Raw genomic sequence first — 288,358 nt, 5'->3', positions numbered from 1 at the left:
CCCCCAGACCCAGGTCCCACCCCCCCGGGTACTTGAGAGTTGGTGGTGGGTGTGTGTGACTATGTGAGGAAGGGGTTTCCATAAATGATAAGGTAAAGGTTTCCCCTGATGATTAGTCCAGTCCCATCCGACTCTGGGGGTTGGTGCTCATCTCCATTTCTAAGCCGAAGAGCTGGCGTTCTCCATAGACACCTCCAAGGTCATGTGGCCATTGGCATGACTGCATGGAGTGCTGTTACCTTCCTGCAGAAGCAGTACCTATTGATCTACTCACATTGGCATGTTTTTGAACTGCTAGGTTGGCAGAAGCTGGGGCTAACAGCTGGAGCTCATTCTGCTCCCCGGATTCGATCCTGCGACCTTTTGGTCTGCAAGTTCAGCAGCTCAGTGCTTTTAACATACTGCGCCACCAGGGCTTGCCTAGCTGTTAGGAATTGTGGGAGTTGTATTTATTTATTTATTTATTTATTTATTTACATCATTTATATTCCGCCCTTCTTTCTCACCCCGAAGGGGACTCAGGGCGGATCACATTGCACACATAAAGGCAAACATTCAATGCCTTAATATAGGCATATAGGCAAACCTGTCCCCGCTGGTTTGTTTTTAATTCTCTGATTTTATTGCTTGGATTTTAATGTATTTATTATTTATTTTGTGAATCGTTGGAATGTTTTTGGTCAAATGTCCTGTGTTGTTGTTTTCGGGCTTGTCCCTGTTGTGAGCTGCCCCGAGTCCCTTCGGGGAGATGGGGCGGGATATAAAAATAAAGTTTATTATTTTATTATTATTATTATTATTATTATTATTATTATTATTATTATTATTTTAACATAGAACAAAGACAAGACAAACATAGGCTCCGAGTGGGCCTCGAACTTATGACCTCCTGGTCAGAGTGATTCATTGCAGTGATTCATTGCAGCTGCTCTCCAGCCTGCGCCACAGCCCGAGCCCAAAACACCTGTAGTCCAAAACACCTGGAAGGAGGGCCCATTTGCTCAGGCCTGCCATAGTGGCTCGGTCTCAGCCCAAAAGCAAGGAAACAAACAAAGCCTGACTCTAGAAACAGCCTCCTGGAAAATAGCCCAAGGCTAATCAGTAAATAGCTATCCAGTGTCCAGTTCTGGACATCAGAGCTCAAGAAGGACGTGTCCCGAGAAGGGTGAGCCAAAGGATCAAATGTATGGAAACTATGAATCCTTATGAGACATGGCAGAGAGAGCTGGGGATTGTTGTATGTTTGCCGGGCTGTATGGCCATGTTCTAGAAGTATTCTCTCCTGACGTTTTGCCCACATCTATGGCAGGCATCCTCAGAGGTTGTGAGGTATGGAAAAACTAAGCAAGGAAACAAGCAATATACTTCGCGCCCGAGGCCTTGCTTAGTTTCTCCATGCCTCACAACCTCTGAGGATGCCTGCCATAGATGTGGGTGAAACGTCAGGAGAGAATACTTCTAGAACATGGCCAGACAGCCCGGAAAACATACAACAACCCTGTGATCCCGGCCATGAAAGCCTTCGACAACACAGAGCTGGGGATGTTTAGCTTGGAGAAAAGAAGATTGAGAGAAGGGGCATGAATCATAGAATCATAGAATCATAGAATAGTAGAGTTGGAAGAGACCACATGGGCCATCTAGTCCAACCCCCTGCTAAGAAGCAGGAAATCGCATTCAAAGCACCCCCGACAGATGGCCATCCAGCCTCTGCTTAAAAGCCTCCAAGGAAGGAGCCTCCACCACGGCCCCGGGGAGAGAGTTCCACTGTCGAACAGCCTTTCTCACAGGGAGGAAGTTCTTCCTGATGTTCAGGTGGAATCTCCTTCCTTTCCTGTAGTTTGAAGCCATTGTTCCCTTGCGTCCTAGTCTGCAGGGCAGCAGAAAACAAGCTCCCTCCCTCCTCCCTAGGACTTCCCTTCACGTATTTGTACATGGCTATCATGTCTCCTCTCAGCCTTCTCTTCTGCAGGCTAAACATGCCCAGCTCTTTAAGCCGCTCCTCATAGGGCTTGTTCTCCAGACCCTTAATCATTTTAGTCGCCCTCCTCTGGACACATTCCAGCTTGTCAACATCTCTCTTCAACTGTGGTGCCCAGAATTGGACACAGTGTGATTCCAGGTAAAGTGGTCTGACCAAGGCAGAATAGAATAAGGGGGAGCAGGACTTCCCTGGATCTAGACGCTATTCCCCTATTGATGCAGGACAGAATCCCGTTGGCTTTTTTAGCTGCTGCATCACATTGTTGGCTCATGTTCACCTTCCTCCCCACGAGGACTCCAAGGTCTTTTTCGCACACACTGCTGTCAAGCCAGGCATCGTCCCCCATTCTGTATCTTTGATTTCCATTTTTTCTGCCGAAGTGAAGTATCTTGCATTTGTCCCTGTTGAACTTCATTTTGTGAGTTTCAGCCCATCTCTCTAGTCTGTCAAGATCGTTTTGAATTCTGCTCCTGTCTTCTGGAGTGTTGGCTCTCCCTCCCAGTTTTGTGTCATCTGCAAACTTGATGATCGTGCCTTCTAACCCTTCGTCTAAGTCGTTAATAAAGATGTTGAACAGAACCGGGCCCAGGACGGAGCCCTGCTTGTGGCACTCCACTTGTCACTTCTTTCCATGATGAAGACGACGCATTGGTGAGAATCACCCTTTGGGTTCGTTCGCTTAGCCAATTACAGCTATCTGTATGAGAGGCATGTTTCAATGAGGAGGAGGGGGCATCATGGAGAACATAGTGGAGCAATGTTTTCAAATGGCAAGAAAAGAGATTCCGCCGAAATATTAGGAAAACTTTCCTGATTGTAAAGGCAATTTGAAAGCCTGCCTCCCACCAGCCCCCAAAGTAACAGAGGCACTCTCTGCAGTGGAGGGGCTTCAGAGGGAGGGAAGGGGCTCCTGCTTTCCTATGTGTGTGGGTCTAAGGTGGAGGCACCGGCCTTGTCCCAATGCCATCGCAATGGGGCCAGGGTCTGGGGGGGCAGCTCCCACATTCCTGCCCCCCTTCCCTTCCCCACCCCACCCCTTTGTTTTCGGCAACTTCAGGGGTTGCAGAGTCCATCAGGAGGGCCCGAGTGGTGTTTCTCCACCTCCGGCGCGTGACTCGTGAGGAAGAGAGAGCACAGGGTTGGGAAATGCCGGAGCAATGCGGGCGCCACGGAGGGAGGGATTGCTCAGCAGGAAGGGCTGAGGCAACCGGGCCCGTGTGGCAACCTGACCGCCGGCTCAGGGCTCGCTTGCTGGCCGGCCCCTGCTTTGTGTTGAGCCCCCGGGGCCGATGGCCAAGCAGGTGGCCTGCTGTCCACATTCCGCACAAGGTGGTGGGGCGGGAGGCAGGCGGGGCCGTGCTCCTGGCCGCAGAGCCCTGGCCGCAGCACGGTTTGCGTGAGCCTCTGTGTGTGAACAGCTCTGAGGAAATCTCCAACCACCAACGAATTCGGTGTCCGTTGCAACGCGTCCCTCAGAGAAAAAAAAACCTCATGTGTTTTAAGACGTGGCCACGGTGTTGATGTGTGGCACATGAGCTGGCCCTCTTTGGCAAAGCAGAAGGGAAAGGCCAGGAGAGACTCTGGTGCAGACAACCCTTCGTTCACAGGGTTACTGTTAATAGAACAAGCTTCATTTGTTGTGAATGATGGAGCAGGTGATACACAACAAAGGAGGGCACATTGGTCCGCTTTCCCAGCCCATCACAGTCCATCACAGACTACAATATTTATTTATTTACAGTATTTATATTCCGCCCTTCTCACTCAGGGCAGATCACATTACACAAATAGGGCAAACATTCAGTGCCTTAACATAGAACAAAGACAGAGACAAACGCAGGCTCCGAGCTGGCCTCGAACTCATGACCTCTTGGTCAGAGTGATTTGTTGCAGCTGGCTGCAGCCGGCTGCTCACCAGCCTGCGCCACAGCCTGGGCCTCACCTAAGCAGTTGAAGAAGCAAATCAACAAAGCAGGATTAATCATAGAATTATAGAGTTGGAAGGGAACCCCAAAGGCCATCCAGTCCACCCTCCTTTTGCCAGGCAGGAAGAGATAAACCTGCAAATTAAAACCTTTCTGTGGAGCCAGGCCTTCCCAGATGAATGAAAATAGGCACTGCCAGTTTGATAATATTTGTTGATAATAATTGTCAAATAACTTCAGTGGCCGGAGGTTATGGATATCTTTAATAAGGTGCATGATAGCTCAATTGGGTTTTATTTGGGATATGATGTTTTAATTGATTATGTATTGCTGCTCAATGTATTTGTATGAATTTTATATGCTGTATGCCGCTTTGAATCCCACCCACGGGAGAAAAGTCGGATAGAAATGAAATAATAATAATAATAATAATAATAATAATAATAATAATAATAATGAGACAGAAGGTCTTATCCTTGCAGCCCAGGAGCAAGCCATCAGAAAAAATGCAATTAAAAAATCAGCTGATGACCCAAAATGCAGACTGTGTAAGGAAACCGACGAAACCATTGATCACATCCGCAGCTGCTGTAAGAAAATTGCACAGACAGACTACAAACAGAGGCACAACTATATGGCCCAAATGATTCATTGGGACTTATGCCTCAAGTACCACCTTCCAGCAGCAAAGAACTGGTGGGATCACAAACCTGCAAAAGTATTGGAAAATGAGCACACAAAGATACTGTGGGACTTCGGAATCCAGACTGACAAAGTTCTGGAACACAACACACCAGACATCACAGTTGTGGAAAAGAAAAAGGTTTGGATCATTGATGTTGCCATCCCAGGTGACAGTCGCATTGACGAAAAACAACAGGAAAAACTCAGCCGCTATCAGGACCTCAAGATTGAACTGCAAAGACTGGCAGAAACCAGTGCAGGTGGTCCCGGTGGTGATCGGCACACTGGGTGCCGTGCCAAAAGATCTCAGCCGGCATTTGGAAACAACAGACATTGACAAAATCATGATCTGCCAACTGCAAAAGGCCACCTTACTGGGATCTGCACGCATCATCCGAAAATACATCACACAGTCCTAAACGCTTGGGAAGGGTTCGACTTGTGGTTTTGTGAAACGAAATCCAGCATATCTATCTTGTTTGCTGTGTCATAAAATAATAATAATAATAATAATCATCATCATCATCATCATCATTTAAATTACTTATTAATCGCCCTCCATCCACAATGCTCTAGGCGATTTACAAGATAAAATTGTAAAGGATAAAAATACATACATACAAATATTGATAAAAATTAAAATAGATTAAAAGCTCTAGTAAAGAGCCATGTCTAATAATAATAAGACAGCCGGCATTTGGAAACAATAGACAGTGACAAAATTACGATCTGCCAACTGCAAAAGGCCACCCTGCTGGGATCTGCACGCATCATCCGAAAATACATCACACAGTCCTAGACACTTGGGAAGTGTTCGACTTGTGATTTTGTGAAACGAAATCCAGCATGTCTATCTTCTTTGCTGTGTCGTACAACGTCATGATGATGATGATGATGATGATGATGATGTGTTGTCGAAGGCTTTCATGGCCGGGTTCACAGGGTTGTTGTATGTTTTCCAGGCTGTTGTATGTTTTCTAAAACATGGCCATACAGCCCAAAAACATACAACAACCCAATAATAATAATAATAATAATAATAATAATAATAATAATAATAGACACTTGGGAAGTGTTCGACTTGTGATTTTGTGATACGAAATCCAGCATATCTATCTTGTTTGCTGTGTCATAATAAAATAATAATAATAATAATAATAATAATAATAATAATAATAATAATAATAATAATAGACACTTGGGAAGTGTTCGACTTGTGATTTTGTGATACGAAATCCAGCATATCTATCTTGTTTGCTGTGTCATAATATAATAATAATAATAATAATAATAATAATAATAATAATAATAATAGACACTTGGGAAGTGTTCGACTTGTGATTTTGTGATACGAAATCCAGCATATCTATCTTGTTTGCTGTGTCATAATAAAATAATAATAATAATAATAATAATAATAATAATAATAATAATAATAATAATAATAATAGACACTTGGGAAGTGTTCGACTTGTGATTTTGTGATACGAAATCCAGCATATCTATCTTGTTTGCTGTGTCATAATAAAATAATAATAATAATAATAATAATAATAATAATAATAATAATAGACACTTGGGAAGTGTTCGACTTGTGATTTTGTGATACGAAATCCAGCATATCTATCTTGTTTGCTGTGTCATAATAAAATAATAATAATAATAATAATAATAATAATAATAATAATAGACACTTGGGAAGTGTTCGACTTGTGATTTTGTGATACGAAATCCAGCATATCTATCTTGTTTGCTGTGTCATAATATAATAATAATAATAATAATAATAATAATAATAATAATAATAATAATAATAATAGTAATAATAATAATAGACACTTGGGAAGTGTTCGACTTGTGATTTTGTGATACGAAATCCAGCATATCTATCTTGTTTGCTGTGTCATAATAAAATAATAATAATAATAATAATAATAATAATAATAATAATAGACACTTGGGAAGTGTTCGACTTGTGATTTTGTGATACGAAATCCAGCATATCTATCTTGTTCGCTGCATCGTACTATGTCGTTGTGTCAATAATAAAAATAATAATAATCAAAGCAGCCCTGACAGATGGCCATCTAGTTTCTGCTTAAAAACCTGCAGAGAAAGAGACACCACCAAACTCCCAGGAAGAAGTAGATCCCACTTTCAAACCGCTCTTACTATCAGGATGGTCTTCCTAATGTTTACTTAGTATCTCTTTTCTTGCCATTTGAATCCATTGCTTCATTGTATCTTACTTTCTTTGTTTCCTTGCTTTTGGGCTGGGACTGAGCCACTATGGCAGGCCTGGGCCAACTTGGGCCCTCCAGGTGTTTTGGACTTCAACTCCCACAATTCCTAACAGCCTACCGGCTGTTAGGAATTGTGGGAGTTGAAGTCCAAAACACCTGGAGGGCCCAAGTTGGCCCAGGCCCAGGCCTGCCATACAGCTCTCTTCCTTCTGTGACTTCAACTTATTCGGCTTCCTGCCATAAACCCGCAGTCCTGAGTGGTATGAAGGCCTCGGGCACAAAGTATATTTCTTCAGTCCATGTGTGGAATGTAATAGGACCCTGAGAGATGCAAATCGCGTCCCTTGCCCTACATGCTCAGAGGCCATAACCGGTTTGGATGATCTTTACAGTGGTCAACAAGTGCTGATGTGTGAAGGCAATAAACCTTCTCCCCAAAGGCCAGCTTCTCTGGATTCAAAGCCCAATGCTCCTGTATTTATATAAATCAGGCATGGGCAAACTTTGGCCCTCCAGGTGTTTTGGACTTCAACTCCCACAATTCCTAACAGCCTACCGGCTGTTAGGAATTGTGGGAGTTGAAGTCCCAAACACCTGGAGGGCTGAAGTTTGCCCATTCCTGATATACCCTGTTTCCCCTAAAATAAGACATCCGCAGAAAATAAGACCTAGTAGAGGTTTTGCTGAATTGCTAAATATAAGGCCTCCCCCGAAAGTAAGACCTAGCAAAGTTTTTGTTTGGAAGTGTGCCCGCTGAACAGAACACCAGAGAATGCAGGATCGGTAAATGTACGTACCATAGATTGTTGTACATGGAAATATTGGTAGTAACAAGAAATTCTTGATAGGATTCACAGTTTGTCTGGTTATGCTGGTTTTTGATGACAACTACTGTATAGTATATATAAAATGTTCATTTTTTGTTCACTAATAAATGTGAATTTTTCTTCATGGAAAAATAAGACATCCCTTGAAAATAAGACCTAGTGCATCTTTGGGAGCAAAAATTAATATAAGACACTGCCTTATTTTCGGGGAAACACGGTAGATTGTGTGCCAGGGAGCAGCTGTCTTCATTCATATCTCTGCTAAGAGGTTGCAATGTATCACATTTCTCCAATTGTAGGACACTGTTGATTGCAAGGTGCACACTAATTGCATTACTAACAACAGAATATATATATTATATATATATATATATATATATATATATATATATATATATATAGGAGCCCCCCGGTGGCGCAGCGTGTTAAAGCGCTGAGCTGCTGAACGTGCGGACAGAAAGGTCGCAGGTTCGAATCCAGGCAGCGGAGTGAGCACCCACTGTCAGCCCCAGCTTCTGCCAACCTAGCAATTCAAAAATATGCAAATGTGAGTAGATCAATAGGTACCGTTCCAGTGGGAAGATAACAGCGCTCCATGCAGTCATGCCGGCCACATGACCTGGGAGGTGTCTATGGGCAACACTGGCTCTTTGGCTTAGAAATGTAGATGAGCACTAACCCCCAGAGTGTGAGTAGATCAATAGGTACTGCTCCGGCGAGAAGGTAACGGCGATCCATGTGGTCATGCTGGCCACATGACCTTGGAGGTGTCTACAGACAACGCCGGCTCTTTGGCTTAGAAATGAGCACCAACCCCCAGAGTCAGACACCACTAGACTTAATGTCAGGGTAAAACTTTTACCTATATATACAGTAGAGTCTCACTTATCCAACATAAACGGGCCGGCAGAACGTTGGATAAGCGAACATGTTGGATAATAAGGAGAGATTAAGCAAAAGCCTATTAAACATCAAAATAGGTTATGATTTTACAAATTAAGCACCAAAACATCATGTTATACAACAAATTTGACAGAAAAAGTAGTTCAATAAGCAGTAATGCTATGTAGTAATTACTGTATTTACGAATTTAGCACCAAAATATCATGATGTATTGAAAACATTGACCACAAAAATGCGTTGGATAATCCAGAATGTTGGATAAGCGAGTGTTGGATAAGTGAGACTCTACTGTACCACCAATTTCTCAATACTTTATTTCCCATACCACCAGACTTTGCCACAGCAACACGTGGCCGGGCACAGCTAGTTTATTATATTATTATTTATTAATAGTTTTATTCCTTGCCTGCCTCTCCTCACGACTCAAGGCGGGTTACAGCATCACTAAAACATAAAGGAACACATAATGGTAATAGTCCCACTCTCGTCTGCTCTGGTCAGATCTCATCTGGAATAACTCGGTCCAGTTCTGTGCAAAACAATTCAACAAGGTCATTGACAAGCTGGAAGGTGTTCAGAGAAAGGTGATCAAAACAGCCAAAGGTTTAGAAGTCAAGGCCTATGAGAAGCAGCTGAGGAATGTTTCGCTTGCATAAGAGCAGGCGGAGAGAAGGGGCCAGGAGAGCCGTGTTTCAATATTAGGAAATATGTCGTAGTATTGGAAGAGAACACAAAGGCCATCTAGTCCAACCCTTTCTGCCAGGTTGGAATGCACAATCAAAGCCCTCTTGACAGATGGCCACCCAGCCCTGTGAAATCTTGGCTCTGCCTTTCCTCTCCTTTGCTTTAGTTCCCACTGTTTAGGTTTTCCCAATAGTGTAGATACCTCCATTTGTATCAGTTTTTGGGTGGAGCTTTAAAAAAAAACCCCTAGAAGCCAGCCTTAGTTGGTTTAGTCCATTTGCCTGCTAGACTTCTTTCTTTCTGCAAGAGAGCTACAGTGTTTAAAGCAGGGGTCCCCAAACTAAGGCCCGGGGGCCGGATGCGGCCCTCCAGGTCATTTACCTGGCCCCTGCCCTCAGTTTTATAACATAATATTTTTATATCATTTTTATAATATAATATATTGCATATACATATAATATTGATAATATTATAATGTTATACAATAGAATACTAATAATACCATATAATAATATTAATTATACATTATATATTACATATAATATTACAGTATAGTGGTATAGTTCAATATAGTAATATATAATGCTAATATTGTGCTATGCTAATAATATAATATATTGTATGTATGTATGTATGTATTGTATGTATGTATGAGTCCCCTTCGGGGTGAGAAGGGCAGGATATAAATGTAATAAATAAATGTAGTAAACGAATAAATAAATAAATTTAAACTTAGGCTCGCCCAAAATCTGAAATGACTTGAAGGCACAACAACAACAATCCTAATTAACTTGATTATCTCATTGGCCAGAAGCAGGCCCACACTTCCCATTGAAATCCTGATAGGTTTATGTTGGTTACAATTGTTTTCATTTTTAAATATTGTATTGTTATTTCATTGTTGTTGTTTTGCACTACATATAAGACATGTGCAGTGTGCACAGGAATTTGTTCGTTTTCAAATGATAATTCGGCCCCTCAACAGTCTGAAGGATTGTGGACCGGCCCTCTGCTTAAAAAGTTTGAGGACCCCTGGTTTAAAGGCTTGAGTATTGTCTGGAAATCTTAGGTCTAGCAATCCAAAAATAGGCATCCTTAGCATTAAACTCTGCATTTAGAAGTATTCATATACAGTAGAGTCTCACGTATCCAAGCTAAACAGGCCGGCAGAAGCTTGGATAAGCCAATATCTTGGGTAATAAGGAGGGATTAAGGAAAAGCCTATTAAACATCAAATTAGGTTATGATTTTACAAATGAAACACCAAAACATCATGTTTTACAACAAATTTGACAGAAAAAGCAGTTCAATACACAGTAATGTTATGTTGTATTTACTGTATTTATGAATTTAGCACCAAAATATCACGAAATATTGAAAACATTGACTACAAAAATGGCTTGGATAATCCAGAAACTCGGATAAGCGAGGCTTGGATAAGTGAGACTCTACTGTACTATGAGTCCCAGAGACAACAGAAGCTTTTGGTCAACCTAACTTTCACAAAGTAAAAGATCAAGGCAGTTTATAATCCATCGCTTTACATCAGAGGCAAAAGACTTTCAAGGATTGCATAGAGATGACTGCCACCAGCAAAATCTCCTTTTGTAATATATTGTTTTAAGCTATCTTACAATAGTCTCGGGTGTAGTTAACCCTTTGTTCTTCCTATTTTTAGTAAACTCATTTGGTGATCTTTTCACCTTGCCTCTGTATGTTAAGGGTCTTGATATTAATAGAAGGTGCTGTATACAGATAGCCCCCGAGTAAAGCCAGACACTATAGTTCTCCCAAAGGCTGGGGTGTGTCATCACAAATGCCAGAGAAGGAGACTCCACCAGACTTTGAGGAAGCTACGAGGGTTGAATGAAAAGTAATGCCTCCACCTTCGTAACTCCTCAACAGATGGCAGTCCTGGTATGCGGCAGGTCCTGGCTTGTTCAGGAGATTCACCTCTACAGTTCCATTTGGCAGGAAGCCTTAGCATTGAAAGGTTGTGTTGTTAAAGTGCGAAGTATGGAACCCTGCTCAGATGGTTGGTCAATGCAACTTAAGCAACGTGCAGTCATGGAATTCTTGACAGCAGAAGGTGTCACCCCAAAGGAGATTTCTCAGAGAATGGTGATTGTGTTGATGTGAGTCGTGTGCATCGTTGGGCGAGTAAGTTTAAAGATGTTGAAGTGGGAACATCTGACTTGCGTAACAAACAAAGGGTTGGACGTCCTGTGACAGCAACCACCGAGTTTCACAAGCAAAAGGCTGACAGATTGATTCAGGACGATTGTGGTATCACCCAGAGACAAATTTCAAGCATCATCGGCATTTCATAAGAACGTGTGGGTCATATTATTGCTTTGCTTGGCTACTGGAAGATCTGCACACAATGGGTACCGTGAGACGCTGGTTGCGGAAACAGAGTGTCGACTTCTTCTGTGACGGCTTCAGAAAACTTGCTCATTGTTGGCAGAAATGTATCCAATTGTCTGGTGATGATGTGAAAAAGTGAATAGTGGTAGTTAAAGAGCACGTTCTAAGGGTTATTTCTGCATTTGATTTATTAAAATATTCCCATCCAAACCCAAGTAACGAAGGTGGAGGCATTACTTTTCATTCAACCCTCGTACATGCTCCACTGCTGAACAGCTCTTATCTTCAGGAAGTTCTTCCTCATGAGTAGGTGGAATCCCTTTTCCTGCAATCTGAGTCCATGATTCCATTGTGACGTAATCTCTGGTCGAGCAGCTCTTGCCATCAGGAAGTTCTTCCTCGTATCTGGGTGGAATCCCTTTTCCTGCAATTTGAATCCGTGGCTCCACCACGTCCTGGTCTCCGGAGCTGTAGAAAACATATTGATTGCTCCCTAATCAATATGACATTATTTCGAGTCTTTCGACATGGAAGTCGTGTCCCCTTATCTCAACCTTCTCTCTTCCAAGCTAAACAATTCCTAAGCCACTCCTCGGAGGACTTGGCATCCAAACATTGGACCATTTCGGTCACCCTTCTCTGAAGACATTGGATTGTTTTGCTCTGAATTGGACGCAGGGTTATTCCAGGTGAGAGTTGAGATTCTCTCCTTGTTTCAGTCATTTAATGCCTTATAGCAGGGGTCCTCAAACTTGTTAAGTGGAGGGCCGATTCACAGTCCCTGAGACTGTTGGGGGGGGGGGGGCGGACTAGGATGAAATAGTCCAGAATTAGGATTGTTGTGGTTGTGTGCCTTCAAGTCATTTCAGACTTAGGTCAACCCTAAGTCTAAAGTTTAGGACAGAGGCCAGGGTAAATGAGCTTGGAGGGCCTTAGTTTGGGGACCCCTGATCTAGACAATCTCATAAAGACCATAGGTAAGCAAAGAGACCTCCAAAGACCATCTAGATGATCTCATCAGGCCATCAGAAGACCATAGATAAGGAAAGGGACCCTCAAAGACCATCTAGATGATCTCATCAGGCCATCAGAAGACCATAGATAAGGAAAGGGACCCTCAAAGACCATCTAGATGGTTTCATAAGACCATAGGTAAGGAAAGGGGCCCCCAAAGGTAATCTAGACAATCTCATAAAACCATAGGTAGGGAAAGGGACCCTCAAAGGCCATCTAGACTGTCTCATAGGACCATAGGTAAGTGACCTCCAAAAGTCATCTAGATGGTCTCATAAGGCTGTAGCTAAGCAAAGAGATCTCCAAAGACCAGGTAGACTTAGGTCAACCCTAAGTCTAAAGTTTAGGACAGAGGCCAGGTAAATGACCTTGGAGGGCTGCATCCGGTCCATGGGACTTAGTTTGGGGACCCCTGATATAGACGATCTCATAAGATCATAGGTAAACAAAGAGACCTCCAAAGACCATCTAGATGGTTTCATATGACCAAAGGTAAGGAAAGAGACCATCAAAGACCATCTAGACGATCTCATAAGGGCATAAGTAAGCAAAGAGACCTCCCAAGACCAGGTAGACTTAGGTCAACCCTAAGTCTAAAGTTTAGGACAGGGGCCAGGTCAATGACCTTGGAGGGCTGCATCCGGCCCATGGGCCTTAGTTTGGGGACCCCTGATCTAGACGATCTCATAAGACCATAGGTAAGACCATCTAGATAGTCTCATAAGACCATAGGTAAGGAATGGGACCCTCAAAGGCCATCTAGATGCTCTCATAAGGCCATAGGTAAGGAAAGGGGCCCCCAAAGGCCATCTAGACTGTCTCATAGGACCATAGGTAAGGAAAGTGACCTCCAAAAGTCATCTAGATGGTCTCATAAGGCTGTAGCTATGCAAAGAGATCTCCAAAGACCAGGTAGACTTAGGTCAACCCTAAGTCTAAAGTTTAGGACAGAGACCAGGTAAATGACCTTGGAGGGCTGCATCTGGTCCATGGGCCTTAGTTTGGGGACCCCTGATATAGACGATCTCATAAGACCATAGGTAAGGAAAGAGACCTCCAAAGACCATCTAGATGGTTTCATATGACCAAAGGTAAGGAAAGGGGCCCCCAAAGGCCATCTAGATGGTTTCATATGACCAAAGGTAAGGAAAGTGACCTCCAAAAGCCATCTAGACAGTCTCATAAGGCCGTAGCTAAGCAAAGAGACCATCAAAGACCATCTAGACGATCTCATAAGGCCATAAGTAAGCAAAGAGACCTCCCAAGACCAGGTAGACTTAGGTCAACCCTAAGTCTAAAGTTTAGGACAGGGGCCAGGTAAATGACCATGCATCTGGCCCATGGGCCTTAGTTTGGAGACCCCTGCCTTATAGAATGATAGAGTTGGGACCCACAAAGGCCATCCAATCTAGCCCCCTTCTGCCAGGCAAAAAGACACAACCCAAACCCTCCCAACCGATGGCCATCCAACCTCCAGAGGAGGAAGGAGATTCCACCACATTGGAGATTGACGAGGGCAACGTCTCCTGGCAGCTGTCATGGGCCACTGGAAATCCTTTGGGGGCCTATGGGACATACATTGCGCAGGTCTAAACTAGACACTCCTATAGAATCGCATTGGCTTTCTGAGCTGCTGCATCACACTCCTGACTCACGTTCAGCTTGTGTTCTACTAAGACTCCTAGATCCCTTTCTTTCCAAGCCAGGAGTCACCCATTGCATATTGTTGTGGCCGATAGGAGAAATAATACTAAAAGAAATCCTTTTGGGAGACTTAAGAAAAAGAACGGTTTATTTTAAGGAAAACCAGCTGGAGCTGACTCTAGCGTGAATTGCTCCAGAAGGCACAAAAGTGAAGACGAAGAGGTATCCTCCTCTATTTATACATTTTCAGGATACAGACAAACAAAGAACATACTTCTACATACATGTCACTTTACATGTCATAGAAAGCTCATTTTACCTTTTCTACATACATGGGGTATATATATATATATATATATATATATATATATATATATATATGCATGTCTCACGATTTTCCTATCTAAGGCACTCTGAAAGCAGCTTGCAGCAAGTTAGAGATAGCAAGGGTTCAGCTATAGAGATCAATCAAGGGGCCTGCTTTTGACCTGTCAGGGGAGAGAAGTCCACTCTCCCTCCATTAGCCGTACCAGGAACCATCTTGCACTGGAATGTATAGATAACAGCCCCCCCTCCTTCTCTTCCCTGTCTGTCCTGTTTTGTATTGCAAGAACAGCCTTAAGACACTGTGGTAAGTAAATGAAAACTGCTTTACTTCAGCAAAACATAAAGCACACTCAGTGTAATCATGCAAAAGAAAGCAAGGAAGTCTTCGGGCAAATGCAGTTCTTAGTCTCTGATACAGTCCCAAATCAAATAGCAGTCTTACTTCAGACAAAGAAATAGCAATATATCCAGATGCAGACTCAGAGCAGGCACATGGGAAGCGGAGGCTTTAGAGTCAGTTTGTTACCAGCAAGAGCTGGCTGCACCTGGTTCTGCTTTATAGCCCTGAGTCCCCTCACAGCTGCTAGGGTGGTTCCTAATTACTCAGCTGCATTTCTGGCAGCTATTCTAGCTGAACGTCATCTCTGCTCTGTTTCCTTTCACCTCTCCTGAAATGTGGGTACTTGCAAAATCTCCTTAAATTCCAACTCACCCTCAGATTCATGAACACTTTCCTGCTCCCCTTCCTCTTCTGAAGAAGAGGAATCCCTAACACTGTCCTGCCAGCTTGTGCATCCCTAAGAATCTCACACAGAGAGAGTCTGATTTTTCTACATTTCAGTGCTTCTGATGTGCATACAATATATGTGTGAATATCTATTCTTTCCAGTTCCCTATGAATATCTGAGCATTTCATTTAATATTGCCAAAGTGTCATACCATACATTTCTCCCTGTTGAAGTTCACTGGAACACACCCCAACAAAGGTTTTCCCCAGGCAGGAAGCAGCCAGGCTTTGAAGCTGCAAGGCCATTCAGTGCTAATCAAGGTGGCCAATGGCAGCATTTACACTTACCTCAATCAGACAAGAGTTCTTTCTCCCACCCTGGACAACATTCCACAGATGTATATATAAACCCCACTTGCCTAATTTCCAATATACCTCACAACTTCTGAGGATGCCTGCCATAGATGTGGGCAAATCATCAGGAGAGAATGCTTCTGGAACATAGCCAGACATCCCAGAAAACTCACAGCAACCCAGTGATTCCGGCTGTGAAAGCCTTCAACAACAAATTGAAGTTCATTCTGTTAGTAGAAGTCATTTTGTATCCGGATCCTGTTCTCTGGAATATTTGATCTCCCTCCTAATTTGGTGTCATCTCCCAATTCGAGAAGCAGGCCTTCTCTTGTCACACCCTGGACTCTCCACAGATATATATTTACCTTCCTTGCCTAGTTTATCCATACCTCAAAACCTCTGAGGATGCCTGCCATAGATGTGGGTGAAACGTCAGGAGAGAATACTTCTGGAACATGGCCACACAGCCCAAAAGACATACAACAACCCTGTGATCCCGGCCATGAAAGCCTTCGACAACACATGCCTTCTATTCGGTCATCCAAGTCATTGATAAAGATGCTGAAGAGCCCTGAAAGGCCCAGGACAAGACTCTCTTTACAGCCCCCACCGGTCCCTTTTCTCCTCTCCAGAAGAGAAGCCCTTGGAAAGAAGCACCCTTTGGGTTCGGCCATTCAACCCGTTCCCAATCCACCCCACATTAGCATTGTTTGCCCCACATTATATGAGCTCCTTTGTCATGAGGGACATGGTCAAAGGCCTTGCTGAAATGGAGATAGGAAACATCCACAGCATCCCCTGCATCTATCAAGCCAAAAAGAGATTGGCTTGGTAGATGCAGTCTGGCATGACTTGTTCTTGAGGAGCCCGTGTTGACTTTTTGTGAACGTGGAATTCTTTTGTAAGTGTTTACAGATTGTCTCTTTAATGATCTGCTCCAGGATCTGTCCTGGTGTCTGTAATGAAGTGTAAATTTTTTGGTTTACAGATGCTATGCTTAATTATGTTTTAAAAGGGTCAATGTTTCAGTTATGGCATCTCTGCACTCAAGAGTTGGTTGCCATGGAGAAGTGGGTGGAGCCAACTGCCATTTTGGTGGAGAAGTGCAGGTTTGAAAAAGAAGCAGTTAGTCTGTGCCCTGATGAGGTACAGTGAAGACTGACCCTAAGTTGAAGGGATCAGGGAGACTCAATTGCTTATTTTTGAGTCAGTTTAAAATAGGTTTGGTGACTTATTTTAAGGTAGTCTGTCTCCTGATAAGGAACAGATAATCTGTGGTTGTAATTCACAGGGTGACTGCAGTTTAAAAGCAGTAGAGAAAGAAGTGACATTTTAAGGAATTTGAAACACCTCATTCTAGCTTTGCAACTGTTAATCAAAGTGCCTCTAAAGAGAAAGTTATTGTAACTATTAAGCTTTGTGCCTGAATAAGCGTGTTATTGTTCTTTCTAACATCTCAGCTTCTGTCACATATATTACCATCAAAAGCAAACAAGAAGAAAGAAGAAAAACAAAATTTAAAAGATCTCCTCTCTGAGTAGCTAGTGTCTACATCTTCCCATAGTGGTGGCAAGCGTTGATAATCCCCTTTACGTCTGGTGGGTGCTTTATAAACATCCTTACATCTGGTGGCAGCATTTAAATAAAAACATCTTTATAATTTGATGGCAGCGGTTAATATATATATATATATACACACACACACACACACACACACACACACACACACACAACACCTCCACAGTGTCAGTATCAGACTTCCTGGGCAGTCATTGTTTGGATCCTCTTTTTGAAGATGGAGATGACCTTCACCTCCTACGGTCTGCTGGGACTTCTTGTTCTTTAGAAGGAGGGGACAAGGCTTGTTTTCTGCTGCTCCAAAGACTAGGATACCATGGAACAATCGATTCAAACTGCAGAAAAGGTGATTCCACCTAAACTTTAGGAAGAACATCCTGACATTAAGTGTTGTTTGACAGTGGAATGAGCTGCCTCATAGGAGTCTTCTTGTCTGGAGTTTTTGAAAGAGAGGATCTGTAAGGGAGGCTTGACTTGTCCCTTCATACTTGGTGGACTGAGTGGCCTTTGGGGTTGCTTCCCACCATTATTCTGGTTTTCAGATGGGAAAGCCCTTGAAAGCAGTTCAGAATGCATGTCTCAGTGGCCTGATTGTGGCTTGGAAGCAGAAATACTATTCCTTCTTTGAAGGCTTTTAAGCAGAGGCTGGATGGCCATCTGTCAAGGGTGATTTGAAAGTGATTTCCTGCTTCTTGGAAGAATGGGGGTGGACTGGATGGCCCATGAGGTCTCTTCCAACTCTAGGATTCTATGATTCAAAGTTCTAGATGACCTTCACAGTCCTCAATGGCCTGGCATGCATATATCTAGACCCCCTCCTCTATGGTTTAAGGCACCAGAGGCATTTCTTTAATAATAATAATAATAATAATAATAATAATAATAATAATAATAATAATAATAATAATAAATTGCAGACTGTGCAAGGAAACCGACAAAATCATTGATCATATTCTCAACTGCTGTAAGAAAATCGCACAGAAAGACTTCAAACAGAGGCACAACTATGTGGCCCAAATGATTCATTGGAACTGCTGGGATCTGCGCGCATCATCCAAAAATACATCACACAGTCCTAGACACTTGGGAAATGTCCGACTTGTGATTTTGTGATACAAAATCCAGCATATCTATTTTGTTTGCTGTGTCATACAATATAATAATAATAATAATAATAATAATAATAATAATAATAATAATAATAATACTGTGGGACTTCCGAATCCAGACTGACAAAAGTTCTGGAACACAACACACCAGACATCACAGTTGTGGAAAAGAAAAAGGTTTGGATCATTGATGTTGCCATCCCAGGTGACAGTCGCATTGAAGAAAAACAACAGGAAAAACTCAGCCGCTATCAGGACCTCAAGATTGAACTGCAAAGACTCTGGCAGAAACCAGTGCAGGTGGTCCCGGTGGTGATGGGCACACTGGGTGCCGTGCCAAAAGATCTCAGCCGGCATTTGGAAACAATAGACATTGACAAAATCACGATCTGCCAACTGCAAAAGGCCACCCTGCTGGGATCTGTGCGCATCATCGGAAAATACATCACACAGTCCTAGACACTTGGGAAGTGTTTGACTTGTGATTTTGTGACACGAAATCCAGCATGTCTATCTTGTTTGCTGTGTCATACAATATAATAATAATAATAATAATAATAATAATAATAATAATAATAATAATAATAGCAACAACAACTTTATGTATATCCCACCCCATGATGGCCATTTCATTAGATGAGGCTGGCTTGGGGCATGGATAGATGCCCCGGTCTTATCCATGGGAGCAGAGAACAAATCTGGGGAGCTCTGATGTAAACTCATTGAGTGATTTCCCCCTGTCTCCCAGTTCATTGTGAGAGGATTGTGGGAATTAAAGGAAGGGGTTTCAGGTGCAAGTGACCATACAACATTGCAGAGACAAAGGTTTAGGTGAGGCACGGGCATGCACTCGTTGGGTCTGGCACAGCCATGGCTTCTATTTCCCACTTTTATATATTTCATCATTAGGTATCAAGGACAAAGGTGCAGCGTATAAGAAATAGGTTTAGTTATCTATTGTACTTCAACTCAGTAGCTGAAAAGCTACTGAAAGGACCTCAGCTGGGAATGGAGGTGAGCAGGCAATGCCTCGGAGCCAGGAACGGCCAGGCCACTCGTGGAATGCAGTCCATCCTGAGCCACTGGGCAGCCCAGACCTGAACTTCAGCCGGAGCAGCATGCTCTTCTAACCGTCTCCCCCTCTCCGCATGGCCCTGCCTCCGGAGCAAGAGGGGCATTGGTAGAGGACTGGAAAGCCCCAAAGGCCACTGGTCCTCACTCCAGGCAGGCAGGGAAGGCAATCACCCCCAACACCGCGAAACAACACACCAATTCCTCCACACCCCAACCACCACCACGCAGCCCCAATGCCACATCAATGAGAAGTTATGGAGTTCTACAGCTCTAGGATAAAAGCTGTCTCTTGGTCTGTTTCTCCTTGGCTTTGTCAGTCTATACTGTCTGCCAGATGGCAACAATTTTTAAAAAGAATATTCTGGGTGAGCTGGATCCCCAAGAATGCACTGAGCTTTCTTAAGGTGGCAGGACCTATAAAGTTCTTCAAAAGAGGGGAGAAAAAGAGCAACCAATGATTGTGCAGAAGTGGTGACCCTTTGGAGCATCTTCCTTTCTATCTGCCACCGTGCAGCCACCAAACCATGAGCAGGTGTAGTCTGTGCGCATTCAGAAGAAGACCTACAAGCCACTCTAAACACCTTCGCAGAAGCATACGAGAAGCTCGGCCTCTCACTGAACATCGAGAAAACCAAAGTGCTCTTCCAACAGGCACCAGCTAATCCCTCTGCAAAGCCAGGAATACAGCTTAACGGTGTAACATTAGAAAATGTTGACCATTTCCGCTCCCTTGGCAGCCACCTCTCCACAAAAGTCAACATCGACACTGAAATACAACACCGCCTGAGCTCTGCGAGTGCAGCATTTTTCCGTATGAAGCAGAGAGTGTTCGATGACCGGGACATCCATAGAGAGACCAAGGTGCTTGTTTACAAAGCCATTCCCCTCCCAACCCTGCTCTACGCCTGCGAAACGTGGACTGTGTACAGACGTCACACTCAACTCCTGGAGCATTTCCATCAGCGTTGCCTCAGAAAAATCCTGCAAATCTCTTGGGAAGACAGGCGGACAAATGTCAGCGTGCTGGAAGAAGCAAAGACCACCAGCACTGAAGCGATGCTCCTACGCCATCAACTCCGCTGGACTGGCTACGTTGTCCGAATGCCCAAAGATCACCGTCTCCCAAAGCAGCTACTCTACTCCGAACGCAAGAACGGGAAACGTAATGTTGGTGAGCAGGAAAAGAGATTTAAAGATGGGCTTAAAGCCAACCTTAAAAACTGTGGCAGAGACACAGAGAACTGGGAAGCCCTGGCCCTTGAGCACTCCAATTGGAGGTCAGCTGTGACCAGCAGTGCTGCAGAGTTCGAAGAGGCACAAACGGAGGGCTTAAGGGAGAAACGTGCCAAGAGGAAGGAGCGTCAAGCTAACCCCGACCGGGACCGCCTTCCACCTGGAAACCGATGTCCTCACTGCGGGAGAACATGCAGATCAAGAACAGGTCTCTTCAGCCACCTAAGAACCCACCCCCAAGACACCAAGGATGGAAGACAATCCTCCTCTAACTATGAGGGATCGCCTAAGGCCTAAGTAGTTGGTGACTACACTCTCTATAGCACAGCGGGAGGAAGTCACCAGCAGTTTCCTATTCAATTGGTGGTTCCTTAGGAGTCTCAGACAGTACAGTCTCTGCTGGGCCTTCTTCACCAATGCTACCATTGCCGTATGAATATTGCCCAAGTCAGATCCTCCTTCACAGTGACACCTAGAAACTTAAAACTGGCCACCTGCTCCATTTATGACCAAGGGTTGGATTTTGAACCTGTTATTTATTTAGTTCACTATGAGCATCTTGGTCTTGTTGATGTTCAGAACCAGATTATTGTCCCTGGACTATGAGAGCAGCCGATCCACCTCATCCCAATGGGCAGGCTCATCCCCTTCAGAGATAAGAAGCCCCACCATGGTTGTATTATCTGCAGATTTGGTAATAATATTGCTATGAGGAGCGGCTTAAAGAGCTGGGCATGTTTAGCCTGCAGAAGAGAAGGCTGAGAGGAGACATGATAGCCATGTACAAATACGTGAAGGGAAGTCATAGGGAGGAGGGAGCAAGCTTGTTTGCTGCTGCCCTGCAGACTAGGACGCAAGGGAACAAGGGCTTCAAACTACAGGAAAGGAAGGAGATTCCACCTGAACCTCAGGAAGAACTTCCTCACTGTGAGAAGGGCTGTTCACAAGTGGAACTCTCTCCCCGGGGCCGTGGTGGAGGCTCCTTCTTTGGAGGCTTTGAATCAGAGGCTGGATGGCCATCTGTCGGGGGTGCTTTGAATGCGATTTCCTGCTTCTTAGCAGGGGGTTGGACTGGATGGCCCATGAGGTCTCTTCCAACTCTACTATTCTATGATTCTATGATTCTATGAAACAGCATATAAAAGAACAACACATCACAACAATACAATAAATAATAATATCCATTACAATACAAATCAAGGAAACAATGAAAACAAGGGCGGACCACATGAACATTAAGTTAAAACTCGGGGTGAGAAAGACATAAGAATAAAGACCATAGCGAACGGGGTCATAAGGGAGTGGTGTAGTCTAAGGGATAGATATTAGAGGGAGAAACGGAAAAGAAATATAAAATAGTTACTCTCCAAAGGCACAACGGAAGAGCCATGTTTTCAAGTCTTTCTTGAAGGCTGCTAATGTGGGGGCTTGCCTGATCTCACCAGGCAGTGAGTTCCACAATCGGGGGGCCACAGCAGAAAAGGCCCTCTCCCTTCTTCCCACAAGGCGGGTCTGGGATATCGGGAGTGGGGACAGGAAAGCTTCCCCTGATGAACGAAGGGATCGGGTAGGCTTATGATAGGAGATACAGTCACAAAGGTAGGTGGGTCCCAAACCATTTAGGGCTTTATAAGGTGATGGTCTGCACCTTGAATTGGGACCGGAAAATAAACGGCAGCCAGTGGAGCTCCTTGAACAAGGGAGTGGATCTCTCCCTGTAACTCGCCCCCGTTATTAATCTGGCAGCCGAGCGTTGGATCAGTTGTAATTTCCGGGCCGTCTTCAAGGGAAGCCCCACGTAGAGCGCATGACAGTAGTCCAGTCTAGAGGTAACTAAGGCATGGACCACCGTGGTCAAGTCAGACTTCACGAGGTACGGTCGCAGTTGGTGCACAAGTTTGAGTTGTGCGAAGGCCCTCCCGGCCACCGCCGACACCTGAGCCTCAAGCGTCAGCGCTGAGTCCAGGAGGACCCCCAAACGGCAATGGACCTGTGATTTCAGGGGGAGTGCAACCCCGTCCAGCACAGGTTGCCACCCAATACCCCGATCCGACGAGCGACTGACCAGGAGAGCCTCTGTCTTGTCAGGATTGATCTCAGCTTGTTCCTCCTCATCCAGTCCGCCACAGCGGCCAGGCACTGGTTCAGCATCCGAGGGGCTTCCTGTGATGTCTCATGGACCATGTAGTCCCGTTCCTAGTACTATTGTGGCAGACGAAGAGGAAAACTTGGGTTTCCCACCGATTCAGCCAGAATCGGAGGCCCTGCACCTGCAGGATGTTTGCCCTCAAGAAGTCAGCCAAACAAGCCTTGGACAGAATTCTCCCCCGTTCTCTTGTAAGGATAATTATAATAGAGATAGAGGCGCTAGGGAGGCGAATCGCCGAAGCGCCAGAATCGCTGCCAGACAATTAGCTGATTAAGCCTGTTTCCCTTGGGAAATCCTAAGGAGTCATGCATCTGGACACAGTTTGGGTTTCACTTCTTGTTCCCCAGGGAAAGTGTTCCTTGGCGGGAAAACAAGATCCTATATAGGTGTTTTACCGCAAGGAGATCCTTGCGGAGTCAATTCGTCAGCTTCAGGAGTGAGATCGTGTGTGGACTATGCTACTCCAGTTCCTTGTTTCCAGGACCAAGTCCCAAGCCTGCCTTGTTCCCCGGACCTCGCCACGGACCTTGTTCTAGTTCCAAGCCTGCCTTGTTCCCCGGACCTCGCCACGGACCTAGTTTGTTTTCCAGCCTTGTTGTCAAGCTCCATTGGACTAAAGGACCTTGTCATTTCCCCACACTTGCTCGGCAAGTGTGTGTTTCGGTTATTGGATTATAACTTTGGACTCTAATATCACACATTGGACATTGTTTTCCTGGACTATATTTGACCTTTCCTGAAAGGTCTACTTCTGAACTATATTCTTCACTTGTTTTTATTGACTTTATATATTCCTTTAATAAAGATATTAGATAGATTCTGGTCTCTGCGCATGGTTATTGGTGCTCTGCAGCCTGGGTCCTGACACTTCCTTGGAGTCAGATGGGAACGAGTAGTGGATTTGCGTGTCATCTGCGTGTCATCTGCATGTCAAGCTCTAAAGACTAAATAAGACACAGACAGGTCAAAGGCAAATGGAACAGATGTGTTTATTCACCTTGGCCAACGCAGATCCCGGCAGAGTCTACACTCCAAAGATGGACGTAAAAACAATTGGGAACATACAGCTTTATTTATAGAGCTTTGACAGCAATTTAAAACAAAAGGACTTTGCTGCCCTGGATGTTGATTGGTCCAGGCCAGGCATGGGCAAACTTCAGCCCTCCCTCCAGGTGTTTTGGACTTCAACTTCCTACTGGCTGTTAGGAATTGTGGGAGTTGGAAGTCCAAAACACCTGGAAGGGAGTCCTTGAAATTGGCCCATGCCTGGTCTAAACTAATCAAAATCCAAGACTAGGATCTGCTCATTGATTGGTGAGGATGCACTGTTGGCCGTAGCTGTTGAGAGGTTGGTAGGTTTTTGGGGCGGGAGTGATTTTTATAAACTGACATTGATCAATTTGAAGTCTTATGGCTGTTTCCTTGGTCCACCCATGGAGGGGTGCAGGAGAAAAGAATGTGGGCAGTGTCTGTGTTAATGGGGCTGGTAGCTCTGTCCCCGTCCACCTGGAACAAAGCAGTTGGTTTCAACTGGCCACACAATGGGTGCCAGGGGTGTTGGCACAGCCTCAATGGGCTCCCAGGGAGGGGATCTGATTGGGAGATGGGGATCCGGAAATGTTGATGAAGGGGACAAGGGACAAGGACCAGATTTAATAAGAAATGAAGAATAGAAGGTTTGATTAATAAATAGAAATAGTACGAAGAATAGGTTTGATTAATAAATATTCTTAGTCTTTTCATGTAGAAGAAATCAATCTTAAGCAAATCCTGTGGTTTTGTGGATTATGTCTCTTCCTGGACCAAATAATGAGATGTTCCCTGAGGTGTATGTGTATATTCTTGTGCAACTTTGCTAAGTTCATTCAGAAGTCACCTGGAACTGGAAGATAGTTCATTTTCAGACTCGGTTTCTCGGCGCCCTTGGACTCACAGGTTTTGGGGTTCTGGTGTTTTGATAGCACAATGAAGGAGGGAAGAGATGGCCTTTGCCAGATTTCCACTTATTCTTTGGACCCAGAACCATAAATGGTGCTCCTAGCAGAAGGGGCTTCGAGTGGGTGGCTCTTTTCGTGCAGTGGCATAATGGGTTAAACCCTTGTGCTCCCGAACTGCTGACCTGAAGGCTGACAGTTTGAATTGATGTGATTTTCCAGCTTCTTGGCAGGGGGTTGGACTGGATGGCCCATGAGGTCTCTTCCAACTCTATGATTCTATGATTCTATGATAGAGTGAGCTCTTGCTGTTAGCCCTAGCTTTTGCCAATCTAGCAGTTCAAAAACAGGCAAGATAAATAGTAAACAAATAGTAGATAAATAGATACCTCTTCGGCAGGAAAAGGCAAAAAGATACTCCAAGCAATCATGCTGGCCACATGACCAGAAGGTGACAACACAGGCTTCCCGGCTTAGAAAAGGAGAAAAGCGCCACCCAGAGCCAGAGATGAGCATCACCTCCAGAGCTGGAAATGAAAGGAGAAGCCTTTGCCTTTGTCTGTGTATTTGTGTCTTGTATTTCATTGTAAGAAGAAACTGAATGTTTGTGTCTGTTTATATGTTGTAATCGGTTCTGAGTCCCCTTGGTCAGAAGGGCGGAATATAAATAAAGCATTATTATTATTACTACTACTACTACTACTACTATACTTGCGGTCCTCTCCTGCACCTTTCACTCAGGGGCGGCTCAAGTAGTAAGCAAACTACACATTTGCAGAAGATGCAATCCTCTAGGGGGCGCAGTTGAGGCGCATCCAGGCACCCAGATTCCAGGTGCAAAAAAGAGGGAGGAAGCAGAAAAGGGCTCTCTGCTGCGAGGAGGAGGGAAAGAGCAATGGTGGGGATCGAACCCTCAGCCGGCTCTTGCTGCACTGCTTCCAGGGCTTCCCGGAACTTCAAGCAGGACCTGCGCAGGGGCTTGGTGACAGAGGAGGCCGGGGGCTTGGCAAGGGAAACTCCCGGCCAAACTCCAGGCCTCCTCCGTTACTGCAAGGGAGGAGGCCAGGCGCTCAACAAGGAGGAAAGCGTCTCTTCCCTCGGCAAAGTCCTGGCCTCCTCCATTGCTGCAAGGGAGGAGGCCGGGAGCTCGCTGAGGAGAGAAGCATCCCTTACTTGCCCAAGCCCCAGCATCCTCCATTGCTGCAAGGGAGGAGGCCGGGAGCTCGCCGAGGAGAGAAGCATTCCTTCCCTCGCCGAAGCCCCGGCCTCCTCCATTGCTGCAAAGGAGGAGGCCGGGAGCTCGACGAGGAGAGAAGCGTTCCTTCCCTCACCAAAGCCCCGGCCTCCTCTGTTGCTGCAAGGGAGGAGGCCAGGGGCTCGATGAGAAAGGAAGCGTTCCTTCCCTCGCCAAACCCCGGCCTCCTCCTTTGCTGCAAAGGAGGAGGCCGGGGGCTCAATGAGGAGGGAAGCGCCATTTCCCTTGCCAAACCCTGGCCTCCTTCCTTGCTGCAAGGGAGGAAGCCGGGGCCTCAACAAGGACAGAAGCAGCGAGTTATTGGTTTGGGAGGGGGGCAAAAATATTGATTGCTTACACTTGAAAATTACCTAGGGACAGTTCTGCTCTCCCTCCTGTGCTGCCTTCACCCCAGACCTGCCTGTTCTTGCTTGCCCTGCACCTTCCCTCCAGACAGCCATTCCTTCTCTTACAGAGAAGACTGAGCCTGTCCTGAGAAGGCAATTCCAGGCATATAAGACTAAATGCGGGTCTTATAAAATGCCATGACTGGTGGCTGCTGGGGCTGCTCCTTTCAGCCCGGTCCTTGTGTTGCCGACACATTCTTCCCTGCTGCCTCCCCCCGAAAGACAAGGCAAGCAGTGTTTGGGACAGTTGTACATTTACAGTCCTTCCCATTTCTTGCACTGGCCAAAGGAATTTTTATTGCATGTTTTATGGTCCCTCTTCCACTTCCTAACAAAGGGATGCAGATAGGATGCGTGCTGTGGTGTTCCTGCATTTTTCTGTGTTTCTTTAAGTTCTAACAAAAGAACAGAGTTTCCTCTTAAACTAAAAAATGGGAGCTTCTGTGTTTTTCAGGTTTATCTTATCCTGATCTTTTAAAAAATTCACCTCAAGGTACCTGCCTGTGACTTGATGTGCATGTTTTGATATCTTTTTCACCTCTTGTGAGTTGTTTGACTTCTTATTTATTATTTATTTATTTACAGTATTTATATTCCGCCCTTCTTTCTCACCCCAAAGAGGACTCAGGGCGGATCACAATGCACATATACATGGCAAACATCCCATGCCGTTATTAGACATATGACACACAGAGACAGACACAGAGTCTATTTGACATTTTCCAGTTTCTGGCTTCACGAGGGTATGCTCGATTCTGGCTACAGGGGGAGCCGCTCCTTCATCATTCACTGTGACAGAGTCCTTGATGGAGTACTTCCTCATCTTCTGCACACTGCTGGAGATTTGATGGCGTTGTAAATTAGTTAAATTAGCCTCTCCGCATAAGTGGTACCTAAATTCCTACTTGACAGATGTGTTGTGGTTCAGTCTGACGATAAAGTGGGATTTGGGTCTATGCAGGCTGACCATGGAAATGTTGAAGTTAGGCAGGCTCCCTCCCTCCTATCCTTCCATAGGAAGGTTAAAACTTGGTTATGGGGCCAGGCTTTTGAATAATAATTGGCAGCGTTAATTATTATCATGTACGCTGAACTCAATCGACAGACCCAGTTTTTTGAACTGAACACACCTACCTGTATTTTATAATGTGTTTTATGAATACTGATGTAAGTTAATAATAATTTTTTAACTGATTTATATTGCACTGTATAATTTTTATATATGTGTTTTATTGTAAGCCACCCTGAGTCCCCTGTTGGGTGAGAAGGGCGGGATATAAATATTGTAATAAATAAATAAAGAAAGAAAGGTTGAAGGCTCTGAATTGTTAAAGAAACCGCAGACTAGCAGTGAAACTGGAGCCTGGGATAAGCAGACTAGCAGTGAAGCAGAAGCCAGTGATAAGGGTGACCTTTCACAGGATTCGGAACATCAACAGAGTTCAGAACATCAACAAGTTCCAGGTGTCTCTGGCAGTGAGTCAGAGGAGTCTTCCTTAGATATGGATACAAGGTTAAGGTTAAAAGTTCATTGGACCAGACATTCTCTTAGAATAGCTGGTAAATGTGCGGGAACCCAAGGACAGAGAAATGCTTTCTTAGTCTGTGAGCATGGTTAAGTAAGGGAGAAACAGGGAAAGATTTCAGACAAAGCAACGTTGATTTTGGAAACAGAGTTCCTGTCTTGTCTATGCTCTTGGAAAAGTATTCTTGCTTTTGTTCATGCCTGGATCTTGTATTTTGGATGGTGTTTTAAAGCTTATGCTGCCTTAATTCTGGGTTGATCTGTTTATTAAAGACTTTTAACTATATTCTTCAGACTGCATCTGCATTGGATTATTGCCTTCTACTGACTGCCTTTACATGTGGATTATTGCTTTCTTTACTGCTTTTTATCCAGACTTTGCTATCTTTTATCAATAAACTATTAAACCAAGCTTGCAGTGGTGGTATGTATGTAAGAAAGCACGGTCACCACCAACCCAGGGAGAAGCGCAACAGAGTTTTTGCGACCCTGGAGAGGATTAGGTGTGGTAGTCTTCAGGACAGACCCCCCAACCTTAAGGTCTTGCTTTTGAACGCCAGATCTGTCAATGGTAAAACAGCTGTCATCCAGGATTTGATCCTGGATGAGAGGGCAGATCTGGCATGCATCACCGAGACATGGCTGGATGAGCTGGGAGGTGTGAATCTTACCCAGCTGTGTCCTCCTGGTTTCGGGGTGCATCAACAGGCCAGAGTTGGGGGGCGGGGAGGAGGAGTTGCGGTGATCTTTCGGCAGTCCATCGCCCTGATCAGATGCGCCGTTCCACAATCCCCGAGGTTCGAGTGTGTCTTCCTGAAGGTGGGAGCCCGAGACAGCTTGGGGATTCTGTTGGTGTACCGTCCACCCCGCGACCCAGCAGTCTCTCTGTCCGAGCTAGCAGAAGTGGTCTCCAATGCGGCCCTTGTCTCCCAACAACTGATAGTTTGGGGAGACTTTAACATTCATGCCGAGACCACATTGACAGGTGCAGCTCAGGATTTCATGGTTGCCATGACAACCATGGGGCTGTCTCAAGTTATATCTGGGCCCACACATCAGGCAGGACACACCTTGGACCTTGTTTTTATTGTGGACGGTGGGACAGTCAGAGTGGAAGAGCAAAACATTCTTCCATTGTCATGGTCTGACCATCATCTGATCTGTTTAAGTATCGCCGTGCCTTCTAACCTCCGCAGGGGTGGTGGACCCATTAAGATGGTCCGCCCCAGGAGACTGATGGATCCGGATGGACTTCTGAGGTCTCTTGGGGATCTTCCTGTCCTGGAGACTGGCGATCCTGTCGATGTCCTGGTTGATCGCTATAATAGTGAGCTATCAAGGGCATTGGACACGATCGCTCCCGAACGTCCCCTCTCACTGCGTAGAGTCGCATCGACTCCTTGGTTTACCGAGGAGTTGGCTGTGATGAAGCGTAGGAGGAGGGGACTAGAGTGCATCTGGAGGAAATCTCGGGACGTGTCCGACCAAGCACGGGCTAAAGCCGCTATTAAGGCGTACTCCGTGGCTCTGCGAGCAGCCAGGAAAGTTTTCACGACTGCCCGCATAGCGTCTGCAGCCAACAGGCCATCGGAGTTGTTCCGAGTTGTGGGGGAGCTCCTGCGGCCTCCTGAGGTCCAGGGGCTTCCCGATGACTTGGCAACTGGGTGCAGCGATTTCGCGCACCACTTTGCAGGCAAAGTTGCTCAGATACGCCTTGAGCTAGACTCCAGCTCAATTGTGGTCTCAGCGGAGGTAACCGAGGTACCTGTCTGTTCGATCTTATGGGATTCTTTCCGGCTTGTTCTTCCTGATGACGTGAAGGGGATTCTTGGGTCTGTGAGGGCGACCACCTGCGCTCTGGATCCTTGTCCCTCTTGGCTGGTCAAGCTGGCCAAAGATGGGTTGTTGGATTGGTTTGTGACCATAATAAATGCTTCTTTGGTTCAGGGGTCGGTGCCATCCTACTTTAAGCAGGCGGTAGTAAAACCACTACTAAAAAAGCCTTCGCTTGACCCATCTATTTGTAACAACTACAGACCAATCTCCAACCTCCCGTTTTTGGGCAAGGTTCTGGAGCGGGTGGTTGCCAAGCAGCTCCAGGAATTTCTCGATGACACTGATTTTCTGGACCGCTCGCAGTCTGGCTTCAGGCCTGGGCACAGTACCGAGACGGCTTTGGTCGCCCTGGTGGATGACCTCCGCAGGGAGCTGGACAGGGGGAGTGTGACCCTGCTGGTTCTCTTGGACATCTCAGCGGCTTTCGATACCATCGACCATGGTATCCTTCTGGGGAGGCTCGCCGGGATGGGGCTCGGTGGCACGGTTCTGCAGTGGCTCCGGTCCTTCCTGGAGGGTCGTTCCCAGATGGTGAAGCTGGGGGACACCTGCTCAGACCCCTGGCCATTGACCTGTGGGGTCCCGCAAGGGTCTATTTTATCCCCTATGCTATTTAACATCTACATGAAACCGTTGGGAGAGGTCATCCGGAGTTTTGGAGGGTGTTGCCATCTCTACGCAGATGACACGCAAATCCACTACTCATTTCCATCTAACTCCAAGGAAGCCCCTCGGATTCTGAACCAGTGCCTGGCCGCTGTGGCGGACTGGATGAGGAGGAACAAGCTGAGGATCAATCCTGACAAGACAGAGGCCCTCCTGGTCAGTCGCCCATCTGATCGGGGTATTGGGTGGCAACCTGTGCTGGACGGGGTTGCACTCCCCCTGAAATCACAGGTCCGCAGTTTGGGGGTCCTCCTGGATTCAGCGTTGACGCTTGAGGCTCAGGTGTCGGCGGTGGCCGGGAGGGCTTTCGCACAACTCAAACTTGTGCGCCAACTGCGACCATACCTCGTGAAGTCTGACTTGACCATGGTGGTGCATGCCTTAGTTACCTCTAGACTGGACTACTGTAATGCGCTCTACGTGGGGCTTCCCTTGAAGACGGCCCGGAAACTACAATTGGTCCAGCGCTCGGCAGCCAGATTAATAACAGGGGCGAGCTACAGGGAACGATCTACTCCCCTGTTTAAAGAGCTCCACTGGCTGCCGTTCACTTTCCGGTCCCAATTCAAGGTGCAGACCATCATCTATAAAGCCCTAAACGGTTTGGGACCCACCTACCTTAGGGACCGTATCTCCTACCATAAACCTGCTCGTTCCCTCCGCTCATCCGGGGAGGCCCTTCTTTCGCCACTGCCTTTATCCCAGGCCCGTCTTGTGGGAACGAGAGAGAGGGCTTTTTCTGCTGTGGCCCCCTGACTGTGGAATTCATTGCCCACTGAGATTAGGCAAGCCCCCACCTTGTTAGCCTTTAAGAAAGATCTAAAAACATGGCTTTTCCGATGTGCCTTTGGGGAGTAAATGTAATATATTGCTCTGGCCATTCCCCTTGGTTTTTATCCTTTAGACTGCGCCACCATTTTATTTCCCTGTTTCCCCCTATTCCTATGTCTCTCTCTCCCGAGTTTTTAATTAAGTGTTCATGTGACCTGCCCTGGTTTTCATTGTTTTCTCCGATTTGGGTTGTAATATATATTCGATGATTTTGCACTGTTATATTGTGTTTGATTTGCTGTTTATTTTGTTATATTGTATGGTGTCTGGGCATGGCCCCATGTAAGCCGCCCCGAGTCCCCATAGGGGAGATGGTGGCGGGGTATAAATAAAGTTTTATTTTATTATTATTATTATTATTATTAAGAACAAGGTGAACCAGCCAAGAGGTACAACAAGATGCAACTGTCTTTCAGCTGCATAGGTCAACAGCAAGTTGGACTACTAATGGTCAGGAGCTTACCCTGACCCGGGCTGGCTTCGAACTCATGACCTCTCGGTCAGTCGTGATTTATTGCATCTGGCTACTAACTAGCTGTGCCACAGCCCAGTCCTTCTTTTTAAGTGAATGTGATTGAAGGCAGAGAAAAGAATAAAAAAAGGACCCGAATCAGTATTTCTCTCTCTTTCTATCAGCAAATAACTCCTAATGCAGTCCCTCCTCCTTTTGCTTCTTGCGCTGTGAAATTGCTTTACCAACAGGAGCCCTTGGTGGCTCAATAGGTTAAACCCTTGTGCCGGCAGGACTGCTGACCGAAAGGTTGGCAGTTCAAATCTGAAGAACGGGGTGAGCTCCTGTCTGTCAGCTCCAACTTCCCATGCAGGAACATGAGAGAAGTCTCCCTCAGTATGGTAAAACATCTGGACGTCCCCTGGGCAACATCCTTGCAAGCAGCCAATTCTCTCACACCAGAAGTGACTTGCAATTTCTCAAGTTGCTCCTCACACACACAGATACACACATCCAATAGGATTAACATCTTCATGTTTTTTGGGGGGTGGATTTAACGTTCTCAGGTTTGGTATAACAGCCTAATTTTGCAGTGTTATGTTTTTGCCAATTTTATTGTCATATATTGATTTTTATTGTTACCATTGCTGCTATTTGTTGCTGCTGTTTTTATGTTAGAGAGCAGTGGGTCACGTTTTTTGTGGCTTTGTTTCCTTTTCAAGAGCGTTGTTTCCCTTTCTTCTACCACATTTCCTTTTGAACCCACAGTAGTCAGAGAACTTCCTTCCTTTTGGCTCTCTCTTACTGCAAATTCAGTCAAATGTCCTCATTAGAGAGAACTTTGGACAGATTAGGCTAAAAGCGGATCATTTGCGTCATTGGCACCAGAGGATTTTTTAACCTAATTTGATGCACTAAATGTTTAGGGGTGTATCATATGTGACAGAGTAGATGGAGATAGTGGAGATGCTTGAATGACAATTGGCGCAATTGCTCGAGATATTATAACGAATCCATTGCAAGGTCAACAGCTAGCATTTATCAAAGGTCGAACTACAGCTAAAGCGATGTTGAGAAAGCCTCAAGAGCTACGTCTCAGTCACGATATATTGCGGGTTGGTTCATTTGGGTCCAATGTTGATTCCAAGCAACATTATGAAGCAATTCTGAGGTTCTTACCCTTGAGACTTATGCTTCATGTTCAGGGCCAACCTGGACGGTGTTGAAGAGTCTCAAGCACCTTCAAATCAGTTCTTTGGCCTCAGAGGAAGACTGTGTCTTCAAACATAGGCCATTTGGACTGAGGTTGAGGATTGCTCTGGCATTCACAGCCATTGAGAAAGAGGGACCTAGAAAAGCTTTTCAGCTGCAAAGCTCCTTGAACTTAAGACAACCAAAGACTGTAATATATATTTTCCTTTTCCCCTTTGAAACCTCCAGCTTATTGGGATAACCTTTTGTGAACAATAAAACCAGTTTTGAGTTATCTACAGTGTTTTGGTCCTTGGGAGTTCCAGTTTCCCTAAAGAAGGGCAAGATGCAATCCCCTGGGGAAAGATGTCATGTCCATGCCTCTTTCACTAAGAGTTATAGCCCAGTTGATTACAGTTTTTGAGAAGTTGACTTGATTGGTTAGCAAACTTCTTGATTCCCAGAAAGTTGCATTGCTTAAAGGAACTTTGAGCGAGAAATGTGATGCTTTCAGATCCATAATGGGTAGGATACGGTGAGGTTACTTTTAAGGCAGCCTGAGCCAGACTGTGTGAGGAATGTGCAGAGGAGAGGTCTGTTGCCACCACCCTTCCCTAGTTTTGCCCCATTAGTGCTGGTTCAGTCAAAGTTTCTGAGATCGGCCTTGCAGGTCCCTAAATGCATCTCTAAATCCACGGTGCGACTGGAGATGGGCTTTATGAGGGTGGAGGCCAGGGTGTGAGTGGCCATACTTAAACTCTGGCTTAGAATATCCCGTGTTCCCTTTGGTCTGCCCCACTAACCATGGAGGATGACTTCCAATCCACATGGAAGCAGGTAGTAGCATCCAGAATCTCCTCATTGGGATTTTCTCCAGGTCTGCTGCTCACTATGGATTATAATCAAGACAAAGCTCTAATTAAACAGCGTATCACAAATATAGAGAGCCAACTAGATCTGGCCTCTGTTCCAACCTTCCTTATCAACGAAGACTGCAGATATTGTGCTTCCCCTATGGCTTATTTAACAAATTTAGAGGTGCCCATTCATCAAAGGGCTTTCACTCTCCTATCAGCCGTACTCAAGGACTGCTATCAAAAGATCCTTTTCCTAGCTCTGCCCCTGTGACTCGGGTCATATAGAAACAATAGAACATGTTGTTGGGAATGGACGAGCCATTAAGTTCTAATCACCCTCTTTATGAGGTAAATTCCCATTAAAATAGCAGAGTAAAAATTGCAGTAGTGAGACTTACGCGGTGTGAGTTTTGGAAGGCCTCTGTGTCTTCAGGAAGGCAAAGGAATGCAAAGTTAGCTTTAACGTTTAAAAGCATTTATTAAGGTAAAAAGAAATCCATTGATAGATAGAAATGGTTTGGAGCTAACTATCTAATCTGTCCTGTTCTAATACACATAGATGGATTAAAATAACAAAGCTCTAGATAGCTACATCTTGGCTATTAGAGGACAGAGGTACGTCCTCTCTGGAACAAAGCAGGAAGCTGGAATGGCAACCAAGCCTCGTGGGTCGCTTCTTCTCTAGGGCCATAAATATTCCAAAAGCTTTTAGGATTCATTCACCACTTTAAGTATTACACCTGCTGTATAATTATCCCTCCCTGATAACTTGATATTGCTTTGCACCTTGGCCTGGATCTTTTGACCCAAATCGGGATTTTAATATTATTGTGTATATTGACTTTTATGACTGTTTTTAATCATGTTGAAGTTTTACTGCTCAGTTTAATGTTTTATCTGACTTGTGCTGTTGTGTCTGGGCATGGCCCCATGTAAGCCTCCCCGAGTCCCTCCGGGGAGATGGGGCGGGATATAAGAATAAAATTATTATTATTATTATTATTATTATTATTATTATTATTATTATTATTATTATCAACACAACGACGTTGTATGGCACAGCAAACAAGATAGATATGCTGGATTTCGTTTTGCAAAACCACAAGTCGAACACTTCCCAAGTGTCTAGGACTGTGTGATGTATTTTCTGATGATGCGTGCAGATCCCAGTAGGGTGGCCTTTTGCAGTTGGCAGATGGTGATTTTGTCAATGTCTATTGTTTCCAAATGCCGGCTGAGATCTTTTGGCACAGCACCCAGTGTGCCCATCACCACCGGGACCACCTGTACTGGTTTCTGCCAGAGTCTTTGAAGTTCAATCTTGAGGTCCTGATAGCGGCTGAGTTTTTCCTGTTGTTTTTCATCTATGCGACTGTCACCTGGGATGGCAACATCAATGATCCAAACCTTGTTCTTTTCCACAACTGTGATGTCTGGTGTGTTGTGTTCCAGAACTTTGTCAGTCTGGATTCGGAAGTCCCACAGTATCTTTGCGTGCTCATTTTCCAATACTTTTGCAGGTTTGTGATCCCACCAGTTCTTTGCTGCTGGGAGGTGGTACTTGAGGCATAAGTTCCAATGAATTATTTGGGCCACATAGTTGTGCCTCTGTTTGTAGTCTGTCTGTGCGATTTTCTTACAGCAGCTGAGGATATGATCAATGGTTTCGTCGGTTTCCTTGCACAGTCTGCATTTTGGGTCATCAGCTGATTTTTCAATCTTGGCCTTAATTGCATTTGTTCTGATGGCTTGCTCCTGGGCTGCAAGGATCAGGCCTTCTGTCTCCTTCTTCAGGGTCCCATTCGTGAGCCACAGCCAGGTCTTCTCCTTATCAGCTTTTCCTTCAATTTTGTCAAGGAACAAAATATTATTATTATTATTATTGACACAGCAAACAAGATAGATATGCTGGGTTTCGTTTCACAAAATCACAAGTCGAACACTTCCCAAGTGTCTAGGACAGTGTGATGTATTTTCGGATGATGCGTGCAGATCCCAGCAGGGTGGCTTTTTGCAGTTGGCAGATCGTAATTTTGTCAATGTCTATTGTTTCCAAATGCCGGCTGAGATCTTTTGGCACGGCACCCAGTGTGCCCATCACCACCGGGACCACCTGCACTGGTTTCTGCCAGAGTCTTTGAAGTTCAATCTTGAGGTCCTGATAGCGGCTGAGTTTTTCCTGTTGTTTTTCGTCAATGCGACTGTCACCTGGGATGGCAACATCAATGATCCAAACCTTGTTCTTTTCCACAACTGTGATGTCTGGTGTGTTGTGTTCCAGAACTTTGTCAGTCTGGATTCGGAAGTCCCACAGTATCTTTGCGTGCTCATTTTCCAATACTTTTGCAGGTTTGTGATCCCACCAGTTCTTTGCTGCTGGGAGGTGGTACTTGAGGCATAAGTTCCAATGAATCATTTGGGCCACATAGTTGTGCCTCTGTTTGTAGTCTGTCTGTGCAATTTTTTTACAGCAGCTGAGGATATGATCAATGGTTTCATCTGTTTCCTTGCACAGTCTGCATTTTGGGTCATCAGCTGATTTTTCGATCTTGGCCTTAATTGCATTTGTCCTGATGGCTTGCTCCTGGGCTGCAAGGATCAGGCCTTCTGTCTCCTTCTTCAGGGTCCCATTCGTGAGCCAGAGCCAGGTCTTCTCCTTGTCAGCTTTTCCTTCAATTTTGTCAGGGAACTTTCCATGCAATGTTTTGTTGTGCCAGTTGTCAGCTCTAGTTTGTAGTGTGGTTTTCTTGTACTGGTTTTTTGTCTGCTGTGCTTTGAGGAGTTTCTGATTTTTGACTTCAATCAAAGCAGGTTCTTCACTTTGCTTTACATATTCTGCCAGGGCATGTTCTTCTTCTTTGACTGCTTGTTTTACTTGTAGGAGTCCTCTGCCCCCTGATCTTCTAGGCAGATATAGCCGGTCAACATCACTGCGAGGGTGCAGTGAATGATGAATGGTCATGAGTTTTCTTGTTTTTCTGTCCAAATTGTCCAGTTCCATCTGTGTCCAGTTTATGATGCCAGCAGTATATCTTATGACAGGTATGGCCCAGGTGTTTATGGCCTTGATGGTGTTGCCTCCATTGAGCTTGCTTTTGAGAATTTTTCTGACCCTTTGTGTGTATTCTTTGCTGACCACAGTTTTCACATGTTCATGCTTGATGTTGTCCAGCTGTAGTATGCCCAGATATTTATAGGCCTCTGGCTGGTGACACTTTATTGTTTGGCCATTGGGCATATTTATGCCCTCACTTTCAATGATTTTTCCCTTCTTCAATGCCAAACTGGGGAAGTTATGTCAAAGCCCTAGGAGAGATCACATTTCTAGAAACATCAAAGGGTGGGTTGACCTAAATAGGACGGGAAGCAGGAAACAATGGTGAATCCTATCTAGGCATGCTTTGGAAATGGGGAAAGGATTCCCTCAATCTAACTCTATCATCTATCTGACTACATTTAGACTTGAGTAGTCCAGGGTGATTCCCAACACATGTGCTCCTCCAGTGCCCGTTCTACATGGATATCTGTACCAGGCTTATCTTACTTTTGATACCCAAGCACCCAGGCCGTTCAGGACAATTGTATACCTCCCTGCTATTTGTAGATACTAATTCAGCCACAACCTACAATGTTGCAAAGTTTTGTGCCACAGCATGCAGAATCCGTCAGGGGATGACTGGTCCCAAAAGTTAACTATGTATTCAGTAATCATCTCCCTTGATTCTATAATTTGCTGATAGACCTGTGCATTGTATGTTTGTATGTTTTTACCCCGTTTCCCCTTCTGCTCCCCCACCCCCCCGTATTGTGCTTCAGTATCTCTTTTAAAACTTTTAATATACTAAACATACCAAGTTGTATGAAACTGTGACCTTTATTTCCTGTGCTGGCCTGTGATCGAAATAAATGATTTGATATGATTTGATCTGTTGCCACCAAGCCGGTCCTGCCTCCCTTGTTTCAACTGTGACCGAAAGACCTGCAGGCTTCCCAAAGGAGGATCAATTGATGATAGGGTTGTTGTATGTTTTCCAGGCTGTATGGCCATGTTCCAGAAGCAGCATTATCTCCTGATGTTTCACCCACATCTATGGCAGGCATCCTCAGAGGTTCTGAGGTCTGTTGGAAGCTAGGTAAGTGGGGTTTATATATCTGTGGAACGAAGTCCAGGGTGGGAAAAAGAGCTCTTGTCTGTTTGAGGCAAGTGTGAATGTTGCAATTGGCCAGCTTGATTAGCATTTAATGGCCTTGCAGATTCAAAGCCTGGCTGCTTCCTCCCTGGGGGCATCCTTGGGTTGGGAGGTGTTATCTGGCCCTGATTGTTTCCTGCCTGGATTTCCCCTGTTTTCAGAGTGTTGTTCTTTATTTAGGCTTTTTCTTAATCCCTCCTTATTATCCAACATTTTCACTTATCCAACACTTTTATTTTTCAGTGATTGGTTTTGGGGGGGGGGGGGGAGGCGCCAAAATTCAGTTCACCTACACTTTAAAATTACCTTGGGCCAGCCCTGGCCGTACAGGCCGGAAAACATACAACAACCCTGTGATCCCAGCCATGGAAGCCTTTGACAACACATAGAAATAGATACATTCCAACTGTCATCCCTCAGCCTATTCTAAGAAAACTACTCATTGAGGGCTGGAGACTTGGGCAGTGTGTGGTTGAATTCCAACAATTTGGAGGAAGATGTGAAAACTGGAGGAGAGAATGTCAGCAATGTAAGATATGCAGATGACGCCGTACTCATAGTGGAAAAATAGGCAAAGACTTGGAAGGATTGCTGAAAAAAGTGAAGGGAACAAGTGCAAAGGCATGCTTAGGGATGAACATGAAGAACATGAAAATAATGAGCTACATAACTTTTAAGCAGGCGGTGGCTTGGAAAAGCACCCACAAAGGTCCTCACATCCTCACAACCTCTGAGGATGCCTGCCATAGATGTGAGTGAAACGTCAGGAGAGAATATTTCTGGAACATGGCCATACAACCCGGAAAACATACAACAACCCTGTGATCCCGGTGATGAAAGCCTTCAACAACAAATTGATAATAGCCCTCCCCCTGCTGTCGCAAAGTCAGAAAGGCAGGGCCAGGCTGGTCAAAGTGTAGTTTCTCCAAGACATTTGAAAGACTCCATGTAAAGTATATGCTTCTTTTTAAAAATCTTTTCCGCTCTATTGAAATTTTGCTCTTCCAAAGATGCTGGAAACTCCGGGAGGACCCAGCAGAAACTGTACCTCAAAGTATACCAAAACGGAACCCTTTAATACATGTACTGAATTTTTTGTGTAACTTGGATTAATATGTGTTATATCAATTCCCAAGTATCTAAAGATAAAATCAAATGAACTGTAAAGGCATCCATTTCCCCCAGTGCCCTCCATTAGCATAAACCCCTGAGAATAGATATCACTGAGCCATCAAGAAACTTCCTTCCAGACTTGATAACATAATCTCTTTTGTATATATGTGAAGGGCAGATAATCCCTTTATCCTCAGGGTTGTTTAGACTGGGTTATGAGTTTTTTTGGGCAGCCCAGTGATTCCAACCACTATAGCCAGGGTGTGGTGCAGCTGGTTAATAGCCAGTTGCAATAAGTCACTACTGACCGGGACATCATGAGTTCGAAGCCAACCCGGGTCGGAGTGAGCTTCTGACCATTAATAGTCTAACTTGCTGTTGACCTATGCAGCCCAAAAGAGAGTTACATCTGTCAAGTAGGAAATTTAGGTACCGCTTCATGCGGGGAGGCTAATTTAACTAATTTATGACACCATAAAAAAACTCTCCAGCAGCATGCAGAATGAGGAAGTACTCCATAAAGGACTTAGTGTCACAAGTGGACATTGAAGCGGCAACTCCCCCTGTGGCCAGAATTGAGCATACCCTCATGAAGCCGGAAGCTGGAATGTTAAATTGCCTCTGTACCTGTCTATATATATGTCGTATGTCCAATGGCACTGAATGTTTGCCATGTATATGTGCATTGTGATCCACCCTGAGTCCTCTTCGGGGTGAGAAAAAAGGGCATGGATCCTAGCTGGTTTGATTCTCATCCAAGCAAGGGAAGACATAGAAAGTCTGAATAACTGTCAACATGTCTTGTATTTTACTGTAAAGGTGTGCTTGTACAGTTTTGAATCGTGACTTGGTACTTGCATTCTTTTTAATAAACCTTTGTAGTTTAGGCATGTGCGATCCTTGAAAAAAATGGTTCAATACCCGCTTCAAAAGTAGGGGGCGCTGGCGCTTCATTTCTAAAGTCATTTCCGAATTTTGAAGCAAAAAAATTGAAACTTTCTGAAACTTCCGAATCTTTGTATGTACAGTAGAGTCTAACATATCCAAGCCTCACTTATCCAAGTTTCTGGATTATCCAAGCCATTTTTGTAGTCAATGTTTTAAATATATCGTGATATTTTGGTGCTAAATTCATAAATACAGTAATTATAACATAACATTACTTCGTATTGAACTACTTTTTCTGTCAAATTTATTGTATAACATGATGTTTTGGTGCTTAGTTTGTAAAAGCATAACCCAATTTGATGTTTAATAGGCTTTTCCTTAATCCCTCCTTATTACCCAAGATATTCACTTATCCAAGCTTCTGCCGGCCCGTTTAGCTTGGATAAGTGAGACTCTACTGTACTTTATTAATGGCGGATGCAGATGCGCATGAAGGGAAACATTATCATCAATGGGGAAAATTGAGGGGCCTTTCTCTCCCTCATTATTTGAGCTATCCTAATGAAATTTGCTACAGTGGTAGAACACATTTACCACTGTTAGCTCACAAAATCTAAGAATGTTTGGCTTATCCTCAGACTTTTGGTGAATTTTCAAAGTTTTTATAAAGAAACATTTTTTAAATAATAACAAAAATCTGTTCCTGGTTTGAAAGTGTTATTTCCTATTTCATTGGGTTTTCTGGGCCTGAGAGTGTGTGACTTGCCCAAGATCACACAGTGGGTTTCCATGGCTGAGTGGGAAAACAAGCCACAATCATAGTCCAACTCTCAAACCACTACACTGGAGCCCCCAGATGGCGTAGTGGACTAAGTGACTTGAAGGTTGGGTTGCTGACCTGAAAGCTGCCAGGTTTGAATCCCACCTGGGGAGAGTGTGGATGAGCTCCCTCTATCAGCTCCAGCTCCATGCAGGGACATGAGAGAAGCCTCCCACAAGGATGGTAAAAACATCAAAACATCCGGGCAATGTCCCCTGGGCAACGTCCTTGCAGACGGCCAATTCTCTCACTCCAGAAGCAACTCCGGTTGCTCCTGACACGAAAAAAACAAAAACCACTACACTACACCATGCTTAAGAGCCCCATAGAAATCAACCAGGAAGGGATTTGGGATTTCTCTCCTGGATAGAAGTGGGTTAATAAATTCGCCCATGCCTAGTTTATAATAAACCTCTGTAGTCTGCCTTCAAACCGGGAGCATGTTGCTCTATGTTCTGGCTGATCTGGTTTAGCGGAAGCTCACTGCGCACAGGCTCTCTAACCACAGTCCTAGCTGAAATCACAACACTTGGCTCCCTCCTGCCCACCCCAGCGCTGCAGCACCCCTTTGCAGGAGGGCCCACACAAGGATGACCAGGCAAGAGGCCAAGGAAGGGCATTTTTATCACAAAACGGAGCGAGGGGGGCATTTTGTTCAAGAGAGACAAGAAAACAAGACTCCACACAACTTGCGGCAAGAACACTTGTATTAAAGCAAGGCCATACAGATAATTGACATACACCTCTCCCTGAGCCACCCAATCTCTTGCATTGGGGTTTGTTCCATCTCTTTTGGGGGTGCCTCTATTTGGGGAGGGGTCTCTTCAGGATCCAGGATCAGTCGACGACCGTGATGACCTGGAAGGCCTTGATATCCTTGAATTTGTCGCAGGAGAAGTTGGCTAGCAGCTGCTTGGCGCCCTTCTTCTTGGGAGTGACTTCGAAGCAGACACGGACAGTCTCTTTGCCTTTCACTGGTGGGACCCTGAGGGGGGCAAAGGAGGGGGGTTAGCGGAGGAAGGCCCCTGGGGAGAGCCACTGCTGACCCCTCTATGGCAAAGGCCTGGGGAAAGTGCCTCCCCAAAGTCCACAGAGCAACAGACAGCAATGGGGTCAGCCTGTTCAATGGGGAGAGGGAAAGCTTGTTTCCTGCTGCTCCAGAGACTAGGATATAATGGGGCAATGGAGTCACACTGCAGGAAAGAAAGATTCGATCTAAACATTAGGAAAACCTTCCTGATGGTAAGAACTGTTCGACAGTGGAATATGTTACTGCCTGGGAGTCTGGTGCAGCCTCCTTCTCTAGAGGTCTTGAGCAGAGCCTGGATGGGAGTGTGTCTCATAGAATCATAGAATTTCCAAGTGCATTACACCTGGGCAAATGGGCTGTGCTCCCCCACCACGTAATGCCCCCCTCCCCTCCCTGGCCACTTACTCCTTCCTGATCTCATCCTGCAGCAGGTCACTCCCCTCGGCCAGGAGCAAACAAGAGGAGATCTCTTCTGCTAGTGGGTTGGTGAAGACCATCTCTACCTTCAGCACTTCGCCCACCTTTGCTTGGTTTGGCATCTGAGCACAAAGCAACAGCAGCAGCCAAAAAGCCTTAGGTTAAGCAGGGCCACCTCCATCCATCCCACAGCCACCCCAAAACTATGGTCCCTGAGGAAGCTCAGTGGGGCAGGGGCCCTTGTGGACCACCCTGGGTGGGGCAAGCGACCATATGACCCAGCAGAAACATTCTCCTGATGGCTTGCCTTCAAGGTGACGGTGGGGTTCTCCAGGGAGATGTTCTTCAACACCACGGTGTCAGCCCCCTCCTTGACCTGACACACAGCTGTCGCCCGGATTACATTGTCTGTCGTCAGGTGCTTTTGGTAGTCCGCATAAGAGATCTTGATGGGAAAGGCTTTCTCTGCAAGGGACAGGGTGAAGGACAGAGCCTGCGGTCAGGCACAATCACACTGGCTGACCAAAGCTAGACAGGCCGATGGAGGGAGGGATTCTTTTTTTCCAGTGTTACCTTTTGTGTATGTATGTGTATATATATATGTGTGTGTGTGTCTGTGTGTGTGTACAATTCTACAAAGTATCAATGTGTTATAAATAATAATAATAATAATAATAATAATAATAATAATAATAATAATAATAACTTTATTTGTAAGCTGCTTTATCTCCCTGGGGGAACTCAGGGAGAAAGTGGCAAAAATTCAATGCCATAGCATAACAGCCTTAAAAGTTGTACATATGTTGTTTGATTTATCCCATTTCATTCAACAGGCTGTTGACATAAGTCTTCTTATACACATCCTTAAAAAATTAACTACTTTTAAAAGACTAAAGCCACCCGTATTGCCCACCCCTCCTCCCTCCCTCCGACCATGTATTTATTCAATATTATTATTTTTAACCATATGCATAGTTTTCTTAATTTCTGTAAGGTGGTTGTGTCATCTTCCCACTTTTTGAACCCATTCTATATAAGTCAAAGTAATACAACTATATTTGTATCCCGCCCTCTGTCCCCGGGGGGACTCATCCATCTGTTCTTTATTTCATTTATTTTTATCTTCTCAAGTATCATCTCTCATTACACTTGCAATAATTTGAAATTGATTGCTTTCAGAGTTTAAGATCGTCTAGGAAGGCCCTGCTCCCGGTCCCGCCTCCTTCGCAGGTTTGATTGGCAGGGACGAGAGACAGGGCCTTCTCGGTGGTGGCCCCCTCCCCAGGGATATTAGATCAGCCCCTCCCTCCTGACCTGAAAAAAAGAGTGAAAATGTGGCTTTAGGATCAAGACTTCAGAAAACAATTGCAGTGCAATAGATGGATATGGAATTATGTGCAATGACTACTGGAATGGCCCAGATCACGATCGCATATAGCGTGGTTTTAATAGTGAATGTAATGCTTTTAAATGCTTTGATGTGTTTTAAATTCAATTCTTAAATGTTTATTTTAATCATATGTTGTTTTTAAGGCAGCTAATAGATGTCTATGTGTAAAACCTCCTTGGTAAGGGCGGGGTATAAATATGGTAAATAAATTAAAATAAATAAATAGCTATTCCAATTTTCCATCACCCATATCTTTTCGTCTTCCCATGCCCATGCAATTAATGCTTGTCCGGCCCGTATCATGATCCATCATCAAAACCCAGTCTGGGGACTGAGGGTTACCTTCTTGGGGGCCCAGCGTCAGGGCAAGGGAGTCCTTCCAGACCTCACGGATGGGTTTCCCGGTGTAGACGATGGTCCAGGCATTCATGTTGGCCGTCAGGGTACTGGCTGCAGAGGCCAGGTTGGTCAGCTGTAGGACCAGCTCCACGTCCTGGCCGACCTCAGGACGGCTCTTTACCTCAAACTTCCCTGTCACTCTGGGCTTGGGAGGGTCCGGAAGCAGGGCAGGAATGTCCATGACAGGCATGGCTATGGTGGATATGGTCATTCCGGGCATGGCCATGGCAGGCCCGGCCATGGAGGGCATGGCCATTAAGTTCATGTTCAGCTTATCCCGGGCCTTTTGGAAGGTCTCCCGCTCCTCGCTGCTGCCTGAAAGAGGAAAGCCAGGGGTCAAAGCCCACCAATGGCGCAGGGAGGGCAATGTGCCATCTGTTTCTACACATGGCTTGAAGCCTCAGAGAGGAACTGGAAGGGGCCCCCAGACTATACATCCCTGGACATTCCTCCATGCAGATGACATAGCACTCGGCCACAGCTGCAGACATGGAGTGATAGACTCAGCAGAAATGGACTTCAACCGAACATACCCAAAACAGAGTATCTGGAATGTGTCCTTCAAACTGGAAAAACACTTCAAATCAATAGACAAGCACTAAAGAAGGCCACCCAATTTAAATACCTAGGGTCACTGATCTCCATAGATGGTGACACAATGCCAGATGCAGGGTCACAAATAAATGGAGCCTGGTTGAAATGGTGGCATTCTGTGTGACTCAAAGATGCCTGAACAACTCAAGGCTAGATCTACAGTACAGTTCTCCACTCAGTAGCCCTCCTTCTACGGGGCAGAGTGCTGGCCAGCAAGAAAGAAACACCAACAAGCCCTGGACACAATGGAAATGAAAATGCCGAGATGGAGACTTGGCTTGACACTTCTTGACCATGTGCCGCATAATGACATCCATCAAAGACTAGGAATAAAAGCAACCAGAAAGCAAGTCTACGGTGGTATGGCCAGGTCATGATAAGAGAACCAACATCAGGAGCACAAACAGCTGTCTTTGGAGGTTGCAGGACACGAAACAAAGGCCAAAGAAAAGATGGATGGACACCATCAACTAAGACATGTGTGCTGCCAACCTGAGACCAGAGGAGGCCCAAAACATAGAACCATAGCGTTGGAAGAGACCTCATAGACCATCCAGTCCAACCCCATTCTGTCAAGAATCAGGAAAATCGCATTCAAAGCACCCTGACAGATGGCCATCCAGCCTCTGCCTAAAAGCCTCCAAAGAAGGAGCCTCCACCACACTCAGGGGCAGAAAGAGAGTTCCACTGATAAACAGAAATCTCTTTCTCACACAGTGAGGAAGTTCTTCCTCATGTTCAGGTGGAATCTCCTTCCTTTCCTGCAGTTTGAAGCCATTGTTCCATTGTGTCCTAGTCTCCTTCTCCCTCTCCCTCTCCCACCCTCTGCCCTCCTCTCTATATTGTCTCCCACAAACCCCTTGACCTGGAAGGTCCCAATCTGAAGAGATCCGGGATGCATCCAGGTGGTCCAGTGGCCTCATTCCTGGAATCTGGAACGCATCTTCTGGCCGTGGCCCAAGCCCAATGTTTCCACCTGCTGAGAGGAGGTTCCTTCTTCCTCCTTTAATACCCTTCCTTCATACCTTTCTTCTTGTTGGCTCTTCTCACCTTCTGAGTACTTGTAAGCGTCGGTGACATCAAGTCGAGCGAAGCTGCCCACGGCCTTGGTGCTTAAGTACTTGCCCACGGACCTGATGTCTGTGGCAGCCTTCTTCACCGACTGGGTGTCTTTGTCCAGAATCCAAGTGACCTCGTCAGCATTGACCTCGGCAAAGACGAAAGGGCAGTCGTATCCCAGGTCCACATCTCCCTCCTTGATGGCCACCAAGGAAGCCGGGCCGCACTGGAAGATGTCTGCGAGGAGAGGGGGGCAGAGTTCAAGTTCCAGCGTTCTATGATGAAGTAAAACCCAAGCCCTCCCCCCCCCCCCCAATGTCCCGTGTGAGCTGTTATACTGGAGCTTAGTTCTTGCGGAGTCGCATCCAAAATTTGCCAGCCATTGTACTTGGCGCCCAGGTCAGACCGAGTGAACCAGGCCTCATTCCACACATGGAAGTTCCTGCGAGGAAAAGGAAATGGAAGTTCAGGAAGGAGTCCGTCTGCAGCAGGCACTCCCACCCCACCAGAGAGGCCAGGCGTGAGGCCAAGAGGGAAGGTTCTGTTCAACATCTTTATTAACGACTTAGACGAAGGGTTAGAAGGCACAATCATCAAGTTTGCAGACGACACCAAACTGGGAGGGATAGCTAACGCTCCAGAAGACAGGAGCAGAATTCAAAACGATCTTGACAGACTAGAGAGATGGGGCCGGGCTGTGGCGCAGCTGGCTAGTAACCAGCTGCTATAAATCACTACTGACCGAGTGGTCATGAGTTCGAAGCCCAGGTCGGGTTAAGCCTCCGACCATAAAAAAAATAAAAATAAAAAATAGCCCCGGCTTGCTGTTGACCTAGCAGCCCCGAAAGACAGTTGCATCTGTCAAGTAGGGAAAATTTAGGGACGCTTTATGCGGGAGGCTAATTTAACTAATCTACAACACCATAAAACTGCTCACGAGGAAAAGAATGAGGAAGAACAGCCACCAATGGATGGTGAAGCAACAGCTCCCCCTGTGGCCGGAATCGTGAAGCTGGAAAGATGTTAAAAAAAAATGCCTCTGTGTCTGTCTAAAACTGAATGTTGTTTGTCTGTTGGCATTGAATGTTTGCTATATATGTGTTCATTGTAATCTGCCCTGAGTCCCCTTCGGGGTGAGAAGGGCGGAATATAAATACTGTAAATAAATAAATAAATAAATAAATGGGCCGAAACTAACAAAATGAAGTTCAACAGGGATGAATGCAAGATACTTCACTTCGGCAGAAAAAATGAAATGCAAAGATACAGGATGGGGGACGATGCCTGGCTCGACAGCAGTATGTGTGAAAAAGATCTTGGAGTCCTTGTGGACAACAAGTTAAACATGAGCCAACAATGTGATGTAGCAGCTAAAAAAGCCAATGGGATTCTGGCCTGCATAAATAAGGGAATAGCGTCTAGATCCAGGGAAGTCATGCTCCCCCTCTTTCTATTCTGCCTTGGTCAGACCACACCTGGAGTCACATTGTGTCCAATCCTGGGCAGCGCAGTTGAAGGGAGATGTTGACAAGCTGGAAAGCGTCCAGAGGAGGGCAACTAAAATGATCAAGGGTCTGGAGAACAAGCCCTATGAGGAGCGGCTTAAAGAGCTGGGCATGTTTAACCTGCAGAAGAGAAGGCTGAGAGGAGACATGATAGCCATGTACAAATATGTGAAGGGAAGTCATAGGGAGGAGGGAGGGAGCTTGTTTTCTGCTGCCCTGCAGACTAGGACGCAAGGGAACAAGGGCTTCAAACTACAGGAAAGGAGATTCCACCTGAACATCAGGAAGAACTTCCTCACTGTGAGAAGGGCTGTTCACAAGTGGAACTCTCTGCCCCAGACTGTGGTGGAGGCTCCTTCTTTGGAGGCTTTTAAGCAGAGGCTGGATGGCCATCTATCGGGGGTGCTTTGAATGCAATTTCCTGCTTCTTGGCAGAATGGGGTTGAACTGGATGGCCCCTGAGGTCTCTTCCAACTCTATGATTCTATGATTCTATTATTCTAAGGGCAGGGAGCAGTGGAGGTGGCAATGGTGCAAGAGGGTGGCCGGAGGGGGAAGGCCACATAGACACACTTGTAATAAAATATGATGTATGGTTTAAATAGAATTGCATGAAAGGAGAATGGTTGGGAACTATAGAGGCTGGAGATGCCATCCTAAGAAATGATGAACTGTCATTAAAAGTTGCTGAACTGTTGACACTGACGACCAGAGACAAATAATTAACTCTTGGTGGAAAACAACATGTTTACATGATCAGAGACCATGACTTTTAAGTTAAGGAAGTGCTTATAATGATTCCTTACATTAAGAAGAAGGAAATACAAGTACTATCAATTGGGAAGAAAAGTCAACATCTGCCCGGAACTGATGGGAGTCAGGACGTCTTAGCTGGAAAACACCTGTCATTCATTCACAATAACTAGAACAATATCAGCAAGAATAGTATATGCAAAGAAATGGAAGTCAACAGAAACACCAACCAAGGAAGAATTGATATTAAAGATCACGGACATAAAGAATATGGACAATTTAACTTATCATTTGAAGACCCATCACGGCAAACCAAAAAAAGAAACAGATTGGACTTTACTGACAACTTTTATAGAACAGGAGAAGCTTTTCACAAAAATATACAGATGGAGTGGACATAAACATTATGATAAAACAACACAGTTTATTACCCAGAAGAAAAGTCTGGAAGTACAGTAGAGTCTCACTTATCGAACACTCGCTTATCCAACGTTCTGGATTATCCAACACATTTTTGTAGTCAATGTTTTCAATATATCGTGATATTTTGGTGCTAAATTAGTAAATACAGTAATTACTACATAGCATTACTGCGTATTGAACTACTTTTTCTGCCAAATTTGTTGTCTAACATGATGTTTTGGTGCTTCATTTGTAAAATCATAACCTAATTTGATGTTTAATAGGCTTTTCCTTAATGCCTCCTTATTATCCAACATATTCGCTTATCCAACATTCTGCCGGCCCGTTTATGTTGGATAAGTGAGACTCTACTGTACAACTTTTTAAACCACTTTTTTTCTTTCTTATTTTTATTTTTATTACTTTTTTTCCTCCTCTCACACCTTTTCTTCATCCCTTTTCACTTTCTTTTCTATACCCAATATTGTTCTCACTCTTTTTTGTGTTTAAAATCACTTAATAAAAATATGTTTTTAAAAAAAGAAATGGTTATATATATAAGAGACCTTATTACAATCCAAAATTGTGTCAGACAGCGTAATCTGGTCCACCCGCCATCTTCTCCAAGGGACGGAGGAAGATGGTACATTTGCAAAATAGCAGACTTGCTGGGAATCCAATCTGGCCTACTTTGAGATCTCTTTTCCAGAATGAAGATGGGATGGTAATGTAAATGCATGATGATGAGTGAATGTTGATATGTCTGTGAATGTTGAGGAATATCCCCTTTATTTGTGTAGCTATGTGTCTACCTTCTTTCTCTGTCTCATTGTGAAGGAAATAAAAGAACATTATAAATGCTTTTTTTAAAGTTCGGAAAGTATTTCTGACACACTCCCAGGGAGGAAAGGGGAGGAGGAAGGGCTCTTCTTACCAGACACTGTCATTAGTACGATATTCGAGATAGCTCCCATCTGGGCTGTAGTACTTGTCCACCCTCAAGTTCGTGTTGGTGTCATGGGCTGAGTTGAAGTTGGTGATCATGCGAGCAGGGAAACCGAGGCACCGGAGCACTGGAAGGAAGGAAGAGGCTAAAGTGATTGGAAAGGATTGGAACCACTGACCCCTGCCATGATGACCCTGGCTGACCCTTCTGCCCCTTCAACCCCATCAGCTGCCCTTGGAACCGTACCTGTGGTCAGCACTCCTGCAAAGACCCAGCACTGCCCATACCGGACCGGCCGAAATCCAGAGGACTTCCATTGTTGGAGGATCTTCACACTTCCTGACCAGCTGCCGGGATTCTCCCCACCGGAGTAATTGCCACTCCAGTTTCCCATCAACACGCCTTTGTCATCATTGCTGTTAACCTGGGAATCAAGTAAGGGATGAATGGATGGAGGGATAGAGGGACGGAGGGAGGGATGGATGGATGGATACAGAGATGATTGGATGGATAGAGGGAGGGAGGGATGAATGGATGGATGGAGGGGTGGATGGATAGAGGGAGGGAGGGAAGGAGGGAGGGATAGAGATGATTGGATGGATAGAGGGAGGGAGGGAGGGAGGGAGGGAGGGACGAATGGATGGAGGGAGGGAGGGATGGATGGATGGATAGAGAGATGGAGGGATGATGGATGGAAGGAGGGAGGGAGGGAGGGAGGGATGATGGATGGATGGAGGGAGGGAGGGATGGAGGGATGGAGGGATGGATGGATGGATGGATGGATAAAGGGATGAATGGATGGAGGGATGGAGGGCCGGAGGGAGGGATGGATGGATGGATGGATGGATAGAGAGATGATTGGATGGATAGAGGGATGGAGGGAGGGAGGGATGGAGGGAGGGAGGGAGGGATAGAGATGATTGGATGGATAGAGGGAGGGAGGGAGGGAGGGAGGGACGAATGGATGGAGGGAGGGAGGGAGGGAGGGATGGATGGAGAGATGGAGGGATGATGGATGGATGGATGGAGGGAGGGAGGGATGGAGGGATGATGGATGGATGGAGGGAGGGATGGAGGGAAGGCAGGGGGGATGGAGGGATGGATGGATGGATGGATAAAGGGATGAATGGATGGAGGGACGGAGGGAGGGATGGATGGATGGATGGATAGAGAGATGATTGGATGGATAGAGGGGAGGGAGGGAGGGAGGGAGGGATGAATGGATGGATGGAAGGATGGATGGATGGAGGGATGGATGGATGGATAGAGGGAGGGAGGGAGGGAGGGATAGAGAGATGATTGGATGGATAGAGGGAGGGAGGGATGATGGAGGGAGGGAGGGAGGGATAGAGGGAGGCAGGGGGGGATGGAGGGATGAATGGATGGAGGGATGGAGGGAGGGATGGATGGATGGATAGAGAGATGATTGGATGGATGGATAGAGGGAGGGAGAGAGGGACGAATGGATGGATGGAGGGATGGATGGATGGATAGAGGGAGGGAGGGATGATGGAGGGAGGGAGGGAGGGAGGGAGGGAGGGATAGATGATTGGACGAATAGAGGGAGGGAGGGTGGGAGGGAGGGATGATGGAGGGAAGGAGGGATAGAGGGATGGAGGGATGATGGATGGATGGATGGATGGAGGGATGGAGGGAGGGTGGGAGGGATGGAGGGAGGCAGGGGGGGATGGAGGGATGGATGGATGGATGGATGGATGGATAAAGGGATGAATGGATGGAGGGATGGAGGGACGGAGGGAGGGATGGATGGATGGATAGAGAGATGATTGGATGGATAGAGGGAGGGAGGGAGGGACGAATGGATGGATGGAGGGATGGATGGATGGATGGATGGATGGATAGAGGGAGGGAGGGATAGAGAGATGATTGGATGGATAGAGGGAGGGAGGGATGGAGGGATGGATGGATAAAGGGAGGGAGGGATGGATGGAGGGAGGGAGGGATGGAAAGGGTGGCCGAGGTGGGAGTGAGCCTTACCATGGCGCTGAGCACCCGCCCAACGTATTTGGGGTCATTGCGGAGACGCAGGTCAGTGACCGGGTCATTGCGGTGTTCTAAGCTCCGGTCCAGGATGGACAGGCATGCGTCCAGAATGCCCTCCTGGAACTGTAGGAGAAAAGGCATCAGGGAGGTTGAAGGTCTCCCTGTTTGGCATCAGCACAGAGAAAACAGTCTGCAAGTAAGTCCTGTTCTGGCGGTCAGCGGTCCAGTGTATCCACGGCTCCATTGTCCCCGGAGAAGCAGAAGACAAGCTTTCCCTCTTCTGGGTTGCTGTGAATTTTCTGGGCTGTGTGGCCATGTTCCAGAAGCATTTTCTCCTGACATTTCACCCACATCTATGGCAGACATCCTCAGAGATTGTGAGGTTTGCTGGAAACTAAGCAAGTGAGGTTTATATATATACAGTAGAATCTCACTTATCCAACATAAACGGGCCGGCAGAACGTTGGATAAGCAAATATGTTGGATAATAAGGAGAGATTAAGAAAAAGCCTATTAAACATCAAAATAGGTTATGATTTTACAAATTAAGCACCAAAACATCATGTTAGACAACAAATTTGACAGAAAAAGTAGTTCATTACACATTAACGCTATGTAGTAATTACTGTATTTATGAATTTAGCACCAAAATATCACAATGCATTGAAAACATTGACTACAAAAATGTGTTGGATAATCCAGAACGTTGGATAAGTGAGTGTTGGATAAGAGAGACTCTACTGTATGTGGAAGGTCCAGGGTGGGGACAAGAAAGAAAGAATTGTCTGTTGGAAGTGTCAATGTTCGAATTAATCACCTTGATTAGGATTGAATGGCCTTGCAGCTTCAAAGCCTGGCTGATTCCTGCCTGAGGGAACCCTTTGTTGGGAGATGTCCAGGGTGGTCCTGATTGTTTCATGTGTTGTCCTTTCTTTACTGTGCTGATTTTAGTTTTTTTAAAAAAAAAAATACTGGTAGCCAGATTTTGTTCATTTTCATGGTCTCCTCCTTTCTGTTGAAATTGCCCACCTGCACCCTATGAGGAGCGGCTTAAAGAGCTTGGCATGTTTAGCCTGCAGAAGAGAAGGCTGAGAGGAGACATGAGAGCCATGTACAAATACGTGAAGAGAAGTCATAGGGAGGAGGGAGCGAGCTTGTTTTCTGCTGCCCTGCAGACTAGGACGCAATGGAACAATGGCTTCAAACTACAGGAAAGGAAGGAGATTCCACCTGAACATCAGGAAGAACTTCCTCACTGTGAGAAGGGCTGTTCGGCAGTGGAACTCTCTGCCCTGGACTGTGGTGGAGGCTCCTTCCTTGGAGGCTTTTAAGCAGAGGCTGGATGGCCATCTGTCGGGGGTGCTTTGAATGCGATTTCCTGCTTCTTGGCAGAATGGGGTTGGACTGGATGGCCCATGAGGTCTCTTCCAACTCTACTATTCTATGATTCTATGATTCTATGCTTGTGGATTGCAATGACTTGTATGTATGGTCTGACATGGTGGTTGTGAGAGTGGTCCAGCGTTTCTGTGTTCTCAAAAAACCATATTCGGTGTCCAGGTGGGTTCCTCAAGTGCTCTGCTCTGGCTGACTTCTCTGGTTGAGTCAGTCTGCAGTGCCTTTCGTGTTTATTGATTCGTTTTTGGGGAATTGAGTGTGGTGGTCCCTATGGAGACTTGTCCACAGCTGCGTAGTATATGGTGGACTCCAACAAAGCATTCTCTAAGGCAGGAATTAGCCAGGCTTTAAAGCTACAAAGCTTTTCAATGCTAATCAAGGTGATTAATTGCAACATTCACACTTCCAACGGTCAAGAGTTCTTTCTTTCTCCCACCCTGGACATCATTCCACAGATATATACACCCCACTTGCCTAGTTTCCAGCAGACCTCACAACCTCTAAGGAGGCCTGCCATAACGTCAGGAGAAATTGCTTCTGGAATATAGCCATACAGCTTGGAAAACTCACAGCAACCCAGTGATTCTGGCTATGAAAGCCTGCGGCATCAGCTTTTCCCTCTTCTCCTCAGACCTACCTGGCCAAAGTTCCATCCCATCTGGCTAATGCTGTAGTAACTGCCCAAGAAGACAGCCCCGGACTCGGAAAGGACATACTCCTCGAGGTCCCTGTTGTTTGGCATGAAGACCTCGTCCGCTGGAAAAAAAATGGGGAGTCGAGGCAAAGGTCAGGCAAGAGCTACTGCTGATGCTGGAAGGGAAGAGGCACCCTCCCCCTCTGCAGCCCCCTCCCCTTCAAAGACACTGCTTTGGACTTGAAAATGCAAAGTGGGCTGCAAGGAGCCCTCCTCCCCAGCTACTGCACATCCAGTGCCTCAGGGCTGCAGGAGAGCGTGTGTGGGCCCATCCCTCAGCCTGGGGGGCCCATAGGGCAGAGAGAAGGAGTGGGACACTGCCTTCTTGAAATTGGAGGCCTGGGAGACCTTTGAGTGTCCCTTCATCCAGGTGCCGTCATTCCCATTGCACTGATGCCCCCCACCCCAGAGGTGAGCTTCATTTCCACCCCCCAGGACCCCACCCTTCAGGGTTCCTCTGGTTATCCCCAATGGCAGGTTCCCCTTTGGTGGTAGAGCGCCCAGGATGATGATGATGATAATAATAATAATTTTGTCACTGCAAAAGGCCACCCTAATGGCATCTGCGCGCATCATCCGAAAATACATCACACAGTCCTAGACACTTGGGAAGTATTCAACTTGTGATTTTGTGAAACGAAATCCAGCATATCTATCTTGTTTGCTGTGTCATACAATAATAATAATAATAATAATAATCGAAAAATCAGCTGATGACCCAAAATGCAGACTCTGCAAGGAAACCGACAAAACCATTGATCATCTCCTCATCTGCTGTAAGAAAATCTGCTGCACAGACAGACTACAAACAGAGGCACAACTATGTGGCCCAAATGATTCATTGGAACTTATGCCTCAAGTACCACATCCCAGCAGCAAAGAACTGGTGGGATCACAAACCTGCAAAAATATTGGAAAATGAGCTCAGAAAGATACTGTGGGACTTCCGAATCCAGACTGACAAAGTTCTGGAACACAACACACCAAACATCACAGTTGTGGAAAAGAAAAAGGTTAGGATCATTGATGTTGCCATCCCAGGTGACAGTCGCATTGACGAAAAACAACAGGAAAAACTCAGTCGCTCTCAGGACCTCAAGATTGAACTTCAAAGACTCTGGCAGAAACCAGTGCAGGTGGTCCCAGTGGTGATGGGCACATTGGGTGCCATGCCAAAAGATCTCAGCCGGCATTTGGAAACAATAGACATTGACAAAATCACGATCTGCCAACTGCAAAAGGCCACCTGACTGGGATCTGCGCGCATCATCCAAAAATACATCACACAGTCCTAGACACTTGGGAAGTGTTTGACTTGTGATTTTGTGATATGAAATCCAGCATATCTATCTTGTTTGCTGTGTCATAATAATTTTATTCTTTACCTATCTCTCCTTGTGGGTTAGGGAAGACTGAGAATAATTAACACACACAAACAGGAGAGGCCACTAGAATGGGAGGCCGGCCGTACCTTGGAGCCAGGGGTTGAAGAGGAGCACGAAGGTTCCCAGGTGCACAGAAGAGGAACCACTGCCTCCAGAGCCGGTCCGGACGTCCAGACTGTAGCGCCCAATGGCCGCGTTCACCGGGCTGGAGATAAAGAAGGTCATGGTGCCAGGGGCAGGGAAGGTCTGGACCGCAGCCCAGGAGTTGCTGGCCATAGATCCCGAGACGCCGAAGGCCACCCGTGACCTGCTCTGAAGATCAGCTGTCGACCCTGTGGGCAGAGAGAAAGGGGTTTCCAGCATGGATACTGGGGAACCGGGGGCATCTGACCCTTTTAATAACTGGCTGAGTAAAAGGAGGCATGCCTAAGTTTCCAAGACACCTCTTTCCTTATCAGTCCGAAGGCCTCTCATTGTGTGGCTCCCTGGACAAAGAGGGACCACCTTGAAGTTCAGCAGAGAAGAAGTGAGGAAAGGACCCGGGGGGATGTGAGGAGGGGGCTTACCGGTTTTCACTGTGAAGGTCAGTGTGCCTGCCTCTTGGGGGGCTCCATCGAAGGACAAGGAGATGGCGAAGGGCTGGCCCCGGCGCACCACCAGCTCGTTCCCGCTGTAGTGGTCGGTGTGGTGGGCAATGCCATTCTCCTTCAGCTTCCAATCAATCTTGGCTGAGAGAGTGAGAGGGAAAGATCTCAAGGGCCACCCTGTCCAACCCCTTTCTGTTGGGAGGAAGGGACAACCCAAGCCTTCCCGACAGGTGGCCATCCAGCCTCTGATTGAAGGCCTTCAAAGGTGACTGTTATGATTAAGAAATATGTGCATAAGCAAAAAACCATTCTTCTAAGCATGCAGTGTGGAAACCAATAATGAAGGAAGGGCTTAGGATAGAGCGGAGGGTAATCTTCCGGTCAGTGATTTCATGTCATCCCCGTGTGGGCTGTCTTGGAGATAAGAAAGAGGATATTACGAACTCACTGCCATTGCTCATTCCTTCTTTGCATCAGACCTCGTGGACGTGTAAGTGTAATCCTATATATAGTGCAGCGAATAATGTAAATATAACAAAAGGCGGTCTCCTGAGCTGAAAGAAATCTGTGGCTGATTTATTTGATGGGGCCACCAGAGCAGGATAGGATGTGCTCAGAAAACAGATGTTGTACTGGGTCGAGAAGGGGAACCATGGAGATTTATGGAAGCTTCAGTCCCCATAACATGCCAGAGATGCCACCAAACATTTCTAGGCAAAAGCATATTCCTAGGTTGAAAAGTCCTGAAATGAGTGATTCCAGGCCCGGTGTGTCTAGCTTCCCAAAAGGCCGAGTGACACTCCCGCAATCCAGCCCATGATCTGTGGGTGATTTGCAGTGTCCAGGGCTGCTTCCTGGATTGGGAGGCTGGTTCTGGAGGAGTGAGTGAGTGAGTGAGTGCAGAGTGTCCCACTTCCTCCTTCAGAGTGGGACACTCACTGGATGCAGAGAAGGAAGGGAGGAGATGCCCTTAGGAGTGGACATGGACCATGAGAAACCGTACTGGGCTTTCAGATCTGCATAATTATGGCTGCCCCATCCCCATTGGACCTCCTTCCTCCAGAGGAGCCACTGACCCACTGGACTCCCATTGGAGGAAGGTCTCCATGATCCAGCTTGGGAGTGTAGTGGGGTCACTGCATCAAGGAGGGCGATCCTGCAGGGCCGGTCAGTGGGCCAGTTGGGTCAGCACCATCCTAGACAGCCATGGAACATCAACAAGGGGGAGCTTGGAGGAAAGGGCCGGGTTTATCTGCTGCAGGCTGCCTTTGACCTCAGCTCCTGGTGCCTGGCTCCTTGCAGACTCTGGCCCTGACGGCCTGGCTGAAGCAAGTCCCAGCAGAAACACCGGCTGCCTCCTGAGGCTGGGGCATAAAAGGAGGGTGCTGGTGGGGGCCCAGTCACACAGCACCATCCTAGATAGTCAAAGAAGACCTTAAGGCCATGATGGGGGAGTGTATCTAGATGTTGTTTTTATGTTTTAATATCTTAATGTTAATGGTTTTAAATTGAATTTAAATGTTGATTGTTTCTATTGATTTATTGTTATGTTTTATTTGCTTTGTATAATGAGGCATTGAATTTTTGCCTAAATGTATGTTGTATGCCGCTCTGGGTCCCTTGTGGGGTGAGGAGAGTAGGATAGAAATGAAATTAATAATAATAATAATAATAATAATAATAATAATAAGGCGGCATCTGTCTTCGTTGGGCTGATGTGCCCCCTGCCCCTCCATTGCTGGCCTGTTTATGTGCAGTTGCTGGTGGTCTGGGGACCTGGTGGCTGCTGTTTCCTCCACTGGAACTGGACCCTGCTGGGCATCTCCCCCTCACCTGCCTGACCACAGCCATGGGGACAGGGGGAGAGAGATAGCTATGACCTGCCTGCTGCATAAGGTGGGATCTTAAAAGCTATTAGAAGCCCGACCTGTAGCAAAATGGAGCAATGAACAATATATATATTTATTTCTAGACCGTCCTCTCTACCATCTGGCACCAGGAGCCAACACTGGGATCCCTGCCCCCTTACCAGTCCTTCCTTGACCCAGTCTTGGGGGCAGGGGCTGGCCTTATAAGCCCTGGACGGCTCTGGGATCTGGTCTGGCCATTGCAGTGCTGGGCAAGGGGCCACTTCCCACTGACCCAAACGTTCCCACTTTATGGAAAGGGGGCTCCTTTTTTCCAACTAGTCTACAGGAAACGTACTGCGAAACCCGGCTTTCACCTAGTTCCATCCATTTGTTTTAGTCTAGGATGGTTTCATGCCCTTTGAACTCCCATCAACCCATTGCTTTGTTTCAGGGTGTTGCACTCCCAAGGCTGGGTGGGCTTTGGCCACAAAGAGCGTCATGGTCAAAATAAGCAAAACGGACCACAAACTGGACGCAGGCAGGTAGGTACTCACCAGTCATGATGCTGCTCCTCCGAAAGTTCTCCAAACTACGCAGAGAGTCTGCTGGTGCTGCGATGGGCGAAGGTGGTCCTAAGGGCTGCGGAGGGCTCATTTATGGGGCCCCAAAGGGGCGGGGAATCTGGCCCCTCCCTCCATCCCCCCAACCCAAAGCCATCCCCCAAGGCTCCCAGCAGCCCCAGTGGGGATGATGGTGCCTCTGGTGTGCCCTGCCCTCCCTCCTGAGAGGCTCTGCCTGGCTGGCCAAAGGGTGGAGGCCATTGCACAAGATGTATCGATGGTATCTGGCCCCAGAGGGATTTCCTAAGACGTGTCAAGGCATTCTGGCAAATGCTGGAAATGGCAGAAAAATGTCATGACTTTTTCTTCTCTGTCTGGTGTCTCATTTTTTCTCTATGTCCTAGCAAATACAATTCTACCTGCAGTAGTAAAATACATGAAGAGCATATCTAACGGCTGTTAGAAATTGTGGGAGTTGAAGTCCAAAACACCTGGAGGGCCCAAGATTGCCTACCCACCTACTAAGCGGAAGGGCCATCTTCCACTTGTTAGGGATGCAGGATGATAACTCCAATGCCATCCCCAATCACATTGTAAACGTACAAATTGCAAAACAAGCACCCATCCTTCCAAATTCTGGTCACTATTGCACAATCCCTAAAGCCACATCGGTGTGAAATCATAATCACAGTTTGGGATGAAAGCTCTCTCTCAGTCTTTTTGTCCTTGTTTTTATCATCCTACTACCGTAGCTGTGCCTGGCCACGTGTTGCTGTGGCTTATGGGAATCCTTTGTTGGCCAGGTGGAATAGCAGTGAATAGCCTTGTAGCCTCAAAGCCTGGCTGTTTTCTTCTTATGCAAGTCCTTGTTTGGTGAGCTGGAATACAATGGAATAGGCTTGCTGCTTGGAAGGCTGGGTCCTTGCGTTTTAGTCATAGCTTTGGGATGAAAGCTCTCTCTCAGTATTTTTGTCCTTGTTTTTATCATCCTATGCTGTCTACCAGATGGTAATAATTCAAATAAAGAGAATAATATACAGTGAGAAATGCATCCTTAATTTGAGTCTTCTTAAGGCAGTGGGCATTGAAGTTTCTGGAGTATTTCAAAGTATGGGCCACACAATTAAACAGGAAATAACACTTTCAAACCAGGAACAGAAAATGTTTAAAATATTCCTACCGGCTGTTGGGAATTGTGGGAGTTGAAGTCCAAAACACCCGGAGGGCCGAAGTTTGCCCGTTCCTTCTCTGCAGGGGTATTTTAAGGGAGCAGCAAATTCAGAAGGTAAAATATAGGCAGGGGGTGTGAGAAGAGCAGATTACTTTTTGTTGTTGTACGTGCAGGATGTGCTCATGATGAGTGTGGGGCTGCAGTTATTAGGATGATGGTTTTCCACTGAGTATTCATAGTAAGAAACATAGAATAATTGGAAGAGACCACATGAGCCATCTAGTCCAACCCCCTGCCATGCAGGAAAAGCACAATCAAAGCACCCCTGACAGATGGGTGAATGGGTGGAAGGGAGGAAAAGGAAAGCTCTACTATTGTTGTAGATGAAGGGAGATAACACCAAGAGAGATCCTTCTGAGAGACCAAAAAGTCCGGTTTACTATTTCAGCTGAGTCTCTGGAAGTGGAATCCGTTCCAAAAAGCAAACCAGAGAGACGATCAAGGCGTTGACCAGCCTTATATACATTTTCAGACAAAGAACATGCTTATACATACATCTTGTCATTAGTACGTCACTTCACATGCTTACATACATGGGCATAAATATGCACAATCAGCATTTTCCTATCTTAAGTACTCTTAAAAGCCTGTAGCAAGTCAGACACCAAAAAGAGAGATCCATCAAGAGGCCACTCTTGTCCTGTCAAAAGTCTGCTCTCCCTCTAAATGGAATGTATAGATAACTGGCCCCCCTTCTCCCAGCTTGTACATTTACACAGAGCCTTTGCACTTCCTGTGCCTGGTACAGAGAGAGCATGATTTTTTTCTACATTTCAGTGCTTCTAATGTGCATACAATATAGGTCTAAAAATCCATATTTTCCATTTCCACATCACTATCTGACCAAGAAGAACTTGGATTATTATTTTTTCGATTACAACTACCACAACTACAATGGCTGGATTCTGGGAGTTATCATCACAAGAGGAATATTTCATTTTGAGTTATACTCAAGGCTACAATAAAGGCCACTAGAATCATAGAATCCTAGAGTTGGGAGAGACCTCATGGGCCATCCAGTCCAACCCTCTGCCAAGAAGCAGGAAAATTGCATTCAAAGCACTCCCGACAAATGGCCATCCAGCTTCTGCTTAAAAGCCTCCAAAGAAAGAGCCTCAACTACACTCCGGGGCAGAGAGTTCCACTGCCAAACAGCTTTCCTTACAGTAAGGAAGTTCTTCCTGATGATCAAGTGGAATCTCCTTCCATGTCATTTGAAGCCATTGTTCGATTGCGTCCTAGTCTCCAGGGCAGCAGAAAACAAGCTTGCTCCCGCCTCTCCATGACTTCCCCTCACATATTTATACATGGCTCTCATGTCTCCTCTCAGCCTTCTCTTCTACAGGCTAAAGATGCCCAGCTCTTTAAGCCGCTCCTCATAGGGATTCTTGTTCTCCAGACCCTTGATCCTTTGAGTCTCATTTCAGCTTAGAGTCAACATCTCCCTTCAGTGGTGGTGCCCAGAATTGGACACAGTGGGATTCCAGGTAAAGTGGTCTGACCAAGGCACTATCTTTAAAGGAACTAACGAGAATGCTGAGCCAAGGATGCTTGGCTCCGTGGCTCTAGTTCCTGTAAAGCTCATACTACTGGGACTGCCACTCCCAGAATCCCCCAGCCAGCATAGTCCAAAAAGGCCCCTTTCCCCCCTTGCTCTGGAAGTTCCAGCCTGAAGCATTTGGGGAAAAGGGACCAAGGCCAGATCATGTGTGTGTTTCTGTGCCTCCAAGACCCAGGGGATTTTGTGGGGTCTTCTTAGGAAAGAAACACTCAAGAGATGGTTTGCCAGTTCAGTCCTCTGAAACACAGCCTATGGCACCTGGGACTCCTTGGTGGTCCTTCTGAGAGTCTTTCTTTTGTTGTAATTTGGTTTTATATATTAAGAAAATCAATTTTTTATTATTTACTGTTTTGTGTATTTTTTTCTGAATATGTCTCTGCTTGTTTTCTTGAATAAAAGCTATATTTTTTAAAAAAAGGCAAAGGCAGGGCTGCAGAGTCCAGTGGGATGGGCCGAAATGGGCAGAGGGTTGGGAAAGGGAGGCTGAGGCAAGAGTGCCGTTTGGCAACCTGACCGCTAGCTAGCTCGCCTGTTTGCTTGCTGTCCTGCCCTGCTGTTGAGTTGATGAGGGCTGGACAATCATGCTGTCCAAGGCACAAGGTGGTTGCATGGGAGGCTGGCTCTGACCACAGATTGCTTAGAGGACACACGTGTGGACCTTTTTGCATTAACCGCTCTGAGGAAATCTACAACCACAAGCAATTTCAGTTTTAGATGCAACACAGCTCCCAGAAGGACCCCATGAGTTTCAAGAAGTGACATGCAGTACGTGAGCTGTTTAGGTAGAATCCTTTCCCCTTCAGTTTGAACCCATTGGATTCTGGTCTTTGGAACAGCAGAAAACAAGCTTTCCCCCATATCAATGTGACCTCTTCCGATACAGACCATGAAGGCTTCTCTTGGCCTTCTCTTCTGGAGTCAAACTCTACTCAGCTCCCTAAACTGCTTCTCATAGGAATTCATCACTTCAGGACCTTTGAGCATTTTGGTCACACTTCTCTGGACACTTTCCAGCTGGCCAATATCTTTCTTGGATTGCTTTGCTGGACACAGGGTCATGCCAGGGGAGATCTGACCAAATCAGTACAGAGTGGGACTAAGGCTTCCTTCGATTTGGACACTATAGTCCTCTTGATGCAGACTAGAATTGCATTGGCTTTTTCAGTTGCCGCATCACACTCTTGGCTCATGTTCAGCTTGTGGTCCACTAAGACTCCCAGACCCTTGTCATATGGACTGCTTTCAAGCCAGCTGTCACCCATCCTGTTTCTGTTCATTTCGTTCTTTTACCAAAGTGTATTACCATACATTTCTGCCTGTTGCAGTTCATCCTGTTAGTTCTGGCCCAGTTCTTTAAGCTGTTGAGGTCATTGAATCATAAAATAATAGAGTTGGAAGAGACCTCATGGGCCATCCAGTCCAACCCCATGCCAAGAAGCAGGAAATCACATTCAAAGCACCCCCGACAGATGGCCATCCAACCTCTACTTAAAAGCTTCTAAAGAAGGAGACTCAACTACACTCCTGGGCAGAGAGTTCCACGGCCAAACAGCTCTCACAGTTAGAAAGTTCTTAATGTTCAGGTAAAATCTCCTTTTCTCTAGTTTGAAGTCATTTTTCCATGTCCTAGTCTCCAGGGCAGCAGAAAACAAGCTTGCTTGCTCCTCCCTATGACTTTCCCTCACATATTTATACATGGCTATAACGTCTCTTCTCAGCCTTCTCTTCTGCAGGCTAAACATACCCGGCTCTTTAAGCCACTCCTCATAGAGCTTGTTCTCCACACACTTGATCATTTGAGTTGCCCTCCTCTGGACACATTCCAGCTTGTCAGAATTGGACACAGCGTAATTTCAGGTGTGGTCTGAATAGGCAGAATAGAGGGGTAGCATGACTTTCCTGGATTTAGACACTATACTCCTATTTATGCAGGCTAAAATCCCATTGACTTTTTTTGTCGCCGCATCACATTCTTGGCCCACGTTCCCCTTCTCCCCCATGAGGACTCCAAGATCTTTTTCACACGTCCTGCTGTAGAGCCAGGCAACCCTCATTCTGTATCTTTGCATTTTTTTCTGCCTAAGTGGATTATCTTGCGTTTGTACCTGTTGAACTTTATTTTGTTAGTTTCGGCCCATCTTTCTAGTCTGTTAAGATTATTTTGAATTCTGCTCCTGTCTTCTGGAGTATTGGCTACTCATTCCAACTTGCTGTCATCTGCAAACTTGATGATAATGCCTTCTAACCTTTATCTAATAAAGATGTTGAACAGAACTGGGCCCAGAACAGAACCCTGCGGCATTCCACTAGTCACTTCTTTCCAGGATGAAGAAGACACATTGGTGAGCACCCTTTGTGGTCGTTCACTTAACCAATTACAGATCCATCTAACTGTAGTTTTGCCTAGCCCACATTTGATTAGTTTCCTTGCCAGAAGGTCATAGCGGACCTTGTCAAAGGCCTTCCTGAAATCTGGATACGCTACATCCACGGCGTTCCCTGTATCAACCCAGCTTGTAACTCTATCGAAAAAAGAAATCAGATAAAAGGTGAAAGATTTATACGATCTGAAGAGAAACCAGAGTCTTACTTAAAATTATCCTTGTTAGGCAGAATAGCCGCAGTAAAATCCAACATCCTCCCCAAAATACCTTCCAAAACCTCCCGATAATCAGAAACAAAAGGATATTCCAACAGTGGAACAAAGGTATCTCAAAATTTATTTGGAATAACAAAAAACCAAGGATAGACTATACAATTTTAACAGACGACAAACGAAGAGGATGTCAGGACCCAGGCTGCAGAGCACCAATAACCTTACACGGAGGCCAGAATCTATCTAATATCTTTATTATAGAAATATATATAGTCAATAAAAACAAGTGAAGAATATAGTTCAGAAGCAGACCTTTCAGATGAGGTCAAATTTAGTCCAGAAATGTATTGTCCAATATAAGATATTAGAGTTCAAAGTTTTAATCCACTTGACCGAAACACACACTTTGCCAAGCAAAGTGTGGGGAAATGACAGAGTCTTTAAAGTCCAAGGTAGCTTGACAACAAGGCTGGGAAATAAACTTGATTCTTGGCTAGATCAAAGACTTGAACGAGGCAAACACGAAGCATGAATAAAGTCCAAGGAAGTCCGTGAAACAAGGCAAGGCTGGAAACTTGATCCGGGAAACAAGGAACTGGGGTTACGAAGTCCACACACGATCTCTCTCCTCAAGCTGAACAATTGACTCCGCAAGGTTCCCCTTGCGGCAAAACCCCTATATAGGGTCTTGTTTTCCCGCCAACATAACACTTTCCCTGGAGAACAAGGAGCGAAACTCAACTCTGTCCAGATGCATGACTCCTTAGAATTTCTCAAGGGAAGCAGACCTAATCAGCTAGTTGTTTGGCAGCGATTCTGAGACTCCGGCGATTAGCCTCCCTGACTCCTCTATCTCTATTATAATTGTCCTTTCGGGAAAACGGGGGAGAATTCTGCCCAAGGCTTGTTTGGTTAACTTCCTGAGGACAAACATCCTCCAGGTGGAGAGGCTCCGATTAAAGCTGAAACGGTGGAAAACCCATGTTTTCCTCCTCGTCTGTCACAATAGTACTAGGAACGGGACTACAAGGCCCATGAGACATCACAGAGGAGGACTGGGATTGCCTCACTTGGAATTATATTCTGAAGCCTGCTGTCTAGAATGGGTCAGAAATTGAACCACACTACAACACAAGAAATTACTCGAACTAGAGGGGCACGACCTGAGGGCCGGCTGGCATGCGTGCCTATGGTATGAAAAGAAAAAAAAACCAAAAGAATTTCAGAAATCCCTTTATCTGGTCCGTCCTGTTAAGAACGTGGGAGAAATCCAAATCCAAATTTTACAGTAGGACCCCACTGTGGATTTCGCCAATTGAATCGTGCCAAAGGAGAGAGCTGGGGTGGAGGATGTGGCCAATTTACAAGGATATATTGATTAAAGAAAATAAAGATTACAAGATGAAATCACATGAGGAAATCAACACGAAATTTGCCAGAATTTCTTGGTTTCAATAAGATCAACTGCAGGAGTACTTCAAAAAGGACAAGAAACTGGGGTTTGCAACCGAGATATCTCACTGGAATGTGATAATAATAGAAAAGAAGGAAGTCATAACAAGAATTTACAAAATACTACTTGAATGGAGCACTGAGAAAGAAACTGTCAAACAGTACATGATTAACTAGGCCAGGATCATAGGAAGATCAATCACATTAGAGGAATGGGTGACAATCTGGAAAAGAAAAATGAATTACACATATTCCTATGAATAAAAGGAAACCTGATGACACATCAATGGTATTTAACCCCACACAAATTGGCCAAAATATCGAAAGGTTTGAATGGAAATTGCTGGAAATGTGGCAAAATCGAAGGAACATTCCACCAACTTTGGTGGAATTGTGATATGGCTAAACTGTATTGGAAAGAAATACACGAGATCAGCCAGAAGATCCTGAAAATAAAGATTCCTCTAAAACCGGAATTCTTCCTACTGGGTTTAACAAACCCTGAATGGAGCACAAATATACACAAGCTTTTTACATACATCATCACTGCTGCGAGAATTGTATACGCAAGAGTGAGGAGGCAGAAACTGATACCTACTAAGGATCAATGGCTTGACAAGATGTGGGATATTATGAATATGGATGAATTGACCATAACCCAGACAAAGTGTAGAAGTAAGACTGATTGGACCCTGTGTAAAGACTGGATGAAAGAAAACAAGCTTAAGTTACTTATATAATAATGACGAATACAACAAGGACTGACATATAGAAGAACACAGTAAAAAGCAGCATGAAAGAGATTATTGCCAGTGGTTCCGAAATAACTTCCGCTAGTTCCTTTGATACTCTTGGATGTAGTTGATCTGGCCCTGGGGACTTGAATTCGTTTGGAGGAGCCAGGTGTTCCTGGATTACTTGCTTCCCTATTTGGGGCTGGATTTCCCCTAATCCTTCGTCCACTCCATGTTGTTGAGGTTGAGGCTGGCTTTGTTTTTGTGAAAAGACTGAGGCAAAGAAGGCATTAAATAGTTCTGCCTTTTCCCTGTCCCCCCATCTTCTCCTCGCAGAGGCCCTATTGCCTCCTTGTTCTTCCTTTTCCTTCTAATGTAAGCAAAGAAGCCCCCTTTTATTGTTTTTTAATGTCCCTGGCAAGCCTGAGCTCGTTTTGCGCTTTAGCCTTGCGAACCTTTTCCCTACAGGAGTTGGCTATACGTTTGAATTCTTCTTTGGTAATTTCTCCCCTTTTCCACTTCTTGTGCATGTCACTTTTGAGTCTTAGCTCAGTTAGAAGTTCTTTGGACATCCATTCTGGCTTCTTTGCATTTGTCTTATTTTTCTTCTTTGTTGGCACTGTTTGCATTTGCGCCTTGAGTATTTCACTTTTGAAAAACTCCCATATGTTTTAATATTGGCGTCCATGGAATGCCATTCAGTAATTCCTTCATTTTTTGGAAGTCAGCTCTCTTAAAGTCCAGAATGCGTGTTTGACTTGTCTTAGTTTCAGCCTTCCTTTGTATTGCAAACTGCAGGAGAACATGGTCACTTGCCCCTAAGGATCCGAGCACTTTGATTGCATTGATCAGGTCCTTCGCATTTGTTAAGATGAGATCAAGAGTAGCCAATCCCCTTGTTGCCTCTTCTACTTTCTGGACCATGAAATTGTCTACAAGGCAAGGGAGGAATTTGTTGGACTTTGTACTCTTGACTGAGTTTGCTTTCCAGCAGATATTGGGATATTTGAAATCGCCCATGACTACTATATCTCTTCTTTGTGCTTATTTGGTCAACTGCTGACAGAAGGCTTCATGACTGTCATGTCTCCTTCTCTCGCCTTCACTTCTGCAGACTAAACAGACCCAGCTCTTTAAGACTCTCCTCATAGGGATTCATGGTCTCCAGACCTTTGATCATTTTAGTTGCCCTTTTCTGGGTGCATTCCAGCTTCTCAATATCCCTCTTGAATTGCTTTGCCCAGAATTGGACACAAGGTTGTTCCAGATGAGGTCTGATCAAGGTATAAGAGAGGGGCATCATGATTTCCTGTCATCTAGACACTATGCTTCCTTTGTTACAGCCCAAAATACATTGGCTTTTTTAGCTGCTGCATCACATTGTTGGCTCATGTAAAACTTGTGGCCCATAGACTCCAATATCCCTTCCCCGTGTAACTCTGTTGTCGAGCCAAGCATCACGCATCTTGTATCTTTGCATTTCATTTTTTCTGTAGATGGGATGAAGGGTTGGGAAACGAAGGGCTGAAGCAACCAGGGTCATTTGGCAACCTGGCCGCTGGTTTCCTTGTTCTCTTGCTGGCCAGTTCCTTCTACTGAGCCCTCGGGGGCTGATGGCTGGTCCGCTGACCACAATCCACACGAGGTGGTTGTATGGAATCCAGCCAGGGCCATGATTCTGGCCACAGAATAATTAGAGGGTGCGTGTGTATGCCTTTGTGTTAACCGCTCTGAGAAAACCTTCAACCACCAAGCGATTTCAATTATACTTGGAACGCAATTCCTAGAAGGACCCCCCGAGTTTTGAGTGGCTACAGGGTTGATGTGTGGCACATGAGCTGGCCTTCAGAGAGATCCTGCTCTTTGGCAAGGCAGAAAGGAAAGGCCAGGAGAGCATCCAGTGCAGGTGGCCCCACAGTGGTGGGGTCCAGCCCCTCACAGTCCATTGCAAAACTGGGCCGCAAAGGAGTTCCCATATTCACCATCATTGGGCCCAAGAGGTGCCCTTGGCCTGGGAAGCCTAGCTCTTGGGTTAGACCCATGGAAATGAGTTCCCAAGCCACTATCAGGAGACATCACCAAATGCACTGTTTATGGCGGAGCCCAGAGGTACAGCCACACTTGCCCAGACCCATAAGACAGACTCAAAGTGAGGAAACAAATCAACAAGGCAATATTAATCACAGAATTCTACAGTTGGCAGAGACCCCATCAGCCACCCAGTACAGCCTCGCTCTGCTGAGAAAAGAATCTGAGATCAAACATGATAAACATGTTTCAATACTTGAAAGGACTGTTGAAGACTTTCATGGCCGGAATCACTGGATTTCTGTGAGTCTTCTGGGCTGTACGGCCAGCTCCACTTGCGAACAGAACTTCTGAAGATGCCAGGCACAGATGCAGGCAAAACATCAGGAGAGAATGCAGCTGGAACATGGCCATACAGCCCAAAAAACACACAGCATCCCATTTGAAAGGATGTCCCACTGAGGAAGGGGTAAGCTTCCTTTCTCCTGCTCTGGAGAACTGAGACACAATGGCAGGAGAAATGATTCCACCCAAACATTAGGAAGAACTTCCTAAAGGACAAGAGCTGTGGAATACGTTGATGCTACCAGGGAGTCTCCTTCCTTCTTTGGAGATTTTAAGCAGAGGCTGGATGTGGTGGGGCCATTATTTTGCTTTTCCTGCATGGCAGAAGTGGACTGGTCTGGATGACCTTTGGGGTTCCTTTCCGACTCCATGATTCTAGGACACTTCCCTTACAACTTTCCTCTAGCCAGCCATTCCAGGAGAGGGAACAGGAAGGAAGCTGGCCCCTCTTGCTGACTCTTGCGCAGAAGACCTAGCCTTTTTTCCCCCTTCGCGTGAAAAGGGCGGGGTAGAAATGATGGAAAGGAGGAAACCATGAAAATGAACAAAATCTGGCTACCAGTATTAAAAAAACTCTAAAATCAAAACAGTAGATGGGAAATGTGTTGTCGAAGGCTTTCATGGCCGGGATCACAGGGTTGTTGTATGTCTTTTGGGCTGTGTGGCCATGTTCCAGGAGTATTCTCTCCTGACGTTTCAAACACATCTATGGTAGGCATCCTCAGAGGCTAGTTTATCCATGCCACACAGCCTAGTTTATCCATGCCACAAGCCTCTGAGGATGCCTGCCATAGATGTGGGCGAAACGTCAGGAGAGAATACTTCTGGAACATGGCCACACAGCCCGAAAGACATACAACAACCCAGTAGATGGGAAGCAACACTCTGAGGACAGAGGAGCCCCAAGGACGGCTAATGACTGAACAAAGGATGCCCCTCAGGCAAGAGACAAACCTTTCCAATGCTAATTAGGGTGATTAACTGAAACATTAATGCTAGCTTCCAACTGACAAAATACTCTTGTCACACCCTGGACTCGCCACAGATATATATTTTTTCCTTTCCTTGCCCAGTTTCTCCAAACCTCACAACCTCTGAGGATGCCTGCCATAGATGTGGGCGAAACATCAGGAGAGAATACTTCTGGAACATGGCCACACAGCCCGAAAGACATACAACAACCCTGTGATCCTGGCCATTCGACAGGCCTTCGACAACACAATGATGGAAATAAATAAATAAATTTCCTGAGAAACGCAACTGCAAACACCCACTAAGTAAATGCAGGTCTCATCACTAAGCTGCCCACCATTCTTCCCCATTGCCATTAAATTCCATACAAATTTAAAATACAGTAGTCTCACACTTATCCAACATTGCTTATCCAACATTCTGGATTATCCAATGCATTTTTGTAGTCAATGTTTTCAATATATCATAATATTTTGGTGTTAAATTCATAAATACAGTAATTACTATGTAACATTACTGCATATTGAACTACTTTTTATGTCAAATTTGTTGTATGACATGATGTTTTGGTGCTTAATTTGTAAAATCATAACCTAATTTGGTGTTCGATTCTGGCCACAGGGGGGAGCAACTGCTTCATCATCCACTCTGATGGCACTTCCTCATTCCAACGTTGTAAATTAGTTAAACTTGCCTCCCCACTTGTATAAGTGGTACCTTATTTCCTACTTGATAGATGCAACTATCTTTCAGGTTGCTAGGTCAGCAATGAGCAGGGGCTATATTTTATTTTTAATTGATGGGTGCTCATCCCACCACAGGCTGGCCCCGAACTCATGACCTCATGGTCAGAGTGATTTATTGCAGCAGCTGTTTACCAGCCTGCGCCACAGCCCGGCCTCCAATGGCAACATCATAATAATGATAAGTTTATTTTTATATCCCGCCCCATCTCCCTGAAGGGACTCGGGTGGCTCACATGGGGCCAAGCCCAACAACATAAAATAAAATACACAATATAAAATAAAACAGTATAAAATACATAACATTCACACTTGCCTCAAGCAGACAAGAGTTCTTTCTCCTACCCTGGACATTCCGCACATTTATAAACCCCATTTGCCTAGTTTCTAACAGACCTCACATCCTCTGAGGATACGTCCCATAGATGATTGTGGCAACTGGTTGGAGGTGTAAAATAGAAATCATACCCAAGTGGTTTATAGAGTGAAGATACACTGCAGCTATCCAGTTCCACAGATAGGATTTCAATGTTATTCATTTCTGTGAGAGAGGTTGCAAATATTGCTATATCAGCTCGTACAAAAATGGCACTACCATATTGTCTGTGAGGTCGTTCTACTGCCAGCTGCATTCCAAGAATTTTTGGTCTTCTCATTGTGATGTCTCTGTGTGTTTCCTGTATACATAAGATGTCACACGAGATGTCTTCAGACATTTTGGCTAACAGTTCTTCCTTAGCAAGTGACAAACCTTCTATATTAATAGACATAATTGTTAGCAATGGTCTTGATAAAGACCTTTGGTATTCATCCATTTGTGGAGAGATAAAACACATTTAAAATGTTTAAAAGCAATGCAATGCTCTTGGGTTGGAAAGATTAGCCGTTTACGAGAAACGTTGCCCAGGGGACGCCCAGCTTGATTTACTCAGTCTTTGAGGAGGCTCTTTCCGTGTCCCCCATTATAAAATGTCATGACTGGTGGCTGCTATGGCTGCTCCTTTCAGCCCTGTCCTTGTGTTGCCAACACATCTTCCCTTCTGCCTTCCCGTGTCCTTCCCATGTCTTGCACTGACCAAAGGAATTTTTATTGTATGTTTTATGGTTCCTCTTCCACTTCCTAACAAAGGGATGCAGGTAGGATGTGTACTGTGGTGTTCCTGCATTTTTCTTTGTTTCTCTTGAGTTCTAACAAAAGAGCAGAGAGTTTCATTTTAAACTAAAACATGGAAGCTCCTGTTTTTTTAGGTTTTAAAAATTCGCCTCAAGATACCTAGCTCTGACTTGATGCACATGTTTTGATATCTTTTCACCTCTTGCGGTTTGCTTGACTTCTTTTTAAACTACTGTGATTGAAAGCAGAGAAAATAATAACAAAGGGACCTGAATCAGTATTTCTCTCTCATCTAATAGCAAAGAACTCCTAATGCAGTCTCTCCTCTTTTTGCTGCTTGCTCTGTGAAATTGTTTTACAAGCAGGATTAACATCTTCACGTTTTGGGGGGAATTTAACCTTCTCAGGTTTGATATAACGGCCTAATTTCCCAGTGTTACGTTTTGCCAATGCTATTGTCATTTCTTGATTATTATTGTTACCATTGCTGCTATTTGTAGCTGCTGTTTTTTTGAGCTCCTAAGTTAGAGAGCAGTGGATCATATTTTTGTGGCTTTCTTTCCTTTTCAAGAGCGTTGTTTCACCTTCTGCCACATTTCCTTTTGAACCCACAGTAGTCCGAGAACTTCCCTCCTTTTGGCTCTCTCTTAGGGCCTTTCCACACAGCCCTATATCCCAGAATATCAAGGCAGAAAATCCCACAATATCTGCTTTCAACTGGGTTATATGAGTCCATTCTCAGAATGTGGGGTTTTCTGCCTTGATATTCTGGAATATAAGGCTGTGTGGAAGGGCCCTAACTTTGGACAATTGCAAACTAATGCAAATGTTCTCATTAGAGAGAAGTGTGAACTTTGGACAGATAAGACTAACAGCAGATCGTTTTCATTATTAGTACCAGAGGATTTTTTTAAACCTAATTTGATGCACTATATTTATTTATTTATTTTTCAAACTTATATGCCGCCACTCCCCTAGGGCTCGGAGCGGCTTACAAGAACCAGCTAAAATCAACAATGTAAAAAACATCTTAAAAACATCCTAAAAGCACCTTTTAAAACATCAACAACAGAACTCAAAAGCCTGCCGAAACAGATGTGTCTTACATGCCCTGCGGAAGGCCGACAAGTCCCGCAAGGCACAAACTTCAGGTGGCAAGGTGTTCCAGAGAGATGGTGCCACTACTGAAAAGGCTCTGCGTCTGGTTGTTGTTAGACGCAAGGTCTTGAAACTGGGGACTTCCAACAGGTCTTGGTCCTCAGAACGGAGGGATCTCTGGGGTTTGTAGGGAGTGAGGCGGTCCCTCAGGTACATCCGCCCTAGACCATGTAAGGCCTTGAAGGTAAGCACCATCACTTTGAAAGTGATCCGGTGCTCAATTGGTAACCAGTGCAGGTGCCGTAAGATTGGTGTTATGTGGCATCTTATGGGGACTCCCGCAAGGAGCCGGGCAGCTGCATTTTGCACCAATTTGAGCTTCCGGATCACCGACACAGGAAGGCCAATGTAAAGGGCATTACAGTAATCCAGTCTCGAGATGACTGTAGCCTGGATCACTGTAGCCAGGTTGTCCCTAGATAGATAGGGGGCTAGCCGTCTAGCCTGCCGAAGATGAAAAAAGGCGGTTTTGCTAACGGCAGAGACCTGGGCCTCCATCGTCAATGAAGGGTCCAAGAGGACTCCCAGACTCTTTACCAGTAAAGACGGGCGTAGCACTTCGCCATCCAGGATTGGCAACTGGATATCCCCACTGCCCGGTCGGCCCAGCCATAGGATCTCCGTCTTTGCTGGATTCACCCTCAACCTGCTGGAACACAACCATCCAATAATGGCCTCGAGGCACCGATGAAAACTGTCGGGTACAGACTCCGGTCGGCCCTCCATCTTTAACACAAGCTGAGTGTCGTCAGCATATTGATAACACTCGAGCCCGAAATCTCGGTCCAGCTGAGCAAGTGGTCGCATATAGATGTTAAACAACAGAGGGGAGAGAATGCCCCCCTGAGGAACCCCACAATGTAGAGGGGACCTCTCAGAGACCAGGCCTCCCCTCTCCACTCGCTGTCCACGGTTGTGAAGAAAGGAGGCCAGCCAATTTAAAGCTGTCCCCCTAACTCCAGCAACGGCAAGGCGGTGGGTCAGAAGATTATTAAAAAAGCCTTCGCTTGATCCATCTATTTGTAACAACTACAGACCAATCTCCAACCTCCCATTTTTGGGCAAGGTGCTGGAGCGGGTGGTTGCCAAGCAGCTTCAGGAGTTTCTCGATGACACTGATTTTCTGGACTGCTCGCAGTCTGGCTTCAGGCCTGGGCACAGTACCGAGACGGCTTTGGTCGCCTTGGTGGATGACCTCCGCAGGGAGCTGGACAGGGGGAGTGTGACCCTGCTGGTTCTCTTGGATATCTCAGCGGCTTTCGATACCATCGACCATGGTATCCTTCTGGGGAGGCTCTCTGGGATGGGGCTTGGTGGCACTGTGCTGCAGTGGCTCCGGTCCTTCTTGGGGGTCGTTCCCAGATGGTGAAGCTGGGGGACTCCTGCTCGGACCCCTGGCCATTGACCTGTGGGGTCCCGCAGGGGTCTATTCTATCCCCCATGCTATTCAACATCTACATGAAACCGCTGGGAGAGGTCATCCGGAGTTTTGGAGGGCGTTGCCATCTCTACGCAGATGACACGCAAATCCACTACTCCTTTCCATCTGAATCCAAGGAAGCCCCTCGGATGCTGAACCAGTGCCTGGCCGCTGTGGCGGACTGGATGAGGAGGAACAAGCTGAGGATCAATCCTGACAAGACAGAGGCCCTCCTGGTCAGTCGCGCGTCGGATCGGGGTATTGGGTGGCAACCTGTCCTGGACGGGGTTGCACTCCCCCTGAAATCACAGGTCCGCAGTTTGGGGGTCCTCCTGGACTCAGCGCTGACGCTTGAGGCTCAGGTGTCGGCGGTGGCCGGGAGGGCCTTCGCACAACTCAAACTTGTGCGCCAACTGCGACCATACCTCGTGAAGTCTGACTTGAACATGGTGGTGCATGCCTTAGTTACCTCTAGACTGGACTACTGTAATGCGCTCTACGTGGGGCTTCCCTTGAAGACGGCCCGGAAACTACAATTGGTTCAGCGCTCGGCGGCCAGATTAATTACAGGGGCGAGCTACAGGGAGAGATCTACTCCCCTGTTCAAAGAGCTCCACTGGCTGCCGTTCACCTTCCGGTCCCAATTCAAGGTGAATACCATCATTTATAAGGCCCTAAACGGTTTGGGACCCACCTACCTTCGTGACCGTATCTCCTATTATAAACCTGTTCGATCCCTCCGCTCATCCGGGGAGGCCCTTCTTTCGCCACTGCCTCTATCCCAGGCCCGTCTAGTGGGAACGAGAGAGAGGGCCTTTTCTGCTGTGGCCCCCCGACTGTGGAATTCATTGCCCTCTGAGATCAGGCAAGCCCCCACCTTATTGGCTTTTAAGAAAGATCTAAAAACATGGCTTTTTCGATGTGCCTTCGGGGAGTAAATGTTATATACTTCTTGATTACTCCCCTTGGATTTTATCCTTTGGACTGTTTGAACTGTTCCATCTTATACCCCTGTTCTCTTTATTTATATGCCTCTCTCTCCCGAGTTTTTAATTAAATGTTCATGTGGCCCGCCCTGTCTGCTCTGATTTGTGTTGTAATGTATATGATTATTTTTGTACTATTATATTGTGTTATGATATATTGTTTTATTTTGTTATATTGTATGGTGTCTGGGCATGGCCCCATGTAAGCCGCCCCGAGTCCCCATCGGGGAGATGGTGGCGGGTTATAAATAAAGTTTTATTATTATTATTTATTATTATTGTGATCGACTGTGTCAAATGCTGCTGTGAGATCCAATAACACAAGCAGCACCGACCCGCCCTGGTCAAGCTGGCATCGGAGATGATCCGTGATGGAAACCAATACAGTCTCTGTCCCATGCCCCGCACGGAAGCCGGACTGGAAAGGATCCAATCCGGCTGTGTCATCTAGGAACTGCTGCAGCTGCACCGCTACTGCCCTCAATCACCTTGCCCAGAAATGAAAGATTCGAAACTGGGCGGTAGCTGGAGGGAACCGAACGATCTAAATCTGTTTTTTTCAGCAGAGGAGAGACCACCGCCTCTTTTAATCCCTCTGGAAAGACTCCTTGCTCAAGGGAGCTGTTTATTATCTTCAGCAGCGGGTCACGTAATCCCTCCAGGCAGGATTTCACCAACCAAGAGGGACACGGATCGAGGGAGCAAGTGGTCGGTCTAGCTGCAGCTATAAGCCTATCGAGAGCCTCTGTGTCCAGCGGGATGGACCGGTCGAGGGTGGGCCCAGCAAGTGGCCACGGCATCCCAAGTTCTCTCACTGTGTCGATTGTGGCAGGGAGGTCCCGGCGTAGTAGTGAGATCTTGTCGGTAAAATAGCTCTGAAAAGCCTCGGCTGAAAGGGCCTGATCATCACTTTTTGGGACAATAGGGACCATCGTTAAAGATCGAATAATTTTAAACAATTTTGCCGGGCGTGAGCTGGCAGACGCTATCAGAGAGGCGTAATATGCTCGCTTTGCTTCAATGATAGCATATTCATAGGACTCCATGAAAGCCCTATAGGCTGATCTCGATACTCCGTCACGGAGTTCTCGCCACACGCTCTCTAGCCGTCTCTTTTCTCGCTTCATCGGTCAAAGTTCCTCGGTGAACCAAGGAGACCGGTTTCGGTGGGGTTGGAGAGGGCGTCTAGGGGCAATCTCATCAAGTGCATTGGATAGCCTGGTGTTCCATGAGTCCACCTGTGAATCGATCGAGTCGGTGACTGGCTCCAGATCTCTCAGAGCATTCCGGAACCTACTGGGTTCCATAAGATTCCTTGGGCGAGCCCAGATCAGCTCGGCGCCCTTGTTGGGTGGGAAGGCATGCTCCAACCGGACTCTTAGGGCACAGTGATCTGACCATGGAACCTCTATAGTAGAGACTTGGGTCACTTGAATTCCTGCGCTGAAGATCAGATCTAGTGTGTGTCCCGTCTGATGCGTAGGCCCAGTACTACAAAGCGAGAGTCCTAGTGTCTCCATGGTGGACACTAGGTCTGTAGCTGCTAATGAACAAGAGTCCGCATCAGCGTGGACGTTGAAATCTCCCAAGACAATGAGTCTGGGAAACCTTAGGGACCACTCCGACACTGTCTCAAGCAGCTGGGGTAGGCTATCTGCTGGTGCGCTGGACGCACGGTACACCAGCAGGAAGGCTATACTCTCAGGAGAATCCCACACCAGACCAACACTTTCGATGCCAGAGATGTTCGGTACAGGAGCTGCCCTAAGAGAGAAGCTTTCTCGGGAGAGCATAACCATCCCACCACCCCCTGCTTCCCAGTTCGCATCTGGTTGGTGATTACATAACCTGGAGATGTTATTTCCCGGAGTAAGATCTCATCCCCCTCTTGGATCCAAGTTTCTGTGATACACACTAGGTCAGCTCCCTGGTCAGTAAGAAAATCCCTGATGGTAGCAGTTTTATTCCTTATGGACCTAGCGTTCACCAACACCAGAGTAGAAGGGGAGGAAACTGGTAGCCTGTCACAGGTGCACTTGGGGATAGGCCGCAGGTCAGAGGGGGGCCGAGTCTCCCGTCGACTCAGCCTCCCTCTAGACTTTGGCCTGCGCCTACCATCATACCTCCCCCTCCCTGAGATCGTAGGAATTCTCATACACAGACCTACTTCTCTTGGGGGTTCTACAGCAAAAGCTAGGTGCCCACTGTTTGACTGGCCCCCTGAAAAGGGGATGGAGCATGGCCAGTTAATAAGTGCTCAAAAGGGGAGCCCTCAGGGTGATGAGGAGCTGTTTTTCTTACCGCAACAGGACCCCCCCCCCCCAAAATCAAATCCCAGTGTGGATCCTAGCTGACTCATTTCTCAGCCAATGGAGGGGAGCTGCAGGAAGTCTGAATAGCTGTCAAAATGTATAAAATGTCTTGTATTTTACTGTAAAGGTGTGCTTGTACATTTGTGACTTGGTACTTGCATCCCTTTTGTCCAAGTTGTAATAAACCTTTGTAGTTTGCCTTCAGACCCGGAGTGCTTTGCTCTATGTTCTGGCTGATCTGGTTTAGCGGAAGCTCGCCGAGCACAGGCTCACTAACCGCAGTCCTAGCTGAAATCACTATACTTGGGTCCCTTGAAGCCATTTGGACTGCTCCCTCCTGCCCACCCCAGCTTTGCAGCACCCCTTTGCAGGAGGGGCCCACACAGAGATGCCCAGGCAGGCGGCCAAGGAAGGGCTTTAGGAATACATCAGCACGTCTCTGATGACACCACATAATGTGGGGGGGGGGGGGGGCATTTTGTTCGAAAGAGACAAGAAAACAAGAGTCCATACAACTTGCAGCAAGAAAACCTGTATTAAAGCAAGGCCATACAGACAATGTGGATGCCTGGGAAGCGTACCCCCCCCTCCCTGAGCCACCCAATCTCTTGCATTGGGGTCTGCTCCATCTCCTTTGGGAGTGCCTCTATTTGGGGAGGGGTCTCTCCAGGAACCAGGATCAGCCGACCACCTTGATGTCCTGGAAAGCCTTTATATCCTTGAATTTGTCGCAGGAGAAGTTGGCTAGCAGCTGCTTGGCGCCCTTCTTCTTGGGAGTGACTTCGAAGCAGACACGGACAGTCTCTTTGCCTTTCACTGGTGGGACCCTGAGGGGGGCAAAGGAGGGGGGTTAGCGGAGGAAGGCCCCTGGGAGAGAGCCACTGCTGACCCCTCTATGGCAAAGGCCTGGGGAAAGCACCTCTCCAAAGTCCACAGGGCAGTGGGCTCAGCCCATTCATTGGGGAAGGGGAAAGTTTGTTTCCTGCTGCTCCGGAGACTAGGATATAATGGGACAATTGAGTCACATTGAAGGAAAAGAAGATTCCACCAAAACATTAGGAAAATCTTCCTGATGGTAAGAACTGTTTGATAGTGGAATATGTTACTGCCTGAGAGTCTTGTAGAGTCTCCTTTCGAGGTTTTGAGCAGAGGCTGGATGGCAGTCTCCAAGTGCATTACACCTGGGCAAATGGGCTGTGCTCCCCCCACCACGTAATGCCCCCCTCCCCTCCCTGGCCACTTACTCCTTCCTGATCTCGTCCTCCAGCAGGTCACTCCCCTCGGCCAGGAGCAAACAAGAGGAGATCTCTTCTGCCAGTGGGTTGGTGAAGACCATCTCTACCTTCAGCACTTCGCCCACCTTTGCTTGGTTCGGCATCTGAGCGCAAAGCAACAGCAGCAGCCAAAAAGCCTTAGGTTAAGCAGGGCCACCTCCATCCATCCCACAGCCACCCTAGGTGTGTCAAGTGACCATTGACCTGTGGGGTCCCGCAGGGGTCTATTCTATCCCCCATGCTATTCAACATCTACATGAAACCGCTGGGAGAGGTCATCCGGAGTTTTGGAGGGCGTTGCCATCTCTACGCAGATGACACGCAAATCCACTACTCCTTTCCATCTGAATCCAAGGAAGCCCCTCGGATGCTGAACCAGTGCCTGGCCGCTGTGGCGGACTGGATGAGGAGGAACAAGCTGAGGATCAATCCTGACAAGACAGAGGCCCTCCTGGTCAGTCGCGCGTCGGATCGGGGTATTGGGTGGCAACCTGTCCTGGACGGGGTTGCACTCCCCCTGAAATCACAGGTCCGCAGTTTGGGGGTCCTCCTGGACTCAGCGCTGACGCTTGAGGCTCAGGTGTCGGCGGTGGCCGGGAGGGCCTTTGCACAACTCAAACTTGTGCGCCAACTGCGACCATACCTCGTGAAGTCTGACTTGACCACGGTGGTGCATGCCTTAGTTACCTCTAGACTGGACTACTGTAATGCGCTCTACGTGGGGCTTCCCTTGAAGACGGCCCGGAAACTACAATTGGTTCAGCGCTCGGCGGCCAGATTAATTACAGGGGCGAGCTACAGGGAGAGATCTACTCCCCTGTTCAAAGAGCTCCACTGGCTGCCGTTCACCTTCCGGTCCCAATTCAAGGTGAATACCATCATTTATAAGGCCCTAAACGGTTTGGGACCCACCTACCTTCGTGACCGTATCTCCTATTATAAACCTGTTCGATCCCTCCGCTCATCCGGGGAGGCCCTTCTTTCGCCACTGCCTCTATCCCAGGCCCGTCTAGTGGGAACGAGAGAGAGGGCCTTTTCTGCTGTGGCCCCCCGACTGTGGAATTCATTGCCCTCAGAGATTAGGCAAGCCCCCACCTTATCGGCTTTTAAGAAAGATCTAAAAACATGGCTTTTTCGATGTGCCTTCGGGGAGTAAATGTTTTATACCTCTTGATTACCCCCCTTGGATTTTATCCTTTGGACTGTTTGGACTGTTCCATCTTATACCCCTGTTCTCTTTATTTATATGCCTCTCTCTCCCGAGTTTTTAATTAAATGTTCATGTGGCCCGCCCTGTCTGCTCTGATTTGTGTTGTAATGTATATGATTATTTTTGTACTATTATATTGTGTTATGATATATTGTTTTATTTTGTGATATTGTATGGTGTCTGGGCATGGCCCCATGTAAGCCGCCCCGAGTCCCCATTGGGGAGATGGTGGCGGGTTATAAATAAAGTTTTATTATTATTATTATTATATTATATGACCCAGCAGAAACACTCTCCTGATGGCTTGCCTTCAAGGTGACGGTGGGGTTCTCCAGGGAGATGTTCTGCAACACCACGGTGTCAGCTCCCTCCTTGACCTGACACACAGCTGTCGCCTGGATTACATTGTCAGTCGTCAGGTGCTTTTGGTAGTCCGCATAAGAGATCTTGATGGGAAAAGCTTTCTCTGCAAGGGACAGGGTGAAGGACAGAGCGGGCAGTCAGGCACAATCACATTAAAGCCACCCCTATTTCCCACCCCTTCTCCCTCCTTCCAACCATGAATTTATTCAAAACTATTATTTTTAACCATACACACAGTTTTTTACATTTCTGTGAGGTGCTTGTGTCAGCTTCCCCTTTTTTTGAACCCATTCTATATACGTCATAATAATACAACTTTATTTCTATCCTGCCCTCGCTCCCCGGGGTGGGTGGGGGTGGGGGGTGGGATCATCCATTTGTTCTTTATTTCATTTATTTCATCTTCTTGAGTATCATCTCCCATTATGCTTGCTATAATTTGAAACTGGACCTGATCATATAGATAGCTCTCAGAGTTTAAGATTGTCTAGGAAGGCCCTGCTCCTGGTCCCGCCTCCTTCGCAGGTTTGACTGGGAAGGATGAGAGACAGGGCCTTCTCAGTGGTGGCCCCTCTCCCTAGAGATATTAGATCAGCCCCTCCCTCCTGACCTTCTGAAAAAAAGAGTGAAAATGTGGCTTTAGGATCAAGACTTCGGAGAACAATTGTAGCGCAATAGATGGATATGTAATTATGTGCAATGACTACTGGAATGGAATCACAACTGACTATGTGTAAAACTGCCGTGAGTCCCTTTTGGGGTTAAGAAGGGCGGGGTAGAAATAGGGTAAATGAATAAAATTAAATAAATAGTTATTCCAGTTTTCCATTGCCCATTTCTTTCAGTCTTTCCATCCCTATGTAATTACTGCTTGTCCTGCCTGAATCATGATCCATCACCAAAACACAGGAGCCCCCAGATGGCGTAGTGGACTAAGTGACTGGAAGGTTGGGTTGCTGACCTGAAAGTTGCCAGGTTCGAATCCCACCTGGGGAGAGTGCGGATGAGCTCCCTCTATCAGCTCCAGCTCCATGCGGGGACATGAGAGAAGCCTCCCACAAGGATGGTAAAACATCAAAACATCCAGGCGTCCCCTGGGCAATGTCCTTGCAGACGGCCAATTCTCTCACTCCAGAAGCAACTTCGGTTGCTCCTGACACGAAAAAAAACCAAAACACAGTCTGGGGACTGAGGGTTACCTTCTTGGGGGCCCAGCGTCAGGGCGAGGGAGTCCTTCCAGACCTCATGAATGGGCTTCCCGGTGTAGACGATGGTCCAGGCATTCATGTTGGCCGTCAGGGTACTGGCCGCAGGGGCCAGGTTGGTTAGCTGCAGGACCAGCTCCACGTCCTGGCCAACCTCAGGGCGACTCTTTACCTCGAACTTTCCTGTCACTCTGGGCTTGGGAGGGTCCGGAAGCAGGGTGGGAATGTCCATGGCGGGCATGGCCATAGTGGGCCTGGCCATGGCGGACATGGCCATTGAGCTCATGTCCAGCTTATCCCGGGCCTTTTGGAAGGTCTCCCGCTCCTCGCTGCTGCCTGAAAGAGGAAAGCCAGGGGTCAAAGTCCACCAATGGCACAGGGAGGGCAATGTGCCATCTGTTTCTACACATGGCTTGAGTCAGGGGAGCAGGAAGGGCACAGTGAAGCCTCAAAGAGGAAATAGAAGGGCCCCCCAGACTATGCATCCCTGGACACTCCTCCATGCAGATGACATAGCACTCGGGCACAGCTGCAGACATGAAGTGATAGACTCAGCGGAAATGGACTTCAACCAAACATACCCAAAACAGAGTATCTGGAATGTGTCCTTCAAACTGGAAAAACACTTCAAATCAATGGACAAGCACTAAAGAAGGCCACCCAATTTAAGTACCTAGGGTCACTGATCTCCATAGATGGTGACACAATGCCAGACGCACGGTCACAAATAAATACAGCCTGGTTGAAAGGGTGGCAAACTACCGGCATTCTGTGTGACTCAAAAATGCTTGAACAACTCAAGGCTAAGTTCTACATTGCAGTTGTCCACCCAGTATGGGAAGAGTGCTGTCCAGCAACAAAGAAACACGACAAACCCTGAACACAATAGAAATGAAAATGCTGAGATGGAGAGTTGGCTTGACACTTCTTGGCCATGTGACAAATGATGATATCCATCAAAGACCAGGAATAAAAGTGACCAGAAAGTAAGTCCACGGTGGTATGGCCACGTCATGAGAAGAGACCCAACATCAGGAGCATAAACAGGAGGTTGTAGGAGAGCGATCACGCGGACAAAGGCCAAAGAAAAGATGGATGGACTCCATCAATGAAGACATGCATACTGCCAACCGGAGACCTGAGGAGGCCCAAAATATAGAATCCTAGAGTTGGAAGAGACCTCATGGGCCAGCCAGTCCAACCCCATTCTGTCAAGAAGCAGGAAAATCGCATTCAAAGCACCCCTGACAGATGGCCATCCAGCCTCTGTTTAAAAGCCTCCAAAGAAAGAGCCTCCACCACACTCCAGAGGAGAAAGATAGTTCCACTGATGAACAGCTCTGTCTCACACAGTGAGGAAGTTCTTCCTCGTTCAGGTATAATCTCCTTCCTTTCGTGAAGTTTGAAGCCATTGTTCCTTTACGTCCCAGTCTCCAGGGCAGCAGAAAGGAAGCCTGCTCCCTCCTCCCTATGGCTTTCCCTCACATCTTGATCCATGGCCCTCATTATGTCTCTCTCTCAGACTTTTCTTCTGTAGACTAAACATGCCCAGCTCTTTAAGCCACTCCTCATAGGGCTTGTTCTCCAGATCATGATCATTTTAGTTGCCCTCCTCTGGACATCTTTCAGAGGAAAACAATGGCCAGTGGAAAAGACAGTCACAATGCTCACCCCTCCATTGGGAAAAGAGCTTAGAAAGAAGAGAAATAAGCAGGATCTCCACCCAGAACATCCCCAGCAGCAGTGCCTTTCCTTCTACTTTGGAAGGTGTCCAGAGAGGGAGGCACCACCGCTCTCTCACTAAAGATCCCGTTGCCAAATGGCTCTCATTCTCAAGACATTTCTTCTAACAAATACTCCAGGTCTTCCTTCTCCCTCTCCCACCCTCTGCCCTCCTCTCTGTATGGTCTCCCACACACCCCTTCACGTGGAAGGTCCCAATCTGAAGAGATCCAGGGTGCACTCAGGTGGTCCAGTGGCTTCATTCCTGGAATCCGGAACGCATCTTCTGGCCGTGGCCCAAGCCCAATGTTTCCATCTGCTAAGAGGAGACTCCTTTTTCCTCCTTCAATACCCTTCATACCTTCTGCTCATTGTCTCTTCTCACCTTCTGAGTACTTGTAAGTGTCGGTGACATCAAGACGAGTGAAGCTGCCCAAGGCCTTGGTGCTTATTTTCTTGCCCACGCTCCTGGTGTCTTCGTAAGCCTTCTTCCACTTCTGTTTGTCTGTGTCATAAGTCCAAGTGACTATATCAGCATTGACCTCGCCAAAGATGAAGGGGCACTCATAGTTCAGGTCCACATCTCCCTCCTTGATGGCCACCAAGGAAGCCGGGCCGCACTGGAAGACGCCTGCGAGGAGAGGGGGCCAGGGTTCAAGTTACAGTGTTTTATGATGAAGTAAAACCCAAGCTCTCCTCCCCCGCATGTCGCATGTGAGGTCTTATACCAGAGCTTTGTTCTTGCGGAGTCGCATCCAAAATTTGCCAGCCATTGTACTTGGCACCCAGGTCAGACCGAGTGAACCATTCCACACATGGTAGTTCCTGCAAGGAAAAGGCAATGGAAGTTCAGGAAGGAGTCTCTCTGCAGCAGGCACTCCCACCCCACCAGAGAGGCCAGGCGTGAGGCCAAGACAGGGAGCGGTGGAGGTGGCAATGGTGCAATAGGGTGGCCGGAGAAGGGGAGGCCACGCTGACACACTTGTGGTAAAATATGATGTGTGGCTTAAATGGAATTGCATGAAAGGAGTATGGTTGGGACCTATAGAGGCAGGAGATGCCATCCTAAGAAATGAGGCCTGGGAAACTACACAAAGGAGGTGAATTGATGAATTGTCATTAAAAGTTGCTGAACTGCTGACACTGATGACTAGAGACAAATGATTAACACTTGGTGGAAAACAACATGTTTACATGGCCAGAGACAATGACTCGTTTAAGCCAAGGAAGTGTTTACAATGATTCCTTACATTAAGAAGAAGGAAAAACAAGTAGTATCAATTAGGTAGAAAAGTCATCATCTGCCCAGAACTGATGAGAGTCGGGACATCTTAGCTGTAAAGCACCTGTCATTCATTTACAATAACTAGAACAACATCAGCAAGAAACTGCTATATAAGAGCCCTTATTCCAATCCCAAATTGTGATGGACAGCGGAGTCTGGTCCACCCCCAATCTTCTCCAAGGGACGGAGGAAGCTGATACATTCGCAAAACGGCAGATTTGCTGGGAATGCAATCTGGCCTAACTTCGGGGTCTCTTTTCCAGAAAGGAGATGGGATGGTAATGTATATGCATGATGATGAGTGAATGTTGATATGTCTGTGAATGTTGAGGAATATCCCCTTTGTTTATGTATATGTTTATATACCCAAATGTAGCTATAGAGTCTATAAGTATCTACCTTCTATCGCTGTCTCATGGTGAATGAAATAAAATAACCTTTCAAATGCTTTTTTAAAGTTGGAAAGTATTTGTGACACACTCCCAGGGAGGAAAGGGGAGGAGGAAGGGCTCATCCTACCAGATGCTGTCTTTTTAATATACGCTCCCATCTGGCCTGTAGTACGTGTCCAACCTCAAGTTCGTGTTGGTGTCGTGGCCTGAGCTGAAGTTGGAGATCATGCGGGCGGGGAAACCAAGGCACCGGAGCACTGGAAGGAAGGGAGGAAGAGGCCAAAGTGGTTGGAGAGGATGGGAACCACTGCCCCCTGCCACACTGACCCTGGCTGACCCTTCTTCCCCTTCCACCCCATCAGCTGCCCTTGAGATCGTACCTGTGGTCAGCACTCCTGCAAAGACCCAGCACTGCCCATAGCGGACCGGCTGAAAGCCAGAGGACTTCCATTGTCGCAGGATCTTCACACTTCCTGACCAGCTGCTGGGACTCACCCCATCATAGTAATAGCCGCTCCAGTTTCCCTCCAACACACCCTTGTGTTGACGGATTCTTTTCGTCATAGTTGACCTGGGAATCAAGCAAGGGATGAATGGATGGAGGGACGGGGCCGCCGGGAGAGAGGTGCTCAGCCGTGGGAAGCCAATCCCGTCATCTGCCCCAGCTTGAAGGTTCCCCATGCATCAAGCTCCACCCCAAAAGATCACCTTCCGCAGGGACAGGCAGCTGGGTTCTCAGCTCCACACATCCAGGCCCACAAGCCATCCTGGGCAGGCGGAGGGAGATTGCCCCCAGGCCCAAGAAGGCTGTGGCTCCAGTGAGTGGAAAGGGTGGCCGAGCTGGGAGTGAGCCTTACCGTGGAGGTGAGCACCCGCCCAACGTATTTGGGGTCATTGTGGCGACGCAAGTCAGTGTCCGGTTCTTTGCGGTGGTCTATGCTCTGGTCCAGGATGGACAGGCAGGGGTCCAGAATGCCCTCCTGGAACTGTGGGAGAAAAGGTGTCAGAAAGGTTGGAGGTCTCCCTGTTTGGCATCAGCACAGAGGAAACAGTCTGCAAGTAAGTCCTGCTCTGGCGGCCAGGGGTCCAGTGCATCCACGGCTTCATTGTGTCCCAGTCTCCGGAGAAGCAGAAGACAAGCTTTCCCTCTTCTGGGTTGCTGTGAGTTTTCTGGGCTCTATGGCCATGTTCCAAAAGCATTTTCTCCTGACATTTCACCCACATCTATGGCAGACATCCTCAGAGATTTTAAGGTTTGTTGGGAACTAAGCAAGTGAGGCTTACATATCTGTGGAAGGTACAGGGTGGGAGAAAGAACTCCTTATCTGTTGGAAATGTGAATGTTCCAAGTAATTCACCTTGATTAGGTTGCAACTTCAAAAGCCTGGCTGATTCCTGCCTGAGAAAATCCTTTGTTGGGAGGTGTCAGCTGGCCCTGATTGTTTCCTATCTGGAATTACCCTGTTTTCTGAGTGTTCTTTCTTTACCATTCTGATATTATAGTTTTTTAAATACTGGTAGATAGTTAGGTTTTGTTCATTTTCATGGTTTCTTCCTTTCTGTTGAAATTGCCCACCTTCTTGTGGATTTCATTGGCTTCTCTGTAGTCTGACATGGTACAGTAGAGTCTCACTTATCCAAGCTAAACGGGTCGGCAGAAGCTTGGATAAGCGAATATCTTGGATAATAAGGAGGGATTAAGGAAAAGCCTATTAAACATCAAATTGGGTTATGATTTTACAAAATAAGCACCAAAACATCATGTTATACAACAAATTTGACAGAAAAAGTAGTTCAATACGCAGTAATGTTATGTTGTAATTACTGTATTTTCGAATTTAGCACCAAAATATCACGATATATTGAAAACATTGACTACAAAAAATGGCTTGGATAATCCAGAGGCTTGGATAAGCGAGGCTTGGATAAGTGAGACTACTGTAGTTGTGAGAGTGGTCCAGCATTTCTTGTTCTCCAATAATATTCTGTGTCCCTATGGAGACTTGTCCACAGCTGCATGGTATATGGTGGACTCTAACAAAGGATTCCCTCAGGCAGGTATCAGCCGGGCTTTGAAGCTACAAGGCTTTTCAATGCTAATCAAGGTGATTAATTGCAACATTCACACTTCCAACAGTCAAGAGTTCTTTCTTTCTCCCACCATGGACATTATTCCACAGATATATACACCCCACTTGCCTAGTTTCCAACAGACCTCACAACCTCTAAGGAGGCCTGCCATAATGTCAGGAGAGAATGCTTCTCTAACATGGCCATATAGCCCGGAAAACTCACAGCAACCCAGTGATTCCAGCCATAAAAGTCTTCGGCAACACCTTTTCCGTCTTCTCCTCGGACCTACCTGGCCAAATTCCCATCTCATTCCACTGATGCTGCGGTAATCGCCCCTGAAGACAACCCCGGACTCTGAAAGGATGTACTCCTCGAGCTCCGTGCTGTTTGGCATGAAGACCTCGTCCCCTGGAAAAAAAAAGGGGGGGGGGCAAGGCAAAGGTCAGGCAAGAGCTGCTGCTGATGCTGGAAGGGAAGAGGCTCCCTCCCCCTCTGCAGCCCCCTCCCCCTCAAAGACTCAGTAAGACCCTGGTTTGGAAACGAAAATGCAAAGGGGGCAAAATGGGCTGCAAGGAGCCCTCCACCCCAGCTACTGCACATCCAGTGCCTCAGGGCTGCAGGAGAGCGTGTGTGGGCCCATCCCTCAGCCTGGGGGGCCCATAGGGCAGAGAGAAGGAGTGGGACACTGCCTTCTTGAAATTGGAGGCCTGGGAGACCTTTGAGTGTCCCTTCATCCAGGTGCCGTCATTCCCATTGCACTGATGCCCCCCACCCCAGAGGTGAGCTTCATTTCCACCCCCCAGGACCCCACCCTTCAGGGTTCCTCTGGTTATCCCCAATGGCAGGTGCCCCTTTGGTGGTAGAGCGCCCAGGATGATGATGATGATAATAATAATAATTTTGTCACTGCAAAAGGCCACCCTAATGGCATCTGCGCGCATCATCCGAAAATACATCACACAGTCCTAGACACTTGGAAAGTATTCGACTTGTGATTTTGTGAAACGAAATCCAGCATATCTATCTTGTTTGCTGTGTCATACAATAATAATAATAATAATAATAATAATAGAAAAATCAGCTGATGACCCAAAATGCAGACTCTGCAAGGAAACCGACAAAACCATTGATCATCTCCTCATCTGCTGTAAGAAAATCTGCTGCACAGACAGACTACAAACAGAGGCACAACTATGTGGCCCAAATGATTCATTGGAACTTATGCCTCAAGTACCACCTCCCAGCAGCAAAGAACTGGTGGGATCACAAACCTGCAAAAAATATTGGAAAATAAGCTCAGAAAGATACTGTGGGACTTCCAAATCCAGACTGACAAAGTTCTGGAACACAACACACCAGACATCACAGTTGTGGAGAAGAAAAAGGTTTGGATCATTGATGTTGCCATCCCAGGTGACAGTCGCATTGACGAAAAACTACAGGAAAAACTCAGCTGCTATCAGGACCTCAAGATTGAACTTCATTAAAGTAAATCTGGACCCAAAATACTTTCTTCTGGGAATGCTTAATATTGAAAAAGAAAAAAATAAAGAGATCCTCTTTAACTATCTTACTACGGCAGCAAGAATGACTTATGCCAAATACTGGAAAAAGAAAGAAACCCCTGAGATAGATTGTTGGTTAAATAAGGTGTTGGAAATAATGAACATGGATAAGTTGACGTATTTATTAAAAAACAATGTTGGCAGACCGAAAAAACAAACTAATTGGGACTTGATAAAAAATTATTTGAGAGAAGAGCAAATGAAGGTGTTAATTTAAACAGAAGTTTGGTTAAACATGGATTGAGAGTAAGAAGATACTGACACTAATGAGACAAGAATCAAGAACAAGTAATCAAACATTTTTCAAAGTAACTGTGTATGAGATGGAAGTCATTGTATATCTCTTTTTTGTTGGACTCTGTTTTTGTTTATTTTGGGGTTTTTTTCCTCTCTGTTTGGTTTTTTGTGTTTTTGTATCTTTGCCTTCTGGATTCTTCTTTTTTTTGTTTCTTTTTGTGTCCTCTTTTTCATATATAAATGTATCAGTTTTGTTTTTATTTCTATTTTATTCTTCTCTTGCCCGTCTTTATTTACTCTCTTTTTCGGATTCTATTTACGTCTTTCACCCTTCTTTGCTATAAATATAATTGTTCTCACACTTTCACTGTCTAGATTATCTGTAATTTCAATAAAAATAATTAAAACAAAGATTGAACTTCAAAGACTCTGGCAGAAACCAGTGCAGGTGGTCCTAGTGGTGATCGGCACATTTGGTGCTGTGCCAAAAGATCTCAGCCGGCATTTGGAAACAATAGACATCGACAAAATTACGATCTGCCAACTGCAAAAGGCCACCCTGCTGGGATCTGCGCGCATCATCCGAAAATATATAACACAGTCCTAGACACTTGGGGAAGTGTTCGACTTGTGATTTTGTGATATGAAATCCAGCATATCTATCTTGCTTGCTGTGTCATAATAAAATAATAATAATAATAATAAATTAAGAGGATTGGAAAGACCCCTTGGGCATATGTCCAACCCCTTCTGCCTTTGTGCACCAAAAGCACATGCAAAGCACCCCCGACAGATGGCCACCCAGCCTCAACATTGTTAACAATAATAATACATTAATAATAATAACAATGCATCACACAGCCCTAAACACTTGGGAAATGTTCGATTTGTGATTTTGTGATACAAAATCCAACATCTACAGTAGAGTCTCACTTATCCAACATAAACAGGCCGGCAGAACATTGGATAAGCGAAAATGTTGGATATAAGGAAGGATTAAGGAAAAGCCTATTAAACATCAAATTATGTTATGATTTTACAAATTAAGCACCAAAACATCATGCTTTACAACAAATGGATAGAAAAAGCAGTTCAGTACAAGATAACGTTATGTAATAATTACTGTATTTATGAATTTAGCACCAAAATTTTGCAATTTATTGAAAAATTGACTACAAAAACATGGACTACTAAAAGGCAAACTGCGTTGGATAATACAGAACCTTGGATAAGCGGAGCTTGGATAAGCGGGACGACTGTATATCTCATTTGCTGTGTTATACTGTGTTTTTGTGTCAATAATAATAATAATAATAATAATAATAAAGAGGGTTGGAAGAGACCCCTTGGGCCATTTAGTCCAACCCCCTTCTGCCTTTGTTTATCAAAAGCACTAGCAAAGCATCCCTTAATAATTAATTAATTATTAAATAATAATTAAAATACCATTATAAACAAGCATAGCTTTAGAAGGCATGGGAAGAAGTGGGAAAGGTGCACGCCTTTCCCTCCTCCCTTGCACCGCACACGCCTTCCTTGGCAGATGATGGCCAGATAAATGGCTTCAATGGGCCACATGTGGCCCCCAGCTTAGTTTGGGGACCCCTGCTCTAGAGGCTCCCAAGCCTCTACCAGGAGACACCACCAAATGCATTGTTTATGGCCAAGCCCAGAGGTACAACCACACCTACCCAGACGCATAAGACAGACTTAAGGTAAGGAAACAAATCAACAAGGAAAGATTAATCATAGAGTTATACAGTTGGAAGAGACCCCATCAGCCACCCAGTCCAATCCCGCTCTGCTGAGAAAAGAATCTGAGATCAAAACATGTTTCGATATTTGAAAGGACTGTCAAAGGCTTTCATGGCCAGCCTCCGATGGCCTAGGGGATAAAAGCCTCGTGACTTGAAGGTTGGGTTGCTGACCTGAAAGCTGCCAGGTTCGAATCCAACCTGGGGAGAGTGGATCAGCTCCCTCTATCAGCTCCAGCTCCATGCGGGGACATGAGAGAAGCCTCCCACAAGGATGGTAAAACATCAAAACATCCGGGCGTCCCCTGGGCAACATCCTTGCAGACGGCCAATTCTCTCACTCCAGAAGCAACTCCGGTTGCTCCTGACACGAAAAAAAAAATGTCCAGAATCACTGGGTCGCCGTGAGTTTTCCAGGCTCTATGGCCATGTTCCAGCTGCATTCTTTCCTGACGTTTCGCCTGCATCTGTGGCTGGCATTTTCAGAGGTTAAATTGCCAGTGAGGCAAGTGGAGTGCACATATGTCTGTGGAATGTTCTTTGATTCGTGCCTGGGCGCTGCATTTGGTGGTCCCTGGACATGGTAGGAGTCTACCATATACCATGCAGCTGTGGACAAGTCTACATAGGGACCACCAAATGCTGCATTGCCCAGACATGAATCAAGGAACATGAAAGGCACTGCAGACTAACTCAACCAGAGAAGTCAACCATAGCAGATCACTTGATGAACCAACCTGGACACAGATTATTATATGAGAACACAGAAATGCTAGACCAGGGGTCCTCAAACTTTTGAAGTGGAGGGTCGATTCATGGTCCCTCAGATTGCTGAGGGGCCGAATTATCATTTGAAAAAGAAAAAAAAATGAACAAATTCCTATGCTGACAGCACATGTCTTATTTATAGTGCAAAAAACCCCCCCAACATTTATTTATTTACAGTATTTACTACATTTATACCCCACCCTCTCTCATCCTGAAGGAGACTCAGAGCAGCTTACAAGTTGTATGTACATACAATATATTATATTATTAGCATAGCACAATATTAGCATTATACATTACTATATTGTACTATACTATTATACCGTAATATTATTAGTAACATTACATTTAATATATAATATATAATTAATATTATTATATTATACAATATTATTATATTGTATTATTATTAGCCGCCCTGAGTCCCCTATTGAGTAAGAAGGGTAGGGTAGAAATACTGTAATAAATAAATAAATATTATATTGTTTTACATTATAATATTATTATCAATATTATATGTATACGCAGTATATTATATTATTACCATATCGTTCATTTACAATATTTCATTTACAATATTAGTAAATGAAAGAACAATACAATATTTAAAAATAAAAATAATTTTAACCAACATACTGTAAACTTATCAGGATTTCAGTGGGAAGTGTGGGCCTGCTTCTGACCAATGAGATAATCAAGTAGGATTGTTGTTGTGCCTTCAAGTCATTTCAGACTTTGGGCGAGCCTAAGTCTAAAACTGAGGGTGGGGGCCAGGTAAATGGCCTTGGAGGGCCGCATCCGGCCCCCAGGCCTTAGTTTGGGGACCCCTGTGCTAGACCATTCTAACCACCATGTCAGACTACACAGAGAAGCCACTGAAATCCACAAGATGCATGTGGACAAGTTTAACAGAAAGGAGGAAACCAGTGAAAGGAACACAGTTTGGCTACCACTATTAAAAAAACTAAAATAAATAGAGTAACTAAATACTAAAGGACAGTAAATAAAGAACAAGACTCAGAAAACAGGGGAATTCTAGACAGGAATCAATCAGGGTCAATTAATACCTCCCAACAAAGGATTCCCGCAGGCAGGAAGCAGCCAGGCCTTGAAAAGGCAAGGCTTTTCAATGCTAATCAATGTATTTAAAATATTTATATTCCGCCATTCCCACACTGAAGGGGACTCAGGGTGGAGCACAACCTATATATGGCAAGCATTCCATATATATAAATATACACAAATATTAAAATCAGTTTATATCTACAGTAGAGTCTCGCTTATCCAAGCTAAATGGGCTGGCAGAAGCTTGGATAAGCGAATATCTTGGATAATAAGGAAGGATTAAGGAAAAGTCTATTAAACATCAAATTAGGTCATGATTTTACAAATTAAGCACCAAAACATCATGCTATACAACAAATTTGACAGAAAAAGTAGCTCAATACACAGTAATGTTATATTGTAATTACCGTATTTACGAATTTAGCACCAAAATATCACGATATATTGAAAACATTGACTACAAAAATGGCTTTGATAAGTGAGACTTTACTGTAATACTTATAATAATAATAATAACAATAGTATTGATAGTAATAAGAACAACAATTTTTAAACATTGGGAAGGAGGGCTCACTGAGGCAGAGAAAAGGAAGCCGGTTTTCCCGCCCTCGGCCGCGCATGCGCGTGAAAAGGAGGCGCTTTCCAAAGCAGGCGATACTCCAAGGCGCTTTCCGCTCTCGTTGCTGGGAATTGTAGTCCTCCCAGACTTGTAGCCAAGACACCTGGATGAGAGAGAGAGAGAGCACCGCAGAGAACTCAGCTTCCCAGAGTGCCTTGCGAGAAGGGAGAAAAAAAAATTGCTGGGGGCTCGTGTGCGCATGCGTTCGCGCTGGCCTCGTTTCCCGCCTAGGAGAAGCAGGCGCTTGAGTTGAGCGAAGGAAGGAAGCGAGGCCGCTCCTGTTGCTGGGAGTTGTAGTCCTATTGGCGGGCTGAGGCTATGCACTTGGGCGGGAGAGAGCGCTGCGTGGAACCCGGCTCCCCAGCACGCCTCGCGGGGGAAACAGCCCGGACACTCGTGTGCGCATGCGTGCCCGCGCTAGCCTTGTTTCCCGCCTGGAAGAAGCAGGTGCTGAGGGAAAGCGAAGGAAGGAAGCGAGGCCGCTCCTCTTGCTGGGAATTGTAGTCTTATTGGCGGATGGACGCAATGCTCTTGCATGAGAGAGAGCGCCGCGGGGAACTTGGTTTCCCGGGGTGCTTCGCGGGGGAAAAATTGGCTAAGGGAGTCTGTGTGCGCATGCGTGCTCGCGCTTGGCCTCGTTTCCCGCTTAGGAGAAGCAGGCGGGCGCGCTGAGGCGAAGGAAGGAAGGCAGGAAAGGAAGGCCTCTCTCTCCATCCTGCCATGGCGCCGCCCTCGTCGCCCTCCTCCTCCCCGTCCTCCTCGTCGCCCTTCTCCTCTCCGTCCGCTCCCCCGAGGAGCCGCAGCCTCCGCCAGGCCCTGCGGCCTACTCCATCCCCGGCCTCTGCTAGGCCTCCAGGCAGCCTGTCTTCCTCTGACGACGAAGAGGGCGACTCCGGGAGCGACTTCGAGGCCACGCTGCGCCTCAGGTCCAAGAAGAAGAGGTCCCGTCCCGCCGCCGCCGCCCCGGTAAACAAGCAAGGCAGGGAGGATAATAGATAAACATAATAATAATAGTAATGAAGCGTTTCATTTGTTACCTCTCCTTAGTGCTCCAGTCAAAACATGAACATAGAATCCATGCAGTAAAAGGCATAGATAAAAACACACCATTATAGGTTGCTGTGAGTTTTCAGGGCTGTATAGCCATGTTCCAGAGGCATTCTCTCCTGACTTTTTGCCTGCATCAATGGCAGGCATTCTTAAAGGTATGAGACTTGTTGGAAACTGGGCAAGTGGGGTTATATATCTAGAATAGTGTCCAAGTTGGGAGAAAGAACTCTTGTCTGTTGGAGGCAAGTGTGAATGCTGCAATTCATCTCCTTGATTAGCATTGCAAGGTCCCAGGCCATAAGCAACCAGACCTTGAAGCTGCAAGGCTATTCAATGCTAGTTAAGATTATCAATTGCAACAAAACCCACTCGCCTAGTTTCCAACAGCCCTCCCAACTTCTGAGGATGCCTGCCATAGATGCAGGTGAAACGTCAGGAGAAAATGCTCCTGGAATATGGCCATACAACCTGGAAAATTCACAACAACCCAGTGATTCTGGCCATGAAAGCCTTCAACAACACACACCATTATGTGTGTGTGTGTGTATATATACATACATACACCAAATACAGGCTACAAAATCACCCCCAAGTTACAAACAGGAGAGGTTTTGTAGGTTTGTTCTTAAGTTGAGTTGGTATTTAAGTCAGAACAGGGACATATTTGAAGCGTAACTCCAGCCAAATATATATAGACATATATACAGGCAGTCCCCAAGTTATGAACATGGGACAATAATAATAATATAAGAATAATACTTTATATTTTTTACCTTTCCTCTCCTCAGGTCTTCTAGGAACAACAAAGTCAAAATACTAATAGAAAAATCCATACAGTAAAAGGCAAAAGATAATAATAATGTATAATTTATTATTTTCTTATCTGCCTTTCCTCAAGGCGGGTCACAGCACAGCCATAACAAACATTACAAAAACTAAACACGCGTATTAAAATGTAGTTATATAAAACATATTAATAATAATGTAATAAAACAATAATAACAATATTTTATTTGTTACCTCTCTTCAGGGCTTCCAAGAATAACAAATAAAAATATTTTTTTTTCTTACCCACCTCTCCTCATGGCTTGAGGTGGGTTACAAAACAATTAAAATACATAAACACACTAAAAACACTACAAATACAAGCACTAAAATGTGTCTTCATAAATGTTACATACCAAAATGTATTTCTAGGAAATGCATATTAAAACAGACAAAACGGAGATTAAACTAAGGGCATGCATTAAAATCCATGTTTATGTTAAAAGACTGGGTAGGCCTGCTTACCCAGTCTTCACTTATGTCTTCAATTCTGATAGCTGATTTAGCTGTCGGAGCTCTACTGGCAGGTCATTCCACAACCTTGGGGTGACGGATGAAAAGGTCCTCTGGGTGGTGGTTGCCAGTCGGGTTCTGACTGGTTGGAGCAGGTGCCTTCCAAACTGAAGTGTGTGGTGTGGATTGTATAGGTAGTAGTTCTATATGTAGCTCTATATTAGATACATATTATGATTAAATAATAATTTAATAAAATAATACATTTTATTTGTTACCTCCCCTTTCCTTAGAGCTTCCAACTACAACAAAATCAAATTATTATTATTATTATTATTATTATTATTATTATTATTATTTTCTTAGCTGCTTCTCCTCAGTACAGTCAAAAATACACAAACATTACAAAAACTCTATAAACACGCGTATTAAAATTTAGTTCTATAAAAGATACATATTATTATTCAATAACAATAATTTAATATAATAATACGCTTTATTTGTTACTTCTTCACTCAAAGCTTCCAAATACAACAAAGTCAAAGCACGAACAGAAAAATCCATAAAGTGAAAGGCAATATATAAGAACAAGAATTACTATTTTCTAAACCGCCTTTCCTCGAGGCAGGTCACAGTACAACTAAAACACAAACATATTTATTTCTCCTATCCATAATGTAATCTTGAAGCATATAATCTTCTAAATATTCATATCATTTTTGTATATTCCATTCCTTAATGCTCTTTCCATCCCGGAGTGACTGTAGCTTGAGCTGCAGCTAACATTTAGTCGTCTTGGCCCAATCTTAATTGCTGCTTTTCCCTTCCAATTTCAGGGTAAAAACCTTTTTTTATTCAACCCTATTGTTTGCCCTAATATTACCTCCATTTACCTCTTTATTTGGAACTCCCTGGAACTCAGGTGGCAGGCAGGTTAAAACCTTTTTATTCATGCATGCTTTTATATAACATTTTTAAGATCGTCAGGGTCTACTGTGATTTTATATGCTTTTAATGATGTTTCATACTGTTTTAATACAGTGCTTGTGTATTTATATATTATAAGTTATATTGCAATGCTTTTAGTTGTGAGCCGCTTTGAGTCTGTATGGAGAGAAAAAGCGGGAGATAAATAAATATAATAATACTTATTATTATCATTTTCCTATAGAATTCTTTTACCTTGGCACAATTTCACCACATATGGATAAAAGATCCAATTTCCCCACATTCATGCAAACAGAATTTAAGTGTACTTTTCGTAATATGGGTTCATTGCTTGGGGGGTCATATACCATTTCGTCAGTATTTTCTGTTTTATTTCTTTAATCTTTAGATGTTTAAGTTTTTTTATTGAATTTATGCATAGTTCTATGTCCTTCTGATTAGTGTATTTCCTCTTTCCATACTTCTAACAGCGTGGGTTTCAAATTGTATTGTTGATCTATTAGTTTGTTATATATAAATCCCATAATTTATTTTTCTCAGTGTTCCATTGTAATATTTGATCTATATTTGTATCTGGACTTTTCTTTCTCTTCCATTCTTTAATTTTTTCTGACATTCCATGCCATAGCATCCAGTTGCTTGATCCATATTTTTCTTTTAACTCCTCCCAGTCTTTTGTTGTTCCATCCAAATTTATAAGGTCACCTATCTTTGTTATTCCAGTTTGGTTAAATTGTTTTAATCGCTTTTTCACATATCTGTTCTTTTTATTATCTAATATTCCTATTGGGAATCCATCTATGTTGTTCAATGGAAATTTATTTTGCCTTTTTTTCAGCATTCTAATGTTGAGAATAGTGGGCTTCCTTTTATTTTCTTTATTTCTCGGTTCATGCTTTCCTTTAGACACGAACAGTGGTCCCGCCCATTTATTCACTTCTCTATTCTTACCCATCTTTTCGCATTATCATAATTCTAGTAATGTCACTTGTTGGCATGCTTCAAAATAACTCTTCCAGGAGTAGATTTCTTTTCCTTTTGAGGGAGAGATTTCTCTCACTTCCTGTTGTCTCACCCCTGTTCTTAACTGTGAGTCATTTGTCAGCAAGATGTTTGTAACTCTGGGACTGCCTGTACACATTAAAAAGTCATATTTAATATTGATGTTAGCAATTAGATAAACATATATAAAGCATAAATTGACCGTTCTTGTAGCTGCCCCTCTGCCCCTGACACATTCTCTTTAATTGATTCCCCGTTGTCCCTCCAGGATCACTAGATAAGAGACTAGAAAAGCCATAATTCACTATTAACTTGGTTTTACATGACTTTTCCATTTATATTGCTAACTTTCCAAAATAAAACACACATGTAGAAGGAGTTTCCTTTTTTAATATCTGCAGAGGGAATTATAGGACAGAAATCCTTGTATTTCCTATTACAATCAGTTCTTTGGCGTGCGATTGCAGTACTTGATCTCTTTCTTTCTTGTGAACCACATGATCACATCTCTTTGGACATTATTTTTTAGTCTAATTTCCATCTTTTTGCATAAATAATGCAAGCACATGTTACTGCATTTTGGAAAAAAAACCTGTCTTTTCCCCTATACTTCCACCAGCTAAACCTAATAGAAATACCTCTGGTTTAAGTGATACGTTTTTTAATATACAGTAGAGTCTCACTTATCCAACATTCTGGATTATCCAACACATTTTTGTAGTCAATGTTTTCAATACATTGTAATATTTTGGTGCTAAATTCGTAACTACAGTAATTACTACATAGCATTACTGCGTATTGAACTACTTTTTCTGTCAAATTTGTTGTATAACATGATGTTTTGGTGCTTAATTTGTAAAATAACCTAATTTGATGTTTAATAGGCTTTTCCTTAATCCCTCCTTATTATCCAATATATTCGCTTATCCAACGTTCTGCTGGCCCGTTTATGTTGGATAAGTGAGACTCTACTGTATATAATTTGAAGTACTTCTTTGACTGCAACCCAGAAGGCTTTAGCTTTATTTTGCAGGTCCACCATGTATGGTAAAGTGTGCCTTTTGCTTCTTGCATTTCCAGCACTTACTATGACAATTTTTGTGATTTTTTGCCAGTTTTGATGGGGTGACATGTTACGTGAACATAATTTTGTCAAAGTTCTTGATAATCTTGTTTACTTGGCTGAGTTGTAACTAATCCACATCCCCCCAACTGCTAAATTAAGTAGGGAATTAAGTAGAGGAGGGGTCCCGAGGAGCGAGGAAGTAATCCCCCTCCATCCCTCAGGCGGCAAAGAGACCCCGGAGAAGAGGGACTGCCCCGGAGGAGGCGGGTAAGGGTTCTCGGAAGCACCCCAAAGGAGGCAGAAGAGGAGAAGAAGAAGCAGCAGCAGGAGGGAGCCTCTTCCAGGCGGTGTCCTCGGGGAAGAGTGCCACAGAGGTGAGCAGGCGCAGAAGAAATTGGGGGGGGGGGAGTCCTGTGGGGCTTTTCCCTTCTGGGGGCTTTGGGATGAAGAAGAGCCCTTGGCAGAGATCCATGGAACTCAAGGGTTGCTACCTGTCTGCATGAAGGGGTCACTTTAGCGTGCCTTTATTGTCCCTTTGATTCTCTTTTTTGGAGGGAAGAAGCAGAGTACAAGTGACAACAGCAGCAACAACCCTTTGAGAAGGGAGCACCATGAGGCCTCTCTCTGCCTCTAGAAGCCTGACACACAAACATGAAGAATCCACTTTAGAGACTTTTTTGTGTAATCTTTCACTTGTCTTTAGCCCTGGCTATGCTTCACTCTGTTGTCAGTCCTGAGTGTTCCCACGCTGAGGGGAGGGAGTGCTCAGGGCACAAGAGTTTCTGTCATTGGGGAGGGGAATGGCCAAAACTGGGTCAGGTGGGGCCAGAGAGCCCTTGTCTTGCTCCTTGCCATCCGGCCATGTCTGCCCCTAGTCACCCCTTCCTTTCCCTCTTTCCCAGTCTCTGGTGGATGACTGGCTGGAGGGCTACAAGCAAGACAAGGAGGGAGGATTCCTGGAGCTGGTCAACTTCTTGGTGCGCTCATGTGGCTGCAAAGGTGGGTTTCTGGAGGAGAGCAAGTGAATGTCCCCTTGGCCACCTTCAAAGGTTTTGTGCGTTCCATATTACATGGTGGGTTGTGCTGCTCCCAAGATGTCTCTGGCGCTGGGAAGAGCTTCCTGACAGCAAGGGGCTGTTCAGATACAGTGGAATTGGCTGACGCCTGGGAGTCCATTGGAGTTTCCTTCTCTGGAGGTGTTTAAGCACAGCCTGCATGGGCGTTTGTCAGAGCAGATTGCGTGGGTTGGAGTGGATGGCCCTTGGGTCCCTTCCACCTCTGTGGGTCTATAGAGTGTCATTTGCCTTTCCCTCCCTCTCGTTGAAAGGGACGGTGACTTTGGAGATGCTCAGTGGCCTTCAGAATTCGGAGATCATCCAACGGCTGACGGAATCCTTTGACGAGGTGAGAGAGGAGGCGAGGGGTGTGGATAGATCCCAGGGGTGAGGCTAGATGTCTCTGAGGAGGGAAGCAGAGGCACTCGCTGGACTCCTCATCCGGACCTTCTCCTTCCTTGGCAGGAGTCTGCCGAGTACCCACTGTCCCTGAACAGCCCTGCCTGGCGGCGCTTCCGGGTGGGGTTCTGTGAGCTAATTGCAGTCCTGGTGCGCCGGGCCCAGCATGGTGTGATCTATGACGAGTACCTGATGGACAGCCTTGTGGCCCTGCTGACTGGCATGTCTGATTCGCAAGTGCGTGCCTTCCGCCACACCAGCACCCTGGCAGGTGAGAAAGCGGGCAGGTGGCTGAGTGAGGGAAGCGGACGGAGAGAGATGGGAAAGAATTGTCTTCTGTTCCCCCACCCCCCGAAACACCTTGATCTTTTCTCCAGCCATGAAGCTGATGACGGCCCTGGTGCGTGTGGCCCTGAGCATCAGCGTGCAGAAAGACAACCGTCAGCGGCAGTATGAGGCTGAGCGGGCCAAGGGACTCAACCGCAGGGCCCCAGAGAAAATGGAAGAGCTGCTTGAGCAGCGCAGAGAGGTGAGTTCCTCTAGTTCTCCACCTGGGAGAGGCGATTACACAGAGTTTTAGGGAGGGAGACATCATCCCACATTGAATCATATGATCATACTGTTAGAAGGGAACCCCAAGAGCCATCCAATCCAACCCTATTCTGCCAGGCAGGAAAAGCACAATCAAAGCACCTCTGACAGATGGCCATCCAGCCTCTGTTTATAAGCCTCCAAAGAAGGAGCCTCAACCAGACAGACAGAGTGTTTTACTCTTCTTATGCTCATGAAAGTCTTCCTAATGTTCAGGTGAAATATCCTTTCTTGTAATTTGAACCTCTAGGGCTAAAGAAAGGAAGCCTGCTTCTTGGCAGGGGGTTGGACTGGATGGCCCATGAGGTCTCTTCCAATTCTATGATTCTTCCTTGTGACATCCATTTGGATGATTAAACATGTCTCTCATGTCTCCTCTTAGCCTTCTGTTCTGTTCAAAGGGATCCAAGGTTTCCAGACAAGTTTAATTGTCCTCCTCTGGACACCTTTCACTTTATCAGTCTCCCTCTTGAATTCTGACCTGCAAGAATCCACAATCCCAAGTTCTTCAGGAAGTTATTCCCAGCACCAGAGATGTCCCAGCACATTACAATTCCTTTGACTCAGCTTGACTTCCCCCTTCCATTATATATCAAACTCTAAAAAAGCATGGTCACGTTCATTTAGGGAGTCTGTCACTTTCACCCTATTTGCCAGCTCATTCTCTGTGGGTTAGGATCAGATCTAAAACAGCAGGCGGTTGGACTAGTACCCCTCATGGTCTCTTCCAGCTCTGACTAGCTAGCTTGTTCCCTTGTTGTTTCCTCTGTTATACGGATGAGGAAATTGTATGCAAGTGGGGAATTGGTTGGACCTGATAATCTTGGCAGAGGTGGACTTCCAACAAATATCAGAACAGTTGAAGTCTCCAATTATAATCACATATCTCCTTTCCAAATGTGTGGTCATCTGTTCCAGAAAGACATCCTCCATTGTGAAGGTAAAGCCTGGCTTTACCTTCACAATGACCTCCCCATTGTTTCTTTCCCCTTAATTATTTCCCAAAGGCTCTCAAACTGGCTTCCAGAATGAAAGTCATAGATCTCTTCCCAGGCGTCAGCTTTCTTGACCTAACCTATGATACAACTCTTCTTTTCCTGCTTGGTTTGTTTCTCTGGAATTGACCATAGCTTCTATCAGTGCATTTCATTTGTGGGTCTTCTGAGTAGGTTTCAGTGAATGGCATCATGTCATAATTGCTTTGCAGAATGAAGAGTTCAAATGCATCTTGTTTCTTTCTCACAATCTGCATTAGTGTAGAGACATCTAAGACCACAAGTCCTTCCCTCTAGCTCAGTGGTTCTCAATGTCATGAAGACTTTTACAACAAAAGTGAAAACATCCTGCTCAGACTGAACAGAATATCCCACTTCTGACACCAAAAATGTTATGAATAACTTTTCAATAACTTTAAAGCATAGGTTCTTTTTATTGCAATTTCAGTCTGAGAGGTATAGCAGAACTTTTACAGAGCAACAAAGAACAACATTTAGACATACAAACATACAGATTCTATGCAACTACATTGGATTCACAAACAACCTACAGTTACATTGGCTAAGAAACAAACAGGGGGGGGGGGGTTACATTTTCATTCATCATTCACACACAACATGCATCCATCTTCATGCACACAAATATTACCATATTCTTTCTCCCTCCTTGGAGAAGCACCTGCTTAGGCCAGACCCAGCTTCCACTGCTGCCTGCCAAGACATAGTTCCAAAACGCCAAAACTTCAAAAAGACCATGACTTCAAAACGCACTCTTTTATCTTCCCATGAGAAAAAGAGGCCCCAAAAAAGTGAACAGAATCCTGCTTTCCCAGAGCAGATCTGCCACTCCCAAGGACACCAGCTCCACTGAGCATGGCGGGTGAACAGCGTCACTATCTGTCACACCTTCTGGTCTGTCATAAGGTCACTTATATAGCAATATTTTGCTGATGATGTTGTCCCAAAGTTGTAAATGAATCATAGACATCTTCTATCATGGAATATCCTCAGTTTCCTGGACCAGATGTTGATTCCTCTTGATTGGTGTTAGCAAACACAAGCAGCTCTGCCCCAAAAGTTCATCAAGTTAGCAAATGTTGACAGATGTTAACATATGTAAACATTTCTCTTATCAGTCACAGTTCTTATCACAGTTTGCCGGGCAGGTCAACTATTTCAGGTCTCATTAGCAGGTTTTAATTACAATTTCTGAGCAGGTAGTTAATGGTTTGCAGGCCTTAGTCTACAGACTGGTGTCTTCAAATTTCTAGCTCTCTTTCACTCTTCCATTCATACCACATATCATATATGCATATTTTGGTCACATCAACCTGTGGGTCCCCAGTGTTTTGGCTTACGACTCCCAGAAATCCAGCCAGTTTACAGCTGTTTACAGCCTAGCTTGCCCTTGCTGCAGGTGTGGTTACCCTCTTCCTTTGGCAAAAAACATAATCATGCCACCTGCATATTCAGTATTTTTAAGGAAGCACATGAACAACCCCCAAAATTTCCTCTTGGCCTCCTCGTTCCTACTCCTGGAAGGATGCATTGCCAACCTCACTGGCAGGTTCTTCATAAATTTGTTCAATCCTCCTTTAATCCTCCTCCTTGACTAATAATTAACACTCACTACATACTATGGTGCCAATATTCTTGCTTCCATTATCAACTTAAAGAAGCATTCCTTTTTGTCTGTCATGAGTTCCCTATTGTTTTGTTGTCAGTTGTAACTGAATAAACCTTATGTCCTCTGATTGTATTGGCATTTCCTCCGGGTACAATGCTATAGAACAGAGGTGTCCAACCTGTGGCCCTTCAGTTGTTTTGGACTCCAGTTCTCAGAATTCCTGACCACTGGGCAAACTGGCTAGGGCTTCTGGGAGTTGGAGGCCCAGACATCTGAAGGGCCGCAGGTTGTGCACCACTGCGATAGGATCACCAAAATGTAGAGTGAGACTGGAGACAGGGGCCACCTTGATTCTTTTTGCTGTGCTGTAAATACTTTCAGAGTCCTTCCAAATGTAGTAACACTAGTAATTAACTAGTGTGTAATTTTTTGCCAATTTCCTTTAAGGCTGCTTGTTGTGTTTGACTATAGGGGGAAAGAAGAGGTCACATAGCCTCTCCCTTTCCCAATGATGGATTGGAGTCTATTTGGAGGGGCATCTTGCTATTTCAGGGTCTTGAGACTCTTTTAAAAAAGGACAGTGGAGTTGTTATGAATGTTTTCTTCTCATAAGTGAATTTTAGTACGAATTGGATTGTGGGGCTCGGAGGAGTCCTCAGCACGGTTTGCTCCTTACAGCTTTTGAGGCACTTCTACTCTGATGGAGAGCCTTGGCGAGGGAAGGCCCAGCTGGTGTCCTGTGCTTTGCTTCCAGGACTCCCTCATCCTGTTTCTTTGTGGTGCCTTGTGCTTTGGGGCTCCTTTTGCCGTGGACTTTGCCCAACTACCTAAGGGTTGGTGGGTGATCCCTTGCCCTATCTATCTTCTGCGTTTGTGGAATGAGAATCACAACCCCCCCCCCCCCCGCCGCTTTCATGTTTTCCCAGTTCCAAGAGAAACAGGAAGAGCTGGAGAGCCTGATGAATGCCATCTTCAAGGGAGTCTTTGTCCATCGCTACCGGTGAGCAAGCTGAGAGCAAAGTGCTGGTAGAGAACGGGGCAAAGCCTCTCCCCCCCCCCCCACACACACACTTTTTTTAGCATTCTTACCGAAAGGTCCCAGGTTCAAACTCCGGGAGTGGCGTGAGCAGCCGCTGTTAGCTCCAGCTCCTGCCAACCTAGCAGTTCGGAAACATGCCAATGTGAGTAGATCAATAGGTACCGCTCTGGCGGGAAGGTAACGGCGCTCCATGCAGTCATGCCGGCCACATGACCTTGGAGGTGTCTGCATACAACGCCGGCTCTTCAGCTTAAAAATGGAGATGAGCACCAACCCCCAGAGTCAGACATGACTGGACTTAACGTCAGGGGAAACCTTTACTTTTTTTTTTTTTTTACTATTTTTAGTAGCATAAATGCAAAGAAAGAAGGAGGGGGATTAATGCAAGTTAACCATATGTCTTAGAAGGCATTTATTTGAAGTAGAAACCTTTCAGCTACACTGGCTGGTTGGCTGTAAAACTCCATATGGCAGTGACATTATGTAAAACTGTTTGTGTATTTACATAAAGTGCTTCTGACCAAAAAGGAGTGACCACTGAGCATCCTTACCTAGTGCACATATTACATCACCCCACTCTAAGTTGAAGTAGCCCATGCTTCTGTGGTTAGGTGGTGCCCAATACACATGAAATAGCAGGGTTCTTTTAGCTGAAACAAGCATCATTTTAGGTCTGCCATATTTTAGATAGCAAGTCTAGGGCAGTTTGTCATTGGTTGGCTTATAAAAGACCTTCCAACTCTGTATCCCACTTGGTTCTGCCCTCATCAGCATCAGAGCCAGTGTTTTAGACCAAAAGGCTGTAAGCTATACTTCTTGGGTGTTGCACTTAAATGTGAGAAAGGAAGGCCCATATTCAGATGCCTGGGGAGAAATAGAGTGCCTGGCTTAATCCCTCCCTGTTATTTGCTGGTGAAGTGACCTGGTCCCTGAAATCCGTGCCATTTGCATTGAGGAGATGGGCCAGTGGATGCAGTACTACAGCACCTCCTTCCTGACGGATGGCTACCTCAAGTACATTGGCTGGACACTGCATGACAAGGTGGGGAGCAGGCGGGAGAGGGGGACGGGGCAGTGGGGTAGTTCCACATCTCAGAGGTTCTGCTCACAGATGAGAAGGAGCTCAGGGCCTCCCAGGATAGGCTGAGGCTTCACATGCTCATCCACCTGGATGGACAAGACTGGCCCCTTCTGCTTGGAGCCTCTTGTGGATGGCTTACTCTGAGGCGGTGATGGGGCCCTTTCTCACTTGGCAAACGGGCAAGAGGGGATGGTTGGGGGGCAAAACAGACAGACCGCGCTGGCTTTTCTTTCCTCTGCAACAGGATGTGCCTCTGCCTGGTTCCTTGGAGCATGTTGCCTGCCATTTTGCTGGTCATGTTTGTAGTGTTGCTGTCAAGTATTGCCATGGCCATTTCGGCAAGAGATATTAGGATGCAAAATGGGAATTTAGGAAATTTGGACTTCCAAATTGCAGTCCTGATCTGCTAGACGTCGTAAACTGACAGGGGAGTCTTTTGATTCTAGCCCCTGTGGAACCCCTCTGACTGGGCAGTTGCAGTACAGATCCCAGCCCTGAGCCATGAGGGAGGCGGCTGGGGCTGTTTCCCATCTCGGCCTCAGGCCTTGCTCTTCCCTTTGGAAGATGCTGGGAGCGAGCAGAGACTGTCTGAAGGCCTCTCTTCCCATTCTCCCCCTATTATTTCTTACAGCAAGGGGAGGTCCGCCTCAAGTGCCTGCTGGCTCTGAAAGGGCTCTACCGTGACAAGGAGACAGCGGCCCGGATGGAGCTCTTCACCAGCCGCTTCAAGGTGAGAGGCCTTTGGGCCTCCAGCCGCCCGCCAGGGAGGGCACTGGCCTCTTGTGTATTTTTCTCAGAATATGTGAGGGTCTTGTGAAGTGGCTTTGTGGAGGTAGACCACCCTATTCCTATTGCTGCAGCCTTTTGTGGCATCCTGCTCACAAGGGTTTCCTGGTCCATCCAAGGGTCCATACTTGTCTGGCTAGTGCCCAAAGCCTAGCCAAAAGAACCCCAGAAGGGAATGCCTCATGGGAGATGGAGGCAGGGAGCTTTCCAGCCTGATGGGGGAACCAAAGGCAAGAGGAGTCCAAAAAGCTTTGTTTGGCCTCTTAAAGATCCCTTCAGCCATGCAGAGTCATGTGGAAAGAGGGGTATTATTTTTGTGTTACACCTTTATCTGGTGTCAAAGGTTGGCCACTCTGGGTGGGAGTCTGGCTTCATACACAGATCCAGCCCACGCTTCTGGTCCCTCTGCTGTTTCTCCCTCTCAGGAGCGGATGGTGTCCATGGTGCTGGACAAAGAGCTCCAGGTGGCAGTGGAGGCGGTCAGGCTGCTCACCCTCATCCTCCAGTGAGTGGGGCCCCGGGACAGGGGTGCTTGGGGTGGGGGCTCTATGATAAGAAGTGACCTCCAACTGCACCCTTTATCTTGGTGCCATCTGCACTGGCTGTCAGTAGAGGCCCTCTGACAGCGGTGTCCCCTGCCCTGGTCATTGGGGACAGAGAGAGGGACCTTTTGTGCGGCAGAGCCCCTGCCTTTTGCCCCATATGCCTGATCTCTGCACAGGAACATGGAGGATGTGCTGACCGACTCGGACTGCGAAAGCATTTTCCCACTGGTTTATGCTTCCAGCCGCCCCATGGCCTCTGCTGCGGGGGAATTCTTACACAGGAAGTGAGTGCTGCGCTGACCCCAGGGTCTGGCCCCTTCTGCCCCCAGCCTTCCCTCTCTCTGCTGCTGCTGACTCCCTGGTGGGACCGCTTTGCTCTCCAGGCTGTTGGCGCCTGCAACCTATGCCAGCGGAGAAGCCGAAGGATGCAGTGAGGACTCCCGCACCTTCCTTCAGTCGCTGCTCTGCTTCTTCATCGAAAGTGAGGTGAGCCAAACATCCTGCTGGGGTTTGCTGAGCTGTAGTGACAGTCTTGGAGACAGAGAGAGAGAGAGCACCCTGGGCTGCTGCTGAGTGGCCTTCATTGCGGCCCATGTTCACTTGAGGGAGGGCTGGGGAGCATGTCACCATTGCCCGCCCTCCCTCACTCCCTTCATGAGTTTGCGGCTGAGGCTGAATGGAGAGGCTGAATGAGTTTGGAGTGGGGAAATGTGTTCTTCATCTTTAATATTGTGTATAAAGCAGCAAGAAGTGAGGTGCGTCATGCATTTTGATCATACATATCGTAGAGCTGGAAGGGACCTCAAAGGTTGTGTGTCAGACCCCATTCTGCCAGACAGAAACACACAATCCAAGCACATCATGGCTCTCAGACTATGCACTGGAGAGACAGAAGCATATTTCATAGGTGTGAGCCCTTTTGTTGGGGGAAATAGGAAGACTGGATCTCTTCAGTAACAACAGCTTCCCACAGCAGAGTTTTGCAAAAGCAGCATTGCGTATAATCTTCCCTGCCTCCCTGGCCATCTTTTGGGAGTGCTTTGTTTGTGTCTTCCTGCCTGGCAGAAGGGGTTTGGACTTTGGGGTGTCTTCTAACTTGAGGATGATATGACTGAACTCAAAAGCAAGCAAGCACGCCGCATCAGGTGACCCTGTTGTACCCAAGGGCATTTGTGATTGCCCTTCCCTTGTGGCCCATTCGGAGGTTGCTTGAGCAAAGGTGGCCCTTGTGGCTCACCCTTTCGGTGGATGGCCACCCATTGGGGCCTTCTTTGGCAGCTCTCCTTCTTTCACCTCAGTTCCATGACCATGCGGCCTATTTGGTGGACAGCCTGTGGGACTGCGCAGCTCCGCTCCTGAAGGACTGGCCGGTGCTGACTGGGCTCCTGCTGGAGGAGCCCCCGCTGGAAGGTGAGCTAGGAACTGGGAGGGGGCTTTGACAGGGATTGCTGCTGTGGGTATGATGCTCTTGCTGTGTTGAAGCATCCTGGTCCTAGTCCTGGAGCTCAACTGTGATAAGTTGAGCTCCACAGCCCAGGGCTGTGGCGCAGACGGGAGAGCAATGAGTCACTGACCAGGAGGTCATAAGTTCGAGGCCCGCTCGGAGCTATGTTTGTTTGTCTTTGTCCTGTGTTAAAAAGGCATTGAATGTTTGCCTAATATGTGTAATGCGATCCGCCCTGAGTCCCCTTCGGGGTGAGAAGGGCGGAATATAAATGATGTAAATAAATAAATAAGGACCAAGGAGAGGGGCAGCATCAGGGGAGGATGAACCCGGGTGGAGGACTGCTTAAGACCACCCTGCCCTCCTCACATACCTTCTCAGCACCCCCCCCCCCCCCCCGGTTTGCCTGCGCTGCCTCAAGGGGTGGGGATCCGGGCTTTTCGCTCACTCCTTCCTCTCTCCCCAGGGCTGGGCGACCGGCAGGAGAATGCCCTCATCATGATCCTAGTGTCCAGTATGCGCCAGGCCACAGAGGGACATCCTCCCGTCGGCAGGGCCTCTGGAAAGAAGGTATCTAGCGGGGCAGCAGGAACAGGAAACTGGGGTGTCTTGCAGGTGGAGAGGGTTCGGATGTACAGTGGGGTTTCCTTTCCTCTTTCGCTCTTCTGCTCTGCCAGGCATTCTCTGCCCGGGAGCGCAAGATGCAAGCAGAGGACCGCCGGAGGCTCACCCAGCACCTCATCCCACTGCTGCCTCAACTGATCGCCAAGGTGAGACTTGACCCATGCAGAACCTTTTCCCTTTTGGTGGACCTTTCGTTCTGTGCGCCTGAGCTCTCAGTTTGCGGGTGGCCACTGGGACAGAAAGCGTGAGGTCACTTTCCTCTGGAATGGGGCAGGTTTCCCCTTTGGGGCCCTTGAGGGCTCAGGATCTCCTCGTTCTCTTGGCAGTTCTCTGCTGACGCTGAGAAGGTGGTCTCCCTGCTAGAGGCCCCTGGCTACTTTGACCTGGCCCTTTACAGCACGGGGCGCCTGGAGAAGGTAAGCAAGGGCCTGCCTGCCACTGCCCCAGTCCCACAGAGGGGCTGCAGCTTGGGCCTGAAGGGCATCTGGTGTGGGATCTGGGTCCCACTTGGTCTTGTGCTAGCTATTCTCCCAGAGGGGAGAGCAGAAAGGCATTGAAGTGCCTTTAGGGCCCTGTAACTTCCCTCTAGCCCTCCCTCTTGACACTTCAGCCCCACTTCTCCTCTCTCTCTTTATTTCTCTCTCTCTCTGTGTGCCCCCCAAGTACCTAGAGCTGCTCCTGGTGCAGCTTCGGGAGGTGGTGGAGAAGCACTCGGACCCGGAGGTGCTGGGTGCCGCATCCCGCGCGCTACATCTGCTCTGCCGTCCGGAGCTGACCTTCTTCAGCCGCGCAGACTTTGCCCGCAGCCGCCTGGTGGACCACCTGGCAGACAAGTTCCAGCACAAAGCCAAGGAGCTGTTCCAGGTGCCAAGGCTTGAAGGCAGGATAAGGAAGTGGGGTGGAAGGAAGTGTGGGCGTTGGTCCCCTGTGTTAGACTCCTGCCACCGATGGGTTTTGCAGTCCTTGTTAGCTTCATGGCCATGCCTAGGAAACTAGGGCGTTGCTCTCTTCCTGGCAAACAGGAAATGTGTAAATGTGCAAAAGGGGGCTTTTCTGTGATTAGTTGCCACCAAGGGAGTTGATGTGCAAAGAAGCCTTTCCCTCCAACTTTGGCTTCATCTCCATTACTTAATCCCACCTCTCACTCCACCCCAAACCTCGGGAGTGCTTCCAAAGGCTTCTCTTGCTCATCTGGATCCAGCTGAGGGCTGACTTTGGGCACTTTGAAGCCCTGCAGGTGGCCCTGCCTGTCCTTATCCTTCTTGGAGTTTCTGATTTTGGCTTGTTTTTTGGCTTGGTGTGTGTCCTGTCCCTGCTGTGTTGCTTTTGGAAGCTGGCTGGGTCTCATTGTCCCTAAAGGCGGGAGGAGGAGAAGGGTGGCAGGTGTGGCTTGGGTGCAGGACTCCTTTGAAGGAGGAGCAAGGAGTGAGCCCCTTCCCCTTCCTTTCCTGCCTCAGAATTCCGTCCTGAAAGAAGAGGATGCTTACAGCATGGCAGCCACTCTGAAGCGCATTGCCATCTTCCACAGGTGAATTCATGGGACACCGGTGCCACTCTGCTCCACTTGTGAGCCCAATTGCTCTGGGTTTTTTTTGGGGGGGGGGGTGTTCAGAAGTGGTTGTGGGGGAGATTGGCTTGCCTTGCCCTCTATATGTCTTCTGTAAGGTGGGTTAAATGGAGGATCCACATCTTCATTGGGCCATCATGAGATATGGGTAATAAATAAATTGTATTATTATTATTATTTTATTGTATGACACAGCAAACAAGATAGATATGCTGGATTTCATATCACAAAATCACAAGTCGAACACTTCCCAAGTGTCTAGGACTGTGTGATGTATTTTCGGATGATGCACGCAGATCCCAGCAGGGTGGCCTTTTGCAGTTCGCAGATCGTAATTTTGTCAATGTTGTGTCCAAATGCTGGCTGAGGTCTTTTGGCACGGCACCCAGTGTGCCCATCACCACCGGGACCACCTGCACTGGTTTCTGCCAGAGTCTTTGAAGTTCAATCTTGAGGTCCTGATAGCAGCTGAGTTTTTCCTGTTGTTTTTCGTCAATGCGACTGTTACCTGGGGTGGCCACATCAGTGATCCAAACCTTTTTCCTTTCCACAACTGGGATGTCTGGTGTGTTGTGTTCCAGAACTTTGTCAGTCTGGATTCGGAAGTCCCACAGTAGCTTTGCATGTTCATTTTCCATTATTTTGCTCTTACCTACAGTGCTCACGATCTGACTCCGTGGGGTTTCTTTGAGCCCTGCAAGCGTCTCCTCCACCATGCAGTGGACACAGGAGAGGTCCCACAGGAGGTATTGTAATGAAGGATCTTAACCCATTTTGGGCACTGATGCGGAGGGGGAGGGGAGAGATGCAGGCTCTTGCTGCACCCCACTTTCACCCCATCCACACTCCATTGTTGCGCTTCCCCAGAGGGACGGGGTGAAGTGAACTGGCCACTGCCTGTCTTCTTCCTTCTCTCCTTGCAGGTGGTTACCTCGGCCATGACCTGCTGTCACTTCTCTCTGCTCTGGGAACTGGCCCATATCTCAGGTTCGGCCGATGAGCTTTCTCCCAGCCAGGTGAATGAGCATGGCTGTGCGAGGTGTCCCTTCTGTCGTACCACCTCCCCCCCCTCCCAGGACTTTGCTAACACCCCTCTCCCCCTCCACCCCCAGGAGCAGGTGCTGAGCCTGAAAAAGAAAGTGAAGTCCTTCTGTTCTCTTTGCCAGCGTTGCTTCACGGATACGGATCCTAAGGTCCAGGAGCAGGTGAGTGACAGGCAGGCCCAAGACCTGCTCCAAGTTGTAAAGGGAGAAGCGGGGATGGCTACTGGGCCTCTGCTAGCATTGGTCACAAAATGGGGCACCAATCACCATGGTTTTGCTTCTTGCATTTCTGCTAGGGCAGAGGCCTTAGACTTCTAAAGTGCAACTGACAGAGGTGCATCATAATAGGGATTGATAGAGAGAGAGAGAAAGAGATCGATCACATAATGTTGATGATAATCATAGAATCTTCTTTTTGGATTCACTCCCAGCATCCCCCAGCCAACACATCAAAGATCTGTTTGTAAGAGTTCCCTCCTGGGCCAACAACATACACCTGACCTCTGGGAATGTGCTTATCATCTCTCAATTCTAGTTTTATTTCTGTTGAATTTTGAAGCAGAAGGGTAAACTAGCAAAAGAAGGCTCTCCATGGACAGTTCCTGGAGAAAATCGAGGGCAAAATTGACAAGATTTCCTGCTTCTTGGCGGGGAATTGGACTGAATGGCCCATGAGGTCTCTTCCAACTCTATTATTGTATGATTCTATAAAAAAAACATGGATATGACTCTCAAATGGAACTTTGGAAAAGGAGACGGAGGGCCTGATTCTTGCAGCCCAAGAGGAGGAAGCCGTTATAGAACCAGTGCCATCAAAGCCAGAATTGAAAAGTGGGTTATAGATTCAAAGTGTAAATTTTTCAAGGAAGCAGATGAAACAATGGATTACATCCTCAGCTGCTGCAAGAAGATTGCACAGATGGACTACAAGCAGAGGCAGAATACCGTTGCTTAGATGATTCTTTGGAACTTGTGCTACAAATACCACCTTTCTACCACAAAGAACTGGTGGGATCACAAGCCTGGAAACGTTACAGAAAATGAACACATCAAACTGCTCTTGGACTTCCGAATTCAGACTGACAGAGTTTTGGAGCAGAAGACTCCTGACCTCATGACTGTGGAAGAAAAGGGTGGATCGTTGATGTTGCAATCCCGGGTGACAGCAGAATCGACGGGAAGCGACTGGGAAAGCTGACATGATACGAGGATATAAAGCTCAAACTGCAAAGACTGGCAGAAGCCAGTCAAGGTGGTCCCAGCGGTGATTGGCACACTGTGTGCAGTGCCTAAAGACCTTGGCCTGCACTTAAAAACCATTGGCACTGACAAAATCACCACCTGTCATCTGCAAAAGGCCACCCTACTTGGATCTGCACACATTATTCACCGAGTGTTTGAGGATCGGGACATCCGTAGAGATACCAAGGTGCTTGTTTATAAAGCCATTGTCCTTCCCAACCCTGCGAAATGTGGACGGTCTACAGACGTCACACCCAACTCCTGGAGCGTTTCCATCAGCGTTGCCTCAGAAAAATCCTGCAAATCTCTTGGGAAGACAGGCGGACAAATGACAGTGTGCTTGAGGAAGCAAAGACCACCAGCATTGAAGTGATGCTCCTACACCATCAACTCCGCTGGACTGGCCACGTTGTCCGAATGCCCGATCACCGTCTCCCAAAGCATCTATTCTACTCCGAACTCAAGAACAGGAAACAGAATGTTGGTGGGCAGGAAAGGATACTTAAAGATGGGCTTAAAGCCAACCTTAAAAACTGTGGCATAGACACTGAGAACTGGGAAGCCCTGGCCCTTGAGCGCTCCAATTGGAGGTCAGCTGAGACCAGCAGTGCTGCGGAGTTCGAAGAGGCACAAACGGAGGGCTTAAGGGAGAAACGTGCCAAGAGGAAGGAGCGTCAAGCTAACCCTGACTGGGACTGCCTTCCACCTGGAAACCGATGTCCTTGTCAGAGTATTAGCAGCGCAGCAGTAGTTGGATGGAATCAGTGGAACAAAGAACGAAGAGACACCCAGAGACTTTGGTAAAACTATATACAAGTTTTACTGTAAGCAGTAATAATCAAGACAAACAGGCTTGCAGACGAACACAGGACTCTAGGCAGACAGCACTCGACTCAACTCAGAACAGAACTGAACACAATCAGTAATGCATACACACTTGTGTCTGGACACTCCCCAGCTCCAGCCACACATCAAGGTCATCACAGCTTCTCAGCAATTAACTCTTTCCAGACTATAGTACACTCTGGATGATGCAATCAGTATGCAATATAGGCAAGACACAAATTTCATTTAAACACTATCAATACACAAATCCCACATTAACAGTCCTCACTGCGGGAGAATATGTGGGTCAAGAATAGGTCTCTTCAGCCACCTAAGAACCCACCCCCAAGACACCCGAGATGGAAGACAATTGTCCTCGAACTACGAGGGATCGCCTAAGTCTTATTCACCGATACATCACATAGTCCTAGACACTTGGGAAGTGTCCGACGTGTGATCTAATACAACAGCCAGCATAGGGATCTTGGTTGCTATGTACTAATCTTGTTGTGTACCTAATAATTATAATTATTCCTTGCCTCCCTCTCAGGCCTTTGTTCTCCTGAGCGATCTCCTCCTGGTCTTCAGCCCACAGTCGGCCAAAAAAGGAGGCGGAGGAAGCAATGAGGGGAGTCCTGGGCTGGCGGCTCTGGCCTATCAAGCGGAGCCAGCTCTGCAGTCTCAGATGGCTTGCTTCCTGCTGGACCATGTCTTCAGCCACTGCCAGGATCAAGGTCAGGGAGGGGCAGCCCTGCTTTGGGGGACAGGGTGGAGCCTTGGAGGGAGTGGGGACAGGACACAAGCCCACTCACATCCCTCCTGCGCCCCTTTCTTGTCCTCAGACAGCATTGTGGATGAAGAGGAGGACAGTGGGGCGCTCCACATCGAGCGCCTGCACCAACGCCGTAACCTTCTGGCCGGGTTCTGCAAGTTGGTCATCTATGGGGTCCTGGAGCTGAGTGCTGCCTCCGACGTCTTCAAATACTACGCCAAGGTGTGCGGGAGGGAGGGGTGCCCCTCTAGTCGAGTCCTGGAGGCGGTCATGGCTGATGGCATTCTGTCTGTGTGGATAGTGTTCCCTGGCTGAGGCGTCTCGGCGACTCCTCGCTTGGTTCCCTGCCTGCAAAGGGTCTTCTGGATGGGGTCGGGTCCTCTCCTGGTTACAAAGAGCAGGGCTCGTGGGAATTGGGTCCAGCATCCCACCCATAGTGTCGCCCCTCCCAGCTCCTCCCTGCTGCCCCTCACCCAAGAAGCTTCCAATGTCATTTTTCTTCCCAGTCACTTTTAGAGGATGTTGCCTCCCCCTCTCCCCTCCTTTGCTTCTCCTCTTCTGCCCTTTGCCATCTGTGGCAGAGAAAAGGATTTTTCAGATCCAGAGGCCTGATGGACAGGTAGCCAGACCTTTCTATAGCATTAGTGTGTGGCTCCCCCCCCCCCCAATGATTCCTGGTACAGGCTATCCTTGCCTTGCAGCAAGGCCTTCTTCCTCCTTTCCTCCGTCCTCTCTGCCCAGGACATTGCAATCAGGACAGCAACAGGAACAGTCTTCACAGCAAATTTGGGGCAGTGTGCTGAAATTTGTGAGAGTGGGCCTTTCCAGCACAGTCGCTGTCCCTGAGGGCCCTTGCCTGCTGGACATTGCCTGCTGCCCTCTAGCGACTGCTTCTGGCCTCCAACATTACATGATCCACAAAACAGTTTAGCCCTCACCTTCCTTCCTCAGCTCCAGCTTGGATCGTTACCTTGACGTGGTGCTGGGGCTTGAGTGCCTTGATGAAGCCATGAGCTATACCGTGCAGGGCCACCCAAGACGGGAAGGTCATGGCAACCCACCCCAGTATTCTTGCCATGAAAACTATATGGATCAGTACAATCAGAAATGTCGGTATACCATTGGAAGATAGGACTCCCAGGTCGGAAGATGGTCAAAATGCTACTGGGGAGGAGCAGAGGATTAGTCCAAGTAGCCCCAGATGTGATGACGCTGTTAGCTCAAAGCCAGAAGGAAGTCTAACGGCCGACGGTGCTGGAGGTGAAGGACGAATCCGATGTTCTAGAGATCAACACACTATAGGAACCTGGAATGTGAGATCTATGAGCCAGGGCAAACTGGACGTGGTTATCGGTGAGATGTCAAGATTAAAGATAGACATTCTGGGAGTCAGTGAACTGGAATGGGCCACTTCACAAAAGATGACCACCAGATCTACTACTGCGGACAAGAGGAACACTGAAAAAATGGAGTAGCCTTCATAGTTAATAATAAAGTTGTGAAAGCAGTGATTGGATACGACCCAAAAAATGATAGAATGATTTCAATTAGAGTTAAAGGCAAGCCATTTAACATCACAGTGATCCAAATATACGCCCCAACCACAGCTGCTGAAGAAGCAGAATTAGATAAGTTCTACAAGGATCTGCAGCACTTAGTGGATAACACACCGAAAAGAGACATTATTCTCATTACAGGAGATTGAAATGCTAAGGTAGGCAGTCAAATGATAACCGGGATCACAGGCAAGCATGGTCTGGGACAACAAAATGAAGCAGGACGTAGGCTGATAGAATTTTGCCAGGAAAACTCAATGTGCATAACAAACACTCTCTTCCAACAACCTAGAAGACGGCTTTACACATGGACTTCACCAGATGGTCAACACTGAAATCAGATTGACTACATCCTTTGCAGCCAAAGGTGGTGGACATCCATCCAGTTGGCGAAAACAAGACCTGGAGCTGACTGTAGTTCAGACCACGAACTTCTTATTGCAAAATTTAGAATCAGACTAAAGAGAATGGGAAAAATACACCGACCAATTAGATATGTTCTTACAAATATTCCCAGTGAATATGCAGTGGAGGTGAATAGATTTCAGGGACTAGATTTAATAAATAGAGTCCCAGAAGAACTATGGACAGAAGTCCACAACATTGTTCAGGAGGCAGCAACAAAGTACGTCCCAAAGAAAAAGAAAAACAAGAAGGCAAGATGGTTGTCTGCTGAGACACTGGAAGTAGCCCAAGAAAGAAGGAAGGCGAAAGGAAACAGCGATAGGGGAAGATACGTCCAATTAAATGCACAATTCCAGAGGCTAGCCAGAATAAACAAGGAACTATTTTTGAACAAGCAATGTATGGAAGTGGAAGAAGACAATAGGATAGGAAGGACAGAAAATTAGAAACATCAGAGACAAATTTCAGGCAAAAATGGGCATGATCAAAAACAGATGGCTCCTTGCTCCCAAGGGAGCTTCTGTCCCTGGCAGGGAGCCACATCCCATTCTGGGAGCATGGACAGGACAAGGCCCAAATCTCCCAGGTCTGGAGCTGGGCCCAACCTGGGAAATAAAACTGGGTGCAAATAAACATCATCATCTGTGCCAGTGAAGTTCAAAGCTTCTTTCCAGGCTAAGAAAGATCTCCTTGACCCCAGAGTATGCTGTGCTTAAGGCTCTGGGGGTCAGCAGATGGAGGGGCTCTTGGCACCTTCCACTCTGCTGCAATGCAAGCCTGCTGGTTTTGGGGGTGTCTCCAGAGTTGCATCCTCTTTCCTGCCACTGGAGGGGATCTTCCTCTGGCCTCAGCGCCCTTCTAGCAAAGGTGGGCAAGGGGCCCTTGTGAGTTACAAACATAATAGGAGCCCTGGTGGCACAATTCTGACCGAAAGATCAGCAGTTCAGATCTGGGAAGTGGGGTGAGCTGCCATCTGTCAGCTCCAGCTTCTCGTGCAGGGACACGAGAGAAGCCTCCTACAGGATGGTAAAACATCAGAGCATCCCCTGGGCAACATCCTTGCAGACGGCCAGTTCTCTCACACCAGAAGCGACTTGCAGTTTCTCAAGTTGCTACTGACACGGGAAAATAACGATAATAAACTTTTATTTATACTGTGCCACCATCTCTAGCACTTTAGTTGACACTCTGGCACTTTAGTTATGAATTGATGTCTGCTAATTTTATCTACAGTTCTGTGTTTTTAAAATAGTGCTATGTTGATTTTATATTAAGTATTGATAGTGGTTGTTGTTATAATTTTATGTGATACTTTTTTATACTCCTGTACCATTTTATGTTATATGCTTGTATTTTATGTTTTATATTGTAAACCACCCCGAATCCCTTCGGGAGATGGTGGTGGGATATAAATAAAGATTATTATTATTATTATTATTATTATTATTATTATTATTATTATTATTGACACAATTACATAGTATGACACAGCAAACAAGATAGATATTATTATTATTATTATTGTATGACACAGCAAACAAAATAGATATGCTGGATTTCGTATCACAAAATCACAAGTCGGACACTTCCCAAGTGTATTTTCCGATGATGTGTGCAGATCCCAGTAGGGTGGCCTTTTGCAGTTGGCAGATCGTTGTTGTTGTTATTATTATTATTATTACAGTAGAGTCTCACTTATCCAACACTCGCTTATCCAACGTTCTGGATTATCCAACGCATTTTTGTAGTCAATCTTTTCAAAAAATAGTTATATTTTGGTGCTAGATTCGTAAATACAGTAATTACTATATAGCATTACTGCGTATTGAACTACTTTTTCTGTCAAATTTGTTGTATAACATGATGTTTTGGTGCTTAATTTGTAAAATCATAACCTAATTTGATGTTTAATAGGCTTTTCCTTAATGCCTCCTTATTATCCAACATGTTCGCTTATCCAACATTCTGCCAGCCCGTTTATGTTGGATAAGTGAGACTCTACTGTATTATTATTACCTCCCATAGGGACTGGGGGGACTTACAAATAGCACACATGGTGCCACACCACATATAAACACAGTATATTAACATTAAAAATACAATAATATATTTTAAACCAGGCATATAAAATTGACAAGAGTAAAATATAGCAATATTCATTGATTAAAAGTCCTTACAATAAGTTTAGCCTTCCCTAGCTAAAGAATAGTCTGGCTGCTATCTTAGGCATTATCAAAAAGCCTGTTGAAAGAACCAAGTTTTTAGTTCTTTTTTAAAGTGCTGTATTGTGGGGGCTAGCCTGGGTTCTTTGGGAAGGCGTTCCAGAGCCGGGGGCCACCACCAAGAAGGCCCTGTCCCTCGTCCCCACCATCCGCACCTGAAACTGCCCAGCCTCCTCCTGTGCCTCCAGGCTGCCTCTGCAGAGGCCCTGCTGCGCTCTGTCCAGAACAGGCTACACTGGGGAGAGTGACCATTTGGGAAGAGAGCTCCCTTGCCCCCTCCCTCCATTGCTGTGAGATCTCTGCCCTTTGCCCCCTCCACTGGGACCGTAAGCTTCAGAGCTCCATAAGGCTTGAGGCTGTGAAGGAAGAGGAGGACTTCCAGGTAGGCGCTGACCTCCGCCTGTCTCTCTGCTCTTTTGCCTGTCCAGTGCTATAATGATTATGGTGACATCATCAAGGAGACGCTGAACCGGGTTCGCCAGATTGACCGGACAGAGTGGGCCCAGACCCTGCTCCTCAGCCTGCAGCAGGTATTTGGGACGGAGTGGGCATGGGGTGGGGATGCCTTGCTGGCGTTCAATGAGAAACCCTCTTTCTCCTCTTCCTCCTCCTCAGCTGCTGGCCCAACTGCTCCTGGAACAGGGGCCCGGAGGCGTGGAGTCGGAGGCCTTCCAGGAGATCCGGGACCTGGCGCGGCGCTTCTCCCTGCTCTTTGGGCTGCACCAGCTCCAGAACCGTTCGGCCCTCGTGGCTCTGCACAAGTGAGGAAGCTGTTACGATTTGTATATGTTAAGCATATTCATGGACTCATAGAGTTGGAAGAGACCTTGTTGGCCATCCAGTCCAACCCCTTGCCAAGAAGCAGGAAAATCACGTGATTAATTGTGAATTCTAGATCCCCGGTGGCAAAGTGTGTTAAAGCACTGAGCTGCTGAACTTGCAGACCGAAAGATCCCAGGTTCAAACCCCGGGAGCGGCGGGAGCGGCCGCTGTTAGTCCAGCGTCTTCCAACCTAGCAGTTCGAAAACATGCCAATGTGAGTAGATCAATAGGTACCGCTCCGGCGGGAAGGTAACGGCGCTCCATGCAGTCATGCTGGCCACATGACCTTGGAGGTGTCTACGGACAACGCCGGCTCTTCGGCTTAGAAATGGAGATAAGCACCAACCTCCAGAGTCAGACATGACTGGACTTAACGTCAGGGGGAAACCTTTACCTTTTAATTGTGAAATCAGGATGACTGAGGACCTATTCGCACTAGAGCTTGGATCCACTTTAAATCCACTTTAGGGAGGAGGCTTTAAACAGCTCAGCCAGACAGGTCCTGGGCTCACCAAACTACAAACCCCAGAATTCTGCAGGAGGCAGGAACCAGATTGAAAGTGGATTCACACTTTTTAGAAACATGGAAGTTGGCCATAGCATATCTGAATAGAGAGTCAGTAATATAGAGGAGTTCCATTAGGAATTTAGGGTTACTATTAACAAGGATAGATAAATTGACTTAAAGGCTTCATAGTGCTTCAGGGTTGGAAGTCATGGTGAAGGGTGCACGGGTGTGGGGAAGGGGTTTTATTTTGTGTGGGTTAGGGGTTTTGGGTGCGCCTAGGGTCTGTTGTGTGTAACACATTTGTATGTTTTTGTTTGAATGTTAGGGTGAACTCTTATACTTAATTTCTTTTAAAAAATGAGTAGAAATCTAGATTGGATAACATGTAGTTATCTAGTGGATAACATGTAGAAAGAGCAATTATATATGTTTTGAATTACTGGTAATAATATGTACTTAATGTTAGAATTAACCAGTTGATTGACTAATGTAGATATGCATGTACATTTCAAAAGGATTGTTATTTGACTTTATCTGCTATAATTTGCTTTTGTGTTATGTAACATATCATTAATAAATTGTTTACCCACCCAAAAAAAGAAAAGAAAAAGAAAGTGGATTCATGCTCTAGTGTGATGAGGCACTTAGACAAGTTTCAGTGGCTGATATGACCATGAGACAATTCATAGTCTGATACAACTATTTAAAAAATCCCAAGCAACAGGGATAAAGTAATGCAATAGTTGATTGGTTAATCTTATATAATCTGGGATAGCAAGTATAATACTATGTGGATTGGTGGTGTTGCCGTTTTGTAGGAAAGCAAGGTACGTCAAAAAAATGGTGAGCGAAGAGGAGAGATTGCCTTTTATAGAAACTGTTTTATATTACTAAACTACAAGGGATAAAAAGCCTTCTTCTTCTTCTTGTATTTGTGTGTCTGCTGTTCAGTTCAGACAAACTCCAGAGTTGCTCAGATAACTAGAGTTCCTTATACACAGACGGAACGCTAGGATAAAAATACATAAGAGTTTGCTTTCCCTCATTCTTCTAGCTTAGTATATTCAGGAATTGAAGTTTTGTCTCTTGCAGTAAGTCTATACTTTTTTGTGGGGCAGAATCGGGGTGGGTGGGTGTGTGGGCAGCTGCTGAGGGTTGAGGAGACACCTTTCCTATTGCTCCTGTCATCCCCTCTCCATCTCCTCCTTTCCCTCCTTCCTTCCCAGGGCAGGGATCAAGTTTGCCTTCCAGGAGGCGGCCTCCCCAAACGCCCAGCTGGGCCTGGTCCACCTGCCCTTCCTGGAGCTGCTGAGCGAGTTCTCTCCCCGACTGATGCATCCCGACAAGGCCCTGCTGTGAGCGCCTTCAGAGGGGACCCTGCTGTGGGGGGCAATGGTCATCCTTTCCTTGTTTCCGCAGTTAATGTCTGGATGCCCCCCACCTGCCCCCTTGCAGCTTGTCCTACCTGAAGAGGTTCTGCCCGGCTGCTCAGAGCGAGGAGCCCCACTGGACCTCCTTCCTGGTGTATCAGCATTCCCTGAGCCCCCAGGAAGAGGAGCGGCCCAAGTCAGCCGCCAAGAGGAGCCGCCTGGACGGTGTGTGAAGCGATGTGTGCCCCCCATCCATGGGGTGGCCCTGTGGCTTGGAAGGGACCTGGTAGGCAACCATCTCCCTTGCATCTCTTTGCCAGGATCCTCCTCTTCTGAGCTGCGAGTCAGCGATGCCAGCCTCCCCTCCAGCAGAAGCAGCAGCCGCCTGCAGACCCCGCTGCTGACCTCCACGGCCCTCAGGGTCAAGGACCAGGCGAAGGGGGGCCTCCAGTTGAAGGGGCAGGTGGACTCTGGGGGCTCCGAGTCGGAGTTTGTGCTCAGGTGAATGAGGGGCGGTCTGGGAAGAGGGAGGGAGGGGAGCTTTCCTTTGTGCTTTCCTTTGAAAGCACAGACAGGGCCAGGCTGAGCACCTTGCTTGTGGTCTTTACTTTAGCAGCCACACTCCGCTGCCCACCCAGGGGGGCCCTCCTCGCAGACACCGGCCGCAGCCCCAGCTTCCCATGAAGGGGGACCACAGTGGGCTCCTCCTGGGCCGAAGACTGGATCGGTAAGGGTGACAGCATAACCCCTAGTCCCACTCGGGCGAGGGAGGGCGTTGCACTTCGCATGCAGGAGGCAACAGAGTTCACAGCGAGCAAAGATGGGAAGCCTTTTTTTAAAGCTTCAGAAAGAAGCAGGCAAAATTCAGGGGATGGGGCTGGGGAGAGTCTAGCAAGTCTCCCTGTGCCCCTGTGAAGCTGGGAGAGGCCCCAGAACAGGCACGGGCACACTTGGTAACTTGGAGGCCACATGTTGGGCTGGAATGGGGTCGGTGGGCCGGGAGGGAGCGGGGTTCTCCCCAAGCCCCCTCCCTGCCCTTTCCTCCCCTTCCTCTTCTCTTTTGGAGGCTGAAGCTGAAGGAAAGATGGGGAACGTTTGGATCCCAAAAGGGTCAGCCTTGGTCAGGATGAGATGGTGGACAGGAGAGAAAAAGTGTATCCATTAGACCCCATATTGCCTACTCCTGACCCCCTCGACGGATTGTCGACGTGGTGAGGGGGCTTGCGTGTTCCAATGAACCTATGGGCACAACCACTGGAGTGATGCACTCCCAGGAGTGGCTGCAGGGGAGGATCCAGACCAGGCACAATCTGAAGACTCAAAGACCTCAACGGCGGAGCAGGCGGAGGATAACATGGTACATGTTACAACGGCTGTGAAGGCGGAATAAGGCTGCAACAGACTGAGAAGCCACTTTCGTTGTGTTAACCACACCACTGCTGGGACCTCACTCTGTGAAGACTGTGTGTTGACCGGCCGTGCACCGACCTCCACATATTAAAAAAAGTCACGCACAGGCGTCTTCCAAGAAATGGAGGACCATCATCCTCGAACTACGAGGGATCGCCTAAGTAAGTAAGTAGCCTACTGACGTATCATTCATTCCCCTCATTCATACATTCATTCAGAGGGCCACTTCACTTAGCAACAGCCAACCCTTCACCTAACAACCAATCTGTTTTGTTCCTTTTATTTCCCTCTGCGCTGGGTAATAATAATAATAGTTTATTTTTAACCCTCCCTCTCTCCCCGAAGGGACTCCGTGCGGCTTCCAACCATAAAACATAAAATTAGCAAACATTCAATGCCATCAAAAACATTAATGCATTTATACATATGATTAAAACAAGATAAAAGACATTGGCTAAAATAATGTGAGGCCAGGCTTAGCACAGCAGGCTAAACAGCTGTGCTGCAGAAAAATCTTGCCGATCGAAAGTTTGAGAGCTGGAGCCCAGGTCAGGGGTGAACACCCGCCATTAGCCCCAGCTCACCTGCCCACCAAGTGGGTCAAAAGCAGAAATGCGGGTAGATAAATAGGTACTGCTTTTAGCAGGGAGGTAATAAAAGGTGCCCTTAAGGACATCAATTGGAGGAAAGCTCCTCAGCATGGAAGGTGGAGCAACAGCACCCCCTGTGGCCAGGGTTGGGCACAGCCTCCAAGATGCCGGAAATAAGATGGGAAAAACTTTACCTCTGTCTGTGTTGTCTGTCCTTGTTAATAGTATACTCAGCATCAAATGTTTGCTGTATATGTGTTCTTTAAGCCGCTCTGAGTCCCCTTTGGGGTGAGAAGGGTGGGTATAAATACTGTAAATAAATATAACCCTAGAATCCTAGAGATGTAAGAGACCTCCAGGGGCCGCCCGGTCCAACCCCCTGCCATGCAAGAAGGCACAATTAATAATAATTAATCAGCATCATTATCTTTATTTCTATTCCGCCCCTTCTCCAAGAGGACTTGGGGCGGCTTACAACAAATAAATATAAAACCAAGCAATAAAAAAACATGACAAAATAAAAAAACACTGCAACTAATAAAAATAATAAAATACACATTAAATTTGGCAGGTTTTAAAAACACATTGTGCACCAGGGCAAAACTAGTTCCTCCCCAGTGTCTCTAGAGCAGCAGAAAGTCAGTTTTCCCCCTTCTTCCTGCTCCTCAGTGGGATGTCCTTTGAAATCTGGAAACATGGTTCTCATGTTACTTCTACCTTCTCTTCTCCCAGCTAAACATCCCCCAGGAGGAAGGAAAAATAGAAGGAAAGAAGAAAGGGTGGGAAGGAATACAATATAATACAATATAATACTATTAATACAATATAATAATATTAATTATAAATTATATATTACATGTAATATTATTAATAATATTACAATATATAGATATAGTACAATATGGTAATTTATTGCCAGTATTGTGCTATGCTAATAATATGATATTGTATGTAAATTTAATTTGTAAGCCGCTCTGAGTCCCCTTCAGGGTGAGAAGGGCGGGATATAAATGTATTAAATAAATAAAGGAAGGAAGGAAGGGTGGTGAGAGAGAGAGAAGAGGGCCTGAGAAAATAGCCCAAGGGGCCACATCGGGGCCACGGGCCTAGGTTGCCCATACCAGCCCCAGAGAGATAAAAGGAAGGAGGTATCCCACAAAGAAGGACTCATCTCAACCAGGAGATGCAGCAGCAGCCATTTCCCGGCCCAGAGGCAGCACAAGGACAAGAAACTGCCTGGCACTTGGTGGTTGATGTTAGGAAGCGCAAAGGGGCCTCTTGATGCCGCTCAAGGTGGCACCTTGCTGTCTTCAGTGAACTCATCCCAAAGTTGACAGTCTGTGGCTGGAGGGGGAGGAGAGGCGGCCAAATGAGTAGAGCTTGCCTTTGAGTGGCCAAAGGCCACTGACCGCCTTCAGTCCATGGCTGGAGCGGGAGAAGACAACCTGCTAAGTCACTGATGGCCAACCTATGACACGCGTGTCAGCACTGACACACCTAGCCATTTTTGCTGCCACATGCAGATTGATTGGATGGCTATGTCTTTTGTGGCCAAATTTGATGCGATTTGGTCCAGTGGTTTTGTTGTTTAGTCCATGGGAATTATGCACATTACATTTTATCATATTATTACTATTATATTATTATTCGTGACTACATTGAAACTAGAATAGAGAGAAATCAGCGTGGAAACTGCAAGAGGTACCATAGATTGTTGTACATGGAAATAATTGTAGTAAATAGTTTTTGATTTATTAAATACAGTTATATATTACAATTATATATTTTGTTATTTAAACTACATATTGCAAAATTAGGGGTTTTTTTTCTCGAAGTGACACACCACCCAAGTCATGCTAGGTTTTTTGGTGAATTTGGACACACCAAGCGCAAAAGCTTGCCCATCATTGTGCTAGGTCTCTGCCAGGGCGTTTGGTGTTGCTGTTATTTTAAGTGTATTGTGTTTTAATGTTTTTACGACACTGTTACTACTTAATTGTTCCTTAACTTTTGTATTGCGCATTTCAAACTTGACTAAGTGTGGGATTGTTAGCCGCCTTGAGTCTCCACAGGAGGAAGGCGAGATGTAAATAACGTTAATAATAACTACTGGGAAGGAAACCCTTTCACGTCTCTCTGTGGGGAGATGGAGGCAGAGACAACCCCCCCATCCCCATTTATGCCCCACAGGCAGCAGCTGATGGAGGCTGAGGAGGTCATGATCGAGAGCCTAGAGAGCAGCCAGGACGAGGAGGAGGAAAACGATGACGACTTTGCCTCCGGGCTGGTAGGAGGGGCTCAAGAGTGTGTGTATGGTGGCGGGGGGGGGGGGGGGCATATGGACCCAGGAGGCCCATTTCCTGCATCCTTTCTGTTAGGACTTCCTCCCCAGGAGGAGTTCTGGCAGCATTGGGGAGCTCTTGTTTTTGGGTGGCGGAGGGCATGCTTTTCGCCTGCCTTCCCCCCTCCCTTGGGGTTCCTTGCCTGATCAGACTAGCCCCTCCCCTCAAAAAAAGAGAGGGCCCTGAGGGTGTGGCCGTGGCACCTGTGGCAGGGATGATAGGCTGACACCCCCTCCTCCCAAAGAAAAGCCATGCAAAGAAAGGGAAGGAAGCTGGCTGTACACAGGAAGCCTGTATTGGGGTGAGCTACCATGTTTCCCCGAAAATAAGACAAAGATGTGCTAGGTCTTATTTTCAGGGGATGTCTTATTTTTCTATGAAGAATTCACATTTATTGTAGAACAAAAAATGAACATTTATTATATACTGTACAGTAGTTGTCATCACAAACCAGCATAACCAGACAAACTGTGAATCCTATCAATAATTTCCTGTTACTACCATTATTTCCATGTACAACTGTTATGTACATTTACCAGTCCTGCATGCTCTGGTGTTCTGTTTGGCAGGCGCTGGGCATTCAAACAAAAACTTTGCTAGGTCTTACTTTCGGGGGAGGCCTTATATTTAGAAATTCAGCAAAACTTCTAGGTCTTATTTTTCGGGAATGTCTTATTTTCGGGGAAATGGTAAATGCAGACCTTTTGCTCAGTCTGGGAAGGGGCCTTGCCTCCATTAAAGTCTCTCTCTTCTTTGCAGAACGACTGAGGCTGAGCCTCCCACCTCCCTCTTCCCTTCCCACCGGTCAGTGCCTTGTGCCTCAGGGCCAGTTTTGGAGCTGAAGTTAAGCCGATTGCTTTTTCTCCCAGGCCCCTTCCCTCAGAAGGAAGGTTGGAGGGGGCCGCCGTGGGACTGTTTCCGTTGCACTGTTTCTGTTGCACTGTTTGCAGAGTTCTAGGCTGTTTGCCTGTCTCTGCTTGTTGACTCTCGGTTCAAGGATAAAGTTTTTTTGTGCAAAGCACCTGCGGGCTGTCCTTGTCTATCCTGGAGGGAGAGAGATGGTCACTGTCCGCTGCTATGACCCCGCATTGAGGCGGATGGCGTAGGCATCACTGTGCGTCACGTAGCGCACCCAGCGGTGGGGGAGACTGGTCTGGGGCCCCACAAAGCGCAGGAAGCGGATCTGCAGACCCGAACAGGCAAAGGCCGGCACCTCGAAGGACAGGTTGGCTGGGCCCAGCTCCCGCAGACCTCCACGGCCCAGGCCAGGCACCTCCAGCTGCGGAATAGAGGCAAGAAGGCAGTGAGAGGAAGCAAGAGGCACCTCCAAGTGTAAGTATGCGCCTCTGACCTCAACCAGCCTCCCTTGCCCCACACTCACCTTAAAGAGGGCAGAGAGCTGGGAGCCACCCTGGATGCGGGGCACTACCCATTCGACGGACTTGGTGCTGGTCTGCAGGGTGGCCGTCTGCTCAGGGCTGCTCAGTTCTTGGGAGAGGCTGGGCGAGAGGGAAGCACAGCAGTCATGGGCAGGCTAGTGATTATCCCCCTGTCCCAATTGACCCTTGTCTTGAAAGGGGGAGAGTGGGCACTCCCCGGAGGGGGAGAAGGCCAATCTTACCTCAGCACCGCTTTGGGGACCGGGAGGTGGACACGGACATTGACAGCATGGCTGAGAGAGAGAGATAGAAGGGAGATGAGGAGCTGTCTGTATTTTGGGGTGCTGACGTTGACCTCCCCACACACATATCTGCCCTCACTTACGGTGGCTTACCTCTTGGGTGGGAGGTCGCAGCGGAGCTTGAGGTAGACTTGCACCCTGGAGAAGGAGAAAAACACAGGCAAAAGTGAGGGCACACCTGGCCTTGTCCACCTGCTCTGCAGCAATGGCAGCCAGAGTTCATCTTGCCCTTAGCCCCAACCAGGAATAATAATAATAATAACTTTTTATACCCCACCCCATCTCCCTGAAGGGAATCGGGGCGGCTTACATGGGGCCTTGCCCGATACAACAATATAATAACAACAAAATGATAAAACAAATATCCCAACAATAAAAACATCAGCATCAATAAAACAGTCATTAAAATCAACATACAGCATAAAATGTTAAAAACAGGAGACTAATACACAGATCTAGGCCAAAGTGCAGAATATTCCAAAATGGGGAGAGGTAGTTTCACAGCTAAAATGGACAATAAAGTGCAATGTAATAATGGCAAAGCATCAATCCAAAAGTACAGTAGAGTCTCACTTATCCAACACTCGCTTATCCAACGTTCTGGATTATCCAACGCATTTTTGTAGTCAATGTTTTCAATATATCGTGATATTTTGGTCCTAAATTCATAAATACAGTAATTACTACATAGCATTACTGCGTATTGAACTACTTTTTCTGCCAAATCTGTTGTCTAACATGATGTTTTGGTGCTTCATTTGTAAAATCATAACCTAATTTGATGTTTAATAGGCTTTTCCTTAATCCCTCCTTATTATCCAACATATTCGCTTATCCAACATTCTGCCGGCCCGTTTATGTTGGATAAGTGAGACTCTACTGTAGTAGTAAAACAGTTTATTGAAGAAAGTACATATAAAAAGGGGGAAAAACACCAAAAGGAATAAGGAAGGCAAAATCCAACAGGTAATCAGAAAAGGTTGTCAGTATGTAAAACCCCAAGCAAGCTGGTGAGGAGTTCAAACAGTTCAAAAGCAATAATCCAAATAGTACAGGAAAACAAGAATCAAAACATAAACATGGATCCAGAAAAACCAAGGCTATATGAACTCCTTAAAATATGAATCAAAACTCCCAGGAAGTAACACATGAACTGGACATTCTTACTATTCAGCAGCATTGCCTGATCTAAAATCTCAACAAGACGCTCTCTGATTTAGGGGCTGCAGAACACGAAAGTATTTCTCTGACCTTGAGGTTCCTTCTTCGCGTCTTTCTCATGGATTCTTTTACATTTCCTGCACCTGAGGTCCCCCCCCCCCTTTGGATGCAGCCTGGTCTTGTCTAACCCAACCGTTCCCTCCGACAAGCTATCTTGGTCTGTCAGGTCTTTATCATGGGTTGCTAAGCTCCTTGTGGGTGAAAGGTCCTCTCCCTGTCTGTGGGACTCCAAAACAGTTCCACTTTCAAATTCCATATCACAAATAGCATCTTGCTGTGAAATCCCCTCTTTTTCCTCATCAAAGAACCATCTATCACTCCCCTCGGTTCTGAAACCCTAATCCGCTCATCTTCATCTGGTTGAACCACAACACAAGGGCCCCCACAATGCATACCCAGATCACAAAAAACTCAAGAGCCGAAGAGGCAATTTGCATCCTGTTGGGAATCACCCTGGACTACTCAAGTCTAAATGTAGTCAGATAGATGATAGAGTTAAATTGAGGGAATCCTTTCCCTGTTTCCAAAGCATGCCTAGACAGGCTTTACTGTGTTTCCCGTCACATCCCTTACTTTGAAGTTAGCAGAAATGTGAATCTTTAGGGACACTAACTTCCCATTGGTCAGAATGTCTTTTATGGCCCCAATAAACTGGATCATGAGGTTGGAACCATTTTGGTTCTCTCTTCTCCTTTTGTTCTTCAAGCTAACAAACAGCGTCTTGCTGTCTCTCCTGGCAAGATGTAACTATTTAGATGTTTGTTATTTTTCCTTTCTTATTTTTTCCTTAGAAGCCAATCTAGAGTAGACTAGACAGCTCCCAAGCCTTTCTATCTACAGTGGAGTTCTTTTTACTTGAATAAATACATTTTTGAACTTTTACTGAGACTCTGCACTCCATTGCAATCCTAAATGGTCAAAGGCTTCTCTTTGCTCACCCCGTGTAAGTAATTGTTGCATTTGAAAGCTTTTCCTACTCTGCTGCCTTTTGGTGGAATGTCCCCCAGAGAGGGTTAAATTGAGTCTAACTGCTCAGAGATTACCACAACACATACAGCCCCCCTCCCAAGGCAATGGCCCACTCACCGGCCACTAGGAAGGTCATGGTGGACAGTGGGGAAGAGGTGGAAGGGCAGGGCGGTGGGGCAGTGGTCAGCCAGCTGGTACTGCATCAGGGTCAGCTGCTCAGAAAGAGGGGTAGGGGATTAGGAGTCTCAGACCCCTACCCTTCAGCCTCTTGTGGCCCCTCTTCCTCCCCACCTGCCCTTACCTCCCCTTGGCTGGGGGTCACCCTCAGGACGCGGCTGCGCTCAAACTCATCCAGCCTCACCGAGCTGTGGAAGGAGCACTCGTCCACGCGGACCGCTGTGCCGTAGCCTGGGAAGGAGAGAAGGGGGGCAGCTTCAAGGGGGAGAGCCCAAGGAGAGGGGGAGGTGAAGGGGAGGGGCTGGCACTCACCCCGGAGCTCCATCTTGCCCACGCAGAACTCCTCCGAGAGGCCCACCCGCATCTCTGCAAGGGAAGCCACAGACCTTATCAGAGAAGGGGCTTTTGGGTCAGTCAGTCAATGCAGGATCTCCAGCAAAAGCCTCCTGCCTCATTTCGAAACTGCCAACCATAGGATAAAGTAGGACCAGCTCCCTTTCATGGGCATGTGGTGGGGAGGGGCAGAATTCCTGAAAGAAGAGCAAGCCTTATCTGTAGAAGAGGAGCAGGAGAAGTGGAAGCAGACTCTTGATTCCGAGCCTGGGAATAAGGGACCAGGCCTGCTTCCTGAAATTGGTCCATACTTGCACGATTCACTCACCAGAGCAGTTTGGGAAGAAACTCTTGAGCCGGATCTCCCCTTGGATGTCGACTTTCATGGGGCTGCCCTGTGGAGGGAGGGGAAATTCAGAAGGTCCAGTTCCTCCTTGTGGAGGACCAAACCACTTCAGTGGAGGCTAGGAAGAGTGGCTCCTTCTCAAATGAACTGCCCTGACTCACATTGGCTGCAATGATCACTGTGAGGCGTTCCACCAGGTCCAGGAAGACCTCCGGCCGGGAGCCCTGGGAAAGAGAACGACGCCAGTTGGACCAGTGGTTCTGGATGAACAAAGCCCCCTTCGTCAAAGATGTGCAGATTGGGGGATATAGGGGGTGTATCTTATACCTGAAGGCTGGGTTTCTCACCTGTTCCCCGCGTAGGGAGAGAGCTGGCCGGGCAGCAGCAGAGCTGGGGGCCACCTTGCTCTGCTGAGTGTCTGCTCCAAACTGCAAGCAAGAAAGGACTGGTTAGAAATATTGCCCAAGCTGCAAGGGATGCAAAATCATGTGAACCAGTACTTTGCTATAGTGTCCCCAGTGAATGGATCTGGAAGTGCCAGAAAAAGGGAATCATTCTGTGGGCCATTTCGCCAGAGACCAGGAGCCTGCAGCTTTCACCTGGAGCCTCAAGAAGCCATCCCTGTGGCATCTTTTGCAAGAGGTCAGGTGCACATTTAGCAGGGCATTGTTTAAAGTCTCACCATTTAAAGTTGAGTCATGTTCAGCTTATAGCAGGGGTCCCCAAACTTTTAAAACGGGGCCAGTTCACAATCCTTTGGACTGTTGGAGGGCCGGACTATAGTTGGCCACCAAGCAATAATGATGATGATGATGATGATGATGATGGCAGCCCAGGAGCAAGCCATCAGAATAAATGCAATTAAGGCCAAGATCGAAAAATCAGCTGATGACCCAAAATGCAGACTCCGCAAGGAAGCTGACAAAACCATTGATCACATCCTCAGCTGCTGTAAGAAAATCGCACAGACTGACTACAAACAGAGGCAACTATGTGGCCCAAATGGCTTCGATGGGCCGCATGTGGGCCCCGGGCCTTAGTTTGGGGACCCCTGGCATATAGTATACTAAAATTTCTAGATCTCTTTCACATGGATTGTTTTCAAGCCACGTATCACCCCATTGTATATCCATTGTGCATCCTACTGTGAAGTAAACTTGAGTGACACTTCCCAAAATTTTGTTAAGTTGCATCTCCTTGCTGTGAAAAATGGGATCCAGTTTGTTTAAATGTCCCAAGACTAGCTGCTCCCTTACAAATAATACATTTGACACAGTGAGACTTTCTGGACATAACATCCCTTGGACTTGAAATGGAAGAAACTTTGGAGCCAACTTAACAGAAAGGCTTTGAGGCAGTTACTTCTCTAGGAGCAGATACACAGGTGAAAATTAGAGGGTTGCTTTTGAAAAAAGGCAAGCACAAAACGTCATAAGACTATTTTCAGTTATTTTTAGTGGTGGCAGCAGCAGGAGACCTCTTCAGAAAAATGAGTTGAAATGAGTCCTGCTCTGTTGCTTCATTGTGCTGCTGCACTATTTACCCATATTGACTCATGTCTAATGTGACATTGATTCTAATACACACCTCAATTTGCAAAACCCTGAAACGAAAAAAATATTTGCTGGAAAATGTCATACACAGTGGCGAAAAGTGCACTCTTTGTCACTTGGCCCAAAAAGGTGCGCATTGCAGCTGGTGCATGAGTATAATTCCTTCTTTAAAAAACAAAGTGTTAGGACGCAAAAACTTTCAGCAATGGAAAATAAACCCTTGAGAGTGCATCTATGCTGTGGAATGGATCCCAACTCCCTTGGTTCAATGCTATGGGGAAATGGGGGCTGTGGAGTGGGGTCATGGGGGCTGCCAAAGGACACTGATACCTCAACAAACTACAAATCCCAGCATTGCATAACATTGAGCCGTTGCCATTAAATTTAGAGATGATGTCCCTGAAAGAGGAGGTGCAGGTGCTTTGGCTCAGCACTAAGATGACCATATGTCACAAATTAATGCGCATCCTAATTTTGGAAGGTGAGCATTAGATTTGAGTCAATACAGGTAGTTTTCCCTCTTTTGCAGGGCTCTTGTCACCTGATGCCTTAGGGAACTTGGAGGACTGTTTGCCTGCACAGGCAGTTTTAATGGTGAATTTTAAACTCCACTGTATGCCTTGTTATTGTTTTGTGTATTTTGATACGTATTTTTTAATATACAGTAGTCTCTCACTTATCCAAGCCTCGCTTATCCAAGCCTCTGGATAATTCAAGCCATTTTTGTAGTCAATGTTTCCAATATATCGTGATATTTTGGTGCTAAATTCGTAAATACAGTAATTACAACAGAACATTACTGCGTATTGAACTACTTTTTCTGTCAAATTTGTTGTCTAACATGATGTTTTGGTGCTTAATTTGTCAAATCATAACCTAATTTGATGTTTAATAGGCGTTTCCTTGATCAGTCCTTATAATCCAAGATATTCGCTTATCCAAGCTTCTGCCGGCCCGTTTAACTTGGATAAGTGAGACTCTACTGTATGTATTTTACGAAGTGTTTCACAATGACTATGTGTTTATGTTTAAGTTATGCGGTAACCCACATCAGGCCATGAGGAGAGGTGGGCAAGAAATCAAATTTAATTATCTCTTTTCAATTTGCTGAAGGTTCCCTCGAGTCCTGCGGTGGGAGAACAAGCCAAGGAAGGCTGTGATAAGACTCCCTTCATGGGGGCCTCCCCTTTTCCCTGCTACAAGGAGGCACTCTGGGCTCACCAGCCCCACGGAGCTGAGGTCCAGGAGGCTGAAGCGCGGGCCCAGGACCGGCTCCACTTGCAGGAAGTTCCGCAGCACCTCGGGGGCCGTGCTCTGGACGTAGCCGTAGTCCTGGAAGGAAGGGAAGGAGCCAGTGAAAGGGTGGGGGTCCCCTGGGGGCGGGGTGTTCACCTGCCACTCCAGTGAGGCCCCACCCCTTTTACCTAGGTCCCACCCCTTTTCACCATGACGCACCAGCAACTCATCCAGGAGTTCGTAGAGGAGGGCGAAGTTGAGGGCCACGCTCCTTTCGTCCAGGGCTCCACAGGAATCCCTCAGCAGTGCCGCCAGTCTGAAAATGAGAAGGAAGGAGGCCGGATTAGGGACAATGGGCAGGGACCCCTTGGGCAGTGGGCAGGGCCTCACTCAGGAGGCACAGCTTAGCCATTGATCTAATAGCCCAGAAAAGTGGTGGGACCTCCTTCTCTGGACATCTGAAAGACCCTGGACCTTTTCACCCTATTAACCTGGAAATCTTGAGATGAGCAGGGACTGGATGGCCCATGAGTCCCTTCCACCTTTAGGATTTTAGGCAGGAGTGGGCAAACTTGGGCCCCGTTGCACTGTAGCCCTGGTACACCTTTTCACCCAACAGCACACAATGTTCAGATAATTCAATAAGTATATGTTTATTAATGAATAGTTATAAAAGGGAAAAAGCGAGTCTTAGCAAAAGTAATTTCCAATGAGTTCAAGAGTCCATAGGTTTTTGAGCCAAGGCATCACAAAGCAATCTACAGAGACTTGAGTTAACACCAAGCAAAATACTCCTTAAGAAGAGTATTGTCCAAAAGTTATGTCAGATATAAAAACAGGAACAAAAGAAAGGCAAAACCTCAGAGAACATGGAAGTCATAAACAAGAATCAAACCAAGAACCTTGAAATCCGTGACTCAGAAACTTAGGACTAGAAACGGAGCTGGTCCCCCTTTTTTCAATGTTCCCACTAAAGGTTTGAGAGCCCAGAAACCACTTAAAAGGCTTCAATCCCTCCCATGACATCACTTTGCGCACACCTGCTTTTTCCCTCTGTATCTCTTGAGAAAAACTATAATTTCAACTTCAAGGTAACGATCTGGAAAAACCTCCATCTCCCACTTCCTCCGAAGGCCACTCTGATCATAGGAACTGATCCCACCGGTAGGCTGTTAGGAAGTGTGGGAGTTGGAGTCCAAAACACCTGGAGGGAGAGCCAAAGTTGGCCCATGCCTGCTTTATGTATTGTCTAGGGCAGGGGTCCCCAAACTTTTTAAGCAGAGGGCCGGTCCACAATCTTTCAGAGTATTGAGGGGCCGAATTATCATTTGGAAAAAAAAAATACAAACAAATTCCTATGCATACTGCACATGTCTTATTTGTAGTGCAACAACAACAACGACGAAAGAACAATACAGTATTTAAAAATGAAAACAATTTTAACCAACATAAACCTATTAGGATTTCAATGGAAAGTGTGGGCCTGCTACTGGCCAATGAGATAGTCAAGTTAATTAGGATTGTTGTTGTTGTTGTGTGCCTTCAAGTCATGTCAGACTTTGGCCGAGCCTAAGTCTAAAATTATTTATTTACTGCATTTATTTACTACATTTATATCCCACCCTTCTCACCCCGAAGGGGACTCAGAGCAGCTGTATGTACATACAATATATTATATTATTAGCATAACACAATATTAGCATTATATATTACTATATTGAACGATACCACTATACTATTATATAATATGTAATATACAACATATAATTAATATTATTATATGGTATTACTATTAGTATTATATTGTATAACATAATATTATCAATATTATATGTACATACAATATATTATTAGCATAACACAATATTAGCACTATATATTACTAAATTGAACTATACCACTATCTATATATATAAAAGACTGATGGCATCAGGGCAGCGGACAAAACTACAGGCCCCCCCAACCTCGAAATTTGACAACACAACCCATCATCCACAGCTCTAGGTTGATACAACAAAAAGAAAAGAAAAATAAAGTCCTAATTAGAGGGAGAGGAATAATTGTTTTTATCCAATTGCTGCCAGTTAGAAGGCTAAGCTCTGCCCACTTGGTCTCCTAGCAACCCACTCAGCCCAGGGGACAGGCAGAGTTAGGCCTCACTTAGGCCTCTTCCACACTGCCTATAAAATACAGATTATCTGATTTGAACTGGATTATATGGCAGTGTAGACTCAAAGCCCTTCCACACTGCTATATTACCCATTTATAATGGACTTAATGTCAGGGGAAAACCTTTACCCTTTACCTTAACTACCACCAATTCCTCAATACTTTATTTCCCATACCACCAGACTTCGCCACAGCAATGCGTGGCCGGGCACAGCTAGTACTATTATATAATATGTAATATATAACATATAATTAATATTATTATATGGTATTACTATTAGTATTATATTGTATAACAAGATTATTATCAATATTATATGTATATACAATATATTATATTAAAACTGATATAAAAATATTATATTATAAAACTGAGGGTGGGGGCCAGGTAAATGACCTTGGAGGGCCGCATCTGGCCCCCGGGCCTCAGTTTGGGGACCCCTGGTCTAGGGGGTGTGGCCTATCTGGGTGGTGGGTGTGGCCTCACTCCTAGCTCCGCCCCCTGACTGACCTGTTGAGGAACTCCAGTGCTGCGAAAGGTGAGGCCCCGGAAGGGATGGTGGCCACGAAGTAGAGCCCCCCGTGACGCACATGCGCAAAGTGGAGCCCCGGGGGGCGCGCCTCCTGCAGAAGACGGGTGTGACATCAGAAAAGTGTGACGTCAGACCCCACACGATCCTTTATCTTGACCCCCTTATTACCATGAAGACTGGGGCCTGGTCTGCAGGCAGCGCCGTCACCTTCCGATAAAAGTCCTCCACGAGGCCTCGGTCGCCTTCCCCGCGGACTGGTCACAGAGGGTCAAGGAGGGCAAGAGGGTCAAGTCTGTCCCCCTTTGTCCCTCCCTTAATCAATCAATCAATCAAACTTTATTTATATCCCGTCCCATCTCCCCTTGGGGACTCGGGACGGCTTACAACATAGATAGCAACAATTCGATGCCACACAAACACGTAATAAAATACATAGTAAAGTAAAACGGAGCCCCCGGTGGCGTAGTGGGTTAAAGCCTTGTGACTTGACCTGAAGGCTGCCAGGTTCGAATTCCACCCGGGGAGAGCGCGGATGAGCTCCCTCTCTCAGCTCCAGCTCCATGCAGGGACATGAGAGAAGCCTCCCACAAGGATGGTAAACATCAAAACATCCAGGCGTCCCCTGGGCAACGTCCTTGCAGACAGCCAATTCTCTCACACCAGAAGTGACTTGCAGTTTCTCACAAAAAAAGTAAAGTAAAACTACAAATAATATAAACGATCACAATTAAACATCATAACAACCTCTGAGGATGCCTGCCATAGATGTGGGTGGAATGTCAGGAGAGAATACTTCTGGAACATGGCCAGACAGCACGGAAAACATACAACAACCCCACTATATATATATATATATATATATATGTATATAAACCCATTATTTATTGGAAACATTTATATCCCGCCTTTCTCACCTCGAAGGGGACTCAGGGCGGCTTACAGATTAAATTTACATACAATAGATATTAACATAGCACAATATAAGCATTATATATTACTATATTGTACTATATTGTACTATAACACTATATTGCAATATCACTAGTAATATTACATGTAATATAAATATACAATAGTGTATTGCTGTTATATTGTATTACATTATAATATCAATATTATATGTATGTATATACAATATATTATATTATTAGTATATCATAATATGTATATTATATTTTATGATATTGTTATGACTCAGGAGACATGGAATGATGTCATCCCGGCCCCCTTCTTTACTCTGACCCATATATTTATATATACAATAGAGTCTCACTTATCCAAGCTTCACTTATCCAGTGTTCTGTATTATCCAACACAGTCTGCCTTTTAGTAGTTAATGTTTTTGTAGTCAATGTTGCAATGTTTTGGTGCTAAATTTGTAAATACAGTAATTACTACATAACATTACTGTGTATTGAACTGCTTTTTCTGTCAATTTGTAGTAAAACATGTTTCGGTGCTTAATTTGTAAAATCATAATGATTTTTTTTCTTTAATAGGCTTTTTTCTTAATCCCTCCTTATTATCCAAGATTTTCACTTATCCAATGTTCTGCCGGCCTGTTTATGTTGGATAAGTGAGACTCTACTGTATTTCAATTTAGATATGTGTATATATATAAATTTATGAGTATTTGTATTGCTTATTCGTTCATTCGCTTCTGACTTTTCGTGACTTCATGGGCCAGTCCATAGCAGTATACACACACACAGAGATGCTCATATATGTGTATGTACATACATGTATACACATACAGATATACAAACACAGAAGAGACAACACATAAGCACACCTGCACTTCCCTCCCTCTCCCTTTAACCATAAGGAAGGATACAGTCTTTATAGAGGAGCCGGTCGCCTTGCGAGGAGAGCACGAACACCTCCGAGATCATGGTTCGGTCTCAGGGAAAAACTCTGCACATGCCCCGGAGCACTGTTTTCGCCTTCAATCCCGGAAGACGAAGTAACAGGGAGGGGGCGTGGCCTGTATGAGTTCCCACACTTCCGCATCATGGCGAGCAGGGATTGGTTGTGAAAGCGTTGCGTCACGTGGAGGCGTGGCCTTTATTAAGGAGAATCCCCTCCCTTCCGCGTAAAGACAAGTAGGGATTGGCTGCGAGGTGTTGCGTCACGTAGAGGCGTGGCCTGTATTAAAATGAGTCCCTGCCCTTTTGCGTAAAGGCGAGCAAGGATTGGCTGCGAGGTGTTGCGTCACGTAGAGGCGTGGCCTGTGTATGAAATAGTTCCTGCCTTTCACTTAAAGGAGAGCAGGGATTGGCTGCGAGGTGTTGCGTCACGTAGAGGCGTGGCCTGTGTATGAAATAGTTCCTGCCTTTCACTTAAAGGAGAGCAGGGATTGGTTGCGGGGTGTTGCGTTATGTAGAGGCGTGGCCTGTGCATGGGATAGTTTCTGCCTTTCACATAAAGGCGAGCAGGGATTGGCTGCGAGGTGTTGCGTCACGTAGAGGCGTGGCCTGTGTATGAAATAGTTCCTGCCTTTCACGTAAAGGCGAGCAGGGATTGGTTGCGATGTGTTACCTCACGTAGAGGCGTGGCCTGTATGTGGGAGAGTCCCCGCCTTTCCAAGCAAAGGCGAGCGGGGATTGGTTGCGCGGTTTCGCGTCACGGAGCCGCAGGGACCAATTGGAGTATCTCCTTCGGCTTGGATAGAGCGGGAAAAAAGAGATAGGGGGCGTGGCTTGTATAAGTGTCCCCGCCTTTCCGCACAATGGTGAGCGACGATTGGCTGCGGGTCGCGCGCGTCACGTTTAGCGCACCAATGGGAATAGCGCCGTAGTTTCCCGCGCGCGGGAAAAAGAGCAGAGAGGGAGAAGGCAGCGAAGAGGCAGGATGGCGGGAACGAAAAGCGGAGGAGACAAGCTGGGCCGCGGGGACTACGACGCCGAGATCGGTGAGAGGGAGAAGGCAGCGTGGAGGAGACGCGGGCGGCCTTTCCCGCTCTTCCCCTGACCCTTTTCTCGCTTCTTGTTTCCTCAGACAAGGCGGCGGCCTTCCTGGAGGGCTTCTTCTCTTCCTCGTCTCTTCCTTCGGACCAGGCCGCGAAGCGCTTCCCGTACCGAGAGCAGCTGGTGAGTCCGGGCCTGAGGCGGGGAAGGGCCCGCTTCTCTTCCCTCGGCCCCTTCCTAACGCTTTCTCCCCTCCCTCCCTCCCGGCCAGACCCTTCTGGCGCACCGCGAGGCCTGCACGCTGCGGGTGGACCTGGACGAGGTGTCCGAGGAGGACCCGGTCTTGGCGGAGGCGGCCTGCGAGAACGCCCCGCGGTACCAGCGCCTCTTCGCCGACGCCGCCGCCCGCCTCCTGCCCGCCTTCAAGCAGAGAGAGGTCAGTCTGATGCACAGCTCGGAGGGTGCCGGGAAATGGAGTCCAATGTCTGTTCCCCTCTATGCCACTTCCCCGCCCTGAGACTACATTTCCCAGAATTCTCAGGGAAGAGGGCACAAGAGATTATTATTAATAATAATAATAAAAATGGCACAAGACTCCTGACCTCACAATCGATCGTGTTAAGAAACAAAGTGTGTATCATTGATGTTGCAATCCCAGGTGACAGTAGAATTGATGAGAAGCAACTTAAATTGCTGACACAATATGAGGATTTAAAGATTGAACTGCAAAGACGGGCACATGCCAGTAAAAGTGGTCCCAGTGGGGATGGGCACACTGGTTGCAGTGCACAAAGACCTTGGCCTGCACTTGAAAATGAACCAAAATGTCCACCTGTCAGTTGCAAAAGGCCACCCTACTCGGATCTGCACACATTATTCACCCATACATCACGTAGTCCTAGACACTTGGGAAGTGTCCGACATGGGATCCAATACAGCCAGCATAGGGATCTTGTTTGCTGTGCACTCATCTTGTTGTGTGTCAAATAATAACACTTTATTTATATTCTACCCTCAGTCGGGCTGTGGCGCAGGCTGTTGAGCAGCTGCAATAAATCACTGACCATGAGGTCATGAGTTCAAGGCCAGCCCGTGGCGGGGTGAGCACCCGTCAATTAAAAATAAAATATGGCCCCTGCTCGTTGCTGACCTAGCAACCCGAAAGATAGTTGCATCTATCAAGTAGGAAATAAGGTACCACTTATAAAAAAAAAGTGGGGAGGCAAATTTAACTAATTTACAACGTTGGAATGAGGAAGTGCCGTCAGAGTGGATGAGGAAGCAGCTGCTCCCCCCTGTGGCCAGAATCGAACATCCCCTCAGAAGAAGGTTAAATTGCCTCTGCGTCTGTCTGTCTCGGTCTCTGTTTGATGTGTTTATGGGCATTGAATGTTTGCCCTATGTGTGTATAATGTGATCCGCCCTGAGTCCCCTTCGGGGTGAGAAAGAAGGGCGGAATATAAATACTGTAAATAAATAAATAATAAATCAGTGATAGACATGAGGCAGCAAGAAAATTAAAAGAAGTCTCCACATAAAATAAATTAACATAAAATTTTAAAACAAAACAAAAGCCCTCGCTAAAGCCCAGGAGGAACAGAGTCGAAAGTTGAGCATGGGCAGAGAAGTCAGAAACCCAAATCCAAGCTAAGCCCAGTTTCAGTACTAAATTGATTGGGGGGGGGGGTGCTGGTGTGTATAATTCCCAGGTACTGTCATCCTGTAAGTTATCAGTGACGTGAAGAAGTAACTTTAGGCTATGGCTAGCTAGTGGTGAGGTCACGGCACAGCCGTGGGAAATGGCGGCAGTGGTTCACCAACTTCTCCAGGTGAGAAGGCCAAGGGGAGTGCAGCTCAGGGAAGCCGCCAATCAAGTCGCAGCATTTGTTGCTCATGCCAATGATCAGGTCTGCGTGACATCACAGGTGCCATGACGAAATGAGATCCTCAGTAGAAAGATGTTCAGCCAGGCAGCCAATAGAAAAGGCTGCTCTGGAGCAGTTGAAGATGGTGGGAGTCAGGACAACTAGAAGGCCAATAATGCTGTGTTTTGGCTCTGCCCAGATTGTGCACAAGGATGCGCTGGACGTCTACCTGGAGCACCGGCTGCTGCTGGAAGGGCGCCGAGGAGGAGGAGGAGGAGCGGGAGAGAGGGGGGCCCCACAGGCCCGCCCCCCACAGAACAACTTCCCCCCAGAGCTCATGCGCAGATTGTGAGTTTATGTTTACTTATACCCTGCTTTTATTGTTACGTTTATTTATACCCTTCCCTTTTGGTCTAAACCAGGTATGGGCTAACTTGGGCCCTCCCTCCAGGTGTTATGAATATCTTTTCAATAACTTTATTTATTTCAATTATTTATACCCTGCCCTTCTCACCCGAGGGGACTCAGGGCAGCTTACAAGTGGCAATTGATGCCGTTACACTGATATACAATGAACTAAAACATTAAAACAGTCAAAACAGTCATAAAATACAATATACAAAGTTTAAAACAAGAATTTGCAGCACTTTATCAGTCACCTCGTGTTTACAATATTTATATGGTGCACCTTACCCAGTCTACTTTTACAGCTTTAATCCATGTTTTTATTAGTTCTTGTCATTTGTTTTTAATGGCTAATGTTTAAATTTTTATAATTGTGCATGTCTTTTGTCTATTGTTGTGTTTTATATTGCTATTGTTTTTATTCGGGCTTGGCCCCATGTAAGCCGCCCTGAGTCCCCTTTGGGGAGATAGAGGCGGGGTATAAAAATAAAGTAATTACAGTAGAGTCTCATTTATCCAACACTTGCTTATCCAACGTTCTGGATTATCCAATGCATTTTTGTAGTCAATGTTTTCAATACGTCGTGACACTTTGGTGCTAAATTCGTAAATACAGTAATTACTACGTAGCATTACTGCGTATTGAACTACTTTTTCTGCCAAATTTGTTGTCTAACATGATGTTTTGGTGCTTCATTTGTAAAATCATAACCTAATTTGATGTTTAATAGGCTTTTCCTTAACCCCTCCTTATTATCCAACATATTCGCTTATCCAACATTCTGCCAGCCCGTTTATGTTGGATGAGACTCTACTGTATTATTATTATTATTGTTATTATTATTATTCTGATATACAATGAACTAAAACATTAAAACAGTCAAAACAGTCATAAAATACAATATACAAAGTTTATAACAATGCAAAGTGCTTATGCCATTCATCCACCAGACCTTATACAAGAGCTGTAATTCAGACCGCGAAGCCAACACATGCTTATTCTTTAAATTATAGGTTCTCTTTATTGCAATTTCCAGTGTGAGAGGGTATATCAGAACTTCTGTAAAAGTTCAACACTTTTATGCAAAGAACTGTCAATTGGTTGATTGAGGCGACCCCTCCTCAGCCTATCAAAGCGACTCAAACTTTATTGCAGTGTTTACAGCTTATTTATAAGACAGATAGGACAATCACCAGCATATGCTTCAGGAGAGAACATTCCAATCTTATCTCTAAACATACATCCTGGCTAGCAACGGAAAATTCTCAGAGTTACACTCTAGCAATTCATTCTCACTCTATGCATTTAACCTCTGCACTTCTAGATTATACACATAGCTTTAAACTCTAAGCACAACTTCACACTATACCAAAGCATTTTACCAACAAGAACAAAATTTGACATACAGATTATATGTAACTACAGTAGAGTCTCACTTATCCAACGTAAACGGGCCAGCAGAACGTTGGATAAGCAAATATGTTGGATAATAAGGAGAGATTAAGGAAAAGCCTATTAAACATCAAATTAGGTTATGATTTTACAAATTAAGCACCAAAACATCATGTTATACAACAAATTTGAGAGAAAAAGTAGTTCAATACACAGTAATGCTATGTAGTAATTATTGTATGTATGAATTTAGCACCAAAAACATCACGATATATTGAAAACATTGGCTACAAAAATGCGTTGGATAATCCAGAACATTGGATAAGCAAGTGTTGGATAAGTAAGACTCTACTGTACATTGCATTCCACAACATCTACGTTTTTTGGACCAGATGTTGATTCTTCTTGATTAGTGTTGGCCTTGTTTTGACTTCCTTCTTAACATTTCCCTTATTGTCACAGTTCTTATCACAGTTTACCAGGCAGGTGAGCTATTTCAGGTCTCATTAGCAGGTTTTAATTACAATTCAGCAAGCAGGTAGTTAGTCATTGCAGACCTTAATCTTCAGAATGGTGTCTCCAAAATTTTTAGGTTTCATTAATTCATCCCTTCCATTCATACCCATGCATAATATATTCATAGTTTTGTCACAAGAGGAGGGGCGTGGATGCCCCTTGGGGTCTCCTCCAGTTCTGTGACTCCAAGAGCCCCAGCCTTCCCTGCGCCCCCCTCACGCTCCCTCTCTGCCCCCGACAGCGAGCTCTACTTCAAGGCCCCTTCCGGGACGAAGCCCCGCGTGATCCGGGAGGTGAAGGCCGACTGCATCGGGAAGCTGGTGACCGTCCGGGGCATCGTGACCCGCGCCTCGGAGGTCAAGCCCCGCATGGTGGTGGCCACCTACTCCTGCGACCGCTGCGGGGCAGAGACCTACCAGCCGGTGAGCTTTGGGCGGCCTGGATGCAGAGAGAGGCCTTGGGTCTGTGATTCTATGTGGGGTGGCCGAATCTCCTCTCTTTCTCTACATGATCCTTCTCCCTCCCCAGATCCAGGCCCCCACCTTCACGCCACTCCTGATGTGCCCCAGCCGCGAGTGCCAGACCAACCGGGCCGGCGGGCGCCTCTACCTCCAGAGCCGCGGGTCCAAGTTCGTCAAGTACCAGGAGCTCCGCATCCAGGAGCTGGTGAGGAAGAGGGGAGGGTCCGGGGCTTGGGAGGGGGTCTTCCTGAGCGGCAGAAAGGGGCTGGCCTGAAAGACCCTTCCATCTTATCGCCTTCTCTCTCCCTTGTACCTTCTGAGCAAACTGTGTGATGCTGCAGCTAAAAAGGGTCTAGTATCCAGACCAAGGGAAGTCAAGACATGGTTTTGTATTCTGCTTTGGTTAAATCTTACTGAAATACTGTGTCCAATGCCGGGAAAGGCAATTTAAGAGAATTATTGAGTCTAAGCTGGAAGGAGAACACAGGAAGAGGGAGAAGGAAATGATCAAGTGTCTGTAGACCAATGGCACATGTCTCTTCTGCCGCTGCCTCAGCCGTTTGCCGCAGGAGCTCAAGGGCAGGCCCTTCTCCTCCAAGTGCCCCTCCTGCCCTCTGACCCGGTGCCACCTCCTCATCTTTTCTTTCCTGCAGAGTGACCAGGTCCCAGTGGGCAACCTGCCCCGCTCCCTGACGGTCAGTGTGCAGGGGGAGAACACGCGCCTGGTGCAGCCCGGAGACCACGTCAGCATCACCGGCGTCTTCCTTCCTGCGCGGCAGACCGGCTTCCGGCAGATGATGCAGGTGAGGATTGGGGGGCTCAGCAGAGATGGGGGGCTGAGTGGGGGAAGTGGGGCTCTGCAGACTGTGATAAAGGGGCTGTTGTTGTTGTTGTTGTTATTATTATTATATTGTATGACACAGCAAACAAGATAGATATGCTGGATTTCGTATCACAAAATCACAAGTCGAACACTTCCCAAGTGTCTAGGACTGTGGGATGTATTTTCGGATGATGCGTGCAGATCCCAGTAGGGTGGCCTTTTGCAGTTTATTGTTTCCAAATGCCGGCTGAGATCTTTTGGCATGGCACCCAATGTGCCGATCACTACCGGGACCACCTGCACTGGTTTCTGCCAGAGTCTTTGCAGTTCAGTCTTGAGGTCCTGATAGCGGCTGAGTTTTTCCTGTTGTTTTTTGTCAATGCGACTGTCACCTGGGATGGCGACATCAATGATCCAAACCTTTTTCTTTTCCACAACTGTGATGTCTGGTGTGTTGTGTTCCAGAACTTTGTCAGTCTGGATTCGAAAGTCCCAGAATATTTTTGCATGCTCATTTTCCACAACCTTTGAAGGTTTGTGATCCCACCAGTTTTTGCTGCTGGGAGGTGGTACTTAAGGCATACGTTCCAGTGAATCATTTGGGCCACATAGTTGTGCCTCTGTTTGTAGTCTGTCTGTGCGATTTTCTTACAGCAACTGAGGATATGATCAATGGTTTTGTCGGTTTCTTTGCACAGTCTACAGACTGCAGGTTGTTATTATTGTTGTTGTTATTATGTTTATATCCTGCTTTTTCTTTCCACAAGGAGACTTAAAGTGGATTACCTTAAAACCATTCCAATACAGTTTAAAACCTACAAATACGCAAGCATTGAAACAGACTTAAATGTGATTGATGTTGGGCTGCAGGGCCTCCTCTCGGACACCTACCTGGAGGCTCACCACATTGCCTGCCTGAGCAAGAACGAGGAGGAGAAGCTGGGCGAAGGGGAGCTCTCCGAGGAGGAGCTGCGCCAGATCACAGGTGAGGAATCTTTGGGGGGATTCTCTGTGTGCCAAGGAGGACGTGGGGGGTGGAAGCAGAGGTCGGCGCATGTTTGGATCTTGAGTCCACCTGCCTTGGCCTGGAGCCCCTTGAAAGACCAGTGCTTTGAGGAGAACGGGGCAGAGGTTTGCTTGGAAGGAGGAAGAGGAGAGCAGCCAGGTTCTACCAAAATAAGACAGGATTTGTCCCTGCTTCCCTTTCGAAAAGGCTCTGCTCCATTCTGGTTGTTGCCAGGGCTTTGCAGGAGGGCGTTGAACACCCCTTTCCTTCCCTTTTCCCTCTTCCTTTTCTTTGGGGAGAGATAGGGTTTTATGGAGAAATGGGTTGGCGTCTGTGCTACAGGCCCTCCTAAGTTCAAGGATCCTCCCTTGCCAAAGCACAGCTGGTGTGATGTTGTGTAAACTCCCCACACACAGAGATGCGTGCTTAGGCAAGCTGCCACCTTAGAAGTCTTCAGGAAGATCCTGAAAACCTGGCTCTTCACACAGGCTTTTGAATAAGTACTGCCCATTGTACATTAAACTTTCATACTAGCGGTTACTTCTGATCGGTTGCACTTGTTTGGTTAATTTTTTGATATAGCCTCAGGGTTCACCCCATTTTAAGGTTCTCCCAATGATCGTATAGCACTTTAACTTCCTTCATGTTTACAAGTCTCACTCAATGCACTTTTGCCCAGTTCGTTTTACGATTTTATCGCTGCGTTTCAACTTGCGTTTTACAAATGAGTGTGATTTTATTTTATGCCTTTAATTTTCATTTGCGTGTTTCTCGGTATTTGATATTATTGTATGTTCGCTTTATATTTGTAAGCCACCCCGAGTCCCCCTGGGGAGTTAGAGGCGGGGTATAAAAATAAAAATATTATTTTATTGCATGACACAGCAAACAAGATAGATATGCTGGATTTCGTATCACAAAATCACAAGTCGAACACTTCCCAAGTGTCTAGGACTGTGTGATGTATTATTATTATTATTATTATTATTATTATTATTATTATTATTATCATTGTATAACACAACAAACAAGATAGGTATGCTGGATTTCGAATCACAAAATCACAAGTCGAACAGTTCCCAAGTGTCTAGGACTGTGTGATGTATTATTATTATTATTATTATTATTATTATTATTATTATTATTATTATTATTATCATTGTATAACACAGCAAACAAGATAGATATGCTGCATTTCGTATCACAAAATCACAAGTCAAACACTTCCCAAGTGTCTAGGACTGTGTGATGTATTATTATTATTATTATTATTATTATTATTATTATTATTATTATTATTATCATTGTATAACACAGCAAACAAGATAGATATGCTGGATTTCGTATCACAAAATCACAAGTCAAACACTTCCCAAGTGTCTAAGACTGTGTGATGTATATTATTATTATTATTACTATTATTATTATTATTAATGTATGACACAGCAAACAAGATAGATATGCTGGATTTCCTATCACAAAAGCACAAGTCGAACACTTCCCAAGTGTCTAGGACTGTGTGATGTATTATTATTATTATTATTATTATCATTGTATAACACAGCAAACAAGATAGGTATGCTGGATTTCGTATCACAAAATCACAAGTCGAACACTTCCCAAGTGCCTAGGACTGTGTGATGTATTATTATTATTATTATTATTATCATCATCATTGTATAACACAACAAACAAGATAGGTATGCTGGATTTCGAATCACAAAATCACAAGTCGAACAGTTCCCAAGTGTCTAGGACTGTGTGATGTATTATTATTATTATTATTATTATTATTATTATTATTATTATTATCATTGTATAACAGCAAACAAGATAGATATGCTGGATTTCGTATCACAAAATCACAAGTCGAACACTTCCCAAGTGTCTAGGACTGTGTGATGTATTATTATTATTATTATTATTATTATTATTATTATCATTGTATAACACAGCAAACAAGATAGATATGCTGGATTTCGTATCACAAAATCACAAGTCAAACACTTCCCAAGTGTCTAAGACTGTGTGATGTATATTATTATTATTATTATTATTATTATTATTATTATTATTAATGTATGACACAGCAAACAAGATAGATATGCTGGATTTCCTATCACAAAATCACAAGTCGAACACTTCCCAAGTGTCTAGGACTGTGTGATGTATTATTATTATTATTATTATTATTATTATTATTATTATTATTATTATCATTGTATAACACAGCAAACAAGATAGGTATGCTGGATTTCGTATCACAAAATCACAAGTCGAACACTTCCCAAGTGCCTAGGACTGTGTGATGTATTATTATTATTATTATTATTATCATTGTATAACACAGCAAACAAGATAGGTATGCTGGATTTCATATCACAAAATCACAAGTCGAACACTTCCCAAGTGTCTAGGATTGTGTGATGTATTATTATTATTATTATTATCGTCATTGTATAACACAACAAACAAGATAGATATGCTGGATTTCGTATCACAAAATCACAAGTCGAACACTTCCCAAGTGCCTAGGACTGTGTGATGTATTGTTTTTTATTATTATTATCATTATCATTGTATAACACAGCAAACGAAGATAGATATGCTGGATTTCGTATCACAAAATCACAAGTCGAACACTTCCCAAGTGCCTAGGACTTTGTGATGTATATTATTATTATTATTATTATTATTATTATTATTAATGTATGACACAGCAAACAAGATAGATATGCTGGATTTCATATCACAAAATCACAAGTCGAACACTTCCCAAGTGTCTAGGATTGTGTGATGTATTATTATTATTATTATTATCGTCATTGTATAACACAACAAACAAGATAGATATGCTGGATTTCGTATCACAAAATCACAAGTCGAACACTTCCCAAGTGACTAGGATTGTGTGATGCATTATTTTTTATTATTATTATTATCATTATCATTGTATAACACAGCAAACAAGATAGATATGCTGGATTTCGTATCACAAAATCACAAGTCGAACACTTCCCAAGTGTCTAGGACTATGTGATGTATTATTGTTCTTATTATTATTATCATCATCATTATCTTGGGGAGCGTTGCCTTCCTCACAAAATCCCCCCCTTGATGCTGTTGAGCTGGCCTCCCCTCTGTCTGTTATTGCACATTGGAGGCACCTTTGGCCCCACTTTGTGGAAAAGCAGGATTGGAATTCCGTAAGCAGTTTTTGCCCTCCTGCTGCAGAGGAAGACTTCTATGACAAGCTGGCGGCCTCCATCGCCCCCGAGATCTACGGCCACGAAGACGTCAAGAAGGCGCTGCTGCTGCTTCTGGTGGGCGGCGTGGACCAGAACCCGCGCGGCATGAAGATCCGGGGTGAGGGCAGGGGAAGGAGGGCCACCACTCCCCTGTGGAAATACCTTTGGGGAGGGGGTCCCTCGCCTTGGCCCTTTCTTTTGGTGGGTTGAAGAATGACCAATGCCCTCTTTCCCCTCCTCCATCCGTGTCCAGGGAACATCAACATCTGCCTGATGGGGGACCCCGGTGTGGCCAAGTCCCAGCTGCTCTCCTACATCACCCGCCTGGCCCCACGCAGTGAGTACCTACACAAAGGCCTTCCAGTACAACACTATGTCACAAAATTTGAAAAATGTTCTGTTCCTGTTTAATTGTGATTACAGTGTTCCCTCACTTGTCGCGGTGGTTCTGTTCTAGGATCTACCGTAATAAGTGGAAATCCGCAAAGTAGGGACACTATTTTATTTTTATAATATTTAAACATTATTGTCATTGTTATGTGGCCTTTCTCCCCTTGCAAGCCCTGGGGAGCTAGTGAACCCTTCCCTACCAGCGCTGGCTGGGCCCTTGTTCCGGGCCTGTCATGTTGCTCTGGCTGCTTCCCTGCAGCCAGGGGATTATTCATTTATTTATTTATTTACAGCATTTATATTCCGCCCTTCTTTCTCACCCCAAAGGGGACTGAGGGCGGATCACATTACACATATAGGCAAACATTCAATGCCTTTTAACATAGGACAAAGACAAACAACATAGCTCCGAGCGGGCCTCGAACTTATGACCTCCTGGTCAGAGTGATTCATTGCAGCTAAATGCAGCTGGTTTGCTCTCCCGTCTGCGCCACAGCCCTGGGCCCCGGGAAGAAGGAACGCTGCTCCATCCCGATGAGTGAGCAAGGGTGGGTGGGTGAGAGAGTGAAGGGCGGCCGCAGCTGCAAAAACCTGGAAAAGGCGGCCAGGTCCTGCTTCTGCCGCCGCTCCGCCCCCTCTTCAGATTCCTGCACGGCTGGAGCGGAGGCAGATGGGAGTTGGAGTATGTCAGAAATATTAAAAACCAACAAGGTATTTTTAATTATAAAAATGTGAGTGAAGCATTGAAAGCACCCTGCTTGGATTACTGCAACGCACTCTACGTGGGGCTGCCTTTGAAGACGGCCCGGAAGCTCCAGCTAGTACAACGGGCAGCAGCCGGGTTAATAACGGGAGCGGCATACAAGGAGCGTACAACCCCCCTGCTAAGCCAGCTTCACTGGCTGCCGATATGCTTCCGAGCCCAATTCAAAGTGCTGGTTTTGACCTACAAAGCCCTAAACAGCTCCAGTCCAATTTACCTATCCGAACATATCTCCTCCTATGAGCCCATAAGAACTTTAAGATCATCTGGGGAGGCCCTACTCTTGATCCCACCTGCTTCACAAGCGCGGCTGGTGGGGACGAGAGACAGGGCCTTCTCGGTGGTGGCTCCTCGGCTGTGGAACTCCCTCCCCAGTGACATCCGGCAGGCTCCTTCCCTTCTAGGGTTCAGAAAAAAACTAAAGACATGGCTATGTGCTCAAGCGTTCAATGAATGAACTTTCGAGCTTGGCACGGTCGGTTTTTTAAGACTCTGGATTAACAAGGTCTAGTGAATGAAAGGACATTACCTCGGTGCATGGTAATGTTTTATTCTTGTATATTGGTTTTTATGATGTTTTAAATGTTTTTAGTTTTTAATGCCTTTTGTATTGTACTGTCGATGTGATGGCACTGTATTGCCAATTTGTAAGCCGCCCTGAGTCCCCCAGGGGAGAAGGGCGGGGTAGAAATAGCGGAAATAAATAATAAATAAGGGGCAAATAGATGCAGTGACTTGGCAAAAGCTGCCGTTCAATATATGCAGGTGTGCCTGTAGCTTAGTAGGCCTCAGTGTGAGACGTCCTGGTGGGAGATGCTTCAGTGAGAGAAGCCTCAGGTTGAAGGCCTCGTGTGTAAAGCTACTGTGTGAAGCTCCTGTGTAGTTTTGGTGTGAGAGGAGGCTCTGTGAGAGTGAAGCTGTTTATCTGCATGAGAAAGAAGCCCAGCGTGGAAGCAGAGAAGGAAGTACAGTAGAGCCTCACTTATCCAACGTTCTGGATTATCCAATACATTTTTGTAGTCAATGTTTTCAATACATCGTGATATTTTGGTGCTAAATTCGTAAATACAGTAATTACTACATAGCATTACTGTGTATTGAATTACTTTTTCTGTCAAATTTGTTGTTAAACATGATGTTTTGGTGCTTAGTTTGTAAAATCATAACCTAATTTGATGTGTAATAGGCTTCTCCTTAATCTCCTTATTATCCAACATATTCGCTTATCCAGCGTTCTGCTGGCCCGTTTATGTTGGATAAGTGAGACTCTACTGTATAAGGAAATGTATTAGTGTTATGGAAACCTTGTTTTTGTAAATAGTGCAGCCATATTATTTTACTACAAAGAAAATCCTCCAAAGGAAGAGATAACATTGGTCCGTGTGTTTTTGTTCTTTTTATGGCTTTGAGCTATTGGTGCTGAGTCATGCCATGGCTGTTAAGTTACTCTGCTATATGTTTATGGGGAGGGTCTTTTGTTAGTAAGCCCACTCGCCCAGGCTGGTGGGACCCTCTTTGAGCCTGAGATGGAGCCAGGCAGGGAGCGGTGGAAGGAGTGCCTTGAGACCCTTTGCAAAAGTGAGGGTTTGGAAACCCTGTTAGAGAGCAAGAGCAGGAGCTCCTCACCTAGTTGGTTGATTGACGGCCCCACCGCTGCCCTCCCCCTGAGCGCCCCTTCCTCTTCTCCGTTAGGCCAGTACACGACGGGCCGGGGCTCCTCGGGGGTGGGCCTGACGGCGGCGGTGCTGCGGGACCATCTGACGGGGGAGCTGACCCTGGAGGGCGGGGCGCTGGTGCTGGCCGACCGCGGCGTCTGCTGCATCGACGAGTTCGACAAGATGCTGGACTCGGACCGGACGGCCATCCACGAGGTGATGGAGCAGCAGACCCTCTCCATCGCCAAGGCCGGCATCCTGACCACCCTCAACGCCCGCTGCGCCATCCTGGCGGCCGCCAACCCGGCCTTCGGGCGCTACAACCCCCAGCGCAGCCTGGAGCAGAACATCCGCCTCCCGGCCGCCCTGCTCTCCCGCTTCGACCTCCTCTGGCTCATCCAGGACCGCCCCGACCGAGACAACGACCTCCGGTGAGAGGGGCGGGGGGGGGGGGGAAGCGGTTGGAAATAACTGCACCCAGTCTCTGGGCTCATATCCCTTTGGAAATTAATAGCCGTGATAGCCTTATTGAAAAGAAAAAATGATGTCACATCCGTTTGGCAAATGTGGCTCTCCATGAACATGTGGAATGATCACCTTTTGGAAACCGCTAGTCAAGAAAAGCATGACCTTTTTAGAAGTCAACTCTTTGGACGAGTGATATTCATAAGCATTCATGTAATGGCACACAGGGAACTCAGCTGTTAGACTGAAGAACCATGTCTTCGAACTACCAAGGATAAAGACATGGCACTGCAAAAATATATTTGGTTAGCAGAGGATGGTTATTTCTTAAAAGTTGAAATTGCAGTTGCCCAAAAGATATACACTCCCTTGAAATCTCTTAATTTAAAATATGTACTCAGAGATAAAAAACAAGAACTTCTTTGAAAAATAACATATATTGTTTACTCACAAATATCTTGTATTAATGTGTTGTCGAAGGCTTTCATGGCCGGGATCACAGGGTTGTTGTATGTCTTTGGGGCTCCGTGGCCATGTTCCAAAAGTATTCTCTCCTGATGTTTTGCCCACATCTATGGCAGGTGTCCTCAGAGGCTGTGAGGCATGGATGCTAATTAGGTTTATCCATGCCTCACAGCCTCTGAGGATGCCTGCCATAGATGTGGGCAAAACGTCAGGAGAGAATACTTCTGGAACATGGCCACACAGCCCGAAAGACATACAACAATCTTGTATTAATTCACCATACAGGCACATTCCTTATTTAAGTTCAATTATAGATATGATGTAGTTCTCTCTCTGTGTTGAGAACACAGGGTAATCATTCATGATCTAGAGTCCATAGTCTTTAGGTATAGTTGCACTCACTGAAGTCATAAGTCATACTTCTCTATTGAAGTCCAAAACAGTAACATGCATCCACTGACACTGAAATGTAAAATGGAGTCCTGAGTCTGAACATGCTCAGTACAATCACATGTCTGTGGCGTTACACCACACCAAAGAGGTAACAGCCAAACTGGCAAATCAACATACACATAGAATACAGGTTAGCCCATGTTAACAAATAGTGAAAGGAATGGGAAGTTGCTATTTCCAACAAAAGCAATGCGGAGGAAGGTGGTCCTGTGAAGGAGGAGGAGGGTCCTCTTGCTGGATCTCTGCCTAAAGGACGTTTCCTTTGTGTTTCTCTCCCACAGCCTGGCCCAACACATCACCTACGTCCACCAGCACAGCCGGCAGCCGCCCTCCCAGCTCCAGCCGCTGGACATGGGCCTCATGAGGTGAGGAGGAGGAGGAGGAGGAGGAAGGGACTCCGAAGGGCAGACTGGGTGAGGAAGAGGTCCATGTAATTGCTCCGGCCGGCTGACCCTCTTTGCCTTTTCGGCAGGCGCTACATCGCCACTTGCAAGCGGAAGCAGCCCACGGTGCCGGAGTCCCTGGCCGACTACATCACGGCCGCCTACGTGGAGATGCGCAAGGAGGCCTGGGCCAACAAGGACACCACCTACACCTCGGCCCGCACCCTGCTGGGCATCCTGCGCCTGGCCACTGCGCTGGTGAGCAAGACCAGGGACTTGGGGGTGTATTGGGCCACCCTCATGCTTTCCCCTCGCTCCACCAGATGTAAAGGGGATTATCCACTCTTGCCACCACTATGGGAAGATATAGCCACTAGCTACTTAGAAGAATTTTTAAATTTTGTTTTTCTTCTTTCTTCTTGTTTGTTTTTGAAGGTAATATATATGACAGAAGCTGAGATGTTTAAAAGAACAATAACACGTTTATTCTGGCACAAAGCTTAATGGTTACAGTAACTTTCTCTTTAGAGGCACTTTGGTTAACAGTTGCAAGGCTAGACTGTGGTGTTTACTGCTCTAAACTGCAGTCACCCTGTGAATTACAATCACAGATTATCTGTTCCTCATCAGGAGACAGACTACCTTAAAATAAGTCACCAAACTTATTTTAAATTGACTCAAAAATAAGCATTTGAATCTCCCTGATCCCTTCAACTGAGGGTCATCTTCACTGTACCTCATCAGGGCACAGACTAACTGCTACTTTTTCAAACCTGCAGTTTGAACGGCAGTTGGCTCCGCCCACAACTCATGAGTGCAGAGTAACTGAAATATTGACCCTTTTAAAACACAATTAAACATAACATCTGTAAACTAAAAAATTCACATTTTGTTACACCTCCTCTCTGTTTCATTGTTTGCTGCCAACATTCATGCCTTGAACCCTAGTCTCACAATTAGTAAATCCATCCTTGGCCTTCCCATTTTCTCCTGGCCTCAAACCACCAAGCTAAAAAGTGACAGAAGCATCATGCAGTAGACAGGTGATAAGCGAATGAATGCTGAGATGCTAACAGGGTGCCTGGAGCCCACTGGTTTGGGGCAGAAGCCCAGCTCACTCTCTCCACCCTCATGCCTCCAGTTGTAGCCACTCAGGTTAAGCAAGACCCCCCTCCCCAGGTTGGAGTGATGCTCATAGAAAGAGGCCTTTCTCTATCTTAATGGCTCTGAACTTGGCCTTCCAGGAGTTCTAGGCCAGCACTTGCACCATAGCACTACAACTGCTCCTGTTTTCTTGGTCAGAATTATTCAGATTCTGCCTTTCTCTTGAGAAGGAGACTGGCCTAAGGAAACATCTCCCATTGAATGTCTTGAGGAGGGGATTCGAACTTGGGTTTCTTGGCCGCCTAGTCCTGCACAAAACCATGTATTTCTTCAGGCCCTATTATTGTGAAACTTCATTCAGGAAGACCACAAAATTGTGGTGGCTTTCTCCTTGAGAGGTATGCCACCGTTGCCTCCCTCTGAGGCCGAGAGAGTGGGATTTATAGCCCTGCTTTTGGGGTGCTTGACCTTTGCTCTGGGAGTTGTAGTTCACCCTTATCCAGACAGCATACATTCCTCAATGTATGTACTTTATGGCCCAGTTATTTTTATGCGTCTTTCATGTTTTTATTCAATCCATGTTTTATTGATATGTTTTATTTTGCTGTGTTTTTACTATGTCTGTTACTTTTTGGGCTTGGCCCCATGTAAGCTGCCCCGAGTCCCTTCGGGGAGATGGTGGTGGGGTATAAAAAGAAAGTTATTATGTTATTATTATTATTATTATTATATTATTTGCACAGGGGCTTTCCAGGGCTGGCCCAGGGCTCAAGGACAGGATTCCCAGAGCCCTAGTACCGGGACTCCGAATCCCATTCACTAATAATGTCACATATGAAGCTCTTCCTGGCTGTGGCCAATGGTGTGGCCTGATGCGCACCTTGTGGGGCGATGCTGCCCTTCTCTCTCTCTCCTGACGGCCCTTCTCTCTCCCATCCCAGGCCCGCCTGAGGCGAGTGGATGCCGTGGAGAAGGAGGACGTGAACGAGGCCATGCGCCTGATGGAGATGTCCAAGGACTCCCTCGTGGCCGACAAGGGCCAGCAGAGCAGGTGAGCGGGGCAAGGAGAGCGGGCCACACACTTTGCTGCCCCTCCTCCCCATACATCCCTGTCCGAGGCACTGACCGCCGGACTGGGCGCTCTCTCTTATTGCAGGACCCAGCGCCCCTCGGAGCTGATCTTTGCGGCCATCCGGGAAATGACCGCGTCCGGAGGGGCCCGCTCCCTCCCCCTGGCCGAAGCGGAGCAGCGCTGCCTCTCCAAGGGCTTCACTCCCGCCCAGATCCAGGACGCGCTGGACGAGTACGAGGAGCTCAACGTCTGGCAAGTGAACCAGAAGAAGACCCGCCTCACCTTTGTCTGATTGACACCTGCCCCGAGGGGCCACATGTTGGGGGGGGGGGGCTGCTTTGAGTTTCTGTTGCTTCCTCCCCTTCCTCCTTTTTTATAATCTGGTTTATTCCTTGCCTTTCAATAAAGTTTTCTATATCTCCTGAGATGGATGTATTTCACATAGCAGATGCCAGTTAAGGAGAGGACAGTGGTGGTGGTGGTGGTGGACAGTTGCAGATTTAGTGAGTCCCTCCACATGTCTGCACTTTTCTAGGTTTGCGTACTGGTTTTGCGAACTGGGCTGAGCATGGCCTTGCGAGCAGTTCTGAAGAAAGGAACGGTGCCTTCTGAGGCAACCTGACTCTCTTGACCAGCAGCACCTTTAAAAGCTGGACTGCTGTGAGTTTTCCAGGCCGTCTGCCCCTGTTCCAGAAGCATTCTTTCCTGACATTTTGCCTGCATCTATGGCGGGCATCCTCCGAGGTAATGACGTCTGTTGGAAACCAGTCAAATGGGGTTTATATATCTGTGGAATAACATCCAGGGTGGGAGAAAGAACTCTTGTCTGTTTCAGGCAAGTGTGAATGTTGCACTTGGCCAGCTTGATTAGCATTTAATAGCCTGGCTGCTTCCTGTCTGGGGGAATCCTTTGTTGGGAGTGTTAGCTGGCCCTGATTGTTTCCCGTCTGGAATTTCCCTGTTGTCAGAGTTGTACTTTACTTACTGTCCTGATTTTAGAGGGGTTTTTTTTTAAAATACTGGGAGATGGTTCATGTTCATGATTTCCTCCTTTCTGTTGAAATTGTCCGCCTGATTCTTGTGGATTTCAAGGGCTTCTCTGTTGTCTGACATGGTGGTTGTGAGAGTGGCCCAGCATTTTTGTATTCTCCAATAATAATAATCAGTGTCCAGGTTGGTTCATCACGTGCTCTGCTATGGATGACTTCTCTGGTTGAGTGAGTCTGCAATGCCTTTCATTCTCCTTGATTCGTGTCTGGACAATGCTCCTGCATTTGGGTATCCCTATGTAGACTTCTCGTCCACAGCTGATAGTATACGGTAGAGTCCTCCCTCTTGTCATTTGCTGGACATGGCATTTGCTGGATTTTCTTAGTGGGTCTGTAGTTTGTAGGTTGTATTTCTTTGTCAGCTTCCCTATGCGGTCAGTGGATCCTTTGATGTCTCGTAAGAACACTTTTCCTCTGGGTGGATCTTTGTCTTTCCTCTCGTGACTTTGGAGAAACTTCAGGAGACAATGCTTCTGGAACATAGCCAGACAGCCCAGAAATCTCACAACAAAACCCAGGGATTCCAGCCACGAAAGCCTTTAAACGCCTGTCTTGGGGTGTTGCCCCTTTGTATCTACTCACTGTTCCCTTGGTCTTTACAACTGAATATGAGCTTCCTTCTAAGAACATGTTTCTTCCCACAGTAACAGCAGTTCATTTCAGCATCTCGTGAAAGATGGCATTGACCCCTGCGCCTGCCATTGTCTCCTGCAGCCCTGGAGTCACTGCAGAAGGCCCATAAAGCCTTGGTGCAGACCTGGCCAGACGAGGAGCCACCCAGCCCCTTCCCCAAAGAGGAAGGACTGGAGGCAGGCACAGAGCAAACCTAGTGGCACAAGAGGAAGGGGGAGATGTGCGTGAACTGCGTTCTTATCGTTTGTTTCATGTCTTTCGTTTATTTGGAAGCACGAAACAAAAAGCCCTCCCCACACGAAACACAGCTCAACACAAAAGTGCTTTCGTGTGGAGCCACAATTTTATGCATGTGAGCTTCTCTCTCTCCCTCCCTTGCACTCACAATGCCACACATTCACTAATGGGAGTCACGGCCGCACCACATCGACCTCAGCATCAGGGCGGAAGGAACCACCTCCCTCCCTCCTTTCCAGGCGTGGGTGTGTGATTGTGCCGGCACTCAGCTGCAGGAAGGCACTGAAGTGAGTGTGCACTTTCCAGGCATGCCTGCATCCCGCCACACACATTTTCTTTCCAGGGAATTTGTGTGTGGCGTGGGGTGTGCAGGCAGGCCTGGAAAGTGCACACTTGCCTCTCAGTGCCTGCCTGCAGCCGAGCGCCTGCAGTCACACATGCCCTGCCGCCCACCACACTCAGAATTGAAAGGAGGGAGGGGCAGTTGTTCCTGCTTGCTTTCTGAGGTCTGGAAGTGGGGCTGCCTGGCCATGACTCCCGTGAGTTAATGTGGGGCATTGCAGGAGTGTGGGAGGGAGGAGGAGAAAGAGAAGAAGCGCGGAGCCTGCCAGGCAGCCGAACGCCTCAGGAAGGGGAGGAGGTGGGAAGCCCCCCCCCCCATAATGGGTCAAGTTGGGGCCCCCCAAAACAAAACAATCTAAAACAAGCATCCCAATTTTGGGAGACTCCGAAAATGGATCAGGCCCTGCAACAAAAGCCGGAAAAGAAACGAGGCAAGCTTTTACCCAAATGCACACCACTATACCATTCCTTGCCTCCTTGCAGAATTTCACATTTGGAGCCCTACTAGTATTAGAGGAGGCTTCTGGGCCAGAGTCCAGCCTCCTCCTACTCAATGCAGGATCTCTCGCTGGACAGAAACTGCCCAGAGAAGAAGGCCCACCCCGTGTCCCCCATCCACACCTTTCTGGGTGATGGGTCTCATTATCCAGCCGCTCCCTGTCAAGAACTTCTCAGGCTCAAACATACCCCCCACCTCCACCAAAACGCAATGCTTCCTTGTGGCCTTTCCAGATCTCACCTTCTCCGCCACAGAAGGGACACCCTGAGATCACCTGACAGCATAATGGCTTTATTAGGGGAGGGGAGTGCTTTGAGGCCTCAGAAGAAGAGCCCCCGCATCCTGCGGCCGATGCCCTGCCGGTCGTAGAGGATGTTGAACTTGTTCACAAACTGGTTCATGGTGTTGCAGGTCTTGGTGATGGTGCCCAGGTAGGTCATCAGGCCCACGTCGTTGCATTGCTGGCGGGGGGGAGAGAGGAAGAAATGTGAGGAAGGATGAGCAAGAGGGGGGTGGCAGGGGCGGCTACGGCCTCTTTTGCCCTTCAGGCCACAATAATAAACTATTTGTATCCTGAAGGGACTCGGGGTGGCTTACAAAAGCACCACAAGGTAAAGCATACAATATAAAACGGTAAGTAAAGGTACAGGTTTCCCCCTGACATTAGGCCTAGTCGTGTCCATCTCCAGAGGGTTGATGCTCATCTCCATTTCTAAGCCGAAGAGCCGGCATTGTCCATAGACACCTCCAAGGTCATGTGGCCACTGGCATGACTGCATGGAGCGCCAATGTTACCTTCCCACCGGAGTGGTTCCTATTGATCTACTCACATTTGCATGTTTTCGAACTGCTAGGTTGGCAGAAGCTGGGGCTAACTATGCAAGCTCGCCCTGCTTGCCGAATTCTAACCACCGACCTTTCGGTCAGCAAGTTCCACAGCTCAGCTGTTTAACCTGCTGCACCACTTGGGGCACCAGGGTGCATGAATATAAAACAATATCAAATACAAGTTATATAAATTATTAATTAAAAAGTAAAATAATAATAACCCACACTCAACACATATAACATTAGATGAAAACAGCACAATGTTAAAATACAGAACGTCTAAGGAAACTAGCTGCCATCAATTCATAACTGAAGCGCCAAAGTGTCAACCTCAAAAGCCTGCTTAAACATCCATGTTTTTAAGCTGGATCAGAAGGATTGAAGGGTGGAGGCTCATCTAATCTCCTTTGGGAGGGCATTCCAGAGCCAGGGAGCCACCACCGAGAAGGCTCTCTCTCTCGTCCCCACCAACCGCACTTGAGATGGGGGTGGGACCGAGAGAAGGGCTTTCCCTGCCAGGATTACCAAGGACAGCTCCCCACAACACAAAACACAAGTGCCCGGCCTCCTCTGAATGTCCTGGAAGGTCTTGCTTGTCGGTTGTGCTCTTTCTGTCCTGTCCACAGACATGGATTCTCACATGATGTGGTCACTTTCCCACTAAAATGCCAATTAATAACCAGTTCTTTACATTTTTTAAAGCTTTGGCATATCATTAAAAAACTGCTTACGCACAACCAGATGGAAAGCTATAGGGCAATGATGGGCAACCTTTTGCGCGTGGTGTGTCAAAATTCACCAAAAAACCTAACATGACTTGGGTGGTGTGTCACTTCGAGAAAAAAACCATAATTTTGCAACATGTATAGTTTAAATAACAAAAATATATAATTGTAATATATAACTGTATTCAATAAATCAAAAACTATTTACTATCATTTCCATGTACAACAATCTATGGTACCTCTTGCAGTTTCCACGCTGATTTCTCTCTATTCTAGTTTCAATGTAGTCATGAGCAATGAATAATATAATAGTAATAATATGATAATATACTACAATAATAATAGAATAATATATATATATATATGTGTGTGTGTGTGTGTGTGGGTGTGTATGTATATGTATATATGTAATGTACATAATTCCCATGGAGTAAACAACAAAACCACTGGACCAAATCACACCAAATTTGGCCACAAAAGACATAGTCATCCAAACTATCTGCGTGCAGCAGCGTGTCAGCAAAAATGGCTAGGCGTGTCAGTGTTGACATGCGTGTCATAGGTTGGCCATCACTGCTATAGGGAGAGACAAACCTACTTTCCTTTTCTGTGACGCCTCTCATTTCTGTGGTGCTGGGGCTGAATACTTCCTCTCCCATTTTGCTCCCACCCCCCAAAGGCAACCACCCCCTTGCTCTTGTGCCCCCCTTCCAGCCGCCTGTCACTCACATCATAGAAATCTGTCTTGAACTTGTCCGTGCTCAGCACCGGCAGGCAGTGGCAGAGCGCATAGGCCTCGCGCAGAATCTCGTGGTTGAAGGGCACCTCTCCTGCGTGAGAGAAGGGGAGAAGGGGGGGTGGAAGAGTCAGGGCGGTGTTGCCTCTGTCCATCAAGGAGCCTGCGCTGTCCCTCAAGGCTCCTCCCTCTTCTCACCTGCTTCTGAGGCTTTGACGTACTCCAAAATGAGTTTGACGCGGCTGTGCAGCATCTTGATGGCGCTGTGCTGGGCAATGAGGTGCTCAGCCACTGCAAGGAGAACAGAAGGAGCTTAGGGCACAACTCACACATCAGAGGCTGCTGACCGTCCCAAAGCCCCCCGTCCTTGACTTGACCCCAAGGAGAAGCAGCAGCAGAGCCCCAAGCACCAGGCCAAGGGACTGTCAGAGTAATTTTACACAACGCAGCAGCAGTTGGATGGAGTCAGTGGAACGGAGAACAAAAAGACATCAGAGCCGATGGTAAAACTATATACAAGTTTTACTGAAAGCAGTAATTAAGACAAACAGACTTGAAGACAATGGACACAGGACTTGACTCTCAGCAGACAGCACTCGACTCAACTCAGAACAGAACAGAACAGATCTGATGCAATCTTGTGTCTGGACACTCCCTGGTTCCAGCCACACATCAAGGCCTGCGCTCACCCGTGGAGTTCTCCCCACTGCCGGTGGCTGTCATCCGTGCCACGTGGTCCACCCCAATGCGCTCTGCCTCCTCCGTGGCCAAGGTGTACGTCAGCTCTGCAAAGAGCATTGTGGCCTGGAGGGAAACAGATCAGAGGTTAGGTGTCAGCGGTTCTATACAGTCATAAAACAACAACACACTTTATATACTGCTCTATCTCCCCAGAAGGGACTCAGGGCGGTTTACAACATAGGTAAGCATTCAATACCACATAGAAAACATGCAACACCACTGTAATAAAAACATAAACATAATAAGGATTAAAACAAATATACCCATTTAAAATAACATCATTTTCAGGACTACTCCATTGGGTGATATTCGGCTCGACAGCAGGCATGGGCCAACTTGGGCCCTCCAGGTGTTTTGGACTTCAACTCCCGCAATTGCGGGAGTTGAAGTCCAAAACACCTGGAGGGCCCAAGTTGGCCCATGCCATATCTACAGCGAAGAGCCTACTGCCATTTCACCATGCAATAGATGAAGGGAGCCAAAGGGAAGGTGGAACAACCACAGATTGGTCCAAGGAGATTACCTCTCCGTTGATGATGTCAATCACGGACTCAAAGACGCTGACGGGCAGCTGAGGAAGAAGAGAGAGAGAAGGGTGTGTGAGTGATGCAGTGTCCCCGAGAGCCTTCTTTGGCGTTCTGAAAAGAGAGGGGCAGAGGGGGCCGCTACTCACGTCCGTGTGCTTGGTCATGGGGTTCAGCTTGAGGAAGAGGGGGCTCTCGATGATCTCGCACACCTGAGGAGAGGAAGAAACAAGAGGAAGAGGGCAAAGAGAGGGGGGAAGCTCACCTTTGCCCCTCCCCTGCATCTGGGAGGAATTTTGGGGGGGGGGGCTTACCTGCTTGTGGACATGGATGTCCGACTGGTCCGGAGGGCCACCCGTCGTGTACCAGCCCAGGAACTCTAGGTCCTTGAAGACTTGCTTGACTGCGGAGAAGGATTTCAAGATTCAAGAGGGATAAGGACAATTCAGGATTCAAGAGGGGCACGAACTCTAAGCTGGGAGGTGTCCACAGGAGGTAATCAATGACCTGGAAACCCTATGAGGAACCTCTTAAAGAGCTGGAGATGTTCAGCCACAGAAGGGAAGGTTGAGAGGAGGCATGAGAACCATGTTTATTTGAAAGGAAGAGTCTGAAAACTTGGCTTTTCACCCAGGCCTTTGGTTATGATCGCCATTCTCCATCACAATTATTATGCTCCTCGACCTTTTGTACCGGTCGCTCTTCTCCCGATTCCTGATTGCTTGATATTATTCAGGACTCCTCCTTACCTAATGTGACCTTAAATGATTCTATTGCACTTTATCTATTTACGAATTTGTTACTCATAATGTGCACCTTGCTTATTCACTATTGCAACCTCATTGCTTTTAATTTGATGTTTTAATTCTGTGTTGTGTTTTTTCGCCTATTGTGTATATTTTATTATTGGTTTCTGTTGTTGTCCTTTGATATTTTATCATTGCTTGTATTTTGATTTTGTTGTAAGCTGCTCCGAGTCCCCTTCGGGGGAGATGGAGGCAGGATATAAATAAACTACTACTACTACTACTACTTCTTCTTCTTCTTCTTCTTCTTCTTCTTCTTCTTCTTCTTCTTATTATTATTATTATTATTATTATTATTATTATTATTATTATTATTATTATAGGATATCTTAAGGAGATGGAGCAGGCTTGTCTCCTGCTGCCCTGGAGACTGGGGCTCAATGGAGTTCAAATGGCAGGGAAGAAGTTCCAACTGAATATTAGGAAGAACTTCCTAACCATAACTGTTCAGAACTCTCTGCCTCAAGAGTCTGGTGGAAGCTCCTTCCTTGGGAGCTTTAGAACAGTGGTTCCCAACCTTTTTTTGACCAGGGACCACTTTGACCAGTGACCACTCTCCAACATTAGTACTAAAAGGTTTACGAATCAGCTTCTGGTTAACTTTAGATTCAGTTTGGTTATCTGGGGTGCTGAGTCAGAACATTCAATGGGATTGACCACATCAGCTCCAGTTTCTGATACAGAACATATGGCATCCAATAGTCGCCATCAGTCCTGTCATGATTTGCAAAGGCACTGTGCTGGGTGTGTTAACTGGAAAATGAAGTGCATGAAGCTGATAGGCTGGGCCTGCAAAGACCTGGGGATTGGTTTTGATACTGTTTCTGTTCTGCTGCTGCAGACAAGTTTTTCAGTGCTGACTGAGTACTACTAGTGAAGAGAGCTGTGTACTCAGAAAGGCCTTGCTATTTTGAGGCTTGTTTTCTGCTGAGAAAAGAAGAAGAACCAGGCTTTTAAGCAGAGGCTGGATGGCCATCTGTCGGGGGTGCTTTGAATGCGATTTCCTGCTTCTTGGCAGGGGGTTGGACTGGATGGCCCATGAGGTCTCTTCCAACTCTACTATTCTATGATTATATGTATTCTTCTCTGAAGCAGAAGGACAATTGTAAATACTAATGTTTTTTGATATTTTGAAATCAGTAAAGTTCCTGCATGGTTGTTCTGCAAACCTGAGTGGCATGTTATTGTTCTACAGGTGACGCTGGATCAGGGGCACATGTAAAAGCTTCCATTTATCATCATCAAATCGGTAACAGTGCTCACCCATAGAAAACCATATTTAATAATCTAGAGCTGGCCAGCTCTGCAGAAAGCAGTGGAATAAATAAAATAAAATAAAATAAAATAATATCTATATATATAGAAGGGTAATGAATCATAGAATCATAGAATCATAGAATAGTAGAGTTGGAAGAGACCACATGGGCCATCCAGTCCAACCCCCTGCTAAGAAGCAGGAAATCGCATTCAAAGTACCCCCGACAGATGGCCATCCAGTAATTTCGGCCTAGGACAAAACAACAAAACTAAACACATCACAACCTCGAAAATTGACAGCACAACCCCTCATCCACGCCTCTACGTTCTTACAACAAAAAGAAAAGAAAAATAAAGTCCTAATTAGAGGGAGAAGAATAATTGTTTTTATCCAATTGCTGACAGTTAGAAGGCTAAGCTCCGCCCACTTGGTCTCCTAGCAACCCACTCAGCCCAGGGGACAGCAATAGGTACTGCTCCAGCGGGAAGGTAACAGCGCTCCACGCAGTCATGCCACATGACCTTGAAGGAGTCTACGGACAAAGTTTCGGCTTACAAAAGGAGATGCGCACCATCCCCCAGAGTCACACACGACTAGACTTAATGTCAGGGAAAAACCTTTACCCTTTACCTTAACTACCATCAATTCCTCAATACTTTATTTCCCACATCACCAGACTTCGCCACAGCAACGCGTGGTCGGGCGCAGCTAGTAATAAAATAAAGGAGGTTTGAGGACCAGATATTTGTTCTCACAGTCCACTGTGGTTGGACTGAATGATCCTTGGGATCTCTCCCAACTTTAGGATTCTGTAATTCAGAGGCTGGATGGACACCTGTGTGTGTTTGTGTGGGGGGCTTTGATGGTACTTTTCCTGCCTAGCAGAATGGGGTCAGACTGGATTGCCTTCAGAGACCCTGCCCCTGTCCACAACCCCATGGCCCCTTCCTCTCTGCCTGGCCCTTCCACCCTCCCTTCCCTTGTACTCACACTGCTCCTCCTTGGTGTAGTAGTACTCCTTGTCGATGACGGCGTTCTCCTCGACGGAGTGCGAGAGCAGCTCGAAGGAGTTCATCACCTCGATGTTGCGCCCCTCCTGGCGCCCGATCAGCGCCCCGATCACTGCGGAGGGAGAAGAAGGGAGAAGGGCGGAGGGAGATGGAAAGGGAGACCCACATAGATCCCTCCCACTCTACTTGGCCCCTCCCCCTCTCTTGTAGCCCAGCCCTCTCTTATTTTGGCTCCCAATGGGGTTAAGGGTTTTTAAATATGTATGCTATATTTGTAAATAGGGTTTTATTGCTGACTGTTTTGTATAATCAGGTTGCTATAAGCAATTTCTTCTGCCAATCTAGAAGTTTGAAAACATGAATATGTGAGTAGATCAATAGGTACTGCTCTGGCGGGAAGGTAACAGCGCTCCATGCAGTCATGCCAGTGGCCACATGACCTTGGAGGTGTCTACGGACAATGCCAGCTCTTGGGCTTAGAAATGGAGATGAGCACCAACCCGCAGAGTCAGACATGACTAGACTTCATGTCAGGAGAAAACCTTTATCTTTACCTATGTTCTTATTGTATTGTTAGCCACTTTGAGTCTCGCCTTGGTGCGGGAGAAAAGCAGCGTGAAAATTAACTCTAGTAATAATAATAACAACCACGGGTTGCTGTTAGTTTTCTGGGCTGCCTGGCCATGTTCCAGAAGCATTGTCTCCTGGCATTTCGCCTGCTTTTGTGTCAGTCACCCTCAGAGGTTGTGAGGTCTGTTGGAAACTAAGCAATTTCAGTGTGTGTGTGTGCGTATATATATACAGTAGAGTCTCACTTATCCAACATAAACGGGCCAGCAGAACATTGGCTAAGTGAAAATGTTGGATAATAAGAAGGGTTTAAGAAAAAGTCTATTAAATGTCAAATTGCATTAAGATTTTACAAATTAAGCATCAAAACATTATGTTTTACAGCAAGTCTGCCACTTGTTTGGGAGCGTGGCTGCACTTGTGTTGTTGTTGGGCGTGTTGGCCCACTGTGCGTTGCTGCCTAGAGAAACAGCTGTGGATCTGGGCGGGAGGCAGACTGCGTTGGATAATACAGAACGTTGGATAAGCGAGACTCTGCTGTATGTAGCGGTGGAAAGTCCAGGGTGGGAGACAGAACTCTTGTCTGCTTGAGGCAAGTGCGAATATTAAAACTGGTCAGCTTGATTAGCACTGAATGGCCTTGCAACTTCAAAGCCTAGCTGCTTTCTAATTATTATTATTACCGTGTTTCCCCGAAAATAAGACAGTGTCTTATATTATTTTTTACTCCCAAAGATGCGCTAGGTCTTATTTTCAGGGGATGTCTTATTTTTCCATGAAGAATTCATATTCATTGTTGAACAAAAAAATGAACATTTATTCTATACTGTACAGTAGTTGTCATCACAAACCAACATAACTAAACCAGACAAACTGTGACTCCTGTCAAGAATTTCTTGTTACTACTATTATTTCCATATACAATTGGTATGTAAGCCGCCCTGAGTCCTTCTTGGGAGATGGAAGCGGGGTATAAAAATAAAATAATAATAATATACATTTACCAACCCTGCATGCTATGGTGTTTTGTTTGGCGGGCGCTGGGCATGCTTCCAAACAAAAACTTTGCTAGGTCTTACTTTCGGGGGAGGCCTTATATTTAGCAATTCAGCAAAACTTCTACTAGGTCTTATTTTTTGGGGATGTCTTATTTTCAGGGAAAGAGGGTATTATTATTGCGAGAGAAGAGAGAAAGGAGGTCCCTCCTTGGCCCCTCCCCTCTCTTGTAGCCCCGCCCCCTCTGCTTGGCCCCGCCCCTCCCCTGTTTTGGGCTCACCTTGGGCGGGGCGCCCCTCCTGGGAGCGCATCCGGATCCAGTGGTCGCTGATGTTGAGGATGACGAGCGGGTGCAGCGCCACCGACACGCTCCCCGTCACGCCCGAGGCCATCACCGCCGGGCCCGCTGCAGGAGAAGCCCCGTCAGACCCCCGTCAGACCAGGCCTTCCCCTTCCCTCCCTTCTCCTCCCTCCCTCCCCGCCTCCTCACCGGCCGCGTCCACCTCCATGCCGCCCGCGCCGCTCCCTCCGTTGCTGCTCCCGGGCCCCGGCGGGCAGGAGCCGCCGCTGGAGCCCGACGCCGCCATCTTGGCTGTGGATGTTGTATGTCCCGCCGCGGCACCCGTCGCCCAGCAGCGCGGAGGGAGTGCGCATGCGCTCCTGGCGCCTCTACTTCTACGGAAAGGTTAGCTCTCTGGAGCGACGCAGTGGCCTCTAGCGGAGGAAAAGGGAACCGCAGGGGCAGCGCCGGCTGTAGCGGCCACGCCCACCCAGGGAAGCCACGCCCACCAGGCCCTGCAGGAGGAGGAGGAGGAGGATAGGGTTGTTGTATGTCTTTCGGGCTGTGTGGCCATGTTCCAGAAGCATTCTCTCCTGACGTTTCGCCCACATCTATGGCAGGCACCCCCTCAGAGGAGGAGGATGCCTGCCATAGATGTGGCCAAGTTCCAGAAGCATTCTCTCCTGACGTTTCGCCCACATCTATGGCAGGCATCCTCAGAGGTTGTGAGGAGGAGGATGTTGGCAATAAAGCAAGTGGAGTGTATATACAGTAGAGTCTCACTTATCCAACGTTCTGGATTATCCAACGCATTTTTGTAGTCAATGTTTTAAATATATCGTGAGATTTTGGTCCTAAATTCGTAAATACAGTAATTACTACATAGCATTAATGCGTAATGAACTACTTTTTTCTGTCAAATATATTGTATAACATGATATTTTGGTGCTTAATTTGTAAAAATCATAACCTATTTTGATGTTTAATAGGCTTTTTCTTAATCTCTCCTTATTATCCAACATATTCGCTTATCCAACATTCTGCCGGCCCGTTTATGTTGGATAAGTGAGACTCTACTGTACCAATGATGGGCAAGCTTTTGCGCTTGGTGTGTCAAAATTCACCAAAAAACCTAGCATGACTTGGGTGGTGTGTCACTTTGAGAAAAGAACCATAATTTCACAATATATATATAGCTTAAATAACAAAAAATATATAATTGTAATATATAACTGTATTTAATAAATCAAAGACTATTTACTACCCTTATTTCCATGTACAACAATCTATGGTACCTCTTGCAATTTCCATGCTGATTTCTCTCTATTCTAGTTTCAATGTAGTCATGAATAATGAAAATATAATAATAATATAATAGTAATAATATAATAATAAACTACAATAATAATAGAATAATAATAGAATGATTATACAGCAGAGTCTCACTTATCCAACACTCGCTTATCCAACGTTCTGGATTACCCAACGCATTTTTGTAGTCACTGTTTTCAATACATCATGCTATTTTGGTGCTAAATTCATAAATACAGTAATTACTACCAAATTTGGCCACAAAAGACATTAGTCATCCAATCAATCTGCATGCGGCAGCGTGTCAGCAAAAATGGCTAGGCATGACAGTGCTGACACGCGTGTCATAGGTTGGCCATCACTGGTATATACAATAGAGTCTCACTTATCCAAGCTAAATGGGCCGGCAGAACCTTGGATAAGCGAATATCTTGGATAATAAGGAGGGATTAAGGAAAAGCCTATTAAACATCAAATTAGGTTATGATTTTACAAATTAAGCACCAAAACATCATCTTATACAACAAATTTGACCAAAAAAGTAGTTCAATGTGCAGGAATGTTATGTTGTAATTACTATATTTACGAATTTAGCACCAAAATATCATGATATATTGAAAACATTGACTACAAAAATGCATTGGATAATACAGAACCTTGGATAAGCAAGTCTTGGATAAGTGAGACTCTACTGTATATATGTATATCCCTGTGGAATAATGTCCAGGGTGGGAGAAAGAACTCTTGTCTGTTTGAGGCAAGTATGACTGTTGCAATTGGCAAGCTTGAATAGCTTTGAGCAGACTTGCAGCTACAAAGTCAGTTAAGCATATCTGCATAGAGGTAGCCTGGCTGGTGTAGCCTGGAGGCATCCTCTGGCAGGTGATGACTGGCAATTTGATTAAAATTCATGCTCAAAGGGGTGTGACGCATCTGGTTAGTAGCCTGCTGCAATAAATCACTACTGACCAAGAGGTCGTGAGTTCAAACCAGTCCAGGTCAGATTGAGTGCCGGACCATTAAATAGCCTGGGTTGTGGTATGTTTTCCGGGCTGTATGGCCATGTTCCAGAAGCATTCTCTCCTGATGTTTCGCACAGATCTATGGCAGGCATCCTCAGAGGATGTGGGCGAAACATTAGGAGAGAATGCTTCAGGAACATGACCATACAGCCCGGGAAACATACAACAACCCTGTGTGATCCCGGCCATGAAAGCCTTTGACAACACATTAAAATTATTATTTTATTGTATGACACAGCAAACAAGATAGCTATGCTGGATTTCATATCACAAAATCACAAGTCGAACACTTCCCAAGCGTTTAGGACTGTGTGATGTATTTTCGGATGATGCGCGCAGAACCTAGTAGGGTGGCCTTTTGCAGTTGGCAGATCGTAATTTTGTCAATGTCTATTGTTTCCAAATGCCGGCTGAGATCTTTTGGCACGGCACCCAGTGTGCCCATCACCACCGGGACCACCTGCACTGGTTTCTGCCAGAGTCTTTGAAGTTCAGTCTTGAGGTCCTGATAGCGGCTGAGTTTTTCCTGTTGTTTTTCGTCAGTGCGACTGTCACCTGGGAGGGCAACATCAATGATCCAAACATTGTATTATTATTATTATTATTATTATTATTATTATTATTATTAGCCACCCTGAGTCCCCTAATGGGTGAGAAGGGCGGGTAGAAATACTGTAATAAATAAATAAATATTGTATTGTATTGCATTATAATATTATTATCAATATTATATGTATACACAGTATATTATATTATTACCATAGGACAATATTAGTAAATGAATGAACAAAACAATATTTAAAAATAAGAATGATTTTAACCAAGGTAAACCTATCAGGATTTCAATGGGAAGTGTGGGCCTGCTTCTGCCCAATGAGATACAGTAGAGTCTCACTTATCCAACACTCGCTTATCCAACGTTCTGGATTATCCAACGCATTTTTGTAGTCAATGTTTTCAATATATCGTGATATTTTGGTGCTAAATTCATAAATACAGTAATTACTACATAGCATTACTGCGTATTGAACTACTTTTTCTGCCAAATTTGTTGTCTAACATGATGTTTTGGTGCTTAATTTGTAAAATCATAACCTAATTTGATGTTTAATAGGCTTTTCCTTAATCCCTCCTTATTATCCAACATATTTGCTTATCCAACATTTTGCCGGCCCCTTTATGTTGGATAAGTGAGACTCTTCTGTAATTAATATTATTATATTATACAGTATTATTACATTGTATTATTATTATTATTATTACTATTAGCCTCCCTGAGTCCCCTACTGGGTGAGAAGGGCAGGGTAGAAATGTTATAATAAATAAACAAATATTACATTGTATTACACTTCACTTTATTTCTTAAATTATATTAAATTAAATTATATATTAAATTATATTAAATTCTTACATTATAATATTATTATCAATGTTATATGCCTTGCCAGATGAAACTCGAACCACCCGAGACTTACTTGCCTTTCGGAAAGCCTGTAAAACCTTGCTCTTCCGACAAGCTTTCAATGGGTGAAAAACTCGGGGCTATGTCTGTTTTTATTGTTGCTTTTATTGTTTTTATTGTTGTTTTAAAGCCAAGTGTATTGTTTTAATCTATTTTTGTAAACCGCTCCGAGCCAAACTGGGAGTAGCGGTATATAAGTTTAATAAATAAATAAATAAAATATGTATACACAGTATATTATATTATTACCATAGCACAATATTAGTAAATGAATGAACAATACAATATTTAAAAATAAGAATGATTTTAACCAAGGTAAACCTATCAGGATTTCAATGGGAAGTGTGGGCCCGCTTCTGCCCAATGAGATAGTCAAGTTAAGTAGGATTGTTGTTGTTGTGTGTCTTCAAGTCGCTTCAGACTTTAAGGTAAAGGTAAAGGTTTTCCCCTGACGTTAAGTCTGACTCTGGGGGTTGGTGCTCATCTCCATTTCTAAGCCCAAGAGCCGGCGTTGTCCGTAGACACCTCCAAGGTCATGTGGCCACTGGCATGACTGCATGGCGCGCCGTTACCTTCCTGCTGGAGCGGTACCTATTGATCTACTCACATTTGCATGTTTTCGAACTGCTAGGTTGGCAGGAGCTGGAGCTAACAGCGGGCGCTCAAGCTGCTCCCGGGATAACACCCTGAAAACAGAGGAATTCCAGACAGGACTCAATCAGGGGCAGCTGACGACTCTGAACAAAGGGTGCCCCCCCAGCTCAGGATGGGAAGGCCATTTAATGCTAACAAAGGCGATTAATTACAACATTCACACTGGCCTCCAACAGACAAGAGTTCTTCTCTCACCCTGGACTTTCCAAAGATATATATATAAACCTCCCTTGCTTCGTTTCTCCATATACCTCTTAACCTCTGACGATGCCTGCCATAGATGTGGGCGAAACGTCAGGAGAGAATGCTTCTGGAATATGGCCAGACAGCCTGGAAAACTTCTACAGATATATAAACCTCCCTTGCTTAGTTTCTCCATATACCTCTTAAGCTCTGAGTATGTCTGCCATAGATGTGGGCGAAACGTCAGGAGAGAATGCTTCTGGAACATGGCCATAGAGCCCGGAAAACATACAACAACCCTGTGATCCCGGCCAGGAAAGCCTTGGACAACACATTAAAGTTATTATTATTATTATTATTATTATTGACACAACGACATTGTATGACACAGCAAACAAGATAGATATGCTGGATTTCGTTTCACAAAATCACAAGTCGAACACTTCCCAAGTGTCTAGGACTGTGTGATGTATTATTATTATTATTATTATTATTATTATTATTATTATTATTTTATTCTGACACAGCAAACAAGATAGATATGCTGGATTTCATATCACAAAATCACAAGTCGAACACTTCCCAAGTGTCTAGGACTGTGTGATGTATTATTATTATTATTATTATTATTATTATTATTATTATTATTATTTTATTCTGACAGAGCAAACAAGATAGACATGCTGGATTTCATATCACAAAATCACAAGTCGAACACTTCCCAAGTGTCTAGGACTGTGTGATGTATTATTATTATTATTATTATTTTATTCTGACACAGCAAACAAGATAGATATGCTGGATTTCGTATCACAAAATCACAAGTCAAACACTTCCCAAGTGTCTAGGACTGTGTGATGTATTTTCGGATGATGCGTGCAGATCCCAGTAAGGTGGCCTTTTGCAGTTGGCAGATCGTAATTTTGTCAATGTCTATTGTTTCCAAATGCCGGCTGAGATCTTTTGGCACGGCACCCAGTGTGCCCATCACCACCGGGACCACCTGCACTGGTTTCTGCCAGAGTCTTTGAAGTTCAATCTTGAGGTCCTGAGAGCGGCTGAGTTTTTCCTGTTGTTTTTCTTCAATGCGACTGTCACCTGGGATGGCAACATCAATGATCCAAACCTTGTTCTTTTCCACAACTGTGATGTCTGGTGTGTTGTGTTCCAGAACTTCGTCAGTCTGGATTCGGAAGTCCCACAGTATCTTTATTATTATTATTATTATTATTATTATTATTATTATTATTATTATTATTATTATTATTATTATTATTATTATTTCTCATTTGTATCCTTCCCTTTCCCTGCGGAGTGGGGGGGGGGGGGGAGGCCTGGAGAAAGGGGGGGGATATTATGGGATGCGGGAAGGGGCGGGGCCTCTGGGTCCGAGGGCGCTGCATCCGGGCACAAACACACGCACACACCCTCGTCACGTCTGCGGCCTAGTTCCTTTTGGAGCAAAGAGCGTCGAGAAGAAAGTAAGGACGGAGTGAGGTAAAAGGCAGCCCTTTTTGGGGGGGGGGCGGAGGTTCGGAGGGTCCCCACACACACACGGAAATGCCAATGGCGGCCAAGCCCCCCTTTCTTTCTCCTCATGAACACTCCCTTTGTTCCACACTCTCATCCGGGGATTCAGGCCTCTTCCACGGCGGAGGCCAAGGCAGGGAAAGGGGCCTAAGATGGCCTTGCCCTTTGCAGCTGCAGCCTCACACCCCGGGCTCGCCTCCCGCTTGCGGCCTGAAAAGACTCCTCCACCCCTTTCGTATTGTTGTGAGTTTTCCAGTATATATAGGCCATGTTCCAGAAGCATTCTCTCCTGACGTTTCGCCCACACTCTGAAAAAAGGGGAATTCCAGACAGGAAACGATCAGGGCCAGCTAAAAACTCCCAACTAAGGATTCCCCCAGGCAGTAAGCAACCAGTTTCTTAAGCTGCAAGGCCATTCAATGTCACCTTGTCTCCTGTGACATCAGTTTGGGGGCCCGTCTCCCCAGTAACATGCTATGCTGACAATCTATATATATAAAAGAGTGGTGGCATCAGGGCAGCGGACAAAACAACAAAACTACAGGCCCCTCAACCTCGAAATTTGACAACACAACCCATCATTTGCGGCTCTAGGTTGATACAACAAAAAGAAAAGAAAAACAAAGTCCTAATTACAGGGAAAGAAATAATAGTTTTTATCCAATTGCTGTCAGTTTGAAGGCTAAGCTCTGCCCACTTGGTCTCCTAGCAACCTACTCAGCCCAGGGGACAGGCACAGTTAGGCCTCACTTAGGCCTCTTCCACAGATTTTAACTGGATTATATGGTAGTGTAGACTCAAGGCCCTTCCACACAGCTATATCACCCATTTAGAATCTTATATTATCTGCTTTGAACTGGATTATCTTGACTCCACACTGCCATATAATCCACTTCAGTGTGCATACTAAACATAAAGACAACCATACAACAGACATTCAATACCACCACTATCTCAACAATTTCTCACCAACACCACCAGACTTCGCCACAGCAATGCGTGGCCGGGCACAGCTAGTCTATATATATAAAAGAGTGATGGCATCAGGGCAGCGGACAAAACAACAAAACTACAGGCCCCCCAACCTCGAAATTTGACAACACAACCCATCATTCACGGCTCTAGGTTGATACAACAAAAAGAAAAGAAAAATAAAGTCCCAATTACAGGGAGAGGAATAATAGTTTTTATCCAATTGCTGCCAGTTAGAAGGCTAAGCTCCGCCCACTTGGTCTCCTAGCAACCCACTCAGCCCAGTGTTAATAAAAGAATAAAAAATAAAATAAATACAAATAATACAATAAAAATAATTAAAAACACTAAAAAAATTAATACAATAAAATACTATTAACAAAATAACTAAAAATAATACAACAAAATAATAAAATATAATAAATAAAAAAGATAAGTTACAATAAAATTAATTAAAAAAATACAAATAACGTCAAATAAAAATTCCACAACAACTTTTAACCAATACCACCACCACTTTGCCACAGCAACGCGTGGCCGGGCACAGCTAGTATAATATATACCCTGTTTCCCCTAAAATAAGACATCCCCAGAAAATAAGACCTAGTAGAAGTTTTGCTTAGTGTTCATGTGGCCCCGCCCTTGTTTTTATTGTTCTTCTGATTTTGCGTTGTAATGTATATTATCATTTATTGTATTGTTCAATGTGTTATGATTTGTTGTTCTATTTATATTCTGTGATATTTTATTGTTCTGGGCATGGCCCCATGTAAGCCGCCCCGAGTCCCCGTTGGGGAGATGGTGGTGGGGTATAAATAAAGATTATTATTATTATTATTATTATTATTATTATTATTATTAATTGCTAAATATAAGGCCTCCCCTGAAAGTAAGACCTAGCAAAGGTTTTGTTTGGAAGCATGCCCGCCAAACAGAACACCAGAGCATGCAGGATCGGTAAATGTACATACCATAGAGTGTTGTACATGGACAAGAAATTCTTGATAGGATTCACAGTTTGTCTGGTTATGCTGGTTTGTGATGACAACTACTGTACAGTATATAATAAATGTTCATTTTTTTTGTTCAACAATAAATGTGAATTTTTTTTCATGGAAAAATAAGACATCCCCTGAAAATAAGACCTAGAGCATCTTTGGAAGCAAAATTTAATATAAGACACTGTCTTATTTTCGGGGAAACACGGTATAATATACGTATACATACATATATATATATATATATATATATATATATATATATACATATATGTTGTATATAAAACAATAATATATAATAATATAATATATTGTATATACATATAATATTAGTAATGTAGTACAATATAGGGGCCCCTGGTGGCACAGTGCGTTAAAGCGCTGAGCTGCTGAACTTGCAGACCAAAGGGTCCCAGGTTCAAATCCCGGGAGCGGAATGAGCGCCCGCTATTAGCCCCAGCTCCTGCCAACCTAGCAGTTCGAAAACATGCCAGTGTGAGTAGATCAATAGGTACCACTCTGGCGGGAAGGTAACGGCGCTCCATGCAGTCATGCCGGCCACTTGGAGGTGTCTACGGACAACGCCGGCTCTTTGGCTTAGAAATGGAGATAAGCACCAGCCCCCAGAGTCGGACACAACTGGACTTAACGTCAGGGGAAAACTTTCCCTTAATATACATGTGTGTGTGTATATATATATATATATATATATTGTATATAACACAATAATATATAATAATATATATTGTATATACATATAATATTGATAATGTAGTAATGTAGTACAATATAGGTAAAGGTAAAGGTTTCCCCTGACGTTAAGTCCAGTTGTGACCGGCTCTGGGGGTTGGTGCTCATCTCCATTTCTAAGCCGAAGAGCCGGCGTTGTCCGTAGACACCTCCAAGGTCATGTGGTCACTGGCATGACTGCATGGAACGCCATTACCTTCCCGCCAGAGCAGTACCTATTGATCTACTCACATTTGCATGTTTTCGAACTGCTGGGTTGGCAGAAGCTGGGGCCAACAGCGGGCACTCATTCTGCTCCCGGGATTTGGACCTGGGACCTTTCGGTCTGCAAGTTCAGCAGCTCAGTGCTTTAACACACTGCGCCACTGGGGCTCCTGTAGTACAATATAATACTACTAATAATGCAATACTAATAATGCAATACAGTAAAATTAATTATATATTATATATTACATGTAATATTCCTAATAATATAACAGTGTAATGATATAGTACAATATAGTAATATTTAATGCTAATTTTGTGCTATGCTAATAATATAATATATTGTATGTACATATAATTTGTAAGCTGCTCTGAGTCCCCTTTGGGGTGAGAAAGGATACAAATGTAGCAAATAAATAAATAATAAATAATCAAGGTGGCCAATTGCAACATTCACACTTGCCCCCTCAACAGAAAGGAGAAAGCCACGAAAATGAACAAAATCTTGCTCCTAGTATTTTAAAAACCTCTAAAATCAGGACAGTAAATAAAAAGCAAGACTCAAAAAATGGGAATTCCAGACAGGAAAAAAATCAGGGCCGGCTAAAACTCCCAACAAAGGATTCCTCCAGGCAGGAAGCAGCCAGGCTTTGAAGCTAAAAGGCCATTAAATGGTAATCAAGGTGGTCTTTTGCAACATTCACACTTGCCTCAAACAGAGAAGAGTTCTTTCTCCCACCCTGGACCTTCCACAGATGTATAAACCCCACTTGCCTAGTTTCCAACAGACCTCACAACCTCTGAGGATGCCTGTTAGAGATGTGGGTGAAATGTGAGGAGAAAATGCTTCTGGAACATGGCCAGGCAGCCTGGAAAACTCACAGCAACCCAGAAACGCCCAGAGACAGGATGACAGGACCTGAAAACATGGATGTTCAGAAAGGTCTTTGACGTTGAGTAAGCTGGTATGTGGCAGCTAAAAAAACCGATGGGATTTTGGCCTGCATCAATAGGAGTCTAGTGTCTAGATCTGTGGTTCTCAACCTATGGGTCCCCAGGTGTTTTGGCCTACAACTCCCAGAAATCCCAGCCAGTTTTCCGGCTATCAAGATTTCTGGGAGTTGAAGGCCAAAACACCTGAGGACTCCAGGTTGAGAACCACTGGGCTAGACCCAGGGAAGTCATGCTACCCCTCTATTCTGCTTTGGTCACACTGTGTCCAGTTCTGGGCACCGCAATTGAAGGGAGATGTTGACTCTAAGCTGGAATGTGTCCAAGGGTCTGGAGAACAAGAATCCCTATGAGGAGCGGCTTAAAGAGCTGGGCATGTTCAGCCTGCAGAAGAGAAGGCTGAGGGAGAGGAGACAGGATGAGGGCCATGGGTCAAGAGGTGAGAGGAAAGAAGTCATAGGGAGGAGGGAACAAGCTTGTTTTCTGCTGCCCTGGAGACTAGGACACAACGGAACAATGGCTTCAAATTACAGGAAAGAAAGAAGATTCCACCTAAACATCCTAACTGTGAGAGCTGTTCAGCGGTGGAACTCTCTGTCTCGGAGTGTGGCAGAGGCTTCTTCTTTGGAGGCTTTTAAGCAGAGGCTGGATGGCCATCTGTCGGGACTGCATTGAATGTGATTTTCCTTCTTCTTGGCAGAATGGGGTGGGACTGGATGGCCCACGAGGTCTCTTTAGGAGTCTATGATTCCATGAGGCCGAGCCCCTTCTGCCCTAAAGGAAGGCTCCCCCAAGTGATAATAATAAGTTTACAACTTTATTCTTCTACACTGCCACCATCTCCCAGAAGGGACATAATCAATAAAACAAAACGGTGGTCCCGGTGGTGATGGGCACACTGGGTGCCGTGCCAAAAGATCTCAGCCGACATTTGGAAACAATAGACATTGACAAAATTACGATCTGCCAACTGCAAAAGGCCACCTTACTGGGATCTGCACGCATCATCCGAAAATACATCACACAGTCCTAGACACTTGGGAAGTGTTTGACTTGTGATTTTGTGAAACGAAATCCAGCATATCTATCTTGTTTGCTGTGTCATACAATGTCGTTGTGTCAATAATAATAATAATGTGTTGTCGAAGGCTTTCATGGCCGGGATCACAGGGTTGTTGTATGTCTTTCGGGCTGTGTGGCCATGTTCCAGAACCATTCTCTCCTGACGTTTCGCCCACATCTATGGCAGGCATCCTCAGAGGTTGTGAGGTACCTCACAACCTCTGAGGATGCCTGCCATAGATGTGGGCGAAATGTCAGGAGAGAATGGTTCTGGAACATGGCCACACAGCCCGAAAGACATACAACAACCCAATAATAATAATAATAATAATAATAATAATTATTATTATTATTATTATTATTATTATTATTATTAGATTAGCCCCCATCCTTCAATCTTTTCATTTCAACCTGAAAACATGGATGTTCAGGCAGGCCTTTGACCTTGAGCAGACTAAATGGGCCCATATGAAGCTGACACTTGACACTTTGTGATTTGATGACATTTACTTTTATCTACTGTCATTTTAAAATGGTATTATTTTGACTTTCTGCTGTATAGGTTGACGGGGGTTGTTGTTATAATTTTATGTGACTTCTTTTATACTTTTGTACCGTTTTTGCCTGTTGTATGTGACGGGGGTTGTTGTTATAATTTTATGTGACTTCTTTTATACTTTTGTACCGTTTTTGCCTGTTGTATGTTATATGTGCACGCTGGAGTGCCTTTGTAAGCTGCTCTGAGTCCAGGGTTGTTGTGTGTTTTCTGGGCTGCCTGGCCATGTTCCAGAAGCATTCTCTCCTGATGTTTCACCCACATCTATGGCAGGCATCTTCAGAGGTTGTGAGGTCTGTTGGAAAACTAAGTAAGGAGGATTTATATATCTCTGGAAGGTCCAGGGTGGGAGAAAGAACTCTTGTTTGAGTGTGAATGTTGTAATTGATTACAATGTTGTAATTGATTACCTTGATTACCATTGAATGGGCTTGCAGCTTCAAAGCCTGGCTGCTTCTTGCCTGGGGGAATCCTTTGTTGGGATGGCCCTGATTGTTTCCTATCTGGAATTCCCCCCTTTTTTTTAGTGTTTAGTATTTACTGTCCTGATTCTAGAGTTTTTTTTTAAAAAAAACCGGTAGCCAAATTTTGTTGATGCTTATGGTTTCCTCCTTTCTGTTGAAATTGTCCACAAGTTTCTTGCGGATTTCAGTGGCTTTTTTGTGTTGTCTGATATGGTGGTGGTCAGAGTGGTCCAGCATTTCTGTGTTCTCAAATAATATGCTAGGTTGGTTCCTCAAGTGCTCTGCCATGGCTGACTTCTCCAGTTGAGTGAGTCCGCAGTGCCTTTCATGTTCCTTGATTGGTGCCTGGGCAATGCTGCTGCATTTGGGGGTCCCTATGTAGACTTCTTGTCCACAGCTGCGTGGTACACGGTAGAGTCCTGCAGAGGTGAGAGTATCCCTCTTGGCCTTTGCTGAACGTAGAATTTGTTGGATTTTCTTGGTGGGTCTGTAGATTGCACGTTATGTTTCTTCCTCAGCTTGCCTATGCGGTCAGTGGTTCCCTTGATGTCTGGTAAGAACACTTTCCCTCTCGGCAGATCTTTGTCTTGACTCTCATGGCTTGTTCTTGGCCTTGCAGCTCTTCTGATGGTTGAGTCTCCATTGGCCTGTAGAGCCCAGTTTAGGTGGTTTAGTTCACCTTGAAGGAGGTGGGCTTTGCAGATTCTTTTTGCATGGTCTGTCAGGGCTTTGATTGTGCTTCTTTTTTGACTTGCGTGATGGTTGGAGTTTTTATGTAGGTATCTATCCATGTGTTTGTAGGTTTTCTGTAAACTGTGGCCCAATTGTTGACTGGGTTTGCAGATGACTAGAACATCTGGAAATGGCAGTTTCCCTTCATTTTCTTTTTCCATGGTGAATTGGATGTTTGGGTGGATGCTGTTGAGGTGGTCCAGGAACTTACTGAGTTCTTCTTCTCCATGGTTCCAAATGGTGAAGGTGTCACCCACAAGTCTGAACCATATAGTAGGCTTTTTTTTTGGTGCTGTTTCTATGGTTTGTTTCTCAAAGTGTTCCATGTAGAAATTTGCCATGGCTATTCCATCTTTTTGTTCATAGAATTCATTGTCTCATTGGAAGTCGTTTGTGGTGAGGCAATGGCAAAACAGGGCTGTGATGTCTTCTGGGAAATTCTGGTGGATTAGTGCGATGGTGTCTGCTACTGGGACCTTGATAAAAAGAGACACCACATCAAAGCTGATCAGTATGTCCTTGGTGCTGAGTTAGAGGTGGCTGATTTTTTTTCTATATGGTGGGCTGAGTCCTTGATGTAGTGATAGTGATTCTAATATGGGTTTGAAGCTGTGTGGTCAGAAGTTTTGCCAAGTCGTATGTGGGGGATCCAATGGCACTTTGAATGGGTCTGAGCGGGGTGGAGTCTTTATGGATTTTTGGGAGTCCATAGAGCCTAGGTGGGAGGGCTTCCAATTTGCACAGTTGGTGTATGTCGAGGTTAATGGAGGAATTCTGGATCAGAGTGTTAATTTTTCTGGTGATTTTGTTGGTTGGGTCTTGTTTTAGTATGGTGTGTGTTGTGGGATCCAGGAATTATCGGATCCTTTCTTCATATTGTTCTGTTTCTATTATGATTGTGGCATTCCCCTTGTCTGCTGGGAGAATGATGATTTCTGGATATGAGTTGAGGTCTTTGATGGGTTGTCTTTCTTTCCTTGTTATGTTGCTGGGGAAAGGTTTTGCCTTTCTCAGGATTCTTGCCGTTTCCCCTCTTACTTCCTCTGCTTCTTCCTTGGTGAAGACACTGGCAATGATTTTTCCTACTGGGATCCTGGGCATTTCATTTCTTCTGCCCAAGCCTTTTGGGGAAAACCATGCTAATTTCAAGGTGCAGGTTATCACCTACAAAGCCCTAAACGGTTTGGGACGCACCTACCTTAGAGACCGCATCTCCCCCTATGAACCTGCACGATCTCTTCGCTCTTCGGGGGAGGCCCTCCTCTCGCTCCCACCACCTTCGCAGTTGCGGCTGGTGGGGACGAGAGAGAGGGCCTTCTCCGCTGTGGCCCCCCGCCTCTGGAACTCACTCCCGAGGGAGATTAGACAGGCCCCCACCCTCCTTGCCTTTCGAAAAAGCCTTAAAACCTGGCTTTTCCAGAGGGCCTTCGACGACTAATTTTTGGGGGTTGATTTGTCTGCCCATTTAATTTAATTAGAGAGTGTTCTGCCATGATTATTGATACCTTGCTGAATACTTCTGCCACGAAGCTACAGAAGCCCTCTATTTCGGCCTAGAACTGTTTTATCTCCTTGTTTTTAACATGTGATGTATGTATTGATTGTATGACTGCTTTTCATGTTTGATTTTACAATGTGTAATTTGTCACTGTTTTTATTATTGTTGTGAGCCACCCCGAGTCCCCTCGGGGAGATGGGGCGGGATATAAGAATAAATTTATTATTATTATTATAATTTCGAATGAGCCTGGCCTCCTAAGCCCTCACATACTATCACTTTAAGGATCTGCTTTAGACTCCTTCCTGGCCGAGTCTGGCTGCCTTTCAAGCGTAGGGTCTTGGCTCTGGGTCCGTAGGTGACCATAGAGACCTATTCCAAATCTGCAAGTTCTTCCCTAGTGAGGACATTGGTTTCCAGAGGAAGGTGGTCCCAACACGGTTGGGCTTGATGCGCTTTCTTCCTCTTGACCCGTTTCTCCTTCTCACCCTCCATTCCTGCCTCTTTGAATTCTACAGCACTCTTGGTCACAGCTGAGCACCAATCAGAACGCTTTGCCATATTTGGAAAGCTTTCTTTTTCTTATCAATTCACTGTTGGATCTCATTGTCATTTCATCAAGCCAGTCTTGATGTTTCTTAGTTTGGTATGCAATGGTTTTTCCACAGGCTGCAGTGTGAGAGGGCTTCGGTTCCTTCCAATGTTCCTCAACATTTTCAGGGTGTTCTATGGGTAGATGATCCTTGAGTGTTGTTTGGAGAAGGGTTTGTTTAGAAGGCTTTTGAAGGGCTTGGATGGTCATTTTATGTGTTATCTTTCTTCCTTGGAGTCTGTATTTGAAGGCGAGCTTGATGCTCATCAAGGATGGAATGAACCTGTGGTCTGTCAGCAGTCATCAGCTCCTTTCATGGCTCTTGTGAGAAGCCCATCACAGTCGTCTTTGACACGTATATTTACATAGCCTAAGATAGTTGTTCTCAACCTTGTAGAGTTTATCAACAGAGGTAGAACTAAGGCATCCTATGATTATTCTACATGTCTCATTCATTTCTATATCCGCCTGCTTCACATAGGCAGACTTGTGCCAAACAGGGCAGGCATACTCAGCAGCTGAGTAAGACAAGGCCAGGGATGATGTTCCTCTTCATTTTGGGTCTACACCCCATTCATTGCCAGTAAGTTTCAGCAAGATGTTATTGTGTGCAGCTACTTTGTGCTTGGTATTCATACAGTGTTTCCTAAATGTTGGTTTTCGATCTAAGATGACAATAAGATATTTAGGATAGAAACAGTGTTTGAGCTCTTCCCAGGTGACTTTCAGTTTCCTGTTGGCTCTAGGTAGGTGGAAAGCACACACTTGTGCCTTGGCAAGGTTAACTACAGGTGGTTACATTTGCATTAGCTGGAGAGATCTTTCAAGGCATTAGTAAGTTGCTTTTCAACTGTTTCAAAATCTTTTGCTTGTGTTGTTAGGCCAATGTCGTTAGCACATATAAAGTTCTTTGTGAGTGGTGGCTGTGGCTGATTGTTCTTAAAGAGGTTAAACAAGGTTGGTGCAAGAACACTGCCAAGAGGTAGACCATTCTTTTTCCTCCTCCATCTACTTTTCCTGTCTTGAAACTCCACATAGAAGCCGCGTTTTTCTACCAGGGGCTGGACAGTTTTTGTAAAATCATAGTCCTGGGTGATATGGTAGACTTTATGAAGCATTTTTCTGCTTAGAAGGTAACAACAACAACATAGGAGGCATGCTCACAGGGCCCAATGCCATAGGAAACAACAAAGAGGAAGAGGGTGATCTGACATACTGTACCCTGAAAAGGCGATACTGGAAATAGGAAAATTGACAGTTTTACAAACAAACAAAAAAGGAAGGGAGACATTTTTGCTAGGGGTAAAGGTAAAGGTTTTCCCCTGACAGTAAGTCAGCTCGGAGCCTGCATTTGTCTTTGTCTTTGTTCTATGTCAAGGCATTGTGTTGTGACTGCGCCTTCGGGGATTATGGTTGATGGTGATGGAATTCGAAGAGGAAGAAAAAACCCTCGTGATGAGGGTTCACTGGAGGAGTTGCGCAGGAAGCGACTTAGAGAGCTATATGGGGGATCTTCTGAGGAAGATTCAGATGGGGAGATGGATGCTGAGGAACAGGTGGTGGCTGGGGAAGCGGGCACTGAATGGGCACAGCCACCGGAGATGTCTGGGGATTTGGGGTCTATGGATACTTCTGAACCTGGGGTTTCTGCAGGAGCTGATCCCAATTGGGATGCTTGGAGAAGGGAGGATGGTTCTTTAAGTGTTCATGGGGCTAAGTGTGGGCAGGATGATTGGGACTCCGACGAATTGCTAGGTACTCCAGATCCACGAGCTCTAGCTGTGTGGAGCTCAGACTCTGAGTAGATTTGGGACACCTGGTGTTTGGGTGTGAGTGTTTGGTCACCCAGGAGGAAGGGGAATAAAATGGGAATGTTTGGCCACTGCACTTTGCGTGTGGCAAGGTGTTGCTGAGGCGCCATTGGGATCTCTGTGCTTTCATGAAGACTGGACTTGGACTGTGATTCGGATCTGCTGATACCATCTTTGTGCCTTTTCGTGGACCTGGTTTGGATGACTGCACCCTCTTCGGACTCTGGATTGGTATTTGACCTGGCTCTGGCTTCGCCCTCTGACTGACTACTTTTCCCGGCTTCTGACTACTGGTTTGTCTTTCGGAATTTCTGCTGCCTCCTGACCTGACCTTGGATTCTTCTGACGACGGCTATTCATCATCCCTTTGAGGCTCTCAGCTTAGCTGCACCGTAGAAGCAGTTTTACTGCTTTTCTAGTTTGTTTATTTTCCAGCAATTAACTCTATTTGTTTTCAAAGCTGAATTTAGTATTTAGTTTTTTATTGAATGCCAGCATGAGAAATTAGCGTGGCTCGTTTTTGAGTTACTATTGTCCAATCTACTCTCGAAACACTGATAAGTGAAGTGTTTCAAGGATATTTCCTGTGTTTATGTTATTTTTTGGCTTATCTTCGGAACAAACTCTGTTTTGTAACTGGCGTCTGACTCTTGACAGGGGGGTTTGCAAATTTTACTGATTTTTAAATTTGTACTGATTTTAATGTATATCTATGTTTTATTTGTATATTTATGTCTGTATGGCATTGAATTATTGCCAATTTGGAAGCCGCTCTGAGTCCCCTTTGGGGTGAGATAGAGTGGGATAAAATATAGTAAATGAATAAATTAATGTTGTGTCCACTTCCTTTAGGAAATATTAATTGTTCCTAAAAGCAGGCCTTTGGGTTGCTGGTTTCCTTCCAAGCCCTGAGGGTTGGACCAGATGCCCACCAGAGTCCCAGCCCCCTCCGTTTCCCCAACTTCCACACTCAAAATGCAGGAGATGTACCTGTGGATTCCCAGGCACAAGGCAATGGAAGGCAGGCCCTCCTTTTCAAATCAGAAGAGAAGGAGGAGATCCGGAAGGAAATTAGGGAGGGAAGGAGAGGGGTGAGACTAGTTGTCCCCTGGAGGCCCCTTCCTGAAATTTGTCAATATTATTATGACAAAGGCTTCTCTTTGCCAGACCCTGGAAGTCCCTAAGAAGGCATTAACATTAGTTAACATGGCAGAAGACCTCCTTTGGAAAAGTTGGCCATTAACCTTCATGAAGACTGCAAAAGACCCGCCTTGGAGCACAGAGTTCCTCATGGGTTTCTCTGGCCTCTTCTCAGGTGGGAACGGGTTCCTGAGGTTTCCAAAGCGGATCTTGTCCATCTTCTCAGGGGGAGGGAAGGGATTTGGGTGGACTTTGCAACCCTTGGACCAGGGGTCCCCAAACTAAGGCCTGGGGGCCACATGCAGCCCATCGAAGCCATTTATTCGGCCCCCACACTGGCGGTGGCTCCCTCCTCCTCCCCCACCGAGGAAGGCAAGTGCAGCTTGGTGTGCGCCTTCCAAAGTTTTGCTGATTTATAATGGTATTTTAATTATTATTATTCATTATTAAGGGGTGCTTTGCTAGTGCTTTTGGTGCACAAAGGCAGAAGGGGGTTGGACTAATAATAATACTATTATTATTATTATTATTGACAGAAGGACACAGTATAACACAGCAAATGAGAGATATATGCTGGATTTCGTATCATAGAATCACAAGTCGAACCCTTCCCAAGCGTTTAGGACTGTGTGATGTATTTTCGGATGATGCGCGCAGATCCCAGTCGGGTGGCCTTTTGCAGTTGGCAGATCGTAATTATGTCAATGTCTATTGTTTCCAAATGCCGGCTGAGATCTTTTGGCATGGCACCCAATGTGCCGATCACCACCAGGACCACCTGTACTGGTTTCTGCCAGAGTCTTTGAAGTTTAATCTTGAGGTCTTGATAGCGACTGAGTTTTTCCCGTTGTTTTTCATCAATGCGACTGTCACCTGGGATGACGACATCAATGATCCAAACCTTTTTCTTTTCCACAACTGTGATGTCTGGTGTGTTGTGTTCCAGAACTTTGTCAGTCTGGATTCGGAAGTCCTACAGTATCTTTGCGTGCTCATTTTCCAATACTTTTGCAGGTTTGTGATCCCACCAGTTCTTTGCTGCTGGGAGGTGGTACTTTGGGCCACAAAGTTGTGCCTCTGTTTGTAGTCTGTCTGTGTGATTTTCTTACAGCAGCTGAGGATATGATCAGTGGTTTCATTGGTTTCATTATTATTATTATCATTATTAACAACATTGAGGCTGGGTGGCCATCTGTCAGGGGTGCTTTGCTTGTACTTTTGGTGCACAAAGGTAGAAGGGGCTCAAGGGGTCTCTTCCAACCCTCTTTATTATTTTTATTATGATTATGATTAACATTAAGGTTGTATTTGTTGCCATTTTGGTTTTTTTTACTTCAAAATAAGATATGTGCAGTGTGCATGGGAACTTGTTCATAGTTTTTTTAAAAAAACTATAGTCCGTCCCTCCAATAGTCTGAGGGACCGTCAACTGGCCCCGTATTTAAAAAGTTTGGGGACCCCTGCCTTGGACTGTTGAGGCTCAGGGCCCCAAAGACATGTAGTATCTATATTCCAATCAGACATTAGAGACGAGGAGATTAAAACACAATAGTTTCATGCATAGTACATTACAGGGTGTATGTATGACTGTACTGCATCATGGGTTTTATAGTTGGCCAGAGTAAAGTAAACATGCGCACACACAAACAGTTGTGGCCGATAGGAGAAATAATACCAAAAGAAATCATTTTGGGAGGCTTAAAAAAGGAACGGTTTATCTTAAGGAAAACCAGCTGGAACTGACTCTAGTGTGGATTGCTCCAAAAGGCACTAGAGTGAGGACAAAGAGCTTTCCTCATTTATTAATACATTTTCAGGATACATACAAACTAAGAACATACTTCTACATATGTATCATCATCACTAAGTCAATTTACACGTTATAAAAAGCTCATTTTACCTTTTCTACATACATGGGGCATATATATGCATATCTCCGCATTTTCCTGTCCAAGGCACTCTAAAAGCGGCTTGCAGCAAGTTAGAGATAGCAAGGGTTCAGCTATAGAGATCAATCAAGGGGCCTGCTTTTGACCTGTCAGGGGAGAGAAGTCCATTCTCCCTCCATTAGCCGTACCAGGAACCATCTCGTACTGGAATGTATAGATAACAGGCCCCCCTTCTCCTCCCCCTTTGGTCCTGCCAGCTCTGCATCCCTAAGAATCTAACACAGAGAGAGACTGGTTTTTCTACATTTCAGTGCTTCTAATGTACATACAATATATGTATGAATATCTATATTTTCCAGTTCCCTATCAAAACTAAACTTTTCCCCTTTCCTTCACTTCTCCCTCCCAGCCCTGTCCTTCAATTCGGTGCTTGTCTATTCCAAAACAATCTTGTTTCTCAAAACTTCCAAAACAATTCTCTCCTTCCCATCTCTTCCAGGTCTTTCTGGTCTTTCTTCACTTTTCACACTCCTCTTTTCTCGTGTATCTGGCAAAATGGTCTTTTCACCCATCCCTCTCCTCTCTTTAACCCATTCTCAAAAGGCTCTTCTTATAAAATTAACTTTTGGAAAATCTTAATCTCTCCAGGACCAGGGTTGTTGTTTGTTTTCCAGGCTGTATGGCCATGTTCCAGAAGTATTCTCTCCTGACGTTTCACCCACATCTATGGCAGGCATCCTCAACCTCTAGATGTGGTCAGGAGAGAATACTTCTGGAACATAGCCATACAGCCCGGAAAACACACAACAAACCTGTGATGTCGGCCATGAAAGCCTTCGACAACATTCTCCAGGACCCTTTTGTCAGTTTGTTTGGGAGAGTGTGATTGTCAGGGGTTTCTTTTTGGCCCTTTATCTGGTTACTTGGTTTCTCAAAGGCTTCCTCTGTTTTCCCATTTGGATCCCCCCTTTTCCCTGCAGGAAGCAAGACCAGGTTCAGGCCCTGCATCCTGCATAACCTTTGCCTGGAAGGAGGGAGACTATTATGGGATGCGAGGAGGAAGGCAGGGCTTAAAGGGGGAATCATAGAGAATCATACAATCATAGAGTTAGAAGAAAACCTCACAGACCATCCAGTCCAGCCCCCTGCAAGAAGCAGGAAAATCTCATTCAAAGCACCCCCGACAGATGGCCATCCAGCCTCTGCTTCAAAGCCTCCAAAGAAGGAGCCTCCACCACACTCCGGGGCAGAGAGTTCCACTGCCAAACAACCCTTCTCACAATGAGGAAGTTCTTCCTGATGTTCAGGTGGAATCTCCTTTCCTGTAGTTTGAAGCCATTGTTCTGCGTCCTAGTCTCCCTATGTCTCCTCCCTATGACTTCCCCTCACATATTTGTACATGGCTATCATGTCTCCTCTCTCTCAGCCTTCTCTTCTGCAGGCTAAACTTGCCCAGCTCTTTAAGCCGCTCCTCATGCGGCTTGTTCTCCAGACCTTTGATCATTTTAGTCACCCTCCTCTGGACGCTTTCCATCTTGTCAACATCTCACTTCAACTGTGGTGCCCAGAACTGGACACAGGTGTGATTCCAGGTGTGGCAGAATAGAGGGGAGCATGACTTCCCTGTCGGGGGGGGGGCAATCACAGAGAAGGCCCCCTCTCTCATTCCCACTCTTATGATTGGAGTGGGACTAAGAGTAGGGCTTCCTCCGCTGACCGAAGTGCCCAATATGGTCTATACAGGGAGATGCGATTTGACAAAACAGCCTGGACGTGAGCCGTTTTGGGCTTTATAGGTAATGACCAGCACTTTGTATTTAGCACGGAAACGGACCGGCAGCCAGTGGAGCTGCCGCAACATGGGAGTGGTTCTCTCCCTGTATGGAACTCCAGTTAGTAACCTGGCTGCTGATCGCTGAACTAGCTGTAGTTGCCGAACTATCTTCAAAGGCAGCCTCACATAGAGAGCGCTGCTGTAGTCCAAACGACTAAGGCTTGGACTACCATGGCCAAGTCAAGCGTCTCAAGGTATGGGCACAAGTTTTATTTGTGTGAAGGTGCTCCTGGCTACCGCTGACACCTGGAGAACCCCCCAGACCTTGAACCTGTGTCTTCAGGGGATGTGTGACCCACATCCAACACAGGTTGTAATCCCACATCCCGTTCCGCCTTTCGACTGACCAGGAGTACCTCTGTCTTGTTGTACCTCTGCTTCCGAGCTAAATACAAAGTGTTGGTCGTTACCTATAAAGCCCCAAATGGTCCAGGTCCAGGCTCTTTGTCTAACCACATCTCCCTATATAGACCATCTCACGTCCTTGCTCTCAGTCCCACCTGTCACAAGCATGGTTGGTGGGAACGAGGGGGGGGGTCTTCTCCGTGATCACTCCCCGCCTCTGGAACTCCCTCCCTAAAGAAATAAAAATGGCCCTCACCCTCCTCTCCTTCAAAAAACTTTTGAAAACATATCTATGTGCCTTAGCGTACGGAGAGGAGGAGAGCTAACACAACCTGCACTTTAAGATGCTATGGCTTATGATAAATTACAACTAATGATTGACACCCCCAGCAGTTTGGTTGTCTTAATTGGTCAGGGTATACGCTTTGTGCAATCATGTTACTGGTTTAAGTGTTATTCTATAAACTTATTTCATTATTTTAATCTGAAAATTTTAATTGTAATAAGTCTGTTAATTATTCATTTTTTGATATTGTGTGATGTCATTACGACATTGAATATTGCCGTTATATGTTGTTATATGCTGGAGCCCCTGGTAGCACAGCAGGATAAACCACTGAGATGCTGAACTTGCTTACCAAAAAGTCAGCAGTTCAAATCCAGGGAGTGGGGTGAGCTCCCACTGTTAGCCACAGCTTCTGCCAACTTAGCAGTTTGAAAACATGCAAATGTGAGTAGATCAATAGGTACCACTCCGGCAGGAAGGTAACGGTGCTCCATGCCTATGGCCACATTACCTAGGAGGTGTCTATGGACAACGCCGGCTCTTTAGCTTAGTAATGGAGATGAGCACCAACCCCCAGAGTCGGGGAAAACCTTTACCTGTGTTGTTAACCGCCGTGAGTCCCCATCAGAGAGATAGGATGGGATACAAATAAAGTTTATTTTTATTTTGGGCTTGCTCTCATGTGATGCTTCCTGGTTTGGTTTTGGAGAGTCACGTTTGGATATAGCTTTTAGTCTACTTTCTGGGGATTTCTGACTTTACTTTCTATAGTGGTCTGTGTGGTTTGCTGCATCAAAAATATGGCTGAAACCTGCATTTTGGAATGATCCATGAAACCAGTTTTTGGAATGTATTTATGTTGCTGCCTTTGATATACACTTTAAATAAACTTTTCTAGTTTTTACTTTAGAATATATTTTTGAACAACCTTTTTCTATATTACACTTCTTTTTACAATAATCTTTAACTCAGTTGACTGCTTCCTTGTTGGCCAAGTATTATTTTGAATGCAGTGGTGTCAGATCGGTGTCTGGGTTGCAACAGTGGGTAAACTACAACATGTTTTGTTCATACTCAGGTCTTTATACCTAACTCCTTGTGATGTCTCCCTTAGCCAGCCACAGTGTTGAATCCGTCCTAAGTTCAAGGCGAATCCTCCCCAAACCCCATCCGTATTTAAAGTTGGTCATGTTGGCTATGTGTGCCATGTTAGATCCAGATACCTTTTTGAATGCATCTCAAAATCCCATTGGCCTTTTAGCTGCATCATCACAGTGTTGACTCATGTTCAATTTGTGGTCTACTAAGACTCCTAGATCTGTTGTTGTAGGCTTTCATGGCCGGAATCACAGGGTTGTTGTGCATTTTCCAGGCTGTATGGCCATGTTCCAGAAGTATTCTCTCCTGACATTTCGCCCATATCTATGGCAGGCATCCACGGAAGTTGTGAGGTCACAACCTCTGAGGATGCCTGCCATAGATGTGGGCGAAAAGTCAGGAGAGAATACTTCTGGAACATGGCCATACAGCCCAGAAAACACACAACAACCCCGCTCCTAGATCCCTTTCACATGGACTGTTGTCAAGCTAGGCATCACCTGTCCTGTATCTGTGCATTTCATTTTTTTTGGCCTAATTAACCAGACATATACATTTTGGCAAATAGATTAAACATTTTTGTTGAGGATTATATTCACCCGGTGGGTTTGTTAACGGAAGGTAAATATCTGTCTTGGCCGCAGATTGATAAACATTATAGAGAGTGCCAAAAACGAGAAAGCTCAGGTAGGCATTATTGCATTGGATGTATATAAAGCCTTTGACTTGGTGGGTTGGACAGTGTTGAAATCCCTGATTTAAAAATACAGTTTTGGAGAGGGTTTCCAACATATAATCGAACAAATATATTCCGAAAACAGGGCTAAAGTCATAATTAATTATTCAAGTACTGAACCTTTTAGTATTAAGTAAGGAGTAAAAGCAGGGTTGCTCTCTTTCTCCAGTACTATTTATATTAGTTATGGAATTATTAGCCTCTGTGATCAGGAAAGATAAGGAAATACAGGGAATGAGAGTGGACCACAAAATCAAAATCAGCTTATTGACGGACAATACGCTTTTGACGGATAGATGCAATCCGGCTTGATGGAGTCTCAGTCAGACCCCCTTATCCACACTGAGGGTCCGATTCTGGAGCCCTCTCTGATGTCCAAGTGGGGTTTTTTAGACACACAACATTAAGCCTTGGGGTTCCCCTACAAAGGAAACACATTCCCACCCAGGTGTTATAAGAACAGCTTTGATTATCATAACTTACACTCTCCTTTGTTCCTCCACATCACTAGGAAAGCTTCACACTGCAATTTTAGCAGCCCAAAAATGCCCCACCTTTGTTGGCTTCTGTGTGCACCCTTGAGACCCTTCACATCTGCATTTCTGCACTTGCAGTGAGGCATTGTATGCTTGCCTCTGTGTTTTTGTTTTTTTTGTTTTTGTTTTTGTTTTTTGGTTAGTTGGAATCTGCCCTGAGTCCCCTTGGGAGTTAGGGCGGAATATAAATAAAGAATCATTATTTATTATTATTTCTTGCTATTACCCTTTTCAACATGACCCATGAAGGGAAAAGGGGGGGAATCGAAGGTTTCTGGCTTTCCTCCCTCATCTTTTATTTCTTCTTTCTTCACCAGGGAAAGGAGCATTCTATGGAGCCACATTTGTCATGATGAGAAGCAATTCCACATCCAGTGGATATTGAAGAATTTGGTATTCAAAGATTCGGTAAGGAAGCCAGTCCTATAGGAAGAAGAAATGCTCCGAAGGTGCTGATCTGGCTGAACTCCTCAGCTCACTCACAGTGCAGAAAAGGAAAGTCTCTGTCTTCCATTTTAAAGTATCAACATGGAGAAAAAAACATATACATGTACTGAATGTGGAAAGGACTTTAGCCAGCAGAAACTTCTGCACTTACATGAAAGAACTCACACTGGTGAGAAACCCTACACATGTCAGGAATGTGGGAAGAGCTTCGTGCAGAGTGGACATCTACGTAAACATCAAAGAACTCACACTGGGGAGAAGCCCTATAAATGTCAGGAATGTGGAAAGAGCTTCACTCAGAGGGAAGGTCTACAGTCACATCAGAGAACTCACACTGGGGAGAAACCCTATGAATGTCCAGAGTGTGGAAAGAGATTCACTCAGAGTGGAAATTTACAGAAACATCAAAGGATTCACACAGGGGAGAGACCTTATATATGTCTGGAATGTGGAGACAGCTTCGCTGGAATTGGAGATCTACGTACGCATAAAAGAACTCATACTGGGGAGAAACCCTATAAATGCCAGGAGTGTGGAAAGAATTTTGCGCATAGTGGATCTCTCCATTCACATCAAAGAACTCACACTGGAGAGAAACCCTATGAATGTCCGGAGTGTGGAAAGAAATTCACTCAGAGGGGAAGTTTACAGAAACATCTACGGATTCACACTGGGGAGAAACCCTATGAATGTCGGGAGTGTGGAAAACTATTCACTCAGAACGTAACTTTACAGACACATCAAAAGATTCACACTGGGGAGAAACCCTATAAATGTGTGGAATGTGGAGACAGCTTTGCTGTCATTGGAGCTCTACGTAAACATAAAAGAACTCACGCTGTGAAGAAACCCTATAAATGCCAGGAGAATGGAAAGAATGTTGCACATAGTGGAAAGCTGCTTTCACATCAAAGAAATGACACTGGGGAGAAACTCTATACATGCCTGGAATGTGGAAAGAGTTTTGCTGGCATTGGAGCTCTACATAAGCATAAAAGAATTCACGCTGGGAAGAAACCCTATAAATGTCTGGAGTGTGGGAAGAATTTTGCGCATAGTGGATCTCTACATTCACATCAAAGAACTCACATTGGGGAGAAATCTTATGAATGTCCAGAGTATGGAAATAGCTTCACCCAGAGTGGAACTTTACAGACACATCAAAGTATTCACACTGAGGAGAAACCCTATACATGTCTGGAATGCGGAAACAGCTTCGATGTCATTGGAGATCTACGTAAGCATAAAAGAACTCACACCGGGGAAAAACCCTATAAATGCCAGGAGTGTGGAAAGAATTTTGCGCATAGTAGAAAACTAAATTCACATCAAAGAATTCACACTGAGGAGAAACCCTTTAAATGCCAAGAGTGTGGAAAGAGCTTCACTCACAGTGAAAGTCTACATAAGCATTATAGAACCCACACTGGGGAGAAACCCTTTAAATGCCTGGATTGTGGAAAGAGCTTTGCTGTCCATGGAAGTATCTGGATTGCAGTAAGGCCTTCGACAAAGTCCCCCATGACCTTCTGGGAAACAAATTAGTCAAATGTGGGATAGAATCATCAAGTTGTAAGAGACCTTGTGGACCATCCTGTCCAACCCCATTCTGTCAAGAAGAGGAGAATTGCATTCAAAGCATCCCCGACAGATGTATATAGTGGAAGGCGACTGAAATGATCAAGAGACTGGAGAACAGTCCCTATAAGGAGTGGCTTAAAAAGCTGGGCATGTTTAGCCTGCAGAAGATAAGGCTGAGAGGAGACATGATAGCCATGTACAAATATGTGAGGGAAAGTTATAGGGAGGAGAGAGAAAGCTTGTTTTCTGCTGCCCTGCAGACTATAACATGGAGCAATGGCTTCAAACTACAGGAAAGAAGATTCCACCTCAACACTAAGAAAAACCTCCTAACTTTGAGAGCTGTTCATCAGTGGAACTCTCTGCCCCGGAGTGTGGTGGAGGCTCCTTCTTTGGAGGCTTTTAAACAAAGTTTGGACGGCCATCTCTCAGGGGTGCTCTCAAGGCGATTTTCCTGCTTCTTGGCAGAAAGGGGTTGGATTGAATGGCCCACAAGGTGTCATCCAACTCTGATTCTATGAAGTCTGCGTAGTCATCATAGAACTCACACGGGGGAGAAACCCTATGGAAAGAATTTTGCGCATAGTGGAAAACTACGTTCACATCAAAGAACTCACACGGGAGAAACACTATGAAAGCCTGGAGAGAGAAAAGAGTTTTAATCAGAGTGGAAATCTACGTTCATATCAGAGAACTAACACAGAGTAGAAACCCCATGAATGCCTGGAGTGTGGAAAAAGTTTTACTCAGAGTGAAGATCTACATTCATATCAGAGAACTGACACTGGGGTGAAGCCCTATATATGCCTGGAGTGTGGAAAGCATTTCTGACAGAATGGAAACTTGCATTTACATCAGAGAACTCATACTAGGAAGAAACTATAGATGCCTCACGTATGGAAAGGACTTCCCTGAGAGTAGAGAGCTACATAAACGTATTAGAACCCATATTGGGAAGAAACTCTATACAGGCTGTATCCAAGTTACTAACAAGATAGGTTCTGTAGGTTTGTTGCTAAGTTTAATTTTAAATGTACCTCCATCCAAATGTTATGTATCTATGTAGATCAATGGAAATGTTTTGCATAGCATACGGAAAGGGTTTAGTTTTGCTATATGTGTCCCTGTTCAGAATATTTCACCTCACTTTCTGCCCCTGTGATAATTGGATTGGATCAATGTGTTCGATGCTGGTGATGCAGTTGGGTCTCCTTGTGTCTCTGGACAGTTCAGACCCAAAGAGTGTGTGGCTGTAATGAACAGTCTTTTAAGTCCAAGACAGAGAAGTGGGCATAGGAGGGAGGAATGGTGGGAAGCAGAGTATAACACTTAGGGACAACAGAGGAGAAGAAAGAAGAAGAAATAAAATAAAAAGAAATAAAGTTTTTATTATTATTATGATATAAGAAAGGGAGGGGCATGTGCTTTGCTGTTCTGGGAGATGGTGGCAAAATTGTCTCTGCTTCCTTCCCTGCTTAATAATTAAAGGAAATATAACAAGATAGTTAGAAATAATCAACTAAATAATTAGCAAAATGTTGAAGGATATTAAAAAAATTACTAGCAGGACCTCATCCAAAGCTGATCAGCTGGGATGAAGAATAGTGACTTCCAAATAAATGAATGGGAGTCACGGAAAAGCCAAGACAGCTTCATATTGACCAAACATTATAAATCCCTATAAAGGCATACATGAAAGAGGTTCTGGGATAATTTATCTAAGACTATTAAAGACAGAGTGTTGAGCAGACCTGGCTGAAGCTACAACACCTCTGCAAGAGGACTTAAATAACCTCTTACATGGCTGAGATTGATGAAACAGCTAGGCAGGCTTTGGAATTTGTAATGAGCTGGGTGTTAAACACTCTGGAAAAGACAACAGGGTTGCTCCAGCAAATCAACAGAGGAATGCCAGGCAATAATTGGGATGTGTTGTGAATATAACAGTGCCTACAAACATAGTCAAGATAACTGGACAAGCCTCAAAATATCAGAGGTGTTCGTCAGACAGCAGCAGAATAGAAGCTGCAACCTCATATCAAGTTATACTTTGATAGTGCTTTAATAGGATATAACTATTAATATTGATATTAAACATTATATATTAGAATCTTTTCTGGAGTGTGATGTTTAATTACTTAGCTGATTCTTACATAGTTACGAGACATGAATTGAGGCTTATTGGGTGTAAATAAAAGCTAAGAGCTTTCCTTTTTCTTCTTTTTTGTTTCTCTTTCTATTCATTGTTAACTATCCTGGAATGTGATTTAAAAGGGAATGAAGGGCATCAGAAACTTACATCACAAGAGGGAACAATCCCTTGGGCCTACTATGGCTAGATTGGCAGCACCTGCGGTTGCACAAGGTGAGGAGGCCGAGGCCTTTTGAGCCATGAAGCTGGCCAAGGAAGAACGAGGAAGTGAGCTGGGAAGAAGGAAATTAAAAAGACAGCTTGTCACTTAATGAGCAGAACAACAGATACCAAATCAGCTGGGTCTGATGGCAGGTGCTCTCCCTGACCTGGACTCTGACGCAGTTACCAAACTGGGGTTCCAAACATTCAACCCCTTCTGCGGAAGCTGCACCCTTCGTCCAAGGAGAAAACCCCAAAACAAACTGTCTTTTAGTAAAGAAAGATTTATATGAAAATATATACAAACATAACAGTCCTTGGCTTTTATCAGCAGCTTTCAACCGGCGAAACAAAGTGTTATCTTCAAGCTTTCTTCAGCTCCACTCCAACAGCTTTCCAACAGCATCACCTTCACAATCGCAGTCACTAACTCAAGATTTACTCAGTCTCTATTAATAGCACTCAGTCTTTAGCAGGTGTCTTGATTGCTGCTGGTCAAACATGGATAGGACATGATTCTTACAAACACTTATCCATTTTCACATAAGAAATGACCTAAATAATATAAAACTCTGACAGACTCCAATTGCTGAGCTTTCGATTGGTAGGATTTTCTGCAGCTTATCGGTTTCACCTGCTGAGCTAAGCCTGGTCCCTCAAACTATTGGGAGTTTGGACTGTAGCTGCGCAGATACATGCGCATACCGCCCATATATATTTAATCCATACATGCACCACAGCACAAATACTCGACACTGCAATCGCACTGTGCACGCACACACCACCACTGCACAAACGCACACAATGCGCAGACAGATGCCGCTGCCAGATACACATGCATTTGCATGTGAATTTGCTGCTGCATGTGGATGTGAATGTGTGGTGGTAGCAGTGGGGCCCAAGAAAATCACTTGGAGGTCCAGATTTGGCCCACAGGCTGCAATTTGAGCATCCCTGTCCTATATTGATCCACACAAACAGGTTTTAATCCTGATAGGACATTTCCAGACTCTATCAGAGGAGTGTTGAATATTATCTCGGAAAGCCAATCTACAAAATAAATTTTAAAAACGGTGAATTTAATTCACCGAATGTCTAATTGCTATGGTTGTGCAATGATTGAACACATTACAATAATTCCATGTATCAGTTAAAATTAGAATAATGTAGAAATAATGCAATGGATAATGCTGTAATTTTATACTGCTGTGTAAGTAATGAGAGGGTTGAGGCATAGATCTACATAGAGAAGTTGGGATATGGCAATTGTATTCTGTTTTACATATTTTGGAATTTAAAAATATTTAATAAAACAAAAACCTTTTACTAAGAGCTCTTGAAAAAGGAAAAAGAAGAAAGAGGAGGAGATGTTCTCAGGTTCTAGTCAATGTAAACAAATGACCAAACAAGAGAACAGGGCCAGGTTGGTTTGGGATTTTTGTAATTTACGGGGAGATAGCATGCAAAAGAGGGACACGATGAATGGTGTATAACATGATACAGAAAAAGGACTCTGAGATCTTTCTCCTGCTTTCATTCTTTACTCTTATTTTTGCTGGGATTTATTTTCCTACTTGGATTTAATCTTGTACCCACCGAAGGAAGTTTGAGCCTGTGTGATGTGTAGAAGATTGTAAATAAAATACTTTGATATCTTACTGTTTTGGTTTGTTTGGTCTTTAATTTTTACTAGCACATGAATGGAGGGGGGAAATCGTGATGGGGACTTTCAAACTTTTTAACGTTGTCTCCCTGCTTGTCCATTCCCCTGTTCTGCTACTTTACCAAAACAGACATTCCTCTCATTAAGGGTGAGAAACTTAACAAGTTAAAGTGTCTGGTTGTCTATTTTTATTTATTTTATTGTGTCCGAAACAAGTTGAGGATACAGTTATAAAGTATAAAGAACCACAAACAAAGTTAAAAATGTGTCATGATACTAAATGTCCTTTGAGTAGAAGCTGGCCACTTGGAGTGAGTGCCTCTGGTGTCGCTGTGAGAAGGTCCTCCATTGTGCATGTGGTGGAGCTCAGACCACATTGTAGTAAGTGGTATGTGGTTTGCACTTCTCCACTTTGTAGCCCCATTTCTTAAGCTTAGCTCTGCACTTGGTGGAGCCAGAACACAGTCTTCCGTGTGCCAAGAGGGAGTCTCTCATCCATTCTCAGCCGCTGATTGAGGTTCCGGGTTTTAGCCTGCCACTTTTGGACTCTGGCTTGCTGAGGTGTTCCAGTGAGTATCTCTGTGGATCTCAGGAAGCTGTTTCTTCATTTAAGACACTGGCATGCTGGCTGATACAGAACAGAGGATGGGCCAGAGATGTTACTGCCTTGGTCCTTGGTTGCTACTTCCCGACGGATGTCAGGTGGTGCAGTATAATTTCTCCAGCGGTGTAAGGAGTTGGAATCTTGTGATAATGTGGCATGTCTCATTAAGCGCCACATCCACTATTTTGATGTGGATGCATTCCATACTGGGCAAAGCGCAAGGGCAAATGTCTTCACTGTGTCAGGTAGTGATCCCCAGGTTGTGCCAGTCAGCTTTCGTACCATGTTATTTCTAGAGCCCACTTTTTGCTTGAAAGTCAAGTAGTGCTCCTTGTAAGTCAGGGCACAGTCCAGAGCAGGGGTCCTCAAACTTTTTAAGCCGATTCATGGTCCCTCAGATTGTTGAGGGGCCGAATTATCATTTGAAAAAAAAACGAACAAATTCCTATGCTCACTGCACATGTCTTATTTGTAGTGCAAAAAACCCCCCAACAACAATTACTTATTTATTTACTACATTTATATCCCACCCTCTCTCACCCTGAAGGAGACTCAGAGCTGCTTACAAGTTGTATGTACATACAATATATTATATTATTAGCATAGCACAATATTAGCATTATATAATACTATATTGTACTATACCATTATACCATAATATTATTAGTAATATTACATTTAATATATAATATATAATTAATATTATTATATTGTATTGTTATTATTATTATTAGCCGCCCTGAGTCCCCTATTAGGTGAGAAGGGCGGGGTAGAAATACTGAAATAAATAAATAAATATTATATTGTATTACATTATAATATTATTATCAATATTATATGTATACACAATATATTATATTACTAGCTGTGCCCGGCCACGCGTTGCTGTGGTGTTGTCTGGTGGTGTTGGTGAGAAATTGTTGAGGTAGTGGTGGTATTGAATGTCTGTTGTATGGTTGTCTTTATGTTTAGTATGCACACTGAAGTGGATTATATGGCAGTGTGGAGTCAAGATAATCCAGTTCAAAGCAGATAATATAAGATTCTAAATGGGTTATATAGATGTGGAAGGGTCTTGAGTCTACACTGCCATATAATCCAGTGCAAATTAGATAATCTGTGGAAGAGGCCTAAGTGAGGCCTAACTCTGCCTGTGCCCTGGGCTGAGTGGGTTGCTAGGAGACTAAGTGGGTGGAGCTTAGCCTTCAAACTGGCAGCAATTGGATAAAAACTATTATTCCTTTCCCTGTAATTGGGACTTTATTTTTCTTTTCTTTTTGTTGTATCAACCTAGAGCCGTGAATGATGGGTTGTGTTGTCAAATTTCAAGGTTGGGGGGCCTGCAGTTTTGTTGTTTTGTCCGCTGCCCTGATGCCATCACTCTTTTATATATATAGATTACCATATCATTAGTTTACAACATTTCATTTACAATATTAGTAAATGAAAGAACAATACAATATTTAAAAATAAAAATAATTTTAACCAACATACTGTAAACTTATCAGGATTTCAGTGGGAAGTTTGGGCCTGCTTCTGGCCAATGAGATATTCAAGTAGGATTGTTGTTGTTGTTGTTGTGCCTTCAAGTCTGAAATGACTTTGGGCAAGCCTAAGTCTAAAACTGAGGGCGGGGGCCAGGTAAATGGCCTTGGAGGGCCGCATCCGGCCCCCGGGCCTTAGTTTGGGGACCCCTGGTCCAGAGTGACTCCCAAATAAGTTGATGTGCTGCAATGCTCCAGTGGGATTCCTTCCCAGGAAATCCTCAGAGCTCGAGATGCTTGTCTGTTCTTAAGACGAAAACCACACGTCTGCCTTTTAGATGGATTAGGAATGAGCTGGTTTCCCCTGCAATAGACAGAAAGAGCACCTAAAGCTTTGGAGATGTTCTGTTCATCCCTTTCAAAGCTCCTTCTCAGGCGCCCAAGTCAGCAGTGCCCAGAACACTGAAGAAGACAATACAGAGGCTATAACAGGAGAGCTTGGCCATATCACCGTTACCTCTATGTAAGGTAAAGGTAAAGGTTTCCCCTGACATTAAGTCTAGTTGTGTCCTGTTGGTGCTCATCTCCATTTCTAAACCAAAGAGTCAGCATTGTCCATAGACACCTCCAAGGTCATGTGGCCATAGGCATGACTACATGGAGCACTGTTACCTTCCTGCTGGAGCAGTACCTATTGATCTACTCACATTTACATGTTTTCAAACTCTTTTTTTGTGTCAGGAGCAACTTGAGAAACTGCAAGACACTTCTGGTGTGAGAGAATTGGCCATCTGCAAGGACGTTGCCCAGGGGATGCCCGGATGTTTTGATGTTTTTACCATCCTTGTAGAAAGCTTCTCTCATGTCTTAGAATCATAGAATAGTAGAGTTGGAAGAGACCTCATGGGCCATCCAGTCCAACCCCCCGCTAAGAAGCAGGAAATCGCATTCAAAGCACCCCCGACAGATTTATTTATTTTATTTTATTTACAGCATTTATATTCAGCCCTTCTCACCCCGAAGGGGACTCAGGGCGGATCACATTACACATATAGGCAAACATTCAATGCCTTTTAACATAGAACAAAGACAAGACATAGGCTCCGAGTGGGCCTCAAACTCATGACCACCTGGTCAGAGTGATTCATTGCAGTTAATTGCAGCTGGCTTGCTCTCCCGCCTGCACCACAGCCCGCCCCGGATGTCCATCCAGCCTCTGCTTGAAAGCCTCCAGAGAAGGAGCCTCCACCACAGCCCGGGGGAGAGAGTTCCACTGCCGAACAGCCCTTCTCACAGTGAGGAAGTCCTTCCTGATGTCCCTGCATGGAGCTGGAGCTGATAGAGGGAGCTCATCCGTGCTCTCCCTGGGTTGGATTTGAACCTGGCAGCCTTCTGGTCTGCAACCCAACCTTCAAATCAAGGCTTTAACTGCTAGGTTGGTAGAAGCTGGGGCTGACAGTGGGAGCTGACTCCACTCCCTGGATTTCAACCGCCAACCTTTTGGTGAGCAAGTTCAGCAGCTCAGTGGTTGAACCCACTGCGCCACCCAAATGAAGAAGAGTCTTCTTTCTCCTCTCCTGAAAGTCTTCTTTCTCTCTCCTGAAAGTCTTCTTTCTCTCTCCTGAAAGTCTTCTTTCTCCTCTCCTGAAAGTCTTCTTTCTCCTCTCCTGAAAGTCTTCTTTCTCCTCTCCTGAAAGTCTTCTTTCTCCTCTCCTGAAAGTCTTCTTTCTCCTCTCCTGAAAGTCTTCTTTCTCCTCTCCTGAAAGTCTTCTTTCTCCTCTCCTGAAAGTCTTCTTTCTCCTCTCCTGAAAGTCTTCTTTCTCCTCTCCTGAAAGTCTTCTTTCTCCTCTCCTGAAAGTCTTCTTTCTCCTCTCCTGAAAGTCTTCTTTCTCCTCTCCTGAAAGTCTTCTTTCTCCTCTCCTGAAAGTCTTCTTTCTCCTCTCCTCTCCTGAAAACTTTGATAGGCACCAAAGGGCAGTTGTAACTGGTGACCTTAACAGCCAAAGCCACCTATGGAGCCATGCTCAGGAGGAGAAACATCACTAAGGCATGGACCACCATGGCCAAGACTGTTAGTGTAAGATTAATGTCATGTGAATGTTTAAATGTAATTTTGTGCAATGCTTGTGAATGTAACCTGATTGTATCAGCAGAGAGTGTATTGACACTGAAAGGTTAATCAGTCAAGCCTCTAATGAACCGTGAAGAAGATTTTGTTCCTTCCTCTTACTTCAGTGTCTTTTGTCTTGTTTCTGTCCGTTAAGTTGGATGTCAATGCTAGTGTGTGCTGTATATTTGCTCTACTCAGTGAAGCTATAGGTTTGCTTTTACTGAAGTCTCATCTTCTGTGCTTCAAAGCTTCTGTCCCACTCTGACCAAGACTGGCTTCTCAGGGTCCATGGCCAAGACTGACAGCAACCCAATCTTCGGAATGGTGTCCTTGTTCCTCAGTCCAACCACCCAAGTCTTTTAAGACCCTGGCTCTCCCAGTTCGTTGTCCTTTGGATCCTCGAACTGGAGACTCTGTTTCCCATTGGCAGGAATGCAGGGCGGCGGAGGGGAACGGGGGGGGTCTCCTCCTTGAAGACCCCGGACACGGGCAGGTCTGGAAGGGGAGGGGCTATGATGGGATGCCAGGAGGGGGCGGGGCTTAAGGGGGAGGGGGGGCCTTCTTGGGGGAGGCGCCAGCGTTGCACACACAATGACACACACTCTCAAGCAGCGGAATATTTGTAGGACTGAGTTCCTTTCGGAGCAAAGAGTGGAGAGAAGAAAGGAAGAAAGGGGGTAAGGAAGCCTTTGGGGAAGAGGGGAGGGGGCCCTCGGGGTGGGGAGGGGCTTCTATGGGGTCCCAGGAGGGAAGAGGGGACACACACACACACAGACACACCCCCCCCTGGAAAGCCCAAGGCCGGCCTCTCCTGCCGCTCCCTGGAGACCCTTGTGTCCCCCCCCCCCCCCGCCTCCTTGATCTTCTCTCCTTAAAGGCAGGCTGGCTCGAGCCCCCTCCTCTCCTCCGGGCTCCCCCCCTCCCTCCCTCCCACATCTGGCCAAAGCCCTCCCGGCAGACGGCCACTCGGCCTCTGCTCCCAAGCCCCAGAGGGGGAGGCTCTGTGTTGTCGAAGGCTTTCATGGCCGGGATCACAGGGTTCCTGTATGTCTTTCTTTCGGGCTGTCTGGCCATATTCTAGAAGCATTCTCTCCTAAGACTGTGGCCTGGGCTGTGGCGTAGGCGGGAGAGCAAGCCAGCTGCTGCAATTAACTGCAATGAATCACTCTGACCAGGAGGGCATGAGTTCGAGGCCCGCTCAGAGCCTATGTTTGTCTTGTCTTTGTCCTATGTTAAAAGGCATTGAATGTTTGCCTATATGTGTAATGTGATCCGCCCTGAGTCCCCTTCGGGGTGAGAAAGAAGGGTGGAATATAAATGCTGTAAATAAATAAATAAGACCATAGGTAAAGGTGTAAAGGCTTTCCCCGGACGTTAAATTCTCTCTCTGCTTACCTCCCTGCTTAATAATAAAAAAAATAAAGGAAATATAACAAGATAGATAGAAATAATCAACTAAATCATAAGCAAAAATTTGTAGGATGCCAAAAAAATTACAGTAGAGTCTCACTTATCCAACATTCTGAATTATCCAACGCATTTTTGTAGTCAATGTTTTCAATGCATTGTGATATTTTGGTGCTAAATTCATAAATACAATAATTACTACATACCCTGTTTCCCCAAAAATAAGACATCCCCAGAAAATAAGACCTAGTAGAGGTTTTGCTGAATTTCTAAATATAAGGCCTCCCCCGAAGGTAAGACCTAGCAAAGGTTTTGTTTGGAAACATGCACACCAAAGAGAACACCAGAGCAAGCAGGATCGGTAAATGCACGTACCATAGAGTGTTATACATGGAAATATTGGTAGTAACAAGAAATTCTTGACAGGATTCACAGTTTGTCTGGCTATGCTGGTTTGTGATGACAACTACTGCACAGTATATAATAAATGTTCATTTTTTGTTCAACAATAAATGTGAATTCTTCTTCATGGAAAAATAAGACATCCCCTGAAAATAAGACCTAGCACATCTTTGGGAGCAAAAATTAATATAAGAAAGACACTGTCTTATTTTCGGGGAAACACGGTAGCATTAATGTGTAATGAACTGCTTTTTCTGTCAAATTTGCTGTATAACATAATGTTTTGGTGCTTAATTTGTAAAATCATAACCTATTTTGATGTTTAATAGGCTTTTCCTTAATGCCTCCTTATTATCCAACATATTCGTTTATCCAATGTTCTGTCGGCCCATTTGTGTTGGATAAGTGAGACAAAGCTGATTAGTTGGGATGAAGATAGTGACTTCCAAATAAATGAATGGGAGTCACGGAAACACAAACTAAGATAATATAGTAAAGGTAAAGGTTTTCCACTGACATTAAGTCCAGTCGTGACCAACTGGAGGTTGGTGCTCATTTCCATTTCTAAGCCAAAGAGCCAACATTGTCCGTAGACACCTCCAAGGTCATGTGGCCATAGGCATGACTGCATGGAGCGCCATTACCTTTCCGCCGGAGCGGTACCTATTGATCTACTCACATTGGCATGTTTTCGAACTGCTAAGTTGGCAGGAGCTGGGGCTAACAGCGGGCACTCATTCCGCTCCCCGGATTTGAACCTGGCACCTTTTGGTCCGCAAGTTCAGCAGTTCAGCGCTTTAACACACTGTGCCACTAGCCCAAAAAACATACAACACCATACAGCCCGAAAAACATACAACAACCCCTTTTCTGAGACTCCTTCCTAGGATCCATGCCAGGCGGACAGGGCCCTCAAGGGGTTGCTGTGAGTTTTACAGGCTGCCAGAAGCATTCTCTCCTGACGTTCCGCCCACATCTATGGCAGGCATCCCCAGAGGGTGTGAGGTCTGTTGGAAACTAAGCCAGTGGGGTTTATATACAGTAGAGTCTCACTTATCCAAGCCTTGCTTATCCAAGTTTCTGGATAATCCAAGCCATTTTTGTAGTCAATGTTTTCAATATATCATGATATTTTGGTGCTAAATTCGTAAATACAGTAATTACAACATAATATTACTGTGTATTGAACTGTTTTTTTCTGTCAAATTTGTTGTAAAACATGATGTTTTGGTACTTAATTTGTAAAATCATAACCTAATGTGATGTTTAATAGGCTTTTCCTTAATCCCTCCTTATTATCCAAGATATTCACTTATCCAAGCTTCTGCCGGCCCGTTTAGCTTGGATAAGTGAGACTCTACTGTATATCCCTGTGGAATGATATCCAGGATGGGAGAAAGAAAGAACTCTTGTCTGTTGGAGGCAAGTGGGAATGTTGCAATTCATCACCTTAATTTGCGTTGAGTAGCCTTGCAGTTTCAAGGCCTGGCTGATTCCTGTTTGGGGGAATCCTTTGTTGGGAGGTGTTAGCTTACCCTGATTGTTTCTTGTCTGGAATGGCCTTGTTTTCAGAGTGAAATAACGAACAACACTCTGAAAACTTACCGCAACCCAGTGATGCCGGCCACGAAAGCCTTCAACAACGCAGGCTGGTCATTGTTTGGGTCTCTTTTGTCCCCTTCGGAAGATGGGGAACCCTTGCCCTCTTCCACCCAGTCTGCTGAGACTCCTTCTCTTCTCCAGGGTTTAAAAAAAGCCCAATTTTGTTGTTTGCTAGCTGAGGTACCCAATGGTGCCCAGGTTAGGTTTCTTGGAAGGAGAAACATTGGAAGTAGTAATTGTTTGGTTCTGGGTTTTATGAATAGACCCATTAGAACAGGGGTCCCCAAACTTTTTAAACAGGGGGGCAGTTCATGATCCTTTGGACCGTTGGAGGGCCGGACTGTAGTTGGCCACCGAGCAATAATAATAATAATAATAATAATAATAATAATAATAATAATAATAAATCCAGCATATCTATCTTGTTTGCTATGTCATACAATAAAATAATAATAATAATAATAATAACAACAACAACAACAACAACAACAACAACAAAAATAGGGTTGGAAGAGACCCTTTGGGCCATTGAGTCCAATCCCCTTCTGCCTTTGTGCATCAAAAGCACTAGCAAAGCACCCTTGACAGATGGCCACCCAGCCTCAATGATGATGATGATGATAATGATAATAATAATAATAATAATAATGGTTGCAAGAGAAGAAGAGACCCCTTGGGTCATTTAGTCTAACCCTCTTCTGCCCTTGTGCACAAGCAAAGCACCCCTGACAGATGGCCACCCAGCCTCAATGATAATAATAATAATAATAATAATAATAATAATAATAATAATAATAATAATAATAAAAAGAGGGTTGGAAGAGACCCCTTGGGCCATTAAGTCCAATCCCCATCTGCCTTTGTGCATCAAAAGCACTAGCAAAGCACCCTTGACAGATGGCCACCCAGCCTCAATGATGATGATGATAATAATAATAATAATAATAATGGTTGCAAGAGAAGAAGAGATCCCTTGGGTCATTTAGTCTAACCCTCTTCTGCCCTTGTGCCATGGGGGCCGGATAATTGGCTTCGATGGGCCGCATCCGGCCCCCGGGCCTTAGTTTGGGGACCCCTGCATTAGAAAATGGATAGGGATGTGGGTGAACTGCAACTCCCATCTTGCTGGGTTACGCCCTGTGGCAATGTCAGAAGGGGGGAGAAATCCTTCCAAAAATCCCACCTCTGACACCGATTGCGGAGATGTGGAGGAGTTTCTATTAATTATTTATATTATTGCTATATCCACTGCCACCAATATAAAGATGTTTTTATTTAAAAGCTGCCACCAAATTATGGAGGTTTTATAATGCTGCCACCAAATTACAAAGGGGATCATCAATTCTTGCCACCATTATAGGAATACGTAGCCACTAGCTACTTAGAGAGGAGACCTTTATTTTTCTTCTTTCTTCTTGTTTATTCTTGATGTGTGTATATATGACAGAGACTGAGATGTTTGAAGAACAATAACATGTTTATTCAGGCACAAGCTTAATGGTCACAATAACTTCTTTTATTGTTTGAGGCACTTAGATTAACAGTTGCAATAACAGAATGAGGTGATTCAAACTTCCTAAAATGTCACTTCTTTCTCCACTTCCTAAACCTGCAGTTACCATGTGAATTTCAAACACAGCCTATCTGTTCCTTATCTGGAAACAGACTACCTTTAAATAAGTCACCAAACTTATTTTAAACTTGACTCAAAATCCCACCTTTGAGTCACCCTGATTCTCCAACTGAGAATCAGCCTTCCCTGTGTCTCATAAGAACACAGACTCTAAAATCAACCTTCCCTATGGTTCTCTGACCACAGACTGACTGACTTTATTGTCCTTTTGATCCTTGATCTGGAAACTTGGCTTCTCATTTGCAGGAAGGCAGGCCAGGCTCAGGCTCCGGGCGGTGGAGGGAGGGAGGCCTCTCCCTTGAAGCCCTCCAACATTGACAGGCCTGGAAGGGGAGGGGGCTATTATGGGATGCCGGACTTGGAAGGGCCCCCGAAGGCCACGCAGTCCAGCCCTTTCTGCCCTAAAGAAAAGTTCCCCGCAAGGGATCGATGGGACACCTAGTCGAAGCCCTCCTGGCAGATGGCCACCCGGCCTCTGCTTCCAAGCCCCCAGAAGTAGAGGCTCCACTGGACCTGCCTGGGATCCATGTCGGGCTCGCCAGGCGGCCCCTTTCGTCCCCTTCTTCACCTCCTTCTTGTAGTTTCCCAGGCTTCCACCTTAGGATGGCACCTCTAGACCACATAGACCCCAACCAAGCCCCTTTCCATTCCGTTCAAACCATACATCGTATTTAAGACAAATGAGCTCCTGATACCTCGATGGATCTCCCTCTCAGAATGACAAGAGAAGAGGCAGCCTGGCTGCTGGGTGACTGACTGGCTGCTGCTCCTGTGATGGAGAAACTCCAGCAGCCGGGACTCCGACCCCTCTCTTCCTTCTTCCGCAGCCGAGACAGGCCGAGGGGAGCACGTCATGGAGCTTTTGGGCTGCACGTCCCAGGAGCTCAAAAACAAGCAGACTCATGGAGACATATACAAATACTTTCACATTTTTCGGAGAAGGGTGTTTTGATTCATCTGCATTTACGGGGAGGGGGGGGGGCTCTGAGTTCATAAGTTTCATCCTAAGTAAGAATGTGCCAAAATAGTTACTACTTGCTTCCAAATTTTTGCACAGGTCTATTAGCTATCCCTCCCAATTTGTCATCATCTGCACACCTGCCCTTTAAATCTTCCTCCAAGTCATTAATAAAGACAGTGAACAGCCCCGAAAGGCCCAGGGTGGGACCCCCTTAATGGCACTCCACAGGTCCCTTTTTCCAGGAGGAAGAGGAACCATTGCTAAGCATCCTTTCGGTTCAGTTCCTTAACTAATTCCTAATCCACCTCACAGTAGTATTATCTAGCCCACATTATATTTGTTTACTTGCTTCTTTGTGCACCCTTAAGCCCTTTCACATCTGCATTTCTTGCTGTTCCCATTTTCAACATGGCCCATGAAGGGAAAGGGGAAGAAGGTTTCTGGCTTTCATCTCTTATCTTTTATTTCTTCTTTCTTCACCAGGGAAAGGACCATTCTACGGAGCTACATTCATCATGAAGAGAAACAATTCAACATCTAGAGGATATTGAAGAAATTGGAATTCAAAGGTGCAGTAAGGAAACCAGTCTTATAGGAAGAAGAAATGCTCCGATGGTGCTGATCTGGCTGAACTCTTCAGCTCACTCACAGTTCAGAAAAGGAAAGTGTCCAACATGGAGAAAAAAACCTATACATGTACTGAATGTGGAAAGAACTTTGGCCAGCAGAGACCTTTGCGGTTACATGAAAGAACTCACACTGGTGAGAAACCCTACACATGTCAGGAATGTGGAAAGAGCTTCACTCACAGTCAAAGTCTACTTTCACATCAAAGAACTCACACTGGGGAGAAACCCTTCAAATGCCTAGATTGTGGAAAGAGCTTTGCTCTCCGTGGAAGTTTACGTATTCATTATAGAACCCACACTGGGGAGAAACCCCACGAATGTCTGGAGTGTGGAAAGAGATTCACAGAGAATAGAGCATTAAAGAGACATCAGAGGATCCACACTGGTGAGAAACCCTATAAATGCCTGGAGTGTGGAAAGAGCTTTGCTCATAGTGGAACACTACGTTCACATCAGAGAACTCACACTGGGGAGAAACCCTATGAATGTCTGGAGTGTGGAAAGAGATTCACACAGAATGGACCATTACGGAAACATCAGAGTATCCACACTGCGGAGAAACGCCACAAATGTCTGGAGTGTGGAAAGAGTTTTACTCAGAGTGGAAAACTACAGTCCCATCAGAGAACTCACACTGGAGAGAAACCCTTTAAATGCCTAAATTGTGGAAAGAGCTTTGCTGCCCATACAAGTCTGCGTATTCATCATAGAACCCACACTGGTGAGAAACCCTATGAATGTCTAGAGTGTGGAAAGAGCTTTATTAACACTGGAAATCTAAATAAGCATAAAAGAACTCACACAGGCGAGAAAACCTTTAAATGCCAAGAGTGTGGAAAGAATTTTGCACGTAGTGGAAAACTACTTTCACATCAAAGAGCTCACACTGGGGAGAAACCCTTTAAATGCCTCAATTGTGGAAAGAGCTTTGCTGCCCATACAAGTCTGCGTATTCATCATAGAACCCACACTGGTGAGAAACCCTATGAATGTCCGGAGTGTGGAAAGAGATTCACAGAGAATAGAGCATTAAAGAGACATCAGAGGATCCACACGGGTGAGAAACCCTATAAATGCCTGGAGTGTGGAAAGAGTTTTACTTGGAGTGGAGAACTACATTCACATCAGAGAACTCACACTGGGGAGAAACCCTATGAATGTCTGGAGTGTGGAAAGAGATTCACACAGAATGGACCATTACGGAAACATCAGAGTATCCACACTGCGGAGAAACATCACAAATGTCTGGAGTGTGGAAAGAGTTTTACTCAGAGTGGAGAACTACATTCCCATCAGAGAACTCACACTGGAGAGAAACCCTTTAAATGCCTCAATTGTGGAAAGAGCTTTGCTCTCCGTGGAAGTTTACGTATTCATCATAGAACCCACACTGGGGAGAAACCCTATGAATGTCCAGAGTGTGGAAAGAATTTTACTTGGAGTGGAGATCTACGTTCACATCAGAGAACCCACACTGGGGAGAAACCCTATGAATGTCCAGAGTGTGGAAAGGATTTTGCACGTAATGAAAACCTACATTCACATCGAAGAACTCACACTGGAGAGAAACCCTTTACATGCCGGGAGTGTGGAAAGAGCTTCACTCAGAGTGAAAGTCTACACAGGCATTATAGAATCCACACTGGGGAGAAACCGTATACATGCCTAGAGTGTGGAAAGAGTTTTACTTGGAGTGGAGATCTACGTTCACATCAGAGAACCCACACTGGGGAGAAACCCTATAAATGCCTAGAGTGTGGAAAGTGTTTTACTCAGCATGGGGGACTCCGTTCACATCAGAGAACTCACACTGGGGAGAAATCCTATAAATACCTGGAGTGTGGAAAGAGCTTCACTCACAGTCAAAGTCTACATTCACATCAAAGAGTTCACACTGGGGAGAAACCCTTCAAATGCCTAAATTGTGGAAAGAGCTTTGCTCTCCGTGGAAGTTTACGTATTCATCATAGAACCCACACTGGGGAGAAACCCTATAAATGTCCAGTGTGCGGAAAGAATTTTGTACGTAGTGGAAAATTACATTCACATCGAAGAACTCACACTGGGGACAAACCCTTTACATGCCAGGAGTGTGGAAAGTGTTTTACTCGGAGTGAATATCTACGTTCACATCAGAGAACCCACACTGGGGAGAAACCCTATAAATGCCAGGAGTGTGGAAAGAGTTTTACTCGGAGTGAATATCTACGTTCACATCAGAGAACCCACACTGGGGAGAAACCCTATTAATCTCCAGGAGTGTGGAAAGAGTTTTACTCGGAGTGGATATCTACGTTCACACCAGAGAACCCACATAGGGGAGAAATCCTACCCATGCCTGAAATGTGGAAAGAGCTTCACTCACAGTTCAAATCTACGTATACACCAAAGAGTTCACACTGGGGAGAAAGTATAAATGTCTAATATGTGGAAAGAGCTTTCCTGAAAGTGGAGAAGCATATCGACATAATAGAACCCATATTGGGAAGAAAGTCTACACAGGCAGTCTCCAAGTTATGAACAAGATAGGATTATGTAGTGTCGAAGGCTTTCATGGTCAGCATCACAGGTTGTTGTGTGTTTTCCGGGATGTATGGCCATGTTCTAGAAGTATTCCCTCCTGACGTTTTGCCCACATCTATGGTAGGCATCCTCAGAGGTTGTGAGGTTGTATGGCAGGCAACCTCTGAGGATGCCTACCATAGATGTGGGTGAAGCGTCAGGAGAGAATGCTTCTGGAACATGGCCATACATTCCGGAAAACACACAACAACCCGGGATTATGTAGGCTTGTGATTAAGTTGAATTTTAAGTGTAACCCCATCCAAATGTTATGTGTGTATGTAGATAAATAGATGGGTTTTGCATAGAACAAGGAAGGGTTAACATGCCTGTGGTGTTAGTTTTGCTGTTGTGCCCCTATTCAGAAAATTTCACCTCACTTTCTCTCCCGGTGATAATTGGATTTTGAAAAAAAATTGCTTGTTGTGGAAACTAGAATTGGAGATAAATCTTGAGTAGGGATCCCTTTTCCTTATGTTAACCCTTTCAGGAGTGAGTTTTTCTTCCTAGGGATAAGTTTCCCTCACTTCCTGTTGTCCCAACCCTGTTCTTAACTATGGATCACTTGTAAGCTGGATGTTTGTAACTTGGGGATGGCCTGTGCATGCTTGGATTATGGAGAGAGCTTTTCTCAGAGTCCGCATCTACATTCATCATAGATCCAAGGAACAGAGTCTTTAGGCGGTTGATTACAGCATCGGGACACCAGCAAGAAACAGCCAGCAGTTGAGAAATCCCGACTGCTTCTAACAATCGGAGGAGTCTTTGCCTGGACCTCACAGTCTTCTCTGGGTAGTTAGTGGCCCAATGGATTCCCAAGGCTTAGCGAGTCCATGCAGATAGTAACTGTATTCCCTTTTGACCGCATAAGCGCTGAAAAGAGTGCGATCTGCTTGGCCTTCTGAGGAGATGCGCTGGCTGGCAGGGCTACTCCTTCAGTTGGGGTCAACACGTTCGATGGTGGCGATGCAGTTGGGTCTCTTCACACCTCTGGCCAGTGCAGTCCCAAAGAATCCTTGAAGTTAGTACTTGCCAAGAGTAGGGAACAGTAATGAAAGTGTCCAAGACAGAGAAGTGGGTCTGGGAGGGAGGAATGGTGGGACAACAGTTAGGGACAACAGGAGAAAGAAGAAGAAATAAAGAGAAATAAAGATGATGATGATGATGATGATGATGATGATGGTGATTAGAAGGAGGAGGAGGAGGAGGAGGAGGAGGAGGAGGAGGAGGGGAAGGGGAAGGACATGTGTTTTGCTGCTCTGGGAGACGGTGGCAAAATTGTCTCTCTGATTACCTCCCTGTTAAATAATAAAAATAAAGGAAATATACCAAGATAGATGGAATTAATCAACTAAATAATTAGCAAAAGGTTGAAGGAAAATGTCAAAAAAAAAAAAAAAGAAATTACTAGCAGGACCTCATCCGGAGCTGATTAGCTGGGATGAAGATAGTGCTTTCCATATAAATGAATTTATTTAGCAACACAAGACCGCTTCAGATAGACTCATCAGAATATAGACTCAACGGTATATTGTTTTTGTGTTATTTAGACAGACAGATAGATATTATATTTTGTATCTGTTTCCAAATCTTTCCCTTTTTCTAACCATGCTTACAGGCTAAGAATGCATTCCTTTGTCCTTGAATTCCCACACATTTACTAGCTATCCTAAGAGAATGTCTGGGACGATGAACGTTTAGCTTTAATCTTGTATCCCTATCTAAGGAAGACTCCTCTGACTCGCTGCCAAAGACACCTGGGACTTGTTGATGTGCTGAATCCTGTGAAAGGTCACCCTTATCCCTGGCTTCTGCTTCACTGCTAGTCTGTTTATCACAGGCTTCAGTTTCACCGCTAGTCTGCAGCCTAACTATTCAGAGCCTTCAACATTTCCCTCATCAACATTTCCATGGTCAGCCTGCATAGACCCAAATCCCCTTCATCATCAGACTGAACCACAACAATTCCCACCACATGTGAGCGCACCATTCTTTGCTTTATCCACAGTGCCAACCTGTTGAACTTTTACCGCTAATCATATTGGATAGTTGTGCTGGGGTGCGGTACCATTTCCATATAAATTTCCTTTCCATTTCTTTGTACTTCTCTATTTTGATTTTCCTGGCCTCTCTTTTTAAGTCTCCTATTATTTGTCTTGTAAGTGCCCCCTCTTTTGCCATTTATCTTGCAATGTTCTTATGATATATTCCTCCTCTTTGATCATCCCTTTGTATATCACTCCCACCAGCCCTTTCTCTGAAATTTGCGCTTCCTTGATTATGGCTTCCATCATACTCTCCTTAACTATACATTCTCCATCTTTTCCTTGTTTCAATTTATTATATAACCCTAGTATCTTAACCCAATGTTTGTTTCCTATCTTAATTATTATTATGTTGGCCATTCATATCATATACATCTTTTATCCTATAGTATCCCTTGGCCTTCATTTATCTCCACCAGCAAGAATCAAACTCCTTCTCATAGAGACTTTCAATCGGGGTCCATTTTGATGTTCCAAGCATCCATTTAGGTTTCCATTTTTTCCAAATTTTTAATGCCAATTTTCTGGGGCCTCTTGTTCTTTTAATGCTTGTTTCCAAATTCCTTGTGAAGATTCCAAAGCTCGCCTCTCTGCTTTTATCTTAAATAGTTTATCTCTTTTCTCATTTTTTCAAATAATGGTTTTAACTGGAACACTTCATAGCATAGTTCCAATTATGGGATTCCCCTCCCCAGTTCTTCCTGGTGTGTAAAGCATATTTTATTTGGTATTCTAGAGTTCTTTTCTCCTAAGAGAAGGCCAGAAATTGTCTGGGTTCCTTGGCCTATGGCAATCTAGACAGGCATTCCTAGCACGTACTTTACCAGCATAGCTTGTATTTTACCATTATAGTTTAGAGTATTTACCACATAGTCATTATAGCCTAGTGCAGGGGTCCCCAAACTAAGGCCCGGGGGCCGGATGCGGCCCTCTGAGATCATTTACCTGGCCCCTGCCCTCAGTTTTATAATATAATATATTGTATATACATATAATATTGATAATAACATTATAATGTAATACAATATAACACTAATAATGATACCATATAATAATTTTAATTATATATTCTATATTACATATAATATTACTAATAATATTACAGTATAGTGGTATAGTTCAATATAGTAATATATAATGCTAATATTGTGCTATGCTAATAATATAATATATTGTATGTACATATAATTTGTAAACCACTTCTCACCCTTAGGGGTGAGAAGGGTGTGATACAAATGTAGTAAATAAATGCAGTAAATAAATAATAAATACATTTTAGACTTAGGCTTGCCCAAAGTCTGAAATGACTTGAAGGCACAGAACAACAACAACAACAACAACAATCCTAATTAACTTGACTATCTCATTGGCCAGAAGCAGGACCACAATTCCCTTTGAAATCCTGATAAATGTATGTTGGTTAAAATTGTTTTTATAGTTAAATATTGTATTGTTCTTTCATTGTTGTTGTTGTTTTTGCACTACAAATAAGACCTGTGCAGTGTGCATAGGAATTTGTTTGTATTTTTTTTTTTCAAATGATAATCCGGCCCCTCAACAGTCTGAAGGATTGTGGACCGGCCCTCGGCTTAAAAAGTTTGGGGACCCCTGGCCTAGTGTTTACTATCATAGCATAGAATACTATACCATCAGCATAGTTTAGTACTTTACCACTATAGCTTGTACCTTACCATCATAGCCCAGTATTTTACCATTATAGCAAAGTAGCATTCACCACCAAAATAGTACTTTACCTATAGCCTAGTATTTTACCATATAATTATTATAGCATAGTGTACTTCATTATAGTCCAGTATTTTACCTTCAACAGCCAAGTATTTTACCAAGTGACTTACCTCAATTATAGTCAAGTATGTTATACGAGTTTTATACGAATATAGTCAATTATTTTATTACCAGTGTAACTAAGTTCAACCAACCAACTTCGTCTTTGTAATACATTATTTCAAGGACCCTGACTGAAGTGCCTTTTGTTTCCAATAAACTTGTTTTGGTCAACTTTAATCCTGTCTCAAGAGTCTTTATTTAACGAACTGAAGTACATCAGAGGGTATAACGATAGCCACTGGGAATAGCCAGACATTATAGTTTTCCTTTAACCCCGGTGTGCCATCACAATTTCTTTGTAGTCCTGTTCCAGATATTAAATTGTCCTTGTTTAATTTACATTGGAAGAATTTGGAATAGGTATAATAATTTTGTTATCAGGAACGATTTAGTCGCTTTTATTTTCCCTAAGGTGTCCAGATATTTCCTTTTCCAATTTTTCATGTTAGAAACTTTCTTCCATGTTTGTTTATAATTGATCTCTACTGTCTTTTCCATGTTCTTACGTATAGTTACTCCCAAATATCTTATTTTCATATTTCCCATACCTATTTCTGTTATATTATCTGTTTCTGTTTTTCTTTTTTGTTTACTTCAAGATACATAATTTCTGATTTCTTTAGATTTAATCCCAATCCTGTATGATTTTTAATTCTCTTATTCCTATTAAAGGGTGAGATAAAATCGTCATGTTGTCATCGGTGTAAAAATTCAATTTGATTTCCCCACTGTAACGGATTTGTTTTGCCTCAGGAAAAGTTATTGTGTGGCCTACCTTGAGGGGTTGGTTTGCAAGCTGCCATTTTGTAAAAAAAGAACTAGGCACCCCTTCCAAATGTCCCTGCCCATAGTGGAGTACTTCTCTGTCCCTCTCACTCCGGGTTTTATCTTTGTGTTCAAGTGGCCTGCCCTTGATTTATAGTTTTTTGTTTTTGTTTTTTTCTTGATTTCTTGATGTTCTGTTTATTATTATTTATTGTATTTTAAATGGTGTTATGATATGTTGTTCTTATATTTTATTATGTTGTATTGCTCTGGGCATGGCCCCATGTTAGCCGCCCCGAGTCCCCATTGGGGAGATGGTGGCGGGGTATAAATAAAGTTTTATTATTATTATTATTATTTTGTGTGGCTTCTTTCTAATAGAGCCAGGGGGAGGAGCCAGATTGCAGCTATTTGCATGAAGTGGCCTGATTGGCCTGATGCAAATAAGCAGACGCTAAGGCCCAAGAGAGGGATGGAGCTAAAATGTCCGTTACAGCCGTTATTCCTGAATATTCTAGAAACTCACAAAAGAAAAGGAAGCAGAAAGTATTATCCCGGTCTTATTTTGCAGAAAGATTGAGCTCAGAGGAGAAGAGCAGATCTAGAGCTGTCGTGGTTATTACTATCCAAGTTTTGTAATTTTGAAATTATTCCATTTTTGAAAGACACGGAAGAAAGAAACATATTCATAAAATATAGGGATTTTCTAAGTTAGAAACACCGACTGAGCAGTTTTTATGGTTAAAGAAATAGAGACGAGTGATAAATAGAGATCTATAATGGCTACGGGGTCATGACTCGAGGGTCCCTGAGACATCACGAGGCCTCTATTCATAGGAGTGTAAGTGATAGAAGTTGGGCAGTTCTGGATCACAGATACAGGGTCAATTAGTGAGGGAGGAAAATGCTCTCAGTCTTTATTTTTGTCAGGACCCAGGCAGCAGAGCACCAATAACCATGCGCAGAGACCAGATTCTATCTAATATCTTTATAAAAGAATTATATAAAGTCAATAAAAACAAGTGAAGAATATAGTTCAGAAGCAAACCTTTTAGGAAAGGCCAAATATAGTCCAGGAAAATATTGTCCAATATAAGATATTAGAGTTCAAAGTTATAATCCATTAACCCAAACACACACTTTGCCAAGCAATAGTGTGGGGAGATGACAAGGTCTTTTAGTCCATTGAAGCTTGACAACAAGGCTGGATCATGAGCTTGATTCTTGGCTGGATCAAAGACTTGAAACGTGGCAACTTGAAGCATGAAACAAGGTCCGTGGCAAAACGTGAGACAAGGCAAGACTTGAAACTAGATCCGGGAAGCAGGGAACAAGGAGTACGAAGTCCACACACGATCTCTCTCTCAAGCTGATCAATTGACTCCGCAAGGTTCCCCTTGCGGCAAAACCCCTATATAGGGTCTTGTTTTCCCGCCAACAGAACACTTTCCCTGGAGAACAAGAAGCGAAACCCAACTCTGTCCAGATGCATGACTCCTTAGAATTTCCCAAGGGAAGCAGACTTAATCAGCTAGTTGTTTGGCAGCGATTCTGAGACTCCGGCGATTAGCCTCCCTGACTCCTCTATCTCTATTATAATTGTCCTTTCGGGAAAACCGGGGAGAATTCTGCCCCAAGCTTGTTTGGTTAACTTCCTGAGGACAAACATCCTCCAGGTGGAGAGGCTCCGTTTCAAACTGAACCGGTGGAAATCCCATGTTTTCCTCCTCGTCTGCCACAATAGCACTAGGAACGGGACTACAAGGCCCATGAGACATCACAATTTTATACTCACTTGAGGACTCAGTGGTACCCGGGTGATTTGAAAAAGGCATTGTTGTTTTGAGATGTTTGGTAATATCACTTAAGTTTGGTCCAGATACATCATTGGCTGGGTTCAGTGCTCTCTGAATAAGGGTGAACTACAACTCCCAGATTCCCAGGGCAATCACCTCCAAACCCTGCCAGTATACAAAGTGGACTGTGTTGGGTCTGTGTTCCAGGTTAGTTCCAGGTCCATTGTTGGTGGGGTTCAGAGTGTTCTTAGATTGCAGGTGAACTATACATCCCAGTCCCTACAACTCCTATCAATCATGGTGAATTATTCTCAAACGTCTCCAGTATGTTCAGTTGCTGATCAATTCCTCTGGTTTGATGTGAGCATAGGAAAGGGTTATGGGAGAGGCAGTGGGCAGGGTCATGCAAATGGAGAGAGAGGAACCCTGGGATGTGCTGCTCGCTGTAACCTGTAATGTCTTGGGAGGGAGAGACTTGGTGGCCCCTCAGCCTTGGGGACTAGAGCCTGCTTATGGAGGCTGGAGTCTGAGTGTGAGTGAACACCCGTGCCACATACATACAGACAATTTTTCACTTTTATCATGTGTATAAATAGATTTATCGTGTCAGAAGCAAATTGGGAATACGCTTCTTACACGGTATATATAAAATCGATTTTGGAATTTTAAAACATTTAATAAAACAAAAAACAAACCTTTCCTAGAGCTAAAAAAATGGAAAGAAAGAGGAGGGGGGGGGGTTGATCTCAGATACTGGCAAATGTGAAGAAAAGAGCAAGCAAGGAAGCTAGGGCCATGTTGGTTTGGGATTTTTGTAATTTACGGGGAAATACCCTGCAAAAGAGGGACACGATGAATGGTGTATAACATGATCCAGAGAAAGGACTCTGAGATAGACCTTTCTCCTGCTTCCATTCTTTACTCTTACTTTTGCTGGGATTTATCTTTCTACTTGGATTTAACCTTGTACCTAATGAAAGAAGTTTGAACCTGTGTGATGTGCAGAAGATTGTAAATTAAACACTTTGATATCAAACATCAGGACAGAATGCTACTGGAACAGGGCCATATTGCCCGAAAGACTGACAGCAACCCAACCTTCCCCACTTTATAATGGTGTCCTTGTTCCTCAACCCAACCATCCAATTCTTTAAGAGCCCTGATTTTCCATTTTATTGTCCTTTTGATCTGGCTGTTGTGCATTTTCCGGGCTGCCTGGCCATGTTCCAGAAGCATGCACGGCTCCTCAATGCTTCAGGGACATGGCCAGCAGGGACATAGCCAGAAAAAAAAGTTGGGAGGGGTTTTGAAATGGGGGGGGGGGGGGGTTTGAAAACAGGCCTGTTTTTTGCTTAAGATATTTTATTTATTTATTTATTTATTTATTAGACTTGTATACCGCTACTCCCAAATTGGCTCGGAGCGGTTTACAGAAGTAGATTACAGAAGTAGATTAAAACAATACAATTAGCTTTAAAATATCAATAAGGACAGACATAGCCCTGAGTTTTTCACCCATTGGAAGCCTGTCGGAAGAGAAAGGTTTTACAGGCTTTCCGAAAGGCAAGTAGGTCTCGGATAGTTGGAGATAGTGCCTGGAGGGACTCATAATTTTTTGCGTCTATGGGGATTTGGTTAAGGTAAAGGTAAAGGTTTCCCCTGACGTTAAGTCCAGTCGTGTCTGACTGTGGGGGTTGGTGCTCATCTCCATTTCTAAGCCAAAGAGCCGGCGTTGTCCGTAGACACCTCCAAGGTCATGTGGCCACTGGCATGACTGCATGGAGCACCGTTACCTTCCCGCAGGAGTGGTACCTATTGATCTACTCATATTTGCATTTTTCGAACTGCTAGGTTGGCAGGAGCTGGAGCTAACAGCGGCCGCTCACGCTGCTCCCGGGGTTTGGACCTGGGACCTTTTGGTCCGCAAGTTCAGCAGCTCAGCGCTTTAACACACTTCGCCACCGGGGCCCCCGGGGATTTGGTTAAAGTAAAGTTCAAGGTTCCCCCTGACGTTGAGTCCAGTCATGTCTGACTCTGGTGGTTGGTGCTCATCTCCATTTCTAAGCCGAAGAAAATTCATGAGTAAACCAGGTATTTTTTTTAATCTGAAAAATTTCGGGAGGGGGGGTTGAACCCCTAACCACGCCCCCCCCCCCCCCCCCAGGCTACAGGCCTGATGGCCAGACAGCGCGGAAAATGCACAACAGCCCAGGGATTCCGGGCGTGAAAGCCTCCCACAAGGTCCTTTGGATCCTTGACCTGGAGGGAGACTTTGTTTCTCCTTGGCAGGAAGGCAGGCCGGGCTCGGGCTCCCCCTTGAAGACCCCCGACCCCGGCAGGTCTGGAAGGGGAGGGGGCTAAGGTCAGAAAATACTGGCAAACTATACATAAAGAAATGGAGAAAATAATTAAAATGAAATTCGGTATCAAACCGGAGTATTTCCTATTAGGAATAACGGACTTTCAGATGGACTATAATACAGAAAAGCTATTTACATATATGGTGACTGCAGCTAGGATATGCCTGGCAAAAATGTGGAAGACACAAGAAATTCCACCTAAAGAAAAATGGTTTCTGAAACTTTTGGACATCAGAAACATGGACTTACTAACCCAATTTTTAAAACAGGACAACGCAACCAGGCGAGAGACAAAATGGACTTTACTGAGAGAATACATGGAAAAGGAAAAAAATGAACTGAAGACGAACTATTGTAAGAAATTACCTTGGGAGTATTCCCATGGACGCCGTGGAGAGAGAGTTAAAATTGTTGTCATGTAAAAGTTCTGGAAGGTCAAGAGGGGTTTTTTTGTTTTTTTTTCCCCTTCTTTCTTTTGTTTGATGTACCACAAAACACTCATAAATAAAATTTTTAAAAAATGGAAGGGGAGGGGGCTATTATGGGATGCCGGGGGGGGAGGGGGAGGGCGGGGCTTAGAGGGGAAGGGGGAGAAGGGGAGGGGTCTCTCTCTCTCTCACACACACAGAAGCCGCGGCGCTTTTGTGGGGCCGAGTTCTTTTGGGAGCAAAGGGCGGCGAGAAGGAAGGAAGGAAGGAAGGAAGGAAGGAAGGCAAGAAGGAGGTAAGGGGCAGCCTGGGGGGGGGGGGGGGGGTCTCGGGGATGGAGAGGAGGGGGCCTTGCCTCTTCTACCCCAAAGGAAGGCTCCCCACAAGGGATAGATGGGACATCTGGTCAAAGCCCTCCCGGCAGACGGCCACCCGGCCTCTGCTTCAAAGGCTCCACTAGATCTGCTGGAGACTCCTTTCTGTTGTGCTGTCAGGCGGAGAAGGCGGACATTCTTGGGGTTCCCTTTTGCCCCCGTCTGAAGGCGGGGAACCCTTGCCGGGACCCCTCCTCTTCTCCAGGACCATTGCTGGGGTTCTGCAGGGAGTCCCGCCAGTTCCTTCCTGCGAATCCCCTTGGGTGGGCTTCACCTGGACCTGGAGACCCGAACCCATCCAGATGGACCAATGTCCTTGCAAGGCTCCTTCCCTCTCCTTCCTGCTCCTGCATAGGTGCTTTTAAAAAACATTAAATAGGTTCCTTGACTCCTTGATGGAATATACTGAATGGAACTGGAACTGGGTCCACTTGACTTCTTGATGGATACAGTTACTGATTGGGATTGTAACTGTGTCCCTTTTAATTGAACTGTTTTTTAACTATTGTCTTAAGATGTTGTATTTATGATGTTTGTTATGTTCATGCTGCTGTGTGATGCTTTGACTCTTGACATGTTGGAAACCGCCCTGAGTCTTCTCGAGGAAATGGAGCAGTATAGAAATAAAGGTTTATTAGAGGGTTGTTTATAATTCTCTATGTTTATAAAACTGTAGGCACTTTATCACTGTTACAGTAGAGTCTCACTTATCCAACACTCGCTTACCCAACGTTCTGGATTATCCAACGCATTTTTGTAGTCAATGTTTTCAATACATCGTGATATTTTGGTGCTAAATTCGTAATTACAGTAATTGCTACATAGCATTACTACGCATTGAACTACTTTTTCTGTCAAATTTGTGGTATAACATGATGTTTTGGTGCTTAATTTATAAAATCATAACCTAATTTGATGTTTAATAGGCTTCTCCTTAATCTCTCCTTATTATCCAACATACTCGCTTATCCAACGTTCTGCCAGCCCGTTTATGTTGGATAAGTGAGACTCTACTGTACTTATGTCCATGATAGAGCACTTTATGAAACCTGTCCCCGCTGGGTTGCTTTTAATTACTCTGATTTTATCTGCTTGGATTTTAATGTATTGTTCATTATATTATTTTATTTATTGTTGAAATGTTTTAAGTTTTTGTCAAATATGTTGTTTTGTTGTTGGGCTTGTCCCTGTTGTGATCCACCCCGAGTCCCTACGGGCGGGATATAAAAATAAAGTTTATTTATTATTATTATTATTGTTGTGTGTTTTCCGGGCTGTATGGCCATGTTCCAGAAGTATTCACTCCTGACGTTTCACCCACATCTATGTCAGGCATATTATTATTATTCTAAATATTTATTATTATTATTATTATTATTATTATTATTATTATTATTATTATTTTGTTCCACTTTCAGTGAGACAGGCTGCATGAGGCACTTTCAGAGAAAGAAGGAGATGCAGGCTCCTGTACTGGGTTTTATAATAATTATATTGGTTACAGAGACATAGACAAAAGGGGATCTTGCATCAATATTTACACATATACTCCAGCATTCATTCCTCATTCATTCTTTCATCAAACCTTCTTCCCATCCTTCTTGTTGAAGTTGTTCAGCTTCTTGAGAGGAGGCAACTGTTCTTACTTATGTTCAGAAATGGTATTCTGCTGGTCCAACATGCTTTTTTCTGAGAGAAAGGGGTCCTTTTATGTAGTATTTTCTGTTGATTTGTTTCTGAAAGTTGTAAATGATTGGCAGACAGCTAAAACATGTTGATTCCATCAGTTCCTGGACTTTGCTTAATTAGTTTTCCTTGTCAAGGAGCCTTGTTTGCTTCCTTTGTAATGTTGATAAGCGTAAGGAGCCACTGTGTTGACTTCCTTCCTGAAAAGGACCATTGTCTTTGGCAAGGTAAACAAGCTGTTTTTCCACCCAGAGTTCATCAAGTCAGCAATGTCAACAGTTAATCATTTGTCACAGGGCTCACCGGCCATTTCTAACTGTAGACCTTATTCCTTAGGATGGGATCTTCAGCCCAATTATATATTATATATTTCAGGGGTTGCGCAATTCTGGCTTTTCTCCCCAACGAAGCAGCCCTACTGTTTCCTTCTTCCTCTTTTTGCTGCAGCCATAACCAAAGGAGCCCATTTTGTTGTTACCCAGCTGAGGTACCAGATGGTGCTCAAGTTAGATTTCTTAGAAGGAGAAACATTGGGAAAAGCCATTGTTTGGTTTTGAATGAACCCATTCGAGAATGGAAAAGGGTGTGGGTGAACTACAACTCCCATCTTGCTAGATTGTGTGTGTGTGTGTGTGTGTGTGCGTGCAACATTGTGTGTGTGTGTATATCACAACTGGGGTGGCACAATAAGTTAAACCCTTGCACTGCTGAACTGCTGACCTGAAGGTTGGCAATTCAAATCCGTGGGACGAGGTGAGCTCCTGCTGTTAGCCCTAGCTCCTGCCAACCTAGCAGTTTGAAAACATGCAAATGTGTGTAGATCGATAGGTACTGCTTTGGAGGGAAAAGGCAAAGAATGCTCCAAGCAGTTATGCTGGCCACATGAGCAGGAGGTGTCTATGCAAACAGGCACTTTGGCTTGGGAATGGAGAAAGAGCACTGCCCCCAGAGCCAGAAATGAAAGTAGAAGCCTTTGTATTTGTATCTCATTGGATGTCATTGTAATCAAGGCATTGGATGTTTGCCTGTGTCTGCTTATATACTGTAATCGGCTCTGAGTCCCTTTGGGGAGAAGGGCGGAATATAAATAAATTGTTATTATTATTATAATTATTATAGTTTAATCCCCCTTTCCCAAATCCCTCCAGCAGTTTAAGATAATCATGCAGTTTAAGAGTCTGTGTGCCAAGACTGGTCTGAATCAATAGATTATTATTATTATTATTATTATTATTATTATTATTATTATTATTATTATCTGCATCACATATCTAAATCAAAAACATGTAACTGTAGATTAAACCATTAAAACTATAAACATAGACATAAGCATGAAACATACTATTGCAGCAATTAACGTAGACCCCTTCCCTCCCCCCCCCCCCCAAACCCTATGATGGGAGTTGTAGGGCTGTGTGGATGCAGGGGGAGATTCAGCTCCTATCAGCCAGGTCAATCCCCTTGTTGAATCCCTCCAGTGTTTTTATGTTGGTTATGATGGGTCTGTGTGCCAAGTGTGGTCCATTTCCATCATCATTTGGGTCAAAGTGCTTTTTGGATACAAGATGAACTACAAATCCTATCATTCTGGGTCAGTCTTCCCCAGATCCCTCCACTCTGTTGGTCATATGTGTGTATGGGGAGGGGGTTTGTCTGTGTGCCAAGTTTGATCCAGATCTGTTGCTGGTGGGGGTCACAGGCCTCTCTGGATGCAGGGTTCACAATGGTCTCTGGATGTGCATGGACTGCAACCCCCATCGTCTCAGCCCATTTCCCCTCAAACCCCACCAGTCTTTTCTCTTTGTCACATAGGGTCTGTATGCCAGGTTTGATCCAGAGCCCTTATTGGTGGGAATCGGGGTACTCTCTGGAAATGTGGGCCATCTTGGAAATCACCCAGAAACATACATGTCTAAATACCCACAAACCCACATACAAACATTTTCACTTTTATTAGATAGATAGATAGATAGATAGATAGATAGATAGATAGATAGATAGAGGAGATACAGAAGTAGATAATACATATTATATTCTTCTGTATAAATAAAAATGTAATGTCTCTTTGTGAGGGACCACATATCTCCCAAACTACTTCACTGATTGCTTCCAAATTTGGACACAACACAGCAATCGAACAGGCGAAGGTTTTAGGGTCATCAAAATCCAACTACAATACAGATGTTACACCTAAAACAGGTAAAAAGTGTCAAAAAAGAGCTCCATCTCCTGGTCACCCGGGTTATTGCAAAGGTTCAAAACCTTACCTCTTCCATGCTCGGTACCACACCCTCTCCCTCCCTCCGTCCTCCTTGATTGGTTGGAGGAGAAAGCTCCCGCCTCAACCTAGGATTGCATCTCTCTTCCCACTGGATGCTGGAAATTAGCGGTTGTCTCATCAACAGGAAGGAAAGGAGAAGGAGGACAGGGATGCCAAAAGGACTTTTGGGAAAGACTCAATGGACAAGGCCAAGAGAGAGAGGGAGGGGGCCTCGGGAGAGCTGAGGGAGGAAGGCCAAGGAAGAAGACACCAACAAAGCCCTCCAGGCAGATAGCCAGCCAGCCATAGACAGTATAGACTTGCACACACACATGATAGATATCACAGAGACCCCAAGGGGCCATCCAGTCCAACCCTCTTCTACCATGCAGGAGACACCCACAAAGCCTTCCAGGAAGACAGTCAGCCAGTCGTAGATATAAAACACACACTTATACACACACACACACACACATATATATATACACATACATACACACATAATAGATAACATACATCAGGAAGACACCCCCAAAGACGATCCAGTCCAACCCTCTTCAAACATCCAAGATGACACCATCAAAGCCTACCAAACAGATGACCAGGCAGCCATAAAAACAGCTACACAATCAATGGAACAACAAAACATACTGCGTACCCACAAGCATTATGAAACTACTTACATTAGAAAACATCTCTTTCTCTTTTCTGTCCTACCCATTTCAGCACACTGGGCCACAGCAACTATATCTATATATTGTATGACACTCTTATAAAGGGTTGACTTAACTTCCAGTTTGCTATTAAAACTGAATTATATATTATATATTGATGTTTATTGTATAAAATAAATATATAATAATAGATAGATAGATGTAGATTATGTGTATTGTATGAAACTCTTGTAAGTGGTTAGCTTAACCTCCAGTTTGCTAGTAAAGCTGAATTACCATGCCGCAACAGTATGCATGTCTAAAAGACATTCTGGACCATTAAATTGTTTTCAAGGCAAGTGAGGGATTGGTTGGGCTGGTATTCTCGGCAGAGTCTGCCTATCATTACTACTCCGTCTGTTCTTTCTGAATGTGTGGTCATCTCTTCCAGGAAGGTATCCTTAAGTCTGCAGTGTGGCCTGGATATCTGAAGTAGACCCTCCCAATGGCATCTCTGCCATTCTCAGGTGCAGAGAGTTCCACTGCTGAAGTCTAAACAGCTCTCACAGTGAGGAAGTTCTTCCTAATGTTCATGTGGAATCTCCTGTCCTGTAGTTTGAAGCCATTGCTCCATATCCTAGTCTCCAGGGCAGCAGAAAGGAAGCTCCCTCCCTCCTCCCTATGACTTCCCCTCACATATTTATACATGGCTATCATGTCTCCTCTCTCAGCCTTCTCTTCTGCAGGCTAAACATGCTCAGCTCTTTAAGCCACTCCTCATAGGGCTTGTTCTCCAGACCCTTGATCATTTTAGTCGCTCTCCTCTAGACACATTCCAGCTCAGAGTCAACATCTCCCTTCAATTGTGGTGCCCAGAGTTGGACACAGTGGGATTCCAGGTGTGGTTTGACCAAAGCAAAATAGAATAGAGGGAGAGCATGACTTCCCTGGATCTAGATACTAGACTCTTCTTTATGCAGGTCAAAATCTCATTGGCTTTTTTAGTCACTGTATCACATTGTTGGCTTATTCTCCCCACGAGGACTCCAAGATCTTTTTTACACATCCTGCTGTCGAGCCAGGCATCGTCTCCCATTCTGTATCTTTGCATTTTATTTTTTCTGCCTAAGTAGAGTTATCTTGCATTTGTCCCTGTTGAACTTCATTGTGTTAGTTTTGGCCAGTCATCTCTCTGATCTGTGAAGATTGTTTTGAATTCTGTTCATGTCTTCTGGAGTATTGGCTATCCCTCCCAGTTTGGTGTTGTCTGCAAACTCAATGATCGTACCTTCTGACCCTTATTCTAAGTCATTAGTAAAGATCTTGAACAGAACCGGGCCCAGGACGGAACCCTGCTGATGGCAGTCCACTCACCACTTCTTTCCAGGATGAAGAGGAAGCATTGGTGATCACCTTCTGGGTTCGTTCACTTAGCCAATGTTGGAAATAGCAACCTCCCAAGCCTTTCACTATTTATTTATTGATGTATATTTTTTCTTAACTGTATTCTATGTGTATGTTGATTTGCCAGTTTGACAGATCTCTTTGGTGTGGGAGGTGTTATAGACATGTGATTGTACTGAGCATGTTCAGACTCAAGACTCCATTTTGTGTTCAGTTTTGCTTCCCACCTCAGTGGAGGTGGATGTATGTGTTTAGTCTTCAATGAAAGCAGGTTGCTGTTTAGACTTCAGTAGAGAATTATGTTTTAGAGATTTTAATGGATCCAGTATGACTTATGGACTTCAGTGAGTATAACTATACTTAAAGACTATGGACAATTGATAAAAGAATGATACTCTGTGTACTCAACACAGAGAGAAAATACATTCTATCTATAACTGAACTTCAATAAGAAATATACCTATATGGTGAATTAATACTAGATGTTTGTGAGTAAACAAAGAAGACTTTGTTTTTTTAATCTCCGAGTACATATATTAAACTAAAATTTTTTAAATGGAGTGTATATATTTTGAGCAATTACAACTGCAAAATACAATTGCAAAGAAACAACCATTCTCTGCTAACCAAATATATTTTTGTAGTGGTATGTCTTTATTCTTGGCAGTTTAAAGACATGGTTTATCAGTTTAACAGCTGAGTTACCTGTGTGTCATTACAAGAATGCTTATGAATATCACTTGTTCAAAGGGTTGACTTCTAACAAGGTCATATTTTTCTTGACTAGTGTTTTTCAAAACTTATTTATTATTTATTTACTGCATTTATATACCACTTTTCTCACCCCTGGGGGGACTCAAAGCGGTTTACAACATAATGGAAAAATTTAATGCCAAACATACAAGTGAAAATATAACAAACAAATCAAATAATAAACAATAAATCAAACATTTAGGACATGTTTACTAATAGATCTAATATTAGTAAATAGTTGAAACATTAAATGTAAAAAGGCAGTTGGCGACAAGCCAACAGGGCTGACATAGTGTCTGAGTCAGAGTGTTTAAGGTGTTGTATCAGAAACTAGAGCTGATGTGGTCTATCCAATGCAATTTGCTGAATCAGCACCCCAATGGTTTCCACATGTTTCCACATGTTTATGGAGATTCACATTTCCAAACGGATGTGACATCATTTTTACTTTTTCAGGTTATGGCGCAGTTATTTCCAATACTTTTACTTAGGCGATCCCTCGTAGCTTGAGGACGATGGTCTTCCATCTTGGGGGTGGGTTCTTAGGTGACTGAAGGTGATTGGTTATTTCCAATAACCAATTACAGATCCAGCTAACCGTAGTTTTGCTTAGGCCACATTTGACTAGTTTGTTTGCCAGGAGGCCATGGGGGATCTTGTTGAAGGAAGGCCTTCCTGAAATCCAGATATGCTACATCCATGGCGTTCCCTGCATCGACCCAGCTTGTAACTCTATCGAAAAAAGATATCAGATTTGTATGGCATGACTTGTTTTTGATAAATCCATGTTGATTATTAGAGATGACCACATTCCTTTCTAAGTATTTGCAGATCACTTCCTTACTGATCTTTTCCAGAATCTTGCCTGGTATCGACGTGAGGCTGATCAGATGGTAATTGTTTGGGTTGTCCTTTTTTCCCTTCCTGAAGATAGGGACCACTTTTGCCCTTGCCTTCTTCTGTTCTCCAAGAACACTCAAAGATGATTGCCAGTGGTTTTGAAATAGCTTCCCTCCTTACTCATGGATGTAGTTGATCTGGCCCTGGGGACTCGAATCCGTTTAGAGGGGCCAGGTATCCCTGGACTTATTTCCCTATTTTGGGTTGGATTTCCCCAAATCCTTTGTCCACTCCATGTTGCTGAGGCTGAGGACGACTTTATTTTTGTGAGAAGACTGAGGCAAAGAAGGCATTAAGTAGTTCTGCCTTTTCCCTGTCCCCTGTCAGCATTACCCCATCTTCTCACAGAGGTCCTATGACCTCCTTGTTCTTCCCTTTCCTACCGACGTAAGCAAAAAAGCCCTTTTTATTGTTTTTAATGTCCCTGGCAAGCCTGAGCTCATTTTCCGCTTTAGCCTTGCGAACCTTTTCCCTACAGGAGTTGGCTATTCGTTTGAATTCTTCTTTGGTGATTTCTCCCCTTTTCCACTTCTTGTGCATGTCTTTTTTGAGTCTTAGCCCAGTTAGAAGTTCTTTGAACATCCATTCTGGCTTCTTCGCACTTGCCTTATTTTTGTTCTTTGTTGGCACTGTTTGCATTTGCACCTTGAGTATTTCACTTTCGAAAACTCCCATCCATCCTTAACTCCTTTGTCTTTTAATATTGGTGTCCATGGAATGCCACTCAGTATTTTCTTCATTTTTTGGAAGTCAGCTCTCTTAAAATCCAGAATGCATGTTTGGCTTGTCTTAGTTTCAGCCTTCCTTTGTGTTGCAAACTGCAGGAGCACATGGTCTCTTGCCCCTAAGGATCCGACCACTTTGACTGCATTGATCAGGTGTTCCCCATTTGCTAGGATGAGATCGAGAGTAGCCGATCCCTTGTTGCCTCTTCTACCTTCTGGACCATAAAATTGTCTGCAAGGCAAGCGAGGAATGTGTTGAACTTTGTCATCTTGGCTGAGTTTGTTTTCCAGGAGATATTGTGATAATAGAAATCACCCATGACTGCTATATCTCTTTATTTGTGCCTGTTTGGTCAACTGTTAACAGAAGGCTTCTTCGAATCTTCATCCTGGCTTCGCTAATTTGTACAATTTGTAGATTTTAAATTGTACTTTGTGGAGAGAAAACGCGGGGTAAAAATAAAATTAATAGGGGGAGAATTGAAAGTTTTTGGCTTTCATTCCTTATCCTTTATTTCTTATTTCTTCACCAGGGAAAGGAGCATTCTATGGGGCCACATTTGTCATGATGGGAAACAAGTCAACATCTAAGGAATATTGAAGAATTTGGAATTCCAAAGTGCAGTAAGGAAACCAGTCCTCTTGGAAGAAGAAATGCCCCGAAGGTGCTCATCTGGCTGAACTCTTCATCTCACTCATAGTTCAGAAAGGGAAACATGGGGAAGAAAGCATATAAATATACTGAATATGGAAAGAGTGTTAGTCAACAGAGACCTCAGCAGTTACATGAAAAAATCCACAATGGTGAGAAACCTTATGAATGCCAGGACTGTGGAAAGAGATTCACGCAGAGTGGAAATTTGCATTCACATCAGAGAACTCACACTGGTGAGAAACCCTTTATATGCCTGGAATGTGGAAAGAGCTTCACTTACAGTCAAACTCTACGTTCACATCAAAGTACTCACACCGGGGAGAAACCGTATAAATGCCAGGAGTGTGGAAGGAGCTTTAATCAGAGTGGAGAGCTACGGTCACATCTAAGAACTCACACAGGCGAGAAGCCTTATGAATGCAAGGAATGTGGAAAAAAATTTGCTGTGAGTGGAAATTTGCATTCACATCAGAGAACTCACACCGGCGAGAAGCCTTATGAATGCAAGGAATGTGGAAAATTTTTTGCTGTGAGTGGAAATTTGCATTCACATCAGAGAACTCACACTGGTGAGAAACCCTATAAATGCCTGGAATGTGGAAAAAGCTTTGTTCAGAGTGGACCACTACGGTTACATCAAAGAACTCACACTGGGGAGAAACCCTATAAATGCCAGGAATGTGGAAAGAGCTTTACTCATGGTGGAGATCTACGGTCACATCAAAGAACTCACACCGGCGAGAAGCCTTATGAATGCAAGGAATGTGGAAAAAAATTTGCTGTGAGTGGAAATTTGCATTCACATCAGAGAACTCACACTGGTGAGAAACCCTATGAATGCCTGGAATGTGGAAAGACTTTCACTCACAGCCAAGGTCTACGTGCACATCAAAGAACTCACACGGGGGAGAAACCCTATAAATGCCAGGAGTGTGGAAAGAGCTTTCCTCAGAGTGGAGAACTACGGTTACATCAAAGAACTCACACTGGGGAAAAAACATTTGAATGCCAGGAATGTGGAAAGAGCTTCACTCACAGTCAAAGTCTACGTTTACACCAAAGGACTCACACGGGAGAGAAACCCTATAAATGCCTGGCGTGTGGAAAGAGCTTTGCTCAGAGTGGAGATCTACAGACACATCAAAGAACTCACACTGGGGAGAAACCTTATGAATGCCAGGAATGTGGAAAAAACTTTGCTGTGAGTGGAAATTTGCATTCACATGAGAGAACTCACACTGGTGAGAAACCCTTTAAATGCCTGGAATGTGGAAAGAGCTTTGCTTACAGTCAAAGTCTACGTTCACATCAAAGAACTCACACTGGCGAGAAACCCTATAAATGCCAGGAGTGTGGAAAGACCTTTACTTGGAATGGGACATTACGTTCACATCTAAGGACTCACACTGGAGAGAAACCTTATGAATGCCAGGAATGTGGAAAGAGCTTCACTCACAATCAAAGTCTAAGTTCACATCAAAGAACTCACAGTGGGGAGAAATCCTTTAAACGCTTGGAATGGAATATTGCATTTACATCAAAGAACTCACAATAAACACAAGTGGGAGATAAAGGTGGAATCAGCAAGGTTAAGAAGACTAAGAAAATAACATTCGATATGTATATTGAAATGGTGATGGATTTTTATATTATTCTATCTGTGTTTACAATAAAAACATATTGGAAAAAAGGAACTCACACTGGGGAGAAAACTTATGAATGCCAGGAATGTGAAAAAAAAAAACCTTTGCCTATAGTGGACAACTACATTTACATCAAAGAACTTACACTGGGGAGAAACCCTATACATGCCAGGAGTGTGGAAATAATTTTGTGCATAGTGGAGCACTACAGTCACACCAAAGAACTCATACTGGGGAGAAACCCTATCAATTCCTGGAGTGTGAAAAGAGTTTTACTCAGAGTGGAAATCTATATAAACATCAGAACTCACACTAGGGAGAAGCTATTTAAATGCCTGGAGGACAGAGTTTCTCACAAAACAGAAGTTGGTATTTATATCAAATAACTCACACTGGGGAGAAACCCTTGGCTAAAAGACAGGAAGTGAGATTAAATCTTTCTACAGATGATAGAGATGACAGAAAAAAAATCTCACAGCAATTCTTAACGCCACATCATACTGATCAAAACTGAAACAGTAAAATTTGCATGGAGTTCTACCCCAAATGAAGGTGATCCTGAGTTGGGGATAATGATGTGTTTTACAATAGCTGCTGCGACCTCCTCCATCTGTTTGGCAGTGCACGGAAATGTTTTGAGCCTGTCCATCATGTTGCCCATGAACACCAACCAGTGCCAGTATCTCCCACTCCAGAAAGGGGTCTATAAGAATCGGTGATCAATTGAATCAACTACTACAGACAAAACAAATAAGCAAATTGGGAAATTATCAATTTCTTCTGAAAGATTTTACAATTGATGGATAAATAAAAGAACCCATGATTCAGTGGGCAAAAAAAAAATAGGCCGAGCATAAGTCTAGAAGAATGGGAACCACCACCACACAGCCCCCAGTGCCACATCAGTGTGAAACCATGGAGTTCAATATAGTTTAATATAGTTACAGCTCTAGGACAAAATCTGTTTGTCCTTGTCTTTGCCACCTAGTACCACCTGCAAGATGCTAATAATTCAAAAAAGGATATGTTGAGTGTAATGCTCTGAGCTTTCTTAAGACTATGGGACTTAGAAGGCTTTTAAAGAGCCGAGAAAGAGAGCAACCCATGATTCTCTGGGCCGAAGTGGTGACCCTTTGGTCTCCATTTATGACCTAGGGCTGAATTTATGGTCTGTTCTTCCTTTAGTCCACTCCTTGGTCTTATTGATGTTAAGAATCAGATTATTGTCTCTTTATCATGAGAGCAGCCAATCCGCTTCATCTGGATAGGCAGGCTCATCCCCTTCAGAGATAAGAATCCTCACCACGGTTGTATCATCCGCGAAGTTGACAGTGATATTGCTATGATGGATGGGGGTGAACTCTTTCTATTGGGATTATTAGACAAACAGTCATTGAAACACCAAAAAAGAATCTTTCTCTATATGACAGCAACAGCTAGAATTGAATATGTAAAACTATGAAAACAACCAAACATACCAACACCAGAAGATTGGATTACAAAAGTTTTTGAAAAGACCGGAATGGACAATTAACTTTAGCTCTACAACAAACTAGTACACAGAAACCCTTTATTGTCTAATGAACCAAATGAAGAGGATTTCTTGACTAAAAATTGTATTAATAGTACACAGATATATTTTGTACTATTTATGCACTCAGTATTCAAGAGACTTTAGATAATTGACCTATCAGTACTCTTTAATTAGAATTGAAATTGTTCCAAGCCTCGTTTTTAGATATTTTATATCTATATATATACACACATACAAATGCATAATGTTTGTGTGGTGTTTACATAAAGAAAAGATGACAATGTAACATAGTTAATTCTCACCTCCACTATATTAATTTACTAACAAATGGAACTGAATGGATTTATATGGCAATAGTTAAAATTGGAAAAATACACGTAAAGAACTGGAAAAGAAGATAGGAATAACATGGGATAGTATGTGAAGACATGATGACCAGTTTTGATGTTGGACAACAAGAGTGTGCTCTTTTCTGTTATAGGGGACATTTGGAACTTTCAAAATATTAGACGATGTGCATAATAGTACTTGAGTTGAAGATAGAGATGTCATAATGACAGCTAATATAAGATGTCCCTTCCTCCTCAATCCCCTTCCTCGGTGAAATAGTAGGCATTTGTACAGTTCTAATCTACTAATCAGAGCTCCAAAACCCTCATCCCCTTCTCTGTTTTTCTTTTTTCTTTGTGTGATTTTTAAAAAAAATGCATAACAAAAATTCATTTTTAAAAAATGAGTGGGGGGCATGGACTTGTGCAATGCGTTTTACATTGGGCTACCTTTGTACTAAGTTCAGAAACTTCAGTTGGATCAAAATACGGCAGCCAGATTGGTTACGGCAACATCCAGGAGTGAGCCTATTACATCTATGATACTAAAGTCACACCAATGGCTGACAATTAGTTTCTGGGCAAAGTACAAAGTGTTGCTTTTGACTTTAAAGTCCTATATGGTTTGGGTCCAGATTCCCTATAAGATGGCCTCCTCCCATACAATCCTCCCCTTTGGACACTGAGGTCTTCTAGGGTGGTGTTTACTCCAGCCAGACAGAACCCAACTGGCAACCGTCACCCCGGGAACCTTTTCATCATCTGCCAGAAGAAGAGCTCAGGCAGTTAAATCAGCTGTTGGAATTTAAAATACATTCTTCTGCAGAAGGCCTACCCAGCCATTTTAATCACAAATGTTAAACTTGTGTCTTATGTTTAATCTATGTTATTTTAATATGTATTTTGTAGAAGCATTTTAATATGTGTATTTTTTTTAGTAAGTTTTAGATGATTATGTGTTTTATATGGTTCTGGCCCAGCTTACCTGTCCGGACGTATCTTCCCTTATGGCCCATCTTGAAGATTAAGATCATCTGGGGACACCTGCTTCGCAAGCTCAACTGGTGGGGACGAGAGACGGGGCCTTCTCGGTGGTGGCCCTTCGGCTGTGGAACTCCCTCCCTAGCGATATTAGATCAGCCCCCTCCCTCCTAGCCTTCAGAAGGAAAGTAAAAACCTGTTGTATTCCAGCCTACATCTGAGCTGTCAGGTGAGCCAGGGGTTGGGCCTGTTCAGCCTGTGATTGTATCTGCATCTGACTTGTCAGATGAATCTGGGTTGGGGCCTAGGATTCCCTTGCAGCCAGAGGTAGATGATTGTGTACAGCCAGAGTTAGATGAGTCTGCTGTTCCTGAGGATTATGGAGGTCAGGCATATGATAATTTCAGGCAAGCAGCTTGAACCGCATTCCTTGGGAGAGTCAAGGTCGGGTTGTCCCTTGGCAGATGGGCATTCCAGTCGTGATAAGAGTAATAAGATTGACAGAAAGAAATCAATATGTCAATAGAGACAAGAAAGGGAGGTTTTGAGAAGGAGCAAACGGTTACTGATGAGAAAGGGTTTTGAAGAAACTTCCCACGGAAAGGGGCCTTGATTCTAGCTTTAAGAGAAACCACTTCAGAGAGTGAGCTCAGAGGTGGTAACTTTGCTCATTGAGAGGTTTGATCCTGCTGCATGGACTCTTGTTTCATGGACTTTTCATTCCTTGTTCCTTTGGATTTTTCATGCCAAGTTCTGTAAGACTTCCGGGTGCGGCAGCATGGCGACCGGTCGAGTGCCTTGAGAGCTCTCGGGCACTAGACCCTTCTGCGACCGATATAGGGGCTGTGTACCCCCTAACTCTGGGCGGATCGAGACCTGGAGGCAGCGAACCACCGCATCCTCTGCCAGGAGACCCAGAGGACGCCCTCCCTCAAGGGGAGCGCCCAGGAGGTTCGGCAAGGAGCGGTGGTAGCCGGTCGGAAGGGAATAGACGGGTCGCAAGAAGCCCGATAACGGTCGCCGGCCGCACTTCCCCAAGATGGGAAATATCTAATAAGAACAGAAGAAAAAAAAGGATCGGCGCACAGTGTCTACGGTTCTGGTGCTTGATACTGAAGCCAGCTGAGCGAGAAGAAAATAGAGAACAGAACGAAGAATGGCATAAAGTGTAAGGTACTCCATCCCCCTCCCTAAACGAACCCCCACATTGGATAAGAGGAGAGAGTCTGAAGGGGAGAGAAAGGACGGGAGGGGAGGAAGAGCCACAATTAAACTTGCTAAACCTATACAAGGAAACGCGGACCAAAATTGGGAAGGAAGGACGAATTAAAGATGAATAAGGTCGGACTCATGTGTTAAAAGGGAGGCTGTAAGACATCGAAAGACTTTAAACCTACTTGGAGGAACGCCAGGTGGGAGGTGGAGAGGCGAAGGTTCGACCTTGGGGCCGGTTTGTTTAGTCTACCAGAAGGCTGACGTCACGGAGAGCTCGAGCCCCGGATGAGAGAGAGAGAGACGGAAAGGGATAAGCGGAAGCGGAAGGAAACAACGAAGGGAGACAACAAGAAGTAAGAGAGTACTCGGAGCCCCGTAGCAGCCATATCACAGAGTCCGGGGAGGACTGGAGATATTGAGTGAAGTGAGTGGGGCGGCGTGTCAAAAAGTAGGAAAGGAGCGAAGAGTGAAGGTGGAAGGAGTGTTTATCAAGGACGAGAAGCAGACGAGCGGGCGGAGAGGGTGAGGAAGGACGACCCGGGAGGGAGTCGGATGATGCGAGGCGAGGACGAGAAGCAGACGGAGTGGACGGAGTGACAGACGGTGATAGAGAAGAAAGAGAAGAAGCGGGGTGAGAAGCGAGGACGAGAAACAGACGAAGCGGGGAGAGAGGAAAAGGAGACGGAGGTAGACGAACAGCACAAGAAACCAACAAGACGCGAGACTGAACATAAGAATAAGAGAAACAAGGAGGGAATAGTAAGAACTTTTATAGACTTCTATGGACAGATAAAATACTGGGAAAGCATAACAGAACATTAGAAAGGTTAAGGGGGGGGGAAGAATAGAGGGGATAAAGAGAGACTATAGAGGGGGGGAAAGGAACTCTTTCTCTCTATATATATAACTACATAGCTCCTCTCAACTCTAGCGAAATCCCAACATTTGTTGATAGCTTACCCCCCTTCATTAGTTAAATTGTGACCTTTGGGCAAAGAGGTTCAGTGTCTTACCTAGATAGACTCCTCTACTACAATAGAACCTTCAAAACTATACAGTAACTACACAAAACAAAACGTGAAGTATTGTTAATCCTTAATCCTTAATTGCTCACCATTGTATTAGAATCCTTCGACTAAGGAAGAACAAAACTGATATTACACCATAAGAAGATGACCACCCCAAAGGCAAAGATGGAAGACAAGAAACCACTCCCAAGAAGAGGATCAATTCCAGAGGAAGTGAATCTGAAAGACGTGATGAGAGAACTTCAGAGGATTGTGGACAATAAAAAAACGTTTCAGGACCAAATGTTAACGATGAAGAAAGATCTAACCGAAGAATTCGTAGAAGTGAGAAAAGAAATGAAGGGGCTGCAGGAAGATATAAAAGGGATAAAAGAGGACAGTAAAAAATTAGAAATGACGCAAGAAGCTATGAAATCTAAATTAGAAAAATTGGAAGCAAAGAGTGCTAAACTGGAAGAGAGACAGGAAAAATTAGAAAGAAAGGAATTGGAGTGTCAAGTAAGAATTAGAAGCATAGTAGAAGAACCAAAAGAAAACATAAAACAAATAGTAACACAAATCCTGGCAGACCTGTTACAAATACAGGATGAAGAAATGGAAGATAATCTAGAGAGAGTATTCAGAGTAACCACAAACTTCTCAAAAAGAAATAAAGTGGCAAGAGACGTGGTGGTTCAGTTTGAGAGAAGATAGACTAGAGAAGAAGTGCTGAAGATGAGCAAGAAAAACACTATCCGTTTCAAAGGAGTAAAGGTAACAATTCTCAAAGAACAAGCATCAAGTACGATGCAAAAACGGAAGAAATATCTTTTTCTTACTGAAGAACTTAAGAAACGTCAAATCAGATTTAGATGGGAACGGAAAGAAGGCATTATGGCCACTTACAAACAAGAACAACACTGGATAACAACGGAAGACAAAGCTAAGGAATTTTACAAAATGATTATGAAGGAAAAAACAAAACCCAATCCAAACATCAGCCCTTTGGAAGAAGAACGAGAAAAGAAAAGAGCCAGAGCCACCTCACCAGAAAAGTACTCTACCAATCACGAGACACAACCACCAAACCTAATCGATCTAGAAGAACAAGAAGGAAAAGAAAGTTAGAAGCAGAATATGGAAATAAAATGTCACTCTAACAATATTAATGGAATAAATTCACCCAATAAAAGAAGTAGACTATTTAATCACTTAAGGAAGTCGAGATTTGATTTAATCGCCCTCCAAGAAACGCATATCTGCCAGAGACAGGAAGTTCTATTAAGCCAAAAAAGTTTAGGTATAGAATTCCTCTCCTCTGCTAAGGAAAAAAAAAGGGGGGTAGCCCTATACATAAATGAGAAATTGAAACCTGTACCAGCCTTTAAAGATGAGGACGGTAGAATGGTAGGAGCAAAAATTTGGCTGGATAATCAGGCAATCCTAATTTGCAACATATATGCACCAAATGGTACAAAAACGACCTTCCTAAAAAATTTAAGAAAGAAAATAGACGAGCAAGAATTCGATGATTTAATAATTTTGGGGGACTTCAATGGAATAATTAATCCAGAAATAGACAAAAAAGGGAATCCAACAAACAAACAAAGGAATAAACTAACAGGTAAATTACCAGTAAAATTTATAAAGGCACTTCAAGATTGGGACTTATATGATGAATGGAAATGTCATCACGATAGAGAGAGGGATTACACTTATTTTTCAAATAGACATTCTACATGGACGAGAATTGATATGGCCTGGATGACTCCCCCACTGATCCCCAAAGTAGAAAAAATTAAAATCGCCCCCCGATACATTTCAGATCATGGCCCAATAGAATTTACAATCAACAGGACCCAGAAGAAATTTAATTGGAGATTAAATGAAAATCTTATTAAAACAGAAGAAGACATCAATAAAAATAAAAAAATTCTCAAAGAATATTTCGAAATAAACAATACAACAGATGTCCCCACACAAGTGATTTGGGATGCGAGTAAAGCATACATGCGGGGACATTTTATCCAACAAAGTATTCTGAAAAACAAAATAAAAAGGGAGAAAAGGACTAAGTTATTAGAAGAAATTAACATAAACGAGAAAAAATTGAAACGGGAACCAACAAATGGGAAATTAATACAAGATTTGGAATTATTAAGAAATCAAATGATCTCAATAGATTTAGAAGAAACAGCCAAAAAATTGAAATTTCTTAAACAGAAACATTTTCAAAATGCCAACAAGCCGGGAAAATGGCTGGCCTGGAAAATTAAAAAGAAAAAACAGGGAAATACTATATTGGAAATAAACTCAGACGGAAATAGATTTACAACAGAACAGGAGATAGCGGCCCAATTTAACAAATTCTATAGTAAATTATACTCGAAAGACCATATTAGGAAAGATAAAATAGGGGAATTTCTCAGTAAACAAAAAATAGCTAAAATATCGGAGAAACAAAGGGAACTATTAAATAAAGAAATATCGGAGAAGGAGATCCTAAAAGCAATAAATAGTATGGAGAATAACAAAGCCCCCGGCCCGGATGGATTAAACGCGCTCTATTATAAGACATTTGCGGAAGAAATGATTCCATTTTTAAAGGAAATTATGAATGACGTCTTAAACAATAAAGAACTGCCAAATTCTTGGCGCTATGCAACGATCACGGTAATCCCAAAAGAGGGACAAGATTTAAAGAATGTGAAAAATTATAGACCCATCTCCCTGCTAAATTCGGACTATAAAATATTCACAAGTATACTTGCAGATAGACTTAAGACATTTTTGATGGAATGGATAGGAGAGGAGCAAACGGGATTCTTGCCTCAAAGGCAAATGAGGGATAATGTGAGGGAAATTATAAATATAATTGAGCACTATGAATGCACAAAAAAGGAAGAATTGGCTCTATTAACAATTGACATGGAAAAAGCATTCGACAATTTGAATTGGGATTTTTTCAAACTACTGATAAAAGAATTGGATATGGGATACAAATTTTCCAATGCGATTAACCAAATTTACGATAAACAAGAAGCTAAAATAAAAATAAATACATCAGAATCCAAAAACTTCATGATTCAGAAAGGGACTAGGCAGGGTTGTCCCCTATCCCCTCTCCTATTTATTTTCTCAATAGAAATCTTATTAAATGTAATTAGAAAGGATCACCAATTAAAAGGTACTAATATTAGGAAGTGCAATTACAAAATTAGAGCATTCGCCGATGATTTGATCTGTATAATAGAGGACCCAATTAGAACAATAAAACTATGGCTAGCAAAATTTAAAGAATTTGAAGAAATCTCAGGACTAAAAATAAACTTAGAGAAAACCATGATACTAACTAAAAACTTAACGAACTCTAGACAGAAGAGACTAACAGAGATAACGGGAATCCAAATTAGAAAAAAGATTAGATATCTGGGCATAACTATAACAGCTAAAAATTCTCAACTTTTGGAGAATAATTACGACACCAAATGGAAAGAAATTAAAAAGGATCTAGAAAAATGGAAACATCTCAAACTTTCGCTATTAGGGAGAATATCAGCTATAAAAATGTCCATACTCCCAAAAATGATCTTCCTTTTCCAAAATATCCCAATTATAAGAAGTACCCAAAGATTCAAAAATTGGAATAAAGACCTGAGTAAATTTATTTGGGGGGGAAAGAAACCTAGAATTAAAAGAACACACTTGACAGATGAGAAAAAAAGAGGGGGTTTAGGTTTACCTAACCTCCAGCTCTATCACGATGCATGTGGGCTAACCTGGATCAAAGATTGGACAACACTCAAAAAAACCAAAATTTTGACATTAGAAGGGGCAGATTTGCGATCAGGGTGGCATGCATACCTTTGGTATGACAAAAAATCAATAGAAAAAAACTTTGGGAACCATTTTATTCGGTCTTCACTAATAAAAATCTGGGACAAATACAAAAGGAGATTTCATCTAAAAACACCTTTATGGATATCACCACTAGAAGCCTGTGAAAGAAAAGAATTAGGAAGAGACAATTGGCCAAAATATAAAGATATCCTAATAAGGACGAATAATAACTACCAAATGAAGAGTAAGGAAGATGTAAGCAAGCAGTTCTCAAATATAGGCTGGTTTCAATATATCCAGCTAAAAGAATATTATACCAAAGACAAGAAACTAGGATTTGAGGATCAGGAAGGATATTGGGAAAAGATCATGAAACTAGAAAAAAAGGTGATATCCAAAATCTATAAAAAACTACTAGAATGGGAAACAGAAACGACCTTGATTAAAGAGTGCATGTTGAAATGGGCAAAAAATTTGGGAAAATCAATACAACTGGCAGAATGGGAAAAATGTTGGAATACAAGACTCAAACACACGTACGCAATAGATCTGAAAGAAAATTGGATTAAAATATTTTACAGGTGGTATTGGACACCACAAAAAATGGCCAAATTTAACAAAAATGCTTCAAATAAATGCTGGAAATGTGGAATAGAAGTGGGGACGTTCTACCACTGTTGGTGGACATGTAAAAAAGTGAAAGTCTATTGGAAAGAGGTACATTGGAGAATCCAAAAGATGTTGCAAATTAGGATTGATCTGAATCCAAAATACTTCCTCCTGGGAATGCTAGATATAGATAAAGATAGAAATAAAGAAGTTTTATTTAATCACCTAATAACTGCAGCTAGAATGAATCTAGCCAAATGTTGGAAAGATAAAGAAATCCCTGAGATAAGAGGCTGGATAAGCAAAATTTGGGAGATTATGAATATGGATATATTAACCTTTTGGCTACAAAATGCTAGTGGCAGACCGATGAAACAGACGAATTGGGAATTGGTCAAAACCTACTTGAAGGAAGAAAAATATAATATAATTATTTGATATGCCACAGGAGACAAGACAGATGAAACATTGTAATATGTAAATAAATATGGTTTTTTTTTACTTCAGAGACACTAGATAGAATTGGTTGGGAAAAACCAAATACAGCTCAAGATTACATATTGGATAAGATACTGTGTAAAGATGGAAGTCAAATTTTATTTTTTGTGGGGGTGGGGATCGGGTTGTTGTTGTTATATTTTATTCTTTTTTTTTTTTCTGGGTATACTTTGTCTCTATCTTGTCATCACTTTGTCACTTCTCCAAACTCCTATTCCCCCATGTCATCACTATTTTCTTTAATCTGACACTTGGATCTTACTATATTGTATGTTAAAAACACCAATAAAAATTGCTTAAAAAAAAAAAAAGTTCTGTAAGCCTTGTACCTTGAGCCTTGTTCGAGTTCTTGTTCCTGTTCCTGGCTATTTTGGATTATCATGTCATGTTCCTAAAAGCCGTGCATTTTGAATCTCCTGTTCCAGTTCATGATCCTGTTCTTTGAACTAATTTTGACTACCTCGATTGAAATTTATTCTTGTGTTTGGATTTCTATGGACCCTTGCTTCAAGATTTCTAAGTGCCTCACATCTTGTGGACTATAACCTTGTTTTTAGTGACTTTGAACTTTGATTCGCTAATGCTTAAATATTATCTTCAATAAACAGTTTGTATTACTTATAGCCTGGGGCTCCAGTGTGGTTTTAAGGTGTCTCTGCAGCCTAGGGTTAGAAGGCACGATCATCAAGTTTGCAGATGACATCAAACTGGGAGGGATAGCCAACACTCCAGAAGACAGGAGCAGAATTCAAAACGATCTTGACAGACTAGAGAGATGGGCCGAAACTAACAAAATGAAGTTCAACAGGGACAAATGCAAGATACTTCACTTCGGCAGAAAAAATGGAATGCAAAGATACAGAATGGGGGACGATGCCTGGCTTGACAGCAGTACATGTGAAAAAGATCATGGAGTCCTCGTGGACAACAAGTTAAACATGAGCCAACAATGTGATGCGGCTGCTAAAAAAGCCAATGGGATTTTGGCCTGCATCAATAGGAGTATAGTGTCTAGATCCAGAGAAGTCATGCTCCCTTTCTATTCTGCCTTGGTCAGACCACACCTGGAATCACACTGTGTCCAATTCTGGGCACTGCAATTGAATGGAGATGTTGACAAGCTGGAATGTGTCCAGAGGAGGGCAACTAAAATGATCAAGGGTCTGGAACAAGCCCTATGAGGAGCGGCTTAAAGAACTAGGCATGTTTAGCCTGCAGAAGAGAAGGGCTGAGAGGAGACATGATAGCTATGTATAAATACGTGAGGGGAAGTCATAGGGAGGAGGGAGCAAGCTTGTTTTCTGCTGCCCTGGAGACTAGGACACAGAACAATGGCTTCAAATTACAGGAAAGGAGATTTTACCTGAACATCAGGAAGAACTTCCTCACTGTGAGAAGGGCTGTTCGGCAGTGGAACTCTCTGCCCCGGAGTGCGGTGGAGGCTCCTTGTTTGGAGGCTTTTAAGCAGAGGCTGGATGGCCATCTGTCGGGGGTGCTTTGAATGCGATTCTTGGCAGGGGGTTGGACTGGATGGCCCATGAGGTCTCTCCCAACTCTACTGTTCTATGATTCTATGATAGGGGTGCAACAAAATCCAACATTTTCGCTTATCCAATGTTCTGCCGGCCCGTTTATGTTGGATAAGTGAGACTCTACTGTACATCAAACCGCTGGGAGATGACATCCAGAGTTTTGGAGTGCAGTTCCTCCTATATGCAGATGACACCCAACTCCACAACTGCTTTCCACCTAATGCCAAGGAAGCTGTTCTTACCCTAAACAACAACAAGAACTCCTACTACTACTACTTTATTTGTATTCCGCCCTATCTCCCCAAGGGGACTCAGGGCAGATTCCAACAGACAAAAAACATAGAGGCAAACATTCAATGCCTCACCACAAGTGCAAACATAAATACATTCAAGACCCACCCAATCCCAATGCAACCCAACATCAAGCATTCAGTTATTAAAAGAACCCAAACTTACACAATTACACTGTAAAAGTATGTCTCACCATAAAAACATATAATTATTTCTAACCTCTCTTTGGAGAGGGCATTCCAGAGGTGGGGAGTGATCTCGGAGTAGGCCCTCTCTCCGTTCCCACTAGCCGTACTTGGGACAGGGGTGGGACCGAGAGTAGGGCCTCCTCTGCTGACCACAGTGTCCAAATTGGGCTATAGAGCAGGGGTCCTCAAACTTTTTAAGTGGAGGGCCGGTTCATGGTCCCTCAGATCATCATATTTTTTTTAAATGAACAAATCAATATGCACACTGCACATGTCTTATTTGTAGTGCAACCCACCCCCCCAAAAAACCCCAACAACACTTTATTTATTTATTTATTTACTACATTTATACCCCACCCTCTCTCACTCTGAAGGATACTCAGAGCGGCTTATGAATTGTATGTACATACAATATATTATATTATTAGCATAGCACAATATTAGCATTATATATTACTATATTGTACTGTACCACTATACAGTAATATTATTAATAATATTAAATTTCATATTGTAACGAGGTGTCTGACAGGAATGGAATCCTTTTGATCTTACCAAACACACAGATACCACCAATTAATAAGATGTCTTATGGAGGATGATGTTAATTAATTATTTATTTGATTATCTTTTTCGCTGCCACCAATGGAGGAGACGTCAGGCAGATGGCACTGGTTCTTTTTTAGCTTTCTCTATTTATTTTACTTCAGATGTTGATGTTGCTTAACTTAATATAAGAGTATGACAGAGGCTTAGTTGGAATAAAATCAAAACAAGTTTATTGCGTGTACAGAGCTTGATGGTTTCTTATAACTTGTTAAAGGCACTTAGCTTAATGGTTACAAACAGATATGAGGTGGTCAAACTTTCAAAATATTTCTTCTTCCAAATTACACTAAAACTTGATCCTCCTGGATCCACTGGGATTAACTTCCCTAATCCACAGACTCTATAAATGACCCTAAACAAGTCCCCTAACTTGCTTAGCCTGGCCTAATAGAGGTCTGTTCTTCCTGGTTCCCTTCACCTGAAACCAGACTGTTCCCTGTGATTTAAAATCACAGTCTGTCTAAAATAATTCTCTTTATTTTAGATCTAACTCAAATTCTTCTTTTTGAGCCACGCTGATCCTCTACACAAGAATCAGTTCCTTCACTGTGACTTGAAATCACCTGACTGCTGGGTTTTAAAACATTCCCCCTTTTTCTTTCCAAACGGCGGTTGGCTCCGCCCCTGTTGCTATGGTAACCGGCCTTAAGATGGCTACCTTCCCCCATACATCATCCACTCTAATACTCACCATTTTAAACTTAGCCAAACCTGACTGTTTAAACAAATCAAATAAACATGTCATCATTAAACAAAATAAAATCATACACTTCTTTACACATATATAATATATAATTAATATTATTATATTATACAATATTATTATATTGTTGTATTATTATTATTATTATTATTATTATTATTAGCGGCCCTGAGTCTCCTATTGGGTGAGAAGGGCGGGGTAGAAATACTGTAATAAATAAATAAGTATTGTATTGTATTACATTATAATATTATTATCAATATTATATGTATACACAATATATTATATTATTACCATAGCACAATATTAGTAAATGAAAGAACAATACAATATTAAAAAATAAAAACAATTTAAACAACATACTGTAAACCAGTGATTCCCAAAGTGGGCGCTACCGCCCCCTGGTGGGCGCTGCAGCAATCCAGGGGAGCGGTGATGGCCACAGGTACATATATCTTTCTGTTTAATTGCTATTAAAATTTAAAAAAATTAATTTCCAGGGCACCGAGTAATATTTTTTCTGGAAAGGGGGCGGTAAGTCAAATAAGTTTGGGAACCACTGCTGTAAACCTATCAGGATTTCAATGGGAAGTGTGGACCTGCTTCTGGCCAATGAGTTAGTCAAGTTATGTAGGATTGTTGTTGTTGTGTGCCTTCAAGTCATTTCAGATCTTGGGCAGGCCTAAGTCTAAAACTGAGAGCGGGGGCCAGGTAAATGACCTTGGAGGGCCACATCCAGCCCCTGGGCCTTAGTTTGGGGACCCCTGCTATAGAGGGAGATGTGGTTTTGCAGATAGCCTGGACCCAAACTGTTTAGGGCTTTAAAGGTAAAGATACACTTTGTATCTACTCCGAAGCAGACCAGCAGCCAGTGGAGTTGCCGCAACATGGGAGTGGATCTCTCCCTGTACAGCACTCCAGTTAATAGCCTGGCTGCCAATCTTGGACCAGATGAAGTTTCCGAACCGTCTTTAAAGGCAGCCCCACGTAGAGAGCGTTGAAGTCCAAATGGGATGTGACCAAGGTGTGGACTACCATAGCCAAGTCTTGCGTCTCCAGGTGTGGGCGCAGCTGGCGCACAAGTTTTGATTGTGCAAAGGTTCTCCTGGTCACCGCCAACATGTGGGATTCCAGGGTCAGCGATGAGTCCATGATAACCCCCAGGCAGAGTGTGACCCTGAAGGGGCAAAGATGTCAACCAAGGAAGGCCCACCTTAGACAATGGTCTCTTTTTCAGTGTTTACCATATATATCGCCCTCAATAACCATCCTCTGCTACCATATGAAGGGGCAAAGATGCAAAAATACTCCTCTTAATCCAAAGTCAAAAGCAGGAGGCCCCTTTTCTGTTGAGAGGGTTGAGGAAAGACACCACAAAAAGTTGGATCTTCAAACTGCAAAAGAACTATTTATTGCGTGGTCATAGCAATGTGACAAAAACATACATACATGCAATCAAAGGATTTGTCCCATTTTCAAAATGGCTGCAAGAGTTTTTATCACCTCCACAGAAATTAGTAAGCATATCCTTATTGGCTTACAAAGATCATTTACCCCATTCGTCTAATGTTGGCTACGTCACAAGCATCTTAACCACCATGCAATCCCATTGGTTTTCTATGCTTTAACAACATGTGATTCTTTAGACAATGATGCTTTCATGTTATTGACCCTGACTTGTTGCAAGTATAGGTTCAAAACCCTATGAGAATTCTGGGGAGTAGTGGGTAAGGTTCTGACTTGATGTATTGTTATTATTTGAAAGTAACTTCTTTTCTTCTTGCAACTCAAGTCAATCAAAACACATGGGACTTGTAGTCATTAGAAGTATCTTTGAAAATTCTCTTTTTAAACCCACGTGTCCCCCCCATAAGGAAAAGTTAGTGTGTGGCCTACCTTGGGTGGTCGGTTTGCGAGCAGCCATTTTGAAAATTCTCTTTTTAAACCCACGTCCCTCTCATTTTGACTCTTTTGACGGTTTCAGGAACATAAATATGGCACAAAATGCTTGATGCATTACAAATGGTTTTTGAATGCTTTCCAAAGAGGTTATCCCTTAAAAACGTTTCTGTGTAACTTTCCTTCTATGAAATTCCTTGGCCTTTCCTTCCTAAAAGGCTTTTGCATAAGTACAGTGTAGTCTCCCTTATCCAACATTCGCTTATCCAACGTTCTGGATTATCCAACACATTTCTGTAGTCAAGGTTTTCAATACATCATGATATTTTGGTGCTAAATTTGTAAATACAGTAATTACAACATAACATTACCGTGGATTAAACTTCTTTTTCTGTCAAATTTGTTGTATAACATGATGTTTTGGTGCTTAATTTGTAAAATTATAACCCAATTTGATGTTTAATAGGCTCCTCCTTAATCTCTCCTTATTATCCAACATATTCGCTTATCCAACGTTATGCCGGCCCGTTTATGTTGGATGAGACTCTACTGTACAGTAATTACTACGTAGCATTACTGCATATTGAACTACTATTTCTGTCAAATTTGTTGTATAACATGTTTTGGTGTTTAATTTGTAAAATCATAACCTAACTTGATGTTTAATAGGCTTCTCCTTAATCTCTCCGTATTATCCAACATATTCGCTTATCCAACGTTCTGCTGGCCCGTTTATGTTGGATAAGTGAGACTCTACTGTACTTTCAAAACTGACTTTTAAAACTTGAACTCGACCCTGAAGTCCTGACTAAACTGCTTTTTCAAACCTAAACTAGGACTCTCTGTCCTCTCTTTAGCTCACAGCTATTCAGTTAACACTCTGACTGACTTTTAAACTTAAACTAGGACACTCGGTCCTTCCTGAGCTCCTAGCTAACCAGCTACCACCAATAACTCAGTTATCACAATATTTAAACTACAGGGAACCAGCTCACTCCTTCACGGTTCCCAACTCAACTTGTATTGGGTTAAGGCCTTGTGACTTGAAGGTTGGGTTGCTGACCTGAAGGCTGCCAGGTTTGAATCCCACCCAGGGAGAGTGCGGATGAGCTCCCTCTATCAGCTCCAGCTCCATGCGGGGACGTGAGAGAAGCCTCCCACAAGGATGGCAAAACATAAAAACATCCAGATGGCCAATTCTCTCACACCAGAAGTGACTTGCAGTTTCTCAAGTTGCTCCTGATACAAAAAAACCCCCCTCTCAACTGACTAGAATGTTCAGGCCTAACTGAACTAACCGACGTTTTAGCTCCGCCCCTCTCTCGTGCCTTAGCAACTGCTTATTTGCATCTGGCCAATCAGGCCGCTTCATGCAAATAGCTGCAATTATAGCTCCTCCCCCTGGCTTCTGTTAGAAAGGAGCCACACAAAATGTCTGCCTAGTTGTTGTTTTTTTACAAAATGGCTGCTCGCAAACCGACCACTCAAGGTAGGCCACACACTAACTTTTCCTTATGACGGGGACGTGGGTTTAAAAAGAGAATTTTCAAAGATACTTCTAATAACTATAAGTCCTATATGTTTTGATTGACCTAATTTGCTAAAGGCTTTTGTGGGGCCTATGTTTGAGAAAGGCCTATGTTTGAGAGAAAATGCTGATGTGTGGGAAAGAGTTGTTCCAGAAAAGAAGTTGCTTTTCAATAATAACAATACATCAGGACTGAACCGGTTAGCCACCACTCCTAGGGTTCCCAGCGGTTTCGAATCTATACTTGCAACTATTTTTCAGGTTGCAACGAATTCTTTTATTGTATTGATGTATGCATTTTTGTTGTTATTGCTAAACTCGCAATAAATAGCTTTTTTGCAGTTTGAAGATCCAACTTTTGTGGTGTCCTTCCTCGCCCTCTCCTCGGAAAAGGGCCTCCTGTTTTTGAATTTGAATTAAGAGGAGTATTTTTACATCTTTGCCCCTTCACTTAGGCTAAACAAATCTGTTACATCTTCCCTTCTGGGCCTGTATTTTTCTACTTACTGGACTCAGATTTATAGGGGCATAATAATAATAATAATAATAAATTACTCGGCTGTCCTTGTGGCTTGAAGTGGGTTACAACATAGTTTAAAACACATAATCATTGTAAACATTTTATAAAATACTGTATTTAATTTGGCAAGAAATACCTTCCTCCCCCTTTTATTTTTTAAGTTTGTTGCTTACCTTTTCACTTCATAATCCCTTAACTTTTCCTGTGGCTGGCTTGTCCTGCAGAGCTTCATTTTGTTAACAATGAAAGGTTATTTATCTGTATTTTTACTCTAAGGTGTGACGCCCAGGTAAGTCTGTATGACCATGTTGTCGACCGCGTTTCTAGGGGATCGGGCCCCTTAAGGAGAGAGCCGATCCGGTCCTGAGAGAACGGACCTTGGCGGAGCCAATAGGAGAATATGAGCCGCAATACAACCGGGAGCCGAAATGAAGAAGGTCCGCCAAAGTTGAAGGAAAATCCGCCAAGGAGTCTTTATTGAGCGATTCAGCTGAAAAGGACACTAGTAGCGATCATTCAGTCTACTAGCGTACCATATAACCAAAATAAAGCCATATTTATACAATGTTTCAGTCTGACAGCCCCTTGAATTTCCCGCCCCGCTTCCCCGCCCATCTGATCGCGGATAGGCTAGAGTGTTGAACGAGGCGGGCTTTCGTTTCCCGCCTTGCTCTGCTGGCCCAATAGGGAGCTGCTTTTTGTCCCCACTCGGGCCAATCAGAGAGGAGAAGGCGGGAGTTATTGAAACAATGAAGTGACTAAGCAGGAAGGATCAGATTAATTCCTGCCCGGCCGGATTCTAAAGGGATTAATGACAGCAATCAGGGGTCCCTGTCATGTACACTGATTTCAGATATGCCTTGGGGTGTCAGAGGTGGAAGTAAGGATGGGTGGAAATGGGCCCAGCAGGGCGCCTTCCTGAGATGTCCTGGAGTTTCCTTAGGATGAGATATGACAATGTTTGCCTTGGGGGCGAATCACCTTTAGGACTCAAGCCTTATATTGTCCATGCAATCTGAATTAGATTGGGTTAAACTGTGGCAGATTATCCTTTTGTTTTGGGGAAGGTAAACCTGGGTCATAGGAGCTGGGGTTCATGTTGGGGTCAAAATATTTCCCATTTGATTTCATGATTTGACAATTATATGAAATAAAATGAAAAATAAAATAAAGTTGGAACATAAACCCAGCTGGGAAAAACACATATTTTCCGGGGATCCCAAAGAGTACAAATACATATAGGCAGATAGATAGATTTCAAGGAAATAAGGGAGAATCCATAAAGGTGGGTTACATTGCATAAAGGGGAATCATGAATGATATAAACAATTGAAAACATTTGATAAGAACGAAGTTCACAACATCTGGGGAACCCAAATATGGAAATTCATAAAAGTGGAGTTTTAGCAGCATGATTTCACAATTCATGAAGTTGTTATCTCTTGCCTCAGAGTGCAGGGATAATCCACAGTAAACTCCAGTAAAAAGTCTCAATCACCTTCTACTATAAATATATGGAATATAGAACATAAAGTCTTGATTTTTGAACTATCTTTTACAAAGTCCTGGGGGGGGGGGTGGTCACCTCGATCACAACCATGATGTACTAGAAATGTTTAAGGAGTTTGGTGATGGGAAGGACTCAAACATATTAAGGCTGGAGAGCAGAGTTGCAACATCAGTTCGTAACAAGGATTTTTTTGAAGGTTCATCGAGGGATGACTGTGAAATGGACCATCTGCCCATCTTGGCTTCTCACCCTGTGACTCACTGGTGAAATACAGTAGAGTCTCACTTATCCAACGCTCGCTTATCCAACGTTCTGGATTATCCAACACATTTTTGTAGTCGACGTTTCAATAAATCGTGATATTTTGGTGCTAAATTCATAAATACAGCAATTACTACGTAGCATTATTTCGTATTGAACTACTTTTTATGTCAAATTTGTTATATAACATGATGTTTTGGTGCTTAATTTGTAAAATCATAATGTAATTTTATGTTTAATAGGCTTTTCCTTAATCCCTCATTATCCAACATATTCACTTATCCAACATTCTGCCAGTCCGTTTATGTTGGATAAGTGAGACTCTACTGTATATTGAACTATAACACTATACTGTAATATTATATGTAATATATAACAAAGAATTAACATTATTATATGGTATTATTATTAGTATTATATTGTATAACATAATATTATTATCAATATTATATGTATATACATTATATTATATTATTTAAAATGATATAAAATATTATATTATAAAACAGGGCGGGGGCCAGGTAAATGACCTTGGAGGGACGCATCCGGCCCCCGGGCCTTAGTTTGGGGACCCCTGCTCTAGTCTAACTACTCAATGAGGACTGGAGAACTGTGGAGTCCAGGATGACATCCAACGTCTTTTCTTTTTTTAAACACTAAACAAACATTATTCATTTGAGTCTATATAGTTATAAAATATCTAAAATACAAGTCTTGTAACCATTTCTATTTTAATTAAAGAGTGCTGATAGGTCAGTTATCTAAAGTCTCTTGAACACAGAGTGTATAAAAAGTACAAAATGTACCTATGTATTATTAATATCATTTTAGTCCACTAATCCTGCTGTGGTCCTCTCCCTTTGGTTCTTTATACAGTAGAGTCTCACTTATCCAACACTCACTTATCCAACGTTCTGGATTATCCAACGCATTTTTGTAGTCAATGTTTTCAATACATCGTGATATTTTGGTGCTAAATTCGTAAATACAGTAATTACAACATAATATTACTGCATATTGAACTACTTTTTCTGTCAAATTTGTTGTTAAACATGATGTTTTGGTGCTTAATTTGTAAAAACATAACCTAATTTGATGTTTAATAGGCCTTTCCTTAATTTCTCCTTATTATCCAACATATTCGCTTATCCAACATTCTGCCGGCCCGTTTACGTTGGATAAGCGAGACTCTACTGTACATGCAGTAAAGGGGTTCCATTCTTCTTGAAGTTTCTGTGTATGTGTATTTGTTTCTTGTAGAGCTGACGTTAATTTATCCATTTCGGCCATTTAAAAAAAAATGGTAATCCAATCTTTTGGCGTTGGTATGTTTGGTGTTTCAGTGTCTATTTGTCTAATAATCCCAGTAGAAAGAGTTCACCCCCATCCATCATAGCAATATCATTACCGGGCTTCTTAACTCTGAAGGAGATGCATCTGCCTATCAGGGTGAGGCAGATCGGCTGCTCTCGTGGTGCAGGGACAATAACTTGGTTCTGAACATCAACAAGACCAAGGAGCTCATAGTGGACTACAGAAAAGAACAGACCAGAAATCCAGTCCTTGGTCACAAATGGGGACCAAGTGGAGCAGGTGGTGGATGGTAAGTCCCTGGGTGTTCTTGTGAAGGAGGATCTGACCTGGGGCAGCATTCATCTGGCAGTGTTGGGGAAAAGGGCCCAGCAGAGATTGTACTCGCTAAGACTTCTGAGGAACCACCAATGGAATGAAAAACTTCTGGTGACTTTCTCCCATTGTGCCATAGAGGAAAAAGTGTCCTAACCTCCTGCATCTGCACATAGTTTGGTAACATAGTTTTGTATTATATGTGGCATTAATCTTGCCATTATTTAAGACCGCTCTGGGTCCCCTTGGGGGAGAAGAGCGGTATATAAATTAAAATAAATAAATAAATAAATAAATAGCACAGCGGCAGATAGGAAGGCACTCCAAAGGGTCACCACTTCTTCAGAGAATCATGGGTTGTCCTCTTTCTCCTCTCTTCAGAAGGATCGTATAAGTCCCGTAGCCTTAAGAAAGCTCAGCGCATTCTTGGAGATCCATCTCACCCGGCATATTCTTTATCTGAATTATTACCATCTTGAGGATGATACAAGGCGACAAAGATAAGGACAAACAGACTGAGTCACAGTTTTTATCCTAGAGCTGTAACTATATTGAACTCCATGGTTTCGCACTGATGTGGCACTGGGGGCTGTGCGGTGGTGGTTCCCATTCTTCTAGACTTATTCGGCCTATATTTTTTGCCCACTGAATGATGGGTTCTTTTTTTGTCCATCAATTGTAAAATCTTTCAGAAGAAATTGATCGTTTCTGAATTTGCCTATTTTTTTTTCTCTGTAGTAGTTGGTTCCATTGATTCTCCAGATTACACCACCATTTTATGACCCTGTTCTTTGTTTTTATTCTTATTTCTTTCTCACCTCGAGTTTTAACTTAGTGTTCATGTGACCCACCCTTGTTTTTATTGTTCTTCTGATTTTGCGTTGTAATGTATATTATCATTTATTGTATTGTTCAATGTGTTATGATTTCTTGTTCTTTTTATATTCTGTTATATTGTATTGTTCTGGGCATAGCCCCATGTAAGACACCCCGAGTCCCCGTTGGGGAGATGGTGGCGGGGGTATAAATAAAGTTTATTATTCTTATTATTCTTATTATTATTCTTGTAGACTCCTTTCTGGAGTGGGAGATACCGGCACTGGTTGGTGTTAATGGGCAACATGATGGACTGGCCCAAAACATTCCCCAGAACTGTCAAACCAGTGGAGGAAGTTGCAGCAACTACTTTAAAACACATCATTATCCCCCACTCAGGACTACCTGCATTTGAAGCAGAACTCCATGGAAATTTTAGTTTTGGTCATTATGGTGTGGCAATAGAGTCACTGTGAGATTTTTTCTGCTATCTCTATCCTCTGTAGAAAGATTTAATTTATCTTCTTGTTCTTGAGCCAACAGGATGTGAGAGGAAATCTACCCCTAAGAAGCAAAATTCACTCTTGCAAAAGTTGTCATGTGAAAGGCCTCATTTTCATCGCAACCCAAAATTTTCAAAATCCAGTACTGATAGGGATAAAACATGAGGAGAAATCTTCTAAATAGGGACAAAGGCAGCAAGGAAAAGTTACTTTTACTGTACTATCAAAACTAAACAAAAACTGACTGGAATTACACTTAAAATATACCTGTTCTGACCCATATACAAATTGAACTTAAGAATAAACCTACCAAACCTTTCTTGTTTGTAACGCGGGGAGAGCCTCAGTTTGAGTTCTTTCACATAAATGGAGATGTTGAGTCTAAGCAAAGCTCTTTCCACACTCTAAGCACCTCCCAATAGATTTAAAATTCCCAGTTGAAAACCATCCTGTCTCAATGTTTGCATATTTGTATATTTTAAGTTGAATGCTCCACTCTCAGTAAAGCTCTTTTCACATTCCAGGCATTTACAGTTTCTTCCTAGTGTGAGTTCTATTATGTTTGTATAGATCTCCAGTGTGAGTGAACCTCTTTCACTCACAGGGTTTTTCCCCAGTGTGAATTCTCTGATGTAAACGGAGATGTTCACTCTGAGCAAAGCTCTTTCCACACTCCAGGCATTGATAGGGTTTCTCACCAGTGTGAGTTCTTTGGTGTGAATACAGTTTTGCATTCTGCGCAAAGCTCTTTCCACACTCCAGGCATTTAAAGGGTTTCTCCCCAGTGTGAGCTCTTTGATGTGAATGTAGTGTTCCACTCCGAGCAAAGTTCTTTCCACAATCTAGGCATTTAAAGGGTTTCTCCCCAGTGTGAGCTCTTTGATGTGAATGTAGTGTTCCACTCCGAGCAAAGTTCTTTCCACAATCTAGGCATTTAAAGGGTTTCTCCCCAGTGTGAGCTCTTTGATGTGAATGTAGATGTTCACTCCGAGGAAAGCTCTTCCCACACTCCCGGCATTTATAGGGTTTCTCTCCAGTGTGAGTTCTTTGATGTCTACGTAGACTTGTACTGTGAGCGAAGCTCTTTCCGCATTCCAGGCATTCATAAGGTTTCTCTCCAGTGTGAGTTCTTTGATGTGAACATAGATATTGACTCCGAGGAAAGCTCTTTCCACACTCCGGGCATTCATAGGGTTTCTCCCCAGTGTGAGTTCTCTGATGTGAACGTAGATGTTCACTCCGAGGAAAGCTCTTTCCACACTCCTGGCATTCATAGGGTTTTTCCCCAGTGTGAGCTCTTTGATGTGAACGTAGTTGTCCACTCTGAGCAAAACTCTTTCCACAATCTAGGCATTTAAAGGGTTTCTCCCCAGTGTGAGCTCTTTGATGTGAACGTAGATTTCCATTCTGAGCAAAGCTCTTTCCACAATCTAGACATTTAAAGGGTTTCTCCCCAGTGTGAGCGCTTTGATGTCTACGTAGATGTCCACTCTCAGCAAAGCTCTTCCCACACTCCTGGCATTTATAGGGTTTCTCTCCAGTGTGAGCTCTTTGATGTGAACGTAGATGTCCACTCTGAGCAAAGCTCTTTTCACAATCTAGGCATTGAAAGGGTTTCTCCCCAGTGTGAGCTCTTTGATGTGAATGTAGTGTTCCACTCTGAGCAAAGCTATTCCCACACTCGTGGCATTTAAAGGGTTTCTCTCCAGTGTGAGTTCTTTGGTGTCTATGTAGATTTGTACTGTGAGTGAAGCTCTTTCCACATTCCTGGCATTCATAAGGTTTCTCCCCAGTGTGAGTTCTCTGATGTGACCGTAGATCTCTACTCTGCGTGAATCTATTTCCACATTCCAGGCATGCATAGGGCTTCTTACCAGTGTGAGTGCTTTCATGTATCTGCAGTTTTTCCTGCTGACTAAAGATCTCCCCACATTCAGTACATTTATATGCTTTCTTCTCCATCTTTCCCTTTCTGAACTATGAGTGAGGTGAAGAGTTCAGCCAGATCAGCATCTCTGGAGCATTTCTTCTTCCTATAGGACTGGTTTTCTTCCTGCACTTTGGAATTCCAAGTTCTTCAATATCCGCTAGATGTTGAATTGTTTCCCATCATGACAAATGTGACTCCATAGACTGCTCCTTTCCCTGGTGAAGAAAAAAGAGATAAAAGATAAGGAATGAAGGACAAGGACCTTCAGTTCTCCCATCATTATCATCATCATCATCATTATCATCATCATGATGTTTATATGTTCCCTGCTTTTGCTCTCAACAAGGAGATTCAAAGCCGGTTACATTAAAAGCATTTTAGTACAATTTAAAATACACACACACACATATATATATATAATTAAACATAATTAATTATCATTGGTATTAATTAAAATTCAATATAAATTCATAAAAACATATTCCAAACTGAAAACTACAGCAGCCCCTGAATTGATCTTTAAAACCTTCTTTAAAAGCCCACCAGAAAGAAAAGGTTTTATTTATATATTTATTTATTTCCTTACAACATTTCTACCCCGCCTTTCTCACCCGAGGGGACTCAAGGTGGCTTACAGAAGTTGGCAAAACTCAATGCCCGAACCACAATCACTAAAATCAAAACAACACACACAAATCAGTTAACAATACCATTAAAACACATAATAAAACACACACACACACACACACACATATATATCAATCCATTCATCCGGAACCTTGTGCGTAAACTTTAATACAGACCATGTCAGGACAGCTTCCTTGGCTTAAGGTGGGAAGGAGTAGTAGAGTTGGGTGTCATCTGCATATAGGTGGCACCGCTCTCCAAAACTTTCCCTTCATAGTAAAGGTAACGGTTTCCCCCTGACGTTAAGTCCAGTCGTGTCCAGCCCTGGGGGTTGGTGCTCATCTCCATTTCAAAGCTGAAGAGCTGGCGTTGTTCATATACACCTCCAAAGTCATGTGGACACTGACATGACTGGGTGGAGCGCCAATGCCTTCCCCACAGAGCGATACCTATTGATCTATTCACATTTGTATGTTTTCGAACTGTTAGGTTAGCAGAAGCTGGGGCTAACAGCGGGCACTCACTCTGCTCCACGGAGTCAAACCTGCGGCCTTTTGTTTAGTAAGTTCAGCAGCTCAGCGGTTTATCCTGTCATGTCACCTCTGCAGGAGTCTCCCACATACCATGCATCTGTGGACAAGTCTCCAGAGGGACCCACAAATGCAGCAGCATCGCCCAGACACAAATCAAGGAACATGAAAGGCACTGCAGACTCACTCGGCCAGAGAAGTCAGCCAGAGCAGAGCACTTGATGAACCCGCCTGGACACAGAATATTATTTGAGAACACAGAAAAGCTCGACCACTCTCACAAAATCTGGCTCCCAGTATTAACAAACTCTAAAATCAGGACAATAAATAAAGAACAACACTCTGAAAACAGAGAAATTCCAGACATGAATCACTTAGGGACAGCTAACACCTCCGAACAAAGGATTCCCCCAGGTAGGAATGAAGGTGGCAAAGCCATTCATGCTAATCAAGGTGATTAGTGACAACATCCACACCTGCCTCCAACAGACGAGTTCTTTCTTTCTCCCACCCGGGACCTTCCACAGAGATATAAACCTCCCTGTCGCACCTCAGCAATGATTCACCTTGCTACAGCACACACACTCCACCACAGCAGGCTTGAGTTTTTCAGTTTATTGGTAAAAAATAGCAAAACTTAATAAAAAGCAGTAAAGAAAGCAATAATCCAATTGCAAGTAAAATCCATAAAACACCGTTCAAAGGCTTCGTAGATATTAGGACAAAGTCCCAAAAATAGCAAAGCAGTTCCCAGGAAAAAGGTAACATGAACGTCAAACAGATTCTAAGCATGAGACGAGACATGAACCGAAAACAAGGCAAGAGTTGATTCTCCAAAAGCGAGGTTGCTCTGACTGAAATCTTTCCCCACTGCATCTCTTTTTAACCCTCCTTGCAAGCCATGAACACATTCCTCTGCACTCTTGTTTCCCCGCGCCTGCCTGCAATTCTCACGCAATCCCTGTCTAACAAGCATTCATCCCCTCGCTACCATCTGGGCTTTGTGGACAATTCTCAGACTCCTGTAAAAGGTCATCCTTATCTCTGCTAAACTCAGAACTTTCCACATTCCCCTGTTCCGTCCGTTTTCCCAAGCCATCAGCACCTCCCGAATCCACCTGCATTTCTGAATCATCAACATTCCCTGGGCCAAACCACTGTTCCACATTTCCTGGAACAAACTGCTGAAACCCAAATCCCCTTTCAAATCCCCCTTCATAATCAGACTGAACCACAACACTCACTTGCGTAATTTTCCAACAGATGGGGGGCCACCACTGAGAAGGCCCTGTCTCTCATCCCCACCAGTTGCACTGGCGAAGGTGGTGGGATCGAGAGCAGAGCCTCCCTCGATGATCTTAACCTACGAGGTGGATAATAGAGGGAGATAATAATAATAATAAGTTTATTTTTATCTTGCCTCCATCTCCCCCGAATATACAAATATACATTTGGACAAGTAAGCTGGGCCGGAACTGTTTAGAGCCTTATAGGCCAAAGCCAGCACTTTGAATTGTGCTCGGTAGCAGACTGGCAGCCACTGGAGCTGGCCAAACAGGGGATGGTATGCTCCCTGCATGTCAGTCCAGTGAGCAATCTGGCTGCTGCCCGTTAGACTAGTTGAAGCTTCCGAGCAGTCTCCAAAGGCAGCCCCACATAGAGTGCGTTGCAGTAGTCTATTCGGGGTCCAACAAGAGCCTGGACCACCGTGGTCCAATGTATGGGCGCAACTGGCACACAAGGTTTGATTGTACAAGTAATATTTATTATTACAGTAAAGTCACTTATCCAACATAAACGGGCCGGCAGAATGTTGGATAAGCGAATATGTTGGATAGTAAGCTTGTGAATATGAAAGCCATGCATGAGTTAGGGCCTTTTACCCTAGCACTCAAGACCTGGCTCTTTACTAGAGCTTTTAATCTATTTTAATTTTTTAATCAATATTTGTATGTATGTATTTTTATCCTTTACAATTTTATCTTGTAAATCGCCTAGAGCATCGTGGATGGAGGGCGATTAATAAGTAATTAAATGATGATGATGAAATGATGATGATGATGAATAAACTATATTTCTGATTGGGTTTTTTTTGTCTGTTGGAGGGAAGTATGAATGCTGCAATTAGGGAAAATGATTAGCATGTAATGGTCGTGCAGCTTTAAAGCCTGGCTGCTTCCTGTCTGAGTGAATTTTTGTTGGGAGGTGTTAGCTGGCCCTGATTGTTTCGTTTGGAATTCCCCTGTTTTCAGTGTGGTGTTCTTTGCGATATTTTATGTGCTTCTACTGTCTGTGGCCCTGAGAAAATAGAGGTTTTGCCAGACTTTGGTGATGGGAATACTTTGTTGGGAGGTGTTAGCTGACCCTGATTGTTTCCTGTGTGGAATTCCCCTGTTTTCAGAGTGTTGTTCTTTATTTAGTGTTGTGAATTTAGAGATTGTATTGTTTTGTTTATTATACCACAGTAATTATTTCATATTACAGTAGAGTCTCACTTATCCAACATTCACTTATCCAATGTTCTGGATTATGCAACGCAGTCTGCCTTTTAGTAGTCAATGTTTTTGTAGTCAGTGTTTTAAATTAATTGTGATATTTTGTGGTAAATTTGTAAATATAGTAATTACTACATAGCATCAGTGCGCATGGAACTATTTTTTCTAATCAACTTTGTTGTATAACATGATGTTTTGGTGTTTAATTTGTATAATGATTACCTAATTTGATGTTTAATCAGGTTTTCCTGAATGCCTTGTAATTATCCAACATATTCACTTATCCAACGTTCTGCCGGCTTGTGACTTGCTGGGTTCAGTGTTCTTTGAATACAGGTGAACTACAATTCCCAGACCCCAAAACCGTGCCAGTATTTACAGTTGGGCATGTTGAGTCTGTGTGGCAAGTTTGGTCGTGATGTGACGTTGGCTACCTTCAGTGGTCTGTGGATATGGGTGAACTACAACTTCCGGATAGGAAATTGAAGCACCTCTAACCTCTGCTACTATACCAAGTAGTCGTGTTGGATCTGTGTGGCAAGTTTGGTCTAGATGTGTTTTTGGTGGGGTGCAGAGGGCTCACGGAACACAGGTGAACTATAACTCGCAGAGACCACCTAAGTCCAACATTATTTCCAGTTGGCGATGTTAAATTTGTGTGGGAGGCTTGGTCCAAATGGGGCCTGAGTACGCGTGAACTATAACTCCTGGATATAAAGGTCAATTATCCCGAAACCCCACCAGTATGTAAATTTGGCCATGCTGGGTCTGGGTGGGAAGTGTTGCACCTCAGAATAGTTCACCTTGCTATAGGCACCCAGTCACACGCAGAAGGAAGTCTTTTGTAGTTTTATTGAGCAAAAGCAAATATAAATCAAAGCAGGCAGTTATAAAGTTTTCAAGATTGCAGTAAAAGAGTCAATAGGAATCCATTAGTCCATAAGCCATAAAAATCCATTAGTCCATAAGCCATAACAATCCAATAATTCCTAAGCCAGAACAGTAGACAATAGATCTCAAAGAACAAAGGCCCAAAGGCTTCAAAGATCCAGGAACAGGAAACTTCTCTTAGGCATGAAGCAGGAACACCCACTCAGATGAAGCGAGAATTTGCTTGACAAAAATCTATCTCAAAACACACACTTTTAAAAGCAACCCAAAAATGCATTTCTCTTTCCTGCGGAGGCCTCTCTCTTTCCTGCGGAGGTTGGGGGGAACTGACCTTGCACTCTGGGAGTTGTCGTTCACCCTGCATCCAGAGGGCACTGAACCTAGCCAACACTGGATCTGGACCAAACTTAGCACACGGACCCAACATGGCCTATGCTGAATACTGGCGGGGTTTGGGGATGTTTGACCCATGATTCTTGGAACTGTAGTTCACTCACATTCTTCTGCAATTTCAAATTGGAACACTCATAAAAAAGCGAATTGCCTGACTAATATTAGCTAACATCCCATATGCCTTTTTCAAATAACCCAGGCACTGCCGGGTCCCCAAGCTGGTATATAATAATAATAATAATAATAATAATAATAATAATAATAATAATACCCCCCCGCAGGTGCCACCTTGACGTGGTGGGGGGGGCTTAACTGCTCCAATGATGACTGAGGGCTGTGCTGGCGGTAGTGTAACTACCGGCAGGTCCAACCAAGCCAGAGAGGCCTCAGCTGAGGAGCAGAACTAAGAGCACCTAACCCATTAGCATTATGGAGAATCAAACCCAAACGAAGTCTATACTGGCTCGGTCGTCGCCCAGGATAAAAAGGACCGCGGTGGATGCTGCTGATTCTGGACATCGATCAACAAGTGGGCTACGGAATCATCAAAACCCAAATGAACAGTCACAGAAGCGGCAGAAATACACAATGCCAGAAAACCGCACAATTATGAAATGCTACTACAAATCTGAACCTCAAAGGCGTGGCTCCCAAAAAAGGATGCATCAACTGTGGAAACAAGAGTACCCTGACTCACAGATAACAGAACCCCGACTGGCTGACCAACGAAGATTCATAATAAGAAACAAAGTGTTCAGTGAAGTTGAACTCGAAGAAATCCAGAAAATTTGCAAAGTAAATTACTATCAGACCACAGCACAGATAGCAACAGAGACTCCAGCAACACTTGGAATGGTGGAACAGATTGAATCAGAAGAAAGTGTGGAGCTTTTGCAAGAATTTGAAGAACCAGCACTTGAAACATCTGCTGAACCACCAGGAACCTTGACAGCAAGACAACAAGAGCTCAAGGATAAGACCATGGCTCATGCTGCAGCAAATGCCATAAGAAAACGGCTCCCAACTCTAAAAACAGTGCCCAAGAGACACCTGGCGCCTCTCATGAAAGATGTGAATGCAGTACTCTCCACTGTCCAAATAACATCAATTGAACAAACAAACCAGTATGCCTACAGTGCAGCAGTGATAGTAACAGAAGAGCTTGGGCTCCTACAACCAAGGCAGCCCCAAAGAAAATCGACTGGAAAACCAAAGTGGAAGATCAGGCTAGAGTTGAAAATCAAGAAACTTAGATCAGATGCAAGTAACCTGAAAAATATGAAAGAGAAGAAACTGAAGAATGACAAAATCAAGCAATACCTGATCCGAAAGTACTGGCTAAACACCAGAAAAATTGAAGAAGTTTTGGAAATCGTGAAAGAACAAATTACAGCAACAGCCAGAAAAATTGAAAGGTATGAAGCCAGAATCATCTAGTACAGACAAAATCAGCTGTTTCAATCAGACCAAAGACGGTTCTACCAGAGTCTGAACCAAAGAACAGACACAGTAACCATAAAGCCAGAGAAAACTGCAACAACGAAGTTCTGGAAAGAACTTTGGGAAAATAATAAAAACTACAACAAAAACGCTGGGTGGATAAAGGAGTTTGAAGGAAAATTCTCACAGAACAAAATGGAACTGATGGAAATAACAACTGAAATGATCAGCAAACGAGTGCAAAAAGTCAAGAACTGGACATCGCCTGGTAGTGATCAACTTCATGGATTTTGGATCAAACATCTGATTAGTTTACATGGAAAAATGGCCCAACAATTCAATGAGATGCTGCAGAAAGGAAGTATCAGTGAATGGCTAACAACTGGAAGAACATACCTGATACAAAAGGATCCAGCAAAAGGAGCAGCACCAGGAAACTACAGGCCAATAACGTGTCTGCCCACTATGTTTAAACTACTGACTGGCATCATAGCTGACAGAATTCAAGACTATCTTGAAGAAAAAAACATCTTGCCAGATGAACAGAAAGGCAACAAACGGAAAAGCAGGGGCACAAAAGACCAGTTAATGATTGACAAAATGATTCTGGAGAACTGTAAGAGCCGAAAAGCTAATCTTCACATGATGTGGATTGACTACAAAAAGGCCTTTGACTCACTCCCACACAGCTGGATCATCAAGTGCCTGGATGCCATCGGGATTTGTAAAAACGTTGGCACTTTCATTGAAAACATGATGGAGCACTGGAAAACTGAACTGTTTGTTGGAAATGAAAGCTATGGACTTGTCAACATCAGAAGAGGAATTTTCCAGGGTGATTCATTGTCCCCTCTGCTTTTCATTATTGCCATGATCCCTCTTGTCAACAATGTTAAAAAAAAAAAATCTAAGAAATCTCACAAAATTTCACATCTGATTACATGGAAGACCTGAAGCTGTATGGGAAAACGGAAACTGAAATCCAGTCTCTGACCAACACTGTCCGAATTTTTAGCACTGATAGCAGCATGGAGTTTGGTTTGGACAAAATGTTCGACAGTGACATTGACGAAGGGAAAAATCATTGAATGTGAGGGCATAAATATGCCCAATGGCCAAACAATAAAGTGTCACCAGCCAGAGGCCTATAAATATCTGGGCATATTACAGCTGGACAACATCAAGCATGAACATGTGAAAACTGTGGTCAGTAAAGAATACACACAAAGGGTCAGAAAAATTCTCAAAAACAAGCTCAATGGAAGCAACACCCTCAAGGCCAAAAACACCTGGGCCATACCTGTAATAAGATATACTGCTGGCATTATAAACTGGACACAGGCGGAACTGGACAATTTGGACAGAAAAACAAGAAAACTCATGACCATTCATCATTCTCTGCACCCTCGCAGTGATGTTGACCGGCTATATCTGACAGAAGATCTAGTGGCAGAGGACTCTTGCAAGTAAAACAAGCAGTCAAAGAAGAAGAACATGCCCTGGCAGAATATGTCAAGCAAAGTGAAGAACCTGCTTTGATTGAAGTCAAAAATCAGAAACTCCTCAAAGCACAGCAGACAAAAAACCAGTACAAGAAAACCGCACTACAAACTAGAGCTGACAGCTGGCACAAGAAAGCATTGCATGGAAAGTTCCTTGATAAAAGTGAAGGAAAAGCTGATAAGGAGAAGACCTGACTATGGCTCACGAATGGGACACTGAAGAAGGAGACAGAAGGCCTGATCCTTGCAGCCCAGGAGCAAGCCATCAGAACCAATGGAATTAATGTGGAACATCAGGTGATGACCCAAAATGCAGATTGTACAAGGAAGCTGACGAAACCATTGATCATATCCTAAGCTGTTGTAAGAAAATCGCAGACTGACTACAAACAGAGGCACAACTTATGCCTCAATTACCACCTGCCAGCAGCAAAGAACTGGTGGGATTACAAACGTGCAAAAGTATTGGAAAATGAGCACGCAAAGATACTGTGGGACTTCTGAATCCAGACTGACAAAGTTCTGGAACACAACACACCAGACATCACAGTTGTGGAAAGGAAAAAGGTTTGGATCATTGATGTCGCCATCCCAGGTGACAGTCGGATGGATGAAAAACAACAGGAAAAATTCAACCGTTATCAGGACCTCAAGATTGAACTTCAAAGACTCTGGCAGAAACCAGTGCAGGTGGTCCCGGTGGTGATGGGCACACTGGGTGCCGTGCCGAAAGAACTCAGCCGGCATTTGGAAACAATAGACATTGGCAAAATTATGATCTGCCAACTGCAAAAGGCCACCCGACTGGGATCTGTGTGCATCATCCAAAAATACATCACAGTCCTAGACACTTGGGAAGTGTTCAACTTGTGATTTTGTGATACGAAATCCAGCATATCTATCTTGTTTGCTATGTCATACAATAATAATAATACAATCATTTTATTTTCGTATGCCGCTTCCATCTCCCCATCGGGGACTCGGAGTGCCTCACACGAGGGCAAGCCCAATACAATCATATAATATCCTAAAATCAACAGCGGAGACATCAAGGAATGCATTTAAAAGTGAATGTTTGTATGTATGCGAAGCCCACCTGCTCCAAGGTGAGCGGAACCACCTCAACTGCGCTCTCCGGCCAATGGAGACTCCACCCCAGACACCAGAAGAGCCGCAAGGCCAAGAACAAGCCACGCGAGTCAAGGGAAAGGCCCACCCAGAGGAAAGGCTACATTGGCCAACAAACAAACAAACAAACAGAAGGGCGTTGCAGTTTCACTCAGTTTCACATGTACCTGCATTCATTCCACAGATACTTAAACTCCTCTTGCCTAGATTCCAGCAGACCTCACAACCTCTGAGGATGCCTGCCACAGATGGGGGTGAAACGTCAGGAGAGAATGCTCCAGGGACGTGGCCAGGCAGCCTGGAAAATTCGCAGCAATCCAGGACTCGGCTGGAAGGTGTCCCAGAAGGGCCAGTTCCTCCGACTGTATCCCTTGGAGCAGGGGTCCCCAAACTTTTTACACAGGGGGGCAGTTCACGGTCCCTCAGATCATTGGAGGGCTGGACCATAGTTGAGAAAAAAAAACTATAAACAAATTCCTATGCACAATGCACATCTCTTATTTTGAAGTAAAAACACCCAAACGGGAACAAATACAGCCTCAATGTTAATAACCACAATAATAATAATAATAATAATAATAATAATAACCATAATAATAATGGTTGGAAGAGACCCCTTGTGCCATTTAGTCCAGCCCCCTTCTGCCTGTTTGCACCAAAAGCACAAGCAAAGCACCCCTGACAGATGTCCACCCAGCCTCAATGTTGTTAATAATAATAATAATAATAATAATAATAATAATAATAATAATACATCACACTGCCCTAAATGCTTGGGAACTTGTGATTTTATGATATGAAATCCAGCATATTTACAGTAGAGTCTCACTTATCCAAGCCTCGCTTATCCAAGCCTCTGGATAATCCAAGCCATTTTTGTAGTCAACGTTTCCAATATATCGTGATATTTTGGTGCTAAATTCGTAAATGCAGTAATTACTACATAACATTACTGAGTATTGATCTACTTTTTCTGCCAAACTTGTTGTATAACATGAAGTTTTGGTGCTTAATTTGTAAAATCATAACCTAATTTGATGTTTAATAGGCTTTTCCTTGATCAGTCCTTATAATCCAAGATATTCGCTTATCCAAGCTTCTGCCAGCCCGTTTAGCTTGGATAAGTGAGACTCTATTGTATCTCGTTTGCTGTGTTATACTGTGTCTTTGTGTCAATAATAATAATAATAATAATAATAATAATAATAATAATGAGGATTGGAAAAGACCCCTTGGGCCATTTAGTCCAGCCCCCTTCTGCCTGTTTGCACCAAAAGCACTAGCAAAGCACCCCTGACAGATGTCCACCCAGCCTCAATGTTGTTAATAACCATAATAATAATAATAATAATGATAATGGTTGGAAGAGACCTCTTGCGCCATTTAGTCCAGCCCCCTTCTGCCTGTTTGCACCAAAAGCACAAGCAAAGCACCCCTGACAGATGTCCACCCAGCCTCAATGTTCTTAATAACCATAATAATAATAATAATAATAATAATAATAATAATAATAATAATAATGATGATGGTTGGAAGAGACCCCTTGGGCCATTTAGTCCAGCCCCCTTCTGCCTGTTTGCACCAAAAGCACAAGCAAAGCACCCCGGACAGATGTCCACCCAGCCTCAATGTTCTTAATAACCATAATAATAATAATAATAATAATAATAATAATAATGATGATGGTTGGAAGAGACCCCTTGGGCCATTTAGTCCAGCCCCCTTCTGCCTGTTTGCACCAAAAGCACAAGCAAAGCACCCCGGACAGATGTCCACCCAGCCTCAATGTTCTTAATAACCATAATAATAATAATAATAATAATAATAATAATAATAATAATAATAATAATGATGATGGTTGGAAGAGACCCCTTGGGCCATTTAGTCCAGCCCCCTTCTGCCTGTTTGCACCAAAAGCACAAGCAAAGCACCCCGGACAGATGTCCACCCAGCCTCAATGTTCTTAATAACCATAATAATAATAATAATAATAATAATAATAATAATAATAATAATAATAATAATGATGATGGTTGGAAGAGACCCCTTGGGCCATTTAGTCCAGCCCCCTTCTGCCTGTTTGCACCAAAAGCACAAGCAAAGCACCCCGGACAGATGTCCACCCAGCCTCAATGTTCTTAATAACCATAATAATAATAATAATAATAATAATAATAATAATAATAATAATAATGATGATGGTTGGAAGAGACCCCTTGGGCCATTTAGTCCAGCCCCCTTCTGCCTGTTTGCACCAAAAGCACAAGCAAAGCACCCCGGACAGATGTCCACCCAGCCTCAATGTTCTTAATAACCATAATAATAATAATAATAATAATAATAATAATAATGATGATGGTTGGAAGAGACCTCTTGCGCCATTTAGTCCAGCCCCCTTCTGCCTGTTTGCACCAAAAGCACAAGCAAAGCACCCCGGACAGATGTCCACCCAGCCTCAATGTTCTTAATAACCATAATAATAATAATAATAATAATAATAATAATAATAATAATGATGGTTGGAAGAGACCCCTTGGGCCATTTAGTCCAGCCCCCTTCTGCCTGTTTGCACCAAAACCACTAGCAAAGCACCCCTGACAGATGTCCACCCAGCCTCAATGTTGTTAATAACCATAATAATAATAATAATTATGATGATGATGGTTGGAAGAGACCCCTTGGGCCATTTAGTCCAGCCCCCTTCTGCCTGTTTGCACCAAAAGCACAAGCAAAGCACCCCTGACAGATGTCCACCCAGCCTCAATGTTGTTAATAACCATAATAATAATAATAATAATAATAATAATAATAATAATAATAATAAATAATGATGGTTGGAAGAGACCCCTTGGGCCATTTAGTCCAGCCCCCTTCTGCCTGTTTGCACCAAAACCACTAGCAAAGCACCCCTGACAGATGTCCACCCAGCCTCAATGTTGTTAATAATAATAATAATAATAATACATCACACTGCCCTAAATGCTTGGGAACTTGTGATTTTATGATACGAAATCCAGCACATTTATCTCATTTGCTGTGTTATACTGTCTTTGTGTCAATAATAATACTAATAATAATGAGGATTGGAAGAGACCTCTTGCGCCGTTTAGTCCAGCCCCATTCTGCCTGTTTGCACCAAAAGCACTAGCAAAGCACCCCTGACAGATGTCCACCCAGCCTCAATGTTCTTAATAACCATAATAATAACCATAATAATAACCATAATAATAATAATAATAATGAGGATTGGAAGAGAGCCCTTGGGCCATTTAGCCCAGCCCCCTTCTGCCTGTTTGCACCAAAAGCACTAGCAAAGCATCCCCCTTGATAATGATTAATTAAATACTAATTCATTCAAATACTGTTATAAACAAGAAAATCTCTGGAAGGCAGGCCCCGGGCGAGGGAGGGGCCGGGTAAATGGCTTCGCTGGGCCGCATGTGGCCCCCGGGCCTTAGTTTGGGGACCCCTGCCTCGGAGGGAGGGAGGGAGGGAGGGGGCGGAGGGGCCGGGCTGCCTGGAAGTGACCACGGGGGGGGTGTGTGTGTGTGAGTGTGCCCCCCCTTCCCTGCTGGGATCCCATGGAAAGCCCTCCCCTCCGTCCTTTCCTTCCTTCCTTCCTTCCTTCGTCTGCTCCTTACCTCCTCCTCCTCCTTCCCTTCCTTCCTTCCTTCCTTCCTCTTTCCTCTCCCACTGTAACTCGGTTTCCCTCCCGGAAGTGAGGGGAGGGGGAGGGGGCAGCGTTGGCCCCTCCCCCAAAGAGACTCCCCCAGACCCAAAGCCCCCCCCTCTTTCCTTCCTCCCCCGCCTCCCTCCCGGCATCCCATCATAACTCCCCCCCCCCTTTTCCAGGCAAAGGCTGCGGCGCCTCTTCATGCCATGGGGGGGGGGGCTTCAAGGGGGGGCCTCCCTCCCCCCCCCCCGGAGCCCGAGCCCGGCCCGGCTTCCTTCAGGGAGGGGGAGGGGGGCCAAGGGGAAGCCTTGGAAACAGAGTCTCCAGGTCAAAGGAATCCCCGACAGACACCCGCCTCCCCCCCAGCGAAGGGGCCAAGCCCCCCCCCCCCGGCCTGGCTTCTATGGGAGACCCCATAACCTATGGCATCAGCTATGGGAGTGTCCTTGCACCCAGTCTCTGGGCAAATGTGCATCTCCATAGACATGTGGAGAGAGAGAGACACAACACCTTTGGAAAACCACTAGCCGAGAAAAGGCGTGATCTTGTTAGAAGTCAGCTCTTTGAACATGGGATCTTCACGAGCGTTCGTGAAGATGGCACGCAGGTCACTCAGCTGTTAGACTGAAGAACCATGTCTTTACACTGCCAAGAACAAAGACATGCCACTACCAAAATATAGTCTTTTCTTCGCAGTTGTAATTTCCCAAAACATAGACACGCCGGGTTGTTGTGCATTTTCCGGGCTGTATGGCTACGTTCCAGAAGCATTCTCTCCTGACGTTTCGCCCACATCTATGGCAGGCATCCTCTGAGGTTGTCAAGTATGAGGATGCCTGCCATAGATATGGGTGAAATGTCAGGAGAGAATGCTTCTGGAACACGGCCAGACAGCCCGGAAAACGCACCACAACCCAGTGATTCCGGCCACGAAAGCCTTCGATGTACACTCCCTTGAAACCTCTTAAAATACGCAATCCGAGATAAAAACAAAGTCTTTTTTGAAAAACAACATAGCTTATTTACTCATAAAACAACTTGCATTAATTCACCATGCAGCAGAGGTTCTCCACCTTCCTAATGCCGCATGTGGTGGTGATCCCCAACCATAACATTATTTTCATTGCTAATTGTAATTTGGCTCCTGTTATGAATCATAATGTAAATATCCAATGTGCAGGATGTATTTTCATTCACTGGACCACATCTGGCACAAATACCCGATACACCCACATTTGATTACTGGTGGGGTTGGGGAGGGAGTGATTTTGTCTTTTGGGAGTTGTAGTTGCTGGGATGTATAGTTCACCTACAATCAAAGAGCACTCTGAACCCAGCCCACAATGGATCTGCATCAAACTTGGCACACTCACTATATGGCCAACACTGAATACTGGCAAGGTGTGTGTGTGTGTGCGTGGGGGGGGGGGGGGGCTGTTTTTGTATTCTGGGATTTGTGGTTCACCAGCACTCGGAGAGCACTTTGTACCAAACTGCCGATGGAACTAGTAAACTTGCCACACATACCCAACAAGCCAAACTTTGAATACTGATTGGCTTTGGAGGGGACTGAACACACAGGTTGGGAATTATAGTTCACCCACACTGACAGAGCATTGTGCACCCAACTGATGGATCTGGACCAAACTGGGCACACAGACCCAGGGTGGCCAGCTGTGAATACAGGTGGGGTTTGGGGGTGATTGACTTTGGCATATGGGAGTTGTAGTTCACCCGCCTGTTTCCAAAAAGGAAGATCTTCAGCCTTCTCTGCCAAAGGGGTTCCTAACACCATCAGAAATATGTGTTTTTTGATGGTCTTTGGAGACCCCTCTGACACCCCCCTTGCGACCCCCCCCCCCCCAGGGGTCCCGACCCCCAGGTTGAGAAACACTGCCATGCAGGGACATTTCTTATTGAAGTTCAGTTATAGATAAACTAGCTGTGCCCGGCCACGTGTTGCTGTGGCGTACGGGAATTCTTTGTTAGGTAGGTGGAATAACAGTGAATAGCTTTGTAGCCTGAAAGCCTGGCCATTTTCTTATGTGAATCCTTGTTTGGTGAGGTGGAATAGAAAGGAATAGAATTGCTGCTTGGAAGGTTACGTAGTTGCCTTTTAGGGGAATGTTTTTTGGGGGTGGTAGAATTGTAATGAATAGCCTCGGTGGTTCAAAGCCTGGGTGCTCGCTACCTAGGGGAAATCTTTGGTTGGTCAGCTTCAGAGTGCCCGGCCACGTGTTGCTGTAGTATCACTGTTTCAAAGCCTGGTCGCCTTTTACGAAGGTTAATCTTTTATTGGTGTGGTTGAATTGCACTGAATATCCTTGAAGCTTCAATGTCTGGCTGTATTTATTATTTTGTATTTTATATATATACTAGCTGTGCCCGGCCACGCGTTGCTGTGGCGTTGTCTGGTGGTGTTGGTGAGAAATTTGAGTTAGTGGTGGTATTGAACTTCTGTTGTATGGTTGTCTTTATGTTTAGTATGTATTTGGTTGTTTGTGTATTGTGAAAGTGGTGAGAGTAGAGGGGGTCTTTGTCGCTGTGTAGTATTGTATAGTATGCATACGTTGTCCAAGTGTTGTGAATGGTTAGATTGTGTCTTGGTGCATAGTAGAAAGGGTTGGGGAGGATGGCTGTTCGGGGTGTCTCCAAATTATTGGATTGTATAGTTCTATGATGATGATTATTATTGTTATCATCATGATTATTATCTTTATCATCATCATTATTATTATATAGTGGGTGGATGGCCATCTGTTAGGAGTGTTTGGATTGTGTGGTCTCACATGGTAGAAGGAGGTTGTACTAGATGATTCTTAGGGCTGTCTGCAAACATAAGGATTCCGTGATATTGTTATTAGTATTATTATTATCAAGAGGCTGTATGGCCATCTGTTGGGAATGTTTGGATTGTGTTCTCCATGGCAGGAAGGGGTTGGACTGGATGGCCTTTAGGGGTCTCCCCTATCTCTGTGACTGTAGGATTCTATTATTATTTTTATTGTGGAGATTGTGGAGATATTGGCTGGCCATCTGTCAGGAGTTTGTCGAAGAGATAAGCAAACACTATAAAGGTTCAAAACATAAAAAGAGATGTGACATGTAAGGGCCAGAGAAATAGTCAGGCCTCTCTGAGTATAGAGCTATCTTCTTTCTATGTGAAAACGATAAGCAAATACTATAAAGATTCAAAACATAAAATGCACTATGTTATTTAGAGCATCATGTACAAACATTATTACCTGAGAGTTAACAACAATAATGAAAATACTGTAATAAGTACAGTCAACTGTTGTAATTCACAGTAGTATCTTCCAGACTGTCATGTTTAAAGGAAACTGTAAGGGTTGCCAAATCCAATTGGAGTCTTCAGAAACTGTTTAAATAGTGGAGACTACTTGATATGTTTTGACTTTAGTCCACATTTAAGCCTTGATAATTACAGTTTCCTTTAAACATGACAGTCTGGAAGATACTACTGTGAATTACAACAGTTGACTGTACTTATTATTTTCATTTTTTTTTTCAACCTGCTGAAACACAGTCTTGTTAATTCCATCTCCCTGCAGTGTCCAAAGACCCCCCTGCATCCTGGGCACTTGGCTTTGGAGTGTTCCCTGAAATCCCCGTGGAAGCAAAGGACTCAGAGGTTGCAGCCGGTCACACCAAGACTGATACGGGATGAGGCCCTGGGAAAAGGGAAGCGTGCTCTGTTTCCTGGCTCCTCTCCTCCCTCCCTCCCTCCCTCGTTCCAGGAAAGAAGAAGGGGCCAGTGGGGCAGCGAAGGGGACGCAGGAGGGTCCAGCCCTGGGCCCTTTAACCACTTTATCCATGACGTGCCTGATGGGAGAGAACGCTTGCTTATCCAAGGAAGACAACCTGGAGGTCTCCCAATATGAGCAGAGGAATGGCAGGTTGGCTTCTGCTTCCTTTCCATGCCTTGTCTTTGCCCAGAATCAGAAGATCTGGAAATGGCTCTTTTCTCCAACCCCACCCGTATTCCAATTTGGGCCTATTGGGTATTTGTGCCAGATTTGGTCCAGGGAATGAAAATACATCCTGCATCGCAGATGTTGACATGACGATTCAAAACGGGGGCAAAATGACAGTTGATGTTATGGTTGGGGGTCACCACCACATGAGGAACTGTATTAAGGGGTCCCGGCATGAGGAAGGTTGAGAACCATTGATATAGACAATAGAGTCTCATTGATCCAACACAAATGTGCCAGCAGAACGTTGGATAAGCAAAAATGTTGGATAATAAGGAGGGATCAAGGAAAAGCCTATTAAACGAAAATTACGTTATGATTTCGCAAATTAAGCACCAAAACATCATGTCTAACAAATTGACAGAAAAAAGCAGTTCAATGCACAGTAACGTTATGCAGTAATTTACGAATTTAGCACCAAAACATGGCAATGTATTGAAAACATTGCCTACAAAAAACATTGAGGTACTAAAAATTGACTATAAATAAAGACAGAATTGCTGCTAGAGAAACAGGTGTGGATCCGGGCGGGAGGCAGACTGCGTTGGATAATACAGAACGTTGGATGGGCAAAGGTTGGATAAGCGAGACTCTGCTGTACATTAAAACAACCTCTCCAAACAGGTCAACCACTAAAAGCATGACAATCACGTACTCCAATAGCACAGTCCAGGCCGTTCATTGCCCCATTCCTCCTTCACGTACTTCACAAACGCTTGCTCCCACATCCACCTGGTTGTCTTTTTCCTCAAGGTCAGGAGGGAGGGGGCTGGTCTGACGTCACGAGGGAGGGGGTTCCACAACTGAGGGGCCACCACCGAGAAGGCCCCGTCTCGCCCCCGCCAGCCGCACCTGCGAAGGACGTGGGACCAAGAGCAGGGCCTTCCCAAACAGTCTCAGTCTCCGAGGTGGTTCAAAGAGGGAGACGCATTCGGAGACGTAAGCCGGTCCGGAACTGCTTAGGGCTTCCTAGACTAAACCCAACACTTGTGCTTGGTAGCAGACTGGCAGCCAGTGGAGCCAACACCACAGGAAGGTTGTATGCTCCCTGTGCACCCCTCTGAGGAGCCGCCAGGCTGCCGCCCGTTGGACCCACTGAAGCTTCCAAACAGTCTTCAAAAGCAACCCCATGTACAGCGCATGGCAGTAATCTATTCTCGATGCAACAAGAGCGTAGACCACCATGGCCAAGTCTGACTTCCCAAGGTATGGGTGCAACTGGTGCACAAGTTTTAATTGTGCAAAAGCTCCCCTGGCCACCACCCAAACCTGGAGTTCCAGGCTCAGCAATGAGTCCAGGGGAACTCCCAAGCTGCGAACCTTCACGGGGAGTGTGACCCTGTCCAAGGCAAGCTGAAGCCCTATGCCCTGTTCGGCCTTGCGACTGACCAGGAGGACCTCTGTCTTGCCTGGATTCCACTTCAATTTGTTCGCCCTCATCCAGACTGTCACAGCCGCCAAGCACCGGTTCAGGACCCGAACAGCCTCCTTAGAAGCCGGTGGAAAGGAGTGAGAGAGTTGGACATCATCCGCATACAGATGACATCGGACTCCAAAACTCTGGACGATCTCTCCCAACGGCTTCATGTAGATGTTAAACAACATGGGGGACAGTATGGAATTCACTATGTCAGTAGCCTTTATTTCGGTCAACAAACCATTGGCTAGGATCAAGTTACAGTGCAATGATGGAATACAACATTTGAGTAATTTATGACATTGCATTTGGCTTATGCTTAATAACAAGTATCTCCAATCTCTATTGGTTATTTGGCTATCTTTATAATCTGAAACAAAAACTGATTACAGATTAGTAAACTGTCCCCTAGATACTCTTCGTTATACTCTCAACACAGATTTTTCATGAAGCCCTTACGGCTTTTTGCCGCTGAAAAGAGGAATTTGGCTACCTGCTCCGTTACCCTTTTATCAAGATCGGACAGTAAATAGCTGCGGTACCAATTTAGCGTTCTTCCTGGCCATTTAGTGAGTAGAGGGGATATTAATCTTAATCTATCATCTTTGTAAATTGTACAGATAAAAAGTACATGTGTTACAGTTTTGAGGTTACCCTCCCCGCAAGGGCATGCTCTTTGTTCATATTCAGTGCCTTTATATCTACCCTCTAGTATGGCTGATTTGAGTGCATTAAATCTGGCCCAGCTAAAAGCAAGGTGAAATTTTGGGATATTTAAATTGTCTAGATATTTAGCACCTCCCATAGAATTAAATGTTAGGCCCAGAGTCAATGGGGAGCATGTGGAGCGCGCCCGAGTCATTGAGGTCTGTTTGTCTATGTCGCTAATTCGTTCTGCTAAGATCTTCACAGTCTTTTTATACTCAAAACCCCTCAGTATGTTCTCTGAAAGCCCCAACCGCCTAAACTTCTCATTTAATGCTTTGATTTGGTGGGATTGGAAGAGGTCTTTTTGAATCAAATATATATATCCTGCTTCAGGTCCTTTGTACATCCTCTCAGTCCAATATCCTAGGGCCCTTCTCCAAGCTGTTGATTCCAATGAGGCTGTTCCTGATTCAAGTCTTAAAACAGCAGATGGAACACAATTGGGGACAGCGAACAGTTTTCTAAGGAACCCTGACTGAACTTGTTCAGCTTTGGATGAGAAGCCTGTGATCCATACGGGAATTGCATAAAGTAGCTGGGCTGTTACTTTAGCTTGGAAAACCTTTATTGCAGCAGGGATATATTGACCACCTTTTGTGTAGAAAAAGCGTATTATAGCTTTACTACTGGATAAAGCATTTTGTATTGCCATTTTTTGATGACATCCCCAGGAACCTGAGGCCTGAAAGGTCACCCCCAGGTATTTAAAGGAAGAAACTTGTTGTATTAAGTTTTCTCCTATATACCAGTTATGTCTGGCTCGCTTTTTTGAGAAAATCATGATTTTGGTTTTACTGTAGTTTATCTTTAGCTGATTTTTCTCGCAGTATTCGTAGAATGCCCTCAGCACTCGCTTGAGTCCTACCATGGTGTAGGATATGAGGGCAGCATCATCTGCATACAGCAATAGGGGTATATTGGTGGATGAGATTTTAGGGGGATGTCCATTTGGTAGTGAAACATTGGTGACCAAGTCATTCAGGTATAAATTAAACAGAATAGGGGCCAGGATACAGCCCTGGCGCACCCCTCTATTGACAGCTATTGGTTTTGAGAGGCTGCCTTGCACACATCTTACTTGCGTTGTAGTGTCTGAGTATAAGCTCTTGATCAGCCAGAGCAACCTTTTGTCGATTGTGGTCTCCTGCAGTTTTTGCCACAGCAAATTTCTTGGGACTGAGTCAAACGCGGCTTTTAGATCGATGAAAGCGGTAAATAGTCCCTTGTAGGGGCATTTTTCCGCAAGGTGGTTTAGGACAATGCAGTGGTCTATGGTAGACCTCCCTTTTCTAAAGCCTGCCTGTTCCTCACCTATTACTTTTTCGGAGTCCAACCAGTCTAGGAGCCTATTATATAAGTGGCGAGCGTAGATGTGGCCCTCCAAGGTCATTTACCGGGCCCCCGCCCTCAGTTTTATAATATAATATTTTATATCATTTTAAATAATATAATATAATGTTATACAATATAATACTAATAATAATACCATATAATAATATTAATTCTTTGTTATATATTACATATAATATTACAGTATAGTGGTATCGTTCAATATAGTAATATATAATGCTAATATTGTGCTATGCTAATAATATAATATATTATATGTACATACAGCTGCTCTGAGTCCCCTTCGGGGTGAGAAGGGCGGGATATAAATGTAGTAAATGAATAAATAAATAATTTTAGACTTAGGCTCGCCCAAAGTCTGAAATGACTTGAAGGCACACAACAACAACAATCCTAATTAATTTGACTATCTCATTGGCCAGAAGCAGGCCCACACTTCTCATTGAAATCCTGATAGGTTTATGCTGGTTACAATTGTTTTTATTTTTATATATTGTATTGTTCATTCATTGTTGTTGTTTTGCACTACAAATAAGACATGTGCAATGTGCATTGGAATTTGTCCGGTTTTTTTTCCAAATGATAATTCGGCCCCTCAACTGTCTGAAGGATTGTGGACCGGCCCTCTGCTTTAAAAGCTTGAGGACCCCTGATCTAAAGTCTCTTGAACACAGAGTGTATAAAAAGTACAAAACGTACCTATGTATTATTAATATTATTTTAGTCCACTAATCCTGCTGTGGTCCTCTCCCTTTGGTTCTTTATACATGCAGTAAAGGGGTTCCATTCTTCTTGAAGTTTCTGTGTATGTGTATTTGTTTCTTGTAGAGCTGACGTTAATTTATCCATTTCGGCCATTTCAAAAAAAATGGTAATCCAATCTTTTGGCGTTGGTATGTTTGGTGTTTCAGTGTCTATTTGTCTAATAATCCCAGTAGAAAGAGTTCACCCCCATCCATCATAGCAATATCATTACCGGGCATCTGCCTATCAGGGTGAGGCAGATCGGCTGGTCTCGTGGTGCAGGGACAATAACTTGGTTCTGAACATCAACAAGACCAAGGAGCTCATAGTGGACTACAGAAAAGAACAGACCAGAAATCCAGTCCTTGGTTACAAATGGGGACCAAGTGGAGCAGGTGGTGGATGGTAAGTCCCTGGGTGTTCTTGTGAAGGAGGATCTGACCTGGGGCAGCATTCATCTGGCAGTGTTGGGGAAAAGGGCCCAGCAGAGATTGTACTCGCTAAGACTTCTGAGGAACCACCAACGGAATGAAAAACTTCTGGTGACTTTCTCCCATTGTGCCATAGAGGAAAAAGTGTCCTAACCTCCTGCATCTGCACATAGTTTGGTAACATAGTTTTGTATTATATGTGGCATTAATCTTGCCATTATGTAAGACCGCTCTGGGTCCCCTTGGGGGAGAAGAGCGGTATATAAATTAAAATAAATAAATAAATAAATAAATAAATTGCACAGCGGCAGATAGGAAGGCACTCCAAAGGGTCACCACTTCTTCAGAGAATCATGGGTTGTCCTCTTTCTCCCCTCCCCAATTGTAAAATCTTTCAGAAGAAATTGATCGTTTCTGAATTTGCCTATTTTTTTTTCTCTGTAGTAGTTGGTTCCATTGATTCTGCAGATTGCACCACCATTTTATGACCCTGTTCTTTGTGGTTTTTATTCTTATTTCTTTCTCACCCCGAGTTTTAACTTAGTGTTCATGTGGCCCACCCTTGTTTTTATTGTTCTTCTGATTTTGCGTTGTAATATATATTATCATTTATTGTATTGTTCAATGTGTTACGATTTCTTGTTCTTTTTATATTCTGTTATATTGTATTGTTCTGGGCATAGCCCCATGTAAGACACCCCGAGTCCCCGTTGGGGAGATGGTGGCGGGGGTATAAATAAAGTTTATTATTCTTATTATTCTTCTTGTAGACTCCTTTCTGGAGTGGGAGATACCGGCACTGGTTGGTGTTAATGGGCAACATGATGGACTGGCCCAAAACATTCCCCAGAACTGTCAAACCAGTGGAGGAAGTTGCAGCAACTACTTTAAAACACATCATTATCCCCCACTCAGGACTACCTGCATTTGAAGCAGAACTCCATGGAAATTTTAGTTTTGGTCATTATGGTGTGGCAATAGAGTCACTGTGAGATTTTTTCTGCTATCTCTATCCTCTGTAGAAAGATTTAATTTATCTTCTTGTTCTTGAGCCAACAGGATGTGAGAGGAAATTACCCCTAAGAAGCAAAATTCACTCTTGCAAAAGTTGTCATGTGAAAGGCCTCATTTTCATCGCAACCCAATATTTTCAAAATCCAGTTGTGATAGGGATAAAACATGAGGAGAAATCTTCTAAATAGGGACAAAGGCAGCAAGGAAAAGTTAATTTTACTGTACTATCAGAACTAAACAAAAACTGACTGGAATTACACTTAAAATATACCTGTTCTGACCCATATACAAATTGAACTTAAGAATAAACCTACCAAACCTTTCTTGTTTGTAACATGGGGAGAGCCTCAGTTTGAGTTCTTTCACATGAATGGAGATGTTGAGTCTAAGCAAAGCTCTTTCCACACTCTAAGCACGTATAGGCAAACCCTGAGTTGCAAACGTCTCACTTACAAAGGACTCATAGTTAAGAACTGAGGTGAGACAAGAAGTGAGAGAAATAGGACTAACAGGAAAATTCACTCCTTTTTAAACTTGGAATAGATTTAAAATTCCCAGTTATAAACCATCCTGTCTCAATGTTTGCATATTTGTATATTTTAAGTTGAATGCTCCACTCTCAGTAAAGCTCTTTTCACATTCCAGGCATTTACTTACAATGTGTGAGTTCTATTATGTTTGTATAGATCTCCAGTGTGAGTGAACCTCTTTCACTCACAGGGTTTTTCCCCAGTGTGAATTCTCTGATGTAAACGGAGAGGTTCACTCTGAGCAAATCTCTTTCCACACTCCAGGCATTGATAGGGTTTCTCACCAGTGTGAGTTCTTTGGTGTGATCGTAGATTTCCACTCTGAGCAAAGCTCTTCCCACACTCCTGGCATTTAAAGGGTTTCTCACCAGTGTGAGTTCTTTGGTGTAAATACAGTTTTGCATGACGCGCAAAGCTCTTTCCACACTCCAGGCATTTAAAGGGTTTCTCTCCAGTGTGAGTTCTTTGATGTGAATGTAGATTTCCACTCTCAGCAAAGCTCTTCCCACACTCCTGGCATTTATAGGGTTTCTCTCCAGTGTGAGTTCTTTGATGTCTATGTAGATTTGTACTATGAGTGAAGCTCTTTCCGCATTCCAGGCATTCATAAGGTTTCTCCCCAGTGTGAGTTCTTTGATGTGAACGTAGATGTTCACTCCGAGAAAAGCTCTTTCCACACTCCGGGCATTCATAGGGTTTCTCCCCAGTGTGTGATCTCTGATGTGGACATAGATGTTCACTCCGAGGAAAGCTCTTTCCACACTCCGGGCATTCATAGGGTTTCTCCCCAGTGTGCGTTCTCTGATGTGTACGTAGATGTTCACTCCGAGGAAAGCTCTTCCCACACTCCTGGCATTTATAGGGTTTCTCTCCAGTGTGAGTTCTTTGATGTCTATGTAGACTTGTACTGTGAGTGAAGCTCTTTCCGCATTCCCGGCATTCATAAGGTTTCTCCCCAGTGTGAGTTCTTTGATGTGAACGTAGATGTTCACTCCGAGGAAAGCTCTTTCCACACTCCGGGCATTCATAGAGTTTCTCCCCAGTGTGCGTTCTCTGATGTGAACGTAGATGTTCACTCCGAGGAAAGATTTTTCCACACTCCTGGCATTCATAGGGTTTCTCCCTAGTATGAGCTCTTTGATGTGAACGTAGTTGTCCACTCTGAGCAAAGCTCTTTCCACAATCTAAGCATTTAAAGGGTTTCTCCCCAGTGTGAGCTCTTTCATGTGAACGTAGATCTCCACTCCGAGCAAAGCTCTTCCCACAATCTAGGCATTTAAAGGGTTTCTCCCCAGTGTGAGCTCTTTGATGTGAACGTAGACTTCCACTCCGAGTAAAGCTCTTTCCACACTCCAGGCATTTAAAGGGTTTCTCCCCAGTGTGAGCTCTTTGATGTGAACGTAGACTTCCACTCCGAGCAAAGCTGTTTCCACACTCCAGGCATTTAAAGGGTTTCTCCCCAGTGTGAGTTCTTTGATGTGAACATAGACTTCCACTCTGAGCAAAGCTCTTTCCACACTCCAGGCATTTAAAGGGTTTCTCCCCAGTGTGAGTTCTCTGATGTGACCGTAGATCTCTACTCTGCGTGAATCTCTTTCCACATTCCAGGCATGCATAGGGCTTCTTACCGGTGTGAGTCCTTTCATGTATCTGCTGTTTTTCCTGCTGACTAAAGATCTCCCCACATTCAGTACATTTATATGCTTTCTTCTCCATGTTTCCCTTTCTGAACTTTGAGTGAGGTGAAGAGTTCAGCCAGATCAGCATCTCTGGAACATTTCTTCTTCCTATAGGACTGGTTTCCTTCCTGCACTTTGGAATTCCAAGTTCTTCAATATCCGCTAGATGTTGAATTGTTTCCCGTCATGACAAATGTGACTCCATAGACTGATCGTTTCCCTAGTGAAGAAAGAAGAAATAAAAGATAAGGGATGAAGGACAAAGACCTTCAGTTCTCCCATCATCATAATCATCATAATCATCATCATCATCATCAATTATCATTGGTATTAATTAAAATTCAATATAAATTTATAAAAACATATTCCAAACTGAAAACTACAGCAGCCCCTGAATTGATCTTTAAAACCTTCTTTAAAAGCCCACCGGAAAGAAAAGGTTTTATTTATGTATTTATTTGTTTACTTACAACATTTCTACCCCACCTTTCTCACCCGAGGGGATTCAAGAAGTTGGCAAAACTCAATGCCCGAACCACAATCATTAAAATCAAAACAACACACACAAATCAGTTAACAATACCATTAAAACACATAATAAAACTTCAAAGCATATATACAGTAGTCTTGCTTATCCAAGCCTCACTTATTGAAGCTTTTGGATTATCCAAGCCATTTTGTAGTCAATGTTTTCAATATCTCTGTGATATTTGCAAGCTAAATTCGTAAATATAGTAATTACTGCGTATTGAACGGCTTTTTTTGTCAAATTTGTTGTATAACATGATGTTTTGGTGCTTAATTTGTAAAATCATAACCTAATTTGACGTTTAATAGACTTTTCCTTAATCCCTCCTTATTATCCAATATATTCGCTTATCCAAACTTCTGCCAGCCTGTTTAGCTTGGATAAGTGAGACTCTACTGTATATATATTTAAATCCATTCATCCGGAACCTTGTGCGTAAACCTTAATACAGACCATGTCAGGACAGCTTCCTTGGCTTTAGGTGGGAAGGAGTAGTAGAGTTGGGTGTCATCTGCATATAGGTAACGGTTTTCCCCTGACATTAAGTCACCTCTGCAGGAGTCTCCCACATACCATGCATCTGTGGACAAGTATCCAGAGGGACCCTCAAATGCAGCAGCATCGCCCAGACACAAATCAAGGAACACGAAAGGCACTGCAGACTCATTCGGCCAGAGAAGTCAGCCAGAGCAGAGCACTTGATGAACCCGCCTGGACACAGAATATTATTTGAGAACACAGAGAAGCTGGACCTCTCACAACCACCATGTCAGGCTGCACAGAGAAGCCATTGAAATCCACAAACATGTAGGGAATTTCAACAGAAAGGAGGACCATGAAAATGAACAAAATCTGGCTCCCAGTATTAACAAACTCTAAAATCAGGACAATAAATAAAGAACAACACTCTGAAAACATAGAAGCATGAGACGAGTCATGAACCGAAAACAAGGCAAGAGTTGATTCTCCAAAAGCGAGGTTGCTCTGACTGAAATCTTTCCCCACTGCATCTCTTTTTAACCCTCCGTGCAAGCCATAAACACATTCCTCTGCACTCGTTTCCCCGCACCTGCCTGCAATTCTCACGGAATCCCTGTCTAACAAGCTTTCATCCCCCTCGATACCATCTGGGCTTTGTGGACAATTCTCAGACTCCACAAAGGAGTCATCCTTATCTCTGCTAAACTCAGAACTTTCCACATTCCCCTGTTCCGTCCGTTTTCCCAAGCCATCAGCACCTCCCGAATCCACCTGCATTTTTGAATCATCAACATTCCCTGGGCCAAACCGCTGTTCCACATTTCCTGGAACAAACTGCTGAAACCCAAATCCCCTTTCAAATCCCCCTTCATAATCAGACTGAACCACAACACTCACTTGTGTAATTTTCCAACAGATGGGGGGCCACCACTGAGAAGGCCCTGTCTCTCATCCCCACCAGTTGCACTGGCGAAGGTGGTGGGATCGAGAGCAGAGCCTCCCTCAATGATCTTAACCTACGAGGTGGATCATAGAGGGAGATAATAATAATAAGTTTATTTTTATCTCGCCTCCATCTCCCCCGAATATACATTTGGACAAGTAAGCTGGGCCGGAACTGTTTAGAGCCTTATAGGCCAAAGCCAGCACTTTGAATTGTGCTCGGTAGCAGACTGGCCGCCACTGGAGCTGGCCAAACAGGGGATGGTATGCTCTCTGTACGTCGGTCCAGTGAGCAATCTGGCTGCTGCCCGTTAGACTAGTTGAAGCTTCCGAGCAGTCTCCAAAGGCAGCCCCACATAGAGTGCATTGCAGTAGTCTATTCGGGGTCCAACAAGAGCCTGGACCACCGTGGCCAGGTCAGGCTTCCCAACGTATGGGCGCAACCAGCACACAAGGTTTAATTGTACAAGTAATATTTATTATTACAGTAAAGTCTCACTTATCAAACATAAATGGACCGGCAGAACGTTGGATAAGCGAATATGTTGGATAGTAAGGATAGTAACACACTGCAGGAGGTTGTGGGGAACTGAACTTGCTCTCTGGGAGTTGTAGTTCACCCTGCATCCAGAGGGCACTGAACCCAGCCAACACTGGATCTGGACCAAACTTAGCACATGGACCAGACATGGCCTATGCTGAATACTGGCGGGGTTTGGGGATGTTTGACCCATGATTCTTGGAATTGTAGTTCACTCACATTCTTCTGCAATTTCAAATGGGAACACTCATAAAAAAAAAAACGAATTGCCTGACTGATAGTACCTAACATCCCAAATGACTTTTTCAAATAACCCAGGCACTGCCAGGTCCCCGAGCTAGTATGTAATAATAATAATAATAATAATAATAATAATAATAATAATAATAATAATAGCAGCACCAGGTAACTACAGGCCAATAACGTGTCTGCCCACTATGTTTAAACTACTGACTGGCATCATAGCTGACAGAATTCAAGACTATCTTGAAGAAAAAAACATCTTGCCAGATGAACAGAAAGGCAACAAACGGAAAAACAGGGGCACAAAAGACCAGTTATTGATTGACAAAATGATTCTGGAGAACTGTAAAAGCCAAAAAGCTAATCTTCACATGACGTGGATTGACTACAAAAAGGCCTCTGACTCACTCCCACACAGCTGGACCATCAAGTGCCTAGACGCCATCGGGATTTGTAAAAACGTTTTCACCTTTATTGAAAACATGCTGGAGCACTGGAAAACTGAACTGTTTGTTGGAAATGAAAGCTATGGACTTGTCAACATCAGAAGAGGAATTTTCCAGGGTGATTCATTGTCCCCTCTGCTTTTCATTATTGCCATGATCCCTCTTGTCAACAATGTTAAAAAAAAAAACATCTAAGAAATCTCACAAAATTTCACATCTGATTACATGGATGACCTGAAGCTATATGGGAAAACGCAAACTGAAATCCAGTCTCTGACTAACACTGTCTGAATTTTTAGCACTGATATCAACATGGAGTTTGGTTTGGACAAATGTTCAACAGTGGCATTGAAGAAGGGAAAAATCATTGAAAGTGAGGGCATAAATATGCCTAATGGCCAAACAATAAAGTGTCACCAGCCAGAGGCCTATAAATATCTGGGCATATTACAGCCGGACAACATTAAGCATGAACATGTGAAAACTGTGGTCAGCAAAGAATACACACAAAGGATCAGAAAAATTCTCAAAAGCAAGCTCAATGGAGGCAACACCATCAAGGTCACCTGGGCCATACCTGTCATAAGATATACTGCTGGCATTATAAATTGGACACAGGCAGAACTGGACAATTTGGACAGAAAAACAAGAAAACCATTCATCATTCACTGCACCCTCGCAGTGATGTTGACCGGCTATATCTGTCTAGAAGATCGGGGGCAGAGGACTTTACAAGTAAAACAAGCAGTCAAAGAAGAAGAACATGCCCTGGCAGAATATGTAAAGCAAAGTAAAGAACCTGCTTTGATTGATGTCAAAAACTCCTCAAAGCACAGCAGACAAAAAACTAGTACAAGAAAACCGCACTACAAACTAGAGCTGACAGCTGGCACAACAAAACATTGCATGGAAAGTTCCTTGACAAAATTGAAGGAAAAGCTGACAAGGAGAAAACCTGACTATGGCACACAAATGGGACCCTGAAGAAGGAGACAGAAGGCCTGATCCTTGCAGCCCAGAAGCAAGCCATCAGAACAAAGGCAATTAAGGCCAAGATCGAAAAATCATCTGATGACCCAAAATGCAGACTATGCAAGGAAACAGATGAAAGCATGGATCATATCCTCAGCTGCTGTAAAAAAATCGCACAGAGAGACTACAAACAGAGGTACAACTATGTGGCCCAAATGATTCACTGGAATTTATGTCTCAAGTACCACCTCCCAGCAGTAAAGAACTGGTGGGATCACAAACCTTCAAAAGTATTGGAAAATGAGCACGCAAAGATACTGTGGGTCTTCCAAATCCAGACGGCCAAAGTTCTGGAACACAACACACCAGACATCACAGTTGTGGAAAAGAAAAAGGTTTGGATCATTGATGTTGCCATCCCAGGTGACAGTCGCACTGATGAAAAACAACAGGAAAAACAACAGGAAAAACAACAGAAAAACAATCAGGACCTCAAGATTGAACTTCAAAGACTCTGGCAGAAACCAGTGCAGGTGGTCCTGGTGGTGATGGGCACACTGGGTGCCGTGCCAAACGATCTCAGCCGGCATTTGGAAACAATAGACATTGACAAAATTACGATCTACCAATTGCAAAAATGCCACCCGACTGGGATCTGCGTGCATCATCTGAAAATACATCACACAGTCCTAGACACTTGGGAAGTGTCCGACTTGTGATTTTGTGAACCGAAATCCAGCATATCTATCTTGTTTGCCGCCTCCATCTCCCCAACGGGGACTCATAGTCTCACACACGGGCAAGCCCAATACACTCATATCTATATATATAATAGAGTGATGGAATCAGGGCACCGGACAAAACAACAAAACTACAGGCCCCCCAACCTCGACATTTGACAACACAACCCATCATCCATGGTTCTAGGTTGATACAACAAAAAGAAAAGAAAAATAAAGTCCTAATTAGAGGGAAAGGAATAATTGTTTTTATCCAATTGCTGCCAGTTAGAGGTCTAAGCTCCGCCCACTTAGACTCCTAGCAATCTACTCAGCTCAGGGGATAGGCACAGTTAGGCCTCAGGCCTCTTCCACACTGCCTATAAGATACAGATTATTTGATTTTAACTAGATTATATGGCAGTGTAGACTCAAGACCCCTCCACACAGCTATATTACCCATTTATATTCTTACTAGCTGTGCCCGGCCACGCGTTGCTGTGGCAAAGTATGGTGGTATGGGAAATAAAGTATTGAGGAATTGGTGGTAGTTAAGGTAAAGGGTAAACGTTTTCCTCATGAGGGGGAGGAGCCCCTTGACAACTCGGTCGCTCGATGCAGCGAGTTCGCGCATCATTTTGCAGATAAAGTCGCTCGATTGTGCTCCGACTTGAGGTACCTAGTGCATCTGTTGAGTCAACTTTGATGGATTCGTTTCAGCTTGTTCGGCCTGATGACGTGGACAAGATCCTTGGAGCGATGAGACCAACCACATGCGCTCTAGACCCTTGTCCTACTTGGCTTATAAAGCTTGCCAGGGGGAGGGGGTTGGTCTATTGGTTTTTGAGGATTATCAATGTCTCATTGGAACAAGGGCAATTTCCATCTAGCCTGAAACAGGCAACTATTAGACCGATTCTAAAAAAGGCATCCCTTGATTTCTCGATTCTATCTAACTACCGACCAATTTCAAACCTTCCATTTTTAGGCAAGGTTCTAGAGCGAGTGGTGGCCTCTCAACTCCAGGGATTCTTGGATGACACCGATTATCTTGACCCATTCCAGTCTGGCTTAAGGCCTGGTCATGGCACTGAGACGGCTTTGGTCGCCTTGGTGGATGACCTCCGTAGAGAGCTGGACGGGGGGAGTGTGTCCCTGTTGGTTCTCCTGGACATCTTACTGGCTTTCGATACCATCGACCCTGGTATCTTTCTGGGGCGGCTCTCGGGAATGGGCCTTGGGGGGCACTGCTCTACAGTGGCTCCAGTCCTTCCTGGAGGGTCGCGCCCAGATGGTGAAGCTGGGGGACACCTGCTCGGACCCCTGGCCTTTGACCTGTGGGGTCTTGCAAGGTTCTATTCTTTGCCCCATGCTTTTTAACATCTACATGAAACCGCTGGGCGAGGTCATCCAGGGTTCTGGAGTTCGGTGCCATCTCTACGCAGATAACACTCAACTCCACTACTCCTTTCCACCTACTTCCAAGGAAGCCCCTCAGATCCTAGACCAGTGCCTGGCCGCTGTAATGGGTTGGATGAGGGCCAACAAGCTGAAGCTCAATCCTGACAAGACAGAGGTCCTCCAGGTCAGTCGTAAGGCCGATCGGGGCATAGGGTGGCTACCTGTGCTTGAAGGGGTCGCACTCCCCCTGAAGGCACAGGTCCGCAGCTTGGGGGTCCTCCTGGACTCATCACTGTCACTTGATGCTCAGGTGTCGGCAGTGGCCGGGAGGGCCTTTGCACAGCTAAAGCTAGTGCGCCAACTGCGACCGTACCTCCAGAAGTCTGACTTGACCATGGTGGTCCACGCTCTGGTTACCTCAAGGATGGATTACTGTAACGCACTCTACGTGGGGCTGCCCTTGAAGACGGTCCGGAAATTGCAGTTGGTACAATGGTCGGCAGCCAGGTTACTAACTGGAACTGCTTATAGGGAGAGGTCAACCCCCCTGTTCAAGCATCTTCACTGGCTGCCGATTATATTCCAGGCCCAATTTACGGTGCAGGTTATTACCTATAAAGCTCTAAACGGTTCGGGACCTGCCTATCTTCGTGACCGCGTTGTCCCCTATGAACCCACCCGGCCGCTGAGATCTTCCGGGGAGGCCCTCCTCTCAACTGTGTTTGGTGGGCACGAGAGAGAAGGCCTTCTTGGCCGTGGCCCCCCAACTCTGGAACTCCCTCCCCAGGGAGATTAGGTTGACTCCCTCTCTATCCTCCTTCAGGAAACAACTGAAGACTTGGATGTTTCGGCAGGCCTTCGGAGATACAGTCATTAATTAATCAGCCCCAGAGAGTTTTTAATAATCTATCCCGTTTTCCCCCGTGATTTTGTTAGTGGGATCTTGTTTCAGTTTCTTGTAAATTGTGGGATCTAGAAGTTGTCTGATTTTTTCTTTGTATTGTTTTGTTTCCATGATTACTGTGGCATTCCCCTTGTCAGCTGGAAGAATGATGATTTCAGGATCTGAGTTGAGATCTTTGATGGCCTGTCTTTCTTTTCTCGTTATGTTGCTGGGGGGGTTTTTTGCATTTCTCAGGATCCTTGCTGTTTCCATTCTTACCTCCTCTGCTTCTTCCTCAGGGAGCTGGTAAATTGCTGATTCAACATTGGCAATGATGTTTTCTACTGGGATCCTGGTAGTGGTGACTGCAAAATTTCCTCCTTTTTCTAGAATGGATACTTGGTCTTCAGTGAGTTGTCTGTCTGTCAGGTTGATGATGGTCCGTGATTTATCCAGTTCTGGCTTTGGCTGTTGCTTACGGCATTTGTCAAATTTTTATTTTTGTCTCTTGGTGTGGAGAACCATGTCTTTCTCCATTTACTTGTAGGTAAGGCTGTCTATTTTATCCCAGTCCTGGGTATTCATCTTTTGGCTGATGTTGATGTGGAGGTGCAGCAGTTCTTTGTCTGTGTTTGCGAGTTCTTTACGGATGGTGTGGATTCTCTCTCTCAAGAGGTTGCGTTCCAGGCGGTTGTAAATGCGATGAGCCTGTGGTGTTTTGAAGGTCCTTTTGGCTGCAAGAAATTGTGGGATGGTATCTGTGTCTCTGCAGCGTAGAAGGAAGATCAGGGAGCACAGCAGATGTGCTTTCCTGGTCCTTAGTTTTTCCAATCTCCGTGTGTCTTGGAACAATTTCTCCCCGTAGAGATGTTCAATGTGTTGTCGAAGGCTTTCATGGCCGGGATCACAGGGTTGTTGTATGTCTTTCGGGCTGTGTGGCCATGTTCCAGAAGCATTCTCTCCTGACGTTTCGCCCACATCTATGGCAGGAATCCTCAGAGGTTGTGAGGTATGGAGAAAACTAAGCAAAGAGGTTAATATATATCTGTGGAAAATCTAGGGTGTTGTTATGTGTTTTAAATGCAATTTTTTATCCTGTATTTTTGTTTTAATTGATATATTGTATTACTGTTTTATCTTTTTATAGTGTGATTTGTATTCTGTTGCCTATGTTTTGTTCTATGTTGTTTGGGCCTCTGCCCCATGTAAGCCGCCCCGAGTTCCCACGGGGAGATGGTGGCGGGCTGTAAATAAAGCTTTATTATTATTATTCCCCTGACATTAAGTCCAGTCATGTCTGACTCTGGGGGTTGGTGCTCATCTCCATTTCTAAGCTGAAGAGCCGGCGTTGTCCGTAGACTCCTCCAAGGTCATGTGGGATGACTGCATGGAGCGGCGTTACCTTCCTGCCGGAGCAGTACCTATTGATGCACTCCCATTTGCATGTTTTTGAACTTCTGGGTTGACAGAAGCTGGGGCTAACAGTGGGGGCTCTCTCCGCTCCCCCAATTCAAACCTGCGGCCTTTCGGTCTAGAAGTTCAGCAGCTCAGTGCTTTAACACGCTGTGCCATCAGGGGATATTATTTCCTAAAGGCTGTGAATATACAATATTTCTGATTGTTTTTTTTTTGTCTGTTGGAGGAAAGTATGAATGCTGCAATTAGGAAAAAATGATTAGGATGTAATGGCCTTGCAGCTTTAAAGCCTGGCTGTTTCCTCCCTGAGTGAATTTTTTGTTGGGAGGTGTTAGCTGGCCCTGTCTGGAATTCCCTTGTTTTCAGAGTGGTGTTGTTTGCGATATTTTATGTGCTTCTACTGTCTGTGGCCCTGAGAAAACAGGATTTGCCAGACTTTGATGATGGGAATACTTTGTTGGGAGGTGTTAGCTGGCCCTGATTGTTTCCTGTGTGCAATTCCCCTGTTTTCAGAGTGTTGTTCTTTATTTAGTGTTCTGATTTTAGAGATTGTATTGTTCTGTATTATACCACATTAATTTTTATATATTCTGATTTTAGTGTTTTTGAATACTTGGAGCCAGATTTTCACAGTTGACTACAACACAATAATAATAATAATAATAGTAATAATAATGATTTTGGTAATACACAGTGCTTCACTCCCTTCTCAGCTTCCTTTCTGGAAGAATCCTTTCTTGGGAGGTGTTAGCTGGCTCTGATTATTTCCTTTGTGGAATTACCAATTTCCCTGCTTTGTTTACTGTCCTGGTTTTAGAGATTATATTGTTCTGCATTATTCTATCCCAGTAATTATTTCATATTAAAGTCGCATCTCACTTATCCAACATTCGCTTATACAATGTTCTGGATTATCCAACGCAGCCTGCCTTTCCATAATCAATGTTTTTGTAGTCAGTGTTTTAAATTCATTGTGATATTTTAGTGTTAAATTTGTAAATACAGTACAGTAGAGTCTCACTTATCCAAGGTGTCCCAGAAGGGCCAGTTCCTCCGACTGTATCCCTTGGAGGGAGGGGGCCGGGCTGCCTGGAAGTGACCACCGGGGGGGGGGGGGGGGGAGGGAGGGGCCAGAACGGGCAGGAGGGGGGGCTGGGCGTTGCGGGTGTGTGTGTGTGTGTGTGTGCCCCCCCCCCTTCCCTGCTGGGATCTCATGGAAAGCCCTCCCCTCCCTCCCACCTTTCCTTCCTAAGGCTGACCTTTACCTCCTTCCTTCTTCCCTCCCTTCCTTCCTTCCTTCCTTCCTCTTTCCGCTCTTTGCTCCCACCGAACTCGGCCTCCAGCCACGCGGTTTCCCTTCCGGAAGTGAGGGGAGGGGGAGGGGGCAGCGCTGGCCCCTCCCCCAAGGAGGCTCCCTCGGACCCAAAGCCCCCCCCCCTTTCCTTCCTCCCGGCATCCCATCATAACTCCCCCCCCCTTCCAGGAAAGGGCTGCGGCGCCTCTTCATGCCATTGGGGGGGCTTCAGGGGGGGGCTCCCTCCCCCCCCCCAGCCTAAGCCCTGCCTGCCTTCCTTCAGGGAGGGGGAGGGAAGCCGAGGGGAAGCCTTGGAAACAGAGTCTCCCGATCAAAGGAATCCCCGACAGACCCCAGCCTCCCCCCCAGCGAAGGGGCCAAGCCCACCCACCCACCCCGGCCTGGCTTCTATGGGAGACCCCATAACCCGGGGGTCCCCAAACTAAGGCCGGGGGGCCGGATGCGGCCCTCCAAGGTCATTGACCTGGCCCCTGTCCTAAACTTTAGACATAGGGTTGACCTAAGTCTACCTGGTCTTTGGAAGTCTCTTTGCTTACCTGTGGTCTTATGAGATCATCTAGATGGTCTTTGAAGGTCTCTTTGCTTAGCTATGGCCTTAGGAGACCATCACTTTCCTTACCTGTGGTCATATGAGACTATCTCAATGGTCTTTGAGGTCCCTTTCCTTATCTATAGTCTTATGATGGCCTTT

General features: G+C 44.6%; 10 protein-coding genes across 19 annotated transcripts; 5 read left to right on the top strand and 5 right to left on the bottom strand.

The window, feature by feature from the left end:
- Positions 1-41,458: 41,458 nt before the first annotated feature.
- Positions 41,459-57,802, bottom strand: LOC100557793 (protein-glutamine gamma-glutamyltransferase E). Of its 2 annotated transcripts, XM_062979249.1 has the most exons (13): positions 57,737-57,802; positions 55,312-55,473; positions 54,832-55,077; positions 53,304-53,422; positions 51,263-51,391; positions 49,511-49,688; positions 49,253-49,391; positions 45,997-46,100; positions 45,650-45,895; positions 43,949-44,320; positions 42,524-42,681; positions 42,205-42,338; positions 41,459-41,754 (listed from the first exon to the last, which is right to left on the bottom strand). In XM_062979249.1, the coding sequence occupies exons 1-13, from the start codon at positions 57,741-57,743 to the stop codon at positions 41,607-41,609; spliced, it is 2,142 nt and encodes a 713-aa protein (XP_062835319.1). In that variant the 5' UTR covers positions 57,744-57,802; the 3' UTR covers positions 41,459-41,606. The 2 variants fall into 2 exon arrangements, with proteins under 2 accessions (XP_062835319.1, XP_062835318.1); XM_062979248.1 differs by lacking the exon at positions 57,737-57,802 and having other exon boundaries at positions 55,312-55,959.
- A 19,108-nt stretch (positions 57,803-76,910) lies between these two features.
- LOC100557599 (protein-glutamine gamma-glutamyltransferase E) lies at positions 76,911-92,332 on the bottom strand. The gene is given in 13 exon segments (XM_016998554.2): positions 76,911-77,221; positions 77,639-77,772; positions 79,187-79,344; positions 80,441-80,782; positions 82,554-82,799; positions 82,897-82,977; positions 82,980-82,993; positions 83,973-84,102; positions 84,226-84,382; positions 84,682-84,831; positions 86,208-86,326; positions 91,882-92,029; positions 92,279-92,332. Coding segments are annotated over 13 exon segments (1,881 nt in total). The 3' UTR covers positions 76,911-77,073.
- stag3 (STAG3 cohesin complex component) lies at positions 92,228-125,151 on the top strand. 3 transcript variants are annotated; one of them, XM_062979245.1, is made up of 31 exons: positions 92,228-92,892; positions 97,492-97,644; positions 98,173-98,269; positions 98,598-98,674; positions 98,791-98,995; positions 99,102-99,253; positions 102,864-102,937; positions 103,895-104,018; positions 104,689-104,787; positions 105,269-105,348; positions 105,565-105,672; positions 105,772-105,874; positions 106,687-106,798; positions 107,299-107,402; positions 107,510-107,602; positions 107,783-107,872; positions 108,120-108,320; positions 108,914-108,984; positions 109,682-109,769; positions 109,947-110,039; positions 110,136-110,228; positions 112,684-112,867; positions 112,976-113,127; positions 117,517-117,618; positions 117,704-117,849; positions 119,645-119,773; positions 119,874-120,013; positions 120,109-120,289; positions 120,405-120,515; positions 123,979-124,075; positions 124,890-125,151. In XM_062979245.1, the coding sequence occupies exons 1-31, from the start codon at positions 92,647-92,649 to the stop codon at positions 124,896-124,898; spliced, it is 3,714 nt and encodes a 1,237-aa protein (XP_062835315.1). In that variant the 5' UTR covers positions 92,228-92,646; the 3' UTR covers positions 124,899-125,151. The 3 variants fall into 3 exon arrangements, with proteins under 3 accessions (XP_062835315.1, XP_062835314.1, XP_062835316.1); XM_062979244.1 differs by having other exon boundaries at positions 92,230-92,892; positions 120,402-120,515; XM_062979246.1 differs by lacking the exons at positions 102,864-102,937; positions 103,895-104,018 and having other exon boundaries at positions 92,230-92,892; positions 120,402-120,515.
- Positions 122,199-136,327, bottom strand: ap4m1 (adaptor related protein complex 4 subunit mu 1). Of its 2 annotated transcripts, XM_008123364.3 has the most exons (15): positions 136,183-136,327; positions 134,517-134,602; positions 134,327-134,439; positions 131,866-131,962; positions 131,632-131,742; positions 129,205-129,285; positions 129,019-129,081; positions 128,840-128,906; positions 128,491-128,544; positions 128,303-128,409; positions 128,119-128,213; positions 125,905-125,949; positions 125,752-125,802; positions 125,512-125,629; positions 122,199-125,409 (listed from the first exon to the last, which is right to left on the bottom strand). In XM_008123364.3, the coding sequence occupies exons 1-15, from the start codon at positions 136,238-136,240 to the stop codon at positions 125,206-125,208; spliced, it is 1,350 nt and encodes a 449-aa protein (XP_008121571.1). In that variant the 5' UTR covers positions 136,241-136,327; the 3' UTR covers positions 122,199-125,205. The 2 variants fall into 2 exon arrangements, with proteins under 2 accessions (XP_008121571.1, XP_062835317.1); XM_062979247.1 differs by having other exon boundaries at positions 128,303-128,544.
- A 780-nt stretch (positions 136,328-137,107) lies between these two features.
- On the top strand, positions 137,108-154,146 carry mcm7 (minichromosome maintenance complex component 7). Its single transcript, XM_062979221.1, has 15 exons — positions 137,108-137,259; positions 137,346-137,437; positions 137,526-137,690; positions 139,319-139,467; positions 141,675-141,855; positions 141,962-142,099; positions 142,548-142,697; positions 143,588-143,702; positions 146,958-147,089; positions 147,225-147,308; positions 149,817-150,210; positions 151,444-151,527; positions 151,635-151,803; positions 153,591-153,700; positions 153,806-154,146. The coding sequence occupies exons 1-15, from the start codon at positions 137,199-137,201 to the stop codon at positions 154,011-154,013; spliced, it is 2,232 nt and encodes a 743-aa protein (XP_062835291.1). The 5' UTR covers positions 137,108-137,198; the 3' UTR covers positions 154,014-154,146.
- A 2,610-nt stretch (positions 154,147-156,756) lies between these two features.
- cops6 (COP9 signalosome subunit 6) lies at positions 156,757-165,326 on the bottom strand. The gene is made up of 10 exons (XM_062979243.1): positions 165,166-165,326; positions 164,956-165,081; positions 163,090-163,221; positions 160,350-160,438; positions 160,185-160,247; positions 160,035-160,082; positions 159,460-159,574; positions 158,969-159,061; positions 158,764-158,864; positions 156,757-156,942 (listed from the first exon to the last, which is right to left on the bottom strand). Exons 1-10 carry the CDS (start codon positions 165,260-165,262, stop codon positions 156,802-156,804), a joined length of 1,005 nt encoding a protein of 334 aa, XP_062835313.1. The 5' UTR covers positions 165,263-165,326; the 3' UTR covers positions 156,757-156,801.
- Positions 165,327-170,950: 5,624 nt separating this feature from the next.
- Positions 170,951-192,952, top strand: LOC100565146 (zinc finger protein 135). 2 transcript variants are annotated; one of them, XM_062979233.1, is made up of 2 exons: positions 170,951-171,084; positions 189,889-192,952. In XM_062979233.1, the coding sequence occupies exon 2, from the start codon at positions 190,100-190,102 to the stop codon at positions 191,561-191,563; it is 1,464 nt and encodes a 487-aa protein (XP_062835303.1). In that variant the 5' UTR covers positions 170,951-171,084; positions 189,889-190,099; the 3' UTR covers positions 191,564-192,952. The 2 variants fall into 2 exon arrangements, with proteins under 2 accessions (XP_062835303.1, XP_062835304.1); XM_062979234.1 differs by having other exon boundaries at positions 170,968-171,068.
- A 7,439-nt stretch (positions 192,953-200,391) lies between these two features.
- Positions 200,392-210,146, top strand: LOC100564952 (zinc finger protein 850). Its single transcript, XM_016998634.2, has 2 exons — positions 200,392-200,490; positions 206,302-210,146. The coding sequence occupies exon 2, from the start codon at positions 206,493-206,495 to the stop codon at positions 208,695-208,697; it is 2,205 nt and encodes a 734-aa protein (XP_016854123.2). The 5' UTR covers positions 200,392-200,490; positions 206,302-206,492; the 3' UTR covers positions 208,698-210,146.
- Positions 210,147-218,429: 8,283 nt separating this feature from the next.
- On the top strand, positions 218,430-239,940 carry LOC103281608 (zinc finger protein 709-like). Of its 2 annotated transcripts, none has more exons than XM_062979231.1 (2): positions 218,430-218,546; positions 227,540-239,940. In XM_062979231.1, exon 2 carries the CDS (start codon positions 227,723-227,725, stop codon positions 229,214-229,216), a length of 1,494 nt encoding a protein of 497 aa, XP_062835301.1. In that variant the 5' UTR covers positions 218,430-218,546; positions 227,540-227,722; the 3' UTR covers positions 229,217-239,940. The 2 variants fall into 2 exon arrangements, with proteins under 2 accessions (XP_062835301.1, XP_062835302.1); XM_062979232.1 differs by lacking the exon at positions 218,430-218,546 and adding an exon at positions 224,211-224,644.
- An 11,558-nt stretch (positions 239,941-251,498) lies between these two features.
- Positions 251,499-287,742, bottom strand: LOC100564755 (zinc finger protein 420). 4 transcript variants are annotated; one of them, XM_062979229.1, is made up of 2 exons: positions 265,881-265,990; positions 251,499-253,448 (listed from the first exon to the last, which is right to left on the bottom strand). In XM_062979229.1, exon 2 carries the CDS (start codon positions 253,263-253,265, stop codon positions 251,898-251,900), a length of 1,368 nt encoding a protein of 455 aa, XP_062835299.1. In that variant the 5' UTR covers positions 253,266-253,448; positions 265,881-265,990; the 3' UTR covers positions 251,499-251,897. The 4 variants fall into 4 exon arrangements, with proteins under 4 accessions (XP_062835299.1, XP_016854127.2, XP_062835296.1 ...); XM_016998638.2 differs by lacking the exon at positions 265,881-265,990 and adding an exon at positions 253,820-255,752; XM_062979226.1 differs by lacking the exons at positions 251,499-253,448; positions 265,881-265,990 and adding exons at positions 271,529-278,000; positions 287,618-287,742.
- Between the last annotated feature and the right edge of the window lie 616 nt (positions 287,743-288,358).

This window comes from Anolis carolinensis, chromosome 4 (genome assembly GCF_035594765.1).
Source record: "Anolis carolinensis isolate JA03-04 chromosome 4, rAnoCar3.1.pri, whole genome shotgun sequence".
Lineage (NCBI taxonomy): Eukaryota > Metazoa > Chordata > Lepidosauria > Squamata > Dactyloidae > Anolis > Anolis carolinensis.
This window is presented reverse-complemented; position numbering and strand designations above follow the sequence as displayed.

Bases quoted from the DNA above. Each gene is read 5' to 3' on its own strand.
- LOC100557793 (XM_062979248.1), bottom strand. From the start codon at position 55,570: ATGGCCACCTGTCGGGAAGGCTTGGGTTGTCCCTTCCTCCCAACAGAA. The intron at 55,078-55,311 runs GTAAGCCCCCTC...CTCTGCCCACAG, and splicing joins GACCTTCACAGTGAAAACCG to GGTCGACAGCTGATCTTCAG. The intron at 42,682-43,948 runs GTAACCCTCAGT...TGTCCCTTGCAG, and splicing joins GACGCTGGGCCCCCAAGAAG to AGAAAGCCTTTCCCATCAAG.
- stag3 (XM_062979244.1), top strand. From the start codon at position 92,647: ATGGCGCCGCCCTCGTCGCCCTCCTCCTCCCCGTCCTCCTCGTCGCCC. The intron at 106,799-107,298 runs GTGAGCTAGGAA...CTCTCTCCCCAG, and splicing joins GGAGGAGCCCCCGCTGGAAG to GGCTGGGCGACCGGCAGGAG. The intron at 108,321-108,913 runs GTGCCAAGGCTT...TTCCTGCCTCAG, and splicing joins AAGCCAAGGAGCTGTTCCAG to AATTCCGTCCTGAAAGAAGA.
- ap4m1 (XM_062979247.1), bottom strand. From the start codon at position 136,240: ATGATCTCGGAGGTGTTCGTGCTCTCCTCGCAAGGCGACCGGCTCCTC. The intron at 131,963-134,326 runs GTCAGTCAGGGG...TCTCATTTTCAG, and splicing joins GCACTGGAGTTCCTCAACAG to ACTGGCGGCACTGCTGAGGG. The intron at 125,410-125,511 runs GTGAGTGTGGGG...TCTATTCCGCAG, and splicing joins AGCTCTCTGCCCTCTTTAAG to CTGGAGGTGCCTGGCCTGGG.
- mcm7 (XM_062979221.1), top strand. From the start codon at position 137,199: ATGGCGGGAACGAAAAGCGGAGGAGACAAGCTGGGCCGCGGGGACTAC. The intron at 137,691-139,318 runs GTCAGTCTGATG...GGCTCTGCCCAG, and splicing joins CCGCCTTCAAGCAGAGAGAG to ATTGTGCACAAGGATGCGCT. The intron at 147,090-147,224 runs GTGAGGGCAGGG...ATCCGTGTCCAG, and splicing joins GCGCGGCATGAAGATCCGGG to GGAACATCAACATCTGCCTG.
- cops6 (XM_062979243.1), bottom strand. From the start codon at position 165,262: ATGGCGGCGTCGGGCTCCAGCGGCGGCTCCTGCCCGCCGGGGCCCGGG. The intron at 163,222-164,955 runs GTGAGCCCAAAA...CTCCCTCCGCAG, and splicing joins GGAGGGGCGCCCCGCCCAAG to TGATCGGGGCGCTGATCGGG. The intron at 156,943-158,763 runs GTGAGTGACAGG...CCCCCCCGCCAG, and splicing joins TCAAGACAGATTTCTATGAT to CAATGCAACGACGTGGGCCT.
- LOC100565146 (XM_062979233.1), top strand. From the start codon at position 190,100: ATGGAGAAAAAAACATATACATGTACTGAATGTGGAAAGGACTTTAGC.
- LOC100564952 (XM_016998634.2), top strand. From the start codon at position 206,493: ATGGAGAAAAAAACCTATACATGTACTGAATGTGGAAAGAACTTTGGC.
- LOC103281608 (XM_062979231.1), top strand. From the start codon at position 227,723: ATGGGGAAGAAAGCATATAAATATACTGAATATGGAAAGAGTGTTAGT.
- LOC100564755 (XM_062979226.1), bottom strand. From the start codon at position 277,868: ATGCTGATCTGGCTGAACTCTTCACCTCACTCAAAGTTCAGAAAGGGA.